Source organism: Stomoxys calcitrans, chromosome 1, assembly GCF_963082655.1.
Source record: "Stomoxys calcitrans chromosome 1, idStoCalc2.1, whole genome shotgun sequence".
Classification (NCBI taxonomy): domain Eukaryota; kingdom Metazoa; phylum Arthropoda; class Insecta; order Diptera; family Muscidae; genus Stomoxys; species Stomoxys calcitrans.
The window spans coordinates 8,243,905-8,532,262 of NC_081552.1; the positions used below are offsets into that span (position 1 = coordinate 8,243,905).

The 288,358-nt window shown below is 37.4% G+C and overlaps 1 protein-coding gene and 1 long non-coding RNA gene across 3 annotated transcripts; one reads left to right on the forward strand and one right to left on the reverse strand.

Moving 5' to 3' along the window:
* Positions 1-86,813: 86,813 nt before the first annotated feature.
* Positions 86,814-229,258, reverse strand: LOC106092582 (somatostatin receptor type 5). Of its 2 annotated transcripts, XM_013259470.2 has the most exons (3): positions 228,453-229,258; positions 94,681-94,773; positions 86,814-94,599 (listed from the first exon to the last, which is right to left on the reverse strand). In XM_013259470.2, the coding sequence occupies exon 3, from the start codon at positions 94,490-94,492 to the stop codon at positions 92,786-92,788; it is 1,707 nt and encodes a 568-aa protein (XP_013114924.2). In that variant the 5' UTR covers positions 94,493-94,599; positions 94,681-94,773; positions 228,453-229,258; the 3' UTR covers positions 86,814-92,785. The 2 variants fall into 2 exon arrangements, with proteins under 2 accessions (XP_013114924.2, XP_059226891.1); XM_059370908.1 differs by having other exon boundaries at positions 86,814-94,773.
* LOC131998541 (uncharacterized) lies at positions 160,802-162,630 on the forward strand. Its single transcript, XR_009398779.1, has 2 exons — positions 160,802-160,877; positions 162,256-162,630. It is a non-coding gene; the product is annotated as an uncharacterized LOC131998541 (long non-coding RNA).
* Positions 229,259-288,358: the final 59,100 nt, after the last annotated feature.

Below are 288,358 nucleotides of genomic sequence, written 5' to 3' on the forward strand. Positions count from 1 at the left end.
CAGAAAGTGACTGTGAGTCGACCTTTATACTTATCAATGGGTCTATCTCTCTTCCATCTGAATATTACAAACAAATGCACCAAGTTGTAATGCCCTGTACCACAGTAGCATAAAAGTACATATTTAAAACCTTTGTATACACAACACCATGGGATGGGGGCATACTAAAGTAGTTAATCCGATCTTTCTCGCTGCGCTAAAAATGAAAATACTCTTAAGAGCATAGTTTCAACCTAGAAGACATACCTTTTTGACAAATCCTACCGACGAGTTTGGGTGGTTCCAAACGAAATCGCGATCTAGGAAACCAGTCAAATTCTATAACAAAGCAAAAATTCTATGAAAATTCTAAAATGTTCATAGAATTTTTGACAAAATTTTATTGAAATTTGGACTTTCGAAAAAATTTCATTACAATAAATAATGGGTGGGGATGGGGGGGGGGTCGCTGCTCGGCCTTGATAGCGATCCACTGGACCAATTTTTTTCAAAATCAATAGCGTTCGATCATTGAAAAGTCCAAACAGTAAAGCAAAGTCCTAAAAGTAACTTTTATGGTAACAACACATCTCAAGAATACATGAACAGACAGACGGACAAACGGACATAGCTTAATCAAATCAGGAAATGATTCTAACCGATCGGTATATTTCTCAATGGATCTAGCTCTTCTCCTTCTTAGCAATGCAACCAAATGCACAAAGTAATAATACCGTGTGCCCAGTGGTAGAGTATGGTATAACAATTTTCACAGTATCAGTTCACTTGTCGAAAATTTCCTTATGGGATACGGTTTTTTTATGTGCAGTGGTAGATAGAAATTTTTTTTTTTCATTTACATGCAAAAAAAACGTTTGGGTCTTACGACAAACAAAATTCTTTTGTCACGAAATTTTTCTTTATTTGTAAACTAACCGAGTACGCCTTCTCTTCAACAAACCAAACGTTAGCCATAAACGATGAATTATTGAACATAACTGACTTTGCTATTGTAAACCCTTTAGCATTTTCGCCTACCCTTAAAGGATCTTCATTTTGTTGTAAAACCAAACACTTTTTAATTGCTTTCATAGACGCAATCGAATATTCGTGTACCGGACCAATAATTATTCTCTTGTGACTCTCCTACTAAAGACCACCTTTCGCCATATCGATTGCAGATATTGAGTGGTCTAATATATACAAATCATTGGTAAATTTTTTAGAATAAAACATTGGTCTTTTTGGTAGATATATCCAAATATGGATGGGTCTATATGGCAGCTATACTAAAATCTGGACCGATCTGGGCCAATTTGGAGAAGGATGCCGAGGGGCCTAACACAACTCACTATCCCAAATTTTGGCGAAATCAGACAATAAATGCCCCTTTTATGGGCCCAATACCGTAAATAGAGAGATCGGTCTATATGGCAGCTATATCCAAATCTACACCGACGTGGGTATGCCGAGGCGCCTAACACAACTCACTATCCAAAATTATGACAAAATCAGACAATAAATGCCTCTTTTTTGGGCCCAAGGCTGTAAATAGAAATATCGGTCTATATGGCAGCTATATTCAAATCTGGACGGATCTGAGCCAAATTTAAGAAGGATGTTGTAGGACCTAACGCAACTCACTGTCCCAAATTTTCACAAAATCGGACATAAATAAGCCTTTTATGGGCCCGAAACCTTAAATCGGGAGACCGGTCTATATGGCAGCCGTAATTAAATCTGGACCAAATTGTAGAAGGATGCCGAGAGGCCTAAAACAACTCACTATCCCAAATTTTGGCGAAATCAGACAATAAATGCTCCTTTTATGGGCCCAAGACCATAAATAGAACAAGTAAAAGCGTGCTAAGTTCGGCCGGGCCGAATCTTATATACCCTCAACCATGGATCGCATTTGTCGGGTTCTTTTCCCGGCAAAAAAGGATATAAGAAAAGATTTGCTCTGCTATTAGAACGATATCAAGATATGGTCCGGTTTGGACCACAATTAAATTATATGTTGGAGACCTGGGTAAAATGTCAGCCAATTCGAATAAAAATTGCGCCCTTTGGGGGCTTAAGAAGTAAAATAGAGAGATCGATTTATATGGGGATGTATCGGGCTATAGACCGATTCAGACCATAACAAGCAAAAGCGCGCTAAGTTCGGCCGGGCCGAATCTTATATACCCTCCACCATAGATCGCACTAGTCGAGTTCTTTTCCCGGCATCTCTTCTTAGGCAAAAAAAAGGATATAAGAAAAGACTTGATCTGCTATTAGAGCGATATCAAGATATGGTCCAGTTTGGACCACAATTAAATTATATGTTCGAGACCTGTGTAAAATGTCAGCCAATTCGAATAAGAATTGCGCCCTTTGAGGGCTCAAGAAGTAAAATAGAGAGATCGATTTATATGGGAGCTGTATCGGGCTATAGACCGATTCAGACCATAATAAACAGGTATGTTAATGGTCATGAGAGAAACCGTCGTACAAAATTTCAGTCAAATCGGATAATAATTCCGACCTCTAGAGGCTCAAGAAGTCAAGATCCCAGATTGGTTTATATGGCAGCTATATCAGGTTATGAACCGACTTGTACTTTATTTGACATAGTTGTTGAAAGTAACAATAAAAAACGTCTTGCGAAATTTCAGCCAAATCAGAGAGAAATTGCGCCCTCTAGAAGCTCAAGAAGTCAAGTCCCCAGATCTGTTTATATGACAGCTATATCAGGTTATGAACCGATTTGAACCATATTTGGCACAGTTGTTGGATATCATAACAAAATACTACGTGCCAAAATTCATTGAAATCGGATAAGAATTGCGCCCTCTAGAGGCTCAAGAAGTCAAGACCCAAGATCGGTTTATATGACAGCTATATCAGGTTATGGACCGATTTGAACCATACTTGGCACAGTTGTTGGATATCGTAACAAAACACGTCGTGCAAAATTTCATTCCAATCGGATAAGAATTGCGCACTCTAGAAACTCAAGAAGTCAAGTCCCCAGATCTGTTTATATGACAGCTATATCAAGTTATGAACCGATTTGAACCATACTTAGCACAGTTGTTGGAAATCATAGCAATATACTTCGTGCTAAAATTCATTTAAATCGGATAAGAATTGCGCCCTCTAGAGGCTCAAGAAGTCAAGACCCAAGATCGGTTTATATAACAGCTATATCAGGATAGGAACCGATTTGAACCATACTTGACACAGTTGTTGGAAATCATAACAATATTCTTCGTGCTAAAATTCATTTAAATCGGATAAGAATTGCGCCCTCTAGAGGCTCAAGAAGTCAAGACCCAAGATCGGTTTATATGACAGCTATATCAGGTTAGGAACCGATTTGAACCATACTTGGCACTGTTGTTGGATATCATAACAAAACAGGTCGTGCAAAATTTCATTCCAATCGGATAAGAATTGGGCACTCTAGAGGTTCAAGAAGTCAAGACCCAAGATCGGTTTATATGGCAGTTATATCAAAACATGGACCGATATGGGCCATTTACAATACCAACCGACCTACACTAATAATAAATATTTGTACAAAATTTCAAGCGGCTAGCTTTGCTCCTTCGAAAGTTAGCGTGCTTTCGACAGACATACGGACAGACAGACAGACATGGCTAGATCGACATAAAATGTCGCGACGATCAAGAATATATATACTTTATGGGGTCTCAGACGAATATTTCGAGTAGTTACAAACAGAATGACGAAATTAGTATACCCCCCATCCTATGGTGAAGGGTATAAAAATTGGTCTATATGGCAGCTCTATCCAAATCTAGACCGACCTGGCCAAATTTAAAAAGGATGTTGAAGGGCCTAAAGCAACTCACTGTCCCAAATTTAGACAAAATCGGACAACAAATGCGCCTTTTATGGGCCCAAGACATTAAATCTAGAGATCGGTCTGTATGGCAGCTATATCCATATCTGGACCGATCGGAGCGAAATTAAAGAAGGATGTCGATTGGCCTTATACAACTCACGGTCTCGAATTTCAGCAAAATAGTATTATAATACATTAAATCGGTCTATATGCGGCCTATACCAAGATATATTCCGATATAACCCATCTTCGAACCTGCATAGGAAACAAAAAAAGAATCTGCGCAAAGTTTCAGCTCAATATCTCTATTTTTAAAGGCTGTAACGCGATTTCAACGGACAGACGGACGGACATGGCTAGATGGTCTTAGAATTTTACGACGATCAAGAATATATATATTTTATAGGGTCGGAAATGGATATTTCGATGACATGACGCAAAATTAATTTATAATTAAAGAAAAATTAGTTGAAACCCCGAAAAACATGACGGATACATGTACAAAAGAAGAAATCGGACCAAAATTGTGTCTACTACAGCCTTAAAATTCCAAATCGGATATGGGATGAATATCTAAATCTGAGCCGATTTTTATGAAATTTTGCACACACATGAAGACGTCAAATAATGCACCTCATGCCAAATTTTTTAAATATCGGAACAAACTTATGGCTTCTAAAGCCTTAAAAGGCCATATCGCATGAAAGATATATAATGGAGCTATATCTAAATCTAGACCGATTTCAATGAAATTTTGCACTCATATTGAGACTAAGGAAAATTCTTCATATTAAATTTTGTAAAGATCGGATCAAAATTGTGGCTTCTATAGCCTTAGAATCCATATCGGATGAAAGATATATATGGAAGCTATATCTAAATCGGAACCGATTTTGTTAAAAATCAAAAGCGTTCGTCCTTGGGCCAAAAAAGAGACTTGTGCAAAATTTCATGACAATCGAACAATAAATGCGATCTGTAACTTGATCACAAGAATACATGGACAGACAGATGAAAGGACCAACAGAGAGACATAGTTCAATCGAATCAGGAAGTGATTCTAAGCCGATCGATATACTTATCAATGGGTCTAGCTCTTCTCCTTCTAAGCGTTTCGAACAAATGCACAAAATTATAATACCCAGTACCACAGTTGTGGTATAGGATGTAAATATTATTTTAACAAGTAACTGCAAGAATTTATCGTAAAACTCGTAAGGAAAGGCAAAAGTCGGGCGGAGCCGACTATATAATACCCTACACCACCTAGTCTACGTACTACTTTTAGTACATAGAAATTATTTCCAAGTGTAAACAGACTTTAATTTTGCACACCTATCGAAATGCCTAATAGAACCATGTAAGATTTTCTTACGATAGAACAAAAATTGTGGATTTCTACAGCCTTAAAAAGTCATATCGGATAAAACATATATATGGGAGCAACAGCCTTAAAATTCCATACCGGATGAAAGTTTATATATGGAAGCTATATCTTAATCTGGAGCGATTTTGAAGAAATATTTCACACCTATTAAGACGTCAAATGAAACACCTCATGCTAAATTTTATAAGGCTCGGACCAAAATAATGTCTTCTATAGCCTTAAAAGGCCATATCGGATGAAAGATCTATAAGGGAGCTACATCTAAATCTCTACTGATTTTCATGAAATTTTGCGCATTCGATAATAAAATACTTCGTGTTTAGTTTTGTAGAAATAGGATCAAAATTGTGGCTGTTATAGCCTTAAAATTCCATATCGGATGAAAAATATATATGGGAGATATATATAAATCTAAACCGATTTTTTTAAAATCAATAGCGTTCGTCCTTGGGCGAAAGAAGTGGCATGTGCAAAATTTCATGGCAATCGCACAATAAATGGGACCTGTACCTTGATCACAAGAATACATGGACAGACAGACAGACGGACATAGCTAAATCGAACCAGGAAGTGATTCTAAGCCTATCGATATACTTAACAATGGATCTAGCTCTTCTCCTTCTTAGCGTTGCAAACAAATGCACAAACTTATAATACCCTGTACCGCAGTGGTGGTGTAGGGTATAAACATGTACTTTCTTCGTAAATAAAGTCCAACATTTTTCAGAAAAGAAGTTTACTTGAGTGGACGTTTATATAGTTGTATCTTTTTTGTACCTCATTTTCAAATAAGTTTCTTTAATATACAAATTATTACCACTGCTTGAAAACATCATATTGCCGTGGAGCTTCCATATTATTACTTATCTTCATGTGGGTTCTTTGCCAGCAAAAAGTCAATATGACAACTGTCTATTTATTTATACTGATTATGTCAATATTTTCTAACTTACAGAGAGAAAATAGACAAGTTTCGAGGCATATTGAAACAATAGAATTGTGGCAACCACAAAGTGTCAAAAAGTCAAACAACATTTAATCCTTGATTCTTCGCATTGCATCTCAATCTGTATTAAATTGTGAAATACAAAGCAACTACACGTCAATCAGCAGAAATTGTTTCCAAATTATTCTTCATCAACATTAGTTACAAATTTGAATGACATAAGAAAATAAATTTTTTATATTTTTATACCCACCACCGACGGATGGGGGTATATTCATTTTGTCATTCCGTTTGCAACACATCGAAATATCCATTTCTGACCCTATAAAGTATATATATTCTTGATCAGCGTAAAAATCTAAGACGATCTAGACATGTCCGTCCGTCTGTCCGTCTGTCTGTTGAAATCACGCTACAGTCTTCAAAAATCGAGATATTGGGCTGAAACTTTGCACAGATTCTTTTTTTGTCCATAAGCAGGTTAAGTTCGAAGATGGGCTACATCGGACTATATCTTGATATAGCCCCCATATAGACCGATCCGCCGATTTAGGGTCTTAGGCCCACAAAAGCCACATTTATTGTCCGATTTTGCTGAAATTTAAGACGGTGAGTTGTCTTAGACCCTTCGACATCTTCCGTCAATATGGCTCAAATCGGTTCAGATTTGGATATAGCTGCCATATAGACCGATCCTCCAATCTAGGGTTATAGGCCGATAAAAGCCACATTTATTATCCGATTTTGCTGAAATTTGGGACAGTGAGTTGTGTTAGGCCCTTTAACATTCTCCGTCAATTTGGCTCTGATCGATCCAGATTTGGATATAGCTGCCATATAGACCGATCCTCCAATTTAGGGTCTTAGGCCCATAAAAGCCACATTTATTATCCGATTTTGCTTAAACTTGGGACAGTGAATTGTGTTAAGCCCTTCAACATTCTCCGTCAATTTGGCTTACATCGGTCCAGATTTGGATATAGCCATATAGACCGATCTCTCGGTTTTAGGTTTTGGAGCCATAAAAAAAACGCATTTATTGTCCGATGTTGCCGAAATTTGGGACAAAGAGTTATGTTAAGCCCCACCACATATTTCTGCAATTTGGTCTATATCGATCAAGATTTGCATATGGCTGCCATATAGACCGATCTCTCTATTTAAAGTCTTGGCCCCATAAAAGGCACATTTTTACTCCGATTGCACTGAAATTTGACACACTGATTTATATTATGCTTTTCGACATCCGTGTCGTATATAGTTCAGATCGGTTTATTTTTAGATATAACTTCTAAAAAGACCAATATTTTGTTATATGCAATTGAACAATAACTTTTACTTATTAGTAGTTGGTCTAAATCGGAACATATATTGATATAGCTGCTTTGGGAGATAACGTATGCAATTTTCACCGAATTTTGATGAAAGGTGGTTTACATATATACCCGAGGTGGTGGGTATCCAAAGTTCGACCCGGCCGAACTTAACGCCTTTTCACTTGTTTTCTCAAGCATGGTTTGAGTTCTACGCAAACAAAGCTACTATTTTATGCATTCATTGATATGAAAGACTATATGCTATAAAAGTAGGTTACACAGATTTTATGCTCACATTCAGAAATCTGTTTAAAAATAAACCACATCGTATCCAGCCAGCCTCAGGCTGGAAAGGCTTTTTAAACAGTGGAAATCCATCATCCTGCTCATCAACCACATCATCGTCATCATCATCGTTGTTATATAAGTTAAACTTATGTTAAAAGGCAAACTATCTTAACAAGTTAATAGTTTTCCTCCCTGACTGTTTGTATGTATGTCAATGGGATGGAAAATGAATATTAAATAAACACCCACAGCAAAAATGGCCAACACTCAACTAAATGTTTTCTAGTGTATTGCAGCAGTAGTGACAGTTATATGCATAACCATCTGGGTTCAGTTTTGTAGTGCGTGAAAGGGAGCGACATAAAAATATATGTAAATTTTTGGATGTAAAAAATACATGTACTATACCAGTTGTACATCGAGAATGACATAATGTTTCGTAGGTAGCAAAGGCCAACCGAAGACTACAATTTTGACCGAAGCCAAAAGCTCAAATTTCAAGAAAGGAAAAGTTTAACGAACGACAATAAGAAACTTTATAAATACCTTTCAGGGTTTGTTGTAAGCGAGAAGAGAAATAGGATTGCAAAGAGAGAGAGAAAAGAAATAGGATTAGTAGGAATAAAGGAAATAAAAACGGGGAGGCCGAATCTTGGGAACCCTGGATATGGCTAGATCAACTTTGAATGTCAAAATTATCAATATCAATTATCAATTTGAAGGTGTTACAACGGAAAGGCTGCTATGGTGATATAGATAAATATCTATGGCCAAAAAGCGAATAAAATAATTTGGCCGTACTAATAGTCATAACCGAATATTCGGTTTAGCTTTTCAAATATGTTGTGGACGTCATGTCAGATAAAGTGTTGTATAAATGTGAATTTACACATACCTCTTAACAAATATACATACCAACATACGCACATGCATACATACATACATATGCAAAGAGTGTTAATTAATTGACGGAAAGATGTGCAAAATGGCGCAATAAATTGTTGAAATTGTGGGTATATCAAGGTTGAATACAAATCAGGCTAGTGTGGGCGAAAAAAGTGAGTAAAACTAATAAATGCATATTTACCCATTTAAGATACCTTGGTTGGGCGGACGGCAGCGAATTGATAAAGAGGAGAGTTTGTATGCCACACTTCTTTGTATGGAAATTATATGTTTGAGCAGGATTTCAACAAGGATCAAGAAATCATATGAAACAGGTATAATTAAAAAATACTTATTGTGGGAATTTTTAAACCAAAGATGTGTGGAATAAATAAGAAGATAAATCCATATCATACGTTATATTTCCATACCTAATAAACTTTGTATGGCTTTATTAAATAAACCATCAGAAATTGCATTCAACTGGAATTTATATTATTTTTGCAATATGAACGTGATAAAAATATTCAGTGCTTTAAAATTTGGGACCGTCTGTGTGAATATAAATCCAACGAAAAGTTGGTGAGTGCACATGAATATACGTTACTCTGATTTCATTCGATAGATTTATATTATGGTCAGTTAGCTTCGAATAATTGGAATGTTAAAGTTAATTGGAATGTCGAAATGAAGTGGAATTGTGTTATAATAACAAGTAAAAATGCTTTAAGTACGGCCGCGCCAACTTAAATACAACTCGGGTGTATTTGTAAACCACCTTTCGTCTTAATCCGGTGAAAATGCATAATTTATGCGTTATATTCAAATCTGGACCCAATTTGGGCCAAATTTAAGAAGGATATCGAAGAGCCTAACATAACTCACTGTCCCAAATTTCTGCGAAATCGGACAATAAATGCGTCTTTTATCCAAATCCAAATTTCTAAACGATAGCTCTTCCCTAACTCGACCTAGAACAAGATCTATTCTTTAAGCCAAAATCCCCGTGAAATTTTTTTATAAAAAAAATTTCCGAAAGACAAACATTTAAGCAAAAGTTTTTTAAGACATAATTCTATATGAACTTTCTCTTAATTCTCGTTTTATTATTTTAAATGAAATTTTATGAATATTGTTGTTTTTAATTCAAGCTCGAGGTCTATCTTGTTTTTTTCCCTTTTCTTTATTATTTATGCATCGATATTTCTCATTCCAATGAAATGCATTTTCAAGATATGATATATCTAAATGAGAAACAAAACACAAACAAAAACTTTATAGCTATGCGACCGTCTTCTACAGTCGTTGTCTGATTTTATGTGTAGATACTTAAAAAATATCTTTAAATGAAATATTTAGATTTTTAGTCTGAAAAACTTTTCCAAATATTAGAAATATTTAATTATAGATTATTTGAATAAAAGATTTTACGGACTCGAAAACACAATTTTGTAGCCCCGAAATAATCACGCAGAATTATATAAATTTTAAAAGAATTATTTTAAATAAAACCATTTCGTCTTGTTCCTTGGAATTCCATAATTTACAATACAGTAGTTAGGGCAATTGATACGGAGTCCATAGTGATTAAGGGACGAAAAGTATAGTAGAAATTTTTGTTGGCTTTGGCCATAGTTTTGAGCAAGTTCAATATTAACAAGTAAAAGCGTGCTAAGTTCGGCCGGGCCGAATCTTATATACCCTCCACCATGGAACGCATTTGTCGAGTTCTTTTCCCGGCATCTCTTAGGCAAAAAAGGATATAAGAAAAGAGTTGCTCTGCTATTAAAACGATATCAAGATATGGTCCGGTTCGGACCACAATTAAATTATATGTTGGAGACCTGTGTAAAATTTCAGCCAATTCGTATAAGAATTGCGCCTATTGGAGCTCACAAAGTAAAATAGAGAGAACGATGTATATGGGATCTGTATCGGGCTATAGACCGATTCAGACCATAATAAACACGTTTGTTGATGGTCATGAGAGGTTATGAACCGATTTGAACCTTATTTGACACAGTTGTTGAAAGTAAAAATAAAATACGTCATGCAAAATTTCAGCCAAATCGGATAGGAATTGCGCCCTCTAGAAGCTCAAGAAGTCAAGACCCAAGATCGGTTTATATGACAGCTATATAAGGTTATGGACCGATTTCAACCATACTTGGCACAGTTGTTGGATATCATAACAAAACACGTCGTGCAAAAATTCATTCAAATCGGATAAGAATTGTGCCCTCTAGAGGCTCAAGAAATCAAGACCCAAGATCGGTTTATATGGCAGCTATATCAGGTTATGAACCGATTCAAACCATACTTGGCACAGTTGTTGGGTATCATAACAAAACACGTCGTGCGAAAATTCATTCAAATCGGATAAGAATTGTGCCCTCTAGAGGCTCAAGAAGTCAAGACCCAAGATCGGTTTATATGGCAGCTATATCAGGTTATGGATCGATTTGAACCATACTTGGCACAGTTGTTGGGTATCATAACAAAACACGTCGTGCGAAATTCCATTCCATTCGGATAAGAATTGCGCCCTCTAGAGGCTCAAGAAGTCAAGACCCAAGATCGGTTTATATGGCAGCTATATCAGGTTATGAATCGATTTGAACCATACTTGGCACAGTTGTTGGATATCATAACAAAACACGTCGTGCAAAATTTCATTCCAATCGGATAAGAATTGCGCACTCTAGAGGCTCAAGAAGTCAAGACCCAAGATCGGTTTATATGGCAGCTATATCAAAACATGGACCGATATGGGCCATTTACAATACCAACCGACCTACACTAATAAGAAGTATTTGTGCAAAATTTCAAGCGGCTAGCTTTACTCCTTCGGAAGTTAGCGTGCTTTCGACAGACAGACGGACGGACGGACAGACGGACGGACATGGCTAGATCGACATAAAATTTCACGACGATCAAGAATATATATACTTTATGGGGTCTCAGACGAATATTTCGAGTAGTTACAAACAGAATGACGAAATTAGTATACCCCCCATCTTATGGTGGAGGGTATAAAAACATTTTAAAATTTACTTTTTAAATTTTGGTTTTCATCCAAGAAAGTCTTTTTATAGTGAAAAAATTTTGCGAATAATGATTTCCTTTTATGTTACTAGCTGACCCGGGCCCGCTCCGCTGCGCCTTCTTTCACTTTTTATGGAACAAAAGTTTCCTTGGAATATTTATTTTCGACAATTAAAGAGCTCTTAGTGAAATACCATGCTACGAAATTAGTATATCGCTTGACTAACATTTTAACAATATAAATGCCTTTGTCCGAATACCCTATGATCCTTATTGGTCTACGAATTTAAGTTTGGATGTAATGTGTACTCCAATCTTAAAATACTTTATTTCAGCCCGCTACTCTCATGATGTCTGATTTAGTGGTGTTTTCGGGAGAGAGGTGTTCCCCCAGATACTTGGCCCTGAAAAATATCAGCATCGTGTTCTTCTCTCAAATACCATTTATTTAAACCACATATTGCCATTGGCTTAAGAGGAGTTTACAGGATGAGACGTCCCCCAAACATATGGCCCAAAATAAGTTATCAAATTCGTTTTCTAATCTTAAATACCACATATTGGTATGGTAAAAAATTTTTATCCTTTGCGGGGTGTTTTGGGGAAAGGGTGATTCCTTAACCCCATGGTCCTAAATTTGGATATCAAATTCGTATTCTACTCCCAAATACCTTTGTTTAAAGCCCCATATTTTCATAGCCAGTAAATAAGTCCTATTTGAAGGGTGTTTTTGGAAAGGGGTAGACCTCCAGAAAATTGGTCCCGAAATGGGTATCAATTTTTGCTCTACCCCCAATACCTTCCATTTAAGCTCCACATTGACATGGTCGGTATATATGCCCGATTTAGGGGTGTTTTGGGGATTGGGGTGGTCGCCCAAACACTAAGCCTGGAAAATATATCAGCAACGGGCTCTATTACCATATATCTATATAACATTTATTTGAACCCCATATTGCCATTGGCCTCAAAATTGGATATCAAATTCGTTTTCAAATCTCATTTAAACTCCTTATTGCAAAAGTCAGCAAATATGTCCGGTTTGGGGGTGTTTTGGGGAAGGGGTGGACCCCCAGAACCGTGGTCCCAGATTTAAATATCAGATTCGTATTCTACTCGCAAATACCTTTCATTTGAGTCCCATTGCCATGGTCGGTAAATATGTCCGATTTAGGGGTGTTTTGGGGGTTGGGGTGGTCCCCCTAGCACCTGGTTCGACAAATGGATATCAGATAAGTTTTCTTATCCTAAATACCTTTCATTCGATTTGCCTGAAATTTTGTACAACGGATTCTCTCATGACCATTAACATACGTGTTTATTATGGTCTGAATCGGTCTATAGCCCGATACAGCTCCCATATAAATCGATTTCTCTATTTTACTTCTTGAGACCACAAAGGGCGCAATTCTTATTCGAATTGGCTGACATTTTACACAGGTCTCCAACATATAATTTAATTGTGGTCCAAACCGGACTATATCTTGATATCGCTCTAATGGTAGAGCAAATCTTTTCTTATATCATTTTTTTGCCTAAAAAGAGATGCCGGGAAAAGAACTCGACAAATGCGATCCATGGTGGAGGGTATATAAGATTCGGCCCGGCCGAACTTAGCACGCTATTAGTTGTTCTCTTTTAAATCAAATCAAATTGTCATAATAAACGATTCTCATGGGTAAAGAACTAATTTGCCGGTCTTTATATTAGGTGCGGTGGCGATAGTTCTTAGAAATTAAACCATGTAAAACTTTTGAACATGAAAGTGTTGCCCAGCAGCACATTGTTAGGAAAAGAAGACTCCTTGTCGATGAGCTAAAAATGAGGGTCACCTTGACGTTACGGTTTGCAACTGCTCCTGAACGTCATAACTTTGGCGGTATGGCGGCAGTGTCCCGATAGGTCATTATAATTGATCAACTGTTTTGGGGTGAGGTGGTTCGCTAGATATATGAGAAGAATAAAGCAGTCCACAACCTTATACTTTGAATTAAATTCCATATTGTCATAAAAGGTGTATACAGTCATTATTTGGGGGGGCGCCTCACTCCATTTGACACTTGAGCACAAATTTGAATGACGCACTCCACTTTAAAATATCTATTACTTGATCCCCCATTGTTTCAATGGGTCAAATAAATTACTGGAGGAATCTAGAGCACCATCTAGATTCTTGGACACAAAGTTCAATGTCATATTCGTAATCTGCTACCAAATGCCTTTAATTTGTTGTTCATCTAGCTAGGATCGAATTATATTCTCATGTTTTAGGTCATAGACTACGACAGTCCCGAATAGCTTTCACTGGAGTAACATATTGATATTCACGTCAGTAACATATTGATATTCACGTCCAATATACATATTGATATTCACGTCCAATATGTTTGTTTGGGGAAGTTTTTGGGGTTGAACCGCACACTTGATCCCCATTTTTAATACCATATTCGTATTCTACTCCCCAATACCTTTTATTTAATATCCATATTGCCCCTATCCGTCGACTTTTGATTTTAAGTGGCGTTTTTGGGGTTCCTGACCATTTTCGTAATCTACTCTCGAATACCTTTTATTCGAGTCTAAATTGTCATTATTGGCCAATAAATCAATTTTAGGGGGTTTTGGGGTCGGGGCGGCCCCCCAGTTTTTGGATCCAATTTTAATTTAAAATTCGTAGTCTACTCCCGAATACCTTTCATTTGAATCCCATATTGTCCTGATCGGTTTACTTTTATTTTGGGGTCGTATTTTAGGGTAAGGGGGAGGGTCCACCCCCCTACCGATATCATTAAATTATGTAGCCTATTGCTCCTTCCGGACCACTCCCCACAATCTGGGTCAATTTGAGTTTGATTTGAGACCAAATTTCGTAAATACCGATAGTTGTAGCTACTATGGTCTTATAAGTGTAAATCGATCGATACATAAATACATGGTAGCCATACCTTAATCTGAACCGATTTGGATGAATTTAAACTGAGATTTTCAGGTAAAACACCAATACAAACGAAATTTTGTGCAAATCGGGTACAAATTGGGACAACTACGACAATATAAGTGAAATTTGGGCGATGTATGTATAATGTGAGTTATATCTAAATCTGAACCGATTTTCTTCAAAATTAGTAGTATTTGTCCCTAGGCTAAAAAAGTGATATGTGTAAAACTTCGTGATGATTAGATAACATAACATATGCTGAAAATAGTACTTTTTTCAAGTGGAGCGACGTGAATTAGGAATAGTTTACGTTTTTGCTACACGATTTGCATACCCACCACCGTAGGATAGGGAGAATATTTATTTAGTCATTCCGTTTTCAACACATCGAAATATCCATTTCCGACCCTAAAAAGTACATATATTTCGGATCGTCGCAAAATTCTAAGACGATTTAACGATGTCCGTGTGTCTGTCCGTCCGTCTATTGTAGTCACTCTACAACCTTCAAAAATTGAGATATTGAGCTGAAATTTGCCACAGATATGTCTTTTCGATGCACGTTGGTTAAGTTCTTGAACGGGCCACATTGGACCATATTTGGATATAGCGCTATATGAACCGATCTGCCAATAAAGAGTCTGAAGCCCATACACAGTGAGTTTTTTTGAGCCTCCCGATATCTGATTGAAATATGGTTCAGTTACTTATTACCCGATTTCGCTGAGTTTGAAATTGCTATGGCCATCAAACGATGCGGGTCGTGCCATTCTCAGAGTAGGCGTTAATCTCTTTCTTTCTCTCTAAGATTGTTCGTGCCCTAACTGTCCTGGTTGTTATTGCCCTGATGGTAAGTTTACTGTCCGTATAGATGTTCACAATTGACATCCTCACGCATTCCGTTATCGCCCGGATCTCTGCCTGTAGGACTGTACTATGGTTAGGCATTCGAAAACAGATCTCAGTCCCTGGGTTCTCAATATAGACTCCCAGGCCCACTCGGTCCTTAGCTTTTATCCATATGTGTAGCATGATCTTCCAGATGACAATACTAGAGTTTCGTCAATCGAAGACTCAGCCTTCGACAAAACCACGTTACAAGTATTGGTCTAATCACGCTCGTGCAGAGCCGGTGGACTATCTTCGTATTTAGGCCCTATTTCGAGCCTACGGCAAGTCTACATAGTACCCAACATCTGTGAGCCTTCACGTTCCCCCTCCTGAATTTGACACTTCCAATTCAGTTTTCTGCCAAATATCACTCCTAAGTATTTGACCTTATCAGTTATCGAAATCGCTCTATTGAGGAAACGTCATGAAATTGACCCATCTTCGCCTTCCTCATGAAGGGCCAGATTTCAGTCTTCTCCCCTTGGTCTAATCCAATGATATGCCATCTCAAAGACCCTTTCGGCACTTCTACACAGCTGATTCGGATTCTACCCCTTAGTCGGATCGGATCAAATCCCCTCTCAGTCAGCATCCGTAATAGGTTATTTATGGTGGTCACCCATATGATCGGTGATAAAACGCCCCCCGGTGGCGTTACCTGTGCCACTTTCTCCCTTATATTTATGTAGTGGGACTCATAATTTATCAACCTGTTAATTAGCATATGGTTTATCCAGTCTCTAAGGACCTGGTCCACCCGGTACTGGTCTAAGGATTGGATCAATGTGTCGGTTCGAACCAGAAAACAGATTGGTACCATTCACTTTAATAATGTATTAATATTTTCGTTGCTTTTAAAACTTTGCATGGTTTTCTTCAAAGGTTCAAAAATGTTATCTAAAATCGGCAGACAGTGTTTGCTGATATCAGCAAATTTATTTCTCTGATTTTATCACAGCACTATATGCAGGATTTACCTATACACACATCATTCCATTAATATTTAACAATATGCAATTGTAAGCACTTAAACATATACAAACAATCAACTAATACTTTAGCAATGTTCATTCTTATATCAACATTATGGTTACTCTCATAAATATTCGATGACAAAATGCAACTCAATCCATAAGATATATGTCTGTCCCTAAATGTTTCCTTGAAACATCAGTTTTGCTTACATATAGACTTCAGTTAACATTTAATACATTGCAATACCTTTGGATACAATGTGTGTTGGTTTGCCAAACCATTCATTGGTTTATAATCAATTCTTAAATCAATTCCATTATAGCTAAAGGATTAACTGATGACAACTGTACAGAAGAATCGATACTCAATAATACTGAATCATATCACCAAGGTTGCAAACGAACCTAAATTTGTTTGATATGTAATTGTTTTTAATTGATACAGTTTAGCATTTCAGTTTCAAATACATACTATAGCCGATACAAAAGTTTTAAGGCCTCACAAGACCTTGCTGGATCAACGTTATACTAAAATTGGGGGTATGATTCGTCCTCTTCTATCAAAATCCCTCAGGGTGATTTCGATTCTGGAAAAATATGTCACACTTATACGGAACAACATTTTGCAAATATGTCTCCAATCCATTCTCAATCCATTTCAATAGAATATATTCATATGCGGAACATAAAAGAAAAGAACAATATTATTGAATATTTTTATACTCTCCACCATAGGCTGGGGGTATACTAATTCCGTCATTCTGTTTGTAACACCTCGAAATGTGCGTCTAAGACCCCATAAAGTATATATATTCTTGATCGTCGTGAAATTTTAAGTCGAACTAGCCATGTCCGTCCGTCCGTGTGTCTGTCGAAAGCACGCTAACATTTAAAGGAGTAAAGCTAGACGCTTGAAATTTTGCACAAATATTTCTTTTTAGCGTAGGTCGTTTAGGATAGTAAATGGATGGTCCAAATCGGTCCATGTTTTGATATAGCTGCCATATAAACCGATCTTTGGTCTTGACTTCTTGAGCCTCTAGAGAGCGCAATTCTCGTCCGATTTGACTGAAATTTTCCATGCGTATGGTCCAAATTGATTCATAACCTGTTATAGGTGTCATATAAACCGATCTTGGATCTTGACTTCTTGAGCCGCTGAAGCGCGCAATTCTCACCCGAATTGGCTGAAATTTTGCATGAGGTGTTTTGATATGACTTCCAAAAACTGTGACGAGTAAGACGCAAATCTGTACATAACCTAATATAGCTGCCATATAAACCGATCTTAGATCTTGACTTCTTGAGCCTCTAGAGAGAGCAACTATAACCCGATTTGGTTGAAATATGGTCTGAATCGATCTATAGCTTCATACAGCTCCCATAAAACCCATCTCCCGATTTTTTTTCTTGAGCCGCGAATCGGACTAAAATTTGATATAGCTCCTCCTCTTTCTCGTCTTCCTCCTTCGTACTTATTATACCAACTACCGGAGGATGGGGGTATATTCATTTTGTCATTCCGTTTGCAACACATCAAAATATCCATTTCCGACCTTATAAAGTATATATATTCTTGATCATCGTAAAAATCTAAGACGATCTAGACATGTCCGTCCGTCTGCTAAAATCACGCTACAGTCTTTAAAAATAGAGATATTGAGCTGAAACTTTGCACAGATTCTTTTTTTGTCCATAAGAAGGTTAAGTTCGAAGATGGGCTATATTGGACTATATCTTGATATAGACCCCATATAGATCGATCGGCCGATTTAGGGTCTTAGGCTCATAAATGCCACATTTATTATACGTTTATGCTGAAATTTGGGACACTGAGTTGTGTTAGGCCCTTCGACATCCTTCGTCAATTTGGCTCAGATCGGTTTAGATTTGGATATAGCTGCCATATAGACCGATGCTCCGATTTAGGGTCTTAGACCCATAAAAGCTACATTTATTATCCGATTTTGCAGAAATTTGGGACAGTGAGCTGTGTTAGGCCCTTCGACATCGTTCGTCAATTTGGCCCAGATCGGTTCAGATTTGGACATAGCTGGCTTATTGACCGATCTCTCGGTTTTAGGTTATGGGGGCCATAAAAGGCGCATTGTCCGATTTGGCCGAAATTTGCGACAGTGAGTTGTGTTAGGCTCTTAGACGTCCTTCTTCAATTTGGCCTAGATGGGTGCTGAGTTGAATATAGCGGCCATATAGACCGATCTCTCGATTTAAGGTTTTAGGCCCAAAAAAGGCGCATTTAATGTTCGAATTCGACGGGATTTGGGACAGCGCGTTGTGTTAGGCTTTTCGAAATTTTTCTGCAACTTGGCCCAAATCGGTACAGATTTTGATATAGGTGCCATGTAGACCTATATCTCGATTTAAAGTCTTGGCCCCATAAAAGGCGCATTTATAATCCGACTAGCTGACCCGGGCCCGCTCCGCTGCGCCTCCTTTTACTTTATATGGAACAAAAGTTTCCTTGGAATATTTATTTTCGACAATTATAACTAACTTGACTCACAGTTTAACAATATAAGGGCCTTTGTCTGAATCCCATATGATCTATATTGGTCTACGAATTTAAGTTTGGATGTAAAGTGTGCTCCATTCTTAAAATACTTCATTTCAGACCGATATTCTCATAATGTCTGATTTAGTGGTGTTTTCGGGGGAGAGGTGGTCCCCCAGATACTTGGCCCTGAAAAAATATCAGCATCGTGCTCTTCTCTAAAATACTATTTATTTAAACCCCATATTGCTATTGGCTTAAGAAGAGCTTACAGGATGAGGCGTCCCCCAAACACATGGCCCCAAAAAAAGTTATCAAATTCGTTTTCTAATCTCAAATACCTTTCATGTGCATTCATGGCATGGTCGAAAAATTTTAACAATTTGGGGAAGCAGTGATGCCCTAAGTACATGGTCCTACATTTGGATATCAAATTCGTATTCTACTCCCAAATACCTTAATTTGACCCCATATTGCGATGGTCACTAAAAAATTGTTGTTTGTAGGGTATTTTGGGAAAGGGGTAGACCCCCAGAAAATGGGTATCAATTCTTGCTCTACCCCCAATACCTTTCATTTAAGCTCCACATTGATATGGTAGGTAAATATGACCGATTTAGGGGTGTTTTGGGGATGGGGATGGTCCCCCAAATACTAAGCCCGGAAAATATATCAGCAACGTGCTCTATTCTCATATATCTACATATATATCATTTATTTTTACCCCATATTGCCATTGGCCTCAAAATTGGCTACCAAATTCGTTTTCTACTCTCATTTAAATTTTTTATTGCAAAAGTCAGCAAATATGTCCGGTTTGGGGGGCCCAAAAAACATTAAATATTTAGTTCCACTCTCTTTAAGACCCAAATTGTCTTGGTGAGCAAATACGTCCTATTTGGGGGTTGCTATGGTGGTGGGACGTTCGAAAGACAGTTGGTTCCTAATGTTGATATCAGATACGTGGTCTACTCCCACATACCTTTAATTCGAGCCCCATATTTCCGGCTTGGTGGGTGTTTTGGGGGATGGGCGGCCACTCAGCTGCCATATAAACCGATCTTGGGTCTTGACTTCTTGAGCCTCTAGAGGTCGCAATTATTATCCGATTTGCCTGAAATTTTGTACGACGGATTCTCTCATGACCATTAACATACGTGTTTATTATGGTCTGAATCGGTCTATAGCCCGATACAGCTCCCATATAAATCGGTCTCTCTATTTTACTTCTTGAGCCCACAAAGAGCGCAATTCTTATTCGAATTGGCTGGCATTTTACATAGGTCTCCAACATAAATATAATTTAATTGTGGTCCAAACCGGGCCATATCTTAATATCGCTCTAATAGCAGAGTAAATCTTTTCTTATATCCTTTTTTTGCCTATGAAGAGATGCCGGGAAAAGAACTTGACAAATGCGTTCCATGGTGGAGGGTATATAAGATTCGGCCCGGCCGAACTTAGCACGTTTTTACTTGTTATATATAAGATTTCACTGAAATTTGACACTTATGTTAGGCTTTTCGACATCCGTGTCGAACAATGACTTTTACTTATTAGTATTTGGTCCAAATCTGATCATACTTCGATATAACTGCTATGGGACATAAGGTATGCAATTTTCACAGGATTTTGATGAAAGGTGGTTTACATGTATACCCGAGGTGGTGGGTATCCAAAGTTCGCCCCGGCCGAACTTAACGCCTTTTTACTAGTTTTTTTTTTCATCTGATATTGACTTTTACGTCACGGTATCGGTTCTATTCAATATTTCAACAGGTATGCAAAATTAAAGTCTGACTAGATTTGGACATAAATTTCTAATTTAATTTTATATTAAAAGTTGTATGTAGACTAGGTGGTGTAGGGTCTTATATATTCGGCTGCGCCCGACTTTTGCCTTTCGTTGCTGGTTTTAACATTAAACCCTTAAATGCAACAATAAAAGGATTCCAGAAATCTCACTCCTAAAAATTTTGAGAAAGTTTTTTTGTTCGATATTTTTGAATTTAAACAAGTTAAAGGGTATTATATTCGGCCGGGCCGAATCTTGGGAAACCATCATCGTGGATTCTGCTATAAATTTATACAAAATAAATTTAGTTAAAGGGCATAATTTTATTTTATTTTATCTACTTCTAGGAACCGGACAGCGTTAATCGAGAGCCATAACATAACATCACATGCAAAATTTCAGCCAAATCGGACAAAAATTGCGGCTTGTGAGGGATGAAAAAGTCAAATTGGGAAATCGGTTTATATGGGAGCAGTTGCTGGAAGTCATAACAGAACACTTTGTGCAGATATTTAAAATTGATGTAGAACGCCATAAGGGGCCATATCGGTTCAGATTTAGTCCGATTTGGTTAAAATTTTGCTTAGTACGGTCCAAATCGGTCTATAACCTGATATAGCTCCCATATAAACCGATATCCCGATTTGACTTCTTGAGACCTTACAAGCCGCAATTATTGTCCGATTTGGCTGAAATTTTGCATGCGGTGTTCTTTTACAAATTTTAACAACTGAGCCAAATACGGTCCAAATCAACTATTAAATCATTTCATCTAGCGAGTTAAAATTATTGGGAAGTTACAACTGCAATAACGTGAAATCTCTTTGTATTTCTGATTTCTAGTTCCGATAAAGGGTCTGAAGCCCATAAAAGCTTTATTTTTTATCCGATTTTGCTGAAATTTGAAACAGTGCGTAGTTTTAGGCCCCCCAAATAAGACTCAGACCATGTAGACCGATCTGCCGATAAAGGGTTAGTATCCTATAAAAACTTTATTTATTACCCCATTTCGTTGAAATTTGAAATAGTCAGTTGTTCTAAGCCTCCCGACATCCGACCCAAATATGAGTCAAATCAGACTATATAGATATAGCTGTCATAAAACCGATAATCTAATTTAGGGTCTTAATCCCATAAAAATATGATTTATTGTCTGAAAATGTTACTTGTATTTGAGTTCTCGGGACCTGAATAGCATATGATCGAGACCAACCCCTTTTTCAGATCGGTTTATATTTGGATATAGCTGCCAAAACGACCAATACTTTGCTCTACAAAATGAAACAGTGAGTTGTATTTATTAGACCACTCAATGTCCGAGCCGAATTTGGGTGCATAAGTTATCCAACTTTCACCGATCAGATTTACATATAAATCGGAGGGATTGGCAATCCAAAGTTCGGCCGGGCTGAACTTAATGCCTTTTTACATGTTTCAATTTGCTTGCACCCAGTAGGGACCAAAATTTTCAATTTAATTTCACAGTTACAGAAAAATTTTGGCAATTTTCGATTTTGAAAAAATGTGCGATCTAAATTGTTTTTTCTAAAAATTTGTTTATAGGTATGTTTTTAGAAAATTTTCAATGCAATTTTGTTTTTGAAAAAAAATCATTAAACATTTGTCTTTAAGAGAAATTTAATTAATATTTTGTCTCTAAAAAAATGTTATTGAAACTTTGCTTTTAGAACGAAAAGCATTTCGAAGGGGCCGGAGCCTGAGCAATATTCTGTCTTTAAACAACATTGCCTTTAATTTAAATTTATAATTTTTATATCCTCCACCATAGGAAGTGGGTATACTTATTTCATCCGTCCGACCGTCTGTAGAAAACAACCTAACCTTCAAAGGAGTAAAGCTAGGCACTTGAAATTAACCACAAATATTTATTATCAGTGTAGGTCGGTTGTGATTGTAAATGGACTATATAGGCTCTTGGGTTTTGACTTCTTGAGCTTCTAGAGGACGCAATTCTTATTCGATTGGGCTGAAATTTTACGCGTGGTGTTTTGACCAACAATGGTGCAAGTACGGTTCAAATCAATACATAACCTTTTATAGCCGTCATATCAACCGATCTCCAGATTTGTCTTCTTGAGCCCCTGAAAGCCACAATTTTTGTCCGATTTGGCTTAAATTTTGCGCATATCGGTTTTGTATGTCAACTTTTCCATATCGCTATACAGTCACCATATGCGCAATTCTTATCCAATTTGGCTGGAATTTTGCATATGTCGTTTTGGTATGACCTTCAATAACAGAGCCTTGTATGATCTAAATCGGTGCAAAAACTGATATAGCTCCCATATGAACCAATCTCCCAATTTGACTGAAATTTTGGAGGTCGTATTTTTCTATGACATGTACCAAGTACGGTCCATATCGGTCAATATCTTGATATTGCTCATATGTATTTGAAAAAGTCATTAAAAGAATTGGATAAATTACGATCCATCGTGGAAGGTATATGAGATTCGGCCCGGACGAACCTAGCACGCTTGTACTTGGTTTTTTGCCTTTAAAGAATAATTCACCAAAATTTTGTCTTAAAAACAATTTTATTGAAATATTGACAATATTGTTATAATAATATTATATAATATTATCTTTAGAAAATATTCCCTTGAAAATTTCCTCTTAAAAACATTTCATTCAAATGTTCTCTTTAGAAAAAGTTAATGAAATATTGTCTTTAGAAAAAAACAATTTCGAGTGGCCTGGGATTAAGGCAAATTTCGTCTATAGAGAATATATTATTATAATTTTGTCCTTAGAAGAAATTTCGTTAAATGTTCCAGGGCTCCCCGTGCCTTCCTGGCTATGTTGGTGGCTGATTTAGAAACCAATCTCGAATCTTTACTTCTTGAGCCTCTAGATAGCCCGATTCTTATCGAATTTGGCTGAAATTTTGCGTGGAGTGTTGTTTTGACTTCTAACAACAGTGCCAAGTATGGTTCAAATCGGTTAGACCTGATCTAGCTGCCATATAAACCAATATTCAGATTCGATTTTTTGAGCCTCTGGAAGGCGAAATAACCACCCGATTTGGCTGAACTGGTCCAAATCGGTCTATAACCAGATATAGTTACCATAAAAACCAGTCGCCCGATATTACTTCTTGAGCCTCTAGAGGACGCAATTCTTATCCGATTTGGCTGCAGTTTTGCGTGAGGTGTTTTGTTTTGACTATAAAAAATGAAACCAGTTTTGCGATAAAGCGAATAATAATAATGACAAACAGATGCTACTTTGGACTAAGTAAGCAGTTTAGAAACAAGGGCACCTCTCGATAGACAAAGATTACACTATACAAGACACTGGAAAGAACAAGTGGTGGGAGACACCTCGAAACTTAGTGTCCGAGATTTTAGAATGAGCGCAGAATATCGGGGCGCTTGGAACGCTATTCTACGTTCGGCTAGTGGAACAAATGCTCTGTCATAGCCAATTAAAGTAAAAAACTAAGCAAAGTAAAGTAAGTTTTTTCATCTCAATTTCAATTAACTCTAATTTGTATGCAGCTCGATTTATGCCACAACTCAATTACCCGTTGGGATATCCTTTTTGTGGAATTCAATAACCTTTTGCCTACCATAAAGAGCATTGTACCACGTTCGTTCAAAGCCAGAAGCAAAAACAAAAACCATTTTGTTTGTTTGTATTAAAACAATTAATTAACAGAATTTATATTTTTTTTTTTCATTCCAAGCGATATGTTTGAGCCAACATGCGAATTATTTCAATTTCAGAGTATTACCAACACAAAAGTTAATAAAAATTAAAAAAAATATATATAATAAAATTAATAACTAAGCTTATTGAGAAATTAAATCCATTTGAAGATATTCTTCTAATGGAAATAAAATAGAAAAGCTGTGCCAAGTATTCAATGGTGTAATGGTAATTCGTGTAAAAACTTTTGAACTTTGTACCCTCAACAGTAACGCCTAAAGCAAAAACAACAAAGTAACACGCATTAATTCAATACCCACCACGATCGATATATTTAGTTTAAAAAATTGTTAAAACACTACTATATCAATATTTATATCCAAATAGAGACCGATCTTAATTATATTTGGTTCAGGTGCCGAGAAGTTCTATACACGATACAGCTCAAAATTTCAGCGAAATAGCTGTTCATGTGATTAAGACCTATTTAATTCATATGATCAATCTATATGACAGCTATATCTAAATATGGTCCGGACCATATTTTGGGTTGATGTCGGGAGTCTTAAAGGATGTAACTGTTTCAAATTTCAGCAAAAACGGGGAATAAATGCGGCTTTTGTGGTCTTTAGGCCTAAAAACTGAAGATTGGTCTTTATGGCAGCTATATCTAAATATAGCCCGGTCTAGACCATTTTCGGGTCCGATGTTGGGATTCTTTATATAACTCACTGTTACAAATTTCACCAAAGTCGGATAATAAATAGCATTTTTTATAAGCCAAAGACCCAAAATCGACAGATCAGTCTATATGACAGCTATATCCAAATATATTCCAATCCATCTTTGGTTCGGATATCGACGTTCCTAATAAAACTCACTGCCATGTATTATTCTATATGGCAGCTATATGCAAATATGACCCGATATAAACCATATTCGGGTCGGATGTTGACACCCTTATTGCAACTCACTGTTTCAAATTCCAGCAATATCGGGGAATAAATGCGCCTTTTATGGTATTTAGACCCTTAAGTCGAAGATCGGTTCATATGGCTGTCATATCTAAATATAGCCCGATCTAGACCATATTCGGGGCAGATGTTGGGAATCTTGATACTACTCACTGTTACAAATTTCAGCGAAATCAGGTAATAACTGAGCCTTAAAACCCTAAGTCGGCAAATCGGGGCATAATGGTCTATGTGGCAGCTATATGTAAATATGGTCCGATATTCACCATATTCGGGTCGGATGACGAGGCCCCTAGTGCAACTCGCTGTTTCAAATTTCAGCACAATCGGAGAATAAAAGCGCATTTTATGGTCCTTAACCATAAAGCTGAAAATCGGTCTGTATGGCAGATATATATCCAAATATATTCCAATGTGGCCCATTCAAGAACTTAACCTGCGTGTAGAAGAAATACGAGTCTGTGCGAAATTTCAACACAATATCTCAATTTTTAAAGAATGTAGGGTGATGAAAACTGACGGACAGACACACGAATATTGTTAAATTGTCTTAGAATATAACAACGACCCGAAATATATAATATTTATAGGGTCGGAAATGGTTATTTCGATGTGTTACAAACGAAATGACTAAATGAACATTCCAGCTATCCTATGATGGTGGGTATAAAAATTATATGTCAAATGCAAAGTGCTTATAGGTTTTTGACGAGGTTAAACACACCAGTAAAATCTACATATTGTAGCTTTGTAGTATTAAAATTCAAAGCAATGTACTTAGACCATTTTAAAACGTGAACCGCTGTAGATTTTCTTTGATGTTTGCTCTTTGATTATTCCCAATTTAACAAAGTAATGCATTTATCACCACTTTAAGTGACACTTAAAGGAATTTTAAGGTTTACTCAAATATGGGGTAACCATATTTGAGCAAAGACTTACAATCACAGACATTTTAGTCTTCACAAAAACACATGCCACCTAGGTGTATGAGGATTGGTAAATATTTAAAGCTACTATCTTTGGTCCTACTGATACTGTGGTATTTGACATCAGAATGCAATATAAATATTTGTAGGCACAGCAGTCGTTTTCCTTTAGCTTTTGCTGCGTTTCCATTGCGTGTTACTCCTTTTATCTTGGAACGATCGTTAGCATCTCGAAAAAAATAATGTAAATGATTCTCTTTTACGCTGCTCCTGAGTTCCTTGGAAATCAGTCAGACAGCCAGGGCACTACTTCCTCGTTTTAATGCCACTGAATACGAAATGTTTGTTTACATACACCCATGTCAATTTAATGGTGCACACATGTATGCAAGGTCTTGTGCTCGTAATGTCCTTGGTAGGACAGACAAATTAGTTTTCCTCTTGGCTTATCGAAACTGCACATATGTATGTTTATGATGTTCTCATTTGTAGGTAAATCTTTTGCTTTGTGACATTGATGGAATGTTTCCCTTTAATTTTTACTTTAGTTGGACCAAGTTCAACTTTGAATGCTGTAAGGAGCGAAAATTTCCAAGAAGCGCTCTCACTACTTTTATAGTGCAAATGTGAGGAGGTTTCTAGTCTTCTTTGGTTTCTATATTTAAAGACTAAATAATCTCTCAACCAATAAAATGCTATTGAACAGAGACTGTTATTTTGTTCAAAGGAGTTTAATATTTACACCGGTATTCACACTACCCGTGTTATTATATAGTTCTGACGTACTTGTCAAAGCAGATGATTTTTTGAGAGAAAGATTATTCGTAAAATATATGGACCAGTTTGCGTTAATGGAGAATACAGGTGTCGTATGAACCACGAGCTGTATGAGTTGTATGATAATGATAGTATAGTTGTACGTATTAAAACACAACTAGGTCATGTTGGCTAGGTCATGTTGTCAGAATGGATAAAAAAGCTCCAGCAAAAAAATCGCAAACCGGGACGAACAAAAGCCCGATGGAAAGATCAAGTGGTGGGAGATACCTCCAGACTTGGTGTCAGAGATTATAAAATTGGCGCAGAAGGTCGAAGGAACGTTAGTCTACGTTCGGCTAGTGGAACAAATGATCTGTCATAGTCAATTAAAGTAAAGTAAGTATTCACAAAGCTTAATGCAGATTTCAAAGAGGTTTATTTGACATATTTCCTTTTTAGAACTGTCGAATTAACCTATTTTAAAGCTTAATTAAGTTTTGTTAATAAAGCCGTTAGAATTTTGAGTTATCAGTTAATTTTCAAGTAGATTCAGTCAGTTCTACGTCAATATGTATATAAATGTACAATAAGATTAATCCGACAGATGTTAAGTTGAATAATAAGTGGCCTTCTATTTAGAATCCATATACGGGATTATTAATTTAAAATATTAAAGTAACAAAGCATTAAAATCGGCGTCTCACATGTCGACATCATTAAAGTGAAACATTTGGATGGGAAGGGGACACCTAGAGTGACATGGAAATAGCGTTTTGCAATACTTCGATATATGTATGACCTATCAATGTGTGGCCTATGAAGCCTCCACACCTAATGCCATTCATTCCGATTTAGATATAGCTCCCATATACATACATGTTTCATCCGATACGATCTTTTTAGGCTGTAGTAGTCACACTTTTGGCCCTATCCAAACAAAATTTTGCGTGAGGTGTTTTATTTAATGTCCCAATACACGTAAATTCAAATTTCATTCAAATCGGTCTATATATATATATATATATATATATATATATATATATATATATATATATATATATATATATATGTATATATATATATATATATATATAAATCCTTCAACTAATAAGTCTTTTTTTAGGCTGTAGTAGCCCAATGTCGGCTCGATCTTATACGTGGGATATTTTTTTATGTCCCCATATGTGTGCAAAATTTCAGAAACATCTGTACAGATAGAGATATAGCTTCCATACATATCTATCATCCTTTAAAGTCTTTTCGGTTGTAATAGCCACAAATTTGTCATGACACTTTTTTTTGACGTCCCAAATGTGTGCAAAAAAAAAATCATCAAAATCGGTACAGATATATTGTAGATAAAGCTCCCATATATAATTTTCATCCGATATAGCCTATTAGGGCTGTAGAAGCCACAATTTTGGTCCTAACCTTACAAAATTAATCGTGAGGTGTTGTACAATATGTGTGCAAAATTTCATCAAAATCGGATCAGATTAAGATTTACCTCCCATTTATAACTTTCATCCTATGTTGCCTTATAAGGCTGTAGTAGCCACAATTTTGCTCCGATCTGGGTATCTAAAATTCGACTTTCGACTAATCAGTTCATCAACTTTTTGTGCAAAAAAAAGTCGAAGTTGACTTTAAGTGTTTAGAAAAAGTCGACTTTGAAATCAAAAAAAGTCGGAAAATCGAACAAAATTAAACAAGTAAAAGCGTTCTTAGTTCGGCCGGGCCAAATTTTGGGAACGTGGTGGATTCTGCTAAAAATTTATACAAAATAAATTTAATTGAAGGCCATAATTTTATTCAATAAACCAAGAAATTAAATCGGGAGATCGGTTTATATGAGAGCTATATCTAAATTTGAATCGATATGGACCATTTGCAATCCCCAATGACCTAAATCGATACTAAGTAGGCTAGCTTTGCGCGTTCAACCTCTATCGTGTTTTCGACAGGCGGGCGGACGGACGGAAGGACATAGCTGGATCGATTCAGAACGACGAGACAATTAAGAATATATATACTTTATGGGGTCTTAAACGAATATTTCGATGTGTTACAACGGAATGACTAGATCAGTATACTACCATCCTATTATGGTGGGTATAATTATGTCCTTCAATAAATGTATTTTGTATAAATTTTTAGCAGAATCCATGGTATGGGTTCCCAAGATTCGGCCCGGACGCATTTAGATGTTTTATTAAATTTAGATACAAAAGGCCATATCAGTCATGGGCACATTAGTAGAGCAATAGCAAACAAGTAAAAAGGCGTTAAGTTCGGCCGGGCCGATCTTTGGATACCCACCACCTCGGGTATATATGTAAACCACCTTTCGTCAAAATCCGGTGCAAAACTCATACCTTATGCCCCACAGCAGCTATAACAATATATGTTCCGATTTGGACCAAATTCTAATAAGTAAAAGACATTGTTCAATTGTATATAACAAAATATTGGTCTTTTTAGTAGTTATATCTAAAAATAAGCCGATCTGAACTATATACGACACGGATGTCGAAAAGCATAACATAAGTCAATATGTCAAATTTCAGTGAATTAGGACTATAATTGTGCCTTTTATGGCCCCAAAACCTATAACCGACAGATCGGTCTATATGGCAGCTATATCCAAATCTGGACCGATCTGTGCGGTAATGCAGAAGTATGTCAAGGGGCTTAACTTAACTCATTGTCCCAAATTTCGGCGACATCGGACAATAAATGCGTGTTTTATGGGCCTAAGACCCTAAATTGGAGGATCGGTCTATATGGCAGCTATATCCAAATCTGGACCGATCTGAGCCAAACTGACGGAGGAGGCTTGATACAACTCACTGTCCCAAATTTCAGCAAAATCGGATAATAAATGTGGCTTTTATGGGTCTAAGACCCTGAATCGGAGGATGGGTCTATATGGGAGCTATATCCAACTCTAAACCGTTCTAAGCCATATTGACTGAGGATGTCGAGGGGCCTTAGACAACTCACTGTCTCAAATTTGAGCAAAATCGGATAATAAATGTGGCTTTTATGGGCCTAAGACCCTAAATCGGCGGATCGGTCTATATGGGGGCTATATCAAGACATAGCCCGATATAGCCCATCTTCGAACTTAAACTGCTTATGGACAAAAAAAAGAATCTGTGCAAAGTTTCAGCTCATTATCTCTATTTTTGAAGAATGAGCGTGATTTCAACAGACAGACGGACGGACATGTCTAGATCGTCTTAGATTTTTACGCTGATCAAGAATATATATACTTTTTAGGGTCGGAAATGGATATTTCAATGTGTTGCAAACGGAATGACAAAATGAATATACCCCCATCCGTCGGTGGTGGGTATAAAAATGGAGCTAGCTCAGGCACATTTCGAAATGTATACCAATGGATGGATCAGAAAGCTTCTTTACAGTAATATCTCACAAATTAAAAACATCTGTTGCAACAACATTTCAAAAAAATGGCAATAGTAACCAAAACAAGAAACGGGCAGCTATAAAAAGTAGCTTATAAATTTTTTTCAGCAAACTTATGTACTCAAAATCGCAGAACAAACGATATATATAAATATATATATATATATATAAAAGCTATATATATAAATACTAGCCGATTACAATGAAACTTTGCAGATATGTTTTGATGAGTAACAAAACAGTCCGTGTCAAACTTTGCGGTTCTCGGTTCAATATTGTAGTTACTACGGTCATTTAAGTGCAAATCGGGCTATACATATATATGGGAGCTATAACTTAATCTGAACCGATTTTACAAAAATCAATTGCGTTCGACCTTGGGCCAAACAAGTGACATGTGCAAAGTTTCGTGATGAGTGGACAGCAAGTACGACAAGCACTTTGATTTAAAGAACACATGGACTCACAGACGGACAGGCGGACATGGTTAAATCGCATCAGAAAGTGTTTCTAAGTCGATCGGTATACTTATAAAAATCTTCTCCTTCTTAGCGTTGCACAGTGGGCCAAATGGCAAAAAAATTGGAAATAAGTCTACAACTTTTTATCTGTTGATTTTAGCCATACAAAATGTTCTAGACATTTGTAGAGGAGGACATAGGCTTTCAGAAAAGTGCTGTTGTTGGTCCATATCTTTAATACAGGGTGAGCTACAGGGTGTCAAAGTTGACCACTTTTGACTTCTCCAAGCTTCTGGGGGCCATAACTTTTGATCTACTCAACCGATTTACATGATTTAGGACTCTAGAGAAAGAGCTTGACAAGATCTAAAAAACTTATGCATAAAGTACCATGCCATCGTGTACTGTTAAGGAGTTATGAATTGTTTAATTTTAAAATATGAAAATTTGGCCTTGGTTTTTTTCAGTGTTTTTTTAATAACTCCGTCAATTTTAAAGCTATAAACTTCATACTTCACACAAATTATGCCAGCATATGTGTGCATAAAATACAAAAGGAATCACGTGAATATCTTTGGCGGTTTAAAAATGGCATCGTTTTCAATATGAAAAATATTTTTTTTGTCAAAAAATTGCAAAATTTTTCAAAAAAGATACTCCCATTTCCTTTAAGTTTTCGCAAACTTTGGCCGTCAAAGCATTATCATTTCTTTCCATTTTCACAAAGTCGAGGTATTAAGAAAAGTTTTAAGTGCTAATTTGGCTAATTTCGATATCAAACAACACCGTTATCTTAAGACCAAAATGGCCAATTTTTTTACTAAACTTCAAAAGTTTCTCACTGGAAAAAAAGTTCCACGGGGATTTTTTCGCTTTTTTTGAACTTAAATGAAAGCTTAAAATGTTCCCAACATTTTAAGGTATGTCTCGCCATATCCTAGCCATAAATGAGATCGTAGCGATCAAAATACTGAAAAAAGTCAATTTTCAAGTAGTGCTATATTCATTGCTAAAAAACAAGTATTACGTCACATTTTATTGCAAAGATGTTAAATAAACTTTTATTTGGTAACACTTCTTCTACAAAACACAAAAAGAATCATGGAAATATCTCTATTCTATTCCATTTTATGGAACCGGCAATAAAAAAGTCAATTTTTCAAAAAAGTCGAATTTCCCAAATTTTGTTTTTGTTGTCCTAATTGCACATGACACACTATAGCCATATTTACGCAACATACCTTATCGTAAAGGAAATTTTCATACCTTTCCAACGATGTATAAAACATTTCTCAACTCGGATTCTATCTACTCTAAAATTCATTTACACTTCATTAAACTCTATATAAAAATGTCTATTTGTGAAATGGAACCTTATATGGGGCCTACACTAAAACATTGATAGATTTGCCCAGGGTTTACAATACAAATGTGTTAGAATAAAAAAAGGTCTCCTGCCAAAGTTTAAAAAAATTGGAATAAAAATATGTGTTTTAGAGCGAAAACACTTCGCATCGGCGTGCGTTTGTATAGTACCTACATCTATTTTTAATGTAAGCTGATGATTTTTGAATAAAAAGTAACCTAGAAATATACCTGCATATATATATATATTTGTGTTAAGATTTGATGCAGACAAATGTTACCTGTTTCGCTATGTCGAATTCCCAGGAAATCCACCGTATCAATGAATGTGAAAAAACCTACCCATAAAAAATTCATTGTCATTTTTTTTAACCAAATTCGAGTCCAGGTAAATAATTATAGAAGAGTAAGTAAAAAGAGGCACTTTGGACCCCTTTTTACGATTGCGTCTGATACCTGAAATGGGTCATTAATTGTGAATATATTGCATAAATATTTGAACAAAATCCAAATTTTCTTCATTATATTTTGTAGAGGCGTAAAGGACATTTATAAGTTATGGAAGTCATACTGAAGTATTCCACTCTTTCGAAAATTGTATGGGACATCAAAAATGATTCCAAATCATACACGGAGTCATTTAAGGAACTTGTTTACACTTTGGACCACATATATGGAATAAGGCTAAATAAAGACGCTTTAGACAAACTTGAAAAATTCTACAAATCATTTGAGAGAAGGTTGCCAGAATGTTCATTCGCAAAAATCAAGTTTTTCAAAATGTATGAGAAGTGGCTGAAATCGGATCTACTTATTGAAATTAAACCGCTGATTCCCGGCCGGCCTAGCAAAGCATACGACGAAGTTACGGAGAAAACCAAAAAGAAAAAACAAGAGGAACTATTGGCGGCACATCCGCCAAATTTAATAAAAGATACGTTCAAAACAGCATTGTTAAAAACACAACCAAAAAATGTTGGACGAATTGTCGATGTTTTACCATTAGCATCTCCGAAAAGGGTAAAGAGAATGGTAGAAAGTATTCCAACTCCAAAATCGACTACAGAATTCACGGAGGAAGATGCACTGGCCCTGATTTTGAACCTAGGCCTCTCAAGAAACAAATACTCAACAATGAGGAAGGCTCTTCGTGAAAAAGGATGGGGTTGTTTACCCTCAAAACATAAATTGTACAACACCAGGACGAAAATGGTGCCATCAAATATATACGTGGACGAATTAAAAGCAAGAGTGAAACTTGCTGATCTTGTTGAAAATACAGCTGTTAGAATTATTTCTAATTTTACTGAAGAACAGTTGAACACATGTAATAATTCCGAAGTGGTTTTGATCAGCAAATGGGGTTGTGATGGATCATCTGGATTTTCCGAATATAAGCAACAAACAGAAATAGATGCCAACTTCGCATCAATTTTCATGGCATCATTAGTACCATTGAGAATGAGATTGTACAAGGACCAATCTTCATCATCGAAAGAAAATGCATTTCAAGATATATGGATAAATAGAACACCTGGGTCAAAATATTTATGTCGCCCAATTCGGTTTGAGTATACAAAGGAAGACCGGAACACAACACGATCTTTGGTGAACGAAATAAAGGAAGAAATTGCTGCATTACCCATGATTGTTATAAACCAATTGGGAAGAAATATAAAAGTTTCGTTTCAACTACAACTCACTATGATCGATGGAAAGGTGGCAAACGCATTAACTGGCGTTATGTCCAATTGGAGATGCAATATTTGTGGCAAGAAGAATGGGCAATTCGAGGACAAGTCTGATGAAAATTTAGTAAACGAAAATGCGCTCAATTTCGGTATTTCGCCCCTGCACTGTAGAATTCGATTCATGGAGTATTGTTTGCATTTATCGTATGACCTTAAATATCGGACTAGCCCTGGAAACCGCGATGTCTCTGCTAGAAACAACCAAGATCTTCACAAAATGAGGCAGGAAGAGAAGAATCGAATCCAGTTGGAGTTTAAACAAAAGGGACTTATAATAGATAAACCTCTTTACGGATACGGAAGCACAAATGATGGCAACTCGGCAAGGCGGTTTTTTGAGGACCCCGTATCGACATCTAAAATAACCGGTCTTGATGAACACTTGCTAAGACGATTCAAAGTGATTTTGGCTGTAATCAATAGCAAAAAGATGATAAATTCAACCAAATTTGAAGCTTATAGTAATGACACAAAAAACATTTTATCTGATTTATATTCGTGGAAAGCTTTAACACCGACAGTACATAAAGTCTTACATCATGGCAAGGAAATTGTGGAATACAACATACTTCCGTTAGGAGAACTTACAGAAGAAGCTCAGGAATCCCGTAATAGAGATGTTAAACAGTTCCGGCTTTTCAATACCCGAAAGAGCACCAAATTTAACCAAAATTATGATTTACTTCAATATTTATTGTTATCGTCTGATCCGGTACTATACAGCATCAGAACTAAATGGCTACCAAAAATATGTGACGATATAGATAAGGACGATCCCGATGCCATTCAAATTAAAGAGCTTTTAAATTTTGATACCTTAGATTATTTGGTAGAGAATAAAATCAAATAATACAAAACTAAAATGCTTTTTTATTTTGGGAGTAGCTAATATACATATAAACGCACGCCGATGCGAAGTGTTTTCGCTCTAAAACACATATTTTTATTCCAATTTTTTTAAACTTTGGCAGGAGACCTTTTTTTATTCTAACACATTTGTATTGTAAACCCTGGGCAAATCTATCAATGTTTTAGTGTAGGCCCCATATAAGGTTCCATTTCACAAATAGACATTTTTATATAGAGTTTAATGAAGTGTAAATGAATTTTAGAGTAGATAGAATCCGAGTTGAGAAATGTTTTATACATCGTTGGAAAGGTATGAAAATTTCCTTTACGATAAGGTATGTTGCGTAAATATGGCTATAGTGTGTCATGTGCAATTAGGACAACAAAAACAAAATTTGGGAAATTCGACTTTTTTGAAAAATTGACTTTTTTATTGCCGGTTCCATAAAATGGAATAGAATAGAGATATTTCCATGATTCTTTTTGTGTTTTGTAGAAGAAGTGTTACCAAATAAAAGTTTATTTAACATCTTTGCAATAAAATGTGACGTAATACTTGTTTTTTAGCAATGAATATAGCACTACTTGAAAATTGACTTTTTTCAGTATTTTGATCGCTACGATCTCATTTATGGCTAGGATATGGCGAGACATACCTTAAAATGTTGGGAACATTTTAAGCTTTCATTTAAGTTCAAAAAAAGCGAAAAAATCCCCGTGGAACTTTTTTTCCAGTGAGAAACTTTTGAAGTTTAGTAAAAAAATTGGCCATTTTGGTCTTAAGATAACGGTGTTGTTTGATATCGAAATTAGCCAAATTAGCACTTAAAACTTTTCTTAATACCTCGACTTTGTGAAAATGGAAAGAAATGATAATGCTTTGACGGCCAAAGTTTGCGAAAACTTAAAGGAAATGGGAGTATCTTTTTTGAAAAATTTTGCAATTTTTTGACAAAAAAAATATTTTTCATATTGAAAACGATGCCATTTTTAAACCGCCAAAGATATTCACGTGATTCCTTTTGTATTTTATGCACACATATGCTGGCATAATTTGTGTGAAGTATGAAGTTTATAGCTTTAAAATTGACGGAGTTATTAAAAAAACACTGAAAAAAACCAAGGCCAAATTTTCATATTTTAAAATTAAACAATTCATAACTCCTTAACAGTACACGATGGCATGGTACTTTATGCATAAGTTTTTTAGATCTTGTCAAGCTCTTTCTCTAGAGTCCTAAATCATGTAAATCGGTTGAGTAGATCAAAAGTTATGGCCCCCAGAAGCTTGGAGAAGTCAAAAGTGGTCAACTTTGACACCCTGTAGCTCACCCTGTATTAAAGATATGGACCAACAACAGCACTTTTCTGAAAGCCTATGTCCTCCTCTACAAATGTCTAGAACATTTTGTATGGCTAAAATCAACAGATAAAAAGTTGTAGACTTATTTCCAATTTTTTTGCCATTTGGCCCACTGTGCGTTGCAAGCAAATGCACAAACTTATAATACCCTGTACCACAGTGGTGGTGTAGGGTATAAAAAGAAGCTGTGCAAAGTTTCAGATACTTATCTAAATTTTTAAAGCCTTTAGCGTGATTTCAATAGACAGACGGACAGACAGACAGACGGATGGACGGACATGTCTAGATCGTCTCACATTTTTACGACAATATTTATATACACTTCATAGGGTCGGAAATGGATATTTGATATATTGCAAACGGAATGACAAAATGTATGTACTCCTTTCTTTCTGTGGTGGGTATAAAACGAAACTGATGACAATTGATGGTCTTCAGAAGCTCACATAGATTGGTTTTCCATTGCGATTAGAAGCTTTATCAAGTTGCAGACCGAATTACTGTATACATGGCGCAGATTTTAAATCGTTACAATGGTGTTAAAATTGCGCCTTCCGTATCTAAACAATTAACACAAGTAAAAACGTAATAAGTTTAACAGTGCCGATTTTCATATACCCACCATCGATAAATTTATTTTCCTATTATTTCCACTGTGTCCTCATGCAAGTCCCAGCGGTTATTAAATGTGCCTTTTATGAGCTTCAGACCCTTTATTGACAGATCGATCTATACGAAAGATATATGTAAATAGGGTCCGATCAGAGCCATATTCGGTTCGGATATCTAGAGCCTCAATAAAACTCACTTTTTCAAATTTCAACAAAATCGGGTAATAATTGCGATTGTTATGGCTTTAAGACCGTGTTTTAGGAGAACGTTCTGTATGGGAACGATATATAAATGTAGTCTGATCGGGACCATATTTGTATCCCGTATCCCCATATTTGTATCCCATATAAATATCCCGAGATTTTTATAGTTAAGCACACCTTATTTAATAAGAGGAATTAAGTCTTCAAAATATTTTTCAGGTTTGCAATTAATTGCATTTTCTTCGAAAAAACGAATTGTAGAAAATTCTTGGAAAATTTATGCCAAGAACATTTGGATGGTGTTCATAACAAATCTGAGAATGAAGACTTAGATAAAACCAATCTATCAAAGTTGGACGTAGAAGACTTCGGGTAGTTGGAATTGGTAATAATGAATTTGATGATTTGAATATTAGAGCATTTCTTTTGCCTTTCTCAATTACACCAAGTTGGCAGGAGTGCATAAGGCGAGGTATTTAAGAGGCTTAACACCTGAACACATGTCAGAAAACTGGCTTCTGTGGCATTTGTGGCGCAGACATTTTCAATTCCAAATACAAGTGGTTGAAAAAAAAATTCAAATGCATTTGCGGTTGAGGTAAAGAATTTCGACATCGCATATGTACATATTTTAACGAAATCTCCTTAAATCCTGATACAACACAAAGGAACCATTTCAAGGGGATCTTCTCAAAACCTTCCAGTTAATTAAAAATACTTAAAGGCGGCTCAGCTTTTGCTACTGGGATATTTGGTGTGTGTTAGCTTAGAAAATGTATAAATATTTTCCTCTTCATAACTCACATTGTTTTAGAAAGTCATGCTATGACTTGTTATAACAAACAGAACAAGATGCCTTTCACACTTGCTCTTGAGAGTTATTGTGGGTACATGAATTCTCTTGGATTCTTAAGCCGTTTTATGGTTTATAATATGTCATGGTTTTTAACCCAGTATGAAATTCTCTTAGTGATGTTGATGTTTTTTCATTTTTTTTTCGTTTTTATACCCACCACTGAAGGATGGGAGTATATTCATTTTGTCATTCCGTTTGCAACACATCGAAATATCCATTTCCGACCCTATAAAGTATATATATTCTTGATCAGCGTAAAAATCTAAGACGATCTAGCCATGTCCGTCCGTCAGTCCGTTTGTCTGTAGAAATCACGCTACAGTCTTTAAAAATAGAGATATTGAGCTGAAATTTTGCACTGATCCTTTTTTGTCCATAAGCAGGTTAAGTTCGAAGATGGGCTATATCGATCTATATCTTGATATAACCCCCATACAGACCGATCCGCCGATTTAGGGTCTTAGGTCCATAAAAGCCACATTTATTATCCGATTTTGTTGAAATTTGGGACAGTCAGTTGTGTTAGGCCCTTCGACATCCTTTGTCAATTTGGCTCAGATCGGTCCAGATTTGGATATAGCTGCCCTATATACCGATCCTCCGATTTAGGGTCTAAGGCCCATAAAAGCCACATTTATGGTCCGATTTCGCTGAAATTTGGGACAGTGAGTTGCCTTAGGCCCTTTGACATGTTTCTTTAATATGGTCCAGATCGGTTCAGATTTGGATATAGCTGCCATATAGACCGATTCTGCGTTTTAGGGTCTTAGGCCCACAAAAGCCACATTTATTATCCGATTTTGATGAAATTCGGGGCAGAGAATTGTGTAAGGCCCATCGACATCCTTCGTTAATTTGGCTCAGATCGGTCCAGATTTGGATATAGCTGCCATATAGATCGATCCTCCGATTTATGGTGTAAGGCCCATAATAGCCACATTCATTATCCGATTTTGCTGAAATTTGGGACAGTGAGATGTGTTAGGCCATTTGACATATTTCTTCAATTTGGTCCAGATCGGTTCAAATTTGGATATAGCTGCCATATATACCGATTTCTTGATTTATGGTTTTGGGCCCATAAAATGCTCATTTATTGCCCGATGTCCCCGAAATTTGGAACAGTGAGCCCCTTGACATACTTCTGCAATACCGCACAGATCGGTTCAGATTTGGATATAGCTGCCATATAGACCGATCTCTGGATTTAAGGTTTAGGGCCCATAAAAGAGCATTTATTGTCCGATTTCGCCGAAATTTGGGACAGTGCTTAGTGTTAGGCTCTTCGACATGTTTATGCAACTTGGCCCAAATCGGTCCAGATTTGGATATAGCTGCCATGTAGACCGATATCTCGATTTAAAGTCTTGGCCCCATAAAAGGCGCATTTATAATCCGATTTCACTGAAATTTGACACAGTGACTTATGTTCGGCTTTTCGACATCCGTGTCGTATATAGTTCAGATCGGTATGAGGTATATGAGTATAAGGTATGAAATTTTCACCGAATTTTGATTTACATATATACCCGAGGTGGTGGGTATCCAAAGTTCGGCCCGGCCGAACTTAACGCCTTTTTACTTGTTGTATTTGCTTCTTTTATTTTCTTTTTTGTCGTGTGCGATAACATTATTGAATTTCCTTGGCACTGGTGTACAAAATAGCATGACATACTTTTAAATAAATACATATATACAAACAACATGTTCCTGAGTTCTGTGCGATTTGGATGTGAAACATTTGAAATACGAGGCGAATGAAAAACAAGTAGATTTCTTGAAAAATTTCAAACGGACCAAACGGAACAGCAGAATATTAGTTTAGGCATTAACGTTGTTGGCAGCAAAAGGAGCAAAAATCTCTGTTAAATTTTGTTTGTAGTTTAATGGGTATAAATGTGAGTGACTTCGAGACGTTAGGACGAAAAATATGACACAAAAAGTTTCCAAAAAACATATTAGGGAAAATTAAAGCATATTTTTAGGAATTTAAATTAAGGAACAATGAATGTTGCATTCATTTAGGGATGCTGAAAAAGAATTTAAAACAAAACAAAATCTTGGAGCAAATCAGAGACGTGAGAATCTGATTACTTTTTCTAATGGCAATGTGATTAAGGATTGAGGTGCTGTTTTAAGGTGTTTAGCAGTTTGTTCTCTGAAATTTCAAAAAAAAAAAAAACACAAAGAAAAGTTGAAGCAGACTGAAAGCTAAGCCAACAAATGAAACACTTAAACGCAAAAGAAACGATTCTCTGTGGTAAAGAACTAATTTTCCGGTTTTATATTTGGTGTGGTGGCGACAGATCTTAGTAATTAAACTATGTAAAACTTTTGAACTTTGTTTGGACTTGTCATGTCAGCTCCCATTTACCTTTCATTTGAGTCTTATATAGCTATGAGCGAGTAAAATTCCCGTTTAGGGGCATTCTGGTGGGACAACCAGCAAATACTTAGACATAACTCTTTATGTCATATTCGTAATCTTCTCCAAAATACCATTCATTTGAGTTCCATATTGATATGACGTCTAATTTGTTTGTTTAGGGAACTTTTGGACTTGGAGTGGCCCCTGGGTTCCTTGGACCCAACTTTAAATACCATATTCGTATTGTACTCCTCAACTGGGTGGTACTTTTGGGGTAAGGGGGAGGGTGCGCCCGCTTGAAATATAAAAAGAATTATATTGCCTATTGCTCCTTCCGGACCACTCCCCACAATCCGTAAAATTTGAAAGAAATCGGTTCAGCCGTTTTGAGTCTATATGGAACAAAAAAATTTACAAAGCCACAAACAAACAAACGAACACAAATTAATTTTCATATATATAGACCTAGCTGAGCCCGGACCGCTCTACTGCGTCCGATAATGCTATGTAGGAGAAATGTACTCTTAATTTGGATATTTCTGCCTAATTTCATTTGAAAATGTATTCCAATTTTCCTGTGGATCCCAATAAGTAAAAGTCCTGTTTAAGGGTGTGGTGGATCCCCAGAGACTTGGACTCAAAAGTGGAAGTCAATTTCGAGCTCTACTCCCAAAGACCTTTCATTTAAAATCCATACTGCAATGGTCGGTAAATACGTCCGATTTGAGGGGTTTTTTTTTTGTGGGGTGACGAAACACTTTGTCCACGAAACACTTGGTCCCACAATTAGACTTCAGATTCACTTTCTACTCTCAAATACCTTTAATTTGATGCCCATATTGTAGTGATTGTTGGTCTATAAATCCGTTTGGTGAGTTTTGGGGGTGGGCGGCCCTCCTAGGCACGCCACCTCTGATTCTAATACCAAATTTTCGATTTTAGGTTAATGTAAGTGCGCCAACAAAATTTCTGTTCAATCGCCCGATCCATCTCCGAAATCTGGTGTTTTTGAAAATTATTGTTGAAGCCCGTCTTAGAGTGGGAAAGTTAAAAAATGATACCGCAAACAACCGCAACGATGTCATAACGACAATAATCGCTGTATGATCAATTTTGACTACACTGCCCTCTTTCTTTCTTTCATTTAGGCTGTTTTCAATTGGATCAACTGAGCCCATTTGAAAACCGCCAGTAGATGGTGCTACCTTAAATGTTAGAGCTACAAATTGCTTGAAGTGCCTTAACGCCTTTGACATTGGTCATCACGTTTGTTTGTTTGTGCGTTCCTTGTGGATTCTAAAACGGCTAAGCCAATTTTCTTGAAATATCCACAGATGGTGCATACTGATTCCGTGGTGAAAACAGGGTACTGCATTTTTGATTTTGTTTGGGGGCCACCCCAACCTCCGAACCACCCCTAAATCGGACATAATTACCAACCATTGCAATATAAGATTCAAATGAAAGGTATTTTCGAGTAGAATACGAATCTGATATCCAAATGTGGGACCAAGTGTTTGGGGGCCGCCCCTTCCGAAAGTCTTCCACCAAAGAGGACAAATTTACGACCATAGCAATATGGGGCTCGAATGAAAGGTCTATGGGAGTAAAGCACAAATCTTATACCAATATTTTTTTGCCGACTATGGAAATATAGGGCTCAAATAAAAGGTATTCAGGAGTAGACCAAGAATATGTTATCAACATTCGGGACCAAATATCTAGGCGACGTTCCACCACCATAACAACGTATTTGCTCACCAAGACAATTTGGGTCTTCAAGACAGTGGAGCTCGATATTGATAGTTTCTAGGGCCCATACTCCAAACTGACATATTTGCCTAAAATTAGTTTGTTCAGTATAGACTCAAAAACGACTAAACTTTCTTTCAAATTTTCACAAATTGTGGGGAGTGGTCCGGAAGGAACAATAGGCAATATAATTTTTTAATATCTCAAGGGGGGGCATAAAAGTACCATAAAAAACGACCCCAAAATAAAAGTGAACCGATCGGGACAAAGTGGGATTCAAATGAAAGGTGTTCAGGAGTAGACTCACGGATTTCCAAGTAATTGGGGATTGCTCCACCTCAATTGGAAATAAAATTCGATGCAAGCTAGATGAGCCTCAAGTTAAAGGTATTTGGTAACATATTACGAATATGACATTAAACTTTGTGTCCAAAAATCAAGGTGGTGCCTTACCTCCTAAAGTTGCCTCCAATAGTTTATTTGACCCATTAAAACAATGGGAGATCAAGTGATACATATTTTTAAGTGGAGTGTGTCATTCAAATTTGTGCTCAAGTGGCAGATGGAGTGAGGCGCACAATCCTCCTATATATAGTTCTTTACCACTGAGAATCGTTTTATATGGCAATTTGATTTGATTTAAAGAAATGGACTAAATAATGACTATTCAACAGGTAGCCATGTAGTCAGTTATAGACAACTAACACATGATAATCAATGTTATAGGCTCCATGCGAGTAGCTGCATAGACAAAGGAAATCTATAGGCTCATAAAAATATGTTCAAAAAAGTTCTAACAGATGGGAGGAATGTCAAATTCTCAGTCGTTTATATGTGATTGCGCAAGGATCCGGGGCGGCATAGAACGGAGAATTTTGAGTTATTTTAGGTAAACCTTTCCCTTATCGATGGCAGCACTAACATTTAAATAAGCGCTATCTATTCTGTTTGCAAATGAATCAACGGAATGGAGACGCCAACACGAACAGAAAGAGGGCAGAGTGGTCAAAATTGATCTTGCAGCATTTATCTTTGTTATGGCAATCTATCGGTCCGTAAAATAAAGAAAAATGAGGGATTTCGTTACGGTTGTTTGCTGTATTAATTTTTAAATTTCCCACCCTAAGACGGGCCTTAACAATAGGTGTTTCAGGTAGTTTAAGTGGCTATCTTTGCCATAAATAAAAATTTATTTAGTAGAGTGCGAATATCCAAGTTTCTGTTAAACTGTTAGAGGGGAAGGCTCATCGAACGTACACAGAATCACCCCCCAAAAACCCCTCAACAGGGCATATTTTCCGGTTGGGAAATACTAATAAAGAAATAATAAAGATACCTCAATTTTGGTTTTTTGGAAATTGTGGTAGCTATTGGGTGAAGGAACTGACACATCGATGGTAATATTTGGTCATAAGTCAAAACTGAATTTTACACTGATTGCCACACAGTGCAAATATCTTTTGAAAGTTGTATTAATGGCTTCGAACGCTAGACAATGGCAATGTTTTTGCTGCCCTCCGTGTGCCCTGGTTCACATTATCGACGAAAAATACCCAAGATAAGAGCTGCCTTAGAAAAATTCTAGCTCGAGTTAGGAAAGAGGTATCGTAATGAAATTTGGATTGGCGGAAAGTAGATGACTGAAACCACTTACAACAATTTTTCATTTTGTCATATTTTGGGGGAATATTCCCTTGTCGAAAATCGCCAATATTTCATATTCCAAAAATCAAACAAACAAATTTTTTAAATTTTTTTGGAGTGAAATTTCTGGAATCCGTTTTAATGTCTTGTTGCATTTGATAGTTTCTATAAAAAATAAATTTATTGCAATATAACCCGCTGTCAAAATAAGCAGGACTTTTGACAACAGGTTAAATTTTATGCCAAAATCATTAAATCCAGCTGTCATCGCTAAATGGTCATAAAATATAATAATAATGATTTTTTTTGTTATCTATCTACACCCTTTATTTCGCAACAACAATCATTTAAGCCAAATTTCGAAGTTCAAGCTCAATTCGTTCGCCCTATGGGAAGTTCACCTTTTTCCTACCTTTTTTGGGTAAAAAGTCACCAGTTCGAACTTTTTAGTACCTAAATGCGATATACAAAACCCCGTCAAAATCGGTCAACGGAATTGGTGGTCAGGCGTAATGATTTAAAATTTAGTCTTTAAAAAAAAAAAAAAAAAAAAAAAAAAAATATATATATATATATATATATATATATATATATATATATATATATATATATATATATATATATATATATATATATATATATATATATATATATATATATATATATATATATATATATATATATATTAAGAATTGATACCTATTTACGGAACCAATTTTTTGTGGGTCTACCCCTTTCCCAAAATACCCCACACACAGCAATTTTTAGTGAACATCGCAATATGGGGCTCAAAAAAAGATATTTGGGAGTAGAATTCGAAGTTGATATCAAAATGTAGGACCATGTATTTAGGGCATCACACCTTCCCTTCGGGCTGAAATAAAGTATTTTAAGAATGGAATACACCTTACATCCAAACTTAAATTCGTAGACCAATAAAGATCATATGGGATTCAGATAAAGGCACATATATTGTTAAACTGTTAGTCAAGCGATATACTATTTTCGTTGCATGGTTTTTCACTAAAAAATTTTTAATTGTCGAAAATAAATATTCCAAGGAAACTTTTGTTCCATATAAAGTAAAAGAAGGCGCAGCGGAGCGGGCCCGGGTCAGCTAGTAAAGTATATATATATATTGACATTTTAAGTCGACTTAGCCATGTCCGTCCGTCCGTCCATCCGTCTGTCTGTCGAAAGCACGATAACTTACGAAGGAGTAATGCTATCCGCTTTAAATTTTGCACAAATACTTCGTGTTAGTGTAGGTCGGTTCAGATTGCATGTTTTGATTTAGCTGCCATATAAACCGATCTTGGATCTTGACTTCTTGAACCACTTGAGGACGCAATTCTTATCCGATTTGGCTGCAATTTTGCATGAGCTGTTTTGTTGTGATTTCCAACAACTGTGTTGAGTATTGTTAAAATCGGTCTATAACCTGATACAGCTGTCATATAAACCGATCTGATATCTTGACTTCTTGGGAATCTAGAGGGCGCAATTTCTATCCGATTTGCCTTACATTTTGCATGACGAATGACGTTATGACCTAAAATAACTGTGCCAACTGTGTATGGTTTAAATCGGTCGATAATCTGATATAGCTGCCATATAAACCGATCTTGAATCAGGACTTCTTTACCCACTAGAGGTCGCAATTCCTATCCGATTTGGAAATTTAAATTTTGCATGAGTTATTTTGTTATAACTTCCAACAACTGTGCCAAATATGGTCTGAATCGGTCTTTAGCCTGATACAGCCCCCCTATAAACCGATCTCCCGATTTTACTTCTTGAACCCCTAAAAGGCCCAAATCTTATTCGATTTGGGCCACTTCTACTGTGGTCTCCAACATTCAATTAGCAAAGCAATTCTTTTCTTCTATCCTTTGTTTATCTAAAAAAAAAAAAATGCCGGGAAAGAACTCGACAAATGCGATCCATGGTGGAGGGTATATAAGATTTGGTCCGGCCGAACTTTGCACGCTTTTACTTGTTAGGATATTGATAGACAAGATCAAACGACTTGCTGCTGGGCAACACTTCTTTGTTAAAAAGTTTTACATGGTATAATAGTAAGAACTATCGCCACCGCACCAAATATATTTACTACCAAATTAGTTATTTACCACAGAAAATCGGTAATTTGATTTAATTTGATTTAAAGTCGTATCGTCATTTATGGACAACTAGCATGGAGAACTAGGGAGTACAGCTCGAAATTGACTTCCACTTTTGAGACCAAGTCTCTGGGGATCCATCACACCTTTAACATGACTTATTGGGGTTTAAATAAAAGATATTTGAGAGTAGAAATTTCCAAATTAAGAATACTTTTCTCCAACATAGCATTATCGGGCACAGCAGAACGTGCCGGGCTCAGCTATCGATTTATAATTTTGGCCAAATTTTTATTATTTTTGGCTAATAAAATACATATATTCTGTAATTGATATTTTTATTTGTAAATAACTTTATTTTATGTTGCATGAAGCTATTAAAGCGTAAATTGTCATTCGTAGTAGCAAGAAACAAGTAAAAGCGTGCTAAGTTCGGCCGGGCCGAATCTTATATACCCTCCACCATGGGTCGCATTTGTTGAGTTCTTTTCCCGGCATCTCTTCTTAGGCAAAAAAGGATAAAAGAAGAAAGATTTGCTCTGCTATTAGAGCGATATCAAGATATGGTCCGGTTTGGACCACAATTAAATTATATGTTGGAGACCTGTGTAAAATGTCAGCCAATTCGAATAAGAATTGCGCCCTTTGGGGGCTCAAGAAGAAAAATAGAGAGATCGATTTATATGGGAGCTGTATCGGAATAGACCGATTCAGACCATAATAAATACGTATGTTGATGGTCATGAGAGGATCCGTCGTACAAAATTTCTGGCAAATCGGATAATAATTGCGACCTCTAGAGGCTCAAGAAGTCAAGATCCCAGATCGGTTTATATGGCAGCTATATCAGGTTATGAACCGATTTAAACATACTTGGCACAGTTGTTGAAAGAAATTTCAGCCAAATCGGATAGGAATTGCGCCCTCTAGAAGCTCAAGAAGTCAACATCCCAGATCTGTTTATATGGCAACTATATCAGGTTATGAACCGATTTGAACCATACTTGGCACAGTTGTTGAATATCACAACAAAACACGTCGTGCGAAATTCCATTCTAATCGGATAAGAATTGCGCACTCTAGAGGCTCAAGAAGTCAAAACATGAACCGAAATAGCTCATTTACAACACCAACCGACCGACCTACTCTAATAAGAATTATTTGTGGAAAATTTCAAGCGGCTAGCTTTACTCCTTTGGAAGTTAGCGTGCTTTCGACAGACAGACGGACGGACATGGCTAGTTCGACTTAAAATTTCACGACGATCAAGAATATATATACTTTATGGGGTCTCAGACGAATATTTCGAGAAGTTAAAAACAGAATGATGAAATTAGTATACCCCCCATCCTATGGTGGAGGGTATAAAAATCAACTTGTGTTTGTTTGTAGGTTTGTTTGTGTTTTCCTTATAGACTCAGAAACGGCTGAACCGATTTTCTTTAAATTTTCACAGATGGTGCATAATGACCCCGTGGTGAAAATAGGGTCCTACATTTTTTGATATCTGAAAGGGGGGTGGACTCTCCCCCTTACCCTAATTTTCAGAAGCGCCAGATCTCGGAGATGGGTGGTGCGATTTAAGCGAAATTTTGTGTGCTCTCATATAGTACCCTAAAAACAAAAAATTGGTATCCAAATTTCGGATGGGGTACCTAGGGGGGCTGCCCCACCCTAAAACCTACCAAACATATATTTAGACCAATCACGACAATATGTGACTCAAATGAAAAGTTTTTAGGATAAGAAACATATCTGATATCCAATTGTCAGACCAAGTGCTTAAATAGGATATATTTACCGACCATGGCAATATGGGACTCAGATGAAAGGAATCTGATATCCAACTATGGGACCACGATTCTGGGGGTCCACCCTTTCCCCAAAATACCCCCCAACCAGGACTTATTTATTGACAATGGGAATATGGGTCTTAAATAAAAGGTATTTGAATGTAGAATACGAATCTGATATCCAAATATGGGACCAAGTGTTTGGGGGGCCGTCTCCCACCAAAAACATTCCCCAAAGGGGAAAAATTTACGACCATAGCAATATGGGGCTCAAATGAAAGGTCTTTTGGAGTAAAGCACGAATTTTATATCAATATTCGGGAAAAGTGTCTACGCGGCCACGCCACCCCCACAAACCACCCAAATAGTAAGTATTTTCTGACTATTGCTATATGAGGCTCAAATAAGAGGGTTTTTAAAGTGGAACACGAATCCGATATATATTAGCCAACTCACTGAGTGGCCGCCCATCCCCCAAAACACCCCCCAAGCCGGTCATGTTTGCCGACTATGGAAATATGGGGCTCAAATTAAAGTATGTGGGAGTAGACCACGTATCTGATATCAACATTAGGGGCCAACTGTCTAGCGGACGTCCCACCACCATAACAATCCCCAAATAGGACGTATTTACTCACCAAGACAATTTGGGTCTTAAAGAGAGTGAAACTAAATATTCATAGTTTTTAGGGCCAATACTCCAAACCGTACATGTTTACTGACTTTTGCAATAAGGAGTTTAAATGAGATTAGAAAACCAATTTGATAACCAATTTTGAGGGCAATGGCAATATGGGGTTCAAATAAATGATACATATATATATGAGAATAGAGCACGTTGCTGATATATTTTCAGGGCTTAGAATTTGGGGGACCACCCCACTCCCCAAAACACCCTAAATCGGGCATATGTACCCAACATGACAATGTGGGCCTAAATGAAAGGTATTGGTGGGTGGAGCAAGAATTGATACCCATTTTCGGAACCAATTTTCGGGGGGGTCTACCCCTTTCCCAAAATACCCCACAAACAGCAATTTTTTACTGACAATCCCAATATGGGGTTCAAATAAAGGTATTTGGAAGTAGAATTCGAATTTGATATCCAAATGTAGGACCATGTATTTAGGGCATCACCTCTTTCCCAAAACACCCCAAAGGGAAAAATTTTTTCGACCATTCCAATATGTGGCTCAAATGAAAGGTATTTGAGATTAGAAATCGAATTTGATAACCTATTTTGGGGCCATGTGTTTGGGGGACGCCTGTAAACTCCTCTTAAGCCAATGGCAACATGGAGTTTAAATAAAAGGTTTTTGGGAGAAGAGCACGATGCTGACATTTTTTCAGGGCCAAGTATCTGGGGGACCACCTCTCCCCCGAAAACACCACAAAATCAGACATCATGAGAATATCGGGCTGAAATAAAGTATTTTAAGAATGGAGTACACCTTACATCCAAACTTAAATTCGTAGACCAATAATGAGCGGAGCGGGACATCCTTCATTAATTTGGCTCAGATTTGAATATAGCTGCCATATAGACCGATATCTCGATTTAAGGTTTTGGGGCCATAAAAGGCGCATTTATTGTCCGATTTCGCCGAAGTTTGGGACAGTGAGTTGTGGTTGGCTCTTCGACATTTATCTGCAACTTGGTCCAAATCGTTCCAGATTTGGATATAGCTGCCATATGGACCGATATCTTGATTTAAAGTCTTGGACCAATAAAAGACGCATTTATAGTCCGATTTCACAGAAGTTCGACAAAGTAACTTTTTTTAGGCTTTTCGACATACGCGTCGTATATGGATCAGATCGGTTTATTTTTTGATATAGCTACTAAAAACATCAAAATTACGTTTTACACAATTGAACAATGACTTGTACTTATTAGTATTTGGTCCAAGTCGGAACATATTTCGATATAGCTGCTACGGGGCATAGGGTATGCATTTTTCACCGGATTTTGACGAAAGGTGGATTACATATATGCCCGAGGTGGTGGGTATCCAAAGTTCGGCCCAGCCGAACTTAACGCCTTTTTACTTGGTTAGGAAGTGGGGTTTGAGATGAGATGTTTCTGTTCAGCGAAACCTGCAGTTAACAGAATATGGAATTTTGGTCGCCTTATTTTTGGACAAATGTCCGGCACTTTCGACAGCTTTTTTATACCATCCACCATAAGATGGGGGGTATACTAATTTCGTCATTCTGTTTGTAACTACTCGAAATATTCGTCTGAGACCCCATAAAGTATATATATTCTTGATCTTCGTGACATTTTATGTCGATCTAGCCATGTCCGTCCGTCTGTCCGTCCGTCCGTCCGTCCGTCCGTCCGTCCGTCTGTCTGTCTGTCGAAAGCACGCTAACTTCCGAAGGAGTAAAGCTAGCCGCTTGAAATTTTGCACAAATACTTCTTATTAGTGTAGGTCGGTTGGTATTGTAAATGGGCCATATCGGTCCATGTTTTGATATAGCTGCCATATAAACCGATCTTGGGTCTTGACTTCTTGAGCCTCTAGAGTGCGCAATTCTTATCCGATTGGGATGAAATTTTGCACGACGTGTTTTGTTATGATATCCAACAACTGTGCCGAGTATGGTTCAAATCGGTCCATAACCCGATATAGCTGCCATATAAACCGATCTTGGGTCTTGACTTCTTGACTCTCTAGACTGCGCAATTCTTATCCGATTGGAATGAAATTTTGCACGACGTGTTTCGTTATTATATCCAACAACTGTGCCAAGTATGGTTCAAATCGGTCCATAACCTGATATATCTGTCATATAAACCGATCTTGGGTCTTGACTTCTTGAGCCTCTAGAGTGCGCAATTCTTATCCGATTGGGATGAAATTTTGCACGACGTGTTTTGTTATGATATCCAACAACTGTGCCAAGTATGGTTCAAATCGGTACATAACCTGATATAGCTGCCATATAAACCGATCTGGGGTCTTGATTTCTTGAGCCTCTAGAGTGCGCAATTCTTATCTGATTGGAATGAAATTTTGCACGACGTGTTTTGTTACGATATCCAACAACTGTGCCAAGTATGGTTCAAATCGGTTCATAACCTGATATAGCTGCCATATAAACCGATCTTGGGTCTTGACTTCTTGAGCCTCTAGAGTGCGCAATTCTTATCCGATTGAAATGAAATTTTGAACGACGTGTTTTGTTACGATATCCAACAACTGTGCCAAGTATGGTTCAAATCGGTCCATAACCTGATATATCTGCCATATAAACCGATCTTGGGTCTTGACTTCTTGAGCCTCTAGGGGGCGCAATTCTTATCCGAATGGAATGGAATTTTGCACGACGTGTTTCGTTATAATACCCAACAACTGTGCCAAGTATGATTTAAATCGGTCTATAACCTGATATAGCTGCCATATAAACCCATCTTGGGTCTTGACTTCTTGAGCCTCTAGAGGGCACAATTCTTATCCGATTGAAATGAAATTTTGAACGACGTGTTTTGTTACGATATCCAACAACTGTGCCAAGTATGGTTCAAATCGGTCCATAACCTGATATATCTGCCATATAAACCGATCTTGGGTCTTGACTTCTTGAGCCTCTAGGGGGCGCAATTCTTATCCGAATGGAATGGAATTTCGCACGACGTGTTTTGTTATGATATCCAACAATTGTGCCAAGTATGGTTCAAATCGGTCCATAACCTGTTATAGCTGTCATATAAACCCATCTTGGGTCTTTACTTCTTGAGCCTCTAGAGGGCGCAATTCTTATCCGATTTCAATGAATTTTGGCACGTAGTATTTTGTTATGATATCCAACAACTGTGCTAAGTATGGTTCAAATCGGTCCATAACCTGATATAGCTGCCATATAAACCGATCTGGGATCTTGACTTCTTCAGCCAATAGAGGTCGCAATTATTATCCGATTTGCCTGAAATTTTGTACGACGGGTCCTCTCATTACCTCTCATGAACATAGGTGTTTATTATGGTCTGAATCGGTCTATTGAACCATACTGCTCCCATACTGCAAATACTTCTTATTAGTGTAGGTCGGTTGGTATTGTAAATGGGCCATATCGGTCCATGTTTTGATATAGCTGCCATATAAACCGATCTTGGGTCTTGAATTATTGAACCTCTAGAGAGCGCAATTCTTATAAGATTGGAATGAAATTTTGCACGAAGTATTTTGTTATGATATCCAACAATTGTGCCAAGTATGGTTCAAATCGGTCCATAACCTGTTATAGCTGTCATATAAACCGATCTTGGGTCTTGACTTCTTGAGCCTCTAGAGGGCGCAATTCTTATCCGATTTCAATGAATTTTGGCACGTAGTATTTTGTTATGATATCCAACAACTGTGCTAAGTATGGTTCAAATCGGTCCATAACCTGATATAGCTGCCATATAAACCGATCTGGGATCTTGACTTCTTCAGCCAATAGAGGTCGCAATTATTATCCGATTTGCCTGAAATTTTGTACGACGGGTCCTCTCATTACCTCTCATGAACATAGGTGTTTATTATGGTCTGAATCGGTCTATTGAACCATACTGCTCCCTTACTGCAAATACTTCTTATTAGTGTAGGTCGGTTGGTATTGTAAATGGGCCATATCGGTCCATGTTTTGATATAGCTGCCATATAAACCGATCTTGGGTCTTGAATTATTGAACCTCTAGAGAGCGCAATTCTTATAAGATTGGAATGAAATTTTGCACGAAGTATTTTGTTATGATATCCAACAATTGTGCCAAGTATGGTTCAAATCGGTCCATAACCTGTTATAGCTGTCATATAAACCGATCTTGGGTCTTGACTTCTTGAGCCTCTAGAGGGCGCAATTCTTATCCGATTTCAATGAATTTTGGCACGTAGTATTTTGTTATGATATCCAACAACTGTGCTAAGTATGGTTCAAATCGGTCTTTAACCTGATATAGCTGCCATATAAACCGATCTGGGGTCTTGATTTCTTGAGCCTCTAGAGTGCGCAATTCTTATCTGATTGGAATGCAATTTTGCACGACGTGTTTTGTTACGATATCCAACAACTGTGCCAAGTATGGTTCAAATCGGTTCATAACCTGATATAGCTGCCATATAAACCGATCTTGGGTCTTGACTTCTTGAGCCTCTAGAGTGCGCAATTCTTATCCGATTGAAATGAAATTTTGAACGACGTGTTTTGTTACGATATCCAACAACTGTGCCAAGTATGGTTCAAATCCGTCCATAACCTGATATATCTGCCATATAAACCGATCTTGGGTCTTGACTTCTTGAGCCTCTAGGGGGCGCAATTCTTATCCGAATGGAATGGAATTTCGCACGACGTGTTTTGTTATAATACCCAACAACTGTGCCAAGTATGGTTTAAATCGGTCTATAACCTGATATAGCTGCCATATAAACCCATCTTGGGTCTTGACTTCTTGAGCCTCTAGAGGGCACAATTCTTATCTGATGTGAATGAATTTTTGTAAGAAGTATTTCGTTATAATATCCAACAACTGTGCCAAGTATGGTTGAAATCGGATCATAACCTGATATAGCTGTCATATAAACAGATCTGGGCATTTGATTTCTTGAGCTTCTAGAGGGCGCAATTCCTATCCGATTTGGCTGAAATTTTGCATGACGTATTTTATTTTTACTTTCAACAACTGTGTCAAATAAGGTTCAAATCGGTTTATAACCTGATATAGTTGCCATATAAACCGATCTAGGATCTTGACTTCTTGACCCCTAGAGGTCGCAGTTATTATCCGATATGCCTGACATTTTGTATGACGGATCCTCTCATGACCATCAACAAACGTGTTTATTATGGTCTGAATCGGTCTATAGCCCGATACAGATCCCATATAAATCGTTCTCTCTTTTTTAATTCGTGAGCCCCAATGGGCGCAATTCTTATACGAATTGGCTGAAATTAATTTAATTGTGGTCCGAACCGGACCATATCTTGATATCGTTTTAATAGCAGAGCAACTCTTTTCTTATATCCTTTTTTGCCTAAGAAGAGATGCCGGGAAAAGAACTCGACAAATGCGATCCATGGTGGAGGGTATATAAGATTCGGCCCGGCCGAACTTAGCACGCTTTTACTTGTTTTAATGTATTGTTAATCTTTCTCCGTGCGGAGTTTTAATAAAGATAAGTATTCTACAAATTTATTAATTTGAAAAATTGTTTTGTTCTTTTGCTTTATTACCTCTTGAGCAGAGTAAATTATCAAAAATCCGTTACCACGGCTTTCATTAAATTATTGAAAAATGTTCGCTAATTAAATCAATCATGACAGCAAACAACATGTCATACTGAAGAAATGTTGTTTGTTGTCCAATAGTAATAACAAGAGCTTTTTTCTAAAACAACATCACACAAAAATATTTGAGGCTAAATACTTGGGTGTAATTAAATTTATTTTATTAACTGAAAAGCATTTGCTTTATTACAGCACTCACCGCATATCTACCTAATAAATGGAACTACAGCTTGCTTCAGGTAGTCGAGGATTTTTTAAATTCCTTGTAGCTTAGAAATGGTTTGAGAATAATTTTTTTCATCACTAATCTTAATTAAAATGTGAAGCATTTTGTTTATTAATTGAGAAGGTATTTGTCGGCGTGGGATTCTAAGGACACCCAGCCCACTTATGCCCACCAACTGCTATTGTTCTATTTTTTTTGTTTTGTTTATTTTTTCCTTTCTTGTCATATTTTTCCTTTAAGTCCACAATAAAGAATTTCTTATTTCTTAGAACTGCCTTGAGGATAGGAATAAAATTATGCTCAAAGTAAATATAAACAAGTAAGAGCGTGCCAAGTTCGGCCGGGCCGAATCTTATATACCCTCCACCATGGATCGCATCTGTCGAGTTCTTTGCGCGGTATCTCTTTTTAGGCAAACAAAGAATAATGAATAAGAGCTGTTATGCTATTGGAGCTACATCAAGTCATAGTCCGATTCGGACCATTAATGAATTGAATGCTGAATATTGTAGAAGTCATTGAGTAATATTTCGGTTCATTGGGATAAGAATTGCGCCTTGTAGGGGCTCAAGAAGCAAAATCGGGAGATCGGTTTATATGGGAGCTTTAAGCTATAGATCGATTCAGACCGTATTGGACACGTACGTTGAAGGTCATGAGAGAAGCCGTTGTAGACAATACTGCCAAATGGTATAAGAATTGTGCCGTCTAGAGGCTCCATAAGTCCAGATCTCAGATCGGTTTATATGGCAGCTACATCAGGTTATGTACCGATTTGCTCCATACTAAGCACAGTTATTGAAAGTCATAACAAAACACCTCGTGCAAAATTTCAGCCAAGTCGGATGAGAATTTCGCCCTACAGCGGCTCAAGAAGTCAAGATCCAAGATTAGTTTATATGGCAGCTATACCCGGTTAAAAACCGATTTGAATCATACTTAGCACAGTTGTTGGAAGTAATACCAAAACACCACGTACAGAATTACAGCCAAATCGGATAAGAATTGTGCCCCCTAAAAGCTGAAGAAGTCAAGACCCCAGATAGGTTTATATGGCAGCTATATCAGGTTATGCACCGATTTAAACTATTCTTAGCACAGTTGTTGGAAGTGATACCAAAACACCACGTGCAAAATTTCAGTCAAATCAGCCATCTAGAGGCTCAAGAAGTCAAGAGCCAAGATCGGTTTATATGGCAGTTATATCAAAACATGAACCGATATAGCCCATTTACAATCCCAACCGACCTACACTAATAAGAAGTATTTGTGCAAAATTTCAAGCAGCTAGCTTTACTCCTTCGAAGTAAACGTTTTTTCGACAGACGGACGGACGAACGGACATGGCTAGATCGACATAAAATGTCATGTCGATCAAGAATATATTTACCTTATTGGGCCTTAGACTAATATTTCGAGGAGTTGCAAACAGAATGACAAAATTAGTATACACCCATCCTATGGTGGAGGGTATAAAAAAAAATGTTCTGGCATTTCAAAATACTGTGTCATAACTATGCTAAGTTTTATAGAGAAGAAGGATTTTCTGTGCATATTTAAGAAATATTTGCATTTGGAAATATGAGTCTAACTATCGTTTGTAATTAGTGGAAATACTTTGTGCACTTTATTGCGACATGGTAATTGCGTACTAACTAACGTCTTGAAATTTTCTTTAGATTTGAGAACTTTTTCTTATCGGCTCCATGAAAGTATGCAATTTTGCAAACGTTGCAGCGCGCTGTTAATTTGTTGAGTCAAATACTTCTTTACATCACACGATTTAAAGACTTCACTCAAAGAAAATGTGGACAGAGACCAGGTATAGAGCATTAAAAGCAAGAACAAGCAAAAGCGTGCTAAGAATCTTGGGAACCCACCACCATGGATTCTGCTAAAAATTTATACAAAATAAATTTAGTTGAAGGGCATAATTTGGGAGCTTTATCAGCTTATAGACAGATTTGAACCGTACTTGGTACAGCTTTTGGAAAGCAGAACACCGCATGCAAAATTTCTGCTAAATCGGGAAAAATTTCGAATTTAAGGGCTCAAAAAGTCAAGTCGGTAGGTCGGTTCATATGAGAGCAATATCAGGTTATAGACCGATTTGGACCATACTTGGCACAGTTGTTGGAAGTCATAGCAGAACAGAAATTTTGGCAAATCGGAAAAAAATTGCGGCGTCCAGGGGCTTACAAGGAGTCAAATTTCAAGCGGCTAGCTTTACGCGTTCGACCGCTATCGTGATTTTACATATTCGTCCTAAATCACTGTGAACTTGTTTTTGAGTTTCATCCAACAACACCATTTAGTCTACCTAAAAAGGTATGAAGCGCGTTGAAAATTATTTTTCCGCGGCAAAGGCCAACTATTTTGCAAAAATTACTGGAAATCTTGGACAGAAGAATTTACCCAAGAGAATCTTAAATTGAAATAGCGATTAATCAGCTGTTCATCTCGCTCTGTCAAAACATTGGTTTATGCTTTTTAATAGTGCTGCTACTGTATTGGATTATGCTGAGAGCTACCGCACTGGCCTTTAGCAGATTTATAGAAGCGCCCAAAAGTATGCCACACTCAGCGGAGAAATAAACACCAACCACATCTTACACAGTGGGTCGTGAAGAACCAAGTGCAAAGGGAAGACATGGCGAGGTATGGCCAGAAGACATTGAAGTTGGAAAGACGTCAACTGTGGAACTGCTTACTAGGAGGCAAAACTCAATGTCAGTCTTATTCGATGAAAAACTGAGCAAACTACCCTCAAAAGAAGACGAACAAGATATCAAGAACCATATATACGAAGTCAAAGAGGAAGTCGGCGATAATCTACTGACTTCCTCTTTGACTTCGTGAGGAAAATAAGACTCTGCGTGAAGAAATAAATCAACTCAAAACTGACAGGGATGTGGATTACCATCGAATGTGGCTTCTTAACGAAGGCTCGGGAAAAAAGAAGCTGGTTTTTCGTGGTTTGAAGACTGAAAATTCAGCTAAAGAGGCGCTTATTAATGTATTGGCAGAAACAATGAAATTGTTCTAAACTAAATGAATACCTGCAACCCGAACCAGCACCTATGGTAAAGCGTTAGGAGGGATATTATGTGGATTAAAATATAATCTAATGGATAGGGGCATAAAGATCGAATGTAAGTACCGTGTTGACAAAAGCAAAAAATTATGAATTTGTAATTACACCGGCATATTTAAGAAGCGCGGAATGGAATAGTGATTATGAAGAAATAAAACGAGCTATACAAACCGACACCTGCAAAAAACCCGATAATTTTAGGTGATCTTAATATTTGAGTCGGTGAGTCGCAATGATGTTCCCCTCAGGGTACGAAATAAGAAAATCTATAGACAAAAATTGTTATCTGAGAGGTAATACTGTATGATAAAGGTCTAATAATATGGAAAGGCAGAACAAGGGGCGACGAAGATGGAAGCTATACATACATAAGTAACACTTGGTCCTCAGTTGATTGCATTTGCGCCACTTCAATAGAAATATTGCAACATACTCCATCCTTTTAAGTCGGTAATGAAATCTGGTCAGATCACCAACCCATTTACCTGACGATATTGCTAAGTAAGAAAGAGGTTAATTTACGAAAACGAGTACCAACGTAAGTTGAAATTGAAAAAAGAACAACATAGGTGATATAAATTTAAAAGGTCTTGATAAACACCGTGTCAAAATAAAAGTGGGAAACAATTACAAAAACAAGTGGTTTGATAATTCACGTCAAGATGGCCGGGAAAAATCCATGAAACTTTTAAACGATTATAGGAAATCCAAGTCAAAATAGAAAAAAGGGACTATATTTGATACATAAGCAAGAATATTAAAAGCTATGCATTGCTATACTATGAGGTTCTTGAAAAACAGATTAATTCTGTGAACGATAGCATACAGTGGTGAAAGCTGGTAAAGGAATTGAAAAACCAAGAAATTCAAATTGAAGATCAAATAATACAGATGTAATTGCTGCTCAAATAAGTTATGTTGCATTGCTATAACAGATGATGGGCTGGACAACCCGTTCACTTTAAGTGAGTTAAGATGGCAACGGAAAAGGATCGCATGATATATTAAAAAAAAATTTTAATTTTACGCAAATAATTCTTTTGTAGGTCGGTCGGGATTGTAAATGGTCCATATCGGTCCATGTTTTGATATAGCTACCATATAAACTGATCTTGGGTTTGATTTCTTGAGCCATTAGAGGACACAATTCACATCCCATTTGGATGAAAATTGGCAGGAAGTGTTTTGTTATGACTTCCAACAACTGTATCACCGGATTTTGATGAAAGGTGGTTTACATATATTCCCGAGGTGGTGGGTATCCAAACTTCGGCCCGACCGAACTTAACGCCTTTTTACTTGTTTTGTTTGCTGAATCCAATAATTACTATGTAGCATCGTAGTTTTCGCTTTTACCTACATTCTAATTGTAACTTGAAACTGTATTTGAAATATTTGTCCATCACAAATTAAAATACCAATAAGTTAACTATTGTGTTTTTTACGTATAGCAATATAATTTTTTTTTTCGTTTTAGTAACCGCTCGAGTGAGAGTTTACGCAGCATTCTAAACAAAAAGCCTGAAACATCAATTCCACTCACAAACAGCAAAAAAAGGCACAAAGCAATTCTAATTTTTTAAATTTAAATTCAAATACCAACGTTGTTTAGCATTTCAGTTTTAAGGATAGTGGTGGAGAAAGCAAACATGAATTTGGTGGTGTTTGTATGTTTTCAATAAATTGCACACAGCAAAAAAAAAAAAAAAAAACAAGTAGAAGCGTGCTAAGTTCGGCCGGGCCGAATCTTGGGTACACACCACTATGGATTCCGTCAAAGTTTACTCTTACTAACTGAGTTCGTATTTGATTTTTTTTGGTCTCAAGATGTCATATCGGGATATCGGTACTATATATCATCATATGGACCTATTCGGATAAAACTTGGCACTGATGTTGTAAGTCATAACATAGGTATTTGGGCAAAATTTCACCCAAATCGGGTGAAGATGTAGGCTTCTAAGGACTGAAATATATAGGGGCCAGGGACGTAGCCAATTCGTCTGTAACTGTGAAATATGTAAAGATAACTAAACATTTTTTTTTTAAATTGTGGTCGCTATTGTTTGCAGGAACTGACCCATCGACGGTGACATTTGGTAATTAAGTAAGAGCTGAATTTTGCACCGATTGCCAATACACTTTTTAAAGACTGATCCTAATCTTTTAAAGCCTTAAAAGTGTGGTTGTCATTGGGAATATCTTAGTTTTAAAGTGAAAGTTTCGGCGAATCAGATTTAGTATTTTGATGGCATTTTTTCATATGCCCTCATTTTGTCTCTATAACTAGTCGTACGATTTCAACAAGATATTTTTTGTGTTGGTCTATTAATTTTAAATTTCCATAAAATTTTACGCAAACAAACAGAAAACATTATGCAACTATAATTACCAATTTTTACGCAGAATCATCTACTTTCTGCTTAAATGATGTTGCTAATTTCTTCTTCGATTTTAATGAAATCGGTCGAAAATCCAGTTTTGATGGAATGGATGTCCGGTAATAATTGTAGTAGAACTAAAAATCAGAAACACCAAGAGATTTCCACATAATTGCAGCTGTACACAAATTTTCTTTCTTTGCCAACTATTTGATGTCAAATTACAAAGCGTCAAACGTTATTTAACACATTATTTTAACACATTTCCTCACTTATAATGTATTTTATGATTAATATTTATAATATTTTTTACGATTACTTTTTGTAGATATTAAATTTTGAAGCAAATAAAAATTTAAATAAAAGTGTTATGTTATCAGTAATACTTTTGTAGTTTTAAATCGTAAAAAATAATCGTGAAATAAAGGGTGATTTTTTTGAGGTTAGGATTTTCATGCATTAGTATTTGACAGATCACGTGGGATTTCAGACATGGTGTCAAAGAGAAAGATGCTCAGTATGCTTTGACATTTCATCATGAATAGACTTACTAACGAGCAACGCTTGCAAATCATTGAATTTTATTACCAAAATCAGTGTTCGGTTCGAAATGTGTTCATTCACCGTAACGTTGCGTCCAACAGCATCTTTGAAAAAATACGGTCCAATGATTCCACCAGCGTACAAACCACACCAAACAGTGCATTTTTCGGGATGCATGGGCAGTTCTTGAACGGCTTCTGGTTGCTCTTCACTCCAAATGCGGCAATTTTGCTTATTTACGTAGCCATTCAACCAGAAATGAGCCTCATCGCTGAACAAAATTTGTCAAAATTTGAACACATTTCGAACCGAACACTGATTTTGGTAATAAAATTCAATGATTTGCAAGCGTTGCTCGTTAGTAAGTCTATTCATGATGAAATGTCAAAGCATACTGAGCATCTTTCTCTTTGACACCATGTCTGAAATCCCACGTGATCTGTCAAATACTAATGCATGAAAATCCTAACCTCAAAAAAATCACAAATCACTTTATATGGGTATTTCACTGTAAAACACGAACTTAATACTCACCTTTTTGTAAAAATGCAATTTGTATCGTCGAATTTCATTAAAGATTTTCGTACATAACACATTTCATTGCACAAATTTTTGTTAATGTTTGTCTTTTGGAATAATTTTTATAAAAAAAAAATTTTGTCAAGAAAATTCCATAAAGTTTAAGGATTAGAGAAACCTTCTATAACTTTTCGTTTAAAACAATCAGAAACATTTTATATTTTGAAAAAATCAGATTGCGATACGGTCATTAAAAATATTTTATCAACCCATTAACGGCGAAAAATAAACAAGTATAGAACTGCCTTAAAAACTTTCTAGCTCGGATTAGGGAAGAGACATCCTAATGAAATTTAATTACAACAACTTCTGTCATGTTTTGGGTGAAAATTGGCTTGTCGAAAGTCGGTATTTTTTTATCTTAAAAATCAAACGAAAAAATTTCTCAAAATTCTTAGGAGTGACATTTCTGGAATCCGTTTTAATGTCTTCTTGTATTTGATGGTTTCTATATTAAAAAAATAAATTTATGGTAATAATTCTACCAAACACGAACACGAACTTAATACCCACCTTTTTGTAAAGATGCAATTTGAATCGTCGAATTTCATTAAAGATTAAAGAAAAGATGCAATTCGAATCGTCGAATTTCATTATAGATTTTCATAACACTTTTCATGGTACAAATTTTTGTTAATGTTTGTCTTTTGGAATAATTTTACATTTTTGTACGTCGAGAGATCGGTCTATATGGCAGCTATATCAAAATCTGGACCGATCTGAGCCAAATTGAAGAAGGATGTCGAAGGGCCTATCACAACTCACTGTCCCAAATTTCGGCGACGTCGGACAATAAATGTGCCTGTTATGGCCCCAATACCTAAAACCGAGAGATCGGTCTATATGGCAGCTATATCCAAATCTGGACCGATTTGTGTCAAATTGCAGAAGTATGTCAAGGGTATTAACACAACTCACCGTCCCAAATTTCAGTAAAATCGGATAATAAATGTGGCTTTTATGGGTCTAAGACCCTTAATCGGCGGATCGGTCTTTATGGCAGCTATATCCAAATCTGGACCGATCCGGGCCAAATTAATGAAGGATGTCGAAGGGGCTAACGCAACTCACTGTCCCAAATGTAAACCCCATATTGCCATTGGTTTAAGAGGAAATTACAGGATAAAACGTCCCCCAAACACATGGCCCCAAAATAGGTTATCAAATTCGTTTTCTAATCTTAAATACCATGTGTTTTTGGAAAGGGGTAGACCCTTTCCAAAAACACCGCCAGAAAATTGGTCCCGAAATGGGTATCAATTTTTGCTCTACCCCCAATACCTTCCATTTAAGCTCCACATTGAAATGGTCGGTAAATATGCCCGATTAAGGGGTGTTTTGGGGATTGGGGTGGTCTCCCAAACACTAAGCCCGGAAAATATATCAGCAACGTGCTCTATTCTCATATATCTATATATCATTTATTTGAACCCCATATTGCCATTGCCCTCAAAATTGGATATCAAATTCTTTTTCTAATCTCATTTGAACTCCTTATTGCAAAAGTCAGCAAATATGTCCGGTTTGGGGTATTGGCCCTAGAAACTATGAATATTTAATTCTACTCTCTTTAAGACCCAAATTGTCTTGGTGAGCAAATACGTCCTATTTGGGGGTTGTTATGGTGGTGGGACGTCCGCTGGACAGTTGACCCCTAATGTTGATATCAGATACGTAGTCTACTTACCTTTAATTTGAGCCCCATATTTCTATAGTCGGCAAACATGACCGGCTTGGGGGTGTTTTGGGGGCTGGGCGGCCACTCAGTGAGTTGGCCTTGAAAATTCGAATTCGTGTTCCACTTTAAAACCACTCTTATTTGAGCCTCATATTGCAATAGTTAGAAAATACTTACTATTTGGGTGGTATTGTGGGGGTGGGGATGCCCCCTTAGACACTTTTCCCGAATATTGATATCAAATTCGTGCTTTACTCCTAAAGACCTTTCATTTGAGCCCCATAGACCATAGCAATGGCCGTAAATTTGTCCCTTTTGGGAATGTTTTTTGTGAGAGACGGCCCTCCAAACACTTGGTCCCACATTTGGATATCAGATTCGTATTCTACTCGCAAACTCCCATATTGCCATGGTCGGTAAATATGTCCGATTAGGGGGTGTTTTTTTGGCTTGGGATGGTCCCCCTAGCACTTGGTCCGACAATTGGATATCAGATACGTTTTCTAATCCTAAATACCTTTCATTTGAGTCCCATATTGTCGTGATTGGTCTAAATATATGTTTGGTAGGTTTTAGGGTGGGGCAGCCCCCCTAGGTACCCCATCCGAAATTTGGATACCAAATTTTTATTTTTAGGGTGCTATATGAGTGCACAGAAAATTTATCTTAAATCGCTCCACCCATATCCGAGATCTGGCGTTTCTGAAAATTAAGGTAAGGGGGAGGGTCCGCCCCTCTTCAGATATCAAAAAATTTAGTACCCTATTTTCACCACGGGGTCATTATGCACCATCTGTGAAAATTTCAAGAAGGTCGGTTCAGCCGTTTCTGAGTCTATAAGGAACACACAAACATACAAACAAACAAACAAACCTATAAACAAACACAAATTGATTTTTATATAAAAGAAGATATAAATATTTAGAATGAATTTAAATTTTCCCTTTAGACAAAATCGTTCCCCCCGTCTATGTCCCTGATAGGGGCTATGTCTGTTTATTGACCGATTCGGTTTATACTTGGCATGGTTGTTGGAAGTCGTAACTCAAATGTTTCTTTCAAATTCCAGCCAAATCGGATGAAAATTTAGGCTTTTAAGGAGTCAAATACGGGTATCGGTTTATATGGAGGCCATATCTTGAGCCCTTGGGCTTCCAAGGGCTCAAGAAGTCAAATCCGGATATCGGTTTATATGGGAGCTATATCTGTTTATAGCCGATTCGAATCATACTTGGCATGGATGTTGAAAGTCATAATTAAAGTCATTATTATAAATTTAAGCCAAATCGGATGAAAATTGAGGCTTCTAAGGGCTCAAGAATTAAAATCCGCGGATCGGTTTATATGGAGGCCATATATGTTTATAGACCGATTCGGATCACACTTGGACTGATTCGAATCATACTTGGAACGGAAGTTGGAAGTCATAATTCAAGTCCTTGTTCAAAATTTCAGCCAAATCGGATGAAAATTAAGGCTTCTAAGGGCTCAAGAAGTCTAATCCGGGTATCGCTTGATATGGGAGCTTTATCTGTTTATGGACCGATTCGAATCATACTTGGCATGGATGTTGGAAGTCATAACTCAAGTTTTTGTTCTAAACTTCACAAAAATCCAATGAAAATTGAGGCTTATAAGGGCTAAAGAAGTCAAATCGGGGGGTCGGTTTATATGATGGCTATATCCAAATCTGAAACAATATGTCCCGTTTGCAATCCCCAACGACCTATATGAATAAGAAGTATATGTGCAAAATTGCAAGTGGCTGACTTTACGCTACGTTCGACCGCTATCGTAATTTTGATAGACGGACGGACATGCCTAGACTGACTCAGAATGGAAAGATGATCCATAATATTGGGTTGCCCAAAAAGTAATTGCGGATTTTTTAAAAGAATGCATGCATTTTTAATAAAACTTAGAATGAACTTTAATCAAACATACTTTTTTAACACTTTTTTTCTAAAGCAAGCTAAAAGTAATGGCTGATAACTGACAGAAGAAAGAATGCAATTACAGAGTCACAAGCTGTGAAAAAATTTGTCAACGCCGACTATATGAAAAATCAGCAATTATTTTTTGGGCAAACCAATATATCGCAAATCAATATTTCGAGGTGTTGCAAATGGAATATCTAGATTAGTATACCCCCATCCTATGGTGGTGGGTATAAAAAGACTCGAAACCAACATAAATATCCCCAACATTTGAATTACCAAGCAATAAAATTTAATTATAATGTTTGTGTTGATATATTTATACTCCTTAAACAAGCAGATCAGACAAGCATTGCTAACCAAAAAAAAAAAAGTGGAAAATCAAACAAACAAAATTTCCGAAAAAACCAAAGACCATGCAGATTTCGATGGGCGATGGAGGGAAATTTTCCAAACGGCAGAGAATGGCTAGAATTTTGGATTAGCAACCAATAAAATTCCCATAGGATGTTTCTTTGTTTTTAAAATTGTTCCATAAAAGTCCATTAAAATGTTTATTAAGTGTAAGCAATTAGTGGACATTTTCCCATAACGTCATTGAAAATATATTGCTGAAGGAAAATTTCCTTTTTTGTTTGTTTTTTCTATTTATTTTAATTTTTGGGTGGACCATTATCTTAAAAATAACAACGATGTCTTCGAAGCACATTTCGGCTAAATATAAATTTTCCTCTAATTAAAATAGATGAATTGTGTTTATTTAAAAAATGTATATATTGAAACAAAATACAATTTAATACGGAAATTGAGTTTAATTTTAAAAACATTGCCATATGTCTGGTGGTCTGTGATATTTCGTTCGATTTTGTTAGGTGCTGAAAACTGACCTTTGTTGTTTGGTATACAGTAAAGTGGGCCTACATATATTATATACATGAGGGTAGGGCTAAAAGTTTAAAATTTAAGAATGGAAAAGTATTTGAGAAGTATAATTTTAAGATATTTTAATTTTTATCTTCAATAATTAAACTTTCAATAAAAATTTTTAGCCTTTTGGATTACAATTGGAGAATACCTCTTATGGGGCCTATATTTATAAACCTTTTCTTGAAAATTAATATTTTGCGCAAACATTTTTTTTCGATTTTTGTCCATCAATAGTTACGTTTGGTTTGGAGCCCCGGTAGCTGAGTGCAGGAGTCGTGGATTCGCACCAGAGGGCTTCGGCTACATTACAATGGACTTAGATTAAACAGACATATTTTTCGTCTAAATGCACAGCCTCATGAGAATATGGATATACACTTAAGCGAGTAAATTGCTTGTTGTCTTCTCTAAATAATCATCAATCAAATTAATCTTGCAGAGGAAAATATAAGTCAGGATTTCTGTGCTACTATCAAAATCCCTCTTCATCTTCCCCACATGCCCTTCACATGCTGTCACTCGCACCACCTATTCTGCTTAAGTGAGTTCGTAGTCCTATGTGTCCCGTTATGATACTGAAAGCTATATTGACCTCATTCTTACTTCCTTTCAGTAATAGCCTCGTCTTTTCACGATTCCCAAGAATTTTCGTCGTTCTACCGACCTGCGTTCCGTCGCCCACGCCCGAAACTCAGACTGCGTCGACCTGAAAGGCTGGCCTTCACAACTAAATCCCAAATCGTGTGATATTTCATTCCTTCTTACTCCTCTATGGCCTGGCAGCCAAACGAGGCGGATGGTGCCACCGTCACATAAGGCGATCATCTTCTTACACTCCGCAATTTTTTCCTATTTAGCTGAAATTTTTCATGCGGTGTTCTTATGATTTCCAACAACTGTGCCAAGTACGGTCCAAATCAGTCTATAAATTGACATAGCTCTCATGTTCAGTTCCTAGAAGCTTTAAATTTTGCTGGTTTGACAGAAGTTTGATATGTAGAATAAAATTATGCCCTTAAACTCAATTTGTTTTGTGTATAATACTTCTTATTAGTGCATCTCTGTTGGGATTGCAAATGGGTCGGGTCTTCTGCCAATTATGGTCCAAATCGGTCTATAACCTGATATAGCTCCCATATAAACCGATTTTTGATCTTGACTAGAGGGTGCAATTATTAGCCGATCTGGCTGAAATTTAGCGTGAAGTATTTTGGTTTGACCATAGACATTTGTACTAAGTGCGGTCCAAATTTGGCTGAAATTTTGCACAATGAATTCCACTTTGGTTCATATTTTGGTATAGATGACATAGAATAGCGTTTCTTATCCATTGTTTGTCTATAAAGAGACATCGTCCGAAGAACTTGACAATTGCGATTCATGATAGAGGATATATAAGATTCGGCCCGGCCGAACTTAACACACTTTTACTTGTACGATATACATTTATATTTGTACATTATAATGCCGTATGATATGAGATACATCGAAACACGTTATTTATCGCTTCGTGGAAAAATATTTTTTCAACCTAGACTGTCCCGTGATTCATGAGTGTGTCGTGAGTCATGAAGGTCTCGTGAGTCGTGAGTGTATTTTGTGCCATGAACGTCTCGAGGAGTGTGATTTTCTCGCGCGTGAGTACAAGTTTTGTCTAGTGAGCGTGCGTAAACGTGAGGCGACATTAAAAAAGTAGTGCAAGAGCGCAAAACCTCAAACAGGAGTTAAATGAAAACAAGTAAAAGCGTGCTAAGTTCGGCCGGGCCGAATCTTATATACCCTCCACAATGGATCGCATTTGTCGAGATCTTTTCCCGGCATCTCTTCTTAGGCAAAAAAATGATATAAGAACAGATTTGCTCTGCTATTAGAGCGATATTAAGATATGTTCCGGTTTGGACTACAATTAAATTATATGTTGGAGACCTGTGTAAAATGTCAGCCAATTCGAATAAGAATTGCGCCCTTTGTGGGCTCAAGAAGTAAAATAGAGAGATCGATTTATATGGGAGCTGTATCGGGCTGTAGACTGATTCAGACCATAATAAACACGTATGGTAATGGTCATGAGATAATCCGTCGTACAACATTTCAGGCAAATCGGATAATAATTGCGACCTCTAGAGGCTAAAGAAGTCAAGATCCCAGATCGGTTTATATGGCAGCTATACCAGCTTATGAACCGACTTGAACCTTATTTGACATAGTTGTTGAAAGTAACAATAAAAAACGTTTTCCAAAATTTCAGCCAAATTGGATAGAAATTGCGCCCTCTAGAAGCTCAAGAAGTCAAGTCCCCAGATCTGTTTATATGACAGCTATATCAGGTTATGAACCGATTTAAACCATACTTGGCCCAGTTGTTGGATATCATAACAAAATACTACGTGCCAAAATTCATTCAAATCGCATAAGAATTGCGCACTCTAGAGGCTCAAGAAATCAAGACCCAAGATCGGTTTATATGGCAGCTATATCAAAACATGGACCGATATGACCCATTTACAATACCAACCGAACTACACTAATAAGAAGTATTTGTGCAAAATTTCAAGCCGCTAGCTTTACTCCTTCGGAAGTTACCGTGCTTTCGACAAACAGACGGACGGACGATCAAGAATATATATACTTTATGGGGTCTCAGACGAATATTTCGAGTAGTTACAATCAGAATGACGAAATTAGTATACCCCCCATCCTATGGTGGAGGGTATAAAAAAAGACAGTGGAGTATATTACTCTGCCACACAACTGTGGGTGGGTTTAAGTTTTTGGGGTCCGGACACACCTAAACACTCAAAACCACAAATTGGACGATATGTGACTTAAATTAAAGGCCTTCGGTAGTAGAGTGAGCATATGAAAATAATATTCGGTGCTTTAGACCCTGCTCTACACAAAAAGAAGATGTTTATATGTGAAAACGCCCGAAGGATGGGGGTATATTCATTTTATCCGTTTGCCGCACATCGAAATATCCATTTATGGTTCAGATCGGTTTATTTTTAGATATAGCTACTAAAATGACCAATATTTTGGTATACACAATTGGACATTGACTTGTACTAATAAGAGTTTGGTCCAAATCGGAAAATATTTTGATATAGCTGCTATGGGGCATAAGGTATGCATTTGTCACCGGATTTTGACGAAAGGTGGTTTACATATATACCCGAGGTGGTGTGTATCCTGAGTTCGGCCCGGCCGAACTTAACGCCTTTTCACTTGTTTATTTTTTATGTTGATTGACTATTCCTATCGATAAGGGAAAGTTAAAATCTTCTAAGTAACGTTTAATGTCAAAGAATCATGAATCTGAATTTATTTTAAAACACATGGGGAGTGTAGTAAATTATTCATTGCGTTTGTAACATAGAAATATTGATCTAGGAAATCTTAAAGTATATACAAAACATCTAAATATTTTTAATTTTTTGATTTAAACATATTTTTGTGATTCCCAAATGTTTATAAGTTACTAGCTGACCCGGGCCCGCTCCGCTGCGCCTTCTTTTACTTTATATGGAACAAAAGTTTCCTTGGAATATTTATTTTTGACAATTAAAGAGCTTTTAGTGAAATACCATGCTACGAAAATATATCGCTTGACTAATTGTTTAACAGTATAAGTGCCTTTGTCCAAATCCCATATGATCTTTATTGGTCTACGAATTTATGTTTAATGAAAGGTGTACTCCATTCTTAAATACTTAATTTCAACCCGCTACTCTCATGATATCTGATTTAGGGGTGTTTTCGGGGGTGAGGTGGTCCCCCAGGCACTTAGCCCTGAAAAAATATCAGCATCGTGCTCTTCTTTCAAAAACCATTTATTTAAACCCCATATTGCCATTGGTTTGGGGTAGTTTACACGATGAGGCGTCCCCCAAACACATGGCCCAAAATAGGTTATCAAATTCGTTTTTTAATCTTAAATACCACATATTGGCATGGTCGAAAATATTTTGCCCTTTGCGGGGCATTTTGGGGAAGGGGGTGATTCCCTAAATACATGGTCCTAAATTTGGATATCAAATTCGTATTCTACTCCAAAATACTTTCATTTGAGCCCCATATTGCGATGGTCACTAAAAAATTGCTGTTTGTGGGGTATTTTGGGAAAGGGGTAGACCCCCAGAAAATTGGTCCCAAAAGTGGGTATCAATTCTTGCTCTACCCCCCAATACCTTTCATGTAAGCTCCACATTGACATGGTCGGCAAATATGCCCGATTTGGGGGTGTTTTGGGGGATGGGTGGTCCCCCAAACACCAAGCCCGGAAAATATATCAGCAACGTACTCTACTCTCATATATCTATTTATCATTTATTTGAACCCCATATTGCCATTGCCCTCAAAATTGGATATCAAATTCGTTTTCAAATCTCATTTAAACTCCTTATTGCAAAAGTCAGCAAATATGTCCGGTTTGGGGTATTGGCCCTAAAAACTATAAATATTTAGTTCCACTCTCTTTAAAACCCAAATTGTCTTGGTGAGCAAATACGTCCTATTTGGAGGTTGTTATGGTGGTGGGACATCCCCTAGACAGTTGGTCAGATACGTGGTCTACTCCCAAATACCTTTAATTTGAGCCCCATATTTCCATAGTCGGCAAACATGACCGGCTTGGGGGGTGTTTTGAGGGATGGGCGGCCACTCAGTGAGTTGGCCTTGAAAACATATACCGGATTAGTGGTCTACTCTAAAACCCCTCTTATTTGAGCCTCACATTGCAAAAGTCAGCAAAATCTTACTATTTGGGTGGTGTTGTGCGGATGGGGTGGCCCCATAGACACTTTTCCCAAATATTGATATGAGATTCGTGCTTTACTCCCAGCCGCTTTTACTTGTTCTTTTTTTGGCTACTCGTGGGAGAGGCCTTCTTAGCGAAGGCACTTTTTAAACCCCTTTCATTAAGTCTTCTTTGGACAGTTCGAGTATATGGGGGCTATATCAAAATATAACTCGATACAGCCCATCTTCGAACTAAATCTGCTTATAGAAAAAAAAAATCTGTGCAAAGTTTCAGCTCAATATCTCTATTTTTAAAGACTGTAGCGTGATTTCTACAGACAGACGGACATGTCTAGATCGTCTTAGATTTTTACGCTGATCAAGAATATATATACTTTATAGGGTCGGAAGGGGATATTTCGATGTGTTGCAAACAGAATGACAAAATGAATATACCCACATCCGGCGGTGGTGGATAAAAAAAAAATATCATGTACAATTTTGTAAAGATATGGCTTCTATAGCCTTAAAAGTCCATATCGGATGGATGATATGTATGGGAGCTATATATAAACTGATCCGAATTTTATGAAAGTTTGCACGCATATTGCAATGTCAAATTAAACATCTCATGCAAAACTTTATATAGATCGAACCAAAATTGTGCTTTTGCAGCCTTAATAGGCCATATCGGATGAAAGATATATATGTGAGCTTTACCTAAATCTGAACTGATATTTATGAAATTCTGCAAACGTATCAAAAAAAAAAAAAAAAAAACGTTTCATGCGAAATTTTGTAAAGATCGGAAGAAAATTGTGGCTTCTGCAATCTTAATATATACCATATCGGATGAAAGATGTATATGGGAGTTATATCTAAATCTGAACGAATTTTTTCAAAATCAATACCGTTCGTCCTTCGACCAAAGAAGGGACTTGTGCAAAATTTTGTGACAGTCGGAAAACAACTGCGACCTGTACCTTGATTACAAGAATACATGGACAGACAGGCAGGCGGACCGACGGACATAGCCAAATCGAATCAGGAAGTAATTCTAAGCCGATCGGTATACTTAACAATGGGTCTACCTCGTCTCCTTCTTAGCGTTGCAAACGAATGCAAAAAGTTATAATACCCTGTACCACAGTGGTGGTGTAGGATATAAAAATTAGGAATATATTACAAATTTCACGATTTATAGAAGAAACGCACTTTATTAAGTCGCAAAGATTTTTTACACAACAATTCTTTTACATCGGAAACCTGAACGAACGAGTTTAAAAATTTCAAATGTTTATGGAAAAAATTGAGGCACTCCAACAAATAACGGGACAACAAAAAAAAAATATATAATACCCTACACCACCGAGTATACGTAATACTATTAATAGATAGCACTTATATCCAAATTTAATCAGATTTTAATTTGCATACCTTTCGAAATATCGAATAAAACTTTACACGATTTTCTTACGATGCACAGTGGGCCAAATGGCAAAAAAATTGGAAATAAGTCTACAACTTTTTATCTGTTGATTTTAGCCATACAAAATGTTCTAGACATTTGTAGAGGAGGACATAGGCTTTCAGAAAAGTGCTGTTGTTGGTCCATATCTTTAATACAGGGTGAGCTACAGGGTGTCAAAGTTGACCACTTTTGACTTCTCCAAGCTTCTGGGGGCCATAACTTTTGATCTACTCAACCGATTTACATGATTTAGGACTCTAGAGAAAGAGCTTGACAAGATCTAAAAAACTTATGCATAAAGTACCATGCCATCGTGTACTGTTAAGGAGTTATGAATTGTTTAATTTTAAAATATGAAAATTTGGCCTTGGTTTTTTTCAGTGTTTTTTAAATAACTCCGTCAATTTTAAAGCTATAAACTTCATACTTCACACAAATTATGCCAGCATATGTGTGCATAAAATACAAAAGGAATCACGTGAATATCTTTGGCGGTTTAAAAATGGCATCGTTTTCAATATGAAAAATATTTTTTTTGTCAAAAAATTGCAAAATTTTTCAAAAAAGATACTCCCATTTCCTTTAAGTTTTCGCAAACTTTGGCCGTCAAAGCATTATCATTTCTTTCCATTTTCACAAAGTCGAGGTATTAAGAAAAGTTTTAAGTGCTAATTTGGCTAATTTCGATATCAAACAACACCGTTATCTTAAGACCAAAATGGCCAATTTTTTTACTAAACTTCAAAAGTTTCTCACTGGAAAAAAAGTTCCACGGGGATTTTTTCGCTTTTTTTGAACTTAAATGAAAGCTTAAAATGTTCCCAACATTTTAAGGTATGTCTCGCCATATCCTAGCCATAAATGAGATCGTAGCGATCAAAATACTGAAAAAAGTCAATTTTCAAGTAGTGCTATATTCATTGCTAAAAAACAAGTATTACGTCACATTTTATTGCAAAGATGTTAAATAAACTTTTATTTGGTAACACTTCTTCTACAAAACACAAAAAGAATCATGGAAATATCTCTATTCTATTCCATTTTATGGAACCGGCAATAAAAAAGTCAATTTTTCAAAAAAGTCGAATTTCCCAAATTTTGTTTTTGTTGTCCTAATTGCACATGACACACTATAGCCATATTTACGCAACATACCTTATCGTAAAGGAAATTTTCATACCTTTCCAACAATGTATAAAACATTTCTCAACTCGGATTCTATCTACTCTAAAATTCATTTACACTTCATTAAACTCTATATAAAAATGTCTATTTGTGAAATGGAACCTTATATGGGGCCTACACTAAAACATTGATAGATTTGCCCAGGGTTTACAATACAAATGTGTTAGAATAAAAAAAGGTCTCCTGCCAAAGTTTAAAAAAATTGGAATAAAAATATGTGTTTTAGAGCGAAAACACTTCGCATCGGCGTGCGTTTATATGTATATTAGCTACTCCCAAAATAAAAAAGCATTTTAGTTTTGTATTATTTGATTTTATTCTCTACCAAATAATCTAAGGTATCAAAATTTAAAAGCTCTTTAATTTGAATGGCATCGGGATCGTCCTTATCTATATCGTCACATATTTTTGGTAGCCATTTAGTTCTGATGCTGTATAGTACCGGATCAGACGATAACAATAAATATTGAAGTAAATCATAATTTTGGTTAAATTTGGTGCTCTTTCGGGTATTGAAAAGCCGGAACTGTTTAACATCTCTATTACGGGATTCCTGAGCTTCTTCTGTAAGTTCTCCTAACGGAAGTATGTTGTATTCCACAATTTCCTTGCCATGATGTAAGACTTTATGTACTGTCGGTGTTAAAGCTTTCCACGAATATAAATCAGATAAAATGTTTTTTGTGTCATTACTATAAGCTTCAAATTTGGTTGAATTTATCATCTTTTTGCTATTGATTACAGCCAAAATCACTTTGAATCGTCTTAGCAAGTGTTCATCAAGACCGGTTATTTTAGATGTCGATACGGGGTCCTCAAAAAACCGCCTTGCCGAGTTGCCATCATTTGTGCTTCCGTATCCGTAAAGAGGTTTATCTATTATAAGTCCCTTTTGTTTAAACTCCAACTGGATTCGATTCTTCTCTTCCTGCCTCATTTTGTGAAGATCTTGGTTGTTTCTAGCAGAGACATCGCGGTTTCCAGGGCTAGTCCGATATTTAAGGTCATACGATAAATGCAAACAATACTCCATGAATCGAATTCTACAGTGCAGGGGCGAAATACCGAAATTGAGCGCATTTTCGTTTACTAAATTTTCATCAGACTTGTCCTCGAATTGCCCATTCTTCTTGCCACAAATATTGCATCTCCAATTGGACATAACGCCAGTTAATGCGTTTGCCACCTTTCCATCGATCATAGTGAGTTGTAGTTGAAACGAAACTTTTATATTTCTTCCCAATTGGTTTATAACAATCATGGGTAATGCAGCAATTTCTTCCTTTATTTCGTTCACCAAAGATCGTGTTGTGTTCCGGTCTTCCTTTGTATACTCAAACCGAATTGGGCGACATAAATATTTTGACCCAGGTGTTCTATTTATCCATATATCTTGAAATGCATTTTCTTTCGATGATGAAGATTGGTCCTTGTACAATCTCATTCTCAATGGTACTAATGATGCCATGAAAATTGATGCGAAGTTGGCATCTATTTCTGTTTGTTGCTTATATTCGGAAAATCCAGATGATCCATCACAACCCCATTTGCTGATCAAAACCACTTCGGAATTATTACATGTGTTCAACTGTTCTTCAGTAAAATTAGAAATAATTCTAACAGCTGTATTTTCAACAAGATCAGCAAGTTTCACTCTTGCTTTTAATTCGTCCACGTATATATTTGATGGCACCATTTTCGTCCTGGTGTTGTACAATTTATGTTTTGAGGGTAAACAACCCCATCCTTTTTCACGAAGAGCCTTCCTCATTGTTGAGTATTTGTTTCTTGAGAGGCCTAGGTTCAAAATCAGGGCCAGTGCATCTTCCTCCGTGAATTCTGTAGTCGATTTTGGAGTTGGAATACTTTCTACCATTCTCTTTACCCTTTTCGGAGATGCTAATGGTAAAACATCGACAATTCGTCCAACATTTTTTGGTTGTGTTTTTAACAATGCTGTTTTGAACGTATCTTTTATTAAATTTGGCGGATGTGCCGCCAATAGTTCCTCTTGTTTTTTCTTTTTGGTTTTCTCCGTAACTTCGTCGTATGCTTTGCTAGGCCGGCCGGGAATCAGCGGTTTAATTTCAATAAGTAGATCCGATTTCAGCCACTTCTCATACATTTTGAAAAACTTGATTTTTGCGAATGAACATTCTGGCAACCTTCTCTCAAATGATTTGTAGAATTTTTCAAGTTTGTCTAAAGCGTCTTTATTTAGCCTTATTCCATATATGTGGTCCAAAGTGTAAACAAGTTCCTTAAATGACTCCGTGTATGATTTGGAATCATTTTTGATGTCCCATACAATTTTCGAAAGAGTGGAATACTTCAGTATGACTTCCATAACTTATAAATGTCCTTTACGCCTCTACAAAATATAATGAAGAAAATTTGGATTTTGTTCAAATATTTATGCAATATATTCACAATTAATGACCCATTTCAGGTATCAGACGCAATCGTAAAAAGGGGTCCAAAGTGCCTCTTTTTACTTACTCTTCTATAATTATTTACCTGGACTCGAATTTGGTTAAAAAAAATGACAATGAATTTTTTATGGGTAGGTTTTTTCACATTCATTGATACGGTGGATTTCCTGGGAATTCGACATAGCGAAACAGGTAACATTTGTCTGCATCAAATCTTAACACAAATATATATATATATGCAGGTATATTTCTAGGTTACTTTTTATTCAAAAATCATCAGCTTACATTAAAAATAGATGTAGGTACTATACAAACGCACGCCGATGCGAAGTGTTTTCGCTCTAAAACACATATTTTTATTCCAATTTTTTTAAACTTTGGCAGGAGACCTTTTTTTATTCTAACACATTTGTATTGTAAACCCTGGGCAAATCTATCAATGTTTTAGTGTAGGCCCCATATAAGGTTCCATTTCACAAATAGACATTTTTATATAGAGTTTAATGAAGTGTAAATGAATTTTAGAGTAGATAGAATCCGAGTTGAGAAATGTTTTATACATTGTTGGAAAGGTATGAAAATTTCCTTTACGATAAGGTATGTTGCGTAAATATGGCTATAGTGTGTCATGTGCAATTAGGACAACAAAAACAAAATTTGGGAAATTCGACTTTTTTGAAAAATTGACTTTTTTATTGCCGGTTCCATAAAATGGAATAGAATAGAGATATTTCCATGATTCTTTTTGTGTTTTGTAGAAGAAGTGTTACCAAATAAAAGTTTATTTAACATCTTTGCAATAAAATGTGACGTAATACTTGTTTTTAGCAATGAATATAGCACTACTTGAAAATTGACTTTTTTCAGTATTTTGATCGCTACGATCTCATTTATGGCTAGGATATGGCGAGACATACCTTAAAATGTTGGGAACATTTTAAGCTTTCATTTAAGTTCAAAAAAAGCGAAAAAATCCCCGTGGAACTTTTTTTCCAGTGAGAAACTTTTGAAGTTTAGTAAAAAAATTGGCCATTTTGGTCTTAAGATAACGGTGTTGTTTGATATCGAAATTAGCCAAATTAGCACTTAAAACTTTTCTTAATACCTCGACTTTGTGAAAATGGAAAGAAATGATAATGCTTTGACGGCCAAAGTTTGCGAAAACTTAAAGGAAATGGGAGTATCTTTTTTGAAAAATTTTGCAATTTTTTGACAAAAAAAATATTTTTCATATTGAAAACGATGCCATTTTTAAACCGCCAAAGATATTCACGTGATTCCTTTTGTATTTTATGCACACATATGCTGGCATAATTTGTGTGAAGTATGAAGTTTATAGCTTTAAAATTGACGGAGTTATTAAAAAAACACTGAAAAAAACCAAGGCCAAATTTTCATATTTTAAAATTAAACAATTCATAACTCCTTAACAGTACACGATGGCATGGTACTTTATGCATAAGTTTTTTAGATCTTGTCAAGCTCTTTCTCTAGAGTCCTAAATCATGTAAATCGGTTGAGTAGATCAAAAGTTATGGCCCCCAGAAGCTTGGAGAAGTCAAAAGTGGTCAACTTTGACACCCTGTAGCTCACCCTGTATTAAAGATATGGACCAACAACAGCACTTTTCTGAAAGCCTATGTCCTCCTCTACAAATGTCTAGAACATTTTGTATGGCTAAAATCAACAGATAAAAAGTTGTAGACTTATTTCCAATTTTTTTGCCATTTGGCCCACTGTGCGATGGTTCGAAAATTGTGGCTTGTACGGCGTTAAAAGTGAAAACGCATAAAAGATATATTGTATATGGGAGTTTTATCTAAATCGATTTTGATGACATTTTGCTACGTATTGGGATGTCAATTAAACCATCTTATGTAAAATTTTGTAGAGATCGGACCAAAATTGTGGCTTCTGCAGCCTTAAAAGGCCATATCGGATGCAAAATATGTATGGGAGCTTTATCTAAATCTGGACCGATTTTTATGAAACTTTGCACACATATGAGGACGTTGAATAAAACGGCCCATGTCAAATCATGTAAAGATCGGACCAAAATTGTGACTTCTACAGCCTTAACTGGCCATATCGGATGAAACATATATATGGGAGCTTTATCTAAATCTGAACCAATTTTTATGGAACTTTGCACATATGAGGACGTTGAATAAAACACTAAATCTGGACCGATTTTTTTCAAAATCAATAGCGTTCGCCCTTGAAAAAGACACTTATGCAAAATTTTGATTACAAGAATACATGGACTGACAGACAGACGGCCATAGCTTAATGGAATCAGGAAGTGATTCTAAGCCGATCCGTATACTTATCAATGGGTCTAGCTCTTCTCCTTCTTAGCGTTGCAAACAAATGCACAAATCAATAATACCCTGTTCCACAATGGTGGTGTAGGGTATAAACAGTAAATAATATACATAGATAAACAATTAAAAAGACGTTAAGTTCGGCCTTTCGTCAGAATCCGGTGAAAAATGCATACCTTATGCCCCATAGCAGTTATATCGAAATATGTTCGTACCAATTACTAATAAGTACAACTCATTGTTCAATTGTGTATAACAATATGTTGGTCTTTTTAGTAGCTATAAAAATAAACCGATCAGAACCATATACGACACGGAAGTCAGAAAGCTTAACATAAGTCACTGTGTTAAATTTCAGTGAAATCGGATTATAAATGCGCCCTTTTTCGGTCTATATGGCAGCTATATCCAAATCTGGACTGATTTGGGCCAAGTTTCAGAAAAACGTCGAAGAGCCTAACACAAATTTCGGCGCAATCGGACAATAAATTCGGCCCCACAACTTTAATTCGAGAGATCGGTCTATATGGCAGCTATATCCAAATGTGGACCGATCTGTGCCAAATTGCAGAAGTATGCCGAGGAGCTTAACTTAAGTCACTGTCCCAAATTTAGGCGACATCGGACAATAATTGCGCCTTTTATGTGCCCAAAACCTTAAATCGAAAGATTGGTCTATATGGCCGAATCGGAACCGATCCGGGCCAAATTAAAGAAGGATGTCGAGGGGCCTAACACAACTCACTGTCCCAAATTTTAACAAAATCGGATAATAAATGTGGCTTTTGTGGGGCTAAGACCCTAAATCGGCGGATCGGCATATATGGCAGCTATATCCAAATCCGAACCGATCTGAGCTAAATAAAAAAATGATGTCGAGGGGCCTAACACAACTCACTGTACCAAATTTCAGCAAATCGGATAATAAATATGGCTTTTATGAACCTAAGACCCTAAATCGACGGATCAGTCTATATGGGGCTATATGAAAATATAGTGCGATATAGCCCATCTTCGAACTTAACCTGCTTATAGTCAACAAAAATCTGTAAAAGTTTCAGCTCAATATCTCTATTTTGAAAGACTGCAGCGTGATTTCAACAGACAGACGGAACGTCTTAGATTTTTTCGATATTTTATAGGGTTGGAAATGGATATGTCGATGTGTTGTAAACGGAATGACAAAATGAATATACCCCCATCCTTCGGTTGTGGGTATAATAATAATAAGAATTAATGAAGTAGGGTACACAACCGCACTTTATTTTGTCCGACAGTGTATATTCTTAATCGTCTTGGCATTCTATGTCGTCTATACGTCTGTGGAAATCACTATAGCGGAAGTGTACGATTCGCGTGAAATTTCGTACAGATAACTCTTGATGTGGGGCTTGCAAATGGGCCACATTGGTTCAGTTTTGGGCAAAGCTCTCACAAACACGTATTGTCCCTTCGACTTGAATCCTTGACATCCAAGAAACTGCAATTATTATCCGATTGAGCTAAAATTAAGTACGTAGTATTCTGTTACGACTTTCAAAAATCGTGCTCAGTATGATTCAAATTGGTGCATAAACTGTTCAGCTCCTATATAAACAGAGCTCCCGATTGTTGTCCGATTTGGCTGAAATTTTGTATGTAACTTTTTTGTTACGGCTTCCAACAATCGTGACAGGTATGGTTTAAATCGAGTATATACTGATATTGCGTCCACTTGCCATAACGATGTAACATCTTGAACAGCTAGATACAGCGATTGTTGCTCGATTTAGCTGAAATTTGACAAGTAGTGCTCTGTAACAGCTTCAAACAAACGTGCCAAATACGGTTTAAAAGAGGTAATATAGCTCCCATATAAACCGATCCCTCGATTTGATTTATTGATCCCCTACACTCAACCAAATTTATTATTCAAAACAGCAAAAATGTTTGCTGAAACAGCAGTTTTCGTCTGCTGAAAATGGGAAAGCAGACATTACTGCTGTTTCAGCAAACTGAATCAGCAAACATTTCTTACTGCAAGTTCAACTAACAAAATCTGCTGTTTTGAGTACACAAGTCTGCTGAAAAAATGTGAATGCTACTTCCTATGGTTGCCTGTTACTTTTTTATACCCTCCACCATAGGATGGGGGGTATACTAATTTCGTCATTCTCTTTGTAACTACTCGAAATATTTGTCTGAGACCCCATAAAGTATATATATTCTTGATCGTCGCGCCATTTCATGTCGATCTAGCCATGTCCGTCCGTCTGTCTGCCGAAAGCACAATTTTGCACAAATACTTCTTATTAGTGTAGGTCGGTTGGTATTGTAAATGGACCATATCGGTCCATGTTTTGATATAGCTGCCATATAAACCGATCTTGGGTCTTGAATTATTGAACCTCTAGAGAGCGCAATTCTTATCCGATTGGAATGCAATTTTGCACGAAGTATTTTGCTATGATATCCAACAGCTGTGCCAAGTATGGTTCAAATCGGTCCATAACCTGATATAGCTGTCATATAAACCGATCTTGGGTCTTGACTTCTTGAGCCTCTAGAGGGCGCAATTCTTATCCGATTTCAATGAATTTTGGCACGTAGTATTTTGTTATGATATCCAACAACTGTGCTAAGTATGGTTCAAATCGGTCCATAACCTGATATAGCTGCCATATAAACCGATCTGGGATCTTGACTTCTTCAGCCTATAGAGGTCGCAATTATTAGCCGATTTGCCTGAAATTTTGTGTTACAAACAGAATGACGAAATTAGTATACCTCCACCCTATGGTGGAGTGTATAAAAAGAGTGTGGAAAGTATAGTTTCAGTGGTGATTATAAACATCCACTGAGACACACAGTTACATGTGCATTTTATTTGAACACCCACCACCATAGGATGGGGGTGTATTAATCTAGTCATTCCGTTTGTAACACCTCGAAATATTAGTCTAAAACCCCATAAACTATATTCTTGATCGTCTCGACGTTGTGAGTCGATCTAGCCATGTCCGTCCGACCGTCTGTCGAAATCACGAAAGCGGTTGAACGCGAAAAGCTAGCCGCCTGAAAATTTGCACAGATACCTAATATCGATGTAGGTCGTTGGGGATTGCAAATGGGCCAATTCGGTTCAGATTTAGATATAGCTCCCATATAAACCGATCTCTCGATTTGATATCTTGAGCTCTTACACGCCGCAATTTTTTTCCGATTAGGCTGAAATTTTGCATGTAAAGTTCCGTTACGACTGACAATAACTGAGTTAAATACGAATCGAATCGGTCAATAACCTGATATAGCTCCCACATAACCCATTTCTCCCGATTTGGCTTCTTGAGACCCTGGAAGCCACACTTTTTGTCCGATTTGGCACAAATTTTGCATGTGGTGTTCTATTATGACTTCCAACAACTGCGCTAAGTACGGTCCAAATTAGTCTATAACATGATATAGTTCCAATATAAACCGATTGATTGACTTCTTGATTTCTTGAGCCCCTACAAGCCACAATTTATGTCCGACTATGCTGACATTTTGCATGCGATGTTTTGTTACGACTTACAACAACTGCGCCAAGTGCGGTCCAAATCGGTCTATAACCTGAAATAGCTCCCATGTAAACTTCTCTCGATCATCCTGGTTCGGTTACTAGAGCTTTAATTTTTGCTTGTTTGACAGAAGCTTCGTATGAAGAATAAAATTATGCCCTACAACTTCCTTTATTTTGTATAATTTTTTAGCAGAATCCATGGTGGTGGGTTCCAACATTCGGCCCTGACGAACTTAGTACGCTTTTACTTCTTACTTTTAACATCCTCTTAATAATTAAGCATCAGTCATTTTCGGGTAACAACAGACTTTTCAGCAGTAAGCCTGCAACTCTTAAATTGCAGTACTACTGCTGTAATAGCATAACTACTGCAACAAAGCAGCAAAATTAACTACTAATATTCAGCAGACAGTGTTTGCTATTTTCAGGAAATTTTTTTTGTAGGACACAATAAAACACTATGTGCACAATTTCGGCCAAATCGAAAGCAAATTGTGGCTTCCAAGGCTCAATCGGAAGATTGGTTTATATGGGAGTTATATCTAAATTTGTCGTTGGGAATCATATCCCCAACGACATACATCAACATAAAGTATCCGTGCAAAACCCTCCCCCTTACCCAAATTTTCAGAAACGCCAGATCTCGGAGATGGGTGGTGCGATTTAGGTGCGAAATTTTGTGTGCTCTCATATAGCGCCCTAAAAATAAAAATTTGGTATCCAAATTTCGGATGGGGTACCTAGGGGGACCGCCCCACCCTAAATCCTACCAAACATATATTTAGAGAAATCACGACAATATGGGACTTAAATGAAAGGTATTTAGGATAAGAAAACGTACTTGATATTAAATTGCCAGACCAAGTGCTAGGGGGACCACCCCAAGGTCCACCCCTTCCCCAAAATACCCCCTAACCTGGACTTATTTACTGACCATGGGAATATGGGGCTTAAATAAAAGATATTTGAATGTAGAATGCGAATCTGATATCCAAATATGGGACCAAGTGGTTGGGGGCCGCCTCTCACCAAAAACATCCCCCAAAGGGCGAAAATTTACGACCATAGCAATTTGGGGCTCAAATGAAAGGTCTTTGGGAGCAAAGCACGAATCTGATATCAATATTCGGGAAAAGTGTCTATGGGGCCACCCCACCCCCACAACACCACCCAAATAGTAAGTATTGTCTGACTATTGCAATATGAGGCTCAAATAAGAGGGTTTTTAAACTGGAACACGAATCCGATATATATTTTCAAGGACAACTAACAGAGTGGTCGCCCATCCCCCAAAACATCCCCGAAGCCGGTCATGTTTGCCGGCTATGGAAATATGGGGCTCAAATTAAAGGTATGTGAGAGTAGACCACGTATCTGATATCAACTGTCTAGGGGACATCCCACCACCATAACAACCCCCAAATAGGACGTATTTGCTCACCAAGACAATTTGGGTGGTGAAGAGTATATTTTTAAGGGCCAATACCCCAAACCGGACTTATTTGCTGACTTTTGCAATAAGGAAATGAGATTTAAATGAGATTAGAAAACGAATTTGATATCCAATTTTGAGGTCAATGGCAATCTGGGGTTCAAATAAATGATATGTAGATATATGAGAATAGAGCGCGTTGCTGATATATTTTCTGGGCTTAGTGTTTGGGGGACCACCCAAATTCCCAAAACACCCCTTAATCGGGCATATTTACCGACCATGTCAATGTGAAGCTTAAATGAAAGGAATTGGGGGGTAGAGCAAGAATTGATACCCATTTTCGGGACCAATTTTCTGGGTGTCTACCCCTTTCCCAAAATACCCCACAAACAGCATTTTTTTAGTGACCAACGCAATATGGGGCAATATGGGGCCGAATTTGATATCCAAATGTAGGACCATGTATTTAGGGCATCACCCCTTTCCCAAAAAACCCCAAAGGGAAAAAATTTTTCGACCATGCCATTATGTGGCTCAAAAAGCTAGTCTTATATATAAAATTCAATTTGTGTTTCTTTGTGTGTATGTTTGTTTGTTTGTCGGTTTGTTTGTTTGTTCCGTGTAGACTCAAAAACTGCTGAACCGGTTACCTTGAAATTTTCACAAATTATGTAGGTTGGTCTGGAAGGAAACAAAGGCAATATAATATTTTGATATCGGGAGCGGGGCGGACCCTCCCCCTTATCCCAAAAGTACTACCCAAAAATAAAAGTGGAACAAACACATTTTTATATATTTGAACGGAACGGGCGGACCCTCAACCGTTACCCCAAAAACACCATCCAAAATCAAAAGTGGACCGATATGGACAATATGGGTATCAAATGAAAAGTATGTGGGAGTAGATAACGAATCTGGCATACAAATTCATGTCGAAGTAAAGGGGGTCACCCACCCCAACAAAAACTCCCAAAATTGGCACATTACCAAATCACGAATATATTTGACTCGGTTTGTTTGTTCCGTATAGACTGAAAAACGGCAGAACCGATTTTCTCGGTATTGGAAGGGGGACAGACCCTCCCCCTATGCCAAAAACACAACCCAAAATGAAAACTGAACCGATCGGGTCAATATAGGTATCAAATGAACCATCGGGCCGCCCCGACCACAAAACTCTTCCAAACAGACATATTGGACGTTCATTTCAATATGGAGCTCAAATGGAACGTGTTCGGGAGTTGATTTGATTTCGAATCTGGCATGCAAAATCAGATCGAAGTATAGGGGGTCACGCCACCTCTCAAAAACGCCATTAAACCCATTATGACTATATGATACTTGGCTGAACTGATTTTCTTAAAATTTTCATAGATTGTGTACGTTTGTCTGAAAGGAAACATAGGCTGTATAACTTTTAGACATCGGGTGGAGGCGGACACTTTCCCTTAACCCAAAAACGCCACCCATATCCGAAAGTGGTCCGATGGGCACAATAAGGGTATGAAATGAAAGGTATTAGAGACAAGAAAACGAATATGGTATTAAAATTTGGGTCCAAGTACCCAGCGGGGCCCCCTAACCCCAAAACAGTTCAAAGTGCCGGTGGCCGCCAATTTCAGTGCAAAGTGCCGGTGGCCGCCCCAACCCCAAAACACCCTCCAAACAGTTCATATTTACCGGCCATGGCAATATGGGGATTTGCAAGTACAGCACGAATTTGATATCCATATTTGAGTCGAAACGTCTGAGGTGCCATCCCTCCCCTAATGAAAACATTACCCTAAAGAAGACTATTACCACTAGGAACTGAGAAGGGACAAATTCTCACACATCAATGAGAGCTTTCCGATTCAAGTTTAAACTCAATGATAAAGGACTTTTTTTTATAGTCGAGTCCAAATGGGGCCCCGCAGTGCGACACCTCTTTACGGAACATGCATGGCATTGTACCTCGCAAATGTCGCCAACATTAAGAGGCCCAGATCGGTCCAGATTTGGATACAGCTGCCATATAGACCGATCTCTCGATTTAAGGTCTTGCGCCCATAAAAGGCGCATTTATTATTTGATTTTGCCCAAATTTGGGAGGTATGTTAGGACCTTCGACATACTTTTTATACCCACCACCGAAGGATGGGGGTATATTCGTTTTGTCATTCCGTTTGCAACACATCGAAATATCCATTTCCGAACCTATAAAGTATATATATATTCTTGATCAACTTAAATATCTAAGACGATCTAGACATGTCCGTCCGTCTGTCCGTCTGTCGGTTGAAATATTAAAAATAGAGATATTGAGTTGAAACTTTGCACAGATTCTTTTTTTGTCCATAAGCAGGTTAAGTTCGAAGATGGGCCATATCGGACTATATCTTGATATAGCCCCCATATAGACCGATCCTCCGATTTAGGGTCTTAGGCCCATAAAAGCCACCTTTATTATCCGATTTTGTTGAAATTTGGGACAGTGAGTAGTGTTAGGCCCTTAGACCCTGATCGGTCTAGATTTGGATATATCTGCCATATAGACCGATCCACCGATTTAGGGTGGGTTAAAGCGATCTCTTGATTTTTGGGCCCATAAAAGATGCATTTATTTTCCGATGTCGCCGAAATTTGAGACGGTGAGTAAGGTTAAGCCCCCGACATTCTTCTGCAATATAGCACAGATCGGTCCAGATTTGGATATAGCTGCCATATAGTCCGATCTCTCGATTTAAGGTTTTGGGCCCATAAAAGACGCATTTATTGCCCGTTGTCGCCGAAATTTGAGACAGTGAGTTAAGTTAAGCCTCCCAACATAATTCTGCAATATGGCACAGATCGGTCCAGATTTCGATATAGACCGATCCGCCGATTTGGGGTCTTAGGCCCAAAAAAGCCACATTTATAATCCGATTTCACTGACACAGCGTTTTATGTTAGGCTTTTCGACATACGTGTCGTATATGTTTCAGATCGGTTTATTTTTAGATATAGCTACTAAAATTACCACTTTTTTGTTATACACAATTGAACAATGACTTTTACTTATTAATATTTTGTCCAAATCGGAATATATTTCGATATAGCTGCTAAGGGGCATAAGGTATGCATTTCTCACCGGATTTTGATGAAAGGTGGTTTACATATATACCCGAGGTGGTGGGTATCCAAAGTTCGGCGCGGCCGAACTTAACGCCTTTTTACTTGTTTGTTCATAGTCAGGTTAAGTTCGGTCTGGCTTTGGATGTAGCTGGCACATATATAAACCGGACGGTCAGGTTTTAAGCCCATAAAAGGTGAGTTTATTAATCGGTTTTGCTGAAATTTAGCACAATATGTTCCGTTAGGGCCTTCGACATTCGTCCCGAGTGTTGTGTATTTCGATCTCTCGATTTAAGTAATTGGGACCATAAAAGCACGTTTACTACTCGATTTCGTTCAAATTTTACACAGTGTATTAGGCTCTTCCACATTCGCGTTCAATATGGCCCAGGTCGGTCATGATATAGCTTCCATATAGACCGGTTTCCCGATTTAAAGTCTTGAAACTTTAAAATGCGCAATTATTGTTGAATTTTACGACAAGCTCTACGATATCGTGCCCTTTATATTTCAGATCGGTATATATCTGGAAATAGCTGCCATTTGCATATACCCATCACCCGATTTAAGTTCTTAGGCCCATAAAAGGTGCATTTTTTTACCAATGAATTTGGTACAATGAGTTGTGTTAGCCTTCCCGAATATGGTGGAGGTCGGACTATATTTAGATACAGCTTACCGTATTATTATTGAGAGTGGGTATGCAAAGTTCGGCTCGGCTGAACTTAATGCCTTTTTACTTGTTTAAGGTTATGATGCTAAGTTTCAAAAAATAATAATTGGACAGTTATATATAAAGTAAAATAAGAATTAATCAGCGATCAAAATTTGATACCGATGGTCATATGCGTTAGTAAATAAGAAATTTAATTTAAAAATAGCATCTTTATTGAAAAATTTTGGTATTTAGCCTCGTTTTCATTGAAAATATCCTACAAATAAGAACAAACCTAAAATTTTGAGCCACATTTTCTTCCATGTGCTACATGGTTTTTGCTATTTTAAAAATATTTAAATATTTTTTAAGTGGTTTGTTTATTAATAAATTTCGAAAAACTCAGCCCACAACTTACCCACATTCAAATTCAATTTTAGAGCTTTCGTAGTTCTTAGAAATATGCGCCGAAACTTATGTATACTTGAATTGATTTTTCAACTTACCTCCACACACGTCCAAGTGGGTTTTGCTGGTAAAGACAATCTCTTTCTTTCAGATAATAATTAATTTTATTTGTTTAAGATTTCTTTAAATTGAACTTCACCTAGCTGTCCTTGTTGTTGTTCTTCTTCTTATAATATGTATAATAATGAAAAAATTTCCTGTATTTTAAATTTTGTTTGCTTTCTTTGTTGTTTATTGAATTAAGTGTTCTATTTGTTTCATTTCACGTGTTTGTGTTTTCATTGTTCCTCTCTTAAAGACTAACACAAATTAAATTTTTCTTTAAAAACATTTAACATTTATAATATGTAAACATATTTAAAATATATTTATATATATATTCTTTTGTAGTAGAAAAACTATAAATAATACTAGCAACTGTTTGCTTTATTTGTTTTAAATTCAATATAGAAGTATGTTTTGGATTTGTTTCTACATAAAAAATCGTACAGTTATAGTGTTTGTGTTTTTCTTATTTTTTTAGGTAGGGAGAACGTTTAAAACGTTGGTCACATTTGAGTTTACAATACCAATGAAATTTTGCACACCATCATGGAGCTCCTGAAAGTATACTCTGATATTTGACTTTGGCAAGCAATACAAAGTAGGCTTTTATTTGAATTGTATTGCTTGAACCAAGAGTTTACTTTTAGTCATACGTAAAAGAGTTTGTAATGAAAACTCATATGTTTGGATGTAATTGGTTGGTTGTTTGGTTAGTTGAGTGTGTGGTTGTATTTCGGTATATTTCTTTATATTTCTCAAAGAATTTTTTTAGATGGTATCTTAATTTTAAATAAGCAACATTAAAATGTTGCTTTTACCAAGTATCAGTTACTTAACTCTGTATTACATACCTAATTTACTCATATCATTTGTATGTACACATTAAAAATATACTTCATTAGCTAAATAAGTTATCAGTAATAAAAATCTTTTGGGTCAACATATGACGTGCCGTTCGCCTTCAAGCGATTTTTCGTATGTTTTTTAAAAAGAAGGGGAATGTAAAAATCACTAGGAAAATTTAATTGATTTCGTTTTACTCCCATTTGGACTTTATGCTAAAGCTATCCAAATGGATTAATATGATTATCCTCAAACACAATTGTTTTGTTCCTATGGAAGTATTACTCTGATGTATGCTTTAGATAAGAAAAAACTTTTGTTTGGAAGCACTGTAGAAATTGACATATACTTGACATATGAGCTGAATCAGCAATAATCTGTCACTTTATGCTCACAGCATTCTTGAAGTATAATCATAAAGATGAAAGAAAGATTCCATATTGCCTACACATATGGAATAGCCTGGAATATATTAATAAAAATTTAGTAACCGGTAACCAAACTGTCGTTTATTCGGGATGCAGCGGTAGCTCATGTACGGCAAGAGGCTGTTCTTCACCGCAGTTGTCGCCTGTGGAGTTTTTGTTTTTTTTTTTTATTTCCATTGAGTTGTTGTCACAGAGCACAAAAGAGTGATAGGATTTTCAGTCGTTGTACGTACAGTATAATCCGAAAGGCAGAGTATACACATTTATCAACAAGTGCTCCCACCCAAAAAAAAAAAAAAAAAAACTCATTGAAGATCATCTTTTGCAATTCAATTCGGGTATAGAGCCACCATAGCGCAGAGGTCAGCATGTCAGCCTATGGCGCTGAACGCCTGGGCGGGAAAATCAGAAAAAAGTTAAAGCGTGCTGAGTTCGGCCGGGCCGAATCTTATATGCCCTCAACCATGGATCGCATTTGTCGAGTTCTTTACGCAGTATCTCTTTTAAGGCAAACAAAGAATATTGAATAAGAACTGTTATGCTATTGGCGCTATACCAAGTTATAGTCCGATTCTGACCATCAATGAATTGTGAAAAATTTCAGTCCATTCCGATAAGAATTGCGCCGTGTAGCGGCTCAAGATGCATCGGGAGATGGGTTTATATGGGAGCATTATTAAGCTATTGATCGATTCGGACCATATTAGACACGTATGATGAGGGTCATGAGAGAAGCCGTTGTACAAAATTTCTGCCAAATCGGATGAGAATTGCGCCCCCTAGATCCTCAAGAAGTCAACATCCCAGATAGGTTTATATGACAGCTATAGCAGGTTATGTACCGATTTGCACCATACTTAGCACAGTTATTGGAAGTCATAACAAAACATCTCATGTAAAGTTTCAGTCAAATCGGATGAGAATTGCGCTCTCTACAAGAAATCAAGACCCAATATCGGTTTATATGGCAGCTATATCAAACCATACTTAGCACAGTTGTTGGAAGTGATACCAAAACACCACGTGCAATTTTTCGGTCCAATCGGACAAGAAATGCGTCATCTAGAGGCTTAAGAAGTCAAGACCCGTGATCGGTTTATATGGCAGCTATATCAAAACATGGACCGAATTGACCCATTTACAATACCAACCGACCTACACTTACACCACCACCGAAGGACCAGGGTATATTCATTATACCCACTGTATTACAGGGTATTATAACTTAGTGAATTTGTTATTAGTATACCGATCGACTCAGAATCAATTTCTGATTCGATTTAGCCATGTCCGTCTGTCCATGTTATTTTGTGTGTAAAGTACAGATCGCAATTTTCATCCGATCGTCTTCAAATTTGACACACAAATTTTTTTGTTGCGTAGAGACGAAGCCTATTGAAATTGGAAAAATTCGTTTCAGATTGGGATATACTTTTCATGCAACCGATTTGCAGTAATAATGCAATAAAAGGGTCATTTGTTAAACGATTATGACAAAATTTGGCACAACAGTTTCTCGTATGGCTTTTAACATTTGTAAGCGAATTTATCAATCGACCTTTTCAAAATTTTGCAAAACTATTTTCTTTGCTACAAACACAACATGTCTGGATTAAGGTCAAAATTAGTTCAGGTTTGGATGTAGCTCACATTTATATGTTCGTCTAATTCGCTGTTATAATGCAATAATATGGCATGTGGTATCAGCATACAGATCTGGTCCATACTCTGATGTTGAAGGGTCTATGCAACTCACTGTAACGGCGAAAATGGATAGTGCATTTCTGAGCTCAAACTATTAAATTGCAAGATCGCTATATTCTAACTCGGCACGGCAAATATGCCGATCTCCCGATTTACAGTCTCAAACTCATACAAAGCTAGTTTTTTAACCCGCTACCATCGAAAAGAGGTACATTAACCAAGTCCTTTCGTTTGTATCACCTAGAAATACATATCTGCAACCCTATAGATACACATATATTCTTGATTGTCATGATATACTAAGTCGATCTAGCCATGTCTTTCCATCCATCTGCTCCTGCATCCAGCTGCTTAACGAATAAACCAAATGCTTGAAATTTAATAATAATACTTCTTATCGATGTATATGGTTGGAGATTATAAATGGACTTAGTCGATTTAAGTTTAGATACAGCGCCCATATAAAACGATCTCCCGATTTGACTTTTTGAGCCCCCAGAGGACGTAGTTCTTTTCCGATTTAGCTGAAATGTTGCATATCGGTTTTATGTATTATCTTCGACGTTCTTGTCAAGTATAACCTGAATCGCTCAATAATCTTATATAGCTTCTATATAATCCAATCTGCCAAATGTACATCTTGAGCCCCTAGAGGGCGTGACTCTTATCCGATTTTTCGGGAATTTTGCATAATAAGATCTTCATCCCCCATGCTAGATATATTCTGACTCCGTCTCTTTTTGTTACTGCCACACCGAACGAAAAATTGATACCAATGGTTTTGAAAGTAAAGTAAAGTAATACCAAAACAATACCTTATGGTATGGATGATGTAAGGGATTATAAATACATACGGTATTGTTTTGGTATTAATTCACGGTGTTGCTTTACTTTCAATACCGTTGACAACATACGGTATCAATTTTTCTTTCGGTGCATATAAAATGATCATCCGGTTATAGTTCTGAAACATATAACGGAAGCAATTCCAAATAAAATTTATATCCATGGAATTTGTTTCTTGATCCTTTCTAGTTTTTGCTTATAAAGAGAAACCGTGCAAAAACTTGACAAACACGATCCAATGTGAAGGGTATACAAGGTTTTGCCCGACCGAACTTAACACTTTTTGCTTATTTAGACTCAAAGACGAATCCTTTTTGATAACGGTTTAACGAAAGCTAAATTTAAGATTATCTCGAGGTAACTTTAATTTTTTTTAATGACCCAAAATAACAACAAAACCAAGGACGGACTAAAGACGTACAGAGCCTACCTATATAACATTGGATATGCAGGGTAAGTCATCGAAATTAAAATCTCTTTAATGTGAAATGAAGGTTTCGATTAAAATCTGTACAAATTGTGGAGGTCATAGAGGAAATCGCTGGGCAAAATTTTGAGAAGAACTGTTGATGAATACTTTTGCAAAGGCCCTTAAAGTGAAAATGGAGATGAGATGATATGCATGGTACCTATATCTAAACCAATTTTATGAGATTCACCAGTGAATGAGAAGAGTCATAAGAGAAACGTTCGTGCCAAATTCTGTGAGGATCGGTTAACAAATCACATAATTTTTGCTATATTAGCTAAAATCTTCCGAGTGTATATATATGGGAGCAACATTTATAGAAATTTGTTGGTAAAAACAGCTAAAATGTTTGCTGTAACAGCAGAAAGTCAACTAAAAATGGCACAGCACTAAATTTTTGCATGAATCGGTTAACAACCGACCAAATTTTTGCAATATTAGTCAAAATCAAACGAAAATATATATAGTGAGCTATATATTTATCTGAAATGATTTCTATGAAATTCAATAGAAATGTTAAAAGTCTTAAGAAAATCCTTTTTGGCACATTTCGTGAGAATCGTTTAACAAATTACCACATTATATCAATACTAATCCACATTGGGCGAACATATACATGTACCTATATGGGAGCTATATCCAAATCTAAGCCCATATTTTCAAGTATCAATAGGCTTCGTCTCTAGGGTTGCAAAAATTTCGCAGGATCCAAAGTGGTGGGTTCCCAACATTCGGCCCGGCCAAACTAACCACATTTTTACTTGTTTGTTTTTTTTTCGTTTTTTTTTTTTTTTGGTTTTTAGACTATAATTCAAACATTTATAAGACTACTAGCTTGGTTTCGAATTCATTCTCCATAGGATACCAGACAAAGGAAGTTCTTGAAGCGAGTTCAACAAACAACTATATTAATCATTGAATTAAAATTTGCCTTCTGAATTTTAAATGAATTACAAGATACTTTTCCCACAAACTCATAATCTATTGATAGAAGTGGACAACCATTTATCCATTCCTTGTTATAAGGCTAATAGCTTTCATTCAATTGATATTATTACCATGATCCTTTTATATACGTTTTAGATCCGCCAACCTTACTTGTGCAGTAATCTTTGAGCGGTTAGGAGCAGCAATGAAACCACCAACTGAATACCGAAAACTGAACGTGCCTTTTTATCTTTTGTTTTGCTTCACATCTATACATTTCTGGGAGACACATTCAACCCTATACAGTCCACTACTTACAGAAGTTCTTCTGGGAATTGTACATGGTGCTTCGAACCGGATATGAACCAGTGACCTATGGATTCAATATGATTTTAAGGACTTTTTTCTATAATTTGTAAACATAAAGTCATCTAAGAAATTTGTATTTATGATTTAAAATAAAAAAATGATCTGAACAATTGCACGGCAGATAAAAGTAACAAATTTCCTTTTTGCAATTTTGGACTACATTTTCAATTCCCCAATTTTCAAAAAAAATAATATCCTTTCATCAAACATATCCTTTCACAATGTTCCCTGTTATTGTATAGCTAAGTAATATCAATGTTTCTAAGCTTTGGTTTTACAAAAATGATCAACGATAATTCTCAGATAATTTAGAAAATTCTTCATCTCATTGGGTATTCTGTTCCTCAATTTCCTTGACACTATCTAAACCCAGGGAATAACTGAGTTTTTGATACACTCGATTCGATTGCAGCAAGACAATGCATTTACGCACCCGTTTTCCATGCCTCCTTTCTTATAAATCGGTATGCAAAACAGGGGGTCTTACGGCAGTCGCAATCTCCTCCGGCTCCGAGCAATCAGAGTTGTTGTCCTCCACATTGGAATTCTCCGTACACACGCTGCTGGCGGGAAGCATTAGAAGATTGGAATTATTCGAATTGCAGGACGAACCCATGGGGGCGGCTATGGATGGTAGTGGCGGTGCAAGGAAATGATTGTTCTGTTGGGGCGCACTTGGAGCCACAGAACTATTGGCCTCCAGCACCGTGACATTGGTGTTGCCCGTAGTGGTGGTGGCGGTGGTGGAGGTTATGGGCATTCTCTGGCGAGTGTTTTTACAAAGAAATGACCCTGCTCCCTGCTTGGCTTTATTGGGTGTGAGAAGTTTTTCCGCCGTCCGCGATTTGTTGAAGCGCGGAAACATGCTGTTCTCCATTTGCAGCTGGGCGTTGACATCCTTACGGGCAGCACAAGTGCAGGCTTTCAGGAAGGACTTCTTGAAATTGTCACTGAGGAAAGCATATAGTATGGGATTCATGGCCGAGTTGGAGTAGACCAAGCAGCTGGCCAGCAGAAAAATGGTGATCTCAAGACGTGACGCGCACTTGCTTGGTGACGAAGTGATCAAGGCCACCTGGGATATCCAATAGGGTAGCCAACATAGAATATATACTGTAATCACTGTCAGTACTAGTTTCGTCACCTTACGATGGGACCGCTTCTTCTCTTTGGACTTGTGCTTGGGGCCCACTGTGTGCAATTTCCGTATGACCAAGCAGTAGAAGCCCAAAATGAAGGTCAGCGGGGTGGCGAAGCCCAAGGCCAATGAGTACAGTATAAATGTGGTACCCGATTGGTTATTCTGTGCCTCTGGCCATTTGATGTTGCAGGAGGTGTGCTCGCCAAATGTCACGGTACTAGCGAACAGCATCACTGGCAGCATGAGCATAGCCGATGTCAGCCAAGCAATGCCCGAGACCATCTTCGAGACGGTGGGTGTCCTGTAGCGGGGCGACGATATAGGATGGCAGACGGCTATGTAGCGGTCCGCCGACATGATTAGCAGGAATATCGAGGAGGTGAACTGGGTGATGGACGTACTCACCATGTACGCCTTGCAGGCATACTCCCCAAACTGCCAGCTGCCATTGTGCATGGTATATAGTAGAAAAGGAATTCCAATGAGGAAGCACTCGTCCGCAATGGCCAAATTGAGAATGTAAATGTTGGTCACTGTCTGCATTTTGGAAAACCTCAAGACCACATAAATCACCAAAGTGTTGCCGAACAATCCTACAATACAAACTACTGCATACAGAATCATCGTTAATAATTTGACAAAGGTGGTCTGACGTGTGGCACAAGCGTTGTCATCTTCAAACTCGTACGACTTGTTGCCAAGTGTTAAGTTAAACCGCTTGATGACCGAAGCAAGGTATGAAGCATTGAGGCGATTCAATTCTGTGTCATCCAATTCGTACAATTGCAATGTGGGCTTCAAGTGGTCCTCGAAATCTGCCAAAGCCACAGACCAAGTGGCCATCGGCTCCTTGACATTGCCGTTCTCATCGGTGCGTTTCTCCGCCACCATTTGGTTGTATATGGTTGGGGCAGTCTCAGTCATCTTCCCATCATGATTTTTTTGGGGGGCAGTGATTCCATGCGTCTGGCTCCAGGAGGGCAGTAAGCTCATTAGTAATATCCTTAAATATAAATTCATGGCGCAGCGCTATTATGCTAAGCGTATTCTATGGATATTGTGTAAGCATTTGCAAACTTTCTAGCTGGTAACTCGGTGCGGTTGTTTGGCCGCTTCTGTGTTTGTGTCTGTGAAAAGAGAAAACGAACGAAGGAATGAGAGATGAAGAGCAGAAGTTCTATAAACCAAATGTCATCCTCAAGTATTACTTAGCACATATTTTTTTAGCCAGTTATTGTCAATGCTTTGTGGTAATAGGCTCATTTTTCTTTAATTCCAACTGTGGGATCGACAAGAAACGTCTGTAAATGAAAGAAAAAAAAAATATGAAAAAGAATAGCAAATTAAACACACACATACACAATATAAACATAACAGTAGGAATAATTTGGCGAAGAATATAATAAAAATGAATGCAGATTTTATTTGTTGAAGAAGAAGAGAATCTTCCTAGTTATTATCATTGTAAAGTCGAATAAATGGCATCAGAGTGGTTGAAACGAATCCTGTATACCCTCCTTTGGGAAGGGAATATTCAATAATTCATAAATGACTCATGAAAATAGCATTACAACTTTGGAGGGAAGCATGTTTTAATGCTTCCCCTCCCCATTGATGGAAATGACATCTACGTTTTGACAATTCGAGTACATTCGAATCCGCTTAACTGAAGTAGAAAAATACGGGGAATTCGTTTCAATTATCCGAAGTGTGCAATTATGCTAAGTCCGGATCATTGAACTTCGTTTCATTTTAATTATACCCTACATCAAGAGTTTGGTACTGGGTTTTATGATTCAACACCCAACAGAGAAGGGATAGGGCCACTGAATCGTTTTAGGTACATCCGTCTGCCTATACATCTGTACACTTTTTTTCCTAATGGAAAAATTCTCAAAATCTTTCTGCAACTGTGAAATCGATAAAGATAATTTAAATTTTTTTATGCTGGGTCCAGAAACTGACCCATCGATGGTGACATTTGGTCATAAAGGGTTTTTGATACACTCTTTCATAATTTTTGGTCGGTATTTCCTTATAGATTCTATGGTAATTTTTCTATGCCGACTTGACGTTGCGTTTTTATACCCTCCGCCATAGGATGGGGGTATACTAATTTCGTCATTCTGATTGCAACACCTCGAAATATGCGTCTAGACCCCATAAAGTATATATATTTTTGATCGTCATGTAGTTTTTAGTCGATTTAGTCATGTCCGTCCGTCTGTCTGTCGAAGCACGTTAACTTTCGAAGGAGTATAGCTAGGCGCTTGAAATTTTGCTCAAATACTTTTTAGTAGAGTAGGTCGGGTGAGATTGTAAATGGGCCAAATCGGTCCAGGTTTTGATATAGCTGTCATATAAACCGATCTTGGGTCTTGACTTCTTTAGCCTCTAGAGGGCGCAATTCTCATCCGATTTCACTGAAATTTTGCAAATGGTGTTTTGGTATCACTTGCAAAAACTGTGCTAAGTATTTTCATCGGTTCATAACCTGATACAACTGCCATATAAACCGATCTGGGGTCTTGACTTCTTGAGCCACTAGAGGGCGCAATTCTTACCCGATTTGGCTGTAATTTTTTACAACGGCTTCTCCCGTGACCTTCAACATACGTATACAATATGGTCTGAATCGATCTATAGCTTGATACAGCTCCCATATAAACCGATCTCTTGGGAATCCACCACCATGAGTTCTCCTAAAAAATTATACAAAATAAGTTGAGTTGAAGGGCACAATTTTATTCTACATAACAAATTTCTATTAAACCAGCAACAGTTAAAGCATCTAGGAACCGAACTAGGGTGATCGAGAGACCGGTTTACATGAGAGCTATATCAGGTTATAGACTGATTTGGACCGTATTTGGCACAGTGGTTAGAAGTCGCAACATAACACCGCATGCCAAGTTTCAGCAAATCGAACAAAAATAGCGGCTTGTAAGGAATTAAGTAGTCAAATCAGGAGATCGGTTTACATGGTAGCTATATCAGGTTATAGACCGATTCGGACCGTACATGGCACAGTTGTTGAAAGTCATAATGGAAAAACACGTGAACATTTTTTGCCAAATCGGACAAAAATTGCGGCTTGTAAAGGCTCAAGAAATCAAATCGAAAGATCCGTTTATATAGGAGATATATCAGGTTATAGACCGATTTGGACCGTATTTGGCCCATTTGTTGGAAGATACCACTACTTCCAAAATTTCGGCCAAATCGGAAGAAATTGCTGTTTGTAAGGGCGTAAGAAGTCAAATCGAGAGATTGGTTTATATGGGATCTATATCAGGTTATTGACTGATTCGTACCGTCCTAGACACAGTTGTTGAAAATCATAACAAAATACTATATGTCAAATTTCAGCCAAATCGGAAAAAAATTTCGTCTTTCAGGAGCTCAAGAACGCTCGAACATGGCTAGATCGACTCAGATCGTCAAGACGGTCAAGAATATATGTACTTTATGAGGTCTCAGATGAATATTTCGAGGTGCTACAAACAGAATGATTGATCCAATGGTGGTGGGTATAAAATAAAATACAAATATAAATGTGTGTTTCAGTGTATGTTTATAATCCCCACTGAATGTATACTTTTCAAGATCGTTTTATACTCACCACCATAGGAAAGGGGGTATATTCATTTAGTCATTCCGTTTGCAACACATCGAAAAATCAATTTCCGACCCTACAAAGTATATATATTTCGGGTGGTCGTAAAATTCTAAGACGATTTAACGATGTCCGTGTGTCTGTCCGTCCGTTGGTTGAAGTCACTCTAGAGATATTGATTTGAAATTTGGCACCGATTCGTCTATCTGATGCAAGCTGGTTAAGTTCTTGAACGGGTCAAATCGGACTATATTTGGATGTAGCTACTATATACACCCATTTCCCGATAAAGGGTCTGAGGCGCATAAAAGCTTTATTTTTTTCCGATATTGCTGATGTCGGATGTCGGGTTTAGGTCACCCGACATCCGTCCCAAATATGGTTCGAATCGGACTGTATTTAGGTATAGCTATCATATATATGCCGATTAAGGATCTGAAGCTCATAAAAGCTTTTGTTTAATACCCGATTCTGTTGAAATTTGAAATACGAACTTAATGCCTTATTACTCGTTTTAATTTGTTTTCATACAGTTTTTTGGCAATAAAAGTCATTTAAAATCAATTGACCGACACAAACAATAACCTTGAAATCATAAAACTAGTTTGAGAACAAATTAAAATGAGCTCTAAAGTAAAAATTTCATCAACACACTGAAGCTGACTCGCCAAAACTATCACTATAAAACTGAGATATTCCCAAAGACATCTAAATTTCGAAGACTTTGAAAGATTAGGATCTTCCTCTAAATAGTATGTTGGCAAGCACTACAAAATCCAGCTCTGACTTTAACTTAATGTCACCGTCTATGGACCAGTTCTTGCACCCAGTAGCGACCAGAAGTTTCAAAAAAGTTCGAGGTATCTCTACCAATTTGGCAGTAACAGAAGAATTTTTAGCAATTTTCCATTTTTAAAAAATGTGGGTTGGGCACACCCCCCTCAACCCACGCACTCCTGACTACGTCCCTGGCTGCCATATAGACCTATCTTCCGGTTAAGGATCAAAGGCCCATAGAAGCTTTATTTATTAACCGATTTCGCTGGAATTGGACACAGTGACTTGAATTAAGCCTCCCGTCATCAGATCAGATAATAATTAGTTATAGCTTTCATATAGACAGATCTTCAGTCAGGTATTGTGTTTCCATCTAAGTACCGGTGTCTGTTAACTTGATATACGTCTCATATCGGCTTAACTTGTTTTGAACTGACTTCTTCAACTTCTGTTATATTTACAATTACTACGGTTTAGGGTACTAAATAACATGTAAGCTTTGCCTGACTCAAGTTTGTACTTGTTAAATTTCAATTATTTGTCCTTATTAATCCAACCCTCATGCCTTCGTCATTGTGTTTCAGACCCTATGGTAAGTTTAGTATTCACTTTATACATTAGTACCTCAGCCACATGTATACATTGCCATAGAGTCAGAAATTCTAATATTCATGGCAAAATTATACAACAGAGACAAATTGGGGATTCATAAAATATACATTCACAAGTATCCCCAATGCTGTAATACTAAGTGTGTACGACGTTGGTATTACCAAGGATATAAATACGACTGTGATAGTGGTAGTTATACATATATTTTTTTTTTTTTGACCTAATAAGTGGTTTTTGTGTTCAAGTGGATTTTGAACTAGTTACGAATGTCATGGCAAAAAAACTAAAACTTTGAATGTCTTTAATGCGCCTTTTTAAGCCGTAAAGCACAGCACAGCACGAATTGACCCAAAAGTCTTGAATAACATGCTTCGTGACAATTGCAACTAAAGAAGACACTACTTAGAAATACCGGTATATATTTATGCCAGTGACTGCTTGAGTGTGTATGTCCGAGAGATACTTTTTCCTTACTTTGCTGACATAGATTAGTACGTACGGTAACATTTGTCAAAGCCTATTTTGCAAATGATTCACAGCTGTGTGTGATGAATGGCTAAAGGTTGCCTTAGCAGACCCACTTCAACTTCGACGAACTTGCCAATATATCCTGTGTGACTTTGCCAATCGAATGACCCATTTTGCAAACGGAGAATCCAGCATTTGTTTACCCGTTTGGTCAAAATGTCATGTCTGTGACAAAAGTTGCAAATGTCCTTGTTCTTTCTTTGTTTTTCTGATTGAAAGATGAGGCGATTCCAAAAAGAGCAAATGATGTAGGTAGACATTTGGTGTTTTCCTATTCACAACTATAGTATGGGATTTTTAAGCCAATTTCTGAACTTTGGAATTGGTTTGTTTGCCTAAAAACTAGGAGATTAATTTATCGATGGTCAAATTATGAATGAAACATTGGGTTGCAATGGCGTTCACTAATTATGCCAATATTTAAGAGAAACTAAGTAGTTAAACATTGGATACAGCCACTAAATTTTAATTGGGAAACCAATAAGAGAAAAAAAGGTTTGTTAATAATCATTTTCGCATCATTGAGAGAGTGGAAAGTTTTTAGGGAAAAAAGTTTTGGGACATTTAAGTTAGTTTAGGTTGAACAGAGGGTGCAGATACAGGGTGCGTCAGAAAAACTAACTTATATGATAAAACTCCCGAGCGGTGAGTTAGGCAATGGAGGGGTTCGAGATGGGACGCATCTGGAGGGGGAGTCCCCAAGTTAGTTTCTCCCTCCAGTCAGTTGCCATCATGTTCAGGTCTACGGAGCAGCGGAAATCTCCAATGGCCTGCACCCTCTCCAACCTCAAGAACAACATTCCCGGTACCATTGCTAACATACCGATTAATATGCTACAAAGAGTGGACACGAATTTCAAAAATCCTCCAAATCGATGTATGCGCAATGGGGGTCGCCATTAACCCGATGACGTGTTCAAGACTGTATGAAAAAAAAATCGGACATATTTTTCTCAAATGATACATATAAAAACGTGTTAAGTTCGGCCGCGCCCAACTTTGGATGCCCACCACCAAAAATATAATAATCCTATTTTATTATAACTCATCTACTGTATCCATAGTTATATCTAAATTTATATCTAAGGTCCCAAGAACTCATATACAAGTAACAGTTTCAGCGAAATCAGGCAAGAAATCCGCTTTTTATGGGATTAAGACCCAAAATTAGAAAATCGGTCTATATGACAGCTATATCTGTATAGTCTGATCTGATTTATATTTGAGCCGGATGACGGGAGTCTTACGACAACTCACTGTTTCAAATTTCAACGAATCCGGGTAATATATGCAGCCATTAGGGTTTAAAGACCCTTAATCGGCAGATCGGGCAGCTAAATCTAAACAAAGTATAATCTGAACCATATTTAAGTCGGATGTCGTGAGGCTTAAAACAACTCACTATTTTTAATTTCAACGAAAGGATGTATCTACGCCAAATTTCAATTTAAATTTTTCGACGATCCGAAATACATATACTTTGTATGATTGGAAATTGATATTTCGATGTGTTGCAAATGGAATGACTGAATGCATGTTCCCCCTATCCAACGGTGGTGGTTATAAAACAAGTAAAAGGACCTTAAATTTTGCCGGCCGAACTTTGGATACCCAACACCTCTGGTATAAATATAAACTACCTTTCGTCATAAGCCGATGAATAATGCATTATGTACACCCCCATATCAGCTATATTGAGATATGGTCCGATTTGGACCAAATTAAGCACGGACATGGGGTGGTCTACTAAGTGCAAGTCTTGGTCTTTTTGGTAGCTTTATCAAAAAATAGACCGATCTAAACCATATACAATACGGGTGTCGAAAAGCCTATCATAATTCACTCTGTCTAATTTCAGCGAAATCAGATTATAAATGCGCCTATTATGGGGCCAAGACTATAAATTGAGATATCGGTCTATATGACAGCTATATTCAAATCTGAACCGATCGGGGCCAAATTAAGGGAGGATGTCGAGTGGCCTTACACAACTCACTCTCCTAAATTGCAGCAAAATCGGATAATAAATTTGGCTTTTATGGGTCTAAGACCTTAAATCGACGGATCGGTCTTTATGGGGCCTATATCAAGATAAAGTGCGGTATAGCCCATCTTCGAACTTAACCTGCCCTTGGAAAAAAAAAAATCAGTCTTTGAAGACTACTAGCTGACCCGGGCACGCTCCTTTGCTCCTTCGTTTACTTTATATGGATCAAAAGTTTCCTTGGAATATTAATTGTTGACAATTAAAGAGCTGTTAGTGAATTAACATGCCACGAAAATAGTATATCGCTCGACAAACAGTTTAACAATATAAGTGCCACTATCTGAGTCCCATATGATCTTTATTGGTCTACAAATTTAAGTTTGGATGTATGGTGAACTCCATTCTTAAAATACTTTATTTCAGCCCGATATTCTCATGATGTCTGCTGTAGGGGTGGTTTCGTAGGTGAGACACTTGGCCTTGAAAAAATATCAGCATCGTGCTCTTCTCTCAAATACCATTTATTTAAACCCCATATTGCCATTGGTTTAGGGGAGTTTACAGGATGAGGCGTCCCCCAAACACATGGTCCCAAAATAGGTTTTCAAATTTGTTTTCTAATCTCAAATGCCTTTCATTTGAGCCACATATTGTCATGGTCGAAAAATGTCTACCCTTTGGGGGGTGTTTTGGGGATGGGGTGATGACCTAAATACATGGTTCTACATTTGGATATCAAATTCGTATTCTACTCCCAAAATACCTTTATTTGAGCCCCATATAGCGATGGTCAGTAACAAATTGCTGTTTGTGGGGTATTTTGGGAAAGGGGTAGACCTCTAGAAAATTTGTCCCGAAATTTGTAAGCTCTATATTGACATGGTCGGTAATTATGCCCGATTTAGGGGTGTTTTGGGGATTGGCGTGGTCCCCCAAGCACTAATCTCTGAAAATATATCAGCAACGTGCACAATTCTCATATAACTATATATCATTTATTTGAACCCCATATTGCCATTGGCCTCAAAATTGGATATCAAATTCGTTTTCTAATCTCATTTAAACTCCTTATTTGTCCCTAAAAACTATAAATATTTAGTTCCACTCTCTTTAAGACCCAAATTGTCTTGTTGAGCAAATACGTCCAATGGGGGTTTGCTATGGTGGTGGGATTGGCCCCTAATGTTGATATCTAATACGTGGTCTACTCCCAAATACCTTTAATTTGAGCCCCATATTTCCACAGTCGGCAAACCTGACCGGCTTGGGGGGTGTTTTGGGGGATAGGCGGCCACTGAGTGAGTTGGCCTTGAAAATATATATCGGCTTAGTGTTGTACTCTAAAAACCCTCTTATTTGAGCCTCCTATTACTATAGTCAGCAAATACTTCCTATTTGGGCGGTTTTGTGGGGGTGTGGTGGCCCCATAGACACTTTTCCCGAATATTGATATCAAATTCGTGCTTTACTCCCAAAGACCTCTCATTTGAGCCCAATATTGCTATGGTCGTAAATATGTCACCTTTGGGGATGTTTTTGGTGAGAGGCGGCCCCTCAAACACTTTGTCCCATATTTTAATATCAGATTGGTATTCTACATTCAAATACCTTTTATTTAAGCCCCATATTCCCATGGTCAATAAATAAGTCCTGTTTGGGGGGTGTTTTGGGTATGGGGTCCACCTCCCCAGAAACGTGGTCCCACATTTGAATATCAGATTCGTATTCTACTCGCAAATACCTTTCATTTGAGTCCAATATTTCCATGGTCGGTAAATATATCCGAGGGGTATTTTGGGGCTTGGTGTGGTCCCCCTAGAACTTGGTCCGACAATTGTGGGGCAGCCCCCCTAGGTACCCCATTCGAAATTTGGATACCTAATTTTTATTTGTAGGGTACTATGTGAGAGCACACAAAATTTTGCTTAAATCGCACCACCCATCTCCGAGATCTGGTGTTTCAGAAAATAAGGGTAAAGGGGAGGGTCCGCCCCCTTCAGATATCAACAAGTAAAAGCGTGCTAAGTTCGGCCGGGCCGAATCTTATATACCCTCCACCATAGAGTGCATTTGTCGAGTTCTTTTCCCGGCATCTGCTCTAAAATTCTTCAAAAAGGATATAAGAAAAGATTTGCTCTGCTAATAGAGCGATATCAAGATACGATACGGTTTGGACCACAATTAAATTATATGTTGGAGACCTGTGTTATATGTCAGCCAATTCGAATAAGAATTGCGCCCTTTGGGGGCTCAAGAAGTAAAATAGAGAGATTGATTTATATGGGAGCTGTATCGGGCTATAAACCGATTCAGACCATAATAAACACGTATGTTGATGGTCATGAGAGGATCCGGCGTACAAAATGTCAGGCAAATCGAATAATAATTGCGACCTCTAGAAGCTCAAGAAGTCAAGATCTCAGATTGGTTTATATGGCAGCAATATCTGGTTATGAACCGATTTGAACCCTTTTTGACAGTTGTTGGATATCATAACAAAACACGTCGTGCAAAATTTCATTCCAATCGGATAAAAGTTGCGCCCTCTAAGGGCTCAAGAAGTCAAGACCCAAGATCGGTTTATATGGCAGCTATATCAGCTTATGCACGGATTTGAACCATACTTGGCACAGTTGTTGGATATCATAACAAAACACGTCGTGCAAAATTTCATTCCAATCGGAGGCTCAAGAAGTCAAGACCCAAGATCGGTTTATATGGCAGCTATATCAAAAAATGGACCGATATGGCCCATTTACAATACCAACCGACCTACACTAATAAGAAGTATTTGTGCAAAATTTCAAGCCGCTAGCTTTACTCCTTCGGAAGTTAGTGTGCTTTCGACAGACAGACGGACGGACAGACGGACGGACATGGCTAGATCGACATAAAATGTCGCGACGATCAAGAATATATATACTTTATGGGGTCTCAGACGAATATTTCTAGTAGTTACAAAGAGAATGACGAAATTAGTATACCCCCCATCCTATGGTGGAGGGTATAAAAACAGTTTATCCTGTGATATAAGGCCCTGTTTCGGTGGAAATTGGCTTGTCGAAATTCGCCAATTTTTAACATCCAAAAATATCCAAAAAAATTTTTCGCAAATTTCTTTGGAGTGAGATTTCTGGAATCCATTTTTGTGGCTTGTGGCATTTGATGGTTTCTATAGTAAACAAGTAAAAGCGTGCTAAGTTCGGCCGGGACGAATCTTATATACCCTCCACCATGGATCGCATTTGTCGACTTCTTTTCCCGGCATCTCTTCTTAGGCAAAAACGGATATAAGAAAAGAGTTGCTCTGCTATTAAAACGATATCAAGATATGGTCCGGTTCGGACCACAATTAAATTATATGTTGGAGACCTGTGTAAAATTTCAGCCAATTCGTATAAGAATTGCGCCCATTGGGGCTCACGAAATAAAATAGAGAGAACGATTTATATGGGATCTGTATCGGGCTATAGACCGATTCAGACCATAATAAACACGTTTGTTGATGGTCATGAGAGGATCCGTCGTACAAAATTTCAGGCATATCGGATAATAATTGCGACTTCTAGGGGTCAAGAAGTCAAAATCCCAGATCGGTTTATATGGCAGCTATATCAGGTTATGAACCGATTTGAACCTTATTTGACACAGTTGTTGAAAGTAAAAATAAAATACGTCATGCAAAAATTCAGCCAAATCGGATAGGAATTGCGCCCTCTAGAAGCTCAAGAAGTCAAATCCCCAGATCTGTTTATATGAGAGGTATATCAGGTTATGGACCGATTTCAACCATACTTGGCACAGTTGTTGAATATCATAACGAAATACTTGGTGCAAAAATTCATTCAAATCGGATAAGAATTGTGCTCTCTAGACGCTCAAGAAGTCAAGACCCAAGATCGATTTATATGGCAGCTATATCTGGTTATGGACCGATGTGAACCATACTTGGCACAGCTGTTGGATATCATAACAAAACACGTTGTGCAAAATTTCATTCTGATCGGATAAGAATTGCGCACGCTAGAGGCTCAAGAAGTCAAGACCCAAGATCGGTTTATATGGCAGCTATATCAGGTTATGGACCGATTTGAATTATACTTGACACAGTTGTTGGATATCATAACAAAACACGTCGTGCAAAATTTCATTCCAATCGGATAAGAATTGCGCACTCTAGAGGCTCAAGAAGTCAAGACCCAAGATCGGTTTATATGGCAGCTATATCAAAACATGGACCGATATGGCCCATTTACAATACCAACCGACCTACACTAATAAGAAGTATTTGTGCAAAATTTCAAGCGGCTAGCTTTACTCCTTCGGAAGTTAGCGTGCTTTCGACAGACAGACGGACGGACGGACGGACGGACGGACGGACGGACAGACGGACGGACATGGCTAGATCGTCATAAAATTTCACGACGATCAAGAATATATATACTTTATGGGGTCTCAGACGAATATTTCGAGTAGTTACAAACAGAATGACGAAATTAGTATACCCCCCATCTTATGGTGGAGGGTATAAAAATAAATTTATGGCGATAAACCAGCAGGTGCCATTTATATCAATGTAATGAAATCCCCCTTTCTTCATTTTGTTGTAAATACATTGAGGCTTATGCTATGTTCAGACCAAAGCTGTTTTGAGCGTTTTCCTTTTATAATGCTCTGAAAAGGAATCGTTTTTCCTTTACAATTTATAAGGACAAAACGTCCCATTTGCCACAAAAACGAGTCATTTCAAGCAAGTGACCCCAAATATATATCAAATTGTGCCTAAGAAACACATCCCTGAATAATGGCAAAAAATAAAAATTAATTTTTTCCAAAAAAAAAAAATATATATATATAAAATTAACTAATTTTTTTTACTGCGTTAATATAAATGACCCAAATTTTGAATATATGAAATTTCATCCAAATTGGACAAGGGAATCCAGGGTCAAGCGAAATGGGTTAAAATTTTGACCTTAAGAAAGTTTATTGAAAATTGTGTATAAATAAATTTTAGGAAATGTTTTCGTTTGAAAACAGCTGACCCGGGCCCGCTCCTTTGCGCCTTCTTTTACATTATATACGCAATTATTAAAGATCTTTTAATGAAATACCATGCAAATATGACTAGCAGTTTAACAATATAAGTGCCTTTATCTGAATCCCATATGATCATTATTGCTCTACGAATATAAGTTTGAATGTAAGGTGTACTCCATTCTTAAAATACTTCACTAAAGCCCGATATTCTCGTGATGTCTGATTTAGTGGTGTTTTCGGGGGAGAGGTGGTCCCCCAGATACTTGGCCCTGAAAAAATATCAGCATCGTGCTGTTCTCTCAAATACCATTTATTTAAACCCCATATTGCTATTGGCTTAAGAGGAGTTTACAGGATGAAACGTCCCCCAAATACATGACCCCAAAATAGGTTATCAAATTCGTTTTCTAATCTCAAATACCTTTCATTTGAGCCACATATTGGCATGGTTGAAAATTTGTTTCCTTCGGTGGTGTTTTGGGAAAGGGGTGTTTTGGGAATACATGATCCTACATTTGGATATAAAAATCGTATTCTACTCCCAAATACCTTTATTTGAGCCCCATATTGCGATGATCACTAAACAATTGCTGTTTGAGGGGTATTTTGGGAAAGGGGTAGACCCCCAGAAAAATGGTCCCGAAAATTGTTATCAATTCTTGCTCTACTCCCCAATTCCTTTCATTTAAGCTCCACATTGACATGGTCGTAAACATGCCCGATTTAGGGGTGTTTTGGGGATTGGGGTGGTTCCCCAAACACTACGCCCGGAAAATATATCAGCAACGTGCTTTATTCTGATATATCTATATATCATTTATTTGAACCGCATATTGCCATAGCCCTCAAAATTGGATATCCAATTCGTTTTCTAATCTTATTTGAACTCCTTATTGCAAAAGTCATCAAATATGTCCAGTTTGGGGTATTGGCTCTAAAAGCTATGAATATTTAGTTCCACTCTCTTTAAGACCCAAATTGTCTTGGAGAGCCAATATGTCCTATTTGGGGGCTGTTATGGTGGTGGGACGTTCGCTAGACAGTTAGCCCCTAATGTTGATATCAGATAAGTGGTCTACTCCCACATACCTTTAATTTGAGCCCCATATTTCCATAGTCGGCAAACATGACTCGCTTGGGGGTGTTTTGTGGGATGGGCGGCCAGAAAGTGAGTTGGCCTTGAAATAAATCGGATTCGTATTTCACTTTAAAAGCCCTCTTGTTTGAGCCTCATATTGCAATAGTCAGAAAATAGTTACTTTTTGGGTGGTGTTATGGGGGTGGGCCCCATAGACAATTTTCCCGAATATTGATATCAAATTCGTGCTTTACTCCCGAAGACCTTTCATTTGAGCCTAATATTGCTATGGTCGTAAATTTGTCCCCTTTGTGGAATGTTTTTGGTGAGAGGCGGCCCCTCAAACACTTGGTCTCATATTTGGATATCAGATTCGTATTCTACAGCGTTTCTGAAAATTAGGGTAAGGGGGAGGGTGCGCACCCCCTTCAAATATCAAAAAATGTAGTACCCTATTGTCACCATGGGGTCATTATGCACCAGCTGTAAAAATTTCAAGAAAATCGGTTCAGCCGTTTCTGAGTCTATAAGGAACACACAAACAAACAAACAAACCTACAAACAAACACAAATTGATTTTTATATATAAAATAGAAAAAATTCATGTTGTATTTTATTTTATGATTTTTCATTTTTATTTGCTTCTATTTGGGACGGAAAAGCATAATAAGAAACTTTAAAAAGGTTTAATCAAATTGTAATGTCGCAAAATGCATTGAGCAGGCACAAACAATTTTAATGACATTTTGACAAAAGTTTGTCTTTAAAAATGTTTCACTAAAATATAGTCTTTTGAAAAAAAAATAATTAAAATCAAGTCTTTAGAAAATATTTTGTTTAAATTTTCTCTTTAGGAAAACTTTTAATAAAATTTTGTCTTTAAAAATATAATTTCGGGCCCGGCTTGAGGCTTATCTAGCTAGGAGCGAATTATATTCCCATTTGAGGGTGGGGCGACCCCCATGACTTAGACCTTAGTTTTTATGGCATTTTCATAGTCTAGTCCCGAATACCTTTCATTTGAGTCCCATATTAATATTTACGTCCAATATATTAGTTTGGGGGGAGTTTTGGGGTTGGACGACCCCTCGCATACTTCATCCCAATTTTTAATACCATATTTGTATTCTACTCCTCAATACCTTTCATTTGATACCCACATTGTCCCTATCGGTGCACTTGTGATTTAAGGTGGTGTTTTTGGAGTAACGGGGGAGGGTCCGCCCCCTTCCAATATCGACAAACTAAAAAGCCTTTTCCTCCTTCCTGACCATTTTCGTAATCTACTCCCGAATACCTTTCATTCAAGTCCCATATTGTGATTATCGTCAAATAGACCTATTTTAGGGGGTTTTGGGGTCGGACGGGCCCCCAGTTACTTGGATCCAATTTTTAATATTCGTAGTCTACTCCTGAATTCCTCTCATTTAGATCTCATTATGTCCCGATCGGTTCACCTTTATATTGGGTCGTACTTTTAGGGGTAAGGGGAGGGTCCGCCCCCTACCGATATCAATAACTTATATAGCCTATTGCTCCTTCCGGACCACTCCCCACAATCTGTGAAAATTTGAAAGAAATCGGTTTAGCCGTCTTTGAGTCTATACGGAACAGACACAAACCCACAAACAAACAAACAAACAAACAAACATGCAAACACAAATTAATTTTTATATATAGATATACTTTGAACCCGCTATCCTATGGTGGCGGGTATTAAAATAATAAGGCGAACAACCGCAACGGGGTCATAACGAATATAAATGCTGTATGATCAATTTTAACCACTCTGTCCAACATTAATAGAAATGTTGGCTTCTCCAAATTAGCGCCATTTACTGACTGTATTCAAATGAATCAACTAAATCAATTTTGAATAATCTGCCCCCTTTCTATTCATATTGGCGTCTCCAAATTAGCGCCATTTATTGGCTGTTTTCAAATGGATCAACTAAATCCATTACAGTCAGAAGATGGCGCTAACTTATATGTGAATGCTACTACTTGTTTCGAGTGGTTTAACGCCTATAACATCATCATGTGGCAGTTGTCTATATTTTATCATCATGTGGCAGTTGTTTATAAATGACTATATGACTACCTATTAAATAGTCATCATTTATTTTTTTTTTAAATCGAATCAAATTGCCATATTAAACTATTTTCTGCGGTAAAGTCTATATATCTGGTGATGTGGCGATGGTTCTTACTATTAAACCATGTAAAACTTTTGAACTTAACAGTGTTGCCACGCCCAAGTCCCCCAAACACTTAGTTCGACAATTGGATATCAGAAACGTTTTCTAATCTTAAATACCTTTCATTTGAGTCCCATATTGTCGTATCCGAAATTTGGATACAAAATTTTTGTTTTTAGGTTACTATAAGAGAGCACACAAAATTTCACTTAAATCGCACCACCCATCTCCGAGAGCTGTCGTTTCTGAAAATTAGGGTAAGGGGGGGGGGGTCCGCTCCCCCTTCAGATATCAAAAAAATTTTGAACCCTATTTGATAAAGGATATAGATTCAATTATTTTATTTTATTAATTTTTTTTATTTTATTTTGTTGTATTTTATTTTATTTTATTTTATTTTATTTTATTTTATTTTATTTTATTTTATTTTATTTTATTTTATTTTATTTTATTTTATTTTATTTTATTTTATTTTATTTTATTTTATTTTATTTTATTTTATTTTATTTTATTTTATTTTATTTTATTTTATTTTATTTTATTTTATTTTATTTTATTTTATTTTATTTTATTTTATTTTATTTTATTTTATTTTATTTTATTTTATTTTATTTTATTTTATTTTATTTTATTTTATTTTATTTTATTTTATTTTATTTTATTTTATTTTATTTTATTTTAATTTATTTTATTTTATTTTATTTTATTTTATTTTATTTTATTTTATTTTATTTTATTTTATTTTATTTTGTTTTATTTCATTTTATTTTATTTTATTTTATTTTATTTTTAAGTTAATTTTAATGATATCTATTTAACTTTCCTCTCTTCTACTATCTTTTTCTTAAATGTTGTAAAAAGTGCTGTAACAATTCGTTTAATTAACCTGAAATTTTCTCTTCTATTGCTTTCCTTAAACATTTGCAATATTTCCTGAAAATAACTAATTTCACTAATTGTTTTGCCAATCTGCTTGAGTGTAAAGTGCTAATTGAAAAAGAACAAAAAAGTCTCTTCATTATATTTTTTTGTAGTCGAAACAAAGATAATTAATAATCGCTGGATATGCGTAAGAGGAAATGAGATATGCTGAGAAAAGGATATGAACAGCATGGGCATTAGCTTGGGGCAATAACAAGGATGAAAAGCAATGTGTTAATACCATAAATTACACTTGGACCCAGAAAAAAAAACTAACAAATCAGCAAATTCTATCTCATCGAATCGCAGCAACACAAATTATTTAGCTTCCAATGTTGTTTCTTTTATTGTACTTGTGCCTTGAAACACATATAACCGGCTGAACTTAGATCAACGGATTGTTTGACGAATTTTACTGCGGTTTTTCAGCGTTCACATGGAGTTTATGGCGATTAAGAATACCGTAGTTTGTAAATTCTCGTGTGGCAAATATGTTTTGCACATAACAAGTGGAATTTCCTGCTTTGCATCAAATACGGTAAAGGTCAATAGTGATAAGGTGAACGTAACCGTAACCTTTAGAGGACCTTGTTTATGAGGACAGAAATGCTAATGCATGATTTAGAGCTTGGTCTATCTCCTGCTCAACAGAAATTGTTTACCATAGTCCATACCACGAAGTAATTGCAAATGAACGTACGCATATAGGCAAATACTTCCTTTTATTAGCACACACTGACAAAAAAATTTATAAATTTCTAATACCATAAAATCGTTAACTATCAACTATACTATTTCCATTTATACTTAAGTTCGCCAAAACTATCCATTTATGACATCCATAAGATTAATTGGCAGATTGTTCTATAAGTGTGACGCATGAAGAAATATTCCGATATAGCCGATCATTAAGCTGAACCTTATTTGCCCATAGAAATAGGATGGAGATGTTCTCATCTTGTCATTCCGTTTGTAACACCTCGAAATATTGATCTTCGGCCCCATAAAGTATAAGTATTCTAGATCGTCTCGACATCCTGAGTCTAATTAGCCATATCCGTCCATCTGTCCAACCGTCTGCATGCATGGAAGCATGCTTTCTTTTGGTGGCATGACAATCTGATTTACCCTCTGGCAAAGGGCAAAATAGCGATCATTGCAGCCCGCCCCTGATACGTTTAACACACAACAATGGCTGAGACTCTTTGAAGGGTTTTTGTTGTATTGTTTTAAAGTAAAAGCTAGAAATAACAAGTAAAAAGGCGTTAAGTTCGGCCGGGCCGAACTTTGGATACCCACCACCTCGGGTATATATGTAAGCCACCTTTCATCAAAATCCAGTGAAAATTGCATACCTTAAGTCCCATAGCAGTTATATCGAAATATGATCCGATTTGGACCAAATACTAATAAGTGCAAGTCATTGTTCAATCATGTATAACAAAATATTGGTCTTTTTAGTAGCTATATCTAAAAATAAACCGATCTGAACCATATATAACATGGATGTCGAAAAGCCTAACAAAAGTCAATGTGTCAAATTTCATTTTAATCGGATTATAAATGCGTCTTTTTTGGGGCCAAGACTTTAAATCGAGATATCGGTCTATATGGCAGCTATATCCAAATCTTGATCGATCTGAGTGAAATTGAAATTGCGGCGACATCGGACAATAAATGCGCTTTTTCTGGCCCCAAAACCTAAAACCGAGATATCGGTCTATATGGCAGCTATATCCAAATCTTGACCGATCTGTGCCATAATGCAGAACTATGTCAAGGGGTTAAACCTAACTCAAAGTCCCAAATTTCAGCGACAACGGACAATAAATGCGTCTGTTGTGTGCCTAAGACCCTAAATCGGAGGATCGGTCTATATGACAGCTATATTCAAATCTGGACCGATCTGAGCCAAATTGACGAAGGATGTCGAAGGGCCAAATATGACTGACTGTCCCAAATTTCAGCGACATCGGAAAATAAATGCGCTTTTTATGGGCAAAAAACTTTCAATCGAGAGATCGGTCTATATTGCAGCTATATCCAAATCTGGACCAATCTGGGCCAAATTGACGAAGGATGTCGAGGAGCCTAACATAACTCACTGTCCCAAATTTTAGCAAAATCGGATATAGTCCGATATACCCTCACCATAGGATGGGGGTATACTAATTTCGTCATTCTGTTTGTACCTGCTTCGATTTAGCCATGGCCGTCCGTCTGTCTGTCGAAAGGTCTTTAGCCAGATACAGCTCCCATATAAACCGATCTCCCTATTTTACTTCTTGAGCCCCTAAAAGGCAAAATTCTTATTTGATTTGGATGAAATTTTACACATAGACTTCTACTGTGGTCTACAACATTTAATTCAATTAGCACAGTTCTTTTCTTTTATCCTTTGTTTGTCTAAAAAGAGATACCGGGAAAGAATTCGACAATTTCGATCCATGGTGGAGGATATATAAGATTCGGCCCGGCCGAACTTAGCACGTTTTTACTTGTTTAGTCCAAGAACGAAAGCTATTGCATTAAAACAAAATCAGTTCAGATATAGCTCCCATGTATATCTTTCATCCGATATGGCCTTTAAAGCTGTAGTAGCCACAATTTTGGTCCAATCTTTTTATTTTGCTGTCTCCATATGTATGCAAAATGTCATCGAAATCGGAATCGAAAGCTAGCCGCTTGAAATTTTGTACAGATACTTCTTATTCATTGACTGATTGCAAATAGGCCATATCGGTTCAGATTTAGGTATAGCCCCCATATAAACCGATCCCCCGGCTTGAATTCTTGATCCCCTGGAAGCCCAATTTTTTCCGATTTGGCTTTAATTTGGAGCAAAGACGAATCGATCGATCTATTTATAAACACATATAGCCCCATATAAACCGATCCCCGGTTTTGACTTCTTGAGCCCTTAGCAGCCTCAATTTTCATCCGGTTTGGCTGAAATCTGGAACAAAGACTTGAGTTCTGATTTTCTAAATTTTGACCAGATTTGGCTGAAATTTGGCACAAAGCACTATCTTAGGACTTACAACATCAGTGCCAAGTTTTTACCGAATAGGTCAATATGGTGATATAGGCCTCCTAAGTACCGATATCCCGATATGACTTCTTGAGGACAAAATAATTCAAACTCAGTTAATAAGGGTACATTTTTAGCGGAATCCATGGTGGTGAGTAGCCAAGATTCAGTCCGGCCGAACTTAGCATATTTTTAATTGCTACTGATTATCAACTTCCAGCTTGTGTAACCCTGCAAAGTCTTGCTGGTTCTGCAGAGAAGCCAAACACTGACATGGCTTAAATAGCTTTTAACGTTTAAATTACTAAATTTCCCATGAAAATTCCATTAAGGAACAGGGGACAGTTCTCTCATATCAATGAGTGCAGTCCGATTAAATTTTAAGCTCAATGATAAGGGGCCTCCTTTTTATGCCGAGTGTGAACGGAGTGCCGCATAGCGAGACCATGTGGAAGAATACCTCATAAATGTAGCCAGCATTTCTAAGGGGTTTATCACCGCTGAAAATGTTTCAAGTCGGGATTTAAACCCCAGCATTTGTCGTCATAATGGCCTTCTTTTAGGCAAAATAGATGGAAGATATCGATCCGTTTGATCTATAAATGGCCTACAACTCGGATAATCCAATTAATCCAGTGAATTTTTTATTAAGTTATCATACAGTAGTGAAGGCCAAAGAACTGCCGTCGATAAGCTTGGTTAACCCGAAGCCTTTCGGGTCGACGCAGTCCGATTTAAGGGCGCGGGCGACAAACGCACATGTAACACTATGGAACAGCGGAATAGTCGGTAGGACGGCGAAAATCCTTGGGGTGGTCCGGATCGTGAGAAGACGAGGCTATTACTGAAAGGAAGTAAGAAGGAGGTCAGTATAGCTTTTGGAATCATAACGGGACACTGAACTACGAGCTCACTTATGCAAAATCCGTGCGGCAAGGATAACATAGGTAGGGCATGTGGGGAAGATGATGAGAAGTTGGAGCACTTCCTATGTCATTGCCCGGCTTTCGCGGCTAACAGACAGATGAAACAACTTAGGGGGGTGGTATACCAAGAAGCACGGAATTTCAAACTTAAATTTTTCTTTTTCGACGTTACTTTTTAGTTTTTAGAGCGCACAAAAAGCCGACCTAACCTATCATACAGTAAGTTCGTTTGTGAATTCTTTCTAACATTAAGAAGGTAAGAGAAAGGCCCCTTAATAGATATACGGATCGGCTCGGCACCACTTTCTGAGAAAAAAGAGCTAAAAAAATCATTGTGTGACTATTTATTCAGAAAACAACCATTTTGTGCGACTTTTTTAAGAAAAGTCTGATTTTTTGTGTAACCTTTTCATAATTCTTAACAGTTATCATGGCCTTATCGCTAAACACAAATTTTCGAAAAAACAGTGGATTTGTCATTTGTAACAGAGTATGAATTTTAATAATAAATTTACACGATTTGCAGTCGTTACTAGTTTGTGAGCTTTTCCTCAGTGAAATGACAGAATACACTAAACACTTTTCACTTTCTAGGATGGCATTTGAAAACAGTTGTCAACCAGTGCTACCAAACCGAAAATTTAATAATTACCCTTTTTTGGCTGGTCCTGCCAATGTCCCTGGTGAAATCATTGCCCATCTGCCTGGTATATGCGTCGTCATCAGATGATCCTCTGTATTATATCTTCATCTACGCCATCTTGAGTGTTCCCTTAATACCTCAGCCAGCTTAGCTACCTGAGAAACGACGATGGGAATTTCACCGTGAATAACCAGGACATATTAAAACATTCAATAGAAACTCATTTGCCAGGCATATATTTTATTGGACCACTTTATATTATTCTGTATGATTTTCTTGGAGTGTATTTGCGTATTTTTGCATTTGGCGCTATTCAAACTCAAAGATAATATGGCAATGCTAATGAAAATTTGTAAAGCGAGGAAATTTTTCTTTTGCTGTGTAGAGGTAAGGGAAATTTTTAACTTTGTAGTTTTCGAAATCCTGCAGTGTAAATATGCAAATTTTAATACAGAAAAGTATAGACCACAGCTGCTGTTGTTTGCTAAAGAGTATGTTGGGCTGCTGTACTTACTACCCATTTTTGGAGTTTACTATGGGTATTCTTGGATGTGTATAGACCATAGCTAGTCTTATTTGTTAAATAATAAAAAGGGCGGCTCTACTTACTGCTATGTTTACATAGCCATTTTTGGGACTTAGTTAAGTTATTCTTGGTTCTGTTCTATTATTCATTGATATATTCCAGTCGATTGGTAAACTAATTTCCTATTTATTTTATACCAACCACTTTAGGATATGGGGGAATATTCATTTAGTCATTCCGTTTGCAATATATCGAAATATCCATCCATATATCCTACAAAGTATAAGTATTTCGGATCGTTGAAAAATTTTAAGGCGATTTAACGATGTCCGTGTGCCTGTTCGTGCGTCTGTTCTAATCCGTCATTCGATCACTCTACAGCTCTCAAAAATTGAGATATTGTGCTGACATTGTGCTCAGATACGTCTTATTGCTGCACGCAGCTAAAGTTTTTGAACGGAAAGCCCATAAAAGCTGCATATATTATTCGTTTTCGTTGAAATTTGAGACAGTGAATTGTTTTAAGCCTCCCGAAATCCAACTAAAATATGTTTTAGATTGGACTATATTTAGATATAGCCGCCATATAGACCGATTTGCCGATTTAGGTTCTGAAACCCATAAAAGCTGCATTTATTATCCGATTTCGCTGAAATTTGAAACAGTGAGTTGTTTTAAGCCTCCCGACATCCGACTCAAATATGGTTCGGATCGGATTGGAGTAAGATAAAGCTGCCTTATAGACCGATCTGCCGATTAAGGATCTGAAACCGATAAAAGATGCATTTATTATCCGATTTCGTTGAATTTAAGACATAGCTGCCATATAGACCGATCTGCCGTTTAAGGGTTTTCAGCTCATAAAAGCTTTTTTATAACCCGATCCCGTTGAAATTTGAAATAGAGGGTTGTTCCAAGCCTTCCGACATCCCAGATCAGACTATATAGATTTAGCTGTCATATAGACCGATCTTCTAATTTAAGGATTTAAACTCCATAGAAAGCGGATTTATTGTATGATTTCGCTGAGACTGTTGCTATAAGAGTTCTCGGGACCTGAATAAAGTATGATCCAGACCAGCCCTTATTTAGATATAACTATGGATTTTCCCACTACCATGGATTATATCCACGGCTAACACGTTTTTACTTGTTATTATTTCAAAGCGTTTGCTTCCTTTTTTCTTTGTACATGTCAACCTTAATACAATCTTAACATTCTTATCTTTGTATCACATCTTAGATTTGCTTTCAATTGTTTTACTCATCCGACAAAAGCCTTTTGCATTTAATCCCTGTCAAATAGATGGTAAAGCTGTTTATTTGATTCAATTTGTCTGCAAGGATCTATCATGAATGAAATGAATTCGACAAAATGAGATTTTCTAATCCGGGTTAATTCCACACATTTAAACGTAGGCAAGGTTACGAATATGTAACGAGCACGCAGATGAAGATTTAACACGTCCATGTTTAAATCCTTGCCACAAAGGAGAAAAGAAAAAGACTTAAAAAACTAAGAAAAATCAACCTTCATATGTCTATATATATAGTGTGTGTACAATTCTAATCCTGTGAGATGGATAAAAAGTTGAAGCGTGCTAAGTTCGGCCGGGCCGAATCTTGGAAACCCACCACCATGGATTGTGCTAAAAAATTTATCAAAAAAAGATTAGTTGAAGGGCATTAGTTGAATTTATTCCGATTGCCACTCCTCAAAATATTGATCTGCGACCCCATATTTATTCTTGATCCTATCGATATTCTGAGTTGATCTAGTCCATCCGTCCGTCTGTCGAAATCACTATAGCGGTCGAACGCGTACAGCTAGCCACTTGAAATTTTGCGCCGATACTTAGTATTGATGAAGGTCGTTGGGGATTGTAAACGGGTTATGTTGGTACAAATTTTGATAAAGCTCACATATATACCGATCTCCCGATTTGACTTCTTGAGCCCCAGAAAGGCGCAATTTTCGTTCGATTTGTTTAAAATTTTGCACATAATATTCCATTATGAAATCTGTCTATAAACCGATATAGCTCTCATAAATACCGATCTCCCGATTTGACTTCTTGAGCCCCTGGAAGCAGCAAATTGTGTCCGATTTAGCTGAAGTTTTGCATGATATAGCTGATATAGCTTCCATATAAACTGATCTCCTGATTTGATTTCTTGAGCCCTTACAAGTCGCAATTTTTGCCTGATTTGGCTGAAATTTTGCATGTAGTTTGACGGAACTTCTGACTTAAATTTTCTTTTTCGAGGTTACTTTTTAGTATTTAGAGCGAACAATAAGACGAGTACTGACTCAGGTGTATGTCCATAGTGGCATGGGGTGGATTAATACCACAATCCTCTTTTCAACCTAATCTTACCTAATCTATACGGGACAACATTTATCAAATGTCGCCCCAACCCTCTCATAGTGTTGCACTTTTTGCAATTTCAATCGAATATGTTCGTAGGCCTATATGTTGGAATTTTGACCAAATAATACGGTAAAAGCATGCCAAATTCGGCCGGACCGAATCTTAGGAACCCACCACCATGGATTTAGTTGAGGGGTATAATTTTATTCTACATACTAAATTTCTGTCAAACCAGCAAAAATTAAAGCTTCTAGGAACCGAAAGTTGTTATTTTGAAAAAAATTTGGCTCCCAGGGGCTCATAAATTCAAATCGGGAAATCGGTTTATATGGGAGCCAGGGACGTAGCCAGGGGGTCTCGGGATTTTGGACATTTAGGAACTAAAAAGTACTAAAAAAGGTACGAAGTTGGTGAACATTGCATAGGGCGAACGGGTTGAACTTCGAAATTTGGCTTAAATGATTATTGTTACGAAATAAAGCGGGTAGATAGAAAACTATGACCAAGTAAAAGCGTGCTAAGTTCGGCCGGGCCAAATCTTATATACTCTTCACCATGGATAGCATTTGTGAAGTTCTTTGCGCGGTATCTATTTATGGGCAAACAAAGAATAATGAATAAGGACTGTTATGCTATTGGAGCGATATCAAGTTGTAGTCCGATTAGGACCATAAAGGAATTGCAATGTTATACATTGCAGAAGTCATTGTGTAATATATCAGTCCATTCGGATAAGAATTGCACCTTGAAGGGGCTAAGAAGAAAAATCGGAAAATCCGTTTATATGGGAGCTGTATCAAGCTATAAATCGATTCAAACTATATTTAACATGTATATTGAAGGCTATGGGAGAAGCCGTTGTTTAAAATTTCGCTCAAATTGGATAATAACTGCGCCATCTAGAGGCTCAAGAAATCAAGAGCCCAGATGGGTTTATATGGCAGCTATATCAGGTTATGAATTGATTTACACCATACTTAGCACAGGAAATGGAAATCATAACAAAACACTTCATTTCAGCCAAATCGGATAGGAATTACGTCATCTGGAAGTTCAAGAAGTCAAGACCCCAGATAGGTTTATATGACAGTTTATGGACCGATTACAACCATAATTAGCATACTTGTTGGAAATCACGAAATATGACAACTATATCAAAACATGGACACTAATAAAAAACACTGCACTTATAAAAAGTATTTGTGCATAACTTCAAGCATCTAGTTTTATTCCTTCGGAAGTTAGCGTGCTTTCGACAGACAGACGGACGGACGGGCATGGCTAGATCGACATAAAATGTCATGACGATCAAGAATATATAAACTTTATGGGGTTTTAGACGCATATTTCGAGGTGTTACAAACAAAATGACGAAATTAGTATACTCCCATCCTATGGTGGAGTATAAGGTATTTTTTTATGACTTCCAACAACTATGCTAAGTACGGTTCAAAGCGGTCAAGAACCTGTTATAGCTCCCATATAAACCAATCTCTCGATCATCGTTATTAGGTATGTAAAATAAAAGTATGCCCTTCAACTATATGTATTTTGAAAAAATTTTTACCAGAATCCATGGTGGTTGGTTACCAAGATTCGCCCCGGTCGAACTTAGCACGCTTTTACCTGTTTATGAAATTCTGTCATTAGAAAAATGTTATTGAACATTTTTAGTGAATTTATTTGTAATTTTGTTTTAAGAAATCTTATATATAAAAATCAATTTGTGTTTGTTTGTTTAATTGTTTGTTTGTATGTTTGTGTGTTCCTTATAGATTCAGAAACGGCTGAACCGACTTTCTTGAAATTTTCACAGATGGTGCACAATGACCCCGTGGTGAAAATAGGGTACTACATTTTTTGATATCTGAAGGGGAGGCATACACTCCCCCTTACCCTAATTTTCAGAAAACCCAGATTTCGTAGATGGGTAGTGCGATTTAGGCGAAATTTTGTGTGCTCTCATATAGTACCCTAAAAATAAAAATTTTGGTACCTAGGCGGGCTACCCCACCCTTAAAACCTACCAAACATATATTTAGAACCATCACGACAATATGGGACTCAAATGAAAGGTATTTAGGATGAGAAAACGTATCTGATATCCAATTCTCGGACCAAGTGCTAGGGGGACCACCCCAAGCCCCAAAACACCCCTAAATCGGACATATTTACCGACCGTGGCAATATAGGACTCAAATGAAAGGTATTTGTGAGTAGAATACGAATCTGATATCCATGACCATGGGGATATGTGGCTTAAATAAAAGGTATTTGAATGTAGAATACGAATCTGATATCCAAATATGAGTGGCCGCCAACTCACTGAGTGGCCGCCCATCCCCCAAAACACCCCCAAGCCGGTCATGTTTGCCGACTATGGATATATGGGGCTCAAATTAAAGGTGTGTGGGAGTAGACCACGTATCTGACATCAACATTAGGGGCCAGCTGTCTAGCGGACGTCCCACCACCATAAAAATTCCCAAATAGGACGTATTTGCTCACCAAGACAATTTGGGTCTTTAAGAGAGTGCAACTAAATATTCATAGTTTTTAGGGCCAATACCCCAAACCGGACATATTTGCTGACATTTGCAATAAGGAGTTTAAATGAGATTAGAAAACGAATTTGATATCCAATTTTGAGGGCAATGGCAATATGAGGTTCATATAAATGATATATATACACCCAAATGATATATATACACCCAAAGGGTACAAATATTTCTACCATGCCAATATGTGGCTCAAATGAAAGGTATTTGAGATTAGAAAACGAATTTGATAACCTATTTTGGGGCCATGTATTTGGGGGACGCCTCATCCTGGAAACTTCTCTTAATCCAACGGCAATATGGGGTTTAAATATATGGTATTTGAGAGAAGAACACGATGCTGATTTTTTCCGGGCCAAGTATCTGGGGGACCACCTCTTCCTCGAAAATGGTCCAGATAGGAACATATTTGGATATAGCTGCCATATAGACAGGCCTATAACAGGCGCAATTATTACCTGAATTCGCTGAAATTTGGAACAGTGAGTTTTATGAAGACCTCCAACATCTGTCCCCAATATTGTACAGATCGGGCTATATTTAGATATAGCTGCCATTGAAACCGATCTTCAAGTTTAGGTTCTAAAGACCATAAAAGGCGCAATTATTTTTCGATTTTGCTGAAATTTGAAACAGTGAGCTTTTTATGATCGGACTATATTTGGATATTAATATGGATATAGTAGTGTTATAAACTTTGATAATAAATATATCTATAGTAGTAGTGGGTATCAAAAGATCGGCACGGCCGTACTTAATGCGTTTTTACTTGTTTTTTTCTTTTGTAGATGAAATGTTACCACTACTGTGGTAAAGGGTATTATAAGTTTGTGCATTTGTATGGAAACGCTAAGAAGGAAAAAAGCTAGACCCATTGATATATATAACAATCAACTCAGAATCGCTTTCTGATTCGATTTAGCCATGTCCGTCTGTGAGTCCATGTATTCTTTTAATCGAGGTACAGGTCGTATTTGTTGTCCAATAGTCACGAAATTTTGCACCTTTTTGGCTCAAGGACAAACTATGTTGATTTTGGTAAAAATCGGTTTAGATTTAGATATAGCTATCATATATATCTATCGCCCGATTTGCACTTAAATGGCCGTAGTAACTAAAACCGATCTGCAAAAAGTTTTGCATGGTTTGTTTTGTTACTGGTCGTAACATATCTGCAAGATTTCATCAATATCGGTTCAGATTTGGATAAAAATTCCATATAAATTTATTGCGAATTTGCACTTATGTGGTCGTAGTAACAAAAATGTTCAAACGATCTGTTCGTAAAAAGGCGGTTGAGATTTAGATATAGCTCTCAAATATATATATCTATTGCCCGAATTTATAATTGTATGGTAGGTTTAGAGTATTATATAGCCGGCTCCGACCAATTTTTTCCTTTCCTTACTGTTTTTTGTTTTGTGTTGTTGAGCAGAGTAAACGCAAAACAAACTTAGATTGCATCATGCCATTCTAAATAACTGATTTAAGGAAGTGGAATAACACTTACTTTTAGAAGGAGAATGGAATGCATTTATGGCGTGCAATGTTAAGTGACAAAACGAGAGAAAACAGATTGCTTCTTCACAGGCCCTACACCTGCTTAAAGGCACCTGAATTCGGCAACCACCTTCCTCATTCCGTCGCTGAGTACATGGATATAGGGGTATGTGATTGTGTAACTGGAGATCTTGACGGAAACAAGCCAAATATGAAATAAATGAAAACAAGTAAGAAGGCGTTAAGTTCGGCCGGGCCGAACTTTGGATACCCACCACCTCGGGTATATATGTGAACAACATTTCGTCAAAATCCAGTGAAAAATGCATACCTTATGCCACATAGCAGCTCTATAGATATCATCCGATTTAGACCAAATGCTTATAAGTACAAGTCATTGTTCAACCGAGAGATCGGTCTATATGGCAGCTATTTCTAAATCTGGACCGATCTGAGCCAAATTGAAGACAAATATCGAAGGGCCCAACACAAGTCATTGTCCCAAATTTCGGCGACATTGGACAATAAATGCGCTTTTTATGGGCCCAAAACCTTAAATCGAGAGATCGGTCTATATGGCAGCTATATCCAAATCTGAACCGATCTGGGCCAAATTGACGAAGGATGTCGAAGGACTCAACGCAACTCACTCTCCGAAATTATAGCAAAATCGGATAATAAATGTGGCTTTTATGGGCCTAAGACCGTTAATCGGAGGATCGGTGTATATGGCAGCTATATCCAAATTTGCACCGATCTGAGCCAAATTGACGAAGGATATCGAAGGGCTCAACGCAACTCACTGTCCCAAATTTCAGCGAAATCGGATTATAAATGTGGCTTTTATGGGCTTAAGACCATAAATTGGAGGATCGGTCTATATGGCAGCTATATCCAAATCTGGACCGATCTGGGCCAAATTGACGAAGAATGTTGAAGGGCCTAACACAACTCACTGTGTCAATTTTCATCCAAATCGGTTATAAAATGTGGCTTTTATGGGCCTAAGACCCTAAATCTGAGGATCGGTCTATATGGCAGCTATATCCAAATCTGGACCGATCTGAGCCGAATTGACGAAAGATGTCGAGGGGCCTAACACAACTCACCGTCCCAAATTTCAGCAAAATCGGATAATAAATGTGGCTTTTATGGGCCTAAGACCCCAAATCGGCGGATCGGTATATATGGGGGCTATATCAAGATATAGTCCGATATAGCCCATCTTCGAACTTAACCTGCTTATGGACAAAAAAGAACCTGTGCAAAATTTCAGCTCAATATCTCTATTTTTAAAGGCTGTAGCGTGATTTCAACAGACAGACGGACAGACGGACAGACGGACGGACATGTCTAGATCGTCTTAGATTTTCACGCTGATCAAGAATATATATACTTTATAGGGTCGGAAATGGATATTTCGATGTGTTGCAAACGGAATGACAAAATGAATATACCCCCATCCTTCGGTGGTGGGTATAAAAATCAACGCACACACACACTTGTTGAACTAGGCGACATGCTTAAGCTTTACATATTTTATTTGCTATGGTCGCTTTGTGTTGGTGTTGTTCTAACAGCATGTGAAAGTGTTAGTGGTTGTCTTTATTTTTCACGTTCATGGTCTTCTTTTTCTCACGAATGGCAATGATTTTGGTCTTTCCAACACCTGTAGTTTGTTTTAGGCCCAACATGAGTGTTTGTGTTTAAGTGTGTTTGCTTCAGGGATCCGGAGCCGGTCAATTATTCCGGTCCGGCCAATATTTTTTTCATTCGCTCCATGCTCTTTAGCATTCGGTTTTGCGCAAATTTTGCACAATAACTTTTACTATCACCTCCAACATTCGTAGCCAATAAAGTTTGAATTGGTTCATAACTTATTATAGTTCATATTTAACCGATCTCCCGAATCTACATCTTGAGCCTCTATAGTTCGCAGTTCTTACCCGATTTGGCTGAAATTTTGTACAATGACTTCTACTATGATCTTCAAATTTCTCAAAAAGTATGATCTGAATCGGTTGATAACCTGTAATACCTGCCATATAAACTGATATTCCGAATGTAATTCTTGAGCTTCTAGAGTGCGCAATTCTTAACCGATTTGGCTAAAATTTTGCATATTGACTTCTACCTTGACCTCCAATTCGTGCTCCCGATTCTTGGCACGAATATTGGAGGTCAAGGTAGAAGTCAATATGCAAAATTTTAGCCAAATTTTAACCAATATGGGTATTACAGGTTAGGGATTATAGACGGGCTAAATCCGTTCATGTTTAGATATAGCTCCCAAATAAACCAATCTCACGATTTAACTTATTGAGTTATTAGAGGGTGGAAATGTTGTTTAACGGTTTCTTTTATGACCTTCAACCATCTGAATCGTTTTTATTCCCACCACCGAAGGATGGGGGTATATTCATTTTGTCGTTCCGTTTGCAACACATCGAAATATCCATTTCCGACCCTATAAAGTAAATATATTCTTCATCAGCGTAAAAATCTAAGACGATCTAGACATGTCCGTCCGTCTGTCTGTTGAAATCACGCTACAGTCTTTAAAAGTAGATAAATTGAGCTGAACCTTTGCACAGATTCTTTTTTTGTCCATAAGCAGGTTAAGTTCGAAGATTGGCTATATCGGACTATATCTTGATATAGCCCCCATATAGATTGATCTGCCTTGGGACAGGGAGTTGTGTTAGCCCCTTCGATATCCTTCGTCAATTTGGCTCAGATCGGTCCAGATTTGGATATAGCTGCCATATAGACCGATACTCCGATTTAGGGTCTTAGGCCCATAAAAGCCACCTTTATTATCCGATTTTGTTGAAATTTAGGACAGTTATACCCGTCAACATCTTTGTCAATTTAACCCAGATCGGTCCAGATTTGCATATAGATGCCATATAGACCGATCTTCCGATTTAGGGTTTTAGGCCTACAAAAACTTCATTAATTATCCGATTTTGATGAAATTTGGGACAGTGAGTTGTGTAAGGCCCTTTGCCATCCGTCGTTAATTTGGCCCTGATCGGATCAGATTTGGATATAGCTGCCATATAGACCGATCTCTCGATTTAAGCTTTTGGGCCCATAAAAGGTGCACTTATTGTCCGATGTTGCTGAAATTTGGGATAGTGAGTTGTGTTAGGCCCTTCGATATCCTTCTTCAATTTGACTCAGATCGTTCCAGATTTGGATATATCTGTCATATAGACCGATCTCTCGATTTAATGTTTTGGGCCCATAAAAGGCTCATTTTTTGTCCGATGTTGCCGAAATGTGGGACAGAGAGCCCCTCCACATATATCTGAAATTTGGTCTAGACCGATCAAGATTTGCATATGGCTGCCATGTTTAATGTTTAACATCCTGTCAAATATGGTCTGCCTAACCTAATGTTGCTCCCAAATAAACCGATCATGCGATTTTACTTCTTAAGCATATACCGGAAGAAATTTCTTATCAAATTTATAGACAAATAAGGATGGGCTAAGTCGGAAAAAGTCGACTTTTTGATACCCAGCGCCACAGTGGTTATGCGGGCTAATCGTCGAAATTAAAGTAATCTTAAATTTGAAATGACGAATTTCGACTATGTTGTGAGAATCATAGCAGAAATCGCTAAGATGATCAGTTGATAAATGAGCTTGCGAAGACCCTAAAAGTGAAAAACGGCAGATACGAATATGTTTATAGGAGTTTTATCTAAATCTGAACCGATTTCTATGGGATTCAACAGCAATGTCGGAAGTCATGAGAAAATTCGTGCAAAATTTCGTAGGAATCGGTTTACAAATGAAGGAGATTGAAGAAATATGAAGACGATCGGATGAAAATTTCGACCTGTCTTTGTACACAAAGAAGGACTGTCGGGTTAAGCTAAATCGATTCAGGATATGATTCTGAGTCGATTCATTTACTTATAAATGGGTCAACAGGTTATAACACCATGTACCACAGTAGTGGTGTAGTTTATAACAAGTAAAAGCGTGCTAAGTTCGGCCGGGCCGAATCTTATATACCCTCCACCATGGATCGCATTTGTCTAGTGCTTTTTCCAGTATCTCCTTTTAGGCAAATAAAGGATAAAAGAAACACGTTATCTTCCCTGTATCCCTTATTAGGCAAACAAAGTATAAAAGAAAATAATTGCTATGCTATTCAACAGCTCGTTAGGGTCCGATTCGTACCATAATTGAATTTACTGTTGGAGACTATAGTAGAAGTCATTGTGTAAAATTTCAGACAATTCAAATAAGAATTGCGCCCTTCAGGGGCTTCAAAAGTAAAATAGGGAGATCGGTTCATATGGGAGCTGTATCAGGCTATGCACCGATTCAGACCATATTTGACACGTATGTTGAAGGTCATAGGAGAAGCCCTTGCAAAAAATGTCAGCCAAAGCGGATAATAATTGCGCCCTCTAGAGGCTTAACAAGTCAAGATCTCAGATCGGTCTATATGGCAGCTGTATCAGGTAATGGACCGATTTTAACTATGTTTGGCACAATTGTTGAAAACCAAAGCAAAACACGTCATGCAGCTATATCTAAACATGGACTGATATGGCCCATTTACAATCCCAACTCACTCCTTCGAATGTTAGCGTGCTTTCGACAGACAGATGGACGGGCGAACGGACATGGCTAGATCGACTTAAAATGTCATGACGATCAAGAATATATATACTTTATGGGGTCTTAGATGAATATTTCGAGGAGTTACAAACATAATGAAGAAATTAGTATGCCCCCATCCTATGGTGGAGGGTGAACAAATTCGTAATCCAAAAAAATATATATTTAAAAGTATTTTATTTTGTCGGAGCGACAATGCTGCAACTACGTTCATGCCTTAAACCAATCCCCACATCCCTGAAGAAGTAAAAGGTACAGTCAAAACCGCATAATTGTAATACGCTTAAATGAAAAATCCAGCTTATGTGAAACTTGATGGGAAGAACCATTCATTTTTGGTATTGCTCAATACAATTGAATTCGCTGTAGTGAAAAATGGTTTAACTGTAAATACCGTCAAATTGATTCAGCTTGTAAGGCCGCATTCCCGTTTTTAAAAGAAACTGATATCGCATAAGTGAAAAAGTTATTTTTATGGGAAACGATTTACAATAGGAAAAATTTGCGTTATCAGTAAAAAAATTTATATAAACATATTTTAACATTTTGCTAATAATTTTTTCTGAATTTTAAAGGGTTCTACTGAGTATTGCTCTTATTAAAACCAAATTATTTCATACATAAATAGGACGTTGGTGTCAAATTTTGACTTTAATTACGCCTTAATCGCTTTACTGGAAATAAATTTCACTTATCCGAACTCGCTTAACTGAAAATTACGGATAAATGGAATCAAATTGATAATTTTTTAACGTTTCATTTATCCGGTTTCGACTATATGTTTAATAGCAAAAACTTTTATTAAACAATGCTTTTCGACATGCGACAACGTTAATGGTCGTTTTAAAAACGAATTAGGCACAATTTTCTCCGCTTTTTATACCCTCCACCATAATTGGGGGGTATACTAATTTCGTCATTCTGATTGTTATACCCACCACCATAAGATGGGGGGTATACTAATTTCGTCATTCCGATTGTAACTACTCGAAATATTCGTCTGAGACCCCATAAGGTATATATATTCTTGATCGTCGTGAAATTTTATGTCGATCTAGCCATGTCCGTCCGTCCGTCTGTCTGTCGAAAGCACGCTAACTTCCGAAGGAGTAAAGCTAGCCGCTTGAAATTTTGCAAAAATACTTCTTATTAGTGTAGGTCGGTCGGTATTGTAAATGGGCCATATCGGTCCATGTTTTGATATAGCTGCCATATAAACCGATCTTGGGTCTTGACTTCTCGAGCCTCTAGAGTGCGCAATTCTTATCCGATTGGAATGAAATTTTGCACGACGTGTTTTGTTATGACATCCAACAACTATGCCAAGTATGTTTCAAATCGGTTTATAAACTGATATAGCTGCCATATAAACCGATCTTGGGTCTTGACTTCTTGAGCCTCTAGAGTGCGCAATTCTTATCCGATTGGAATGAAATTTTGCACGACATGTTTCGATATTATATTCAACAACTGTGCCAAGTATGGTTTAAATCGGTCCATAACCTGATATAGCTGCCATATAAACCGATCTGGGGTCTTGATTTCTTGAGCCTCTAGAGTGCGCAATTCTTATCCGATTGGAATGAAATTTTGCACGACGTGTTTTGTTACGATATCTAACAACTGTGCAAAGTATGTTTAAAATCGGTCCATAACCTTATATAGCTGTCATATAAACCGATCTTGGGTCTTGGCTTCTTGAGCCTCTAGAGGGCGCAATTCTTATCCAACTTTAATGAATTTTGGCACGTAGTGTTTTGTTATGATATTCAACAACTGTACCAAATATGGTTCAAATCGGTTCATAACCTGATATAGCTGCCATATAAACCGATCTTGGGTCTTGACTTCTTGAGCCTCTAGAGTGCGCAATTCTTATCCGATTGGAATGAAATTTTGCACGACGTGTTTTGTTATGATATTCAACAACTGTGCCGTGTATGGTTCAAATCGGTCCATAACCTGATATAGCTGCCATATACACCGATCTGGGGTTTTGAATTCTTGAGCCTCTAGAGTGCGCAATATTATCCGATTGGAATGAAATTTTGCACGACGTGTTTTGTTGCGATATCCAACAACTGTGCTAAGTATGGTTCAAATCGGTCCATAACCTTATATAGCTGTCATATAAACCGATCTTGGATCTTGACTTCTTGAGCCTCTGGAGGGCGCAATTCTTATCCAATTTGAATGAATTTTGGCACATAGTATTTTGTTATGATATTCAACAACTGTACCAAATATGGTTCAAATCGGTTCATAACCTGATATAGCTGCCATATAAACCGATCTGGGATCTTGACTTCTTGAGCCTCTAGAGGTCGCAATTATTATCCGATTTGCCTGAAATTTTGTACGACGGATTCTCTCATGACCATTAACATACGTGTTTATTATGGTCTGAATCAGTATATAGCCCGATACAGCTCTCATATAAATCGATCTCTCTATTTTACTTCTTGAGCCCACAAAGGGCGCAATTCTTATTCGAATTGGCTGACATTTTATACAGGTCTCCAACATATAATTTAATTGTGGTCCAAACCGGACCATATCTTGATATCGCTCTAATAGCAGAGCAAATCTTTTCTTATATCCTTTTTTTTTGCCTAAGAAGAGATGCCGGGAAAAGAACTCGACAAATGCGATCCATGGTGGAGGGTATATAAGATTCGGCCCGGCCGAACTTAGCACGCTTTTACTTGTTCTGAATTGCATTTGGGGTTTGGTGAATTTTATATTTTTATGGCTAAATGCTCCCCTTTGTTGTAAATTTTTAAGATAATTAAAGTAATACTTATGCTCTTAAATTTTTACAGGAAATCTGTTCGTAATGGAAATATTGATTTTAAAACTTATAAAAATTATGTTCCCCTAATGAAATCTATGCATACGTCCGTCTGTCGAAATTCGTGTTATTCGCTTACAATTTTGCTTATATACTTCCTCTTGGTGTAGGTTGGGTGGGATTGTTAACAGGTTGTTTGCCGCAGGCGTAAATATTATAACGAAAATAAAATAATAATAATTAATATATTCTGACCAAAAAAGCCCGAGGGAAACATCTTTAATAAACAGCAAAATTGGTCAAAGTAAGAAAGAAAATAAAAGAAAGTTGTTTCATTTTAATATGGCAATGACGGGTAGCCGTAAGCTTTATTTAATAAAACCACAAAAGGAGGGTAAACAAGTTTCCTTAATTTAATAATTACAACAATATGTTATTAAACCACGAAATGATGGACTGTATTATCCGAACGATCGATAACGAGTGCGCGTAATTACAGAAAGGAGAAAGGTGGGAGAGTAGAGCATTAGAAAAAGATTAGTTACGCGACATTTCAATAACAAAATTGCACTCAAAGGGTATAGAAATATGCCTAAGATAGCTTCAACTCAAATAAACCCGAATTTAAAAACAAATATACGAAATTAAAACCGAATTTTTTAATTAAATTAAAATACTGTTGTGGCCGGTAATGCAACATCGAGGCCTGTTGTAACAAAAGCTAGACTAAGAATACGGGAAGTAAGGTAAAGCGCTCTTAAACCTAGAACGATAGGCCAAAAATGGGCACTGTGTAGCCTTAAACGGTCAACCATCGAGCTGCATTTTTGGCTACATCTGGCACAGTTGTCGATCACTGCGCGAACAGGAAGGAAGGTGCCATGGGGAGCAATTCGGACTACCAAGCTGGGGGGCAAGTTTACTCCAGTATGTAAGGGCAGTATGCCGATGTCACCAAAATTGTGAGATGAACGTACCACTTCATTCACGGACGGTCGATTAGTTTGGCTTTCTTTGCGAGGTTGACGCCGGGTTCGAACAGACAAATGCCTCGAAGGTTTATTCCATAAGGGGACAGTAGCAAGCCACATTAAAAACCAGCAAGGAAAGGCAAAAGTCGGGCGGCGCCGACTATATTATACCCTACACCACCTAGTCTACGTACTACTATTAATATATAGAAATTATCTCCATGTCTAGTCGGATTTTAATTTTGCACACCTATCGAAAGATTACACCTTGCAAGATTTTCCTACGATAGAACAAAAATGGTAGATTTCTACAGCCTTAAAAAGCCATATCGGATAAAACATATACATGGGACCGATTTTCATGAAATTTCGCACACAATTGAAAACGCCAAATAAAATACCTCGCTTTGAATTTTTTAGAAATAGGATTAAAATTGCGGATGTTACAGCCTTAAAATTCCATATCGGATGAAAGATATATATGAGAGCTATATCTAAATCTAAACCGATTTTGACGAAATTTTTCACTCAAGAAGTCAAATCGGGAGATCGGTTTATATGAGAGCTATATCAGATTGATTTGGACCGTGCTGCGCAGAGTTGGTGCTAGTCATAACAAGACACTACATACTTGTAAGGGCTCAAGAAGTCAAACCGGGAGATCGGTTTATTAGGGAGCTATATCGGGTTATAGACTGATTTGGACATTTGGTGGAAAATTGCTGCTTATTATAACTTAAGAAATCAAATTTATATGGGAGCTACATCTAAATCTGAATCGATATGGCCCTATGGACCTACATGAATAATAAGTATATGTGCCCATATAAACCGACCTCCAGATTTGAATTCTTGAGCCCCTGGAAGCCGCTCTTTTTGTCCGATTTCGTTGCAACTTCGCATATAATATTCTGTTATGACTTCCAATAACTGTTCCAAGTACGGTTTAAATCGGTTTATAACCTAATATAGCTCCCATATGAACCGATCTCAAGATTTATATTCTTGAGCTCTTTCGCTGTTGCTCCGTGTCTCCGGGTTCGAACCCCGGCCGGGATCTTCCAATTTTTTTATTTTTCAAGTAATTTGCCTGTAAGTGCGAAGATCATTAAATTTTACAATTTTTTTTTTTGTTTCTCTTTCGAGGCGAGCCCAATCTGTTGGTGTTGCCAGGACTCGAACCTAGGCGTTCAGCGTCATAGGAAGACATGCTAACCTCTGCGCTGCGGTGGCCTCGTATATTTAATCCTTACAATAATAAAATAACGGCAATATATTCACTTAATTGATTTGGACCGGGTTGAAAAAGTAATATATGCCACTTATGAGCATGAAAAGTTTAATCGGTATTTTTGCCAAATGTGGCCAAAATCTAGCCATGTTTTTATACCCTGCACTACTACTGTGGTACAGGGTATTATAACTGAATTTGTTTCTAACACCCATTGATAAGTATACCAATCGACTCAGAATTACTTTCTGAGTCATATCATTTTTCTTGGACCTAGAGACGAAGCCTATTGAAATTGGAAAAAATAGGTTCAGATTTGGATATGGCTCCTATATAGGGCTTATGTAAAGATATAGTCCAATTTGGAATGTATTTGGGGTTGGAAGCAGCTCTCTGTTCTGAATTTCAGTTAAATTACTTATTTTATATGGCAATTGATTTCCACAAGAAACCAAACAGATCATGGTGTGATAGATGGAAGACATTTTGATGAAATATACTTATTTTTTTTTTTCAAACTCAGATAAATTTTTTTCTAAATCTTTTCAAGACAAAATTTTCCTGAACTCTTCTCAATAAACAATCAAAAACATTTTCCATAACGACATAAATTCGGTCAAAATTTTCTTATGGAAACAATGTTCATGAGTTTTTGGACAAATTTTCGAGAAAATATTTTAAAAGACAAAATTTCAATGAAATAAATGTGATAATTACCACAAAATATGGTTTGAAATGAACCATTAGTAAGCAACCAGTTAATTTAGGCAAGAAAGCGATTTATCAAAAACCCGAAAAATGTTAATTTTCAAGAAACCGAAAAGTATATTGAGCTTAAAAACCGAAACCCCAGTTCTCATAACCCGAACTGATCGCCTTAACTTTTATTGAAATGAAAAAAAACAAGTAAAAGCGTGCTAAGTTCGGCCGGGCCGAATCTTATATACCCTCCACCATGGAGCGCAGTTGTCGAGTTCTTTTCCCGACATCTCTTCTTAGGCAAAAAGTGATATAAGAAAAGATTTGCTCTGCTATTGGAGCGATATAAAGATATGATCCGGTTTAGACCACAATTAAATTATATGTTGGAGACCTGTGTAGAATGTCAGCCAATTCGAGTAAGAATTGCGCCCTTTGGGGGCTCAAAAAGTAAAATAGAGAGATCGATTTATATGGGAGCTGTATCGGGCTATGAACAGATTAAGACCATAATAAACACGTATGTTGATGGTCAAGAGAGGATCCATCGTACAAAATTTCAGGCAAATCGGATAATAATTGCGACTTCTAGAGGCTCAAGAAGTCAAGATCCCAGATCGGTTTATATGGCAGCTTTATCAGGTTATGAACCGATTTAAACCTTATTTGACACAGTGGTTGAAAGAAAAAATAAAAAATAAACAAGTAAGAGCGTGCTAAGTTCGGCCGGGCCGAATCTTATATACCCTCCACCATGGATCGCAGTATCTCTTTTTAGGCAAACAAAGAATAATGAATATGGACCGAGGAGGAGGCTCAAGAAGCAAAATCGGGAGATCGGTTTATATGGGAGCTGTGTTAAACTATAGATCGATTCTGACCATATTACACACGTATGTTAAAGGCCATGGGAGAAGCCGTTGTACAAATGTCTGTGCCAAATCGGATGAGAATTGCGCCCTCTAGAGGCTCAAGAAGTCAAGACCCAAGATCGGTTTATATGGCAGCTATACCAGGTTATGGACCGATTTGAACCATACTTGGCACAGTTGTTGGATATAATAACAAAACACGTCGTGCAAAATTGCATTCCAATCGGATAAGAATTGCGCACTCTAGAGGCTCAAGAAGTCAAGACCCAAGATCGGTTTATATGGCAGCTATATCAGGTTATGGACCTATTTGGACCATACTTCGCATAAATGTTGGAAGTGATATGAAAACACTATGTGCAAAATTTCATTCCAATCGGATAAGAATTGAGCACTCTAGAGGCTCAAGAAGTCAAGACCCAAGATCGGTTTATATGGCAGCTATATCAGGTTATGAACCGATTTGAACCATACTTTGTACAATTGTTGAATATCAAAAGAAAATACTTCGTGCAAAATTTCATTCCAATCGGATAAGAATTGCGCACTCTAGAGTCTCAAGAATTCAAGACCCAAGATCGGTTTATATGGCAGCTATATCAAAACATGGACCGATATGGCCCATTTACAATACCAACCGACCTACACTAATAAGAAGTATTTGTGCAAAATTTCAAGCGGCTAGCTTTACTCCTTCGGAAGTTAGCGTGCTTTCGACAGACAGACGGACGGACGGACGGACGGACGGACGGACAGACGGACGGACGGACATGGCTAGATCGACATAAAATTTCACGACGATCAAGAATATATATACTTTATGGGGTCCCAGACGAATATTTCGAGTAGTTACAATCAGAATGACGAAATTAGTATACCCCCCATCTTATGGTGGAGGGTATAAAAACGTCATGCAAAATTTCAGCCAAATCAGGTAGGAATTGCGCCCTCTAGAAGCTCAAGAAGTCAAGTCCCCAGATCTGTTTATATGACAGCTATATCAGTTTATGAGCCGATTTGGAGCATTTTTGGCACACTTGTTGGATATCATAAAAAAAACATGTCGTGCAAAATTTCATTCCAATCTGATAAGAATTGCGCACTTTAGAGGCTTAAGAAGTCAAGACCCAAGATGGGTTTATATGGCAGCTATATCAGGTTATGGACCGATCTCAACCATACTTGGCACAGTTGTTGAATATCATAACAAAACAAGTCGTGCAAAATTTCATTATAATCGGGTAAGAATTGCGCACTCTAGAGGCTTAAGAAGTCAAGACCCAAGATCAGTTTAAATGGCAGCTATATCAGGTTATGGACCGATTAGGACCATACTTGGCACAGTTGTTGAATATCATAACAAAACACGTCGTGCCAAAATTCATTCAAATCGGATAAGAATTGGGCACTCTAGAGGCTCAAGAAGTCAAGACCCAAGATCGGTTTATATGGCAGCTATATCAGATTATGGACCGATTTGAACCATACTTGGCACAGTTGTTGGACATCACAACAAAACAAGTCGTGCCAAAATTCATTCAAATCGGATAAGAATTGCGCACTCTAGAGGCTCAAGAAGTCAAGACCCAAGATCGGTTTATATGGCAGCTATATCAGATTATGAACCGATTTGAACCATACTTGGCACAGTTGTTGGACATCATAACAAAACAAGTCGTGCCAAAATTCATTCAAATCGGATAAGAATTGCGCACTCTAGAGGCTCAAGAAGTCAAGACCCAAGATCGGTTTATATGGCAGCTATATCAGATTATGAACCGATTTGAACTATACTTGGCACAGTTGTTGGACATCATAACAAAAGAAGTCGTGCCAAAATTCATTCAAATCGGATAAGAATTGCGCACTCTAGAGGCTCAAGAAGTCAAGACCCAAGATCGGTTTATATGGCAGCTATATCAGATTATGGACCGATTTGAACCATACTTGGCACAGTTGTTGGATGTCATAACAAAACACGTCGTGCAAAATTTCGTGCCAATCGGATAAGAATTGCGCACTCTAGAGGCTCAAGAAGTCAAGACCCAAGATCGGTTTATATGGCAGCTATATCAGATTATGAACCGATTTGAACCATACTTGGCACAGTTGTTGGATGTCATAACAAAACACGTCGTGCAAAATTTCGTGCCAATCGGATAAGAATTGCGCACTCTAGAGGCTCAAGAAGTCAAGACCCAAGATCGGTTTATATGACAGCTATATCAAAACATGGACCGATATGGCCTATTTACAATACCAACCGACCTACACTAATAAGAAGTATTTGTGCAAAATTTCAAGCGGCTAGCTTTACTCCTTCGGAAGTTAGCGTGCTTTCGACAGACAGACGGACGGACGGACGGACGGACGGACGGACAGACGGACGGACGGACATGGCTAGATCGACATAAAATTTCACGACGATCAAGAATATATATACTTTATGGGGTCTCAGACGAATATTTCGAGTAGTTACAAACAGAATGACGAAATTAGTATACCCCCCATCTTATGGTGGAGGGTATAAAAAAAATGCTTTGTGTTTTATGCTATTATTTATATTCGGCTGTGATACCAGTTACGTGCTTTGACTACTTTTGAAATTTTTTCAAAAGGGGGTCGAGCTAATGACCTTGATGAATTATGTTGGAAAGGATTATTTCAATTTGTGTGAGATTATTTACTTAAATTGGCTATGACAGAACACTTTGTCCCATTAGCCGAACGAAGAATTGCGTTCCAAACGCCTCTATCTCCTTCGTTCCTTCTAAAATCTCTAACCCCAAGATTCAAGATGTCTCTTACCACTTGATCTTTTCATTGGTCTCTTGGTCGTCCCAGTTTGCGTGTACCACCGTGATCGCGTTCAAAAGACCCGGGCTTTGCTTGGGCTTCTTCATCCATTCTGATAACACGGCCTTGCCAACTCAACTCGTAGTTCATGCGACGACTATATTCTCCATTAAAGCAAACCGGTCCATATGTGTTACGATGGATTGTTCTCTCAAACACTGGAAATACTGCCTCATCTGCTTTCGCAAATATCCATGCTTCGGAGCCTCTCAACAGCACGGGTGTATCACTGTCTTGTATAGTGCAATTTTCGTTTGTCGTGGGGTGGCTTTGCTGCTCGCTCAATCCAATGTAGCATCTGTTGGCCAATATTATCCTTCGTTTCATCTCAAAACTAGTGCAATATGGTTTGGTTACGGCAGTATCGAGTTAGATAAAGTTGCTGACTATCTCAAAGTTGTAGTTCCCAACATTTTCCATGTTCTTCTTCTGCTCGGGTTTACAGGGGCTTGTGAGAGTTGATATCATCCACTTTGTCTTTGCCCATTTTCGTTAATTCCGTTTCGATTCTTTCAAAGGCTGCAATTGCTACTTCCGGTGAACCACCCATAATATCGATGTCGTCGACATAGGCAAGAAGTATATGTTCTCTGGTGAGTTGAGTATTATGACTAATCACATCTGCATTTCGTATAATCTTCTCCAGCAGTATATTAAAACCAGTAGGGAAAGGCAAAAGTCTGGCGGTGCCGACTTTATAATACCCTGCACCACCTAGTTCATGCAGAACCTTTTATATGTAGAACTGATCTCGAAATCTAATCAGACTTTAATTTGGATACCAATTGAAATAGCAATTTAGGACCTTGTAAGATTTTCTTACCATTGGACAAAAGATTGAGAAATTGAAATTGTGGATTCTACAGCCTTAAAAGGCCATATCGGATGAAAGATATATATGGTAGTTATATCTAAATATAAACAGATTTTTATGAAATTTTGCACACATATGAAGACGTCAAATAAAGCACCTCATGCTAAATTTTGTAAAGATCGGACCAAAATTGTGGCTTTTACAACATTAAAAAGCCAAATCGGACGAAAGGTATATATGGGAGCTATATCTAAATCTGAACAAAAACGACTCCACGCCAAATTTGGTAAAGATCGGACCAAAATTGTGGCTTCTACAGCTTTAATAGTTCAAATCGGATGAAAGATATATATGGGAGCTATATACAAATCTGAACCGATTTTTAATATCCAAATCTGAACCGATTGCCAAATTTTGTACAGATCGGTTGAAAATTGTAGCTACTACGGTACTTAGACGCGAAAAGTTTCTGCACGAACAGCGTTTTCGTGCCCAAGTTCTTGCTTCTTCAAGAGGAAGTAAAAGCTTTTGGTCGTTTGTGAAAAGAGTGAAGGGTAACTCACCGGCTATCCCGATTCTCATTAAAAACAACCAGATATTTACAGACCGGGTTGATAAGGCTAACCTGCTGGCTGACATGTTCGCTTTCCATCTTCCCTGATGGAAAGCGATCTACCACTCCCCGTTATTTAAGACGTATCTAGTTCCATGCCTCTGATATATTTTCGAACACGTGGAGTCAAAAGGGTTCTTGCAGATCTCGACGTAAATAAATCTCCGGACCAGGGGTGCTCTTGGTCCTCTCGCTCGTCCTTTACGCAATCTTTTCAAACTTGCTTACCGCGCCGGTGTTTTCCCGGCGCGTTGGAAGATTGCAAACGTACAGCCTATCCCCAAGAAAGGTGAGGCAACCGACCCTGTGAATTACCGACAAATAGCGTTATGTTCTACGCTTTCCAAAGTTATGCAGAGCATGGTCAATTAACATCTTGTGAGATACTTAGAGTCCAACTGTCTTCTTAGCGACTGACAATATGGGTTCAGCAGAAGTCGCTACACGGGTGACCTGATGGCATTCCTGTCTGAACATTGGAGTCGCTCTATTCACCAGTTCGGTGAGAGTAAGGTAGTGGCTCTTTTCACTCCTTTCAAAGCTTGTCGCTTTTGGTGTCGGTAATAACAACTATAAGAGTTGTTGTAGATGGGTTCTCATCTGACGAATATAGATTCAGGAGTACAACAAGGCTCTATCCTTTTTCCCTCTCTTTTTACACCCACCACCATAGGATGGGGGTATACAAATCTACTCATTCCGTTTGTAACCCCTCGAAATATTGATATGGGACCCCATAAAGTAAATATATTCTTAATCGTCTCGACATTCTGATTCGATCTACCATGTCCGTCCGACCGTCTGTCGAAATCACGATAGCTGTCGAGCGCGTAAAGCTAGAAGCTTGAAATTTTGCACAGATACCTTATATAGATGTAGGTCGTTGGACCATATCAGTTAAGATTTCGATATAGCAATGCACTGCATATATAGAGGACATCCCCTGCGTGTTGGTTGATTGGAAAAAAAATAACGCTACAGTCATTACATGTCCGTCTATTTGTGGTAATCACGCTACAGTCTTTAAAAATTAAGATATTGAGCTGAAATGTCGCACAGTTATTTTTTTTCCATAGACAGGTTAAATCCGCAGATGGGCTATATCGGACTATATCTTGATATAGCCTCCGTATAGACCGATCCCCCGATTCAAGGTCCAAGGCCCATAGAAAGGCATTCATTATCCGATTTCGTTGAAATATGGCACAGTGATTAGTCTTGTCGGACAATATCGGACAATATCTTGATGTAGCCCCCATATAAACCGATCTACCAATGTAAGCTCTTAGACCCATAGATGCCGCATTCAAAAATCAAAATCAGGTAATAATTTTACTGAAATTTGAAATTTCAACTCGCCCAAAAAATACATTTAAATCGTTAACTTTCGACATGGATTAACTCAACAACAGTGCAACGATGAACTTAATTAAATTTTTGGAGATGCAGCTCAAGAACCAGGGTTTATCGATGGTATGGTGAATTCAACCCAGGTCACTCCTAGACAGATTTTGTGAAGGTCGTCCAAAATCAGTTGTTGCTCCAAAAACCATTGATGCTGTGCGCCAACTTATATTGCAAGATCCCCATGTGACCTATCGTGAGATTTAGAAAACCTTAGGCATTAGTGGGACCAGCATACATTCAATATTGCATGAACATTTGATCATCAAAAAAATTTGTTCGTATTAGATCTCACACAATTTGCAATCGTAAAAAAGCACGTGTCGATTGGTCGAAAGAAATGCTCCAAAAATGCGAAACAACTGCATTTTTGAGCACTCAAAACACCGATTTGAGTGTCATCCACCGTATAGTCCTGACTTGGAACCAAATGACTTCTTTTTATTGCCATTCCATTAAATGGGCATACTCTTCCAACATTTCGGTCGGTATGTGACGAATCAACGCTTCAATATTGTTTTCCAATGCGCCAATTGAAGCGGGCTTGTCTATATAGACACGAGATTAAACATAGCACACCAAAAATCAGTCTAAAGGCGTTAAATCGCGCGATCTAGGCGGCCAATTGACCGGTCCCGAAATAAAATGTTCACCGAACTCGCCTCCCAACAAGTCCATTGTTACGCGTGCTGTGTGGCATGTGGCACCGTATTTTTTGAAACCACATGTCATGCAAGTCAAGTTGTTGCATTTTGATCAAAAAAAGTTGGATGTCATCTCACGATAGCGCTCACCATTCACAGTTATATTAAGATTCGCATCACCTTTGAGGAAGTACGGTCCAATGATGCCACCAGTCCATTAACCGCACCAAACTATTACTTTTTATACCCACCACCAAAGGTTGGGGGTATACTAATCTAGTCATTCCGTTTGTAACAGTCACTCTTTGGCACTCTTTGCCTAGTCATTGGCTTGCAAAGAGTGCCCTTCGATAACAAATTTGTACTCTTGGTCGTTTAGATTCAAAATAAATTGTTACAGGAAAATTAGAAACTGTCGTAGTTGTATTTTCGACCAAAGTTTTTGATTTTCAAATAAATTTTATTTGTGTACCGATCTCCCGATTTAAGATTCATTAATTAACCGATTTCGTACAAAAGGACATGCGTTAGGCCGCTCGACATTCGCACCGAGTATGGTTAAGATCGGTCCACATTTGGATATACCTGTCATATAAACCAATCTTCCGATTTAAAGTTGTAAGCCCATAAAAAGTGTATTTATTTCGCTGACAGCAGACAAAGTTCATAAAGTTTTAACGATAGCAAATTTACGATAACGGTCAACATTAACAAAAAATGTTAAACAGTTACAACAAAATTGATACCTCCACATTAAAAGAGGCTTGTTTGTCGTCAAAATATTAACAACGTATTTTTTTGCGTGTAAGATTTGACCATAACATGCTTTTACTCATTTTGTTTACCGCCTTCATAAAAAATTTTCTTCATATGTTTTTTATAGAAATGACTTAATACTTTAATAAAAGTTGTTGAATAATAAATTCTGTGTTTCCCACGACATTAGGCAATTAATATTATTTACAATACCAATATCAATGAATTTCATATAAATACTAGCTGACCCGAGCCCGCTCCGCAGCGCCTTCTTTTACTTTATATGGAACAAAAGTTTCTATGGAATATTTATTTTCGACAATTAAAGATCTTTTAGTGAAATTCCATTCTAACTTGACTAACAGTTTAACAATATAAGTTCCTTTATCTGAATCCCACATGATCATTATTGGTCTACGAATTTAAGTTTGGATGTAAGGTGTACTCCATTCTTAAAATACTTCATTTCAGCCCGATATTCTCATGATGTCTGATTTAGTGGTGTTTTCAGGGTAGAGGTGGTCCCCTAGATACTTGGCCTGAAAAAATATTAGCATCGTGCTCTTCTCTCAAATACCATTTATTTTAACCCCATATTGCCATTGGCTTAAGAGGAGTTTACAGGATGAGGCTTCCGTCAAACACATGGCCCCAAAATAGTTCATCAAATTCGTTTTCTAATCTCAAATACCTTTCATTTGAGCCACATATTGGCATGGTCGAAAAATTTTATCCCTTTGGGGGTATTTTGGGAATGGGGTAGACCCCCAGAAAATTGGTCCCGAAATGGGTATCAATTCTTGCTCTACCCCCCAATAACTTTCATTTAAGCTCCACATTGACTTGGTCGGTAAATATGCCCGATTAAGGGGTGTTTTGGGGATTGGGGTGGTCCCCCAAACACTAAGCCCGGAAAATATATCAGCAACGTGCTCTATTCTCATATATCTATATATATCACTTATTTTAAACCCATATTGCCGTGGCCCTCTAAATTGGATATCAAATTTGTTTTCTAATCTCATTTAAATTCCTTATTGCAAAAGTCAGCAAATATGTCCGGTTTGGGGTATTGGCCCTAAAAACTATGAATATTTAGTTCCACTCTCTTTAAGACCCAAATTGTCTTGGTGAGCAAATATGTCCTATTTGGGGGTTGTTTTGGTGGTGGGACGTCCTCTAGACAGTTGACCCCTAATGTTGATATCAGATACGTGGTCTAATCCCACTTACATTTAATTTGAGCCCCATATTTCCATAGTCGCCAAACATGACCGGCTTGGGGGTGGGTGGTGGGATGGGCGGCCATTCAGTGAGTCGGCCTTGAAAATATATATCGGATTCGTGTTCCACTTTAAAAACCCTCTTATTTGAGCCTCATATTGCAATAGTTAGAAAATACTTACTATTTGGTAGGTGTTGTGGGGTGGGGTTGCCCCCGTTAGACAGTTTTCCCGAATATTGATATCAAATTCGTGCTTTACTCCCAAATACCTTTCATTTGAGCCCCATATTGCAATGGTCGTAAATTTTTCCCCTTTGGGGGATGTTTTTGGTGGGAGCCGGCCCCCCAAACACTTGGTCCCATATTTGGATATAAGATTCGTATTCTACATTCAAATACCTTATATTTAAGCCACATATTCCCATGGTCAATAAATAAATCCAGTTTGGGGGGTGTTTTGGGAAAGGGGTGGACCCCCAGAAACGTGGTCCAACATTTAGATATCAAATTCGTATTCTACTCGCAAATACCTTTCATTTGAGTTCCATATTTCCATGGTCGGTAAATATATCCGAGGGGTGTTTTGGGGCTCGGCGTGGTCCCCCTAGCACTTGGTCCGACAATTGGATATCTGATACGTTTTCTTATCCTAAATACCTTTCATTTGAGTCCCATATTGTCGTGATTGGTGTAAATATATGTTTGGTATGTTTTAGGATGGGGCAACCCCCCTAGGTACCCCATCCGAAATTTGGATATCAAATTTTTATTTTTAGGGTACTATATGAGAGCGCACAAAATTTCGCTTAAATCGCACCACCCATATCCGAGATCTGGATAATGACACCACGGGGTCATTATGCACCATCTGTGAAAATTTCAAGAAAATCGGTTCAGCCGTTTCTGAGTCTATAAGGAACACACAAACAAAAAAACAAACCTACAAACAAACACAAATTTATTTTTATATATAAAATAGCCTCCAAAATGGGGTATGAAAGAATTTATGATCTAAGCACATATATATATATATACGTAATTACAATAACACTTGGAAATATTGGACAAGGTGATGGTTTATTACAAACCCCATATCCCTTAATGGCCTGCTAATGGACATTTTATTGAAACAATTTTTCTGTTTTGGGAAGCTAGACTACATCGCAAGGCTCTGTTTTGTGGCTTATCCAGTAAAAGCTCAAAGATGGAAAGCTGTTGCTTCTTGGAAAGTTCTTTGTTGGCGTTAAGTGCCCGGTTTACTATTTATACCCTGTACCACAGTGGTGCATTTGCATTTGTGCATTTGTTTGCAACGCTAAGAAGGAGAAGAGCTAGAGTAATTGATAAGTATACCGATCGGACAAACGTTATTGATTTTGAAAAAAATCGGTTCAGATTTAGATATAGCTCCCACATATATCTTTCATGCGATATGGCTTAGATATAGCTCCCATATATATCTTTCATGCGATATGGCTTTCTAAAGCTGCAGAAGCTACAATTTTCGTCCGATCTTCACAAAGTCTGGCATTGGGTATTTTATTTGAGGTCTGCATATGTGTGCAATTTCATAAAAATCGGATCAGATCCGATTTGGCTTTTGAAGGTTGTAAAAGCCACAATTTTGGTCCGATCTTTACAAAATTTAGCATGAGGTGCTTTATTTGACGCCTTCATGTGTTCAAAATTTCATAGAAATCCAAACCATATATATCTTTCATCCGATATGGCCTTTTAAGGCTGTAGAATCCACTATTTTCGCCCGATTTTACATGAGACGTTTAAATTGACGTTCCAATACGTGCGCAAAATTTCATTAAAATCAGTCATAGTTTAGATATAGCACCAATGTGTATATTTCATCTGATATGGACTTTTAAGGCAGGAAGAACCACCATCAATATAACTCCCATATAATCTTTTATCCGATATGGCCTTTTAAAGATGTGGAAATCCAAATCTTTTGTCCTATGGTAGGAAAACCTTACTGACTAGATTTCGAGATAAGTTCTACGTATAAAAATTACTGCATGCACTAGGTGGTGTAAGGTATTATGTAGTCGGCACCGCCCGACTTTTGCCTTTCCTTACTGGTTTTACTTTGTGGCATGGAAATTTTCCCACAGTTCTTTTGAAGCAAAGGATCAAGCTTTTATGTTGTTGGCGTTTTTCGTTCTTATTTTCAACTATTCCATATTCTTTTAGGTTCTAATTAATTTTAACCATTCCTTGGTTATTTGGCTTAATTAAGTGGTGGCAGCGGTGGAGCTGTGAAAAGGGGATTTGTATTTTTACAACAAATTTTCAGCTTGCAACGCTTTTTCCATCACTGTGTCAGCTTAAATTGTGAAGCTGATTAATTTCCTTTAGTTTTTGTTGTTGTGGCTCGCATAAGCTTTTTCCCCTTTGGCATTTTTCTCTGAGATTGTGTTACAAAATGTTGATGTTGGCCAGGAAAGTTGCAACAAATCTATGTTTTGCTGCTGCAGGGCACCAAAAGCATTTGAATCCAGCAGGACAGAAAATGTACAGTACCACCATAAAGGATTCTACAACTTGTTTGTGTAGCCAAGGCAACTTAAAAGTTTATGATGCTATATGAAGCGAAAGCAACGAATGCCCCCAACTATTCAGTGCAATATATCCCGAGGATATTAAACATATCCAAAGGATGTGATAAATGAATATAATCATAAATTGAAAAAAGTTAAACAAACACTTGTTGCTCTCTGCTGTTTGCTATTGCTGTAACCCTGGAGGCTACATGTAATCTGTTGAAATTTTGGCTAATGAAGTTATTTTATGTATAACTGGCGTGTAGATAACAATTTTGTAAATCCGTGACGAATATTTAATGCACAAATTGGCTTAAAGGCAAGTAGAAAGTAAAACTTCAAAATTTAAAAAAAAATGGAGAGAAGTTTAGCAAAACAGAAAAATAAGAAGGAAACCAACCTTGCTAGATGCACAATATTTTCTTTTTTTACTGAAAAAAAAGTGAAAAATCGTTTACTTCACCCAGAGAAATTAGTCTGCTGATATCAGCAAACACTCTCTGCTACATTAAATTAAATAGATAACAAGTAAAAGCGTGCTAAGTTCGGCCGGGCCGAATCTTATATACCCTCCACCATGGATCGCATTTGTCGACTTCTTTTCCCGGCATCTCTTCTTAGGCAAAAAAGGATATAAGAAAAGAGTTGCTCTGCTATTAAAACGATATCGATGTTGGAGACCTGTATAAAATTTCAGCCAATTCGTATAAGAATTGCGCCCATTGGGGCTCACGAAGCAAAATAGAGAGAACGATTTATATGGGATCTGTATCGGGCTATAGACCAATTCAGACCATAATAAACACGTTTGTTGATGGTCATGAGAGGATCCATCGTACAAAATTTCAGGCATATCGGAAAATAATTGCGACCTCTAGAGGTCAAGAAGTCAAGATCCCAGATCGGTTTATATGGCAGCTATATCAGGTTATGGACTGATTTGAACCATACTTGGCACAGTTGTTGGATATAATAACAAAACACGTCGTGCAAAATTTCATTTCAATCGGATAAGAATTGCGCACTCTAGAGGCTCAAGAAGTCAAGACCCAAGATCGGTTTATATGGCAGCTATATCAGGTTATGAACCGATTTGAACCATACTTTTCACAGTTGTTGGATATAATAACAAAGCACGTCGTGCAAAATTTCATTTCAATCGGATAAGAATTGCGCACTCTAGAGGCTCAAGAAGTCAAGACCCAAGATCGGTTTATATGGCAGCTATATCAGGTTATGGACCGATTTGAACCATACTTGGCACAGTTATTGGATATAATAACAAAACACGGCGTGCAAAATTTCATTCCAATCGGATAAGAATTGCGCACTCTAGAGGCTCAAGAAGTCAAGACCCAAGATCGGCTTATATGGCAGCTATATCAGGTTATAGACCGATTTCAACCATACTTGGCACAGTTGTTGGATATCATAAAAAAACACGTCGTGCAAAATTTCATTCTGATCGGATAAGAATTGCGCAAGCTAGAGGCTCAAGAAGTCAAGACCCAATATCGGTTTATATGGCAGCTATATCAGGTTATAGACCGATTTAAACCATACTTGGCACACTTGTTGGATATCATAGGAAAACACGTCGTGCAAAATTTTATTCCAATCGGATAAGAATTGCGCACTCTAGAGGCTCAAGAAGTCAAGACCCAAGATCGGTTTGTATGGCAGCTATATCAAAACATGGACCGATATGGCCCATTTACAATACCAATCGACCTGCACTCATAAGTATTTGTGCAAAATTTCAAGCGGCTAGCTTTACTCCTTCGGAAGTAAGCGTGCTTTCGACAGACAGACGGACGGACGGACGGACGGACGGACGGACAGACGGACGGACGGACGGACGGACGGACAGACGGACGGACATGGCTAGATCGACATAAAATGTCACGACGATCAAGAATATATATACTTTATGGGGTCTCAGACGAATATTTCGAGTAGTTACAAACAGAATGACGAAATTAGTATACCCCCATCTTATGGTGGAGGGTATAAAAAGGCATTAAGTTCGGCCTACCTACCTCCTTCGATATATACGTATGTAAACGAAAGTTGGTTTATCCGGTGAAAAATGCATAAATTATGCTCCCGCAGCAGGTATATCGTTGTATCGTACAAGTCACTGTAAAATTTTGTAGAATCAAACATTGGTCTTTTTGGGAGCTACATCTAGATATAGACCGATCTAAACCATTTACGAAACGGATGTCGAAAAGCCTAACGGAAGTCACTGTGTTAAATCGTATAATAAGTGCGCCAAGACAAGTAACAAAAACAACTGTGACATGTACGGTCCAAATCAGTCTATATACTGATATTTCTCCCATATAAACCGGTCTCTCGAATATCCTTGTTCGATTCATTGTATTCAGATTTTCTTGGACGAATTAAATTTGATTAAACTTTATCAAATGCTCTTTAAACCTAAGTTCCGTAAATGAAAATTCCTTTTTATTTAATTTGTCCCAACGTTTCGTCAATTTTTGTTGACATCATCAGGGGATACGTATATTTATTAAAACATTACATTAAGTCTTCATGAAAATTTAATTAACTTACAATAAATTAGGATATATTCTCATGAATTTTTTTGTCAAAAGCACATTCATTAACAACACGACATTAAGTATATTAGAGACAACTTAATATCACAGATCTTTATATTGAAACACGGTAGCTTATACTAATATTGTTTGTAATATTGCTATTTTCTGTGTTCCTTTTTCAATGTCAGCTCTGTGTTCTCTCCTTCTTGTTTGCAGCGTTCGTTTTGTTGTTCAAACTAGATCTAATTGGATACAATCTGATACAATAAGATACTGTTGTATGTCGAATTCGCCCCAGATATAAACAAAATTTTGTTATATCTTTTATCTATGCATATAAAAATGAATTTGTGTTCGTTTGTTTGTATGTTTGTTTATTTGTTTGTATGTGGGTTCGTAACTTTGTTTGTTCTGTATAGACTCAAAAGCGGCTAAACCGATTTCTTTGAAATTTTTACAGATTGTGGGAAGTGGTCCAGAAGGAGCAATAGGCTATATAATTTTTGATATCGCCCATATTCGAACTTAACCTCCTAACGTACAAAAAAAGAATCTGTGCAAAGTTTCAGCTCAATATCTCCATGTTTAAAGATTGTAGCGTGATTTCAACAGACAGACGGACGGACATATCTAGAATATATATACTTTATAGGGTCGGAAATGGATATTTCGATGTGTAGCAAACGGAATGACAAAATGAATATACCCCCATCCTTCGGTGGTGGGTATAAAAAAAGACTAAATGATGACTATTTAATAAGTAGTCATATGGTATGGTGGTTGTCTATGAATGACTATTCATAGACAACCACCATACCATATGATCCACTCTAAGCGAGTAGCACTAACATTTAAATTAGCATTATCTGGCAGTATTCAACAGAAATTATTTGATCCAATTGGATTTAGTTGATCCAGTTAAAAACATGCCAATATGAACAGAAAGAGGGCAGATTGGTAAAAATTAATCATCATCATGAATCTGTGTTATGACCAAAGAGCGTAAGAAAGATAAGATCTGGCGTTAGAGGGCAATACGTGATGACGAGTGACAAAATTTAAAGACACAACATATTTGAATTGCTTACGATATTTCGTTTTTCCTTTATTGCAACTTTCGGTTGCAAAGAAACAAAGCAAAATACGAAAAAATATTCGAACGAATGCTCGAATCAAAACAGAATAACCCGAAAATGTTGCAGCCCTCAATGTGAATCCAATTGGAATACAATAAAAATGTTGTGTCTTTAACGCGAGTTATTTTACGGTACGGGGAAGACAAAGCAGAAACCCTCTCTTGTATTATCTTACGCTCTTTGGTTATGACAACCTATCGGTCCTTTAAATAAAGAAAAAGAAAATATAGGAATATAGGAAGGATCTAAAAGCAAAAAATTTGGTATCAGATTCTGGGGTGGGATGCCTAGGAGTGCCCCCCCCCCCCCCACCCTCAAAACCCGGCAAACGGATTTATAGACCAACCACTACAATATGGGACTCACATTAAAGGTATTTGAGAGTAGAAAACGAATCTGATATCCAATTGCGGAACTAAGTGTTTCGTGGGTCACCCCACCACTATAAAACCCCTCAAATCGGACATATTTACAGACCATGGCAATATGGATCTTAAATGAAAGGTCTTTGGGAATAGAGCACGCAATTGACTTTCACTTTTGGGACCAAGTGTCTGGGGGTCCACCTTACCCCAAGAAGGACTTTTACTGACCATTGCAATGTGGGGTTTAAATAAGAGGTACTTGAGTGTAGAAAAATCCATAGGAAAATTGGAATACATTTTCAACTACAATTACGCAGAAATGTTCAAATTTAGAGTACTTCTCTCGAACATAGCATAATCGGGCGCAGCAGAGCAGGCCGGGCTCAGCTAGTCTATATATATAAAATTTAATTTTTGTTTATTTGTTTCTGGGTTTGTAAATTTGTTTGTTCCGTATAGACTCCAAAACGGCTGAACCGATCTCTTTCAAATTTTCACAGATTGTGGGGAATGATCCGGAAGAAGCAATAGGCTAAATAATTTATTGGTATCTGTAGGGGGCAGACCCTCCCCCTTACCCTAAAAATACGACCCCAAAATAAAAGTGAACCGATCGGGACAACATGGGATTCAATGAAAGGTTTTCAGGAGTAGACTACGAATTTCATATTAATAATTGGATCCAAGTAACTGGGGTGGCGGCACCCCAGTTACTTGGATCCCCCAAAACCCCCTAATATAGGTTTATTAAACGATAATGACAATATGGGACTCAAATGAAAGGTATTCGAGAGTAGATTACGAAAATGGTTAGGAAGGAGGAAAAGGGTTTTTAGTTTGTCGATATTGGAAGGGGGCGGACTCTCGCCCGTTACCCCAAAAACACTACTTAAAAAATGTGGACCAATAGGGACAATATGGGCACCAAATGAAATGTATTGTGGAGTACAATACGAATATGGTATTAAGAATTGGGATCAAGAATGCGAGTAGTCGTCCATCTCCAAAAACTCCCCCAAACAAACATATTGGACATAAATATCAATATGGGACTCAAATGAAATGTATTCGGGACTAGGCTAGGAATATAACAAAAAAAAAATTAGGTCCATGTAATTGGGGATCGCCCCACCACCAAATGAGACTATAATTCGATCATTGCTAGATGAGCCTCAAACTAAATGTATGGGATAGCAGATTACGAATATGACATTAAACTTTTTGTCCAAGAATCTAGGTGGTGCTCTACTTCCTAATGTCGCCTCCAATAGTTTATTTGACCTATTTAAACAATGGGGGATCAAGTAATAGATATTTTTAAGTGGAGTGCGTTATTCAAATTTATGCTCAAGTGGCAGATGGAGTGAGGCGCACGGCTGTATACACCAATTATGACAATATGGGGTTCAATTCAAATCTTTATTCTGCTCATATATCTAGCGGACCACTTCACCCCAAAACAGTTGATCAATTATAATGACCTAACAGGACAATGCCGCCATACCCCCAAAGTTATGACGTTCAGTGTGATAGGAGCAGTTGCAAACCTTAACTCATGGTGGCCGCCATTTTTAGCTCATCGACAAGAAGCCTTCTTTTCCTAGACAAGTCCAACAACGTGCAGCTGGGCAACTGGGCAATTTTCATGTTCAAAATTTTACATGTTTAATTACTAAGAAATATAGCCACCGCACCAAATGTAAAGGCCGACAATTTAGTTCTTTACCACTGAGAATCGTTTAATATGGCAATTTGATATGATTTAAAAAGGACTAAATGATGACTATTCAACAGGTAGCCATATAGTCAGTTGTAGACAACTACCAAATGATGATCAGTGTTATAGGCGCTAAACCGTTCCAAGCGAGTAGCATCATACACAAAGGAAATCTATAGACTCATAACAATATATTCAAAAAAGCTCTAACAGATGGGAGAAATGTCGAATTCTCAGTCGTTTATATGTGATTGCACAAGGATCCGGGGCGACATTAAACGGAGAATTTTTAAGTTATTTTATTAAAATTTTGGGTATTAAAGTCTAATCCTTTCGATGGCTGCACTAACATTTAAATAAGCGCCATCTATTAGCTGTTTGCAAATGGATCAACTGAATGGAGTCGACACCAGGAACAGAGAGAGGACAGAGTGGTAAAAATTGATCATGCAGCATTTATCTTTATTATGGCAACCTATCGGTCCTTAAAGTACAGGAATTTCGTTGCGGTTGTTTACTGTATCGTTTTTTAAATTTCCCACCCTAAGACGGGCCTTAACAATAGGTGTTTCAGGTAGTTAAAGTGGCTATCTTTGCTGTAGATAAATATTTATTTAGTAGAGTGCGAATATCCAAGTTTGTGTTAAATTGTTAGAGGGAAAGGCTCAACGAACGTACACAGAATCATAGCTATTGGAGAGTAGGTTTCGTTACAGAGGTGACATATTTTAACGTTTTGAAAGCGAATTTAGCTGATTTTATAAAGGGAAAATTGGTGTTCCTAAGCTGACTTGGTGATCGAATCGAGTGACAACAAGTATAAGTGTGAAAAGTTCGACCGGGCAGAATCTTACATACCCTCTACCATGGATCCCATTTGTATTTTTTTGCCCAATATCTCTTTATAGGCAAACAAAGGATAATGGATAAAAACTGCAAAGCTATTGGAGCTATTTCAGGTTATCAACCGATTCGGACCATGCTTGGCTTGGCTGTTGGAGACCATAGTAGAAGTCATTGTGCAAAATGTCAGCCAAAATTGGTTAAGATATGAGCCCTATATGGATCAAGAATTTAAATCGGGAGATCGGTTCATATGGGAGCTATATCAGGTTATGGACCCATTCAGACCATATTTGGCTAGTATGTGGAAGATCATAGAAGAAGTCGTTAGAAAAATAATGTTTAGCCAAATCGCATAAGACTTGCGCCCCCTAGAGACACCAAGAATCAAATTAGTAGATTGGTTTATATGGGACCTGTATCAAGTTTTAAACGGTTTGACCATACTTAGCACGGATGTTGGAAGTCATAACAAAATATCTTAAACAAAATTTGAGACAAATCGGATAAGAATTACGGCGTTCAGGGGCTCAAGAGGTCAAGATCCAAGATCGGTTTGTATGGCAGCTATATCATATCATAGAGCAATATACAATCCCAACTGACCTACACTAATAGGAAGTATTTGTGCAAAATTTCATGCGCATAGCCTTATCTCTTCAAAAGTTAGCGTGCTTAGAATGTCAAGTAGATCAAAAATATACATATATACTTAGTTGGGTCTCAGATGAATATTTCGATGTTTTGCAAACGGAATGTCGAAATTTGCTTATAAAAAGAATAAAACAAATTTATTGGTCTAAGCCGTAAGCTTTTGTCCACAAGTATTAAATGGATAATTATTCACAATTGTAGCAACTATTATTGAAGAATTATCCAGAGCTGGAAATTTTTCCTGATATTTATACCATGGGTAAGACGAAGATGCTTACCCATGCGCAGCGGTGGCATTAAATAGGCCGACAAAAGTGGAAATTCGATTGAATTAAAAAACAAAACAAGTAAAAGCGTGCTAAGTTCGGCCGGGCCGAATCTTATATACCCTCCACCATGGATCGCATTTGTCGAGTTCTTTTCCCGGCATCTCTTCTTAGGCAAAAAAAAGGATATAAGAAAAGATTTGCTCTTCTATTAGAGCGATATCAAGATATGGTCCGGTTTGGACCACAATTAAATTATATGTTGGAGACCTGTGTAAAATGTCAGCCAATTCGAATAAGAATTGCGCTCTTTTGTGGGCTCAAGAAGTAAAATAGAGAGATCGATTTATATGGGAGCTGTATCGGGCTATAGACCGATTCAGACTATAATAAACACGTATGTTAATGGTCATGAGAGAATCCGATGTACAAAATTTCAGGCAAATCGGATAATAATTGCGATCTCTAGAGGCTCAAGAAATCAAGATCCCAGATCGGTTTATATGGCAGCTAAATCAGGTTATGAACCGACTTGTACTTTATTTGACATAGTTGTTGAAAGTAAAAATAAAAAACGTCTTGCGAAATTTCAGCCAAATCGGATAGGAATTGCGCCCTTTAGAAGCTCAAGAAGTCAAGTCCCCAGATCTGTTTATATGACAGCTATATCAGGTTATGAACCGATTTGAAACATATTTGGCACAGTTGTTGGATATCATTACAAAATACTACGGGCCAAAATTCATTCCAATCGGATAAGAATTGCGCCCTCTAGAGGCTCAAGAAGTCAAGACCCAAGATCGGTTTATATGACAGCTATATAAGGTTATGGACCGATTTGAACCATACTTCGCACAATTGTTGGATATAATAACGAAACACGTCGTGCAAAATTTCATTCCAATCGGATAAGAATTGCGCACTCTAGAGGCTCAAGAAGTCAAGACCCAAGATCGGTTTATATGGCAGCTATATCAAAACATGGACAGATATGGCCCATTTACAATACCAACCGACCTACACTAATAAGAAGTATTTGTGCAAAATTTCAAGCGGCTAGCTTTACTCCTTCGGAAGTTAGCGTGCTTTCGACAGACAGACGAACGGACATGGCTAGATCGACATAAAATTTCACGACGATCAAGAATAATATATATTTATAAGGTCTCAGACGAATATTTCGAGTAGTTACAATCAGAATGACGAAATTAGTGTACCCCTATCTTATGGTGGAGGGTATAAAAAACTATAATAAATTTTATGATCAAATTAATAGAAAATAGAGCTTAGAAGAGGGGTCGTGATCCTTGGCGATCATTAGAAGTGGATTTTACTATAGTTTCATTGAAATTATTTGCTGTATTTTATCGTAAAGCTTCAATTTCACCATTGTATCTTCTTAAGCGCTTGTCACTAAATTACAGCCTTTATGTTAGAATTATACATGTGAAATTCGGCGATCTGCATTTGGTGGTGACCAGTCGTGACTGGGGGCGGGGGAGATTTTGGGGGATAAGGAGGCGCCTCAGATAACACGAAATAAAATTTTGTGTCAGATTTGAACTCTACATTCAAATACCTTTCGTTTGATACCCATATTGCCCAAAGCGGTGATAGAGTCGTGTTGAGGGTTTTTGAAAGTGAGGGACCCCCCGAACACATAGATTGAAATTTGTATACAAAGTTTGCACTCTACTCTCAAATACCTTTCGTTTGATACCCATATTGTCCCAATCGGTAAACATGTCCATCCGGGTGTGTTTTGGGATGGGGCGTCCCCCAGGTTATTTGACCCCAAAATTTTATGATAAAATACAACAATTTATTTTAATAAAACTATTCTAAAATCCACTCTAAACGATTATTCTAAAATCCACTCCAAATGATCGCAAAAGGCCATGCCCACTTTCCTAAATTTTAACTATCTATATTCTATATGTATAAAAATTAATTTGTGTTTGATTGTTGCTTTGTTTGTTTGATTGTGGAGTGTGGTACGGAAGGAGCAATAGGCTATATAATTTCTTGATATCTCAAGGCTGGCGGACCCTCCCCCGAACCCCAAAAGTAGCACCCACAAATAAAAGTGGACCGAACTGAGTGATATGGGACTCAAATGAAAGGTATTCGGGAGTAGAATACAAATTTCATATCAAAATATGGATCCAAATACCTAGGGGCTGCTCAGACCCCAAAACCCCTTCAAATAGGCTTATTGGACGATAATGACAATATCGGACTCGAATGAAAGAAATTGGAGATTATTTACGAATATCGTCAAAAAGGAGGAATAGGTTATATAATTTGTTGAATATTGGAAGGGGGTGGATCCTCCCCGTTAGACCAAAAACACCACCCAAAAGCACGGTTGACCTATCGGGACAATATGGGTATCAAATTAAAGGTATTGGAGAATAGAATACGAATATAGTATTAAAAGTTGGGTCCAATGAACCAAGGGGCCTTCGAACCCCGAAAATTCCCCAAACAAACATGTTGGACGTACATATCAGTATGGGACTCAAATGAAAGGTATTCGGGAGTTGATTACGAATATGACATCAAACTTTGTGTCCTAGAATCTAGGTGGCGCTTTACCTCGTAAAATCGCCCCCAATAGGTTATTTGACCCATTAAAACAATGGGGAATCAAGAATCAAGTGATAGAGATAAATGAGAAGAAAGTGTCATTCAAATCTGTGCTCCTGGGGCGGATGTAGTGTGGCGCACAACCCTCATAAACACACCCTCCACAAAACGGTTGTAGACACCAATCATGCCAATATGGGGTTAAATTATAGGTATAAGATTGCGGACTGCGAATCTAATATCTTCATTCTGCTAATATATCTAGCGGACCACATCACCCCAAAACAGTCGATCAAACATAATGACCTAACAGGACACTGTGTGATTTAATTAATGTATTGGGACGCAAATAAATGTAGGGCGCCATACCCCAAAAATTATTGAGTTCAGCGTGGCATTCGATAGACAAGACCAAACCACGTCCTGCTGGGCAACACTTTTTTGTTCAAAAGTTTAACATGGTTTAATAATAAGAACTATCACCACCGCACCAAATATATAGACTGGCATATTAGTTCTTCACCACAGAATATCGTTTAATATGGCAATTTTATTTGATTTAAAGTCATTTAGTCATTTGCAAACAACTACCACATGATGATTAAAGTTATAGAAGTTAAGACACTCCACTCCGAATAGTAGAACTAACTATTAAATTAGCACCATCTACTGGCTGTCTTCAAATGGATTTGGAGAAGCCAATATGAACAGAAAGAGGGCAGAGTGGTCAAAGTTGATCATACAGCATTTATCTTCGTTATGACTTCGTTGCGGTTATTTTCGGCATTATTTTTTAACTTTCCCACTCTAAGACGGGCCTTAACAATAATTTTCAAAAACACCAAATCTCAGAGGTGGGTAGGGCGATTTAAGCGAAATTTTGTTGGCACTCTAACATTAACCTAAAATCAAAAATTTGGTATCAGCATTTGAGGTGGGGTGCCTAGGTGGGCCGCCCACCCCCAAAACCAGCCAAACGGATTTATAGACCAATCACTATAATTTGCGTATTAACTTAATAGTATTGAAGAGTAGAAAGCGAATATGATATCCAATTGCGGGACTAAGTGTTTCGTGGGTCACCTCACCCCCAAAAACCGCTCAAAAAGGTCATATTTACCGACCATTGCAGTATGGATCTTAAATGAAAGGTCTTTGTAGAGTAGAGCACGAAATTGACTTCTTCTTTTGAGAACAAGTGTCTGGGGATCCACCACATCCTTAAACAGGACTTTTACTTATTTGGTTTTAAATAAGATGTATTTGAGAATAGAACAATTAAAAAGGCGTTAAGTTCGGCCGGGCCGAACTTTGGATACCCACCACCTCGGGTATAAACGAAAACCACCTTTCGTCAAAATACGTCGAAAATGCATACCTTTTGCCCCATAGCAGTATATCGAAATATGTTCCGATTTGGACCAAATACTAACAAGTCATTGTTCAATTGTGTATTGGGTTGCCCAAAAAGTAATTGCGGATTTTTCATATAGTCGGCGTTGATAAATTTTTTCACAGCTTGTGACTCTGTAATTGCATTCTTTCTTCTGTCAGTTATCAGCCGTTACTTTTAGCTTGCTTTAGAAAAAACTTGTAAAAAAGTATATTTGATTAAAGTTCATTCTAAGTTTTATTAAAAATGCATTTACATTCTTTTAAAAAATCCACAATTACTTTTTGGGCAACCCAATATATCAAAATATTGATCTTTTTAGTAGCTATATCTAACAATAAACCGATCTGAACCATATACGACACGGATGTCGAAAAGCCTAACATAAGCTACTGTGTCAAATTTCAGTGAGAGGTCCAAGACTTTAAATCGAGATATTTGTCTATATGGCAGCTATATCCAAATCTGGACAAATTAGGGCCAAGTTGCAGAAAAATGTCGAAAAGCCTAATGCAACTCGCTGTCCCAAATTTCGGCTAAATCGGAAAATAAATGCGCCTTTTATGGGCCCAAAACCTCAAATCGAGAGATCGGTCTATATGGCAGCTATATCCAAATCTGCACCGATCTAGGCAAAATTTAAAAAAAGATCTCGAGTGGCCTAACACAACTCACTGTCCCAATTGTCCGCAAAATCTGATAATAAATAGGCTTTTATGGGCATAAGACCTTAAATCGGCGGATCGGTCTATATGGGGGCTATATCAAGATATAGTCCGATATAGCCCATCTTCCAACTTAAGCTATTTCTATTTTTATAGACTGTAGCCTGATTTCAACAGACCGGCGGACGGACATGCCTAGATGGTCTTAGATTTTTACGCTGATCAAGAATATATATACTTTATAGGGTCGGAAATAGATATTTCGATGTGTTGCAAACAGAATAACAAAATGAATATACCCCCAGCCTTCGGTGGTAGTAAAAGGCGCATTTATTGTCCGATTTTGCCAAAATTTTTGACAGTGAGTTGTGTTAGGCCCTTCGACATCCTTTTTCAATTTGGTTCAGATCGGCCCAAATTTGGATATAGCTGTCTATAGATCGATCTCTCGATTTAATGCTTTGGGCCCATAAAAAACGCTTTTATGGCACAGATAGGTCCAGTTTTGGATATAGCTGCCATATAGACCGATCTCTCGATTTAAGGTTTTCAGCCCACAAAAGGCGCATTTATTGTCCGATGTCACCGAAATTTGGGACAATGAGTTGTGTTTGGTCCCTCGACATCCATCTTTAATTTGGGCCAGATTGGTCCAGATTTGAATATAGCTGTCATATAGACCGATCTCTCGATGTAAGGTTTTGGGCCCATAAAAGTCGCATTTATTGTCCGATGTTGCCGAAATTTGGGACAGCGAGTTGTGTTAGGCCCTGACATTAAGCTTTGTTTCCAAGAATCTTAGTTGTGCTTTACCCCATGATATCAACTCCAATATGTTATTTGATCCATTCAAACAATGGGGGATCAAGTAATAGATATTTTTGAGTGGAATGCATTATTAAAATTTGTGCTCAAGTGGCAGATGGGATGTGGCTCACAACCCTTCTAGAGGCGCCCTCCAGCAAACGGCAGTTTACACCAATCATGACAACATGGGGTTCTAATATAAGGTATACGGTTGTGGACTTCGAATCTTTATTCTGCTCATATATTTGGCAGACCACCTCACCCCTAAACAGTCGATCATTTATAACGACCTAACAGGACACATACCCCCAAAGTTATGATGTTCAGTATGATAGGAGGAGTTGCAAATCTTAAAGTTAAGGTTGTCACCATTTTTAGTTCATCGATAGGGGGTCTTCTTTTCCTAGACAAGTCCAAACGACGTGCTCCTGACCAACACTTTTTTGTTCAAAAGTATTACATGGTTTTATTACTAAGAACTGTTGACAAATTTTTTCACAGCTTGTGACTATGTTATGATACACAATTATTTTAAATACCTTCCACAACTCCATTATGGTTTGGCAATATGATCTGCTGTATTCATTATGCTACAAATAAATTAAAATATTACTTATGGGAGTTGTTGTGTTTTCTTGTCCCTGACAGCTGATTGTCTGATTTTTGTCAGAGGACATACCACCATTTGCGAAACTGTACAAATTGTCACATTCCGAGATTACCATCCGAACTAGGACGAGCTGCTATTCAATATACTGACTGCTCTAGATGCAAGCCCATGGGATTGCTTGGGGTTATTTTCTTGCGCACGTACACAGTAATGTGCAAAAGTGTGTGATCTATACGCTCAAATACTCACCCTTTCTCTCTAGCAGGAGATATACACGAGAATAATTATTGATGCGGTAAACGAATAATCGTTTGCGGCTATCGAAACACTTTTGCCATTAAAGAGTTTTTGTATTGCAGCATATTTACATTTGTATTTATTTTTTCTTCTAACATCCCCTTCATAATTATGCAGCAGCCATTTTCAGCAAACAATCGACTTTTCGGCAGTAAGCCTGTTGCTCCGAAATTGCAGAACTGCTGTTGTAATAGCAGAACTACTGCTGTAATAGCAGAACTACAGCTATAAAAGCAGCAAAATTACCTACTAATATTCAACAGACTGTGTCTGCTATTTTATGCAAACTTTTTTCTATGAGTGTCGTAAAAATTTTCCAAACGTTTTATTTTTTTGCGTATGGTTAAAATATACAATATAACAGAGGTCTAGTCATTCCGTTTGTAACACTTCGAAATATTCTTCTTAGACCCTATAAAGTATATATATTCTTGATTGGGGATTGTAAATGTGCAATATTGGTTCAGATTTAGGTATAGCTCCCATAAAAACCGATCTCCCGATTTAACTTCTTGAGCCCCTGGAAGTCGCAATTTTTGTCCGTTTTGGCTGCAATTTTTCATGTACTGTTCTGTTACAATATCCGACAAGTGTGCCAAGTACGGTCCAAATCAGTCTATAACCTGATATAGCACCCATGTAAACCGGCCTCTCTATCACTCTTGTTCGGTTCCTAGAAGCTCTAATTTTTGCTGGTTTGACAAAACTTCGGTATGTAGAATAAAATTATGCCCTTCTACCAAATTTATTTTGTTAATTTAGAATACATGGTGGTGGGTTCCCAAGATTTGTGCCGGCCGAACTTAGCACACTTTTATTTGTTTTTTTCTAAAATACTAGAGGCCCCCGCAGCGCAGAGGTTAGCATGTCCGCCTATCACGCTGAACGCCTGGGTTCGAATCATGGTGAGACCATCAGGGCAAGGTTTTCAGCGGTGGTTTTCCCCTCCTAATGCTGGCAACATTTGTTAGGTACTACGCCATGTAAAACTTCTCTCCAAAGAGGTGTCACACTGCGGCACGCCGTTCGGACTCGGCTATAAAAGGGAGGCCCCTTATCATTGAGCTTAAACTTGAATCGTACTGCACTCATTGATATGTGAGAAGTTTGCCCCTGTTCCTTAGTGGAATGTTCATGTCCAAAATTTGCAGTTTTACTGGGATTTATTAACACGATTTTTTATTAAGAAAAAAACTCTAATGTCGTATTTCCGTTAAATATTTTATACTATTTTTGGTTTTCTGCAATATGCAAACATACAAAAAATATTTTTACTTTTTTTTCCTTTTTTAAACAAGCAATAAATATTATTAACATTGTCAATTAGCATATTTGTGAGTGTGTGTGTATGAGTTGGATCGGACCACACAGTTGGACTCCATTATTTAAACATTTGAAATCAATTCCGTTTAGTATTGGTGTCTGAGCACTGCTGTGCCAAGGTTGAAGGCCGCTTCCAAGCACGATGCATTTTTAATATTTACGTTTCACAACCCCAGTCAGCCGCCTCCGTTGTTTAGGCGCTGGAAAATCCAAAGGTCAAATTTTGCCCCGTTTTACCCCTACTTTTTTTTGTATGATCATCACCATCACTGAAAGGCCTAACGTTTGTTTTGGCCAATCCAGGCACATTGCGGTGCAATCAATAAATTATTTTTAAATACTCGTTTCGCGTAGACTTAACGACAACGACTGAACAGTGGCAATCCTTTTTATGTGCTTTGCTAAACGGATGTGCCATTACCTAAATTCCAGTTGACAGGACTTTGTGTAAAAGTAAACAGCAAATATTTGAAAATGGTAATCCTCTATTACCAAGACGAATTTAATAAGGTGTGCGCATCGGCGAATTGCTACAACAAAGCATATTTTTTGGGAACTCGATATGTCAACATTTGTAAGCAAGGCGAATAAAATTCGATACGGCTTGGCATTTTAAATTTTCGGCAATTTAATTCATCCAATCAGAGCTGGAAAAATATTTATATTTGAGTGTCAAAGCAAAACAACAAATTTAAACATTATTAAAATTCCCATTAGCTCCAAAGGCTTTTCCTATAAAACCACAACGATGGCAGGTTTAAAAAATTTTCACTAGGGTATAGTAGCGCTGGACACATGGCAAGGCAAACTTAACCAGTATTTGTGGAAATGAGGATTTGTAGACGGTTGAGCAACAATGGTGGCACTGCCCTGAAATTGCGGGGGAAGTGGATTATGGCTTGACGAACACTTTTCTTCTTGTCTAAATTATCTTGACGCCATTCTTGACTATTATCAAGAATATAGTATACTATAGGCGCTTGAAATGGCAGCTGAGGGAACTATTCCTGTTCGCCAGACATTGTATCTTTGTTTTCCTGAGCTTTCTGAATCTTTTTCGAGAGCGACATAATGAACCATAGAACCTATCGCCGCGAGGACATGATACGATTGGTTATTTTACGGCGCCAAGAACACGCCTTTTCACTTAAGTATCACAGGCGTATAAGGTGTGTTTGTCAGGCACTGAATTTCAATATCTGCAACCTGTGGCAACCTGTGTTAGGAAACTCTTAACGGAGCTTCCCATAAACACCACACAAATAGGAGCTCAGTTCCGAGGAGGAGGAGGAGCACCGACCCTTGTGGTGCTTAATGAAAAAAGTCATAATTTAAAAGATTTGCATTTCCTTCGGCAGCAATTCCTTCTCTGGTACACCTAGCGCTGGTTCACAGAAATAGGTCTCCAGCATACATTTAAAAACTGAAATATTTGGAATGTAGCCTTCCATTTTAAAGGTAAATTGTTTTTAATTTGTTTGTCTTTTCAGCTTCTCCAAACTTTTCTTATTCTATTAATTGAACGTATAATCGAACAAAACACATACAATTAAATTTTGAATTTTTGAAACTAAAATTGACGCTTAATTCTGTACGACATTTAAAATTTTCGGCAAATTTGCTTGAACCAATCAGAGCAAGAAGAAAGAGTTTATTCATTTGTGAGTGTCAAGCTAGAAAAAACTAATTTAAAACTGTTCAAGATTCCCATTAGTTCCAGACGCATTACCCACAAAACTACCAAGGTGGCAGTTTTCAATAGTCATAATAACCTTCCTCGTTGGATTAGGTAAGGATTCCCTCTGAATTGAGTTCATATGATGTTGATGGGCAGGCGGTGACATTTGGTTAAAGTCAGAGCGGAATTTTGTACTGCTTGCCAACACACTATTTATAGTCCTATTCTAATCTTTCAAAGCCTTCAAAATTTGCTTGTCTTTGTGAATATCTTAGTTTTATAGTGATAGTTTGGCGAATCAGCTTCAGTATTTAGATGAATTTTTTTTTTTTCGCTCATTATACCCACCACCGAAGGATGGGGGAATATTAATTTTTTCATTCCGTTTGCAACACATCATATATCCATTGACAACCCTATAAAGTATATATATATTCTTGATCAGCGTAAAAATCTAAGACGATCTAGCCATGTCCGTCCGTCTGTCCGCCTGCGTGTTGAAAAAACGCTACAGTTTTTAAAAATAGAGATATTGAGCTGAAACTTTGCACAGATTCCTTTTCTATTTTCTAGCAGGTTCAGTCCGAAGATGGGCTATATCGGACGATATCTCGATATAGCCCCCATATAGATTGATCCGCCGATTTAGGGTCTTAGGCCCATAAAAGCCACATTTATTATCCGATTTTGCTGAAATTTTGAGACAGTGAGTCGTGTTAGGCCTTTCGACATTCTTCTTAAATTTGGCCCAGATCGGTCCAGATTTGTATATGGCTCTCATATAGACCGATCCGCCGATTTAGGGTCTTAGGCCCATAAAAGCCACGCCATATAGATTTAAAATCTTGGCCCCATAAAAGGCGCATTTATAATCCGATTTAACTGAAATTTGACACAGTGACTTATGTTAGGCTTTTCGACATCCGTGTTGTAAATGCTTCAGATCGTTTATTTTAGATAAAGCTACTAAAAAGATTAATATTTTGTTATACACAATTGAACAATGACTTGTTCTTATTAGTATTTGGTCCAAATCGGAACATATGGCCCTTCAAATCTAAACGCCTTTTTACTTGTTTTAATTTGCTCTCAAGGTAGTTTTATGAAAATGTTTTTGTTTCATAAGATGTTATTGAAATCTATCGAAATCTTTCTTTAAAAAAAATATTTTGCAGGCGCAAAATATTTTATTGAAATTTTTTCAGAAAACAAAAATTTTAAAATGTAGTCTTTAGAAAAATTGTTATTGAAATTTTGTCTTCAAATAAAATGTTGTCTCTAAAAAAAAAATAATTTCGAGGGGGTCGGGCCCGGGCTGAAGAAAATGTAATGCTGAATTATTAAAACTTTGTACTTGGGAGAAATTGTGATGAAGTTTAGTCTTTAAAAATATAACGCTAAAATTTTGCCTTTAGAAAAAATTTCATTAAAATTTTATACTTAAGAAATTTATTTTAAGGTGGTCCCGGTCTGATTAATTTTTTTTTAGGTTCGGGCCCGGTAGCTTCTTGTGACAGCAATGAAGACCACATAGATCCGACCTCAATGTTGCAGCCAGTTTTTTGGGTAAAGCCTCTGGAGCTAATTGGAATTTTGAACATTTTTATATGTATTTTAGCTTGAGACTCAAACATTAATAAACTTCTTTCTTCTTGCTCTGATTGCAATTTGCCGAAAATTTTTAAATGCTAGGTTAAATCGAATTTTCTTCGCCCTGTTTACAAATTTTGACATCAAATTCCCCAAAGAGATGCTTTGTTGTAGCAATTCGTTGATGCGGCCACCTTATTAAATACGCCTTGGCCCTAACATTTAAAATTTTCGGCAAATATCCTTCGACCAAACAGAGCAAGGAGAATCATAATCATGTTATTTTATTATAACTCCATAGGTACATCTAAATAGGAGCTGGTCTCGATCATATTTTATTCAGGTTCGGAGAACTCATATACAAATAACAACATATGAATATATATGTATATGAGAGCTATATCCAAATCTGAACCGACTTCTTAAAATATTGTTTGAAATATTGGGTTGCCCTAAAAGTAATTGCGGATTTTACATATAGTCGGCGTTGACAAATTTTTTCACAGCTTGTGACTCTGTAATTGCATTCTTTCTTCTGTCAGTTATCAGCTGTAACTTTTAGCTTGCTTTAGAAAAAAAGTGTAAAAAAAAGTATATTTGATTAAAGTTCATTCTATGTTTTATTAAAAATGCATTTACTTTCTTTTAAAAAATCCGCAATTACTTTTGGGCAACCCAATATGTTGTTATTACGGCCATATAAATGCAAATCCGGTGATAAATATGTATGGGTGCTACATCCAAATTGGAACCGGTTTTGAAGAAATCTTGCTGATATGTTATGATCGCTGCTACGTTAGCAAAACAATCCGTGCCAAATTTTATGCAGATCGGTTACAAATTGTGTTTATTACAGCCTTATAAGTGTAAATCGGCGATACATATATATGGGAGCTATGTCCACAGCTGAACCGATTTTAAAGAAATCTCGCAGATATTTTAAGATCAGTAGCAAAACAATCCGTGCCAAATTTTGTGCATATCAGTTGAAAATTGTAGTTACTACGGCAATTTAGGTGCAAATCGGGCGTTAAATATATATGGGAGTTATATCTAAATCTAAACCGATATTGATGAAATCTTGCAGATATATACAATCCTCGCAGATCATTTTTGGTGCAGATCGGTTGAAAATTGTTGTTACTACGGCCATTTAATATATATTGGAGCTATATCCAACTGAACTGATTTTGGCGAAATCTCTCAGATATGTTAAGATCAGTAGCAAAGCAATCCGTACCAAATTTTGTGCAGATCGGTTGAAAATTTTAGCTACGACGGCCATTTAAGTGCAAATCTGACGATACAAATATATGGGAGCTACATCCAAATCCAGGCCGATTTTGATGAAATCATGCAGATATATTAATATCAGTAACAAAACAGCCTATGCCAAGTTTGTGCAGATCTGTTGAAAATTGTAGCTACTACGGCCATTTAAGTGCAAATGGGACGATACATATATGTGGGAGCTATATCCAAATCTAGGCCGATTTTGATGAAATCATGCAGATATATTAATATCAGTAACAAAACAGCCTATGCCAAGTTTGTGCAGATCGGTTGAAAATTGTAGCTACTACGGCCATTTAAGTGCAAATCGAACGATACATATATATGGGAGCTATATCAAAATCTAAAACGATTTTGATGAAATCATGCAGATATGTTAAGATCAGCAACAAAACAGTCCGTGCCAAAATTTGTGCAGATCGGTTGAAAATTTCGGTTCTTACGGCCATTTAAGTGCAAATCGGAGGATACATATATATGGGAGCTATATCGAAATCTAGACCGATTTTGATGAAATCATGCAGATATGTTAAGATCAGCAACAAAACAGTCCGTGACAAAATTTGTGCAGATCGGTTGAAAAATGTAGTTCTTACGGCCATTTAAGTGCAAATCGGGCGATACATATATATGGGAGCTATATCTAAATCTGAACCGATTTTGATATGTGCAAAATTTCGTGATGACAACAAATACGGCCTGCACTTTGGTTACAAGAATACATGGACTCACAGACGGACAGACGGACTTGGCTAAATCGAATCACAAAGTGATTCTGAGTCGATCGGTATACTTATCAATGGGTCTAGCTCTTATCCTTCTTAGCGTTGCAAACAAATGCGCAAACTTATAGTACCCTGTACCACAGTGGTAGAATTATATTGTCTCAATCTATCTCTCTGAAAATGAATTCGAAGCATCGCAGTTGAAATCCCTGGACATAACAAAAGTCAAAAACAATTTTTCTGTGACTTGATTGACCTTATAAAGTTTTTACTTAAATGACCTTCAGAGTGGCAATAACACAATTCTAAGCATGGCCCCTCTCTTGTCCAACAAGAGTATGCAAATGCTGTTTCATACTAAATTTGCTTTAATATAAATTAAATAACGAGTATGAAGTATTTTATCTCTTACAAACATAATGAATGTATACAGTTTTCTATTGCTAAGAAAAATTTGCTGAAATTTCTGGAAAATGTCTAAAACATTTTGAGTTTTCTAAAAGCTGCAGTCAATCAATGTCTTAATGTTAAAAGATTTAGATTCCAAATAATTGTTTTTGGCTTTTTATTACCAAATTGTTGTGAACGGATTATCCAAAGATGGTTCTTTGGTTTTCTTTTTGATGGTTCTAAGAATGACAGACAAACTACTTACCAGAAAATCTGAAAAAATCAAAAAAAAAAAAAAAATTTAAATCGGATAAGAGAAATACGTTTTAAAGAAAATTAAATAAAGGCCTTTTTAAAAAAATATAGCAAGTAAGAATATGCTAAGTTCGGCCGGGCCGAGTCACCGTCACCATGGATTCTGCTGAAAATGTACACAAATGAACTTAGTTGAAGGCCCTATGTGTACCATTTAAATTAATGTTTTGCCAAACTAGACCAAAACTTAAGTTCTAGGGGCCATAGAAGCCTCATCGGTAGTTTGGTTTATATTGGATCTATATCAGATTTTATAGACAAACTAGCTGACCCGGGCCAGCTCCGCTGCGCCTTCTTTTACTTTATATGGAACAAAAGTTTCCTTGGAATATTTATTTTCGACAATTAAAGAGCATTTAGTGAAATACCATGCTACGAGAATAGCATATCGCTTGACTAACGGTTCAATAATATAAGTGCCCTTATCTGAATTCCATATGATCTTTACTGGTCTTCGAATTTAAGTTTGGATGTAAGTTGTACTCCATTCTTAAAATACTTCATTTCAGCCCGATATTCTCATGTTATCTGATTTAGGGGTGTTTTCGGTGGTGAGTTCTTGGCCCTAAAGAATATGAGCATCGTGCTCTTCTCTCAAATACCATTTATTTAAACCCCATATTGGCATTGGTTTAAGGGAGTTTACACGAAGAGGCGTCCCCCAAACACATGGCCCCGAAATTGGTTATCATATACCTCAAATACCTTTCATTTGAGCCACATATTGGCATGGTCGAAAAATGTTTACCCTTTGGGGGCTGTTTTGGGAAAGGGGTGATGCCCTAAATACATGGTCCTAAATACTTTTATTTGAGCCCCATATTGCGATGGTCAGTAAGAAATTGCTGTTTGTGGGGTAATTTGGGAAAGGGGTAGACCTCCAGAGAATTGGTCCCGAAAATGGGTATCAATTCTTGCTCTACCCCCCAATAACTTGTATTTAAGCTCCACATTGACATGGAAGGTAAATATGTCCGATTTAGGGGTGTTTTGGGGATTGTGGTGGTCCCCCCACATTGCAAATGCAAATTTTGCAAAGGAACATTCCACTAAGGAACCGGGGCAAACTTCTCATATATCAATGAGTGCAGTTTTTAAACTCAATGTTAAGGGACCTCCTTTTTATAGCCGAGTACGAATGGCGTACCGCAGTGCGACACCTCTTGGGAAAGAAGTTTACATGGCATGGTACCTCGTAAATGTTGCCAGCATAAAAAAAACCACCGATTCGAACCCAGGCGTTCAGAGTCATAGGCGAACATACTAACCTCTGCGCTACGGTGGCCTCCAACAGTATCCAACATGGTCCCCCAACATTAAGCCCTGAAAATATATCAACAACGTGGTCTATTCTCATATATCTTTATATCATTTATTTGAAACATATTGCCATTGGCCTCAAAAATTGTAATCAAAATCTTTTTCTAATCTCATTTAAACTTCTTATTGCAAAAGTCAGTAAATATGTTCGGTTTGGGGTATTTGCCCTAAAATCTATAAATATTTGGTTCCACTTCCTTAAAGACCCAAATTGTCTTGGTGGGCAAATACATCCTATTTGGGGGTTGTTATGGTGGTCAGACGTTCCCTAGACAGTTGGCCCCTAATGTTGATATGAGATACGTGGTCTACTCCCACATACCTTTAATTTGAGCCCCATATTTCCATAGTCGGCAAACATTACCGTCTTGGGGGGTGTTTTGGGGGATGGGCGGCCACTCAGTGAGGTGGCCTTAAAAATATATATCGGATTCGTATTCCACTTTAAAAGCCCTCTTATTTGAGCCTCGTATTGCAATGGTCAGCAAATACTTTCTATTTTGGGTGCTGTTGTGGGAGTGGCGTGGCCCCATAGACACTTTTCCCGAATATTGATATCAAATTCGTGCTTTACTCCCAAAGACCTTTCATTTGAGCCCCATATTGCTATGGTCGTAAATTTCCCCTCTTTGGGGGATGTTTTTAGTGAGAGGCGGCCCCACAAACACTTGGTCCCATATTTGGATATCAGATTCGTATTCTACATTCAAATACCTTTTATTTAAGCCCTATATTCCCATGGTCAGTAAATAAATCCTCTTTGGGGGGTGTTTTGGGGAAGGGGTGGACCTCCAAAAACGTGGTCCAACATTTGGTTATCAGATTCGTATTCTACTCGCAAATACCTTTCATTTTAGTCCCATATTGCCATGGTCGGTAAATATGTCCGATTTAGGGGTGTTTTGGGGCTTGGGGTGATCCTCCTAGCACTTGGTCCGACAATTGGATATCAGATACGTTTTCTTATCCTAAATACCTTTCATTTGAGTCCCATATTGTCGTGATTTGTCAAAATATATGTTTGGTAGGTTTTTGGGTGGGGCAACCCCCATAGGTACCCCATCCGAAATTTGGATACCAAATTTTTATTTTTAGTGTACTATATGAGAGCACACAAAATTTGGCTTAAATCGCACCACCCATCTCCGAGATCTGGCGCTTCCCCTTCAGATATCAAAAAATGTAGTACCCTATTTTCAACACGGGATCATTATGCACCATCTGTGAAAATTTCAAGAAAATCGGTTCAGCCGTTTCTGAGTCTAGTGGGGGGTACACTAATTTCGTCCATCTGTTTGTAACTACTCGAAATATTCGTTTGAAACCCCATAAAGTATATATATTCTTGATCGTCGCGACATTTTATGTCGATCTAGCTATGTCCGTCCGTCCGTCTGTCCGTTTGTCTGTCGAAAGCTCGCTAACTTCCGAAGGAGTAAAGCTAGCCGCTTGATTTTGCACAAATACTTCTTATTAGTGTAGGTCGGTTGGTATTGTAAATGGGCCATATCGGCCCATGTTTTGATATAGCTGCCATCTAAACCGATCTTTGGTCTTGACTTCTTGAGCCTCTAGCCACTATTCATAGTGTGTATGCTTTATAAACGTGTTTGACTTCCCCCATATATTCCTGAAAACATAATTCAAGATAAATGCGCAACTGTTCTCGAAGTTCGGAATGTTGTCCTTGGAAAATCATGAAAGGCCTTAGCTGATATTCTTTGAACATTCTGTTATTTACTTCTTTTATTGTTATTATTATTATGAAACATTTTGAAGCAAAATGAGTTTTATGCCTGCAGAAAAAAAACGTTCCGTTTCATAGAAACATGACATGAAACAATTTGTAGATACTTCAATGCTACTATGAAATAACAAGCTCCTACGCTAAGTCTCAGTAGTGATGGGACCGGCGGAAAAATTTCTACGGCATCCAATGATACAGGAAAACATAAAATTAAAAATTCCTTGCAAATTTATTGGTTTTGACAGGCGTCCAACAAGTAACGACAAAATTGAGTGCAAAATTATTATACACACGCACTTAGGTAGAAATTCATATAAAAAAAAAAAAAATATTTTCTTTATTAATTTGCGAACATTTTCATTAGAGGTAGGATTTGGCAAAGAGAATTCCCTAGCCGTGAAATTATTTCTTTGGTGACGGGAAAATTTTTAACTTTTCCTGAGATACGCGAATGAACAATAGGTCATTCTGATAAAAATTTTAAAATTTTATTTAAAGAAATTAAAAAAAATTATTATAAAAATTTAAAAAAAAAATCTTTTAGGAAATTTAAACAAAATCCTTTAAAAAAATTAAAGGAATGCGGACCAAATATCATTATCTTAAAACAAGTAAAAGCGTGCTAAGTTCGGCCGGGCCGAATCTTATATACCCTCCACCATGGATCGCATTTGTCGAGTTCTTTTCCGGGCATCTCTTCATTTGGGAAAAAGGATATAAGAAAAGATTTCCTCTGCTATTAGAGCGATATCAAGATATGGTCCGGTTTGGACCACAATTAAATTATATGTTGGAGGCCTGTGTAAAATGTCAGCCAATTCGAATAAGAATTGCGCCCTTTGGGGGCTCAAGAAGTAAAATAGAGAGATCGATTTATATGGGAGCTGCATCGGGCTATAGACCGATTCGGACCATAATAAACACATATGTTGATGGTCATGAGAGAATCCGTCGTACAAAATGTCAGGCAAATAGGATAATAATTGCGACCTCTAGAGGCTCAAGAAGTCACGATCCCAGATCGGTTTATAAGACAGCTATATCAGGTTATGAACCGATTTGAACCATACTTGGCACAGTTGTTGGATATCATAACAAAACACGTAGTGCCAAAATTCATTCAAATCGGATAAGAATTGCGCCCTCTAGAGGCTCAAGAAGTCAAGACCCAAGATCGGTTTATATGACAGCTATATCAAAACATGGACCGATATGGCCCATTTACAATACCAACCGACCTACACTAATAAGAAGTATTTGTGCAAAATTTCAAGCGGCTAGCTTTACTCCTTCGGAAGTTAGCGTGCTTTTGACAGACGGACGGACAGACGGACGGACATGGCTAGATCGATATAAAATGTTACGACGATCAAGAATATATATACTTTATGGGGTCGCAAACGAATATTTCGAGTAGTTACAAACAGAATGACGAAATTAGTATACCCCCCATCTTATGGTGGAGGGTATAAAAAAATTTGTACTTGTTGTAAAATGTGTACTTGTAAAACAACACATACTATGATATTACTGACAAAGTCTTATAGGTTTTGTATCTCGGAGGCCATTGTAGCACTGGGTTCGCTGACGTTCGCTAAGGCACCATACAATATAACAAGTGGGAGCGTGCAGAGTTCGACCAGGCCGAATCTTTGGAACCCACTACCATGGATACTGCTTAAATTTATTCAAACTAAATTTAATTGGAGCTCCCATTTAAACCGATCTCCCGATTTGACTTCTTGTGCCCCTGTTGAAACAACATCAGACCATACCTCTGGTAAATCGGTCTCTCGATCATCCTTGTTCGGTTCCTAAAACATGGCCGTACTTGGCACAGTTGTTGAAGGTCATAACAGAACACTATTTGCAAAGTTTCAGCCAAATAGGACATATTTGCTCACCAAGACAATTTGCGTCTTAAAGAGAGTGGAACTAAATATTAATAGTTTTTGGGGCCAATACCCCAAACCGCACATATTTGCGGTTATCCTTTTGCAATAAGGAGTTTAAATGAGATTAGAAAATGAATTTTGGGGGCAATGGCAATATGGGGTTCAAATAAATGATATATAGATATATGAGAATAGAGCACGTTTCTGATATATTTTCCGGGCTTAGTGTTTGGGGGGACCACCCCAATCCCCAAAACACCCCTAAATCGGGCATATTTACCGACCAAGTCAATGTGGAGCTTAAATGAAAGTTATTGAGGGGTAGAGCAAGAAGTGATAGCCATTTCGGGACCAATTTTCTGGGGGTCTACCCCTATCCCAAAATACTCCTAAAGGGAAAAATTTTTCGACCATGGCAATATGTGGCTCAAATGAAAGGTATTTGAGATTATAAAACGAATTTGATAACCTATTTCGGGGCCATGTGTTTGGCGGACGCCTCATCCTGTAAACTCCACTTAAGCCAGTAGCAATATGGTATTTGAGAGAAGAGCACGATGCTAATATTTTTTCAGGGCCAAGTATCTGGGGGACCACCTCTCCCCCGAAAAAAATAAAACAGCTCGTTTAAATTCTGTCTCTCCATCTCATTTTGGGTTTCTTATCACCTTTCCCCGCCTTCTACCATTAGTACGCTCTAATCTCTTGGAGTTTCACATCTATTGGAAGCTCTAGCTTGAATACGATCTGTAATAGGAAGATGGCGTATTATGTGCATGGCCGTAACGCTGACAGAAGTCCGATGATGTGCAGCCTGATGAATCATGTGACCTAGCCATACAATACCCGTGAGTTCGCACAGCTCGACGCCGATCCTTAACGCTCATTGCCAAGAAATTGTTGCGGTATTTCAACGGATGATACGGCAGATGAGACACAAACAAACAAACACAAATTGATTTTTATACATAAGAGTAGTAAGGGAAGCCAAGGGATCATTAAATACTTATTAGTCCCGAGGCTAACAAAAGGCAGCAGAATTATATAAACATAGATTTTGTTTTTGTTCAAATAAAAGAAAACAGAGTTACCTTGTATAAAAAGTATAAATATGTCGTTTTTAATGTGAAATGCACATCTAAATATTACATAAAATAACTTTGTTCACCCACGTATCACAAACATTTGAAAAGTGTCTGTGTCTGTTATTCTTCATTTAAAATATATATTTTATATTCCTTGAAATCTTGCCACAGAAGTGATGATAAACGTTCACTGGTAAACTTAATGCGACTTGGGGGATGGGGGTAGCTATTGCTACGATGCCATTGGTAAACTTTGAAGTTAAAGGGAATTTTCAGTTTGAATGCGAACATAAACAGACTTTGCAGAGAAATAAAATAAAAACAAGTCTTTTTTCCAAGCCGAAATCGAAATTTAATGTGAAACATGTGTATTAGGATAAACCACCATGGCAACAGAGTGTGCATACCGCAGAATTTTATTAATCAATTCAGCATGATGTTGAATTAAAACTCATTATCTTCTGCTAGAAGGCTAAAAGATATCTTATATATAACAAGTAAAAGCGTGCTAAGTTCGGCCGGGCCGAATCTTATATACCCTCCACCATGGATCGCATTTGTCGAGTCCTTTTTCCGGCATCTCTTCTTAGGCAAAAAAGGATAAAAGAAAAGAGTTGCCCTGCTTTTAAAACGATATCAAGATATGGTCCGGTTCGGACCACAATTAAATTATATGTTGGAGACCTGTGTAAAATTTCAGCCAATTCGTAAAAGAATTGTGCCCATTGGGGCTCACGAAGTAAAATAGAGAGAACGATTTATATGGGATCTGTATCGGGCTATAGACCGATTCAGACCATAATAAACACGTTTGTTGATGGTCATAAGAGGATCCGTCGTACAAAATTTCAGGCATATCGGATAATAATTGCAACCTCTAGGGGTCAAGAAGTCAAAATTCCAGATCGGCTTATATCATAACGAAATATTTCGTGCAAAAATTCATTCAAATCGGATAAGAATTGTGCCCTCTAGAGGCTTAAGAAGTCAAGACCCAAGATCGGTTTATATGGCAGCTATATCAGGTTATGGACCGTTTTAAACCATACTTGGCACAGTTTTTGGATATCATAACAAAATACTTCGTGCAAAATTCCATTCCAATCGGATAAGAATTGCGCCCTCTAGATGCTCAAGAAGTCAAGACCCAAGATCGGTTTATATGGCAGCTATATCAGGTTATGGACCGATTTAACCCTTATTTGACACAGTTGTTGAAAGTAAAAATAAAATACGTCATGCAAAATTTCATTTCAATCGGATAAGAATTGCGCACTCTAGAGGCTCAAGAAGTCAAGACCCAAGATCGGTTTATATGGCAGCTATATCAGGTTATGGACCGATTTGAACTATACTTGGCACAGTTGTTGGATATCATAACAAAACACGTCGTGCAAAAATTCATTCCAATCGGATAAGAATTGCGCACTCTAGAGGCTCAAGAAGTCAAGACCCAAGATCGGTTTATATGGCAGCTATATCAAAACATGAACCGATATGGCCCATTTACAATACCAACCGACCTACACTAATAAGAAGTATTTGTGCAAAATTGGGGTCTCAGACGAATATTTCGAGTAGTTACAAACAGAATGACAAAATTAGTATACCCCCCATCTTATGGTGGAGGGTATAAAAATCAATTTGTGTTTGTTTGTAGGTTTGTTTGGTTGTTTGTTTGTTTTTTTGTTTGTGTGTTCCTTATAGACTCAGAAACGGCTGAACCAATTTTCTTGAAATTTTCAAAGTTGGCGCATAATGATCCCGTGGTGAAAATAGGGTACTAAATTTTTTGATATTTGAAGGGGAAGCGGACCCTCCCCCTTACCCTAATATTCAGAAACGCCAGATCTCGGAGATGGGTGGTGCTATTTAAGCGAAATTTTGTGTGCTCTCATATAGTACCCTAAAAATAAAAATTTGGTATCCAAATTTCGAATGGGGTACCTAGGGGGTACCTGCCCCCACCCTAAAACCTACCAAACATATATTTAGACAAATCACGACAATATGGACTCAAATAAAAGGTATTTGCGAGTAAAATACGAATCTAATATCCCAATATAGGACCACGTTTCTGGGGTCCACCCCTTTCCCAAAACACTCCTCAAACAGGACTTTTTTACTGACCATGGGAACATGGGCCTTAAATAAAGGTATTTGCGAGTAGAATACGAATCTGATATCCAAATATGGGACGAAGTGTTTGGGGGCCGCCTCTTCCCCCAATGGGGCAAGTTTACGACCATAGCAATATGGAGCTCAAATAAAAGGTCTTTGGGAGTAAAGCATGAATTTGATATCAATATTCGGGAAAAGTGTCTATGGGGCCACCCCACGCCCACAACACCACCCAAATAGGAAATATTTTCTGACTATTGCAATATGTGGCCCAATTAAGAGGTATTTTAGAATAGAACACGAATCCGATATATATTTTCAAGGCCAATTCACTGAGTGGTTTACATATATACCCGAGGTGGTGGCCCGGCCGAAGCACGCTTTTACTTGTTTTTTTTTCATTTTCTCTTTCCCTAAAAATTTCGCTTTGAATTTTGAATGTCTTTCATTCCTCTCGTTGACCTTATTTCCACCAACTAAGTTTTTTTTAATTAGAATTGAAATTGATAAAGTTTTCTGTTTTCACGAAGTATTTCTTTAATCTCAAGTTTCCTTTGTGCTTCAGTGATAAGTTTAAGCGTTCATTCATTTTTGTCGAAATTGTCCTTTGAGTTCAATATTAAAATGATCACAAAGGATAACTATTGAAATAAGATAACAATGGCAGAGATTATTTGATGCAGTTTTCAAAGACAGTAGCGTGTAGAGAAGTTTTGAGAGAACGATGTAAGACAGATTTTTAGTAGCCTGTTTGTCAATCTTGAAGTCTAACAATGATGTAACTTCAGAGTTTGCTTAAACGGCATTTCGTCAATTAGTCAAAAAATTAAGTATTTCAATATGTACATAGATTTCTAAATGTCAATAGAGCTACAAATTCATCGAAGGTATTTACCAAAAGCTGTCTACATAAATTAATCTGAATAGTAATGATCTTTCAGTCGCCTGGGTATCTCTTTAGTCATCGACAAACTTTTAAGTAGATCGAGCCATGTCCGTCCGCACGTCCGTCTGTCTGTCGAAAGCACGCTAACTTTCGAAGGAGCAAGGCTAGCCACTTGAAATTTTGGACAAATACTTCTTATAAGTGTAGGTCGGTTGAGATTGTAAATGGGCCATATCGGTTCAAGTTTTGATATAGCTGCCATATAAACCAATCTTGGATCTTAACTTGAGTCACTAGAGGGCGCAATTATTATCCGATTTAGCTGAAATTTTATACAACAGCTTCTCCCATGACCCTTAACATACGTGTCAAGTATGGTCTGAATCAGTCTATAACCGGATACAGCTCCTCTATAAACCGATCTCCCGTTTTTACTTCTAGAGCCCCTAAAGGGCGCATTTTTTTTTTAGATTTGGCTTAAACTTTACGGAATGACTTTTACTAATTATGGTCCGAATCGAGCCATAACTTGATATAGCTCCAATAGCATAGCAATCCTTTTTTGTATCCTTTGTTTTCCTAAAAAGAGATACCAGGAAAAGAACTCGCAAAATGCGATCCATTGTAGAGGGCATATAAGATTCGCACTTTACTTGTTTTTGAAGAGAAAGTTTTGTGTGTGACAATATGTTTGGAAAATCTAATCGATGAGGTTCAGGATTGAAGGATCTCCATGGAGCACTGCTTCACAGACCTTCGCTACATTAGGTTTAAAATAGCACAGCCAGCTCAATATATTAAAATCTTCCGGAATAAGGTGAAAACCAACTGGTCAAAATTTGGAAGACAACTCAGAGGAGGCTTGGGTAAGATACTTTGATTAGTACAAGCATAGAGAAAATTGACATTGGGGCTTTTCGAAGATAGTTGTCCTCTTCGAGTAAGGAAAACAGCCCAAGAAAACCCTGGATGACCGGGCAGATTTCCAACATTGGGAAATAGAGCAGCAGACTTTATAACAGATCACGCCGTAAAAAAGCGAATGTATATTACGATGTTGCATACGGCTCAAGGAATACAATAAGATTATCAGAGCGGCAACATGTGACTCCTGGAAGATTTTCTGCTAACATGTTGATAACGTTAACGACTTTTGATTAAAAAAAATTTTTCACAGGAAACGATTGGATTCACCGAAACACCGGAATCTTGGGATAATAAGGTTGATCGAAGGTTTAAAGAGTTTAAAACCATTTAAGACACCTGGGCGTGATGGAATTTTTGCAGCATTACAACTTACTCCCCATCTGGCCGCTAATTTTACAGCGTGCCTAGGACTTGCTTATACTCCGAAAGCTTATTCGAAAGGTATTTATAACCAAGTCCGCCATGACAAGTAATGTGACACCATAGGCCTACAGACATATAAGCATTACGGGCTTTCTACTCAAAACCGTGGAACGTATTGTGGTACCATAATAAGAAGTAGGACATCTAGCGAACTCCTCAATTACAAACAGCATGAATATGTAAGGGACTGCTCTCCACGAAGAAGAAATAGAGGAATCCTTTAATGCCACGTACACGTAAGCATTGAAATACAGGGGGGTTTTAACAATGTGCGCTCCGACACACTAATCCAATTTTTACAATAGTACCTGGTTTACCGGCTCCTAAGAGGAACGGGTGGATAATGGTGGGTCTAATGATATAAAAGAAAGGGCAAAAGTTGCACTGGACGCACCACAGCGGGGCATTTTATCGCTACTACTATGGATGACCACCATAAATTATCTATCTCGGAAGTCTCAATACGTACAGTATTTAAGGCAATTGATACATAGCTCATAGTGACTAAGGGACGAAAATTCTAGTACAAATTTGTTGTTCTGTTTACTTTGACCGTAGATTTGAGAACAGTGTTAAAGTGTTAATATTATTTAAATCAATTTAAAATGTACTTTTGGAATAAGTGATTTTTTCCAAGAAATTTTTTTTACGGGGATAAGATTTTGCGAAAAATTAATTCCTCAAGTGTTATGTACGAAAGCCTTTTATGAAATTCGATGAATCAAATTACATGATTACGAAAAGTTGGGTATTTAGTTCGTGTTTCACAGTGAAACACCCATGCTTTTCACTATTATTTTTTGAAAAACTATCAAAATATCACTGATATCATAACATTTTTATTAAAATTTTTCAGAAAGTCTTATTGCTTCAAAATCTATTATCTGCAAAAAGTAATCGTAATAAAAATTAATTTTCACTGTGAAACACCAACGTGATTCCCACCATAAGAGAGAAAATGAGTTAAGATAATATTAGTCAGCAGACATTTGTCTATGAGAGCAAGTTTTATAATACACTTACGGTGGGCGCTGGGTCATTTGACATCAATTAGTGGGCAAAGAGAAAAAAAAAGTTTACTACTGCTATAACGTTGAAATCTCTTCGTGTTTCTGATTTTTATACCAACCATCATAGGATGGGGATATACTAATGTAGCCATTTCGTTTGTAATACCTCGAAATATTGATTTGCGACCCCATAAGTATAAAAATTCTGGATCCTCTCGATCATACAACTGCGTAGGGTTCAAATCGAACTATAACCTGATGTAGCTACCATATAAACTGATTTACCGATTTGACTAAGCCCCTGGAATCCGCAATTTTCATTCGATGTGGCTGAAATTTTGCACAAAGCATTTTGTTACGACCTCAAACAACTCGCATATAAGCCGATCTCCCATTTTGAATTCTTGAGCCGCTGGAAGCCATACTTTTTATCCGATTTGGCCTTTATATGGCCATCATTATTTCATCACAATATGCCCTTCAACCAAATATGCCCCACCATGGTGGTAAGATCCCAATATTCGGTCCTGACGAACTTAGCACGTTTTTACTTGTGTCTCATAGTTTTGTCGTCGAAAAACTCAGCAATATTTATCCAGTCCTTGTCGCATATACACCTTCACCCTTTCTGTCGCCATACCATGTATACAATTAGCACAATTAGGCAAATTACTCACTTATATCTAACAATGTTTATATTAAAGTTAATGAACCAAAGAAAGAAGAAGCTCTTGCATTTTCTACAATTGCACTTGGTAATATGATGACAGTAATTATTTTATTTACATGTGCAATTAATTGCATATTATGGTAAATAATCTCAAAATCTATGTTAATCCCCTCTTTGACGAAGTGTGGGAAGTAATGATGCTGCAACTCATACTGGAAGCGCAGGTATGTATGAAATTTTAGGTATTGTAGAAAATGTTTACATTACATAGCTTTTTCGCATTGAAAAGTTTGAAGTTGTAGGTATAGATATATATATATATATATATATATATATATAGCTGCCATATAAAAGGATAAGGGATCTTGACTTCTTGAGCCTCTAAATGGCGCAAGTATTATCCGATTTGGCTGAAATTTTGTACAACTGCTTCTCTCATGACCTTTAACACACGTGTCGAATATGGTATGAATCGGTTTATAGCCTAATACAGCTCCCCCATAGGATGGGGGTATACTTATTTCGTTATTCTGTTTGTAACGCCTCGAAATATTCGTCTGAGACCCCATAAAGTATATATATTCTTGATCGTCATAACATTTTAAGTCGATTTAGCCACGTCCATTCGTCTGTCCGCCTGTCTGTCGAAAGCACGCTAACTTTCGAAGGAGTAAAGCTAGCCGCTTGAAATTTTGCACAAATAATTTCTATTAGTGTAGGTCGGTTGATATTGTGAATGGGCTATATCGGCTCATGTTTTGATATAGCTGCCATATAAACCGATCTTGGGTCTTGACTTCTTGAGCCTCTAAAGGGCGCAAACCCTATCTGATTGAATTGAAATTTGGCACTTGGTGTTTTGATATCACTTCCAACAACTGCGCTGAGTATGGTTCAAATCGGTCCATGTTTTGATATAGCTGCCATATACACCGAACCTGGGTCTGGACTTTTTGAACTTTTAGGGGGCACAATTCTTATCCGATTTAACTGAAATTTTGCACGTAGTGTTTTGGTATTACTTTCGTATTATTCACCGTCAAAAAAATTTGTTCGCTTTGGATCCCACACAATCAATCGTTCAAAAAAAGGCTCATGTCGATTGGTCGAAAGAAATCCTCCACCAAATACGAAACAATTGCATTTGTGAGCACTAAAACCGTCGATTTGATAAGCCATCCGCCATATAGTCCTGACTTGGCACCGAATGACTTCTTTTTATTTCAGTACTAAAAAAATAAAATGAGAGGTCAACGTTTTTCGACACCTAAAAAAGCGGTTGCAGCGTTCAGAATGCATGTTTCGGAGATATGCTAACAAGAGTGGCAAAAGTGCTTCAACAATTGGGACAAACGCATGCAAAATTGTATATATCTAAATGGGGAATATTTTGAAAAACAATAAAGTGATTTTCGATGGTTAATATTAGTTTTTGTGTTCTCTAATCCCGAAATATGAAAGGCAACCTCGTATTTTTTATATAACTGAATGAAAATTTGACTTTCGTAGAAAATTTTATGGAAGTTTGAGTTTCTAAAATGGTAGTCGGGATTTTACTTTCATCAAATTGCATAAACATTAAATTTCAAAAGAAAATTTTATTTACAATTTTTTTGCCCGTCCGGGCTTGATCATTTAATTTTATAAGTTATTTGTTTCTCTCAATGATCAGAGATATTCATTGCAAAAATTTTATAAATGGTAATTATGACAGAACATTTTGCAAAAATGTGAGTTTTGCAGGAAATGCTGCAAGAAATTAAAAATTATGAATCATGTCCTCTTCTGTTACCCTATGCACATCTCAGAGTATATATTTATATGATAATAAAATAGTTTTTCTACCCAGCTAAAGGAAATGTGTTATTCCGCTGTTGCTAAGCGTACCGTTGCTGTGCTTTTTTTTGCCTTCGTCAGTCTTGTGTCCGGTGGTAATGGTTCCTTTTGCCATGGACCAAATGTAGTTATGTAGGGGTTTTAGTGTTGGTTCGTTATATGAAATAATACTTGGGGATTATGTACATAATACCCCCATATAAAAATGGTACATTAAACCATATGACAAACACGAACATTGCAATATGTAATATTCAACATTTGACACCTTTCATTGTGTGAATGTGAACATTAGGCTAAATTGACAAGATGAAAAGCAGGGTATAATATTCATCGAAAAAAGAACAACAAAGTTTTTTTATAATGAAAGAAACAGGAAATATTTAATCCTATTAGGTAAAGTGTAATATTTTTTTCCTTTTCGCAAAATATTGAGCTGAATTTAATGGGTGCTGTTAGAGAGAGAGAGCAAACCGTTTATTCGACAGTATTTATTTGCGAGCATGATAAAGCGTTTTTCAATAACAACTTGACAACTTAGAATTTAATTTTAGAATGCACTCTTATGCTATTCTTCGAACTGTCACTGTCAATTTGTTCAGTAAACGCAACATTTTCATCATGGCAAAATACACGAACGAACAACGTCTGTAAAGCATAACATAACATACTTTAAAAGTGTCGTCCTTTTCCGTCACGAAGCTCATTTCTGGCTTAATGGGTTCGTCAATAAGCTAAATATGCTTTATTGGTCAGGTGAAAATTAACATGTGCTCCACGAACCAACACTTCATCCACAAAATATAACTTTTGGAGCGGTTTGCATGCCGGCGGCGTTATTGGTGCATACTTCCTCGTCGACAATCGTCACATTTCCATCTTCCGAATCGTCACATTTCCAAGTTCACTTATCACCATAGGATGGTGGAGGGTATAATTTCGTCATTCTGTTTGCAAACCTCGAAATATGCGTCCAAGACCCCATTAAGAATAAATATTGATGAGTTTGATGAGTTGATGTGTTATCTCAAGGAATGGCCCATTCGATTGGACGACCCCTTCGTGCGATTTGACGCTCGTTTGACGTTATTGGGGGGTAGAGCAAGAATTGGTACCTATTTCGGGACCAATTTTCTGGGGGTCTACCCCTTTCCCAAAATACCCCCAAAGGGAAAAATTTTTCGACCATGCCAATATGTGGCTCAAATGAAAGGTATTTGAGATTAGAAAACGAATTTGATAACCTATTTTGGGGCCATATGTTTGACGGACGCCTCATCTTGTAAACTCCTCTTAAGCCAATGGGGTTAAAATAAATGGTATTTGAGAGAGAGCACGATGGTAATATTTTTCAGGGCCAAGTATCTGGGGGACCACCTCTCCCCCGAAAACACCACTAAATCAGACACCATGAGAATATCGGGCTTAAATGAAGTATTTTAAGAATGGAGTACACCTTACATCCAAACTTAAATTCGAAGATCAATAAAGATCATGTGGGATTCAGATAAAGGAACTTATATTGTTAAACTGTTAGTCAAGTTAGCATGGAATTTCACTAAAAGATCTTTAATTGTCGAAAATAAATATTCTAAGGAAACTTTTGTTCCATATAAAGTAAAAGAAGGCGCTGCGGAGCGGGCCCGGGTCAGCTAGTAACAAATACAAATAAGAAGCAGTTAAAAAACTTAATTTTCAACCCGGCTGAAAGCTTGATGCCTATCATCGCAGGAAAAAATTTGAATGGAAAACCATTAAGTTTAGTTTCTTTTTACGAGTAAAAAATTGCAAATTTTGCCCATGAACATTCCACTAAGGAACTGGGGCAATCTTCTTACATATCAATGAGTACAGTCCGATTCAAGTTTAAGCTCATTGATGAGGGGCCTACTTTTTATAGCCGAGTCCGAACAGGGGGAAGTTTTTACTGACGTAGTCCCTCACAAATAGCGCCAGCATAAGGAGGGGATATATCTAGTTTTACCTATATATGTGTGTAAGATTCGACCTAATATTCGTTTGTGTTTATGTAATTCTAAATGAAACACTCATCGTGTTTATCGAAATGCGATTTGATGGCTGTCATAATGATTTTTATATAATAGATGGAATATGAAATTGTAATTCCCCAAATACACCTAACAGATTACTTTTGCCCAATGAACCATAAATGATAATTTTGTGCAGAGCACTTCAAAATGGTATGTGTAGGTAGATAGAGTTTTTTTAAGGGACATTAGTGTTGGCTACCTTTACAAACATTTTGCAATTGTGAATAATTGCACATTGAAGGCACAAGAGGGCCGTCATATACATTTCTGGCCATTTAATAAAAGTGACAATTTTTATCATCTTGAATGGTTTTATTCTTTATTAAAGTATTTTTCAACCAATTGTCAAAGTATTTTTCCACTCCGATTGGGACACCTCGCTTCAACAGCATCTTCTGGTGACTAAAAAAGGTGACCACTCACTTTTTTCTTCATCTGCGGGAATAAAAAATAAGTCATTGGTTGTTTGATGTTTTGGTCTGTCAAAAAGGCTTTGCACAGTGGGGTATTTGGCATCCAAAATGGAGATAATTTCAGAATAGCATCCAATCTTGATAAAAGTAACAAATATGTTTTTTATGGCCTAAGAATAAAATATATTAAAATTGGAAAAAATCGGTTCAGATTTAGATATAGCTCCCATATATATCTTTCATCCTATATGTGCTTTTATGGCTGTGGTAACCACAATTTTTTCCGAGCATTGCCAAATTTGGTAAGAAATGTACTACGAGTATTTGATATCCCATTAAAAAAAACGTAACATTTTTTTTAATTTTTATGACGATTTTGCGAAGTAAAATGAATTTTAATAATTTTGACATAAAACCGCACCTGCTTTCAAAAGTATTGTAGCAGGCTTATCGTCATTAATTTATTTTTCTAACAAAAAATACATCTAATGCAACAAGACTCTAAAACGGTTTTCAGAAATCTCACTCCCAAGAATATGGGAAAATTTTTTGTTTGAATTTTTGAAATATAAGAAAAACAGTAAGGAAGGGCAGAAGTCAGGCGGTGCCCTATAAGTACAATGTGGGAGCTATATCCAGTTCTGAACCATTTTTGATGGACCTCGGCGAGCAAAAATATGTTCAAACTGTAATAACTACGGTTAACAAATGACATCATTATTGCAAATTACCCAAAATCTGACGGACATATATATGGAAGCTATAACTAATACTGAACCGATTTCCATGAAATTAACCAGTAATGTCGAGAGTCATTAGAAGATCCTTCTTGGAAAATCGAGAGCATCGGTTAACAAATGACCATTTTATTGCATTATTACTGCAAATCGGACGAACATATATATGGGAGCTATAACCAAATCTGAACCGATTTTGTGGCGGGATTTATAAGAAAATCGTTCCTGCCAAATTTCGAGAAAATGGGTTTACAAATGACCATTTTATTGCAGTATTACTGCAAATCGGGCGAACATATTTATGGGAGCTATATCCAAATCTGAACCGATTTTTCCAATTTCACTAGACTTCGTCTCTAGACCGAAAGACACGCCCATACCAAATTTGAAGACGATCGGATGAAAATTGCAACCTGTAGTTTCTACACAATTTAACATGGACAGACACACAGACAGACGGACAGACAGACAGATAGACGGACATGGCTAAATCGAATCAGAAAGTGATTCTGAGTCGATCGGTATATTTATCAATGGGTCTATCTCTCTTCCTTTTGGGTGTTACAAACTAAATCACTGAGTTATGATACCCTGTACCACAGTAGTGGTGTAGGGTATAATTATAATACCCTGCACCACAGTAGTGGTATAGGGTATAATTACCAATTTTCTCCTAAAACATGACCTTGTATAACGGGAAATTTGTATACCCTCTACTATAGGATGGGGGTATACTAATGTCATCAGTCCAACACCTCGAAATATGCGTCTAAGACCCCTTAAAGTACATATATTCTTGATCGTTATGACATTTTAAGTCGATCTAGCCATGTCCGTCCGACCGTTTGTCTGTCGAAAGCACGCTTACTTTCGAAGGAGTAAAACTAGGCGGGAAGATTTATTTAAAAAACAAGCATAAGCGTGCTGTGTTCGGCCGGGCCGAATCTTATATACCATCCACCATGAATCGCATTTGTCAAGTTCTTTAAATAACTTTTTCAAGATTACAGGCAAATCGAATAATAATTGCGCACTCCAGAGGCTCAAAAAGTCTAACTGGGAAGTCGTTTTATATGACAGCTATATCAGGCTATAATCTGATTTAGACCATGCTTGGAACAGTTTTTGGAAGTCATGCCAAAACGACATATGCAAAATTTCAACGATATTGCGCCCTCTAGAAAATTGGATAACTTGTGAGCTCAAATTCGGCACGGACATTGAGTGGTCTAATAAATATAATTCACTGTTCAATTTTATAGAACAAAATATTGATCTTTTTGGCACATATATCCAAATATAAACCGATTAGTACCATATGGTCTATAAGCCACTGCGTCAAATTTCGACGAAATCGGACAATAAATTTGTTTTTTTTAGGCCAATATTTTTAATCGAAAATCGTTCTATATGGCACCTATAACCAAATCTGGACCGATCTGGACCAAATTAAACAAGGATATAGTAATCATCCTATTTTATTATAACTCCACTACTAAAGGGTGATTTTTTTGAGGTTAGAATTTTCATGCATTAGTATTTGACAGATCACGTGGGATTTCAGACATGGTGTCAAAGAGAAAGATGCTCAGTATGCTTTGACATTTCATCATGAATAGACTTACTAACGAGCAACGCTTGCAAATCATTGAATTTTATTACCAAAATCAGTGTTCGGTTCGAAATGTGTTCATTCACCGTAACGTTGCGTCCAACAGCATCTTTGAAAAAATACGGTCCAATGATTCCACCAGCGTACAAACCACACCAAACAGTGCATTTTTCGGGATGCATGGGCAGTTCTTGAACGGCTTCTGGTTGCTCTTCACTCCAAATGCGGCAATTTTGCTTATTTACGTAGCCATTCAACCAGAAATGAGCCTCATCGCTGAACAAAATTTGTCAAAATTTGAACACATTTCGAACCGAACACTGATTTTGGTAATAAAATTCAATGATTTGCAAGCGTTGCTCGTTAGTAAGTCTATTCATGATGAAATGTCAAAGCATACTGAGCATCTTTCTCTTTGACACCATGTCTGAAATCCCACGTGATCTGTCAAATACTAATGCATGAAAATCCTAACCTCAAAAAAATCACCCTTTATATCCGTAGTTATATTTTAATACGGACTAATCTCGATCATATTTTATTCAGGTCCGGCGAACTCTTTTACAAGTAACATTTTCAGGCATTACATCTGGTCCTTATAAAAGGGATAAAGACCCTCAAATGAAAGATTGATCCATATGGCAGCTATATCTATATAGTCTGATTGGTACATATTAGGGTCGGATGTCTGGAGGTTTAAAACAACTCACTATTTCAAAACGGTCCAGATTAGCCATGCAGACGGATATCTCGATTTAAAGTCTTGGCCCCATAAAAGGCGCATTTATAATCCGATATCACTGAAATTTGGCACAGTGACTTATGTTAGGCTTTTCGACATCCGTGTCGCAGATGGTTCAGATCGGTTTATTTTTAGATAAAGCTACTAAAAAGATCACTATTTTACTATGCACAATTGAACAATTGAACATATTTCGATATAACTGCTATGGGACATAAGGTATGAAAGTTTCACTGAATTTTGATGAAAGGTGGTTTACATACATACCTGAGGTGGTGGGTATCCAAAGTTCGGCCCGGCCGAACCTTACGCTTTTTTACATGTTTTTAAATCATATTAAATTGCCATATTAAACATTTTTCTGTGGTAAAAAACTAATTTGCCAGTCTATATATTTGGTGCGGTATCTTACCGTATAAAATTCTTGAACAAAAAAGTATTGTCCAGCAACACGTCGTTTGGTCTCGTCTATCGGTGAGCTAAAAATGGTTGCAAACTTATCGTTAAGGTTTGCAACTCCTGCTTTCACGCTGAATGTTATAATTTCGGGGCTATACATTTTTCGGGCCTACACATTAATTAAATCACACAGTGTCCCGTTTGGTCATTGTAATTGATCGACTGTTTTGGGGTGAGGTGGTCCGCTAGATAAATGAACAGATTAATGATATCAGATTCGCTGTACACAACCTTATACCTTTAACTTAACTTCATATTGTCATGATTGGTGTATACAGCCGTTTGGTGGAGTGCTTCAATATGAGGGTTATGCGCCACACTGCCACTTGACCACAAATTTGAATGACGCACTCAACTCAAAAAAATCTATCACTTGATTCCCCATTGTTTTGATAGGTCAAATAACCTATTGGAGGCGATTTTAGGAGGTAAAACACCACCTAGGTTCTTGAACACAAAGTTTAATGTCATATTCGTAATCTGCTCTCAAATGCCTATCATTTGAGTTTCATCAAGCTATGATTGAGTAGTATTCCCATTTGGGGAGCTTATCGGGGATGGGGCGACCATCAATTACTTGGACCTCGTTTTTTATGTCATATTCGTAGTCTACTCCCGAATACCTTTCATTTGAGTCCTATATTGATATATACGTCCAATATGTCTATTTGGAGCAGTTTTCTGGCTTGGGCTACCCCTTGGATACTTGAACCCAAGTTTTTATACCACATTCGCTTTCTACTCTCCAATATCTTTCATTTGATATCCATATTCTCCGTATCGGTCAAATTTTGATTGGGTGGGGTTTTTTGGGTAACGGGAGAGGATTCGCCCCCTGCAACATCAACAAATTACATAGCCTATACCTCCTTCCTGACCATATCCGTAATCTACTCGCGAATACCTTTCATTCGAGCCCCATATTGTCATTATCGTCCAATAAATCAATTTGAGGGGTTTTAGGGTCGGGGCGGCCCCCCAATTACTTTCATTTAAGTCCCATATTGTCCCAATCGGTCCACTTTTAGTTTTGGGTGGTACTTTTGGGGTAAGTAGGAGGGTCCGCCCCCCTTTCGATATCAAAAACTTATATAGCCTATTGCTCCTTCCGGACCATATTCGTAATCTACTCCCGAGTACCTTTCATTCGATTCCCATATTGTCATTATCGTCCAATAAACCTATTGTGGGGGGTTTTTGGGGTCGGGGCGGCCCCCCAATTACTTGGACCCAATTTTTAATATGGAATTGGTATTCTACTCTCGAATACCTTTCACTTAAGTCCCATATTGTCCCAATCGGTCCGGTTTTATTTTTGGCTCGTACTTATGGGGTAAAGGGGAGGGTCCGCCCCCAAATGCGATATCAAAAAATTATATCGCCTATTGCTCCTTCCGGACCACTCCTTACAATCTGTGAAAATTTCAATGAAATCGGCTTAGCCGTTATTGAGTCTATAAGGAACAAACAAATTTACAAACCCACAAACAAACAAACATACAAACAAACAAACAAACAAACAAACAAACAAACACAAATTTATTTTTATTTATATAGATTTTAATCATACTAACCACAGTTTTTTAAAATCATAATTCATGCAAAATTTTTATCCAAACTGGATAAGAATTGTGCCCTCTAGGGGCATATGAAGTCAAGATCCAAGCTCGGTTTATATGGCAGCTATATCAGGTTATAGACCGATTTAAACCATACTGAGCCCTGTTGTTGGAAGTCGTAACAAAAATCTTCATGCTAATTTTCTGCCAAATCGGATGATAATTGCGGCCTTTAGTGGCTCAAGAAGTCAAGATCCAAGATTGGTTTATATGGCAGTTATATCAAAACATGGATCGATATGACCCATTTATAATCCAACCGTCCAACACTGATAAGAAGTATTTGTGCAAAATCAAGCGGCTAGCTTTACCGATTTGACGATTTTGGGTCTTCAGCCCGTAAAAGAAGTTGTACTAGGTACCAGGACAATTTGTTCACTTTTTGCAATTTTCCATTTTGTTCACTTTTCAAAGAAACCTTGAAGAAGTTCAATTTTGGAGCTAGGCTAGAAATCGAAGTTATCGATAAATATTGTTGTATTTTCGGATATCGTAATGGAATTTTGACTATTTTGCCGTAAATCAAAAATCAATTTAAAAGATCAATCAAGTGCCATTTCGTAAATTTTCCGAATTTCTCCTAAGATTCCAGGCAATCAAATTGTGGTGTACCACTCAGAATTGACCGCCTTGCCGAAGAAACAGGCGACCATTAGCTTTGAAGTGCTTCTTCCAAGAACAACTTTCGTTAGTCTTGGCTCGTCTTCGAAGACCCACGCGGTCGTTTGCTGTTCTGTTTCGGACTCATCCATGATTCGCCGCCTGTGACGATCTTATAAACGTAACTTCAAGCACCAAGATCGTATATTTTCAACATTTCTTCGCATTAATAGACACGAGCTCTTGTTTGAGTGATTGTCAAATTGTGCGGAGTCCAACGAGAACAAACCTTTTTTACGGCAAGGTGCTCATGTTCTGTAGAATGTATTCTGGTGGAAGAAATGCCCAAGGATGCCCCTTTTCCATAGTATGTTACATAACGATCTTATATTCAAAGATAACGCACGGCATTAACGTTCTCTGGTACAAGGGACGTTTTTGGACAAATTTCACGGATTTCGACTTTCAGTTCATCAATGCACTCTTGTCGTGATAATCCACGCCGAAAGTTGGAAAAAACATTAGCACGAAAATGTGCACGAGTTAAAACCATTTCTTTTATGAAATCATTTTTTTCAAGTCGCTGTTAGCAAAACAAATGATGGTCGAATGTTAAACTATTTTGAGTACTAAAGGGTGATTTTTTTGAGGTTAGGATTTTCATGCATTAGTATTTGACAGATCACGTGGGATTTCAGACATGGTGTCAAAGAGAAAGATGCTCAGTATGCTTTGACATTTCATCATGAATAGACTTACTAACGAGCAACGCTTGCAAATCATTGAATTTTATTACCAAAATCAGTGTTCGGTTCGAAATGTGTTCATTCACCGTAACGTTGCGTCCAACAGCATCTTTGAAAAAATACGGTCCAATGATTCCACCAGCGTACAAACCACACCAAACAGTGCATTTTTCGGGATGCATGGGCAGTTCTTGAACGGCTTCTGGTTGCTCTTCACTCCAAATGCGGCAATTTTGCTTATTTACGTAGCCATTCAACCAGAAATGAGCCTCATCGCTGAACAAAATTTGTCAAAATTTGAACACATTTCGAACCGAACACTGATTTTGGTAATAAAATTCAATGATTTGCAAGCGTTGCTCGTTAGTAAGTCTAATCATGATGAAATGTCAAAGCATACTGAGCATCTTTCTCTTTGACACCATGTCTGAAATCCCACGTGATCTGTCAAATGATGCATGAAAATCCTAACCTCAAAAAAATCACCCTTTATTATGCTAGAAAATGTCAAGCTTTCCAATGGAAATATCAGATTGCACCTAACAAAACTTGGTATGACCTAGGCCAGAAACTTATATGGAAGCCCTCGTATAGTATATAACAAAATAACTAAAATATGTGATCTACATGTGGCAGCTCTGTAGACATTTCCAAATACAATCTCACAAACATCTAATTAAGGTATAGCGGGGACACTTCTCTCCTGCTAAGGAGTGCTTTGTACTATTCAAGCTTAAGCTCAATGATGTTCGAAGATTGAAATCCATTGGCGAAAAGTATGAAATTTTGGTCCTTGAAGATATGTTTATTTAAAAAAACCTATTTAAGGCAAGAACGAAAGCATTCTGTAAACAATTTTTTTCTGCTTGACACCTTTTAGATTTTATACCCACCACTATAGGATGGGGGTATACTAATCTAGTCATTCCGTATGTAACACGTCGAAATATCCATTTAAGACCCCATAAGGTATATGTATTCTGGATCGTTTCGAAGTTCTGGGTCGATCAAGCCATGTCCGTACGTCCCTCCGTCTGCCGAAATTAAGATAGTGGTCGAAAGCGTAAAGCCATCCACTTGGAACTTTGCACAGATACTAAGTATTGATGAAGGTCGCTGAGGGTTGCAAATAGGCCATATCTGTTCAGATTTAGATAGAGCTGCCACATAAACCTATCTCCCGACTTGACTTCTTGAACCTCTGGAAGCCGGAATTTTTTGTCCGATTTGGATGAAATTTTGCATTTAGTGTTCTGTTGTGAATTCCAACAGCTGCGTTAAGTACGGACTAAATCAATATATATAGCTCCCATGTAAGCCGATTTCCCGATTTGATTTCTTGAGTTCCTGGAAGCCGCAATCTTCGATTTGGCTAAATTTGCATGTAGTGTTCTGTTATGAGTTCCAACAAATGTTTTAAGTACGGTCCAAATCGGTCAATAATCTGATATAGCTTCCATATAAACCGATTTCCCGATTTGATTTCTTGAGTCGTTACAAGTTTCAATTTGTGTCCGGTGTTCTGTTACGACTTCCGATAACAGTGCCAAATACGGTCCAAACCAGTCTGTAACCTTATATGGCTTCCATAAGGGACGTAGGCAGGATTTTATTTTGGGGGGGAGACCCACCCCACATTTTTTTCAAAATTTAAAATAGCCAAAATTTTTCTGCTACTGTGAAATTCGTAAATATTCCTTAAATTATTTCTCGTGAAAATCACTGTCGCTACTGAGTGCAGGAACTGACCCATCGGCGGTGAAAGTAAGAGCTGTATTTGGTACTGATTGCCAACATAGGTCGATTCTTATATTTATAGGTCGATTCTTATATTTCAAACCCTTCAAAGTGTGCTTGTCTATATGAATATCTTAGTTTTATATTGAAAGTTTTGGCGAATCAGCTTCGCAATTTTAATGAAATTTATTCATTTGTGCTCATTTTTGCTCTTAAACTAGTTTTGTGATTTCAGCAGGTTATCATAGTGTCTGTCTCTTGGTTTTAAATGACTTTTATTTCCATAAAGTTTTATGCTAATAAAATGAAAACATTGTTAAATACTTCAAAAAATAAATTGTGACCAATTTTTACGAAGAACTATTTAGATTCTACCTAAGCGATGTCGCTAAGTTGTTCTTCGAACTTAATTAAAATCGATCGAAAACCCGTTTTTGAAGTTATATTTCAGTTCATTGTGTTATATTTCAGTTCATTGAAATATAACACAAGAATTGCGCCTTGAAGGGGCTCAAGAAGCAAAATCGGGAGATCGGTTTATATGGGAGCTGTATCAAGCTAAAGAGTCCTTGTAGACATTTCTGCCAAATTGGATAAAAATTGTGCCGTCTAGAGGCTCAAGAAGTCAAGATCCTAGATCGGTTTATATGGCAGCTATATCAGGTTATATTCCGATTTGTGCCATACTAAGCGCTGTTATTGGAAGTCATTATGTTCCGATTTGTGCCATACTAAGCGCTGTTATTGGAAGTCATAACAAAATTTTAGTCAAATCGGATGATAATTGCGACCTCCAGCGTCTCAAGAAGTCAAGATCCAAGATCGGTTTATATGGCACCTATACCAGGTTATAATCCGATTTCAATTATACTTAGGACAGTTGTTGGAGTAATACCAAAACACCACGTGCAAAATTACAGCCAAATCGGATAAGAATTGTGCTCCCTAAAAGCTCAAGAAGTCAAGTCCAGGGTTCGGTGTATATGGTAGCTATATCAAAAGATGAGCCGATATAGCCCATTAACAGTCCCAACCGACCTACGCTAATAAAAAGTATTTGTGCAAAATTTCAAGCGGCTGGCTTAACTCCTTGGAAAGTTAGCGTTCTTTCGGCAGACAGACGGACGGACATGGTTAGGTCGACATAAACTGTCATGTCGATCGAGAATATATATACTTTATGGGGTCTTAGACGAATATTTCGAGGACTTACAAACGGAATCACGAAATAAGTACACCCCCATCCTATGGTGGAGGGTATAAAAATCAGAAACACGAAGAGGTCTCTACGTTACGCAGTTGGAAACTTGATTCTTTCATTGCCGATTAATTGATGTCAAATGACCTAGCGACAAACGTAAGTGTAATATCTATATACATTAAAATGAATTTGTGTTTGTTTGTATGTTTGTTTGTGGGTTTGTAAATTTGTTTGTTCCGTATAGACTCAAAAACGGCTGAACCGATTTCATTCAAATTTCCACAAATTGTGGGGAGATACCTGGAAGGAGCAATAGAACATATAATTTATTGATATCGGTAGGGGGGGCGGACGCTCCCGCTTATCCTAAACGTACGACGACGTACGACAAAATAAAAGTGAACCGAACGGGACAATATGGGACTCAAATGAAAGGTATTCGGGAGTAGATTAGGAAAATGGTCAGGAAGGAGGAAAAGGTATAGGAATTTCGTTGCGGTTGTTAGCTGAATTATTTTTTAAATTTCCCACCCTAAGACGGGCTTTAACAATAGGTGTTTCAAGTAGTTTAGGTGGCAATATTTGCCATAGATTCAAATTAATTTAGTAGAGTGCGAATATTCAAATTTGTGTTAAACTGTTAGAGGGGAAGGCTCAACGAACGTGTACAGAATCAGAGCTATTGGAGTGTAGGTTACGTTACAGTGGTGACATTTTTCTACGTCTTGAAGGCGAAAGCTCAGTGGAGCGGCTTTGATTGAAAATTTAGCTCAAAGATAAGAAGCTTCCTTTTTATGGTCAATCCCAAGTGGCGTGCCGATAAACACATTTTTTCGTTTTGTCACTCAATTCGTTGGCCAAGTCATTGAAAACAACTGCTTTTATAAAAGGAAAATAGCTGTTTTCAATGACTTGGCGAACGAATCGAGAGACAACAAGTAAAAGCGTGAAGAGTTCGGCCGGGCCGAATCTTACATACCCATGGTAGAGGGCATTTAGGGACTTAAGATGTCAAGATCGGTTTTTATGACAGCTATATCAAAACATAAACCAATGCGACCCATTTACAATAGGGCCTCAAGAGATTCGGTTCCAAAATCGGTTCGTATGGCAGCTATTTCGTAACATAGACCAATATGACCAATTTAAAATCCCAACTGACCTACACTAATAGGAAGTATTTGCAAAATTGCATGCCTAGTTTTATCCCTTCGAGAGTTAGCATGCTTTCGACAGATGGACGGACCGACATGGCTAAATCGACTTAGAATTTCAAGATGATCAAAAATAAATGTATATACTTTGTTGTGTCTCAGATTAATATTTTGATGCTTTACAACGGAATGACGAAATTAGATTTTGAAAGATGAAACAAATTTTGTGATCTAGGCCGTAAGTTTTTGTACCGAATTCTTAAATGGATAATGATTATTGTCGCAACTATTATTGAAGATAGTTGCTGAAAATGTTTTCTGATATTTTTGGGTAAGCCGGAAATGTTTACCCATGCGCAACGGTGGCCGACTAGATAAGCCGATTAGATAGGCCGGAAAAAGTGGAAATTCGATTACATTGAAAATAGACAAAAAGATAACAATGTGTTGGGAATCAACAACGAGCATCACCAACTAAAAATTCAGCGCCATCTATTGGGAGATAGTAATTATTTGAATAGCCAAGCAAGTCCGACAAAGAAAAAGGGCTCGAAAGGTACAGCAGAGTGTATTCAAAAATGGTCATATGCTTTTCACTACTGTTTTGACAAGTTGTCTGTCATTCGAATAAATAAAATAAAGGAACTAACCATTGACTGTTTTCGGTATTATTTTTTAACCCTCCTATCCTGGGACAAGCTTCCACAATAGTCTAAAAGTTCTATAAAAACACGGCCGCAAAATATATACGTAACTTAGTGAATGCAAAGAATAGTAATTGAAAAGAAAGTTAATTTATATGGTGTAAAAGAAAGCTCAGCGAAGCGGGCCGGTTCAGCTAGTCTTATATATACAATTCAATTTGTGTTTGTCGGTTTGCTGGTTTGCTCCGCATAGACTCAAAAACGGCTGAACCGATTTCCTTGAAATTTTAACAGATTGTGTAGGTTGGAGGAAAACATAGGCTATATAATTTTTTTATATCGGAGGGGGCCGAACCCTCTTCCTTACCCCAAAAGTACTACCCAAAAATAAAAGTGGACCGATAGGGACAATATAGAATTCAAATGAAAGGTATTCAAGAGTAGAGTACGAATTTCATAATAAAAGTTAGGTCCAAGTACCTGGGGGGCCGCCCCAGCTTCAAAACCCCTTAAAATAGGCTTATTTGACGATCATGACATGATTCAGACCATAATAAACACGTATGTTGATGGTCATGAGAGAATCCGTCGTATAAAATTTCAGGCAAATCGGATAATAATTGCGACCTCTAGAGGCTCAAGAAGTCAAGATCAAAAATCGGTTTATATGGCAGCTATATTAGGTTATGAACCGATTTGAAACATACTTGGGACAGTTTTTAGATATCATAATAAAATACTAAGTGCAAAAATTCGTTGCAATCGGATAAGAATTGCGCCCTCTAGAGGCTCAAGACGTCAAGACCCAAGATCGCTTTATATGGCAGCTGATTCAGGTTATAAACCGATTTGAATCATACTTGGCACAGTTGTTGTACATTATAACAAAACACGTAGCGAAAAATTTCATTCCAATCGGATAAGAATTGCGCCCTCTAGAGGCTCAAGACGTCAAGACCCATGATCGCTTTATATGGCAGCTGTATCAGGTTATGGACCGATTTGAATCATACTTGGCACAGTTGTTGTACATTATAACAAAACACGTAGCGAAAAATTTCATTCCAATCGGATAAGAATTGCGCCCTCTAGAGGCTCAAGAAGCCAAGACCCAAGATCGGTTTATATGGCAGCTATGTCAGATTATGGACCGATTTGAATCATACTTGGCACAGTTGTTGTACATTATAACAAAACACGTAGTGCAAAATTTCATTCCAATCGGATAGGAATTACGCCCGCTAGAGGCTCAAGAAGTCAAGACCCAAGATCGGTTTGTATGACAGATATATCAGGTTATGGACCGATTTGAACCAAGACCCAAGATCGGTTTATATGGCAGCTATATCAAAACATGGACCGATATGGCCCATTTACAATACCAACCGACCTACACTAATGGGAAATATTTGTGCAAAACAACAGACAGACGGACGGACGGACGGAGGGACAGACGGACGGACGGACGGAGGGACAGACGGACGGACATGGCTAGATCGACATAAAATGTCACGACGATCAAGAATATATATACTTTATGGGGTCTTAGACGAATATTTCGAGTAGTTACAAACAGAATGATGAAATTAGTATACCCCCCATCCTATGGTGGACGGTATAAAAAAAACTCAAAATTCTTAGGAGTGAGTTTTTTGGAATCCGATTTATTGTCTGGTTGCGGTTGGTTGTGAAAATGTTGTGTGGGACAGATAAGCATAATAAAAAGTCTAAAAATATTAATGCAAAATGTAGTGTCTTAAAATACAAACTTTTATTGAACTTTTGGCTTTAAAAAAACTCTCTCTAGGTAAGATTGTCTTTCAGAATTTTTCGCTGTTATTTAGTTTAAATTCAGTCTTCAGAAAAAATTTTATAGCATCTCTTTTATGAACATTTTTCTCTTTAGAAAAAATTTATTAAAATGTTGTCTTTAGAAGAACTTATATATAATTTTTTTATCTTTAAAAAATAATGTCGCCGGGTGTCCGGCTAGTACTGAAGTTTTAGCATTTGAGAATGTTACGCTGAAATATTGTCTTCAAAAAAATGTCATTAAATTTGTTTGGAAAATCCCTCGTCCGTAGCTCCAATGAAAACCGATCTCTCAATCATCCTTGTTCGGTTCCTAGAAACTTCAATTTATGCTGGATTGATAGAAGTTTGGTATGTAGAATAAAATTATGCCCTTCAACTAAATTTAGTTTGCATAAATTTTTAGCAGAATCCATGGTGGAGGTTTCCGAAGATTCGGCCCGGTCGAACTTAGCACGCTTTTATTTAGTTTTTCTACATTTGAGTAACACACTTGAAATACGATGCCTTAAAACCAAGCATGCTTGTTATACCCTCCACCATAAGATGGGGGGTATACTAATTTCGTCATTCTGTTTGTAACTACTCGAAATATTCGTCTGAGACCCCATAAAGTATATATATTCTTGATCGTCGCGACATTTTATGTCGATCTAGCCATGTCCGTCCGTCTGTCCGTCCGTCCGTCCGTCTGTCTGTCGAAAGCACGCTAACTTCCGAAGGAGTAAAGCTAGCCGCTTGAAATTTTGCACAAATACTTCTTATTAGTGTAGGTCGGTTGGTATTGTAAATGGGCCATATCGGTCCATGTTTTGATATAGCTGCCATATAAACCGATCTTGGGTCTTGACTTCTTGAGCCTCTAGAGTGCGCAATTCTTATCCGATCAGAATGAACTTTTGCACGACGTGTTTTGTTATGATATCCAACAACTGTGCCAAGTATGGTTCAAATCGGTTTGTAACCTGATATAGCTGCCATATAAACCGATCTTGGGTCTTGACTTCTTGAGCCTCTAGAGTGCGCAATTCGTATCCGATTGGGATGAAATTTTGCACGACGTGTTTTGTTATGATATCCAACAACTGTGCCAAGTATGGTTCAAATCGGTTCATAACCTGATATAGCTGCCATATAAACCGATTTTGGGTTTTGACTTCTTGAGCCTCTAGAAGGCGCAATTCTTATCCGATTGGAATGAAATTTTGCATGACGTGTTTTGTTACGATATCCAACAACTGTGCCAAGTATGGTTCAAATCGATCTATAACCTTATATAGCTGTCATATAAACCGATCTTGGGTCTTGACTTCTTGAGCCTCTAGAGGGCGCAATTCTTATCCAATTTGAATGAATTTTGGCACGTAGTATTTTGTTATGATATCCAACAACTGTGCCAAATATGGTTCAAATCGGTTCATAACCTGATATAGCTGTCATATAAACAGATCTGGGGACTTGACTTCTTGAGCTTCTAGAGGGCGCAATTCCTATCCGATTTGGCTGAAATTTCGCAAGACGTTTTTTATTGTTACTTTCAACAACTATGGCAAATAAAGTACAAGTCGGTTCATAACCTGATATAGCTGCCATATAAACCGATCTGGGATCTTGACTTCTTGAGCCTCTAGAGGTCGCAATTATTATCCGATTTGCCTGAAATTTTGTACGACGGATTCTCTCATGACCATCAACATACGTGTTTATTATGATCTGAATCGGACCATAGCCCGATACAGCTCCCATATAAATCGATCTCTCTATTTTACTTTTTGAGCTCACAAAGAGCGCAATTCTTATTCGAATTGGCTGACATTTTACACAGGTCTCCAACATATAATTTAATTGTGGTCCAAATAGGACCATATCTTGATATCGCTCTAATAGCAGAGCAAATCTTTTCTTATATCCTGTTTTGCCTAAGAAGAGATGCCGGGAAGAGAACTCGACAAATGCGATCCATGGTGGAGGGTATATAAGATTCGGCCCGGCCGAACTTAGCACGCTTTTACTTGTTTTTCTTTGCGAACAATTATTTTAAATTCATCATGGTTGTGTAGCCAAAGCAAACATTTCCCAGGAACACACAGAAAGTTGCCATTAAAGTATTTGGTAGAGACAAGAAAATAAGGGCAAAGAAGCTGTTCTTGAAGAAATAAAGGAAGCCATTTACCACTTATAAAAGCAAGTTGAAGTGTAACAAATATAAGTAAGTATAAAGTTAATTAAATTCCTTGCTCTTGCTCAGCCTCGGAGCTGTGGCACTCTTGCCAAACTTGTTAAAGCCGTTGTAAAGTTATGGTCTTTGGTAAAACCAAAATCAGGCTTTTGGCCTCATTTCAGACCAAACTGTGGTCTTTTTTGATGCATTCAACGATGATGGTGGCTATGGAGAAGCAAAGCGGCTAAGTTCGTGATGTTGGTGTGCTTTACTCGACGTCCTTCGTCGCCAAATTTGTTTGAGGATAATTTGAAATGCGAGTTGATTTTGGGGAAAACTGAACACATTTTAAGAACACAAACAATGAATAGATGGTAAAGTGAGCCATTGCCACATATCTGTGGGCAGCCTCAAGTCAGGGCATAAAAAGTAATTAACTAACTGAACTACACATGTAAAAAGTTGGAAGTTAGACAAATAAAAATTTACGTCAAAAAGACATTTCCCCGGAAACTTCAAATTTAAAAATAAACAAACGATATTTATTTCATTTTTTGGCGCCAAGTGTAAAGGGAAACTCCCTGTACACTCCCCTCAAAACCAATTGCAAAATGTGTTTAAATAAATGGTATTTGAGAGAAGAGCACGATGCTGACATTTTTAGGGGCCAAGTGTATAGGGCGCCACCTCACCCCCGAAAACACCCCTATATGATCAATAAAAATCATATGGGATTCAGATAAAGGCACTTATAGGCACATTTTCGTAGCATGGTATTTCACTAAAAGTTGTTTAATTGTCGAAAATAAATATTGTAAGGAAAATTTTGTTCCAAATAAAGTAAAAGAAGGCGCAGCGGAGCGGGCCGGGTCCAGCTAGCATAAAAATAAAATTTTGTTTGTTTGTTTGTCGACTTCTTTGTTTGCGTGTTCCATATAGGCTCAAGAACGGCTGAACCGGTTTTCTTGAAATTTTCACAGATGGTGCATTATGGACCCGTGGTGAAGATAGGGTACTTCATTTTTGATATATGAAGGGTGGACCCTCCCCCTTACCCTAATTTTCACAAACACCAGATATCGTAGATGGGTAGGGCGATTTAAGCGTAATTTTGTTTGCACACTTACAGCAACCCAAAAACATATTTTGGTTTCAAAATTTGGGGTGGGGTGCCTAGGAGGCCGCCCAACCCCAAAACCCGCCAAACGGATTTTTAGGGTAGGGCGATTTAAGCGTAATTTTGTTTGCACACTTACAGCAACCCAAAAACATATTTTGGTTTCAAAATTTGGGGTGGGGTGCCTAGGAGGGCCGTCCAACCCCAAAACCCGCCAAACGGATTTTTAGACTACAATATGGGAATCAAATTAAAGGTCTTTGGGAGTAGAAACGAATCCGATATCCAATTCTGGGACTTAGTGTTATATGGGTCAGCCCACCACCAAAAAACCCCTCAAATCGAACATATTTACAAACCATGACAATATGGATCTTAACTGACAGGTCTTTGGGAGTAGAACACGAAATTGACTTTCATTTTTGGGACCAAGTTTCTAGGGGTCCAAATTTTACTGACTATTGCAGTATGGGGTTTAAATAAGAGGCATTGAGAGTAGAAAATTCCACTGGGAAATTGGAACACATTTTCAAATGAAATTAGGCAGAAATTTCCACGTTTAGAGTACTGCTTCCGACATAGCACTATCGGGCGAAGCGGAGTGGGCCGGGCTCAGCTAGGAAAAATATAAAATACCTTGAACTCTGTACCCAAAACTTAAACAAAATTATTTAAGTAGTTGCAAATTTACCAATGAGCATTTCATTAAGTCACAGGGACAAATTTCAAATGACCACATATCAATGAGTGCTGTCCGATTCAAGTTTAAGCTTAATAATAACCTCCATTTTATAGCCGAGACCAAACGACATGCCTCAGTGCGATACCTTTTTGGAAAGAAGTTTTTATATAGCTTCTATCCATGGCATAGTACCTCACAAATGTTGCGGGATTGGGAGGGGATAACCACCGCTGAAAATTTTTGCTGATTTTTTCGACAGGATTCAAACACAGTCGTCCAGCGTCATTGGCGGAGATGCTAACCTCTGCGCTATGGTGGCCGTAATTGGATACTTACCGCTCACCTTTGTACTTGGCAAAGACCAATAAGTATTAATATAAAGCTTGAGGTTTTGTTCTAAACAAAAGAGTAGTTGATTGTCTCCTTTCGCTTCCGCTTTTGTGTTTCTTCTTCATGGCCCTAAATCCAAAACAAACATGAGAAGAGACACTATCTTAATTGCTTATCTAATAGATAAATAGCCCTTGCTTGTCTTATAGAAATTAAGACTGTCATTTGGTCATGCAGCCAAAAACAAATTGCCCCTAACACTAACACACACGAACATAGTGGAACTAGTAACATCATGAATTCTTGTGGCATGTCCTTCTCACGCATTTCAAAGCCCCAAATGCGGAAATGTTTTTTTGGGGTAATAATAGAAAATCTACCACTTCTACAAAACATAAACCGCTCATGGTATGGGCTTTTCCTGGGGGCCACAACATTACAGTTATAAATAAAGTTAATGCCAAAAATATACGCCAAAGGCACGCACTATGGTGGCATGTGATGGCTTTAGCAAAGCATAGAGTACAGTGGAACCAAAGATGTAATAAAAATTACTACAAAAAAAAAAAAATAATTAATGGAAAACAAGCTGAAGAACAAAATATAGACGGAGATAACATATTCAACTAAATTTTTCTTCAAATCAAATCTCGCTACTATTTGCTAAAAATTTTTGACATTCTAGCTGAAGACAAAAATTCTCTGAAAATTTATCTAAAGACAAAATTGCATGACATTTTCTCTAAAAACAAAATTGCGATAACAATTTCTCTAAAAACAAATTTGCGATGAAATTTTCTCTGAGGGTTGGTATTCTGTTCTGCTTTCGGAATAGTCGCAGAAATCTTTAATTGTTCAGCAGACGGAAATTTACATTCATTTTTTGTTTTTATTTTCATACCAAAAGACGTTTCTTATCTGCACTTACGGTTTTATTATTATTTTTATGCAAATAAATAAAATAACAAAAAGAAAAAACGAACCATTGAAACCAATAAAACAAAATTGATGCCGACAACGATGTCAAGCGTTGCTACTAAAATTTGTTTTTGCCATTTTCCTCACTATAAACAGAGTACTACTACCTATTTTCCTCCAGCGTTACGCCAACGTTTTTTTATATGGAGTTTGACAGCATTCCGCCTGAAAAGCTCAACAGAATACTCAGCTTAAAGGAAAAAATTCGATGAAATATTCTCTAAAGACAAAATTGCGATTTTTGCTTAAAACAAAATTTCTATGAAATTATTTCTAAGGAGAAAAATTCTATGAAATGTAATTTAAAGACATAATATCAAAAGTGTACACTAAAGACAAAATGTCTTAAAGTTTTTTCCAAATACAAAATTTCTTTGAAATGTACTCTAAAGACAAAATTTTTATGATATATTCTCTTAAGAAATTTCTATAAAGTTTCCCAATTTTGTGTAATTGCATCTAAACATAAAATTTCTATGAAATTTCTTCTAAACACAAAATTTCTATGAAATTTCCTCTAAACACAAAATTTCTCTGAAATTTTCTCCAAATACAAAATTCCTATGAAATTTTCTCTCAATACAAAATTTTTATGAAATGTACTCTAAACACAAAATGTCTATGAAGTGTACTCTATAGACAAAATTTCCATGAAATTTTCCCTAAGGAATAAATTTCTATAAAGTTTCCCAAAAAACACAAAATTTCTATGAAATTTCGCTTTAGGTAAACATTTCGCATATCATTGAAATATTGCCTTTAGAAAAAATTTAATTTAAATTTTTCTTAGAGAAGATGCATTGACATTTTTTCTTTAGAGGAATTTTGTTTGAAGTTGAATGAAATTTTGTCTTCTTAATACTTGTATTAGATTCCAAATCTTATAATTGGGACATCAATTAATCCCGGCCGGCTTGTATTTTGGTTTGGAAACACCTGGTCCCAAATATTAATATCAGATTTGTTCTGTACTTCCAATTACCTTTCTTTTGAAAATCATGCACCATGTCCTTTTTGAGGGCACTACTCTTGGAAACTGAATGTTGTCATTTTCTTGTTATATGCAAGCATTCTTTATTGCCAAAGGGCCGTACGCTCAATAGAGAATATTATTTACACGTTATGCGTAATTTGAGATAAAAAAAAAAAACGTACATATCGATGCCGCAGCCATCGTATTCTCCAGACCATCCCTCCTGTAGCATGCTTATGCTTCTAGCCGTTGTATATGACACATCCCATTCAATCAATCCAGTTTAAATAACGCTTAAATAAATAAATTTCAACAGCCATGCTAAGTACGGTTCAATTCACCCCATAACCGGATATAGCTCCCATAAACATCGGTCTCCCGATATGATATATTGAGCGGGCAGAAGCCGCAATTTTTACCAGCTTTGACTACCAACGCCCATGGTAAGTATTGTCCAAATCGAGATATTTAGCAGAAATTTTGTACTTAAAGTACATATATGATGTTCAACATTTGTGGAAATTTCTCACAGAATCCATGGTAGGGTTTCCAAAATTCAGCCCGGCCGCACTTAGCTCGTTATTCTATGTTTCTTCTCATCTTATGCTAGCATTTTTGTTTATGTTCTCATTTGGTTCCATATTGTTTTAACCACTGTGTTCACATTTGATTGATGATTATACAAAAGGCATGCTGCGCCAGGGTAATAAAGTATTAAATACCATGATCTAGAGACCCTTACCATAACATAAACAAGCAAAAAACCCTACGCGAAAAAACAAAAGAGAATTAAAGAATTCGATTCCACAAACCAAAATTCCAAATAACCATGACAAGCAAGCCAACTATGCTCACGGACTAACAAAAACCAAAAAAATGCAGACTGAATTCAAAACCGAAAATGTTTTCGTGGGCTTCATTTAATAAAGCCTGACACTAAAAAACGGGCGATATATATAATGAATTTTGTTTTTTCACTTTTCTCGATACGCAATGTTATGGAAAAGTGGTCAAAGTAATAAATATCCATCAGTGCCTAGAACGAAGGACAGCCAAATAAAATTATTACATTTTGATTGGGGAAAAAAGGATAGCTTTGGAGAAATGATGTTGCCTTTTTCGGGGTAAGCAAATCGAACAGTGAGCGAGAATATTTTTTATAAATACTAAAGGTTTAAAGCCAGAGACCCAATTAAGGCATAGAATTCTGTAAGAATCATTGAACAAAATATAATAACAAGGGTATTTTCAAAATGCACTGGGCAATTTTTTATAAAGAGATAGTAAGGTAATATTTGACAAATTAGAGGAATGATCAAAATTTATTGGCATTGCTAGAATCAAATTGCTAAATTGTATAACTGTTTTAAGTAATGTTTTTCAAAATCTTCTGCTGTCAATCACTAGGAAAACTGGCAATATTTTGTAGACTTAATGATTGTAAATAGGCTTTTGTAATAAAAATATGTAAAAAATGTCCTGCATGGATGTCGTGTGCCATTGCCAAGAAATACGTCTTCATTATATGGAATTGTTGAGTACATGGGTGCGTATGCTTTATATGGCACAAAGTCATATAACTCCTACCCATTGGTGTCATAAAAGCTTTAGAATACTCATAAAATTCTATGATATTTATCAATGATTGAATTGCAAAATATCACATTCTTGGAAAGCCAATGATAAATGGTAATTCGAAGCACACTGGGTGTGTTTTCGTTCAAGTTTCTAGTAAAGAGTATTTTTTCTCTTTGGGATTTCTAACTCTACAAAACATTTTTCGTTTAAACCAAAGTAGCTTCCTTAAAGTCATTCTATACTCCTGATACCTTTCAACTTCTGTGAGATCTTGAACGAACAAAATCAAAAAATATTACTATGTGATTTCTGCCAACTGCAAAGTATTAACCGTAAAATAACTCCGTGCTGCTTTCTCAAAATTGAACTCCTGTGATAATAAAACAGCATGCATTCCTCTTCATAGTATTACTAAATCAACTGTAAGAGATTAATTCCATTCATATTTCACATTCCTTTGACACAAAGAGTAATTGGCGCTGAGAGCATGGTTGTTGGCAAGCATAATGTGGAACTACATGGCCTCTGACTGTAACCCCTGTAGAATTGTGGAGGCAAAATGACGGAAAATGACATGTAAAGCTATTCAACAGAAATATGATGTAAAACAGTCAAAATTTGCGACATTAATATTACGTACTCTCTCTCTGTAAGTTATTGCGAAAAATGTAATTAAAATTTTAATTTTTTGCGTTACATTACCAATGTGGAGTTTAACTATTTGTTGAATTTTTTCTATGCATGACGAAATATGGTGTTACACTCCATAGCCAAGAAAAACAGTGTCATATGCCGGTAACACCTAATGTTTGACTTATATTTAGCGACAGTTGTTAATAAACTTTTTATAGATATAAATAGCAGTAGATTTCTTTTACGTATTTCCAAAGCATAACTTTTTTCTCTTCATGGACAATATCTTGAATCTCAAAAAGTTATTGAGACCAAAGTGAAAAATGTGCAAATAGAAAAACCAAGGGAACGCCAGGTCGCATGGGGTGCAGGTATCGCTGCCCATAAACAAAAACACCTTCTAGCTAGACTTGCCAGATGGTCGGGATTGGTCAGGACTATCCCGACTTTCTGCAGCTATCCCGTCTCCCCACTATTCGGGAAACTCCTGACTTTTGATATTGAACGAACCGGATGTATAAATATGATGGTGAATTGTAAGACATTATTAACTCTAGAAAGACCAAACCGTTCAAAATGACTGGTTAGAGCTATTTTGAATCTAAATTTTTTTTTAATCATTAAAATCAATTTTTTTTTAATCATTAAAATCAATTTTTTTATGGTTTTTGTAGGTTTTAAAACAAAAATTTTAGATGTTTAAGTTTTTCCGCAAAACGTCAAATCAGCCTTTTTGATGAAAAAATTAAAAAATGTGCAAAAAATGCTTCGTCTCTCTAGAGTGCAAGCTATGAGGTGCCTTCTTATGGGGAATCAGTTTTGTATATTTATAGCACCTGAGCTAGATCCGTTTATCTGTCAGTTTGGTTAAAGCACCCAATCGTTTTCATAAATAATTCTATTAGACTGATATTTGGTATAGTTATAATTTTTTAGAATGATGAATTGCATAAGCCCCTACAAAATCAGTGCCAAGTATGAGTCATATATCTCTACCGGACACAAAGAGAATATTTCTTCTCCGTGCTCTCACTACTATTCTACCCAACAGCATAGTAGGGCTTATACTATCTAGAATTCTGTTTGTAACAACACTTAATATCGACCTGAAACCCAAAACGCATATTAATTCGATATTGACTTTTCATTCTAAGTCGATCTGGTTGTGTTCATCTGTCTTTCTGTCCGCCCGTCTGTCTTTCTGTCCATCCGTCTGTCGTAATCACGATTGTGTTTCTACGAATGAAACTATCCGCTTGAAATTTTACACAGTTACTTCTTACCTATTAAAATAGGTCGTTGGGGGTTCCAAATAGGTTCGAATTCGAATGTACATAGCTCTCATATAAAATGGTTCTTCGACTTGATTTTATGAGCCTAGAAACCTTCACATTTTTCAGATATGGGTAAAATTTTTTATGTAAAGTATTTATATGTCACTTACAGCCCTTACCGAATATAACCTAGATACGATGAAGGACCAAAGTAGGCCTCCAAATATCTGATGAGGGCGAGTTGCCTGTAGCAAATCGTCAAATTTGTCAAATTTCTTTTCGGTAATCACTACCGAGCGGATAAATATGCAATATGCAAAATGTTCGAGCCAAAATAGATAAATTAAGAATCTTAAATTCGAGAGGAGAGTCTCATTGAAGAGTCAGGTGGCACTGTCTCCTAATTAAATACTGAGTTCCAATGATACTCGAGATGACAAAGCGAGTTATTGGCGCCTTCAAATAACTAATGGCCAATAACAGCGTCTATTCCCAGGTTAGGGGCGGCTGGCGGCGAGCGTCGGATCTTGGAGCAAGCGGCTCACTACAATGATGGATACGTGTGCAATCCCACAAAACCCATGCGGTTTGGGCGCTGGGCCAGTAACTCGCCCCCGGTAAACTGAGAACTACTATGAGAAACGAAAACTATAAGGTGCAGTATACGCGCAGGCGGATGTATTAGAGAAGTACAAGGCAGACATAACCGCCTTACAGGAAGTGCGATGGACTGGAAATGGCGTCACTACAACACCAAACGGTGACGAATTATACTACAGCTGCCATAACACTAGGTATGAATTTGGCCGTGGATTTGTGGTTAGTCGGAGACTGAAACACCTTGTCTCCAGCTTTACTCCGGTCGATGAGAGGCTAACCACAATCCGCATAAAAGCCAAATTCTTCAACATCAGCCTTATTTGTGCCCATCCCCCGACGGAAGACAAAGACGAGCAGACTAAGGATATTTTCTACAAGCGCCTAGAGAGAGAATATCACCGCTGCCCCGCCCATGATATTAAAATCGTTCTGGGAGATTTTAATGCGAAGATAGGGAAGGAAGACATTTTGGGTCCAACAGTCGGAAAGTTCAGCCTCCACGAATTGAGATGTGCTGGAGTCAGAATGAAGTCTGGAAATTCTTCCAAAGAATTAAAGATCAAACCGATGGCTTTGGTACAGGCACATCCTCCTGCAGAGACAAAGAAGGAAATCTGATAACTGAAACATATAGCATGCTGAGGATATGGAAAAAACATTTTACCCAACTGCTAGTGTCCGACGTTGACGGCGAAGAGGATACCGCAGAACCAATCCCTGATGATGGTAAAGAATGTTTACTTCCCAGTCAGAATGAGGTCCAAGTAGCAGTGACCCGGCTTAAGAACAACAACGCAGCAGGAGCCGACGGGTTACCCGCTGAACTATTTAAGCCTGGAGGCGACACGCTGGAAAGGTGTATGTATTAAAATTTCTGCGCAAGCTGGCTAGAAGAACGCATACCCGATGATTGGAACCTCAGCATACAATATGCCGTACATAAGAAAGGATACAAGACGGAATGTGCCAACTACAGAGGAATAAGTCTCCTCCCCATCGCATACTAGATACTCTCGAGCGTACTGTGTGAAAAATTAAAACCTAAAGTCAATGAGATAATTGGGCCCTATCAATGCGGCTGAGCCAAATGCTGGAAAAGACCCGAGAAGGACAAATCAAAACCTACCATCTCTTTGTTAACTACAAAGCCGCTTTCGATACTCCTTAACGTTCAAAAGTATTTCAAGCCATGTCTGAGACTGGTATCCCTGCAAAATTAATAAGACTCTGCAGGATTACACTTGCTGATACGCGTTCCTCAGTAAGAATAGGAAAGAATGTCTCTGAACCATTTAATACCAAGCGAGGTTTCTGACAAGGAGAGAGCCTATCGTGTGATCGTTGTAATATCCTACTCGAGAAGATTATACGAGATGCAGATGTGAAATGCACCGGAAGTAGTAACTGCAGCCTTTGAAAGAATCGAAAGTTGGGAACCACAACTTTGAGACAGTCAATAACTTTATCTACCTCGGCACCGCCAAAACCGAAACGAGTGACACCAGTTTTGAGATTAAGCGAAGAATAATACTGGCAAACAGTTGCTACTTTGGACTAAGTAAGCAGTTTAGAAACAAGGCCACCTCTCGACAGACGAAGATTACACTATACAAGACACTGATACTACCCGTGCGTGTTATATGGTTCTGAAGCATGGGTACTTGGGAAAGCAGATGAGGCAGTGCTTGGAGATTCTTCGTAAAATATATGGACCAGTTTGCGTTAATGGACAATATAGGCGACATATAAACCACGAGCTGTATGACGACGATTGCATAGTTACACGCATCAAAATACCACGGCTGCGTTGGCTAGGTCATGTTGTCAGAATGGATGAAGAAGCTCCAGCAAAGAAGTCTTTTGAAGGCAAACACGGTGGTACACGCAAACCGGGAAGACCAAAAGATCAAGTTGTGGGAGACACCTCGAAACTTGGTGTCAGAGATTTTAGAATCAGCGTAGAAGATCGAGGAGCTTGGAACGCTATTCTACGTTCACCTAGTGGAACAAATATTCTGTCATAGCCAATTAAAGTAAGTAAAATAAAGAATCTTAAAAAAGTTTACCATTAGGTTTTTAAGTACTTTTCGGGATGAGGACTTACAATTTTCAAATTTATATCAATCTCCCGTATTAGGGTCTTAGAACTATAAAAGCCGCATTTATTACTCGATTTCGCATAAATTTGGCACAACCTGTGTATCAAATGATATGTGTACCGAATATGTTTCGTATAGGTACATATCTTAATATGGTCCCCATATAGTACGATCTCCCAATTTAAGGGAGATCGGTCTACAAAAGCTAAATTTTTATCCAATTATCGCTGAAATTTGGGACAACCCTTTTTATTAAGTTTCTTGGTATCTATGCGAAGCGGCTGCTGAGGGTATGCTAGTCTCTTATATATAAAACAGTCGCGTGATGGACTGACAACTGACTGATTGAGCACTGTCCAGCCCAAACGGCTACAGCTAGAATGATGATTTTGCATGAATATTGGTCTTGGGTTGTAGGCGCAAGATAAAGCGGCACTTTGTGATATTACTACGATTAGTTGCTAATAAGTACAAAATAGTACGAGAATTCTGACTGTTAACTAGGGGCGAACTGAAAGCAATAGAATTATAAGGAATTACGTATTGGTGCCCAAATTAAAGAGGGTCTCGAAAAAATAAGATGTGGTGAAAAAAAATTCCTAAAATAGTGACAGAAGTTGGATAATAGTATGGTCCAGATCGGTCAATATCTTACCGATACAAACCGATCTTCTAATTTAAGTTCTTAAGCCCATAAAGACCGAAGGTGCAGTTTTTTATTTTTGTGAAGTTTAGAACAGCGAGTAATATTAGTCCTCTAAACACCCAGTAAACCAAATTTCACACAAATCTAGTAATAAATGAACCTTTTATGAACCAAAAAGCAGCTATATCCAAATATGATCCGATTAAGGCCAAATTAGGCAAAAATGTCGAGAGATCTAATGTTACTCACTGTTTTAAATTTCAGCGAACCTTAAATCGTGAAATCCATCTATATGTCAGCTATATCCAAACAAAGTCCGGTCTGCATCAAGTTTGACACAGATGAAGAGGGGGGTAAACTATCTTACGGTTTAAAATTTCAGCGAAATTGATTAATAAATGTGCCATTTATGGGCCTAACACAGTTTATCGGAAGATCCATATGGTCCTAATGGTTTAGTCTGGCGTTTCAGAAGTCAAAATGTATTTAAAATATGCACAAACCAGTAAGGAAAGGTAACAGTCAGGCGGAGCTCACTATGTAATAACCGTTGTTGGCCTTACAAGGCCATATCGAAGCTATATCTAAAGCTGAACCGATTTTTATGAAATTTTACACACGTATTGGGATGTTAAACAAAACATCTCCTGCAAAATTTTGTAAACGTCGGACCAAAATTTTGGCTTCAATAGCCTAAGAAGGACATATTGGATAAAAGATATATGTGGGAGCTATATCTATATCTGAACTGGTTTTAATAAAATCTTTCACAAGTATTGAAACGTCAAATAAAGATCTCATCCGAAATTTTGTAAGATAGGACCAAAATTGTAACAAAACGAATTTTTTAACTAAAAAAGGTTTTTGTACCATATGTCTATTGGTGTTAAAATTGTTTACCATGATTCCCAGCATTGTAATCAATTAAATTTTTAGGGTAAAATCTTACCCTAACTACGTTACAGTCAATTTTTGTAACTGCTATTTATGAAATGGTATGAAGACATATCTAGGCCACTGTATATATCGGAGCTATATCTAAATATGATCCGATTTTTTTTCAAAATATCAATAGCGTTCGTCTCTGGATCGAAAAAGGGACTTGTACCTCGATCACAAGAATACATGGATAAACAGATGGACACAGCTAAAGCGAATCAGGAAGTGATTCTAAGCCGATCGGTATATTTATCAATGGGTCTATCTCCTCTCCTACTTAGCGCTGCAAACAAATGCACAAATAATGTGCCACAGTGGGTGTGTAGGGTATAAATATGTAAAAATGTATTACGTTTTCTTAACGTACATTTGATGAAAGGAATTTCTGTGTTTTTAAAGATTTTTTTCCGGTGTTCCCAAAATGTACGTATTCGCATATGCTTCCGATGTCTAGTAATCACAAACAATCCTTTACTCTGGTGATGGCAATTTTCATAGTTTAATTCAATTCACCTTTGAAGAAACAACGCAAAGAAATAGACAACATAAAATTAGTTTTTTGTAAACTCCACCAATGGATGGGTGTATATAAAATTCGCCATTTTATTTGTAACACATAGTCATATTGATCTGAGATCCTACAAAGTATATGTATTCTTGAAAGTCTTGGCATTTTAAGTAGATGTAGCCATATCCGTTTGTCTGTCCCTCCTTTTGTCTGTCTGTCTAACGCTAATTTCCGAAGGATTAAAGCTATGCGCTTGAAATCTCGCAAGAATACTTCCTTTAAGTGTAGGTCGGTTAGGATTGTGAATGGGCTATATCGGTTCATGTTTTGATATAGCTGCCATATAAACCGATCTCGTCTCTTGACTTCTTGAACCTCTTGAGGGCGCAATACTGATCCGATTTGTTTGAAATCTTGCATGAAGTGTTTTGTAATGACTTACAGCAACTGTGCTATATATGGACAAAATCGGCTCATAACCAGATATAACTCCCATATAAACCGATATCGGATCATGACTTCTTTAGCCTCTAGAGGGCGCAATTATAATACGATCCGGCTGAAATTTTGAGCGATGTTTTTTGTTTCATATAAATTGTTTTGGTTTAAATCGGTTCCCAAACTGCTAAAACTCCCGATTGTACTTCTTGAGCCTTTAGAGGGCGCAATTCTATGGGTGAAATTTTTGACACAATGAGTGAAAAAAATTTTTGATCTCGTGAAATTTAACACCATCCAACCTTGTCCGTCCGTCTTTCCGTTAAAAATTTAGATATTGAGCTGAAATTTTGATTGCTTGTTCTTTTCCATACACAGAAAAAATTAGTAGGGAAAGGCAAAAGTCGGGAGGGCCGACTATATAATACCCTACACCACCTAATCTACGTACTACTTTTTTATATAGAAATTATCTCCAATTCTAGTCAGACATTAATTGTACACATCTATCGAAATATCGAATAGAATCTCGTAAGATTTTTTTACGATATAACAAAAATTGTGGATTTCTACATCTAAATCTGGACCAATTTTGACGATTTTCACACGTATTAAGACGTCTAATGAAACACCTCGTGCTTAATCTTGTAAAGATCGGACCAAAATTGTGGCTTCTACAGCCTTAAAAGTCCATATCGGATGAAAGATAAATATGGGAGCTATATCTAAATCTGGACCGATTTTCATTAAATTCTGCACACATTTGAGGACGCCAACTAAAACACATTGTGCTTAATTTTTTAGAAATAGGGTCAAAATTGTGGCTGTTACAGCCATAAAATTCAATATCGGATGAAAGATATATATAGGAGCTATATCTAAATTTGAACTGATTTTGACGAAATTTTTCACACGTATTAAGACGTCAAAGAAAACATCTCATGCTAAATTCTGTGAAGATCGAACCAAAATTATGGCTTCTAGTGTCTTAAAAGGTCATATCGGATGAAAGATATATATGGGAGTTATATCTAAATCTGAACCAATTTTTTTCCAAATCAATGGAGTTCATCCTTGGGCCAAAGAAGTGACATGTGCAAAATTTCATGACAATCGGACAATAAATGCGAAATCGTGCTAATGCTAAATCGAATCAGGAAGTGATTCTGAACCGATCGGTATACTTAACAATGGGCCTGGATCTTCTCCTTCTTAGCGTTGCAAATAAATGTACGAACTTATAATACCCTGTACCACAGTGGTGGTGTAGGGTATAAATACCACGACATTTTTTTTCAATTAAAAACTTAATTGAAAATAAAAATGTTTTCAATTAAAAAACTTATTGAATCAATCATTTTTAAATTGCATTTATTTTTCAATAATTTTCATAATTTTAGAATAAATTAAATTTATTCTTAACAAAAAATTTCAGTAAAATTATTTAAAATGACAAAATCTGATATTCATAATATTCATATTTATAAATTTCTTAAGGACAAAATATTATGAAATTCTTTTTCTAAAAATTTTTCTGTAATTTTTTTTTGAAAAAATTTTAATGAAATTTTTCTATAGACAAAATTTCAGGGTAATATTCTCTAACGACAAAACTTCAGGAAGCTTGGGACCCCCTCGAAATTATTTTTATAACGACAAGGTTTCTTAAAATTATTTTCTTCAGACAACATTTGATTAAATTTTTTTATAAAAACAAAATTTTTATGGAAAATAAATTTCAATAAAAATTTTTCTAAAGACTAAATTTTAATGAATTTTTTTAAGGACAACATTTCAGCAAAATATTGTTTGAAGACACCTCGAAATTATTTTTTAAAACCAAAATTTCAAAAAATTTTGCATTGTGCACACTAAACTTCGTTATATTATGCTTATCAGTATTAAACAAGTAAAAACGTGCTAAGTTCGGCCGGGCCGAATTTTATGTACCCTCCACCATGGATCGCATTTGTCGAGTTCTTTCCCGGCATCTCTTCTTAGGCAAAAAAGGATATAAGAAAAGAGTTGCTCTGCTATTAAAACGATATCAAGATATGGTCCGGTTCGGACCACAATTAAATTATATGTTGGAGACCTGTGTAAAATTTCAGCCAATTCGTATAAGAATTGCGCCCATTGGGGCTCACGAAATAAAATAGAGAGAACGATTTATATGGGATCTGTATCGGGCTATAGACCGATTCAGACCATAATAAACACGTTTGTTGATGGTCATGAGAGGATCCGTCGTACAAAATTTCAGGCATATCGGATAATAATTGCGACTTCTAGGGGTCAAGAAGTCAAGATCCCAGATCGGTTTATATGGCAGCTATATCAGGTTATGAACCGATTTGAACCTTATTTGACACAGTTGATGAAAGTAAAAATAAAATACGTCATGCAAAATTTCAGCCAAATAGGATAGGAATTGCGCCCTCTAGAAGCTCAAGATGTCAAATCCCCAGATCTGTTTATATGACAGCTATATCAGGTTATAAACCGATTTCAACCATACTTTGCACAGTTGTTGGATATCATAACGAAATACTTGGTGCAAAAATTCATTCAAATCGGATAAGAATTGTGCTCGCTAGAGGCTCAAGAAGTCAAGACCCAAGATCGGTTTATATGGCAGCTATATCAAGTTATGGACCGATTTAAACCATACTTGGCACAGTTGTTGGGTATCATAACAAAACACGTCGTGCGAAATTCCATTCCATTCGGATAAGAATTGCGCCCTCTAGAGGCTCAAGAATTCAAGACCCAAGATCGGTTTATATGGCAGCTATATCAGGTTATGAACCGATTTGAACCATACATGGCACAGTTGTTGGATATCATAACGAAATACTTGGTGCAAAAATTCATTCAAATCGGATAAGAATTGTGCTCGCTAGAGGCTCAAGAAGTCAAGACCCAAGATCGGTTTATATGGCAGCTATATCAAGTTATGGACCGATTTAAACCATACTTGGCACAGTTGTTGGATATAATAACAAAACACGTCGTGCAAAATTTCATTCCAATCGGATAAGAATTGCGCACTCTAGAGGCTCAAGAAGTCAAGACCCAAGATCGGTTTATATGGCAGCTATATCAAAACATGGACCGATATGGTCCATTTACAATACCAACCGACCTACACTAATAAGAAGTATTTGTGCAAAATTTCAAGCGGCTAGCTTTACTCCTTCGGAAGTTAGCGTGCTTTCGACAGACAGACGGACGGACGGACGGACGGACGGACGGACAGACGGACGGACATGGCTAGATCGACACAAAATTTCAAGACGATCAAGAATATATATACTTTATGGGGTCTCAGACTAATATTTCGAGTAGTTACAAACAGAATGACGAAATTAGTATACCCCCCATCTTATGGTGGAGGGTATAAAAACATTATACGCCTGACCCTCGATTCCTTTGTCCGATTTTGATGAAATTTTATGTATTCATAATTTAGAGAATTTATATTGACAAAGCAATTTATTTAAATATTTTAAATTTCATAAATGTTTGAAAAAAATCTTTTTATTACCGTAGCCCCTGCAACAAAAAATCATTTCTTAATATTTTTTCCATAAAACAGCACCTGCTGTCGAAATAAGTAGGATTATTGCCATATATTTATTTTTATACCCTCCACCATAAGATGGGGGGTATACTAATTTCGTCATTCTGTTTGTAACTACTCGAAATATTCGTCTGAGACCCCATAAAGTATATATATTCTTGATCGTCGTGACATTTTATGTCGATCTAGCCATGTCCGTCCGTCTGTCCGTCCGTCCGTCCGTCCGTCCGTCCGTCCGTCCGTCCGTCCGTCCGTCCGTCTGTCTGTCGAAAGCACGCTAACTTCCGAAGGAGTAAAGCTAGCCGCTTGAAATTTTGCACAAATACTTCTTATTAGTGTAGGTCGGTTGGTATTGTAAATGGGCCATATCGGTCCATGTTTTGATATAGCTGCCATATAAACCGATCTTGGGTCTTGACTTCTTGAGCCTCTAGAGTGCACAATTCTTATCCGATTGGAATGAAATTTTGCACGACGTGTTTTGATATGATATCCAACAGCTGTGCCAAGTATGGTTCAAATCGGTTCATAACCTGATATAGCTGCCATATAAACCGATCTTGGGTCTTGACTTCTTGAGCCTCTAGAGTGCGCAATTCTTATCCGATTGAAATGAAATTTTGCACGACGTGTTTTGTTATTATACCCAACAACTGTGCCAAGTATGGTTCAAATCGGCCCATAACCTGATATAGCTGCCATATAAACCGATCTTGGGTCTTGATTTCTTGAGCCTCTAGAGGGCGCAATTCTTATCCGAATGGAATGGAATTTCGCACGAAGTGTTTTGTTATGATACCCAACAACTGTGCCAAGTATGGTTGAAATCGGTCCATAACCTGATATAGCTGCCATATAAACCGATCTTGGGTCTTGACTTCTTGAGCCACTAGAGTGCGCAATTCTTATCCGATTGGAATAAAATTTTTCACGACGTGTTTTGTTATGATATCCAACAACTATGACGAGTATGGTTCAAATGGGTCCATAACCTGATATAGCTGTCATATAAACCGATCTTGGGTCTTGACTTCTTGAGCCTCTAGAGGGCGCAATTCTTATCCGAATGGAATGGAATTTCGCACGAAGTGTTTTGTTATGATACCCAACAACTGTGCCAAGTATGGTTTACATCGGTCCATAACCTGATATAGCTGCCATATAAACCGATCTTGGGTCTTGACTTCTTGAGCCTCTAGAGGGCACAATTCTTATCCGATTTGAATGAATTTTTGCACGAAGTATTTCGTTATGATATCCAACAACTGTGCCAAGTATGGTTGAAATCGGTCCATAACCTGATATAGCTGTCATATAAACAGATCTGGGGATTTGACTTCTTGAGCTTTTAGAGGGCGCAATTCCTATCCGATTTGGCTGAAATTTTGCATGACGTATTTTATTTTTACTTTCAACATCTGTGTCAAATAAGGTTCAAATCGGTTCATAACCTGATATAGCTGCCATATAAACCGATCTGGGATCTTGACTTCTTGACCCCTAGAGGTCGCAATTATTATCCGATATGCCTGAAATTTTGTACGACGTATCCTCTCATGACCATCAACAAACGTGTTTATTATGGTCTGAATCGGTCTATAGTCCGATACAGATCCCATATAAATCGTTCTCTCTATTTTACTTCGTGAGCCCCAATGGGCGCAATTCTTATACGAATTGGCTGAAATTTTACACAGGTCTCCAACATATAATTTAATTGTGGTCCGAACCGGACCATATCTTGATATCGTTTTAATAGCAGAGCAACTCTTTTCTTATATCCTTTTTTGCCTAAGAAGAGATGCCGGGAAAAGAACTCGACAAATGCGATCCATGGTGGAGGGTATATAAGATTCGGCCCGGCCGAACTTAGCACGCTTTTACTTGTTTTAATATAGAAACCATAAAATTCAACAAGATATTAAAAAGGATTCCAGACATCTTACTCTTAAGAATTTTGAAATATTTTATCGCTAGATTTTTGGAATATAAAAAATTTACGACTTTCGAAAAACCAATTTTTCCTTAATTCTCGTTTTATTATTTCAACTAAAAATTTATCTGTAGAAAACATATTATTTTAAAATGTCTTTAATTGAATAACTAACTTGTTAGCCTGAGAAACTTTTCCAAAGAATAATCACCAATTTTTCGTTTTGTTTCACTTTCGAGACGGGCTCAATGATCGAAGATATTAGGAATGGAAAAGGAAAGCCAGAGACCACAACCAATCATTTATTAATCGAATATTAAAACATTTAACGTATAAAATTTGATTAAAAATTTAATATTTTTCAATTAAAAACATAATGGCGAAGAACATTAGTTTTTTTATACCCTCCACCATAAGATGGGGGGTATACTAATTTCGTCATTCTGTTTGTAACTACTCGAAATATTCGTCTGAGACCCTATAAAGTATATATATTCTTGATCGTCGCGACATTTTATGTCGATCTAGCCATGTCCGTCCGTCTGTCCGTCCGTCCGTCCGTCCGTCCGTCCGTCCGTCCGTCCGTCCGTCCGTTCGTCCGTCCGTCCGTCCGTCCATCCGTCTGTCTGTCGAAAGCACGCTAACTTCCGAAGGAGTAAAGCTAGCCGCTTGAAATTTTGCACAAATACTTCTTATTAGTGTAGGTCGGTTGGTATTGTAAATGGGCCATATCGGTCCATGTTTTGATATAGCTGCCATATAAACCGATCTTGGGTCTTGACTTCTTGAGCCTCTAGAGTGCGCAATTCTTATCCGATTGGGATGAAATTTTGCACGACGTGTTTTGCTATGATATCCAACATCTGTGCCAAGTATAGTTCAAATCGGTCCATAACCTGATATAGCTGCCATGTAAACCGATCTTGGGTCTTGACTTCTTGAGCCTCTAGAGTGTGCAATTCTTATCCGATTGGGATGAAATTTTGCACGACGTGTTTTGCTATGATATCCAACAACTGTACCAAGTATAGTTCAAATCGGTCAATAACCTGATATAGCTGCCATATAAACCGATCATGGGTCTTGACTTCTTGAGCCTCTAGAGTGTGCAATTCTTATCCGATTGGGATGAAATTTTGCACTACGTGTTTTGCTATGATATCCAACAACTGTGCCAAGTATGGTTCTAATCGGTCTATAACCTGATATAGCTGCCATATAAACCGATCTTGGTTCTTGACTTCTTGAGCCTCTAGAGTGCGCAATTCTTATCTGATTGGAATGGAATTTCGCACGACATGTTTTGTTATGATACCCAACAAGTGTGCCAAGTATGGTTCGAATCCGCCCATAACCTGATATAGCTGCCATATAAACCGATCTTGGGTCTTGACTTCTTGAGCCTCTAGAGGGCACAATTCTTATCCGATTTGAATGAAATTTTGCATGACGTATTTCATTTTTACTTTCAACAACTGTGTCAAATAAGGTTCAAATCGGTTAATAACCTGATATAGCTGCCATATAAACCGATCTGGGATCCTGACTTCTTGACCCCTAGAGGTCGCAATTATTATCCGATATGCCTGAAATTTTGTACGACGGATCCTCTCATGACCATCAACAAACGTGTTTATTATGGTCTGAATCGGTCTATAGCCCGATACAGATCCCATATAAATCGATCTCTCTATTTTACTTCGTGAGCCCCAATGGGCGCAATTCTTATACGAATTGGCTGAAATTTTACACAGGTCTCCAACATATAATTTAATTGTGGTCAGAACCGGACCATATCTTGATATCGTTTTAATAGCAGAGCAACTCTTTTCTTATATCCTTTTTTTGCCTAAGAAGAAATGCCGGAAAAAGGACTCGACAAATGCGATCCATGGTGGAGGGTATATAAGATTCGGCCCGGCCGAACTTAGCACGCTTTTACTTGTTATACCCTCCACCATAAGATGGGGGGTATACTAATTTCGTCATTCTGTTTGTAACTACTCGAAATATTCGTCTGAGACCCCATAAAGTATATATATTCTTGATCGTCGTGACATTTTATGTCGATCTAGCCATGTACGTCCGTCTGTCCGTCCGTCCGTCCGTCCGTCCGTCCGTCCGTCCGTCCGTCCGTCTGTCTGTCGAAAGCACGCTAACTTCCGAAGGAGTAAAGCTAGCCGCTTGAAATTTTGCACAAATACTTCTTATTAGTGTAGGTCGGTTGGTATTGTAAATGGGCCATATCGGTCCATGTTTTGATATAGCTGCCATATAAACCGATCTTGGGTCTTGACTTCTTGAGCCTCTAGAGTGCACAATTCTTATCCGATTGGAATGAAATTTTGCACGACGTGTTTTGATATGATATCCAACAGCTGTGCCAAGTATGGTTCAAATCGGTTCATAACCTGATATAGCTGCCATATAAACCGATCTTGGGTCTTGACTTCTTGAGCCTCTAGAGTGCGCAATTCTTATCCGATTGAAATGAAATTTTGCACGACGTGTTTTGTTATTATACCCAACAACTGTGCCAAGTATGGTTCAAATCGGCCCATAACCTGATATAGCTGCCATATAAACCGATCTTGGGTCTTGATTTCTTGAGCCTCTAGAGGGCGCAATTCTTATCCGAATGGAATGGAATTTCGCACGAAGTGTTTTGTTATGATACCCAACAACTGTGCCAAGTATGGTTGAAATCGGTCCATAACCTGATATAGCTGCCATATAAACCGATCTTGGGTCTTGACTTCTTGAGCCACTAGAGTGCGCAATTCTTATCCGATTGGAATAAAATTTTTCACGACGTGTTTTGTTATGATATCCAACAACTATGACGAGTATGGTTCAAATGGGTCCATAACCTGATATAGCTGTCATATAAACCGATCTTGGGTCTTGACTTCTTGAGCCTCTAGAGGGCGCAATTCTTATCCGAATGGAATGGAATTTCGCACGAAGTGTTTTGTTATGATACCCAACAACTGTGCCAAGTATGGTTTACATCGGTCCATAACCTGATATAGCTGCCATATAAACCGATCTTGGGTCTTGACTTCTTGAGCCTCTAGAGGGCACAATTCTTATCCGATTTGAATGAATTTTTGCACGAAGTATTTCGTTATGATATCCAACAACTGTGCCAAGTATGGTTGAAATCGGTCCATAACCTGATATAGCTGTCATATAAACAGATCTGGGGATTTGACTTCTTGAGCTTTTAGAGGGCGCAATTCCTATCCGATTTGGCTGAAATTTTGCATGACGTATTTTATTTTTACTTTCAACATCTGTGTCAAATAAGGTTCAAATCGGTTCATAACCTGATATAGCTGCCATATAAACCGATCTGGGATCTTGACTTCTTGACCCCTAGAGGTCGCAATTATTATCCGATATGCCTGAAATTTTGTACGACGTATCCTCTCATGACCATCAACAAACGTGTTTATTATGGTCTGAATCGGTCTATAGTCCGATACAGATCCCATATAAATCGTTCTCTCTATTTTACTTCGTGAGCCCCAATGGGCGCAATTCTTATACGAATTGGCTGAAATTTTACACAGGTCTCCAACATATAATTTAATTGTGGTCCGAACCGGACCATATCTTGATATCGTTTTAATAGCAGAGCAACTCTTTTCTTATATCCTTTTTTGCCTAAGAAGAGATGCCGGGAAAAGAACTCGACAAATGCGATCCATGGTGGAGGGTATATAAGATTCGGCCCGGCCGAACTTAGCACGCTTTTACTTGTTTTAATATAGAAACCATAAAATTCAACAAGATATTAAAAAGGATTCCAGACATCTTACTCTTAAGAATTTTGAAATATTTTATCGCTAGATTTTTGGAATATAAAAAATTTACGACTTTCGAAAAACCAATTTTTCCTTAATTCTCGTTTTATTATTTCAACTAAAAATTTATCTGTAGAAAACATATTATTTTAAAATGTCTTTAATTGAATAACTAACTTGTTAGCCTGAAAAACTTTTCCAAAGAATAATCACCAATTTTTCGTTTTGTTTCACTTTCGAGACGGGCTCAATGATCGAAGATATTAGGAATGGAAAAGGAAAGCCAGAGACCACAACCAATCATTTATTAATCGAATATTAAAACATTTAACGTATAAAATTTGATTAAAAATTTAATATTTTTCAATTAAAAACATAATGGCGAAGAACATTAGTTTTTTTATACCCTCCACCATAAGATGGGGGGTATACTAATTTCGTCATTCTGTTTGTAACTACTCGAAATATTCGTCTGAGACCCTATAAAGTATATATATTCTTGATCGTCGCGACATTTTATGTCGATCTAGCCATGTCCGTCCGTCTGTCCGTCTGTCCGTCCGTCCGTCCGTCCGTCCGTCCGTCCGTCCGTCCGTCCGTCCGTCCGTCCATCCGTCTGTCTGTCGAAAGCACGCTAACTTCCGAAGGAGTAAAGCTAGCCGCTTGAAATTTTGCACAAATACTTCTTATTAGTGTAGGTCGGTTGGTATTGTAAATGGGCCATATCGGTCCATGTTTTGATATAGCTGCCATATAAACCGATCTTGGGTCTTGACTTCTTGAGCCTCTAGAGTGCGCAATTCTTATCCGATTGGGATGAAATTTTGCACGACGTGTTTTGCTATGATATCCAACATCTGTGCCAAGTATAGTTCAAATCGGTCCATAACCTGATATAGCTGCCATGTAAACCGATCTTGGGTCTTGACTTCTTGAGCCTCTAGAGTGTGCAATTCTTATCCGATTGGGATGAAATTTTGCACGACGTGTTTTGCTATGATATCCAACAACTGTACCAAGTATAGTTCAAATCGGTCAATAACCTGATATAGCTGCCATATAAACCGATCTTGGGTCTTGACTTCTTGAGCCTCTAGAGTGTGCAATTCTTATCCGATTGGGATGAAATTTTGCACTACGTGTTTTGCTATGATATCCAACAACTGTGCCAAGTATGGTTCTAATCGGTCTATAACCTGATATAGCTGCCATATAAACCGATCTTGGTTCTTGACTTCTTGAGCCTCTAGAGTGCGCAATTCTTATCTGATTGGAATGGAATTTCGCACGACATGTTTTGTTATGATACCCAACAAGTGTGCCAAGTATGGTTCGAATCCGCCCATAACCTGATATAGCTGCCATATAAACCGATCTTGGGTCTTGACTTCTTGAGCCTCTAGAGGGCACAATTCTTATCCGATTTGAATGAAATTTTGCATGACGTATTTCATTTTTACTTTCAACAACTGTGTCAAATAAGGTTCAAATCGGTTAATAACCTGATATAGCTGCCATATAAACCGATCTGGGATCCTGACTTCTTGACCCCTAGAGGTCGCAATTATTATCCGATATGCCTGAAATTTTGTACGACGGATCCTCTCATGACCATCAACAAACGTGTTTATTATGGTCTGAATCGGTCTATAGCCCGATACAGATCCCATATAAATCGATCTCTCTATTTTACTTCGTGAGCCCCAATGGGCGCAATTCTTATACGAATTGGCTGAAATTTTACACAGGTCTCCAACATATAATTTAATTGTGGTCAGAACCGGACCATATCTTGATATCGTTTTAATAGCAGAGCAACTCTTTTCTTATATCCTTTTTTTGCCTAAGAAGAAATGCCGGAAAAAGGACTCGACAAATGCGATCCATGGTGGAGGGTATATAAGATTCGGCCCGGCCGAACTTAGCACGCTTTTACTTGTTTTTTTTGTTTTTGTCACTCGATTAGTTCGCCAATTTAATGAGAAAAGAAAACATTTTCCTTCCATAAAATCAGCTGTAGGTCAATGAATTTTTGGTTTCGTGTATTGTTTCACAGTCAAACCTCTTCAGTTTGGTCTATTATTTGACCATGAATGGTCTTACAAACGAACAACGGGTGAAAATTATTGAATTTTATTATCAAAATGCGTGCTCCGTTAAGAAAGTTCATCGCGCTAAAATTGTGTTTAGGGACGAAACTCATTTTTGGCTCAATGGGTACATAAGCATAAGCAATTTGAGAGTGAAGCCAGAAGCATTGCAAGAGCTACCAATGCATCCAGAAAAAGTCACAGCTTGGTGCGGTTAATGGGCTGGTGGCATCATTGGACCGTACTTCTTCAAAGATGATGCGAATCGTAACGTAACTGTGAGTGGTGAGCACTATCGACCCAATTTTTATACCCTTCACCATAAGATGGGGGGTATACTAATTTCGTCATTCTGTTTGTAACTACTCGAAATATTCGTCTGAGACCCCATAAAGTATATATATTCTTGATCGTCGTAACATTTTATGTCGATCTAGCCATGTCCGTCCGTCTGTCCGTCTGTCCGTCTGTCCGTCTGTCCGTCCGTCCGTCCGTCCGTCTGTCTGTCGAAAGCACGCTAACTTCCGAAGGAGTAAAGCTAGCCGCCTGAAATTTTGCACAAATACTTCTTATTAGTGTAGGTCGGTTGGTATTGTAAATGGGCCATATCGGTCCATGTTTTGATATAGCTGCCATATAAACCGATCTTGGGTCTTGACTTCTTGAGCCTCTAGAGCGCGCAATTCTTATCCGATTGGGATGAAATTTTGCATGACGTGTTTTGCTATGATATCCAACAACTGTGCCAAGTATAGTTGAAATCGGTTCATAACTTGATATAGCTGCCATATAAACCGATCTTGGGTCTTGACTTCTTGAGACTCTAGCGTGCGCAATTCTTATCCGATCAGAATGAAATTTTGCACGACGTGTTTTGTTATGATATCCAACAACTGTGCCAAGTATGGTTCAAATCGGTCCATAACCTGATATAGCTGCCATATAAACCGATCTTGGGTCTTGACTTCTTGAGCCTCTAGAGGTCGCAATTCTTATCCGATTGGAATGGAATTTCGCACGACGTGTTTTTTTATGATACCCAATAACTGTGCCAAGTATGGTTAAAATCGGTCCATAACCTGATATAGCTGCCATATAAACCGATCTGGGGTCTTGAGTTCTTGAGCCTCTAGAGGGCACAATTCTTATCCGATTTGAATGAATTTTTGCACGAAGTATTTCGTTATGATATCCAACAACTGTGCCAAGTATGGTTGAAATCGGTCCATAACCTGATATAGCTGTCATATAAACAGATCTGGGGATTTGACTTCTTGAGCTTCTAGAGGGCGCAATTCCTATCCGATTTGGCTGAAATTTTGCATGACGTATTTTATTTTTACTTTCAACAACTGTGTCAAATAAGGGTTAAATCGGTTCATAACCTGATATAGCTGCCATATAAACCGATCTGGGATCTTGACTTCTTGACCCCTAGAGGTCGCAATTATTATCCGATATGCCTGAAATTCTGTACGATGGATCCTCTCATGACCATCAACAAACGTGTTTGTTATGATCTGAATCGGTCTATAGCCCGATACAGATCCCATATAAATCGTTCTCTCTATTTTACTTCGTGAGCCCCAATGGGCGCAATTCTTATACGAATTGGCTGAAATTTTACACAGGTCTCTAACATATAATTTAATTGTGGTCCGAACCGGACCATATCTTGATATCGTTTTAATAGCAGAGCAACTCTATTTATATCCTTTTTTGCCTAAGAAGAGATGCCGGGAAAAGAACTCGATAAATGCGATCCATGGTGGAGGGTATATAAGATTCGGCCCGGCCGAACTTAGCACGCTTTTACTTGTTTTTTTTTTTTTTTTTTTTGTCCGAAATGCAAGAGCTTGACTTGCATGGCATGTGGTTTCAATAAGATGGTGCGTAGCAATGGACTTTTTGAGAGGCGAGTTCGATGAACATTTTACTTCACGTTTGGGACCGATCAACTGGCAGCCTACATCGTTCGATTTAACCTATTTTTTGTAGGGCTAAGTTAAAGCTCATGCCTATATAAACAAGCCCGCTTCATTTGACGCATTAGAAAACAACATTGAAGCATTTATTCGTGCGATACCGGCCGAAATATTGGAAAGAGTATGTCAAAATTGGGCTAAGCGGATGGACCATTTGAGGCGAGTCACGGTCAATATTTGCATGAAATAATCTTCAAACATTAAATTATATGGACCGTACTTTCGATTCAAATAAAAATTTAATGAATTTTTCTGAATTTTATATATTTGGAAATAGCGGCCATAAATACCGATTTCCCGATTTATGATATAAGGCCCTTAAAATGCGCATTTATTATTCAATTTCGTTTGCAGGCCCTCATGGTGGAGAAGTTACCTTATCCGCTTATGACGCCTGCGTCATATCATCAACACGACAGAAATCAGAGTCAATTGGGGTTACAAAAACTAGTAAGGATATCCCCACACTCGAAACAAAAGGGCGATTTTCAAACACTTTACAGTACAGCAAAGGGCCAGTGAATAATAACGCAAAGGGAAGGTATTTGTAAGTGAAACCAGACATCTAAAATTTGAGTGAAATGTTAAGGATAGAGCTGCTTGGGGATTCTGACAAATTAATCATTTCGGGAAATATTATGTGAAAAAACCTTTTTGTACATACCGTTTACATATACAAAGTACCCAATCGAAAGGCTAATGCCCATATTCACAAAACTTAATACAGTCCAAAGTAGTTTAATTTGAAAAAGCTTTGCAACGTAGAAGGAGGTGCGTCTTGTAGTAGTAGACCATAGTACTTAACTTACAGTCTTTTAAGTCTTCTAACCATAAGTTACATTTATGTTCGTTGACCACCCTAATGGTTTCCAGACTAAATTCCGATGCCCATATCGGAAAATTGGACCTTACCTGCCTAATTATTGGCCGACTTGTAAATTCGGAATTACGTCTCAGAAAAATGTACATTAAAGTAGCTGATGGTAACTGAAGCGGCGACTGGTGCTTAGTGGAATGTTCATGGAAAATTTTAGTGTTATCCATTTTCATTAAATTTTAACACAATGAGTTGAGTTAGACCTTTCTAGGTTCATACCGAGTATGGTCATGATCCGGTTATATTTGGCTATAGCTGCCACAAATACCGATTTCCCGATTAAAGTTCTTGTACCCATAATTATTTATTTCAATTTATTTACAAATTTCACTGAAATTTGGCACAGTATTGTATTGGGTTGCCCCAAAAGTAATTGCGGGTTTTTTAAAAGAAAGTAAATGCATTTTTAATAAAACTTAGAATGAACTTTAATACACTTTTTTTTCTAAAGCAAGCTAAAAGTAACAGCTGATAACTGACAGAAGAAAGAATGCAATTACAGAGTCACAAGCTGTAGAACCCACCCAGCTTTTTAGGGTTGCCACATTTGTTTTGAACTATTCCGACATTATCGCCTGTTTTAAGTCCTTCAGCATTCTGTATGTGTTGCATTTTGCAAATACCTTAGCAGATAGTGTGCCACATTGATCTTCGACGTGTTTCAACTCAAATCATGGCGAGCAGCTATTGTAAAGTTACGTTTCTTGATTTAAAGTATGGCTTTTCAACCATTCAGCATGGAGGCATCACTGTTTATAGGAAGTCCTCACAATTCTTCAGCAAATTCGATTAAGTACGTTATTATTTTTTCCCGAATGGGGAAAGAGTCAATCTAAATTGACCAAGGGAATGAATATCACACATATGACAACAGATGGGATTTGATCGCACACCAGTTGTAAACGTTTCTTAGGTGGCTAGTCTAATCATCAGCACATTAGTACTGCTCTCTATCCTCCCGTCTGTAGGGCCTACAGTTCATATCATGTCAATTTGTAGCCTTAAAATTAGATCTACATCCCAATTTGGAATATGATTAGTGATTTCAAGGTAATTAGCTGGCTTTTTTCAGCATCAATGTGTTGCAGTTCATACACACCAACAATGTTGATGACTTTAAACCGCTGTTGTTGTTCGTTTTTTTTTCTGTACACATGGAGTCTGCCAATCAATATTACCAACAACTATATTAATGAGTATTCAAGGCAGCCTCCAATGTACTTAAACTTCGGGCTCCGTTCTATTTATTTTGTGTCCTAAACAATTATGTTTTAGTTTAGGAGGTCTTCTTTCGTTTCGTTTAAGTTTCGTTTTAGTTGGAACACAGCATAAGGTGTTTTAGTTGCAGCACACTTGTCCAGGGTAGCGAGAATTCCCTCCAATATTTATGATGAGCATCAGGTCTATCAATATTAAAGTTTATTTCGCCACAAAACTATAAAAATCGAAATGTCATCCTTATCGGATACAAATTGAGGTTTCCAGGGGCTTGAAGGTCGAATCAGGAGCAATATCAGGTTATACACCGATTTAGACCTTACTTGTCATGATTGTTGAAAGTCACAACAGAAACCTACGTGCAAAATGTAAGCTCAATCGGATAACAACTGCGGTTTTTAGTTGGTCAAGATGTCAAATCAAGAGATGGGTTTATATAGGGATTATATCCAAATCTGAACCGATATGACCCATTTGTAATCCCCAACGGCCCACATCGATTAGAAGTATCTGTGTAAAATTTCAAGCTGATAGATTTACTCGTTCGACCGATATTGCGATTTCAACAGAAGAACGGACGGTCATGACTAGATCGACTCGGAATGTCGAGACGGTGCAGAATATATATACGTGAATACCTTTAGTATATGTGTGAAGTTGTTGACGCCCAGTCTTACTTGCTGCAATGTGACCTTTCTTTTGGTAGGTCAAAAATATACTCGTTTACAGAATTTATCACTATTACGATGAGTTATAAATGACAAAATCCCTATAAGGGAATGCATAAAATGGGGATTTTGAAAAAGAAATGAGTAGAATTATCTCCTTGCTTCCTAATGAGATTTATTGGTTAATCTTGTCCTCAAGTATGATTTGCTAATTCATTCACCATTTCACCCAAAAAAATATTCCCTTAGTGTTAAGTTATTAATTGTTTTTTTTTTACACCCTCCATCACAGAATGGGGTTATACTTATTTCGTCGTTCCGTTTATAACACATCGAAATTTTCATCTGTGACCCAGCCCTGTCCGTCCGTCTGTCGACTGCACGCTAGCTTTCGATGGAATAAAGCTAGGCCCTTACAATTTTGCACTAATAATTCCTATTAGTGAAGGTCGGTTGGGATTGTAAATGGGCTATATCGGTAAATTTTTTGATAAAGCTGCCATATAAACCGATCCTGGATCTTGATTTCTTGAGCCTCTAGAGAACGCAATTCTTATCCGATTTGGCTGAAATTTTCCATGCATTGTTTTGTTCCAACTTCCAATAACGGCACAGCATGTTTAAAATCGGTTCATCAACTGATATAGCCGCTAAAGGGTGCAATTATTATCCGATTTGAAATTTAGCATGTAGTGGTTTGTTCTGATTTCAGATATCTGTGCCGATTATGCTTCTTAAGCCTCTAAATGGCCCAATTCTTATCCGATTTGGCTGAAAAATTTGCACAACCCCTTCCTCTATGACCTTATATATACGTGTGCAATATCGTCCCAATCAGTCCATAAACTGATGTTATTAGCTTCCATATAAACAGAACTCCCGATTTTTTTTCTTGAGCCACCATAGGGAGCAATTATTATCCAATTTGTATGATATTTTGCATAGGGACTTCCACTTTGGTCTCTAATAGACATGCCAAGTAAGGTTCGAATCGGTCGATGGCCTGAAATAGCTTCAATTCATTGTGACGTACATATAAGATTCGGCCTACCGAACTTAGCACACTTTTAATTGTTATATTTGCCTTCCTTCTTATTTGATTTTTTATACCCACCACAGAAGTATGCGGGTATATTTATTTTGTCATTCCATTTGCAACTCATCAAAATATCCATTTCCGACCCTATAAAGTATATACATTTCAGATCGTTGTAAAAATCAAAGACGATCTAGCAATGTCCGTCCGTCCGTCTGTCTGTTGAAAGTACGCTACAGTCCTTAAAAATAGAGATATTGAGCTGAAACTTTACACAGATACTTTTTTGTTCATAGGCAGGTTAAGTTCGAAGATGGGCTCTATCGAATTATATCATGATATAGCCTCTTATAGATCGATCCACCGATTTAAGGTCTTAGGCCCCTTAATGACACATTTATTATGCGATTTCGCTGAAATTTGGCACAGTAAGCTGTGTTAGGCCTCCCGACATTCTTGTTCAATACGGCCCAGATCGGTCAGTATTTGGATATAGCTGCATTATAGGCCGGCTCAAAACCTTAGAACTGGAGGCTTTAAGGTTTTGAGCCCATAACTTTGGCATTTATTGTGCCATTTCGCTGAAATTTGGGACAGTAAGTAGAGTTAGGCCCCTCGATATTCTTGTTTGATTTGGCACAGATCGGTCCAGATTTGGATATAGCTGACATATAGACCGATCTCTCGATTTATTGTTGCGTTTGTTGTCCGATTTCGCTAAAACTTTGGATAGAGAGTTGTGATAGGCTCTTCGACAACCCTGTTAACTATAGCCCAGATCGGTCCAGGTCCCTAAATTGTTGTCCCATAATTGTTGCGTTTGTTGTCCGATTTCGCTAAAACTTTGGATAGAGAGTTGTGATAGGCTCTTCGACAACCCTGTTAATTATAGCCCAGATCGGTCCAGGTCCCTAAAGGTAAGATTTTTAATCGATTTAGATGAAATAAGGCACAGTGAGTTGCGGTGGGACCCTTGACATTGGCATCGAGTATGGTTAAGATCGGTATTTATTTCGATAAAACTGCCATATAGACCGATCTCTCAAATTAAGGCCTTGGGCTCCAAATAGCCTCATTTGTTGTTTGATTGCTCTGAAAATTGGGACAGCGAGTTCCAAAATCTCTTCAGAGTTTAATGTAGCTGCCATGTAGACCGATCTTCCGATTGAAAGCCCTCGTGCCCTACATCCATATACTAATTTCCAGCTTTAAGATCTTTGGCCCATAAAAGGTGATTTATCCCTTTTATAGCCTTCCTGCATAAGGAGGAGATCGGACTGCGTTTATATAAAGCTGTAATGTGTTCATAAATGATATATTTTTCATTGTATTGTGACGAAAGATATATCTCACCTGGTGGTGGGTATCCAAAGTTCGGCCCCTACGCACTTAATGCCTTTTTACTTGGCATATTTCCCGAAACGATTAGAAAGTTTTTCGTTTTATTTCCCTTCGTTGGCATTGGTGTTTATTTCTAATCTATCCCCCATTAGACCTCTAGACTATGGGGAATAAATCACGTTTCCTCGATGACAGTTCCTCAATGCCTTTGGCAGATAATATTATATCTAGTCCTTGGGTTTAGGGTTCCAATATAAACAAAGGGTAACATAAACAAAACAATTATGCTTACCAAAACATAGCAAGGGAACAAAAGCACTAACAACAAACAAAATGACAAGTTAAGCATTTGCTTTCTTCGCCTAGCAATTTTATCAGGAACAATAAAAAAAGATGAAAGTACGGAAAGTAGAAACAACAATTTAATCACCTTTTATTGTTGCTTTATTTCGCAAATGGGTGTTATTGACAGCATAAAGCGTTTTCTTATCACAAAATGGTTTTGGGTCTTTCCTAGATCCTTGGGTGTTTCTTTGTGTCGGTTTTTTGTTAGGACACTAAGGACTCTAGAACAGCTTGGGTGGCCACACTTTTTCACTTGGCATGTTGGGTTGTGGAAGGGGTCGATATCATTGTTATCAACTTGTTTTGGTTTACTCTTGTTGTTGGTGAAGGGATCCCTATTTCTACAAAAGCATTCGCATGATTACAATAGATTATATTATTTCTCTTAAATACTTTTGGTTTTTGTACGTTGTGTCTTGCAAATACTCAAAAAGGTTCTACTATATTTGGGTATTATGTTTTAACTTCATTGGGTTTTACCCATGTCACATTTGAATTTGATATTTTTAATATTTGAATAAAAAAAAAAATTATTTTTCCTAATGGCGTGGGGATCCCTATAATAGTTTAGAGGGGGATACGCTTCAACCACTAAATATTTTAGATTTTCTTTTAAACAAAAATAATTTTAAATTTCATTTTTCAACAACACAAAATTTTAATTATTTTGGCTAAAGCGGTACTCTTGGATAAGCTCTTTTTTCAACTTTTTTTTATAATTTTAGGTTTTCAGAGGCTTTTGTTGTTAAAATAACTTCCTTTATAAAATTTATTTTCTCCTGCTTTAGTATTATGTTATTTTTCTTTGCAGTTATTATTTTTGTTTTTCTTTTGTGTTCTAGCGTTTAATTTCGTTTTGTTTCTTGTTCGCACATTATTCCATCCGTTTAGACCACTGCACCATTTGGTTGTTAGTTAAGGACTGTTTTGAGTTGTATCTAAAATGCCTGCGATAACATTGTTCACATTGTGAAACTCACCCACCACCCACCCGCCTACCACTAACCACAAAAATTGTTATCATATCACAATCCGTTTCTCTGCAAACTCTGTTAACTCAGCTGATTTTATATATAAGTTCGATGTGGCCCCCAGCATCAGACATGTTGCAAGGTCTGATGCTTGTCAAGGCGGCTTTTTTGGTTAACAAAACGTGTTGGGCATTTGCAATTCTTAAACATATGGTTGTATGGCTGTGTGACGTTGTAAAAACTACTTGTGTGTATAGGTGTCGGTTTTGTGTTTGCGTGTCTATCCTTGGTTTGCTTTAAATCGTCATAAATCACTTTTACTTTTTCCTTGGGTCGCATATTTGCCGACTTTACCCAAAAAATCTAGGATATAAAGTTTGCTGTGGCTAGTATGATGTGTTTTGGATTACCTTCTTTATTCTTGACTTTCCTTGCCCCCATTCTGTTTGTAACTCCTCGAAATATTCGACTAAGACCCCATAAAGTATATATATTCTTGTTCGTCGTAACATTTTAAGTCGATTTAGCCATGTCCGTCCGTCTGTCTGTCGAAAGTACGCTAACTTTCGAAGGAGTAAAGCCAGCATCTTGAAATTTTGCACAAATACTTCTTATTTGTATAGGTCGGTTGGGATTGTAAATGGGCTATATCGGCATGCTTTGGTATAGCTGCCATATAAACCGATCTCGGGTCTTGACTTCTTGAGCCACTTGAGAGCACAATTCTTATCCGATTTGGCTTAAATTTTTCATGAGGAGTTTTATTATGACTTCCAACAACTGTGCCAAGTACGGTTCAAATCGATCCGTAAGCTGATATTGCTGCCATATAAACCGATCTCTGGTCTTGACTTCTTGAGCCACTAGAGGGCACAATTCCTTTTCGATTTGACTGAAATTTTGCATGAGGTGTTTTGTTATGACTTCCAACAACTGTGCTGAGTATGGTTGAAATCAGTCCATAACCTGATATAGCTGCCATATAAACCGATCGGGGATCTTGACTTCTTGAGACTCAAGAGGGCGTAATTATTATCCGATTTGGCAAAAATTTTTTACAACGGCATCTTCCATGATCTCCAACATACGGTCTGAATCGGTTTTTAGCCAGATACAGCTCCCATATAAACCGATCTCCCTATTTTACTTCTTGACCCCCTAAGAGGCAAAATTCTAATTCGATTTGGATGAAATTTTACATATAGACTTCTACTGTGGTCTACAACATTCAATTCAATTAGCACAATTCTTTTCCTTTATCCTTTGTTTGTCTAAAAAGAGATACCGGGAAAGAACTCGACAAATGCGATCCATTGTGGAGGGTATCTAAGATTCGGGCCGGCCGAACTTGGCACGCTTTTACTTGTTCTTACTGTATAGTCTGGCAGGAATATTGATAAATAATTGTTGGAAACCATTAAATGTACTCATGTGTACTGAATTTGAGGTGTTTAGATGATAAGTTTGTGTTTCCTTTTTTCCATAACTATTTCAAATATTTCAAATCGATAAAGAGAAATCTATTGTTCAAAGCATTTATGAAATATACAATAAGGATTGGTGGAAGCAATGCCTCATTATGATCAATAGTTGCTTAGATTCTTTACGATGGAAGGTCGAGGACAGGTCAAGTAGTTATGCAGGCATTCGACTTTGTTGTAACGACGGAGTGCTGTACGCTGTGTACAACAATATGTAAAACAAAAACTAGTAAAAACATGTTTAGTTCAGTCGAGCCTAACTTTGGATACCCACCACCATGGATATAATAATCATCCCATTTCATTACATTCGCACTACTCTATCCATAGTTATATCGAAATCGGGGCTGGTCTCGATCTTATTTTATTCCGGTCCTGAGAACTCTTATACAAGTAACAGTTTCTGCGAAATCAGTCAGAAAATCAGCTTTTTTTCTGATTAAAACCCAAAATCGGTCTATATGACAGCTATATCTAAATAGACTGATCTCGATCATATTTAGGTCGGTTGTCAGGAGGCTTAAAACAACTCACTATTTCAAATTTCAACGAAATCGGGTAATAAATAAAGCTTTTATGGGCCTCAACCCTTAATTGAAATATCGGTCACTGACTCGGCAGCTATACCAAAATATCGTCCGATTTGAACCATATTAAGGTCAGATGTCGGAATGCTTTAAACAACTGTTTTAAATTTCAGTGAAATCGGATATAATATAAAGCTTTTATGGGTTTCTGACCCTATATCGGCAGATCGGTTTATATGGCAGCTATATCTAAATATGGTCCGATTTGGTCCATTCAAGAAGTTAACCTGCGTGCATCAAAAGAACGTATATGTGCTAAGTTTCAGCTCAATGTCTCAATTTTTGATGACTGTAGAGTGATTACAACAGACGGACGGACAGACACACGAATCTAGTTAAATTAGAATTTTACGACGATCCGAAATATATATACATTGAAGGGGCGGAAATGGATATTTCGATGTGTTGCAAACGGAATGACTAAACGAAAATATACCCTATCCTATGGTGGTGGGTATAATAACATTGAAAAATGCCTCAAACTCGTTTTACACCCACCACCATATAAATGTCAGAGTTGCTGTCTGTGCGCAAATATTATTGAACCGCTTTTGATGAAATTTTAAGATGAAATTCGGGCCCGCAGTGAAAATAGGGTGCTTAATTACTTGATATCTAAAAGGCCAACACACCCATTTCTTTTATTTTGAAATACGTCTGAATGCTGTTTGTACCCTTGTTATAATCCAAAAATACGAAATTGAATTAAAACATTGGGAGAAACGTCTCACCTCCAAAATCGCCAAAACTGACAGCTGACACAAATAGGACAATGTGAATATCAAATGAGTTATTTAAGAGTAAAATACACGCAAAAAAATAATTCGTTTCACATAAAATAAATTTTTTGCCAAGTAAACTTCTTTTCTAAAAAATGTTGGATTTTGTTTATGATAAAAGAACATGTTTTTATACCCAGCACCATACGATGGGGGTATACTAATCTAGTTATTCCGTTTGTAACACCTCGAAATATTCGTCTGAGACCCCATAACGTATATTAATTCTTGATCGTCTCGCCGTTCTGAGTCGATTTAGCCATGTCCGTCCGTTTGTCGAAATCACGATAGCGGTCGAACGCGTAGCGCTAGCCGCATGAAATTTTGCACAGATACTTAAAATTGATGATTGTCGTTGAGGATTGCAAATGGGCCATATCGGTTCAGATTTAGATATAGCCCATATACACCTATCTTCCGGTTTGACTTCTTGAGCCTCTGGAAGCCGCAATTTTTGTCCGATTTGGCTGAAATGTTTCATGTAGTATTCTCTTAAGACTTCTATTAACTGTGATGAGTACGGTTCGAATCGATTTTTAACCTGATATAGCTCCCATATAAACCGATCTCCCGATTTGACTCCTTACAAGCCCATACAAGCCGCAATTTTTGTCCGATTTGGCTGAAGTTGAGAACGTACCCATTCACACCAAATACAGTGTGAATGGGTATATAACCTGATTTGGCTCCCGAATAAACCGGTCTCCCGATTTGACTTCTTGGGTCTAACAAAATGCATTTTTTTCCGATTTGGCTGAAATTTTGCATGCGGTGTTCTGTTACGTTTTGGCACTGTTATTGGAAGTCGTAACAAATTAATCTATAACCTGACATTGGTCCCATGTAAACCGGTCTCTCGATCATCTTTGTTCGGTTCTAAGAAGCTTTAATTTTTGCTGCATTGACAGAAGTTAGGTATGTAGAAAAAAAGTTTGCCCTTCAACTAAATTCATTTTGTATAAATTTTTAGCAGAATACATGGTGGTGGGTTCCCAAATCCGCCCGGCCAACATAAGCACGCTTTTACTTGTTTGGAATAAATTCTCGCAAGAATTTGTGAGCAATATAAAGTTTTGTTATCCCCCCACCATAGGGGGGGTGTACTAATAAAGTATATATATTCTGGATCGTCTCGACATTCTAAATCGAACTAGCCATGTCCGTCCATCAGTCTGTCGAAATCACGACAGCGGTTAAACGCGTAAAGCCAGCCACTTAAAATTTTGCACAGATACTCAAAATTGATGATTGTCGTTGGGGATTACAAATGGGCCATATCGGTTCAGATTCAGATATATCCCCCATATAAGCCGATCCCCGGATTAGACTTCTTGAGTTCGTAGAAGCCTCAATGTTCATTAGATTTGGCTGAAACTTGGAATTAAGACTTGTGTTATAACTTCCAATATCTGTGTAAAGTATGATCTGAATCGGGCTATAAACAGGCATAGCCCCCATATAACACCGATCCCCGGTTTTCACTTCTTCAGCCCTTAGAGGCCTAAATTTTCACCTGATTTGACTGAAATTTCGCCCAAGCCAAATCCATCGAAATGGATATTTCGATGTGTTGCAAACGGAATGACAAAATAAATATACCCCCATCCTTAGGGTCTTCAGCCCATTATTATGCAATTTCGCTGGAATTCGACATAGTGACTTGTATTAAGCCTCTGATCATCGGCCCAGCATATGGTCCAGATCAGTTCGTCCAGGCCGAATCTTGGAAACCCACCACCATGGATTCTGTTAAAAATTTATACAAAATAAATTTAGTTGAAGGGCATACATTTATTCTACATACCAAACTTATGTCAAACCAACAAAATTTAAGGTTTCTACGAACTGAACAAGGATAATTGAGAGAGAGGTTTATATTGGAGTTATATCAGGTTTATATGGGAGCTAAATCACGTTAAAGACTGATATGAACCGTACTTGTTAGACTTGTTGGAAATCAATGGTCCAAACCATTATTAAATTATATATTGGAGACCTGTGTAAAATGTCAGCCAATTCGAATAAGAATTGCGCCTTTAGGGGCTCAAGAAGTAAAATAGAGAGATCGATTTATGTGGGAGCTGTATCGGGCTATAGACCGATTCAGACCATAATAAACACGTATGTTGATGGTCATGAGAGAATCCGTCGTACAAAATTTCAGGCAAATCGGATGATAATTGCGATCTCTAGAGGCTCAAGAAGTCAAGATCCCAGATCGGTTTATATGGCAGCTATTACAGGTTATGAACCGATTTGAACCTAATTTGACACAGTTGTTGATAGTAAGAATAAAATACTTCGTGCAAAACTTCAGCCAAATCGGAAAGGAATTGCGACTTCTAGAAGCTCAAGAAGTCAATTCCCCAGATCTGTTTATATGACTGCTATATCAGGTTATGAACCGATTTTAACCATACTTAGCACAGTTGTTGAATATCATAACAAAATACTTCGTGCAAAAATTCATTCAAATCGGATAAGAATTGCGCCCTCTAGAGGCTCAAGAAGTTAAGACCCAAGATCGGTTTATATGACAGCTATATCAGGTTATGGACCGATTTGAACCATACTTGGCACAGTTGTTGGATATTATAACAAAACACGTCGTGCAAAATTTCTTTCCAATCGGAAAAGAATTGCGCACTCTAGAGGCTCAAGAGGTCAAGGACCAAGATCGGTTTATATGGCAGCTATATCAAAACATGGACCGATATGGCCCATTTACAATATCAACCGACCTACACTAATAAGAAGTATTTGTGCAAAATTTCAAGCGGCTAGCTTTACTCCTTCGGAAGTTAGCGTGCTTTCGACAGACAGACGGACGGACAGACGGACGGACGGACAGACGGACGGACATGGCTAGATCGACATAAAATGTCGCGACGATCAAGAATATATATACTTTATGGGGTCTCAGACGAATATTTCGAGTAGTTACAAACATAATGACGAAATTAGTATACCCCCCCTCTTATGGTGGAGGGTATAAAAAACAAGTAAAAGCGTGCTAAGTTCGGCCGGGCCGAATCTTATCTATCGAGTTCTTTTCCCGGCATCTCTTCTTAGGCAAAAAAGAATATAAGAAAAGATTTTCTCAGCTATTAGAGTGATATCAAGATGTGGTCCAAACCGGACCATTATTAAATAATATATTGGAGACCTGTGTAAAATGTCAGCCAATTCGAATAAGAATTGCGCCTTTAGGGGCTCAAGAAGTAAAATAGAGAGATCGATTTCTATGGGAGCTGTATCGGGCTATAGACCGATTCAGACCATAATAAACACGTTTGTTGATGGTCATGAGAGAATTCGTCGTACAAAATTTCAGGCAAATCGGATGATAATTGCGATCTCTAGAGGCTCAAGAAGTCAAGATCCCAGATCGGTTTATATGGCAGCTATGACAGGTTATGAACCGATTTGAACCTTATTTGACACAGTTGTTGAAAGTAAGAATAAAATACGTCTTGCAAAATTTCAGCCAAATCGGATAGGAATTGCGACTTCTAGAAGCTCAAGAAGTCAATTCCCCAGATCTTTTTATATGAGAGCTATATCAGGTTATGAACCGATTTTGACCATACTTGGCACAGTTGTTGAATATCATAACAAAATATATCGTGCAAAAATTCATTCAAATCGGATAAGAATTGAGCCCTCTAGAGGCTCAAGAAGTCAAGATCCAAGATCGGTTTATATGACAGCTATATCAGGTTATGAACCGGTTTGAACCATACATGGCACAACTGTGTGATTAGAAGTATTTACTCCTTCGGAAGTAAGCGTGCTTTCCACAGACAGACGGACGGACATGGCTAGATCGACATAAAATGTCGCGACGATCAAAAATATATATTCTTTATGGGGTCTCAGACGAATATTTCGAGTAGTTATTAACAGAATGACGAAATTGGTATACCCCCCATCCTATGGTGGAGGGTATAAAAAATTACGGCTGCCAGAAGCTCAAGAAACCAAATCGGGGATCGGTTTATATGAGAGCTATGTGAGGTTATAGACCGATTCCGGATCCCCTGGAAGCCGCAAATTTTGTTTGAATTGTTTAAAAATCTGCACATAATGTTCTGTTATATTTTTCAACAGTTGTGCCAAGAACTGTCTAAATAGGTCCATACCCTGATATAGCTCCCATATATACCGATATCCCAATTTGACTTCTTGAACCCTGCTTTCAACAGCTGTAGCAAGTACGATCCGAATCGGTCTATAACCTTATATAGCTCCCATATATACCGATTCCCCAATTTGACTTCTTGAGTCCCTGTAAGCTGCTATTGTTGTCTGATTTGGTTAAAATTTGCACAAGGTGTAAGGTTATGATTTTCAACAACTGTGCCAAGTACTGTCTAAATCGGCCCATTTAAACCGATCTCCCGACTTGACCTCTTGAGTCCCAAGGCCTTGAGCGCCACCACACTGTCCATATAATTTCTGAGTTATGAGAGCGATAAATCCCTTATTAGAATTTCCCTTGTGGCCACTGCAATGGCAAAGGCCTCTACCTGATAAACCATACACTCATTCGGCAGTCTCAGAGACATACCGATATTGAGTGCGTCAGAGTAGACCCCCATTCCAGTACCTGACTCCATCTTGGAGCCATTGGTGTAGATCAAAATCTCATCCTCCCGAAGTACAGTATTAGCACTCCTTGCATCTCTTCCAGGAAAACGAATCGCGAATAACCTCACTCCAGTCGGCATTGGCATCAGGTAGCCTGAGATCCTTCTCAGTCCCTCCGCATCCATAACATCCAGAATCGAACTGTGGCCGCATTTATCCTCCTTCAGCAGGCCGAGTTCCCTCAGCCTATGCGCGACCTTGGCGGCGCAGTTCTGAATGTAGGTCTCAATGGGATGCGTATCCAGCATCACCACAGACAAAACAAGTAACAGGCAACCATAAAAATTAGCATAACTTTTTTTTCAGCAGACTTGTGCACTTAAAACAGCAGATTTTGTTAATTGAAATTGCAGAAAGAAATGTTTGCTCATACAACAGCCCTATGACTGCTCTATCATTTTCAGCAGACAAAAAACTGCTGTTTTAGCAAACATTTTTGCTGTTTTGAATAATAAATTTGGTTGAGAATACCATGCGAATCTTATAAAGAAATTTTTGACAAAGTTTCGAACCATTCACTAAATCCCCCTAAATTGAATATGCCATCCTTTGGGGACAATTTGATAATAAAAAGAGGGCTGGGAACGAAGAGACGGAATCTATACTCGGCTTTAGCACTAGAAAGTATAAGATTTTTTATATACCTAGTTAGACCAAACCTGTCAAAAAGACCGGTTTGATATTTATCTGGAAAATTTTAAGATTGAACAAGTTTTTTCTTCTGGCTAATTTCAGTTGAAAATGTATTCCAATTTTCCTGTGGATTTTTCTATTCTCAAATGCCTCTTATTTACATCTCAATAAGTAAAAGTCCTGTTTAAGGGTGTGGTGGATTCCCAGAGACTTGGTCCCAAAAGTGAAAGCCAATTTCGTGCTCTACTCCCAAAGAACATTCATTTTAGATCCATACTGCCATGGTCGGTGTATATGTCCGGTTTGAGATTTTTTTTGGAGATGTGGTGACCCACGAAACACTTAGTCCCACAATTTGATACCAGTTTCGCTTTCTACTCTCAAATACTTTTAATTTTCGGTTGGTCTTCTCTATCGATGCACTTATAAATGATTGCAATCTTAACATTAAGGTTTGCAGCTCCACCTATCACGATGAACGTCATAATTTTTGGTGTATGGCGGTCCACACGTTAACCAAATCACACAGTGACCTGTTAGGTCAAAATTACTGATCGACTGTTTTGGGGTGAGGTGGTCCGCTGGATATATGAGCAGAATGAAAATATCAGATTCGTAGTCCACCTTATACCTTTAATTTAACCCCATATTGTCATGATTGGTGGAGGGTGTCTATATGAGGGTTGTGCGCCATACTCCATTTGACACTTGAGCACATATTTGAATGACGCATTCTTCTCAAAAATATCCATCATTTGATGCCCCAATGTTTTAATTGGTCAAATAACCTATTGGAGACGATTTTTGGAGGTAAAGCGCCACCCAGATTCTTGGACACAAAGTTTAATGTCATATTCGTAGTCAACTTCCGAATACCTTTTATTTGAGTCTTATATAGCTATGATCGAGTAAAATTCCCATTTGGGGCGCCTTTTGGGGGTGGGGCGACCCCCAAATACATAGACATCATTTTTTATGTCATATTCGTAATCTTCTCCCGAAATCCTTTCATTTGAGTCTCATATTGATATGTACGTCTAATATGTTTGTTTGTAGAACTTTTGGGGTTTGGTTGGGGCTGTATACACCAATCTTGAAGGGGTTTTGTGGTCGGGGCAGCCCCAAAGGTACTTGGACCCAAATTTTAAGGGGTAAGGGGGAGGGTCCGACGCCCTTGCAATACCAAAAAATGATATAGCCTATTGTTCCTTCCGGACCACTCCCTACAATATATGAAAATTTCAAGAAAATCGGTTCAGCCGTTTTTGAGTCTATACAGAACAAACAAATTTACAAACCCACAAACAAACAAACATACAAAATAAGACAAACTCATTTTTATTTATATATAAGATGTAAAATCGTGCTTAATTTGGCCGGGAAAATTTTACATACCTTGGATACACCATGGATCGTTTTTGTCAATTTTTTGGCCGGTATCTCTTTGTAGGCAAACAAAGTATAATGGATAAGAATTGCTATGCTAATGGAGCTATACCACGTTATAAACCGATTGGGCCCATACTTGGTTTGGCTGTTTAAGACCAAATTGGAAGTCACTGTGTAAAATCGGATAATAATTGCGTCCTCTAGAGGTTTAATAAGTATAAACAGATTATAAACCGATTTAAAACATATTTGGCGCAGTTTTTAAAAGTTGTAACAAAACACAAAATGGCAGCCAAATCCAATACTAATAATTGGGCCCTCTAGGGGCTCATGAAGTCATGATGCGATATCGGTTTTTATAGGGGAGCTATATCAGACGAACACAACACTAGTGCAAATAAATCTGCACCATGGCCGCTTTGGCGGCACTAAAGGTCCTCCTGATAGCAGGGGGATTAGGATTGGACGTGGTTTTTATCCAGAAACCATGGATGTGTGGAGGAATGGTTCGTTGACTTAGAATTCCGGAATTTAAACTCCTCAAGGGTACAGTCGCGGCAACAGCAGATTTTACAGAAACAGATTTTAACGACCTAATCGGCCACATAGAGGGTTCTCTCGCTATGAAGGAATATACAATGGTGGCATTTCTTGGTATTGAAGGTGCTTTCAATAATGTAAAACCGACGTCAATCATGAAGGAGTTGGAGTTTCTAGGCATCAACTAGGAATGAGCAAGAAAAGCAACTCTTGCCCTATACACCTACAAAAGAGCCATTGCCAAAAGTTGGGGGCTTAGACCGCGTGCCATGCATTGGATATATACTGCAGTTGTAGACCTATAATGTTATATGGCATTGTGGTATGGTGGACGGCGCTTCAAAAGTCCACCTACTGCTCAATACTTAACCAGATCCAAAGGATGGCTTGTTGGTCCATCACAGCGGCACTGAGGACTACACCATCTGATGCACTGAATTTAATGCTACATCTTATACCTCTCGACAATAACCCAAATAGCAGATTGTGAGACTAGGAACTAGCCTACACATTCCAAGGATGCTGGAATCTGTGGGTGTGCCTCTAGCGACATGTATGGTAAGTTTTCAGGACCAGGCCCGAAGGAAACGAATGATAGATGGTCACAAAGTGGGGGCTGTGAGCATTCCAAAACTATGTGGCCTAATCTAGGCTTGAAGAGGTCTACCGCCTTGCTGTTATTGGCTAGAACATACGTCTCAGTCATTGTGCCCGATCGCAGGTCACTGTGTAAACGGAAAACATGCTGACAGACTGAAGGTTTGCCAGCAATGATTTTTACATAAGCTGTGAGGACATCGAAAAAGAAGAGACAATAGAACACCTTCTGTGTGTGTCCCGCACTAGCAGTCAAAAGGAGTTCCTCTTTAGGTTCTCATTTCTTTGACAACCTGTCTGATTTAACATATGTGAACATTCGCAAGTTTTTGGGCTTTTTAAAGCGATCTGGATGGTTCAACGGTAGGAAATAGAAGGCATCTTCCTTCCTCTGTTCCTGTGTTATCACAATGGACGAAAACGTCTAAGTGAGTCTGAACGCAGACTACTACTTAAACCTAACCTAACCTATATCAGGTTATGACCCGATTTATACCATACTTGGCACAGTTATTAAAAGTTATAATAAAACACCTCATGAACAATTTCAGCCAAATCAGATAATATAATAATATAATATAATAATAGCTACTATCTGACCCGGGCACGCTCCGCTGCACCTTCTTTTACTTTATATGGAACAAAAGTCTCATTGGAATGTTTATTTTCGACAATTAAAGATCTTTTAGTGAAATACCATGCTAACTTGTCTAACAGTTTAACAATATTTGTGCCTTTATCTGAATCCTATATGATCTTTATTGGTCTACGAATTTAAGTTTGGATGTAAGGTCTACTCCATTCTTAAAATACTTCATTTCAGCCCGATATTCTCATGATGTCTGATTTACTGGTGTTTTCGGGGAGGGGTGGTCCCCCAGATACTTGGCTCTGAAAAACTATCAGCATCGTGCTCTTCTTTCAAATACACATTTACTTAAACCCCATATTGCCATTGGCTTAAGAGGAGTTTACAGGATGAGGCGTCTCCCAAACACATGGCCCCAAAATAGATTATCAAATTCCTTTTCTAATCTCAAATATCTTCCATTTGAGCCACATATTGACATGGTCGAAATATTTGTACCATTTGGGGGTGTTTTGGGAAAGGGGTGATGCCCTAAATATATGGTCCTACATTTGGATATCAAAATCGTATTCTACCCCCAGAAACGTGGTCCCACATTTGGATATCAGATTCGTATTCTACTCGCACCTTTCATACTACTCTACCTTTCATTTGAGTCCCATATATCCACGGCCGGTAAATATGTCCGATTTAGGGGTGTTTTGGGTCTTGGGGTGGTCCCCCTAGCACTTGGTCCGACAATTGGATATCAGATACGTTTTCTTATTGTAAATACCTTTCATTTGAATCCCATATTGTCGTGATTGGTCTAAATATATGTTTGGTAGGTTTTAGGGTGGGGCAGCCCCCCTAGGTACCCCATACGAAATTTGGATACCAAATTTTTATTTTTAGGGTACTATATGAGAGCACACAAAATTTCGCTTAAATCGCACCACCCATCTACGAGATCTGGCGTTTCTGAAAATTAGGGTAAGAGGGAGGGTTCACTCCCCCTTCCACATATAAATAAATGTAGTATCCTATTTTCACCACGTGCACCATCTGTGAAAATTTCAAGAAAATCGGTTTATCCATTTCTGAGTCTATAAGGATCACGCAAACATACAAACAAACAAACCTACAAACAAACACAAATTGATTTTTATATATAAGATATGTGACTACATTAAAAAGCTTTTAGATATAAGAGGCCTGTTGTATAAATTTCTGGCCTAATAATTAAAGTGCAAATTTTTATCGTCAAAAATTCTGTTATTGTTTTTCAAAGTTCCCTCCAGCATGATTTGTACACTTTTTATGCTCTCAAACCAATTGATGAAGCACTTTTTCCAATTCGATTGACATATTTCCAAAACATGGTTATTGAACTAAAATCATTAACCACGTATTTTAAAGATACAGTGCGGAAATAAGAAGAGGTCAATGGGTGCCAGGTCAGATCCATTGTCATGGTGAACAATTATCCCTCCTCCCTTGCATATATTTCGAATTTCTCCAAAGACTTCAGGCAATCAAATTATGGTGTACAACGCAGAATTTACCTCTTACTTTGCTCAAGCGGAACAGTCGCCTCATACCCAGATTTGCCTAAGAAACAGTTGACCATTTGCTTCGAAGTGCTTCTTACACGAACAACTTTCATTGGATTTGGTTCGACTTGGAGACCCACACTGTCGATTGTTGTGTTGTTTCAGGCTCATACGCATAGATCCACAATTGGCTACCTATGACAACTCGCGAAACGTTTTTGGGACGAGCCATTTTGTGACGATCCCACGAGCCAGTTTTTCAGCGATGGTCAAATAGTGCGGTAACTGTCGAGAACAAACCCTTATAGGGCAAGGTACCCATGTAACATCGAATGTACGCTGGTGGAAGAAATGGCAAAGGATACATCTAAATATATCATGGTATGTCTCATGACGATCTTGTATTCATTATAAGTTTACGCACGTCTTCAACGTTCTCTGGTACATTTGGCGTTTTTGGACTACCTAGCGAATTCGACTTAAAGCGATCGTCGGCCATAAATGAATTCGTTAAATCAGTTTTTCACAGTGCTATAGGATGGTGCTTAATCGCCATGCAATGATTTAATTTCATCAATGGATTCTTGTCGTGGAAAACCACACGAAAATTAAAAAAAAAATTGACTGCACGAAAATGTTCTTGAACATATAAAATTTTCTTGCCAAATTTTTTTTTCAAGTCAATGCAAACAACGGAAATGATGGTCGTACATCAAAACGTTCTGAGTACGAATATATTGGAAAATGTCAAACTTTTCAATGAAAATGTCAGACCTAATAATACTTAGTGTTGCCAAGGGCAGAGACTTATTTATCTGTCCTATACCTGGTTTTTAGTTATTTTAGCTGTAATTTATTATACCCTCCACCATAGGATGGGGACATACTAATTTCGTCATTCTGTTTGTAACTCGAAATATTCGTCTAAGACCCCATAAAGTAATTGTGTTCTTGATCGTCATGACATTTTAAGTCGAACTAGCCATGTCCGTCCGTCCGTCTGTCTGTCTGTCGAAAGCACGCTAACTTTCGAAGGAATAAAACTAGCCGCTTGAAATTTTGCACAAATACTTCTTATTAGTGTGGATCGGTTAAGATTGTAAATGGCTTATATCGGTCCATGTTTTGATATAGCTGCCATATAATCCGATCTTGGATCTTGGCTTCTTGAGCCTCTAGAGGGCGCCATTCTTATCCTATTTGGCTGAAATTTTGCATGAGGTGTTTTTTTTATAATTTCAAACAACTATCCTTAGTATGGTTGAAATCGGTGCATAACCTGATATAGATACCTTATAAAGCAGTCTGGGACCTTGACTTCTTAAGCCTTTAGGGGGCTCAATTAATATTCGATTTGTACAACGGCTTCACCCATGACCAACATAAGTGTCAAATATGGTCTGAATCGGTCTATAGCCTGATACAGCTCCCCTATAAACCGATCTCCCTATTTGACTTCTTAAGCCCCTAAAGGCCGCAATTCTTATTCGATTTGGCTGATATATTACCCAATGACTTCTACTATGGTCGTCAACATTCAATTCAATTATGGTCCAAATCGGACCGTAATTTGATATAGCTCCAATAGAATAGCATTTTTATACCCTCCACCATAGGAGGGGGGTATACTAATTTCGTCATTCTGTTTGTAACTACTCGAAATATTCGTCTGAGACCCCATAAAGTATATATATTCTTTATCGTCGTGAAATTTTATGTCGATCAAGCCATGTCCGTCCGTCTGTCCGTCCGTCCGTCCGTCCGTCCGTCTGTCTGTCGAAAGCACGCTAACTTCCGAAGGAGTTAAGCTAGGCGCTTGAAATTTTGCACAAATACTTCTTATTAGTGTAGGTCGGTTGGTATTGTAAATGGGCCATATCGGTCCATGTTTTGATATAGCTGCCATATAAACCGATCTTGGGTCTTGACTTCTTGAGCCTCTAGAGTGCGCAATTCTTATCCAATTGGAATGAAATTTTGCACGACGTGTTTTGTTATGACATCCAACAACTGTGCCAAGTATGGTTCAAATCGGTCCATAACCTGATACAGCTGCCATATAAACCGATCTTGGGTCTGGACTTCTTGAGCCTCTAGAGTGCGCAATTCTTATCCGATTGGAATGAAATTTTGCACGACGTGTTTTGTTATGATATCCAACAACTGTGCCAAATATGGTTCAAATCGGTTCATAACCTGATATAGCTGCCATATAAACCGATCTGGGATCTTGACTTCTTGAGCCTCTAGAGGTTGCAATTATTATCCGATTTGCCTGAAATTTTGTACGACGGATTCTCTCATGACCATTAACATACGTGTTTATTATGGTCTGAATCGGTTTATAGCCTGATATAGCTCCCATATAAATCGATCTCTCTATTTTACTTCTTGAGCCCTTAAAAGGCGCAATTCTTATTCGAATTGGCTGATATTTTACACAGGTCTCCAACATATAATTTAATTGTGGTCCAAACCGGACCATATCTTGATATCGCTCTAATAGCAGAGCAAATCTTTTCTTATATCCTTTTTTTGCCTAAGAAGAGATGCCGGGAAAAGAACTCGACATATGCGATCCATGGTGGAAGGTATATAGGGTGGCTGATGAAAGCCGCTACCAAAAAAAAATGTAATAACTTTTTTTCTATTTAATAATAATAATTTAATAATTAATTTAATTAATTAATTAATTAATTTAATTAATAATAATTTAATAATTAATTTAATAATTTAATTTAACATGAATAAAAGAAAAATGTATTCCATACACCGAAAAAAAAATGTAGCAATATTCATCATTGTAGCAATATTCATCAGCCACCCTGTATAAGATTCGGCCCGGCCGAACTTAGCACGCTTTTACTTGTTTTCTTTGTTAGCCTAAAAAGAGATATCAGGAAAAGAACTCGACAAATGCGATCTATGGTGGAGGGTCTATAAGATTCGGCCCTGCCGAACTTAGCTCGCTTTTACTTGTACTTTCTCATTCGTTGCAATGGTAATTCTATTTTTAATGCAAAATTGTCTTGTGTTGACAATAATGAAATCAGCACCTCAATTTGTCTCATTTCTAAAAGTATTGCCTGACAATCTCATTTTCACATCATTTGCCAACAATCTAATTAATAATTAAATGGAAATGCTACAGTTCAATTTCCTAGTAAACAACAATTGCAATATATTAATATCTAATAATGTGATTATAACCCTAATATGCTTGACAAATGATGAGTGATAGATAGCTGTAGGCGTTGTTTGCTTAGAGGTGTTATAATATGGACACCTTAATTGTACAGAATGTTAAGTCACTTTGAAATGCATAGGTGGAAATCGGATTTTCTACGACAAAATTATGTTTGAAACACAAAGTTGAATGGATGTTTAAACAAAATTTTTGGTTAATATATCTTAGAAATTACAAAATACAAAACAAAAAGATTCGCAAAGAAGTTTTCTATGCAAGAAATAATTTTTTAGTGTTTTATTTGGCGTTCTAATACGTGTGCAGAGTTTCATAAAAATCGCTCCAGATTAAGGTATAGCTCCCATATATATCTTTCATCCGATATGGAGTTTAAGTTGCTACAATTTTGGTCCGATTTTGAACAAATTTATAACGAGCTGTTGTATTTGACGTTTTCATATTTGTGCAAAATTTCTTCAAAATCGGTCCAGATTTAGATATAGCTCCAATGTATATCTTTCGTCTGATATGGAATTTTAAGGACGTAGAAGCCACAATGTTGGTCGAAGCTTTACAAAATTTGGCATGGGAGGTTTTTTGTGGCATTCCAATACGTGCGCAAAATTTCATTGCAATCGGTTCTAATTTAGATATAGCTCCCGTATATATTTCATCCGATATGGACTTTTAAGGCAGTAGAAGCCACAATTTTGGCCAGATCTTTGTAATTTTGGGCGTAAGATATTATATTTGACGTCGCAGATTTAGATATTGCTCCCAGATATATCTTTTATTCGATAAGTAGTACGTAGAGTAGGTGTTGGAGGGTATTATATAGTTGACTCCTGCTGACTTTTGCCGTTTCTTACTGGCTTAATATTAAAAATTTTAATTTGAACTAAATAAAAAACAAAAAAGCATTTTCATCGATTAACAAATATACAAAAATGACCAAAAATATTAACGAAATCAAATAAAAGCGTGCTAAGTCAGCCGGGTCGAATCTTATATACCCTTCATATATCGAATAACTTCTTCAAATAGAACAAGTAAAAGCCGAATAAGGATGATCCGGAGACCGGTTTATATGGGAGCTATATTAGGTTACACATCGATTTGGAGCGTATTTGGCACAGTTATTGGAAGTCGTAACAGAACACCGCATGGAACATTTCGGCCAAATCGGACAAATATTTCGGCTTTTAAGGACCTAAGAAGTCAAATCGGGAGATCGGTCTATATGGGAGCTATATCAGGTTATAGACTGATTTGGACCGTAATTGGCGCAGTTATTGGAAGTCGTAACTTTCAGCCAAATCGGAAAAAAGCGGCTCGTAAGGGTTCAAGAAGTCCATCGGGAGATCGGTGTATAGCTAAATCAGGTTATGGACCGATTTGAACCGTACTTATCACTGTTATTGAAAGTCATAACTGAATAGCGGATGCAAAATTTCACCCCAATAGGACAAAAATTGCGGCTTACCTGGGCTCAATAAGTCAAATCATGAGATCGGTTTATATGGGAGTTGTATCTATATCCGAACCGATATGGCCCATTTGCAATCCCCAACGATCTACATCGATATTAAGAATCTGTGCAAAATTTCCAGCGGCTAGCTTTACGCGACCTCTATCGCGATTTCGACAGATGGACGGACGAAGAAGTATAATCGGGAGATCGCTTTCAGGCAAGTCGAGTAATAATTGCAGGTTATATACTGATTAGACCATACTTGGAACAAATATTGAAAGTCATACCAAAACGACATATGCCAAATATTGGATAAGCGATATGGATAAGAATTGCGTCCTCTAGAAGCTTAAGGAGATCGGTTTATATGGCGGCTATATCAGGTTATTTAACGATTCAAACTATATTTGGCACAGTAATTGGAAGTCACGAAAAAGAATGTCTGCAAGATTTCAGCCAAATCGGATAGGAATTGCGCCCACTAGAAGCTTAAGAAATCAAGATCCAAGATCGACTTATATTGCAGCTTTATCAGGTTATAGACCGATTTGAACCATACTTAATACAGTTGTTGGAAGTCATAACGAAACACATCATGCAAAATTTCAGCCATATCGGATGTTCCCCAAAACACCCCCCAAACAGGACTTATTTACTGACCATGGGAATATGGGGCTTAAATAAAAGGTATTTGAGTGCAGAATACGAATCTGATATCCAAATATGGGTCCAGGTATTTGGGGGGCCGCCTCTCACCAAAAAACCCCCCCCCCGACCAAGTCAATGTGGAGCTTAAATGAAAGTTATTGGGGGGTAGAGCAACAATTGATACCAATTTTCCGGACCAATTTTCTGGGGGTCTACTCCTTTCCCAAAATACCCCACAAACAGCAATTTTTTAGTGACCATCGCAATATGTGGCTCAAATAAAGATATTTGGGGGTTCCCTAAACACCCCCAAAGGGAACAATTTTTTCGGCCATCCCAATATGTGGTTCAAATGAAAGGTATTTGAGATTAGAAAACGAATTTGATAACCTATTTTGGGGCCATGTGTTTGGGGGACGCCTCATCCAGTAAACTACTCTTAAGCCAATGGCAATATGGGGTTTAAATAAGAGGTATTTGAGAGAAGACCACTATGCTGATATTTTTTCAGGGCCAAGTATCTGAGGGACCACCTCTCCCCCGAAAACACCACTTAATCAGACATCATGGGAATATCGGGCTGAAATGAAGTATTTTAAGAATGGAGTACACCTTACATCCAAACTTAAATTCTTAGACCAATAAAGATCATGTGGGATTCAAATAAAGGCACTTATATTGTTAAACTGTTAATCAAGCGATATACTATTTTCGTAGCATGGTATTTCACTAAAAGATATTTAAACGTCGAAAATAAATATTTCAAGGAAACTTTTGTTCCATATAAAGTAAAAGAAGGGGCAGCGGAGCGGGCCCGGTTCAGCTAGTATAAAATAAAAGAAGGTGCAGCGGAGCCCGGTTCAGCTAGTATTGTACAAGATGACTTACCTTACTATTGAATTGGAATGTTGATAAATGTGCATATTATCTTTGCGGTTTGCCTTACGTATATTTTGTAAGCATTCATTGATTTACACAATCATTTGTATGTTCACTTCGCTGCAATCCTAAGTAAATACCTCTCAAATTAGAAATGCAAAGATATCCCAAATACCACGCCCCTATAATTTTAAAACGCACAAAATATCGTATATTTTGCTAAACACTGTTTTTATTCCGAATCAAAAAGAAAAATAAACAAATTCATATTTTGTATGCCATTATCAGTACTACCACCACCCCGCCTGTGGGGCAGACACTGGCCCACATATTCCGGCACGTAGCCACAGCGTTATACACGTCAATACAATATTTTTGCAGGTAGAAGCAATTTCTCTAATCACTTCACACTTTTGTAATTATTTTTGTTTTCTTTTTTATTTTATTGACCCCTTCAGCCCCTCAACTTGGGATGGCCGACATTCAAAGGTCTACTGCAAATGGGCATGATCGAAATCGCCGGCAAGAAAATCAAACAATGCCGCTGGCAATTAGATTTATTTGCTTTTAAACAGATTTGCTAGAACACTGAATCGGAAGGAAAATATGTTTGATTTTTCTCTCTGGTAATTTGATTTTTTCGATGATTGAAAGAAAAGCAAACATATCCAAAATGATTATTTCTTGAAATAACAAAACATAAAAGAGATACTGATTTACGAAGTTTTGGCGGGAAGAAGGCCCACTATTTTCCCTGCAATCTTGTTGAATATTTTGAAGTTTTTTTTTTACCTTTTTATTTTTTGGGTCAAAAGTTTTCTAGCTTTAATCATTGCACTCGAAAAAAGAGAACTAAAAATTATAGTTAATAAAAAAATGCTGTCAACATTTGATTTATATAAAATTTTTTGTTAAAATATGAAAGAATGTGGCCAAATAAAAGATTTTTGTAAAGAAAAATTTTAAATTGCATTGAAATTTTTATTTATTTTTATAGAAAAATTTAATTTTCAAAGAAAATGTCAAAATTTGATTGAACAGGAAATTTTTTTCATGGTTGGAGTTGCTCGAAAATTCGGTAAATCGAAATTTTTTAAACATTTAGTTCTCATAGAACACAGGTGCGTTTTGCTACACCTTAAAATGGTTATTAAAGACGATTTTTCTTAGAATATTTTAAAGCTAGTGCCAAAGAATAAAGACATTTGTGCATCACATTTCTTATTTAAGAATGTGGCAAAAAAAAAAAGGTTTTTGTAAACAAAAATTTTAAATTGTATTGAAATTTCACTGATATTTATTTTTATAGAAAACAAGCTGACCCGGGCCCGTTCCGCTGCGACTTCTTTTACTTTATATGGAACAAAAGTTTCCATGGAATATTTATTTTCGACAATTAAAGATCTCTTAGTGAAATTCCATGCTAACTTGACTAACAGTTTAACAATATAAGTTCCTTAATCTGAATCCCACATGATCTTTATTGGTCTACGAATTTAAGTTTGGATGTAAGTTGTACTCCATTCTTAAATACTTCATTTCAGACCGATATTCTCATGATGTCTGATTAATTGGTGTTTTCGGGGGAGAGGTGGGAAAGGGGTAGACCCCCAGAAAATTGGTCCCGAAATAGGTACCAATTCTTGCTCTACCCCCCAATAACTTTCATTTAAGCTCCACATTGACTTGGTCGGTAAATATACCCGACTTAGGGGTGTTTTAGGGATTGGGGTGGTCCCCCAAACAATAAGCACGGAAAATATATCAGAAACGTGCTCTATTCTCATATATCTATATATCATTTATTTGAACTCCATATTGCCATTGTCCTCAAAATTGGATATCAAATTCGTTTTCTAATCTCATTTAAACTCAGCAAATATGTCCGGATTGGGGTATTGACCCTAAAAACTATAAATATTTAGTTCCACTCTCTTTAAGACCCAAATTGTCTTTGACCGGCTTGGGGGTGTTTTGGGGGATGGGCGGCTATTCAGTGAGTTGGCCTTGAAAATATATATCGGATTCGTGTTCTACTTTCAAAACCCTCTTATTTGAGCTTCATATTGCAATAGTCAGAAAATGCTTACTATTTGGGTGGTGTTGTGTGGGTGGGGTTGCCCCCTTAGACACTTTTCCCGAATGTTGATATCAAATTCGTGCCTTACTCCCATAGACCTTTCATTTGAGTCCCATATTGCAATGGTCGTAAATTTGTCACCCTTTGGGGGATGTTTTTGGTGAGAGGCGGCCCCCCAAACACTTGGTCTCATATTTGGATATCAGATTCGTATTCTGCACTCAAATACCTTTTATTTAAGCCCCATTTTTCCATGGTCGGTAAATAAGTCATGTTTGGGGGGTGTTTTGGGGAAGGGGTGGACTCTCAGAAACGTGGTCCCACATTTGGATATCAGATTCGTATTCTTCTCACAAATACCTTTCATTTGAGTGCCATATTGCCATAGTAGGCAAATATGACCGATTTAGGGGTGTTTTGGGGCTTGGGGTGGTCCCCCAAACACTTGGTCCGACAATTGGATATCAGGTATGTTTTCTTATCCTAAATACCTTTTATTTGAGTCCCATATTGTCGTGATTGGTCTAAATATATGTTTGGTAGGTTTTAGGATGGGGGCTGCCCCTAGATACCCCATCCGAAATTTGGATACCAAATTTCTATTTTTAGGGTACTATATGAGAGCGCACAAAATTTCGCTTAAATCGCACCAACCATATCCGAGATCTGGCGTTTCTGAAAATTTAGGTAAGGGGGACCCTCCCCCCTACAGATATCAAAAAATGTAGTACCCTATTTTCACCACGGGTTAATTGTGCACCATCTGTGAAAATTTCAAGAAAATCGGTTCAGCCGTTTCTGATGCTGTAAGGAACACACAAACATACAAACAAACACAAATTGATTTTTATATAAAAGATTTAATTTTCCAAGGAAATGTCAAAATTTGATTGTCCAGAAAATTTTTGTCATGGTTGGATTTGCTCGAAAACTCTATAAATTGTAAATTTTTAAACATTTCGTTCCAATAGAACACTAGCTGGCCCGTTGCGCTTTGCTATACCTTAAAATGATTATTGAAAAAGATTTTCTTAAAATATTTTGAAACTAGTGCCAAAGAATAAAGACATTCGTGCATCGCACTTCTCTACATTTCTTAAAAAATCATGTCATAAAGGTATCAAATCAGATCCAACATTATAAAAACCCCTAAAACCCTTTCCTTTCCTTTATACCCCAATTTGGGATGCCAGATTTGTCGTATTTTGTCCTGATCTGTCCAGATGTCCGTGGGTGTTTTAGGCGGTGGGACGCTTCCCAAATGTTTATATTAGATTTGTCCTTTACTCTCATAGAAATTCCATTGAAGTTCCATGTTGTCCCGGTTGGTCCACTTGATAGTTGTTGTTGTTGTAGCAGTGTGTTATTCACAGATGCGGCAGCCCTTGACGATGAAGAACTCCATCGGGTCAATTCGGGACGTACAACCTTCTGCTATGTGAATGCGGTTGATAAGTGTTTTGTGATGTTGCTGCTCATAGACACTAAGTCATAAATATTAATTTATATATGTGCTTAACTCTCAAAAACCTTACATTTGAATCGCATATTTTCCCGATTGATTTTATTTTGGCTTCCAAATTTTTATACCCTTCACCGTAGGATAGGGGTATACTAATTTCGCTATTCCGTTTGTAACACATCGAAATAGTGATCTAAGACCCAACAAAATATATATATTCTTGATCGTCTTGACATTCTTAGTTGATTTAGCCATTTCCGTCTGTCTGCTAGGTGCTTGAAATTTCGTATAAATACTTCTTATTAGTGCAGGTCAGTTGGGATTGTAAATGAGTCAAATGGGTTCATGTTTAAGTATAGCTGTCATATAAATCGATATCGGATCTTGACTGCTTGAGCTTCTAGAAGGCGCAATTCTTATCCGACTTGGCTAAAAATGTGTACCAAGTGTTTTCTTTTGACAACAACTCTGCTAAGTATGGTCCAAATCGGTTCATAACCTGATATAGCTCCCATACAAACCGATCTCCAGATTTTACTTCTTGATCTTCTAAAGGGCGCAATTCTTATCCGATTTGGCTGAAATTAAATATGGCCTGTATCGGTTCATAACCTCATATAGCTCCCACATAAACATATCTCCCAATTTTAATTCTTGAGAAACTGTAGGGTCCAATTCTTATCAGATTTGACTGACATTTTGCACAATGAATTCCACTTTGGTCTACAAGAGCCAAAGGAAGTATGACCCCAATCGGTTCATAGCTTTGTATAGCTGAAATAGCATAGCAAGAGATATCGGCCAAAGAAGTAGACAAATGCGATCCATGGTCAAGGGTATATAAGATTCGGCCCGGCCGTACCTTGCACGATTTTATTTCTTTTTATCAGATTCGCTCTTTACACTCAACTAAATTTTTTTTGTGACATAGAGTCGGTCCACTTTTCCATTTAGGGGGATTTGTGGTATGGGGTGGTCCCCCTTTCATTTGAGTCCCATATTGACTACATGTGCCATAGGCAATTAATTTTTTGGTTGTGGGTGAGCTGTGTACACCCCACAGTGTTTCCCCGGTGGACAAAAATGCAAAATTCAAAAATGAAAATTGTTATGCAATTTGTTAGATTAAACAATTAAAATCGTGTATAGCATCTATATCAGATTATAGATCGATTCGGACCATAATTGGCACAGTTGTTGGAAGTCATATCGGAACACCATATGGGGGCCGGTTTATATGGGGGCTATATCAGGTTAAAGATCGATTTGAAGCGGTTTTGGCACAGTTGTTGAAAGTCATATCAGAACACTATATGTAAAATATCAACCTAATCGGACAAAAATTGCGGGAGTTTGGTTTATATGGGAGCTATATCTAAATCTGGACGGATATGGCCCATTTGCAATCATCTACAACCTACATCAAAAGTAAGTATCTGTGCAATATTTCAAGCGGCTAGCTTAACGCGTTCCACTGCTATCGTGATTTCGACAGACGGACGGACGGGACAAAAATTGCGGGAGTTTGGACAAAAAATTGCGGGAGTTTGGTTTATATGGGAGCTATATCTAAATCTGGACGGATATGGCCCATTTGCAATCATCTACAACCTACATCAAAAAGTAAGTATCTGTGCAATATTTCAAGCGGCTAGCTTAACGCGTTCCACTGCTATCGTGATTTCGACAGACGGACGGACGGGGGTCTTTGTGGGGTCTTAGAAGAATATTTCTGTTTCAGTTTTCTTTAGTGAAGTGTCTTGAATGAAAGAAGCTAAATTTCAGTTGCACGAACTTGTACCAATTCAATAATATTAATTGTTTTGTAAAAACTGATTTTTCGGACAGTTTTTGTAAACAGAGTTAAAAACTCTTTTAAATTGTGATTCTAGCACATCAAAAATATTCGCCGAAAATTCTACGATAGTCCCCTGAATACAGCAAAACCCAAGACTTAACATAAACACCGGTAATCAGTAAAATGTAAAACACAATTCAGGGATAAAGTCATATGTTAAAGTAAACGCCTCCTATAGGCTTAAGAACTCAAATCAGAGATAAGTTAATGTGGGAGCTATATCAGGTTACAAAGGGTGATTTTTTGAGAGCTAAGGGAAAACTTTTTCAAAAAAAAAAAAACATTTATAATTCAGAAAAATACATGAAATCCTTATTTGAATCGATAGTACGATCCATAAAATTTAATGTTTGGAGATTATTTCATGCAAATGTTGACCGCGTCTGCGCCTTAAATAGTCTATCCGCTAAGTCCAATTTCTGCATACACTTTCCAACATTTCGGCCGGTATCTCACGAATAAATGCTTCAATGTTGTCTTCCAGTGCGTCAATTGAAACGGGCATGCAAACTGAAGGGGTTACATCGATTGATCGGTCCCGAACATGAAATTAAATGTTCACCGGAGTCGCCTCTGAATAAGTCCATTTTTACGCGTGCTGTGTGACATGTGGCACCATCTTGATGAAACCACATGTCATGCATGTCAAGCTCTTGCATTTTGGGCAAAAAAAAGTTGGATATCATTTCACGATAGCGTTCACCATTCACATTTACCACCATTTGTTACCATTCGCATTATCTTTGAAAAAGTACTGTCCAATGATGTCACCAGCACATAGACCTCACCAAACTGTGATTTTTTCTGGATGCATTGGTATCTCATGCAATGCTTCTGGCTGATCTTCACTCAAAAATCTACAATTCTACTTATTTACGTACCCATTGAACCAAAAATTAACTCAAAATTTTAGACAAATCGGGTAATAATTGAGACCTCTGGAAGCTCAAGAAGTTAAATCGGAAGATTGGTTTATGTGGGAGATATATCAGGTAATAGACCGACTTGGACCACACTCCACTGATTTCTATATTACCATCAAATCGGTGCAAAAGTCTAAAGCTCTATGTTAAATCTAACTATTTTTGTACAACGAATGCACTAAGAGGAAACACTGTGCGCCCCAAGATACTTTGCCTCTGACATTCATAAGTTATGTAAGTCAAATTTGTATATCAAACTCGTACTCTAATCTTAAATACCTCTCATTTGATACTTGTATTGCAAAAATCGGAAAATGTGTTGCTTTCGTAAAAATCAGTTGATATTAAGATATAGCTGCGCTATATATATTTCATCCTATATGGACTATTAAGGCTGTAGGAGATACAGTTTGGGTCTGATCTTGAAAAAATTTTGCACGATATGTTTTTTTGATGTCTTAATACTTGCGGAAAATTTCATAAAAATTGATCCAGATTTAGATACAGTTCCCATGTTTATCTTCCATCCGATATGCCCTCTAAGGCTATAGAAGCCACAATTTTGGTTTCATCTCTATAAAATTTAGCGTGAGGTGTTGCATTTGATTTCTTTGTAAGTGTGCTAAATTTTATCAAAGTTCGTCCAAATTTAGATACATATAGCTCCCATATATATCTTTTATATGATATGACTTTTAAGGCTCTAGTAGCCACAATTTAGGTCCTTTCATAAGAAAATCTTACCAGGTTCTATTCAGTATATCAATAGGTATGCAAAATTAAAATCTGATTATATTTTAACATGGATTCCATGCATTCAAAGTAGAATGCAGACTCGGTGGTGTAGGGTGTTATATAGTCGGCTCCGCCCGACTTTTGTCTTTCCTTGCTGGTTTGAAATTGTCGCGTGACTTTAACAGATAGACGGAGGGTCAATGCTAAATCGTCTTAGAATTTTACATTGAACAAGAGTTTTTGAGATTCCATTGCAGGATATTGTCCGTCTTTAGACCATTGTATAATGCTTTCTATTCAAAGAATAGCATTGCAAAGAACATTTGAAAGTCAGTAAATTGAACAAGAATATATAAACACTAAAGGATTGGTTTGCATACATTTCGATATTCTAAAATTCATCCTAATTATACCCTCCACCATAGGATGGGAGTATACTAATTTCGTCATTCTGTTTGTAACACCTCGATCTTCTCGATCATCATGTCTTTTTAAGTCGAACTAGCTATGTCCGTCCGTCTGTCTCTCTGTCCGTCCGTCCGTATGTCTGTCTGTCAAAAGCACGCCAACTTTCGAAGGAGTAAAGCTAGCAGCTTGAAATTTTGCACAAATACTTTTTATTAAAGTAGGTCGGTTGGGATTGTTAAGGGGCTAAATCGGTCCATGTTTTGATATAGTTGCCATTTAACCGATCTGGGGTTTAACTCTTGAGCCTTTGGAGGGCGTAAATCTCGTCCGATTTGGCAGAAATTTTGAACAACTGCTTCCATCATGACTTTCAATATACGTGTCTAATATGGTCTGAATCGATCAATAGCTTGATACAGCTCCCATATAAATCTATCTCTCGATTTTGCTTCTTGAGCCTCTACAAGGCGAAATTCTTATCCGAATGAACTGAAATATTACATAATGACTTCTACAGTGTTCGGCATCAAAAAGGTTCAAAAAGGTTTATATGCAAGATATATTCAAATATGGTTCAATCTGGACGATAATTGACATTGCTGTTAAGGGTTCTAGTTCAACTCACTGTTTCAAATTTCAGCAAAGCCAGAAATTCAGTAAAATCCGGATTTTTGTAAGATCAAAATTTCAGACTATCAAACGATACTTCGGTACATATGGCGTGTTAACAAGAGAAAGGACGAGCAGGCAGACCCTCAGATTTGGTTAAATCATCTTAGAATGAACATTCCATTGATGAAAATGGGGAAATTTCTTTTTTTACAATGATTCAAGTTTATTTCAGTTGTAAAGGTCCTCCTTTATACTGTCGAGTCTGAATCTCGAGCTATTGAATCTCTTTGTAGAGACTGTATATGCATTCAACATTTGTGAGTTAATAACCAACAATGAGAATTTTCATAAATTTTGCCAAGATTCGAACCTTTTATCCTCAAAGGCGGAATTAATATTTTAAAATGTCTCAAACAAAATAATAAAATGAATGTCCTTTGGTTTCGCGTAAAAAAAATCGATTAACATTTTTTGGAAATCCTTTGGTGTATAAAAAATTATCTATGAAAAATATTCGAAAATTTCCTTTTCTAATTTTTTTTTTTTAAATTCTACATTTTTACTGTTGAACGCAAAATTAGATTTTCAGAGTTAAGGCATACCGTTTTATCGTGTAACTATGCTAAATTCTTTTTCTTTTCAATCCTTTCCGCATACTTCATAGATGGCTAAGAGTAACAACACAACCCTAGGGAAGAACAAAAACATGAGCCCACATTGTGCTTTGCTATTTAGCAACAAATGAGAGTAAGTTTTTGGGACAAGGCAAATGTTTGCATTCCTTATAGTCAAGGGGAAAACTGGATGAATGATTTGTTCTCAGAGTCAAAGATTTAATGAGGATACATAGAGAAGGGAGGCAATTTTTCTTGTGAAATGCGCTTTTTTACACCACTAATGTAAGAGCCATTTTAAAGTAATTTTAGAACTGTTAACCGATACTTGATATAAAAAGAAATTGTTTTTTTTTTTTTTTATTTCTCTACTTCATCCTTTCGTAGGGTTAAATCTTATTCTATATTAGCCTCCTTATCGCGCCTTAAGCATCCTACTTTTGGATTCGCAGCTCATCAAGTGTTAATATATATAAAACAAAGACCAAGTTTTCCTTTGAGCAGAACAAAGACTTTTTTTAAAAAGCTTGTAAAAATACACGTTAAAAAAATTTTTTGTTTTTAAATGTGCGGTGATTAAAGTTGTCCACTGGTAGCTTGCCGCAATGATTAAAGTATAAGCGCTAATTTTTTCCTGATTTTTCGAACATCTGTGTGTTGTAATTCATAACACCTTGACTGACTAGTGGTTCATGATTTCTATTACGCCGTGTAACTTCATCAGCACCAAACTCTGACTTTTTCTGGATGCTTTAGTAGCTCGAATTCTGCTGATTTACGTACCCATTTAATCAAAAATGAGCTTCGTCGCTGAACACAAGAAGCGCGCGATGAACTTCCTTAACAGAGCATTTTGATAATAAAATTCTATAATTTGCAAGCGTTATTCGCTTGTAGGACGATTTATGGTTAAATAAAAGACCAAACTGAAGATATTTGACAGTGAAACAAAACACGAAACGTGTCGCCAAAAAGATAATAGCTAAAAGATCACCCTTTATGCCCTGGGTCATAGGCACGGGATAAGACGGGATTTGGTGATATTAGTACGTTTAGGTACTAAAAGGTACCAAATAGTATGAAATTGTGAATTTTTTCCTATCGCGAACTGGGAGCGCTAGGAAAATGAATTGGTGCTGAAATTAAAGAGCGTTTTGAAAAAAATTGCATTTGGCGAAAAAAGTGGGAGAAATAGTACGATTTGGTACCTCTTTTAAGGATTGAGCTAGAGCTCCGAATTTTGGTACTAATTCACACCATATGACTATATGAGTTTCTGGAAAATGGTACAAAAAAAGTACCAAATATATACGAAATGTGAAAACATTGAATAGGGCGAACGGATAAAGCTATAATTTTTAAAAACAGCTTAAAGGATCATGTTGCGTAAAATTAGAGTTAGGAAAACATGTGAAGAGTTGTCTTCGAAACGACTAAAAACGTGCGTTTAGTACGGTATTTGGTAAAATTTGTGACTTTCTATTCGGAAAGATCTAGAGCTCTGAAATTTAGCATGTAAGTACAACTACATTCGAAGCAAAAAGTTTGCTGAAAATAGCAAACACTGTCTGCTGAATATAAGTAGTTAATTTTGCTGCTATTGTGGCAGTAGTTATGTTTTGCAGCAGCATTACTGCAGTTTCAGAGTAGCAGGCTTACTACTGAAAAGTCTGTTGTTTTCTGAAAATGACTGCTGCTTAATTTTGAAGGGGATGTTAGAAGACAACAAGTAAAAGCGTGCTAAGTTCGGCCGGGCCGAATCTTATATACCCTCCACCATGGATCGCATTTGTCGACTTCTTTTCCCGGCATCTCTTCGTAGGCAAAAAAGGATATAAGAAAAGAGTTGCTCTGCTATTAAAACGATATCAAGATATGGTCCGGTTCGGACCACAATTAAATTATATGTTGGAGACCTGTGTAAAATTTCACCCAATTCGTATAACAATTGCGACCATTGGGGCTCACGAAGTAAAATAGAGAGAACGATTTATATGGGATCTGTATCGGGCTATAGACCGATTCAGAACATAATAAACACGTTTGTTGTCATGAGAGGATCCGTCGTACAAAATTTCAGGCATATCGGATAATAATTGCGACCTCTAGGGGTCAAGAAGACAAGATCCCAGATCGGTTTATATGGCAGCTATATCAGGTTATGATCTGATTTGAACCTTATTTGATACAGTTGTTGAAAGTAAAAATAAAATACGTCATGCAAAATTTCAGCCAAATCGGATAGGAATTGCGCCCTCTAGAAGCTCAAAAAATCAAATCCCCAGATCTGTTTATATGACAGCTATATCAGGTTATGGACCGATTTCAACCATACTTGGCACAGTTGTTGGATATCATAACGAAATACTTCGTGCAAAAATTCATTCAAATCGGATAAGAATTGTGCCCTCTAGAGGCTTAAGAAGTCAAGACCCAAGATCGGTTTATATGGCAGCTATATCAGGTTATGAACCGATTTGAACCTTATTTGACACAGTTATTGGGTATCATAACAAAACACGTTGGGCGAAATTCCATTCCAATCGGATAAGAATTGCGCCCTCTAGAGGGTCAAGAAGTCAAGACCCAAGATCGGTTTATATGGCAGCTATATCAGGTAATAAACCGATTTGAACCATACTTGGCACTGTTGTTGGATATCGCCCTCTAGAGGGTCAAGAAGTCAAGACCCAAGATCGGTTTATATGGCAGCTATATCAGGTAATAAACCGATTTGAACCATACTTGGCACTGTTGTTGGATATCGTAACAAAACACGTCGTGCAAAATTTCATTCCAATCGGATAAGAATTGCGCACTCTAGACGCTCAAGAAGTCAAGACCCAAGATCGGTTTATATGGCAGCTATATCAGGTTATGAACCGATTTGAACCATACTTGGCACAGTTGTTGGATATCATCACAAAACACGTCGTGCAAAATTTCAGTCCAATCGGATAAGAATTGCACTCTCCAGAGGTTCAAGAAGTCAAGACCCAAGATCGGTTTATATGGCAGCTATATCACAACATGGACCGATATGGCCCATTTACAATACCAACCGACCTACACTAATAAGAAGTATTTGTGTAAAATTTCAAGCGGCTAGCTCTACTCCTACGGAAGTTAGCGTGCTTTCGACAGACAGACGGACGGACGGACGGACGGACGGACGGACGGACGGACATGGCTAAATCGACATAAAATTTCGCGACGATCAAGAATATATATACTTTATGGGGTCTCAGACGAATATTTCGAGTAGTTACAAACAGAATGACGAAATTAGTATACCCCCCATCCTATGGTGGAGGGTATAAAAATAGAACACATATGTAAATCTGTGTCTCAGTGGATATTTAAAATCACCACAGAATGTATACTTTCCATAACCTTTTTTCGTTAAATTTAAATACAAAAGGCCATGCCAGTCACGTGCACATTATCAGAGCAATAACAACAAGTAAAAAATCGTTAAGTTCGGTAGGTCCGAACTTTGGATATCGAACAATAAATGCGTCTTTTATGGGACCAGACCTTAAATCAAGAGATCGGTCTATGCGGCAGCTATATTCAAATCTGAACCGATCTGGGCCAAATCAAAGACGGCCCTAAGACAATTCACTGTCCCAAATTTCAGCGAAATCGGACAATAAATACGCCTTTTATGGGTTTAAAACCTAAAATCGAGAGATCAGTCTATATGGCAGCCTTATCCAAATCTGAACTGATTCGGGCCAAATTGCAGAAAGAAGTCGACGGGGCTAACGCAACCCACTGTGCAAAATTTCTGCGAAATCGGACAATAGATGCGCCTTTCATGGACCTAAGACCTTAAATCAAGAGACCGGTCTATATGACAGCTATATCCAAATCTGGATCGATCCGAACCAAATTGAACAAGTAAAAGCGTGCTCAGTTCAGCGGGGCCGTACTTTGCACAGAGTTTGAAAATCACAACAGAACACAATGTGCAAAATTCCATCCAAATCGGATAAAAATTGCGGCTTCCAGGGGCTCAATAAGTAAAATCAGGAGATCGGTTTATATGGGAGCTATATCTTAATCTGAACCGATATGAATCATTTGCAATCCCCAATGACCTACATCGATATTTAGTATCTGTGCAAAATTTCAAGCGGCTAGCTTTACGCGTTCGACCTCTATCGTGATTTCGACAGACGGACGGACATGGCTAGATCGAATCAGAATGTCGAAATATTTCGAGTGGTTACAAACGGAATGACTAGGTTAGTATACCCCCATCCTATGGTGGTGGGTATAAAAACGGTGTCGAAGGGCCTAACACCACTCACTGTTCCAAAATTAGCAAAATCGGATAATAAATGTGGCTTTTAGGGGCCTAAGAACTTAAATGGGCGGATCGGTCTATATGGGGGCTACATCTTCGAACTCAACCTGCTTATGGACAAAAAAGAATCTGTGCAAAGTTTCAGCTCAATATCTCTATTTTTAAATCATGATTTCAATGGAGGTCACCGTAGCGTAGAGGTTAGCGCGTCCGCCTTTGACGCTGGACGCCTGTTTTAAAATCCCAGCGAGACCATCAGAAAAATTGTCAGCGGTGGTTTTCCCCTCCTTATGCTGGCATCATTTGTGAAGTACTATACCACGTAAAACTTCTCTTCAAAAGAGGTGTCGCATATCGGCACGCCATTTGAACTCGGCTATATAAAGGAGACCCCTTATCATTGAGCTTAAACTTGAATCGGACGGCACTCATTGATATGCGTGAAGTTTGCTCCTGTTCCTTAATGGAATGTTCATGCGCAAAATTTCCAATTAGCATTGCGTAATTTCAACAGACAGACGGACAGATGGTCAGGCGGTCGGACATGGCTAGATCGTCTTAAATATTTTCGACGATCAAGAATATATATACTTTATAGGTTCGGAAATAGAAATTTCGATGTATTGCAAACGGAATGACAAAAAGATGTACCCCCAACCTTCGGTGGTGGATATAAAAAATGCGAGCTAGCTCATCCACATTTCAAAATGTATACCAATGAATGGATCAGATTACAGTAATATTCCACAAATTAAAATCATCTCTTCGAACAAAATTTCTAAATAAATTCTAAAAAATGCCTAAAGTAATCAAAACAAGTATCAGGCAACCGTAAAAGGTAGCATTTATATTTTTTTTTTCAGCGGACTTGTGAACTCAATACATCAGATTTTGATAGTAGAAATAGCAGTAAGAAATATTTACGAGTACAGGAGCCCAATGTTTGTTGAAATAGCAGTAACGTTTGTTTTCCCATTTTCAGAAGACAAAACTGCTGTTTTAGCAAACATTTTGCTGTTGGGAAGAACAAATTTGGTTAAGTGTAGGAAATATATGATGGGTGGCTAAATGAATAATTTTTTCAAAATTCGTACAAATTTGATACCAAAAAGAACAAAATTGTACGAAACAGTTTATATTCGTACACAGCGAACGGCGAAAGCTAGAATAAAACAATTTGGTTAAAACCAGTAAGGAAAGGAAAAAAGTAAGGCGGAGCCGACTATATAATACCCAACTTCAACGAGACTACGTACTACTTTCAATATATGGAACTAATGTTGACATCTAGTCAGACTTTAATTTTGTATCTCTATTGAAATATTAAAAATAACCTTGTAAGATTTTCCTACGATAGGTCGTAAATTGTGGCTACTACAGCCTAATATCGGATGAAAGATATACATTAAACCAATATCTAAATCTGGACCGAGTTTAAAGAAATTAAGCACACGTCTAGGACTTCAAATAAAACATCTCTTGCTAAATTGTATAAAGATCGAACCAAAATTGTAGCTTCTACAGTCTTAAAAGGCCATATCGGCTGAAAGATATATATGGGAGCTATATAAAAATCTGATTCGATTTACGTATTAGGACGTCAAACAGAACATTTCGTGCTAAATTTTGAAGATCGGACCAGCTACTACAGCCTTGACGGCCATATCAGTTGATTTATATATATGGGAGCTATATCTAAATCTGAACCGATTTTTATGAAATTTTGCACACGTATTGAAACGTTTAATGAAACATTTCGTACGAAGTTTTGTAAAGATCGTATAAAAATTGTGGCGACTACTGCCTTTATAGTCCATATCGGATAAAAGATGTATATGGGAGCTATATCTAAATCTGATCCGATCAATAGCGTTTGTCCTTGGACCAAAAAAGAGACTTGTGCAAAATCTCATGACAATCTGACAACAAATACGACCTATACCTTGATCACAAGAATATATGGACAGACATACGGACATAGCTAAATCGAATCAGGAAGTGATTCAAAGTCGGTATACCTATTAATGGATCTGGCTCTTCTCCTTTTTAGCGTTGCAAACAAATGCACAAAGTTCTAATACCCTGTCCTGTGTGTTTCGTGAAGTTTTTACATTTCGATACTAAAATGTACTTCCTTAAAAGATTGAGCTGTAGTTCTCAAAATCGGGATACATATGCTCTTTGAAAGTATATATCGGGGAACAAGGAGATATTTTTGATATTCGCACATATAGGTACTAAAACGTTCAAAACTACACTTTCCATGCGCACTGAGCTAGAGCTCTGAAATTTGGGAAACAGGTACACTTTGAAAGTAAATTCGGCCGACTAGAAACATTTCCTGGAATTCGTGCATTAAGGTACAAGTAGTAGTACCAGTAGTAGCTCTTTATTTGATATAATTGCCACAATTGGTACTCTTTGGTACTTTTTTTATACCCTCCACCATAAGATGGGGGGTATACTAATTTCGTCATTCTGTTTGTAACTAGTCGAAATATTCGTCTGAGACCCCATAAAGTATATATATTCTTGATTGTCGTGACATTTTATGTCGATCTAGCCATGTCCGTCCGTCTGTCCGTCCGTCCGTCCGTCCGTCTGTCTGTCGAAAGCACGCTAACTTCCGAAGGAGTAAAGCTAGCCGCTTGAAATTTTGCACAAATACTTCTTATTAGTGTAGGTCGGTTGGTATTGTAAATGGGCCATATCGGTCCATGTTTTGATATAGCTGCCATATAAACCGATCTTGGGTCTTGACTTCTTGAGCCTCTAGAGTGCGCAATTCTTATCCGATTGGAATGAAATTTTGCACAACGTGTTTTGCTATGATATCCAACAACTGTGCCAAGTATAGCTCAAATCGGTCTATAACCTGATATAGCTGCCATATAAACCGATCTTGGGTCTTGACTTCTTGAGCCTCTAGCGTGCGCAATTCTTATCCGATCAGAATGAAATTCTGCACGACGTGTTTTGTTATGATATCCAACAACTGTGGCAAGTATGGTTCAAATCGGTCTATAACCTGATATAGCTGTCATATAAACCGATCTTGGGTCTTGACTTCTTGAGCCTCTAGAGTGCGCAATTCTTATCCGATCAGAATGAAATTTTGCACGACGTGTTTTGTTATGATATCTAACATCTGTGCCAAGTATAGTTCAAATCGGTCCATAACCTGATATAGCTGCCATATAAACCGATCTTGGGTCTTGACTTCTTGAGCCTCTAGCGTGCGCAATGCTAATCCGATCAGAATGAAATTTTGCACGACGTGTTTTGTTATGATATCCAACAACTGTGCCAAGTATGGTTCAAATCGGTTCATAACCTGCTATAGCTGTCATATAAACAGATCTGGGGATTTGACTTCTTGAGCTTCTAGAGGGCGCAATTCCTATCCGATTTGGCTGAAATTTTGCATGACGTATTTTTTTTTTTTACTTTGAACAACTGTGTTAAATAAGGTTCAAATCGGTTCATAACCTGATATAGCTGCTATATAAACTAGAGGTCGAAATTATTATCCGATATGCCTGAAATTTTGTACGATGGATCCTCTCATGACCATCAACAAACGTGTTTATTATGGTCTGAATCGGTCTTTAGCCCGATACAGATCCCATATAAATCGTTCTCTCTATTTTACTTCGTGAGCCCCAATGGGCGCAATTTTTATACGAATTGGCTGAAATTTTACTCAGGTCTCCAACATATAATTTAATTTTGGTCCGAACCGGACCATATCTTGATATCGTTTTAATAGCAGAGCAACTCTTTTCTTATATCCTTTTTTGCCTAAGAAGAGATGCCGGGAAAAGAACTCGACAAATGCGATCCATGGTGGAGGGTATATAAGATTCGGCCCGGCCGAACTTAGCACGCTTTTACTTGTTGTAAATTGAGGTAGAGCTCGGAATTTTTATACCCTCCACCATAGGATGGGGGGTATACTAATTTCGTCATTCTGTTTGTAACTAATCGAAATATTCGCATGAGACCCCATAAATTATATATATATATTCTTGATCGTCGCGACATTTTATGTCGATCTAGCCATGTCCGTCAGGCTGTCCGTCCGTCTGTCTGTCGAAAGCACGCTAACTTCCGAAGGAGTAAAGCTAGCCGCTTGAAATTTTGCACAAATACTTCTTATTAGTGTAGATCGGTTGGTATTGTAAATGGGCCATATCGGTCCATGTTTTGATATAGCTACCATCTAAACCGATCTTGGGTCTTGACTTCTTGAGCCTCTAAACTGTGCAATTCTTATCCGATTGGAATGAAATTTTGCACGACGTGTTTTGTTATGATAACCAACAATTGTGCCAAGTATTGTTCTCATCGGTCCATAACCTGATATAGCTGCCATATAAACCGATCTTGGGTCTTGACTTCTTGAGCCCTAAGAGGGCGCAATTCTTATCCGATTGGAATGAAATCTTTGCACGACGTGTTTTGTTCTGATATCCAACAACTGCGCAAAGTATGGTTAACATCGGTCCATAACCTGATGTAGATGCCATATAAACCGATCTTGGGTCTTGACTTCTTGAGCCTCTAGAGTGCGCAATTCTTATCCGATTGGAATGAAATTTTGCACGACGTGACTTGTTATGATATCCAACAACTGCGCCAGGTATGGTTGAAATCGGTCCATAACCTGATATAGATGCCATATAAACCGATCTTGGGTCTTGACTTCTTGAGCCTCTATAGGTCGCAATTCTCATCCGATTTGACTGAAATTTTGCACATAGTGTTTTAGTATCACTCCTAACAACTGTGCTAAGTATGGTTTAATTCGGTCTATTAACTGGTATAGCTGTCATATAAACCGATCTTGGGTCTTGACTTCTTGAGCCTCTAGAGTGCGCAATTCTTATCAGATTGGAATGAAATTTTGCACGACGTGACTTGTTATGATATAAAACAAATGCGCCAGGTATGGTTGAAATCGGTCCATAACCTGATATAGATGCCATATAAACCGATCTTGGGTCTTGACTTCTTGAGCCTCTAGAGGTCGCAATTATTATCCGATTTGACTGAAATTTTGCATATAGTGTTTTAGTATCACTCCTAACAACTGTGCTAAGTATGGTTTAATTCGGTCTATTAACTGGTATAGCTGTCATATAAACCGATCTTGGGTCTTGACTTCTTGAGCCTCTAGAGGTCGCAATTATTATCCGATTTGCCTGAAATTTTATACGACGCATTCTCTCATGACCATTAACATACGTGTTTATTATGGTCTGAATCGGTCTATAGCCCGATACAGCTCCCATATAAATCGATCTCTCTATTTTACTTGTTTAGCCCACAAAGAGCGCAATTCTTATTCGAATTGGCTGACATTTTACACTGGTCTCCAACATATAATTTAATTGTGGTCTAAATCGGTTCACATCTTGATATCGCTCTAATAGCAGAGCAAATCTTTTCTTATATCATTTTTTGTCTAAGAAGAGATGCCGAGAAAAGGACTCGACAAATGTGCTCCCGGCCGAACTTAGTACGCTTTTACTTGTGGCAACCTAAATTGGTTGAGTAAAAAAGTCCTTGGACTTTTAAACGTTAAGGTACTAAAAACATACGAAATTGGTTGACTTTATACAGGACGAACGGATAATGCTAGAAGTTTGAAATTTGACTTTAATGATGCTGTTGCGTAAAAATGTGGGTGAAAAGAAAACTTTTTGAATATAAGTTCTTTTAACGGGAAAAAACGTACGTTTAGTATTGAAATTGGTACCATTTGTTACTTTTTTTAACGGATTGAGCTGGAGCTCTGAAATTTGGCATGTATGTATAACTAGGAAATACATGATAGGTGACTTTCTAGGTACTAAAAATAGTGCAAAATAGTACAAAATATCACATTTTCATCTATCTTGACCTTGGGCGACTGGAATTTTTTTTGAGATTCGTTCATTTAGTTACTAAAGAACATATTTGTACTTTCATTACGGATTGAGCTAAACTTGGGTACACTATGAGAGCATATACCAGGCGACTTGGTGGGTATTTTGAAATTCGAACATTTAGGTACTAAAACGTAGAAATGGTAATTTCGGATTGGGGTACGGTTACACATTGTGAGTATATATAGAGCGATTGGGAGTTTTTTTTCACAGATGTGTACATTTGGTACTAAAAAGTACGAAATTCAAGTCCGGGAATTTTTTTTTTTTTGAAATTCGTAAATTTTGGTACTAAAGCGTACTAAATCCGTACTTTCTTAACGGATTGAGCAAAAGCTCTAAAATTGGGATACATTTACACTTTGAGAGTATATATTGGGTGACTGGGAGATTTTTTATGAGGTACTAAGACATACAAAATGGTACGTTCTGGGGGTGGGTGACTGGGAGATTTTTTATGGGGTACTAAGACATACAAAATCGTAGATCTGTGGAAATTGGCAACAACACTCCTGCATATAGATAATGAGCCCAATAAGAAATTTAATTATCTATCAATGTCACATGATTGCACATGATTTGATAACTCCGTTTTGCAATGCTTATGGAAAGAAATTTATGCAATCATTATTCTCTGCTCTTATATTAAAGTTGTTGTTGCCTTTTTGCAAGTCCTCTCAATTCTCTCACTAGCCTTTATAAACTTGCTTTTTCCAAGTGTAAAGTAACAATTTTTCCTTTTATGGCTTCCATAGCCTGCAAACAAGTCTAGCCATAAATATTTTATGAATTCTAGAAAATTTATTTTTTAAGGCTAGAATTCTATTAGCATATTTGTAAGAATGTCAATGAAGTCGGTAACCACGTCACACCACTTCTGGCATTGTTGGGACGTTGAAAAAAAAAATGCAATCCAATCAAGCTAAAAACCTCATGCTTATCGATTATTATCACATTAAAAACCATTAACTTTTATAAACCTTGGAATAACTTGTCTTGAGTTTGCTTCGTTAAAACAATTTTGTGGCTTTGACAGGATAAAACGAACGACACATTCAGTTCCTTGTGTCAGCATCAATGCTTGGGTATAGGTGATGGTGTTGGCAACATCACCACAAATGACATTAACGTCACATCTATGCATAGTACATCTCGATGGTTTAGTATAAAAAGAGAGTAACCCGAAGGAAAAAACTTGATAGAGATTTTTTTATAATCGTAATAACTATGTTTGCAATTGTATTCACCAGAAATTTTGAGGGAAGGTGCATCTGATATTTGTCTTCGGGAATAAACAAAACTGGCCACTTTAATAAAAATTGAGTTAGGTCCTTTTTATAGAACCCATCGATATACTTACAATCAAGGATAAAAAATTGATTAATGTAAGCAGGGTAGTGTAGGAGAAACATTAAAATTCATTCATACCACCCGTAAAACAAAAGAGTTTATTGTAATCAAAAATGGAAACTTGTTTGGAAAACTTTTTTGTGTGACATTTGACATATTTATGTCATCATTAGTTTCAAATTTGCCTTATCTTAATGCTCTGCTAATGGGCTTTAATATAATAAGCTTATTTGTTTCAGCTGTTATCTACATTTTGCATAATCCATTAAAACTTTGGAAAGGCTGAAACTAATCATAGTTTGTATAGAAAAAAAATAAAGATATTGTTTTATTGAAAGTTTTAACATTTTTGTACCCACCACCGACGGATGGGGGTATATTCATTTTGTCATTCCGTTTGCAACACATCGAAATATCTATTTCCGACCCTATAAAGTATATATATTCTTGATTAGCGTAAAAATCTAAGACGATCTAGACATGTCCGTCCGTCTGTCTGTTGAAATCACGCTACAGTCTTCAAAAATAGAGATATTGAGCTGAAACTTTGCACAGATTCTTTTTTTGTCCATAAGCAGGTTAAGTTCGAAGATGGGCTATATCGGACTATATCTTGATATAGCCCCCATATAGACCGATCTGCCGATTTAGGGTCTTAGGCCAATAAAAGCCACATTTATTATCCGATTTTGCTGAAATTTGGGACAGTGAGTTGTGTTAGGTCCTTCAACATCCTCCGTTAATATGGCTTAGATCGGTCCAGATTTAGATATAGCTACCATATAGACCAATCCTTCAATTTAGGGTCTTAGGCCCATAAAAGCCACATTTATTATCAGATTTTGCTGAAATTTGGAACAATGAGTTTTCTTAGGCCCTTCGACAGCTTCCGTTAATATGGCTCAGATCGGTTCTGATCTGGATATAGCTGCGATATAGACCGATCCTCCAATTTAGGGTCTAAGGCCATAAAAGCCACTTTTATTATCCGATCTTGCTGAAATTTGGGACAGTGAGTTGTGTTAGACCCTCCAACGTCCTTCGTCAATTTGGCCCAGATCGGTTCAGATTTGGATATAGCTGCCATATAGACCGATCCTCCGATTTAGGCCGATCCTCCGATTTGGGGTCTTAGGCCCATAAAATCCATATTTATTATCCGATTTTGATGAAATTTGGGACAGTGAGTTATCTTAGGCTCTTCGACATTCTTCATTAATATCGCTCAGATCGGTTCAGATTTGGATATAGCTGCCATATAGACCGATCCTCCAATTTAGGGTCTTAGGCCCATAAAAGCCACATTTATTATCCGATTTTGCGGAAATTTGGGGCAGTGAGTTGTGTTAGGCCCTTTAACATTCTCCATCAATTTGGCTTAGATCGGTCCAGATTTGAATATAGCTGCCATATAGACCGATCTCTCGGTTTTAGGTTTTAGGGCCATTAAAAGCGCATTTATTGTCCGATGTTGCCGAAATTTGGGACAAAGAGTTAAGTTAAGCCCCATACACATGTTTCTGCAATTTGGTTTAGATCGATCAAGATTTGCATATAGCTGCCATATAGACCGATCTCTCGATTTGAAGTCTTGGTACATAAAAGGCGCATTTTTATTCCGATTGCACTGAAATTTGACACACTAATTTATATTATACTTTTCGACATCCGTGTCGTATATAGTTCAGATCGGTTTATTTTTAGATATAACTACTAAAAAGACCAATATTTTGTTATATACAATGGAACAATGACTTGTACTTATTAGTTTTTGATCCAAATCGGAGCATATTGCGAAGGGACATAAGGTATGGAATTTTCACTGGATTTTGATGGAAGGTGCTTTACATATATACCCGAGGTGGTGGGTATCCAAAGTTCGCCCCGGCCGAACTTAACGCCTTTTTACTTGTTTATTTTTAGGCAATTATATTTGAGACATTTTGCCATGCTTCAACATTTGAAGTTGACTTTTTGTTGCCAGCGTGATTTGAACTCAGGTCCCTTCAAATACAAAGCGCATACTCTACCAACTCAGCCACCACACAATTAATGTAATGGACGGTAAAAGTTTTACTTTAACTTGCACCCAAAAAATAAGTATTTTCTGACTATTGCAATATGAGGCTCAAATAAGAGGGTTTTTAAATTGGAACACGAATCCGATATATATTTTCAAGGCCAACTCACTGAGTGGCTGCCCATCCCCCAAAACACCCCCCAAGCCGATCATGTTTACCGACTATGGAAATATGAGGCTCAAATTAAAGAAAAGTGGGAGTAGACCACGTATCTGATATCAACATTAGGGGTCAACTGTGTGTCCCTCCACCATAACAACCCCCAAATAGGTCGTATTTGCTCACCAAGACAATTTGGGTCTTACATCCAAACTTAAATTCGTAAACCAGTAAAGATCATGTGGGATTCAGATAAAGGAATTTATATAGTTAAACTATTAGTCAAGTTAGCATGGAATTTCACTAAAAGATCTTTAATTGTCGAAAACAAATATTCCAAAGAAACTTTTGTTCCATATAAAGTAAAAGAAGGCGCTGCGGAGCGGGCCCGGGTCAGCTAGTTTTCTATAAATATATTTATGAAAATAACAAAAATAATGTTTGTTTGAGCAAATCTTTTCTTATATCATTTCTTTGCCTAAGAAGAGATGCAGGGAAAAGAACTCAACAAATGCGCTCCATGGTGGAGCGTATATAAGATTCGGCCCAGCCGAACTTAGCACGCTTTTACTTGTCTTACTATTGCAATATGAGGCTCAAATAAGAGGGTTTTTAAAGTGGAACACGAATCCGATATATATTTTCAAGGCCAACTCACTAAATGGCCGCCCATCCCCCAAAACAGCTCCAAGCTGGTCATGTTTGCCGACTATGGAAATATGGGGCTGAAATTAAAGGTAAGTGGGAGCAGACCACGTATCTGATATCAACATTAGGGGTGAACTGTCTAGCAGACGTCCCACCAGCATGACAACCCCCAAATAGGACGTATTTGTCACCAAAACAATTTGGGTCTTACATCCAAACTTAAATTCGTAGACCAATTAAGATCATGTGGGATTCAGATAAAGTAATTTATATTGTTAAACTGTTAGTCAAGTTGGCATGGAATTTCACTAAAAGATCTTTAATTGTCGAAAACAAATATTCCAAGGAAACTTTTGTTCCATATACAGTAAAAGAAGGCGCCCGGGTCAGCTAGTTGTCTATAAACACATTTATGAAAATAACAAAAAATAATGTTTGCTTGTTTCTTCGTCTCAGTCCACAAATTTGAAACCCCATGCTTTGAAAACTAAGTAGTGTAACTGTAGAGTCTAGCTCAATAAAAATTCAATGTTGTTCGTTTTAGTACATCAATATAAAAATATCAGAAATACCTTCTGGTCATTCAATACATATTGTCAAAGTGTAACTGTATCCCGAATTTCAGAGCTGATGCCATTTTGTACGTTTTAATACCTAAATGTCAAAATTAAAAAAGAACAACTAAAAGCGTGCTAAGTTCGGCCGGACCGAATCTTATAAACGCTCCACCATAGATCGCATTTGTCGAGTTCTTTGCCTGATATCTCTTTTTTAGGCTAACAGAGGATATAAGAAAAAAATTGCTATGCTATTGAAGCTTTATCAAATTTCGGTCCGATTTGGACCATAATTGATTTGAATGTTGACGACCATAGTAGAAGTCATTGGGTAATATATCAGCCAATCGAAAAGGAATTACGCCCTTCAGCCAAATCGGATAGGAATTGCGCCCTCTAGAAGCTTAAGAAATCAAGTCCCCAAATCTGACAGCTGTATCAGGTTATGAACCGATTTGAACCATATTTGGCACAGTTGTTGGGTATCAGAATAAAACACGTCGTGCAAGATTTCATTCCAATCAGATAAGAATTGCGCACTCTAGAGGCTCAAGAAGTCAAGACCCAAGATCGGTTTATATGGCAGCTATATCAGGTTATGGACCAATTTGAACCATACTTGGCAAAGTTGTTGGATATCATAACAAAACACGATGTGCAAAATTTCATTCTAATTGGATAAGAATTGCGCACTCTATAGGCTCAAGAAGTCAAGACCCAAGATCGGTTTATATGGTAGCTATATCAAACCATGGACCGATATGGCCTATTAACAATACCAACCGACCTACACTAATAAGAAGTATTTGTACAAAATTTGAAGCGGCTAGCTTTACTCCTTCGGAAGTAAGCGTGCTTTCGACAGACAGACGGACGGACAGACGGACGGACAAACAGACGGACGGACGGACGAACAGACGGACATGGCTAGATCGACATAAAATGTCACTACGATCCAGAATATATTGGGTTGCCCAAAAAGTAATTACGGTTTTTTTTAAAAGAAAGTAAATGCATTTTTAAGAAAACTTAGAATGAACTTTAATCAAATATACTTTTTTTTATACTTTTTTTCTAAAGCAAGCTAAAAGTAACAGCTGATAACTGACAGAAGAAAGAATGCAATTACAGAGTCACAATCTGTGAAAAAATTTGTCCACGCCGATTATATGAAAAATCCGCAATTACTTTTTGGGCAACCCAATATATACTTTATGGCGTCTCAGACGAATATTTCGAGTAGTTACTAACAGAATGACGAAATTAGTATACCCCCCATCCTATGGCGGAGGGTATAACTAGAGGCTCAAGAAGTCAAGACCCAAGATCGGTTTATATGATAGCTATATCAGGTTATTGACCGATTTGAACCATACTTGGCACAATTGTTGGATATCATAACAAAACACGTTGTGCAAAATTTCATTCCAATGGGATAAGAATTGTGCCCTCTAGAGGCTCAAGAAGTTAAGACCCAAGATTGGTTTATATGGCAGCTATATCAGGTTATGGACCGATTTGAACCATACTTGGCACAGTCGTTGGATATCATAACAAAACACGTCATGCAAAATTTCATTCCAATCGAATAAGAATTGCACACTCTAGAGGCTCAAGAAGTCAAGACCCAAGATCGGTTTATATGGCAGCTATATCAAAACATGGACCGATATGACCCATTTACAATACCAACCGACCTACACTAATAAGAAGTATTTGTGCAAAATTTCAAGCCGCTAGCTTCACTCCTTCGGAAGTTAGTGTGCTTTCGACAGACAGACGGATGGACGGACGGACAGACGGACGGACATGGCTAGATCGACATAAAATGTCGCGACGATCAAGAATATATATACTTTATGGTGGATGTTATAAAAATTTACTTTCCCATAATATACTGTCAAGGTGTAACAGTAAACTGTGTAAGTAGAAATTAAATGAACGAATTTCAAAATATCGTCTACTTTGAACGTTGAGGTACCTAACTGTACGATTTTCCAAAAAGTGTTCTAGTCGCCCAATATATGCTTTCAAGGTACCAATTACACCACAATTAGTAAGTTTTCTTCCACTCCTGGTACGATTTGTTACGACATATCGTATTTTTGTAAAGACTGATAATTCGTTTCAAGTTGCTTAATTATAGCTGTCCCCGCTAGCTGTTGGCGAATATAAGCTACTTATGAATAGAACGAATAGAACATTTTGTCACCCATTACGATCCGCATCGTTTGAGTGCCCGGCCATAGCAACGTAAGGGGGAATGAATAAGTAGTCGATTTCGCAGTCCAGAGGGCTGCCGTCAATAAACTTGGTTAACCCGAAGCCTATCGAATCGACGCAGTCCGAGTAAAGACCATTGGCTACGAATGCGCATGTAATATTGTGGAATAGCGAAACGGTCGGTAGGAAGATGAAAATCCTATAGGGAGATCCGGATTGTGAGAAGACGAGGCTATTGCTGAAAGCAAGCAACCTGTAGGTCAGTATAGCTATTGGAATCATAACAGGACACATAGGACTACGAGCTCATTTATGCAAAATCGGTACGGCAAGTGAACGCATGTGGGGAAGATGATGAGACGTTGTAGCATTTCCTATGTCATTGCCCAGCTTTTGCTGCTAACAGACACCGGGACTTGGGTGAGGACACAATACCAGACATAAACCAATTAAAGGGAGTGGTAGAGAAAACAATTGGGGATTTTGTAAGTAGCACGGAATTCCTGGCTTAAATTTTCTTTTTCGAAGTTACTTTGTAGTATTTAGAACGCACAACAAGCCAATAAGTGGCCTAGGTGTATGTGCATAGTGGCATGGGGCGAATGAATATCTCCATCCTCTTTTCAACCTAACCTAGTCACCCATCATATTTTTCCTAGTTGTACCTACATGCCAAACTTCATACCTGCAGATCCATCCATAAAGAAAGTACTAAGTGGTACCAATTGTGGTATCATCATGTTCAAATTTTAAAGAGATTATTTAGACATCTTACATATTTTGTCTACTTTTGCCTACATGCCAATTTTCAGACCTCTAGTTCAATCTGTAAAGAAAGTACCAAATGGTACCAATTTTGGTACCATTTAGATCATTAAGTCGCTCATCATATATTTCCAAGTTGTACCAACGTGCCAAATTTATAGACTTCAAACACCGTATGTAAAGAAAGTACCAAATGGTACCAATTGCGGTACGTCAGTACGTTTTCTCCCATTACCAGTACTATTTTTCCATTGCTTTTTTTCATCCTCATAACTTTGTAGCAGAGGTCTTTTAAGACAAATTTCTAAATTCGTAAGTTGTTGTTACTTTTTCAAAATTCAGTGCTCTAACTCAATGTAATGAATATAGCCAAATCGCATCTTATACCGCGTCTATGACCTAAGACCAACATCGGCCTCTCAAACTTGCGCATCATTATGCCCACCAACATAAGATAGGGGCATACTAATCTAGTTATTTCAATTGTAACTCCTCGATATATTCCTCTGCGACCCTATGACATACTCGTATTCTTGATCGTCTTTGCATTCTGAGTCGATTGAGCCATGTCCATCCGTCTGTCCCTCCATCCATTTACTGAAATCACGATTTCGGTAGCACGAATGAAGCTGCCAACTTGAAATTTTGCAGAAATTCTTCTTATTGCTGTAGATTGCTGTGGATTGGACCATATCGGTTCAAATTTAGATGTAGCCCCCATATAACTCGATCCTCGGATTTGGCTTCTCGAGCACTGGGAGCCCCAATATTTGACTGAATTTTGGCGATAGAACTTGCGTTAAAATTTTCGAAGGTTATATGCACCATATATGGTCCGAATCGGTCTATAAATATACATTCCACCCACATAAACCGATTCCCGGATTTGATATTTTGAGCCCCTAGAAGCCGCAATCTTTATCCGATTTAGCCCACCCAGATGGTTTCATATATATATGTAGCCTCCTCACAAACACATATTCGGATTTGACTTCTCGAGTTCGTGGGAGCCTTAGTTTTTGACAGATTTGGCTAAAATCTGGTACGTGATTGCTTTCCTAAAATTCGGCCCGGCCCAAAATTTAACACGCTTCTACTTGTTTTCTGTAAAATAAGCGTGCAAAATTTAATTCACCGCTACCTTTTTACTCAAAAAGCGCAAAAAGCCCAATTTTTCCTAAGCCTTGTCGCTCTATGAAAGTTAAAAAAATATCTCGAAGCTCGCAAAAGCGAAAGCAAAAATTTAAATTATTTGAACTTTACATAATATATTTTCCTTTTTTTCTTCACATAAAAAATTAATTTGAGGTCTGTGTGTATATGGACAGGTGGCAAAGGCACCACACAGCATCCAATCCACAGCTAGGTGATAAATTTTGGGCTCCTCCACTTGATAACCCCATAAAAAGGCGTCATTGTGACACTTCCATGTGTATAGACGATCCCTCATAGGATGACATTTGGTGGTGGTGGTTTTGGTGGGGAGGTGACGAGCTGGCTCTGCATTGTTTATCGAACATAATTAAAATCATGCCCTTTGTGATAACATTATTAAATGCTAAGACGCGTTCTGCTTCGTCTGCTCCAAAAAGTATCTGCGAATATTTATGGCTCATCCTCCATTTGTTCATGTCGACACACCAAAACAAAGGACCCATTATCCAGGTTTATTTATTTTTTTTTTTTGTTTGCCACTTTTTGTTATGAAAATAATTATGGAAATTTCGAAGCTCTGCTGGCAAGAGACAAGTGGAAGGGAGATGGATTCGTTAATATTCAACACGTGAACTCATTTTTTTTAAACCTGCTCAGGCTATGAAGCAGCAGAAAAACAAAATGTAGCAAAGTTTTCAGAGTGTTTCTGATGCTAAGCAAAAATTGTTTGTTTTGTACCGATTTTGGGATGATTAACTCTTTACCTGGGCAATGTTAAACAGTAAAAATGTACTGACTTGAAAATTCTGAAGTGTATCAGCAGTTGCTTGGTTAAAATTAATTTCTTTGTTTAGAAAAAACGACAACGCCGTCTTTTTAACACTTGCCCACAAAAAAAACCCAAAAATATTACAAAATGTAATTTTAAGCTAAGTCCTTCTGAAACTTCATTTCATAGAAAATTTTCATTAAAATTTACTTTTATAGAAAATTTTGGAGGGCTCTTAAAGTCTACTAGATCCACAATTACAAAAACAGATTAGTAAAAACTTACTTCTTTTGTTCTAATCCAAATTATCCAATAAAATGCTCATTCTCATCTCTCATGCAACTCATTTGCTCTTGGAAAAAAAAAATATTAAACAAGTAAAAGCGTGCTAAGTTCGGCCGGGCCGAATCTTATATACCCTCCACCATGGGTCGCATTTGTCGAGTTCTATTCTTTTAGGAAAAAAAAAAGGATAAAAGAAAAGATTTGCTCTGCTATTAGAGCGATATCAAGGTCCAGTTTGGACCACAATTAAATTATATGTTGGAGACCTGTGTGAAATGTCAGCCAATTGTTGAAAGTAAGAATAAAATACTTCATGAAAATTTTCAACCAAATCGGACAGGAATTGCGCCTTCTAGAAGCTCAAGAAGTCAAGTCCCAAGATCTGTTTATATGACAGCTATATCAGGTTATGGACCGTTTTGAACCACACTTGGCACAGCTGTTGGATATCATAACAAAAGACTTCGTGCAAAAATGCTTCTTGTTTTTGTAGGTCGGTTGGAATTGTATATAGGCCAAATCAATCCATGTTTTGATATATATACCATATAAGCCGATTTCGGATCTTGACTTCTTCAGCCACAAGAGGTCGCAATTACTATCCGATTTGGGTAAAATTTTGCAAGTGGCGTTTTGCTATGACTTTCAACAAGTATGGTCAGCATGCCCTAAATCGGTTCATAACCTGATATAACTACCATCTTATCCGATTTGGCTGAAATTTTGCATAAGGTGTTTTGTTTTGACTTTCAATAACTGTGCTAAGAATGGTTCAAATTGGTTTATAACCTGATAATGCTGCCATATAAACCGATCTTCAAATTTGACTTCTTTAACGATTTGGCTGAAATTTTGCACATAAAGTTTTACTATGTCCTCCAACAGCCGTGCTAAGTATGGTGCAAATAGCCTCTGGGGCGCAATTACTTGGCTGAAATTTCTAATAATCATGAAAAGTACGGTCCATCTGTAAATGTAGATGTTCCCCATACATTAATTTGAAAAAAATCATTCAAAAATAGTGTGGAATGCGACTCATGGTATAGGGTATATAAGATTCGGCTCAGCTGAATCGCTTGTATTTGTTTTATATTTTTTTTTTTCCAAAAATATGTGTATATTTTTGTTTTCATTAAGTATTCCTTTTAAGGCTTAGCAAAATGTCTATCATTTTCCCATTATTATTATTTTTTCTGCTTTGTTTCGGGACCTTTTTTATAGACCAAACGCTAGAAAAAAAGGATTCCATTTTTGTTCTCCTGTCCAGCAAAAATCGTAAACAAATCATAAAGCGAGGAAAGTTATTGTGCCTCATTCATGGAAAAACCCAAAGGAGTGTTTGGTACCACATAGGGAAGAAATAATCATTTAGTATCCTTTTTATTCTCCATGGTCTATTTCTAAGCATTCAAAGTAAACGGAATATAGAAAAGAGAATTTACTAAGGTAATTTTGGGTATTGGGAAAAAGATGACGTTTTCCTCTTACTTTTACATAAAGCAATGTTATAGTGTCTTCTTTACTTTTTACACCCACCACCATATAATGGGGGTATACTAATCTAGTCATTCCGTTTGTAACACCTCGAAATATTCGTCTAAGACCCCATAAAGTATATATAATTGATCGTCTGGCGTTTTGCTATGACTTCAAACAAATGTGGTAAGCACTGCCGAAATCGGTTCATAACCTGCTGTAGCTGACATCTTATCTGATTTGGCTGAAATTTTGCATGCGGTTTTCTGTTACGACTTCCAACAACTGTATTAAATATGGGTCAAATCGGTCTATAACCTGATATAGCTCCCATGTAAACCGGTCTCTTGATCATTCTTGTTCGTTTCTAAGAAGTTTTAATTTTTACTGGTTTGACAGAAATTTGGTATGTAGAATAAAATTATACCCTTTAACTTTATTTATTTTGTATACATTTATAGCAGAATCCATTGTGGTGGGTTTTCAAGATTCGATCCGGCCGAACTTACTCAAATTTTTTGTGAGGTTGCTTGGAACAATTTTTACATTACATCACTATTGTGGTACCGTGAATTTGTTTGTAACACTCAGAAGGAAGAGAGATAGACCCATTGATAAGCATGCCGATCGACTCCAAATCACTTTCTTATTCGATTATGCTATGTCCTTCTCTCTCTGTCCATGGTAATTTGTGTACAAAGTAAAGGTCGCAATTTTGATCCTATCGTCGTCATAGCATTTTTTGGGCCTAGAGACAAAGCCTTTGGATATAATAAAAAAACGGTTCAGATTTGGATATAGCTCCCCCATATATATTCGTCCGACTTGGACTAAAATAGCTGTAATATCGTCATTTGTAAGCCGATTCGCACGAAATTTTGTAAAAGGGGTAGTTTTATAAGCCTAGACATTATTGGTGAATTTCAAAGAAATAGATTCAGATTTACATATAGATCCCATGTATATGTCCGTCCGAGTTGGACTAGTATTGCCATAATTTGATCATTTGTTAACCGATTGACACGAAAATTGGCTCAAAAGATTCCCTTATGACTCCCGGTTTTGCTATTGAATACAACAGAAATCGGTTTAGATAAAGATATAGCTCCAATATATATTTTCGTCCGATTTTGAATATAACTCAATTTGTTAACCGATCTTCACAAAATTTGGCACGATGGTTTGTCTTATTGTATTGTATATGAAGGGGATGTTAGAAGAAACAAGTAAAAGAGCGCTAAGTTCGGCCGGGCCGAATCTTGAGAACCCTCCAAGATAGGTTCTGCTAAAACATGGGAGCTATATCTAGTTATAGACCGATTTGGACCGTAATTGGTACATTTGTTGAAAATACTATATGCAAAATTACTGCCAAAACGGATAAAAATCGCGGTTTATATGGGCTCACGAAGTCATAACGGGAGATCGGTTTATACGGAAGCTACACCAGTTTATAGATGGATAAGAACAGTAATTGGCACAGTTGTTGAAAGTCATAACAGCACACTCATGCTAAATTTCAACCAAATCGGAAAAAAAATCGGCCTGTAAGGACTCAAGAAGTCATATAGGGAGATCAGTTCATATGGGAGCTATATCAGGTTACAGACCGATTTATAACGTACTTGGCTCAGTTGTTGAAAGTCGCAACAGAACACCGCACGCAAAATTTCAGCCAAATCGGTAAAAAATTGCGTCTTGCATCCAGATTTTAGCAGAATCCATGAGGATGGGTTCCCAAGATTCGGCCTGGCCGAACTTAGCACGCTTTTACTTGTTACTTCTCATTTTCGTTAGATATATAAGTAATAGAAAATTAACGATTGCATCGATACTATCGATAACAAGTAAAAAGGCGTTAAGTTCGGCCGGGCCGAACTTTGGATACCCACCACCTCGGGAATATATGCAAACCATCTTTCATCAAAATCCGGTAAAAACTGCATACCTTATATCCCATAGCAGTTATAACGAAATATGTTCCGATTTGGACCAGATACTAATAAGTACAAGTCATTGTTCAATTGTCTACAACAAAATTTTGATCTTTTAAGAAGCTATATCTAAAAATTAACCGATCTGAACCATATACAACATAGATGTCGTAAAGCCTAACTAAAGTCCCCGTGTCAAATTTCAGTGACATCGGATTATAAATGCGTCTTTTATGGGGCCAAGACTTTGTATCCAGATATCGGTCTATACGGCAGCTATATGCAAATCTGGACTGATTTGGGCCAAGTTGCAGAAAAATTATGGAGAGCCTAACACAACTCACTGTCCCCAATTTCGGCGAAATCGGCGAAAATAAATGCGCCTTTTATTGCTCCAAAACCTTAGAGGTATGTCGAGGGGCTTAACTAAACTCACTGTCCCAAATTTCGGCGAAATCGGACAATAAATGCGCCTTTTATAGGCCCAAAACCTTAAATCGTGATCGGTCTATATGGCAGCTATATTCAAATCTGGACCGATCTATGCCATAATTAAGAAGTATGTCAAGGAGCTTAACTTAACTCACTGTCCCAATTTCGGCGAAATTGGGAAATAAATGCGCCTTTTATGGGCCTAAGACCCTACATCGGATGATCGGCCTATATGGTAGCTATATCCAAATCTGGATCGATCTAAGCCAAATTAACGAAGAATGTCGAAGGGCCTAACACAACTCATTGTCAATATCTCTATTTGTAAAGACTGTAGCGTGATATCAACAGACAGACGGACGGACATGTCTAGATCGTCTTCGATTTTTACGCTGATCAAGAATATATATCTACCTTATAGGGTCGGAAATGGATTTTTCTATGTGTTACAAACGCAATGACAAAATGAATATACCCCCATCCTTCGGTGGTGGGTATAATTAGTATTAAACCTATCAAAAATATTGAATGTTGCTATTATCGATAGTTTGCCAACTCTATCAAAAAGTCAAATCCGGAGATCGGTTTGAACCGTACTTGGCACAGTTGTTGGAAGTCATAAACAAACACTATATGCAAAGTTTCAGCCCAGTCGGGCAAAAATTGAGCCTTGTAAGGGTTCAAAAATCAAATCGGGAGATCGGTTTATATGGGAATAGCTCCCATATAAACCGATCTCCCGATTTAGGTTAAAGACCGATTTGAACCGTACTTGGCGCAATTTTTGGAAGTCATGATAGAACACTGCATGCAAAATTTCAGCAAAATCGGACACAAATTGCGGTTTAGAAGGGCTCAAGAAGTCAAATTGGGAGATCGGTTTATATGGGAGCTATATCAAGTTATAGACCGATCTGAACCGTACTTGGCATAGTTGTTGGAAGTCATAACAGAACACTATATATAAAGTTTCAACCAAATCGGAAAATAATATCGGCTTGTGAAGACTAAAGAAGTTAAATCGGGAGATCGGTTAATAAGGGAGCTATGTTAATTTATAGACCGGTATGGACCGTACTTGGCACAGTCGTTAGAAGCCGTAACAGAACACTATCTGCGAAACTGTATCCAAATCGGAAAAAACTGTGGCTTGTAAGGGCTCAAGAAATCACATCGGGAGATCGAATTATATGGGAGCTATATTTAAATCTTAACCGATATGGCCCATTTGCAATCCCCAACGACGGACGGACATGCCTAGATTGACTCAGAACGTCGAGGCGATCAAGAATATAAATATAGACTTATTTGGGTCTTAGATGAATATCTCGAGGTGTTACAAACGGAATGACTAGATTAGAATACCCCCATCATTTGGTGGTGGGTATAAACAATTTTTAAAAAAAAATGCGTTTTTATATATATTTTCAAACAAAAATTCCATGTGGACCTTGTACAAGTCCCTGAGGACTAGAGCTGCCAAACTATCAAACTATCTCTAATGACTTCCAGCTGACTATATTAAATTTCGTTTTATTCGGTCTGTGCATTAATATTGTTGCAATAAAAATCGATCTCATGAGTTTTATTTCTCATTTTCGTGTGAAATGTAGGTTATGGCAAATTAACGATAGTATATTTAATTTGTCACTCCGTTTGCAACACATCGAAATATCCAATTCCGACTCTATAAAGTATATATATTCTTGATCAGTGTAAAAATCTAAGACGATCTAGTCATGTGAGTCCGTCTGTCTGTTAAAATGACGCTACAATCTTTAAATATATAGATATTGAGCTGAAAATTTGCTCAGATTCTTTTTTTGTCCATAAGCAGGTTAAGTTGGAATATGGGCTTTATCTTGATATACCCCCATATAGACCAATCCGCCGATTTAAAGTCTTAGGCCCATAAAAGCCACTTTTATTATCCGATTTTGCTGAAATTTGGGAGAATGAGTTATGTTAGGACCTTCCACATATTTCTTCAATTTGGCCAAGATCGGTCCAGACTTGAATATAGCTGCCATATAGACCGATCTCTCGTTATAAGGTTAGGGCTTATAAAAGGCGCATTTATTGTCCGATGTCGCCGAAATTTGGGACAGTGGGTTGTGTTAGGCTCTTTGACATTTTTCTTTAATTTGGATAAAATCGGACCAGATTTGAGTATAGCTGCCATATAGACCGATCTCTCGATATAAGGTTTGGGATTCTAAAAGGCGCATTTATTGTCCGATGTCGCCGGAATGTAGGACAGTGAGTTAGGTTAAGCCCCTCGACATATTTGTGCAATTTGGCCTGGATAGATCAAGATTTACATATTGCTGCTATATAAACCTCTCTCGATTTAAGGTTTTGGACTCATAAAAAACGCATTTATTGTCCGATATCGGCGAAATATTGCGATTATCGATTGTTTGCCAGTTCTACTGTGGACCTTGGTTATTCAACCATCGGAGGGTTAAATAACGTAGACTCAACTGTTGGTATCCGATAGAAGTATGACTTGTTTATTTAAATTCACATCAGCAGAAACTTCTTTTAAAAATTGTGAGGCATCAGATACATACATATGAATTACTAGTTTAGCTATTTAACATCGAAAACAAAACATCAACAATGCATTTTTATCCTCGTATCATGCTAAAATAATGCTCTCCTGATTATTGTAATGGGTGGCAGGAACACCAAAAATTTTTTTGCCGTGTTTTTCCACTTTTTTTGCCATGTAAATCTCCGGTTATTAAAAAGGGGCTTAAACTCTAATTGCAGATAATGGTAAGTCAACTTCGGAGCTTGAAATCTGAAACTTATAATATACGTGGCAATAATAAGTGTAACTTATGTGAATGAAAAACCGAGTAATATTCAGAGAACCCACGTCAACCATTATTTGTCGACTAAAAAGTTTTAGATAGCCCCCATAAGTACAAATACAGTTCAAAACTCCCTTGAGTTCGATAGCCAAGGGAAAAATGTTTTGGCAATTATACAACAAAACTTATCTTTAGATAAACACTTTACGAACAACTTTTGTCTATTACCAAATAAAAAGAATATATATTCCACTTCTTCCATTAAGAGCTCAACTATCTACTCCTTGTTGTCACATTATCCCACCGTATGCTTTTAAAGGAAAGAAGCATTTTTTTTTACCAAAAAGGCTGTTTTAAAAATAGCCATCTCGAAAAAATAGCACATTCCAAGACAAAAGAGAATTTTACTTTCGAAAGAAATAAGGTATTTTCGTAAACTTTTCTAAGAGGATTAAAATCTTAATACCCTCTTATAGCAAAACAAAACAAAAATACAGGGCCATTGATCTTTTCTAAGGAACCATGTTAGCAACAGATTTCTAAAAGGTTTCCTTTCTACATAGAAGGGATTCTAAAAAAAAAGACATTGAATTGCATGTAGTAAGAGATATAGAGAGGGAGAGAGAGAAAATAAACTAAATTTGGTTTGTTCTACTTTGCTTTAAAAATCAAGTTTGCATAAAACTTGCCAAAGACGACGATTATGTCTTTTCCAGGCACATCTGAAGTGCACAAAAAAATAAATTAAACAAGTAAAAGGCATTGAGATCGGCCGGGCCGAACTTTGGATACTCACCACCTCGCGTATATATGTTAACCACCTTTATTCAAAATCCGATGAAAAATGCGTAATTTATGCACCCATAGCAGCTGTTAAATTTTTCTAAATAAAATATTGGTCTTTTTTGGCAGCTTTATCCAAATATACCGATCTGAACCATATAGGACAGGGATGTCGAAAAGCCTAACATATCACATGTCATATTTCAGCGAAATCGGTTAATAATTGCGCCTTTTGTGGAGCCAAGACCTTGAATCGAGGGATCGTTCTTCCCGAGTTTTCATATACAAGTAACAGCTTCAGCGAAATCAGGCATTAATCCGCTTTTTCACTGAAATTGGGTAATAAAGCAGCTTTTATGTGCTTCAGACACTTAACCGGCATATCGGTCTATATTACAGCTATATCTAAATATAGTCCGATCTAGGCCATATCAAGTCTGATGTCTGGAGGGTTAAAACAATTCAAATGCAAATTTGCTCATGAACATTAAATTAAGGAACTGGGGCTAACTTCTCACAAATCAATGAGTGCTGTACGATTCAATTTTATGCTCAATAATGAGGGACATCCTTTTTATAGCCGAGTCCGAACGGCGTGCCGCAGAACGACACCTCTTAGGGGAGAAGTTTTAATATGGCAAAGTACCTCACAAATGTCCCTCGCATTAGGAGGGGATAACCACCGCTGACAAATTTTCTGATGTTCCTGACAGAATTGGAACCCAGGCGTTCAGTGTCATAGGCGGACAAGCTAACCTCTGCGCTACGGTGACCTATCAATAAAACTCATTGTTTCAAATTTTAGCGAAATCGGGCAATAAATGCAGCTTTTAAGGGCTTCAGGCTCTAAATCGGCAGATCGGCCTATATGGCAGCTACATCAAAATATAGTCCGATATGAACCATATTTGGGACGAATGTTAAGAGGGTTAAGAAAACTCAATATCTAAAATTTCAGGGAAATCGGTTAAAAAAAAAGCTTATATGGGCTTTAGACCTTTATCGGTAGATCGGTCTACATGGCAAATATAACTGAATATAGTCCGATCTGAACCATATTTGGTATGTATATGGGGAGACTTTCAACAACACTATGTTTAAATTTCAGCGAAACCGGGTAATAAATAAAGCTGTTATTTGCTTCAAACCCTTTATCGGCAGATCGGTCTATATAGCAGCTATATCTGAATATGGTCCGATCTAAACCATATTAGGGACGGATGACGGACGGAAGGCTTAAGAAAACTCATTCTTTCAAATTTAAGCGAAATCGACTGATAAATGCAGCTTTTATGGGCCTTAGACCCTTAACCAGCAGATCGGTCCATATAGCAGCAATCTTATATACAAAATTGTTTGTTTGTTTGTTCCGTTTAGACTCAAAAACGGCTGAACCGATTACCTTGAAATTTTCACAGATTGTGTAGGTTGGTCTGAAAGGAATTGTTTGATATCGGGAGGGGACGGACCCTCCCCCTCACCCCAAAAGTATTTCCCACAAATAAAGGTGGACCGATCGGGACAAAATGGGACTCAAATGGAAAGTTTTTCGGAGTAGAGCACGAATTTCATATTAAAAACTAGCAGACCCGGGCCAGCTCCACTGCGCCTTCTTTTACATGAGATGGAACAAAAGTTTCCTTGGAATATTTATTTTCGACAATTAAAGATCTTTTAGTGAAATACCATACTACGAAAATGGTATATCGCTTGACTAACAGTTTAACAATATAGGTGCCTTTATCTGAATCCCATATGATCTTTATTGGTCTACGAATTTAAGTTTGGATGTAAGGTGTACTCCATTTTTAAAATACTTCATTTCAGCCCGATATTCTCATGATGTCTGATTTAGTGGTGTTTTCGGGGGAGAGGTGGTTCCCCAGATACTTGGCCCTGAAAAAATATCAGCATCGTGCTCTTCTCTCAAATACCATTTATTTAAACCCCATATTGCCATTGGCTTAAGAGTAGTTAACAGGTTGAGGCGTCCCACAAACACATGGCCCCAAAATGGTCGAAACATTTTTTCCCTTTGGGGGTGTTTTGGGAATGGGATGATGCCCTAAATACATGGTCTCACATTTGGATATCAAATTCGTATTCTACTCCCAAAAACCTTTATTGCGATGGCCACTAAAAAATTGCTGTTTGTGGGGAATTTTGGGGAAGGGGTAGACATCCAATTAATTGCTCCCAAAAATGGGTATCGATTCTTGCTCTACCCCCCAATAACTTTCATTTAAGCCCCACATTGTCATGGTCGGCAAATTTGCCCGATTTAGGGGTGTTTTGGGGAGTGGGGTGGTCCCCCAAATTCTAAGCCCTGAAAATATATCAGCAACATGTTCTATTCTCATATATCTATATATCATTTATTTGAACCCCATGTTGCCATTGCCCTCAAAATTTTTTATCAAATTTGTTTTCCAATCTCATTTAAAACTATGAATATTTAATTCCACTCTCTTTAAGACCCAAATTGTTTTGGCGAGCAAATCCGACCTATTTGGGAGTTGTTATGTTGGTGGGACGTCCCCTAGACAGTTAGTCCCTAATGTTGATATCAGATACGTGGTCTACTCCCACATACCATTAATTTGAACCCCATATTTCCATAATTGGCAAACATGACCGGCTTGGGGGGTATTTTGGGGGATGGGAGGCAACTCAGTAAATTGGCCTTGAAAATATATATTGGATTGTTGTTCTACTAAAATCCATCTTAGTTGAGCCTCATATTGCAATAGTCAGAAAATACTTTTTATTTGGGTGGTGTTGTGGGGGTTGGGTGGCCCCATAGACACTTTTCCCGAATATTGATATCAAGTTCGTGCTTTACTCCCAAAGACCTTTCATTTGAGCCCTTTTTGCTATGGTCGTAAATTTGTCCTCTTTGGGAGATGTTTTTGGTGAGAGGCGGCCCCCGAAACACTTGGTCCCATATTTGGATATCAGATTCGTATTCTGCATTCAAATATCTTTTATTTAAGCCCCATATTCCCATGGTCAGTAAATAAGTCCTGTTTGGGGGGTGTTTTGGGAAAGGGGTGGACCCCCAGAAACGTGGTCCCACATTTGAATATCAGATTTGTATTTTACTCGTAAGTACCTTTCATTTGAGCCCCATATTGCCATGGTCGGTAAATATGTCCTATTAAGTGGTGTTTTGGAGGTTGGGGTGGTGCCCCTAACACTTGGTCCGACAATTGGATATCAGATACGTTTTTTATCTTAAATACCTTTCATTTGAGTCCCATATTGTCGTGATTGGTCTAAATGCATGTTTGGTAGGTTTTAGGGTAGGGCGGATACCAAATTTTTATTTTTAGGGTCCTATATGAGAGCACACAAATTTTCGCTTAAATCCATCTCAGAGATCTGGTGTTTCTGAAAATAAGGGTAAGGTGATTTTGTGTTTGTTTGTTTGCCGGTTTGTTTATTTGTTTTGTATAGACTCAAAAAAATTGAAAATTTCTTCTTCGAGGTTACTTTTTAGTTTATAAAGCGCATAACAAGCCGATTAATGGCTTAGGTGTATGTGTATAGTGGCATTGGGCAGATTAATATCTGCACCCTCTTTTCAATCTAACCTAACGCGAAATCGGGTAACAAACGAAGCATTTATAGGATTTAGGCCCTTTATCAGCAGATCGGTCTATATGGCAGCTATAACCAAATATTGTCTAATTTGACCCGTTCAAGAGCTTCACCTGCTTGCAGCGAATCGACATATCTGTACCAAATT

Coding starts and splice junctions, on each gene's coding strand:
- LOC106092582 (XM_013259470.2), bottom strand. CDS start 94,492: ATGAATTTATATTTAAGGATATTACTAATGAGCTTACTGCCCTCCTGG.